General features: G+C 38.3%; 34 protein-coding genes, 1 long non-coding RNA gene, 1 other non-coding gene and 2 pseudogenes across 40 annotated transcripts; 16 read left to right on the forward strand and 22 right to left on the reverse strand.

The window, feature by feature from the left end:
• Window positions 1–514: 514 nt before the first annotated feature.
• On the reverse strand, window positions 515–11,491 carry LOC145463259 (amyloid protein-binding protein 2-like). The gene is made up of 17 exons (XM_081446994.1): window positions 11,237–11,491; window positions 11,010–11,098; window positions 9,667–9,830; window positions 9,203–9,323; window positions 8,293–8,464; window positions 7,991–8,047; window positions 7,190–7,222; window positions 6,914–6,981; window positions 6,658–6,763; window positions 5,890–6,014; window positions 4,927–5,012; window positions 4,211–4,316; window positions 3,781–3,865; window positions 3,377–3,436; window positions 3,170–3,275; window positions 2,649–2,726; window positions 515–2,379 (listed from the first exon to the last, which is right to left on the reverse strand). Exons 1-17 carry the CDS (start codon window positions 11,396–11,398, stop codon window positions 2,225–2,227), a joined length of 1,773 nt encoding a protein of 590 aa, XP_081303120.1. The 5' UTR covers window positions 11,399–11,491; the 3' UTR covers window positions 515–2,224.
• A 17-nt stretch (window positions 11,492–11,508) lies between these two features.
• On the forward strand, window positions 11,509–14,750 carry LOC145463269 (meiotic nuclear division protein 1 homolog). The gene is made up of 5 exons (XM_081447006.1): window positions 11,509–11,683; window positions 13,382–13,439; window positions 13,552–13,667; window positions 13,817–13,924; window positions 14,352–14,750. Exons 1-5 carry the CDS (start codon window positions 11,558–11,560, stop codon window positions 14,616–14,618), a joined length of 675 nt encoding a protein of 224 aa, XP_081303132.1. The 5' UTR covers window positions 11,509–11,557; the 3' UTR covers window positions 14,619–14,750.
• An 857-nt stretch (window positions 14,751–15,607) lies between these two features.
• Window positions 15,608–21,844, reverse strand: LOC145463265 (pseudouridylate synthase RPUSD4, mitochondrial-like). The gene is made up of 7 exons (XM_081447001.1): window positions 21,727–21,844; window positions 20,953–20,997; window positions 20,360–20,459; window positions 19,862–19,891; window positions 19,367–19,556; window positions 18,892–19,086; window positions 15,608–16,169 (listed from the first exon to the last, which is right to left on the reverse strand). Exons 1-7 carry the CDS (start codon window positions 21,815–21,817, stop codon window positions 15,849–15,851), a joined length of 972 nt encoding a protein of 323 aa, XP_081303127.1. The 5' UTR covers window positions 21,818–21,844; the 3' UTR covers window positions 15,608–15,848.
• Window positions 21,845–21,895: 51 nt separating this feature from the next.
• LOC145463272 (uncharacterized) lies at window positions 21,896–24,784 on the forward strand. The gene is made up of 2 exons (XM_081447010.1): window positions 21,896–22,172; window positions 23,877–24,784. The coding sequence occupies exons 1-2, from the start codon at window positions 21,896–21,898 to the stop codon at window positions 24,020–24,022; spliced, it is 423 nt and encodes a 140-aa protein (XP_081303136.1). The 3' UTR covers window positions 24,023–24,784.
• On the reverse strand, window positions 24,619–26,660 carry LOC145463267 (N-acetylglucosaminyl-phosphatidylinositol de-N-acetylase-like). The gene is made up of 6 exons (XM_081447003.1): window positions 26,420–26,660; window positions 26,088–26,187; window positions 25,773–25,863; window positions 25,268–25,449; window positions 24,811–24,853; window positions 24,619–24,720 (listed from the first exon to the last, which is right to left on the reverse strand). Exons 1-6 carry the CDS (start codon window positions 26,658–26,660, stop codon window positions 24,619–24,621), a joined length of 759 nt encoding a protein of 252 aa, XP_081303129.1.
• Window positions 26,661–26,780: 120 nt separating this feature from the next.
• Window positions 26,781–34,680, forward strand: LOC145463260 (uncharacterized). Its single transcript, XM_081446995.1, has 4 exons — window positions 26,781–27,129; window positions 27,904–29,213; window positions 30,248–30,304; window positions 31,598–34,680. Exons 1-4 carry the CDS (start codon window positions 26,799–26,801, stop codon window positions 31,769–31,771), a joined length of 1,872 nt encoding a protein of 623 aa, XP_081303121.1. The 5' UTR covers window positions 26,781–26,798; the 3' UTR covers window positions 31,772–34,680.
• Window positions 34,681–34,683: 3 nt separating this feature from the next.
• Window positions 34,684–39,390, reverse strand: LOC145463270 (EF-hand domain-containing protein D2 homolog). Its single transcript, XM_081447007.1, has 5 exons — window positions 39,289–39,390; window positions 38,747–38,872; window positions 38,378–38,510; window positions 37,072–37,186; window positions 34,684–35,175 (listed from the first exon to the last, which is right to left on the reverse strand). Exons 1-5 carry the CDS (start codon window positions 39,362–39,364, stop codon window positions 35,029–35,031), a joined length of 597 nt encoding a protein of 198 aa, XP_081303133.1. The 5' UTR covers window positions 39,365–39,390; the 3' UTR covers window positions 34,684–35,028.
• Window positions 39,391–41,808: 2,418 nt separating this feature from the next.
• On the reverse strand, window positions 41,809–46,557 carry LOC145463268 (iron-sulfur cluster co-chaperone protein HscB-like). Its single transcript, XM_081447005.1, has 6 exons — window positions 46,172–46,557; window positions 45,691–45,787; window positions 44,743–44,832; window positions 44,338–44,476; window positions 43,860–43,907; window positions 41,809–41,905 (listed from the first exon to the last, which is right to left on the reverse strand). The coding sequence occupies exons 1-6, from the start codon at window positions 46,438–46,440 to the stop codon at window positions 41,814–41,816; spliced, it is 735 nt and encodes a 244-aa protein (XP_081303131.1). The 5' UTR covers window positions 46,441–46,557; the 3' UTR covers window positions 41,809–41,813.
• On the forward strand, window positions 46,523–51,979 carry LOC145463261 (short-chain specific acyl-CoA dehydrogenase, mitochondrial-like). The gene is made up of 9 exons (XM_081446996.1): window positions 46,523–46,857; window positions 47,402–47,551; window positions 48,242–48,353; window positions 49,114–49,436; window positions 49,955–50,011; window positions 50,191–50,271; window positions 50,367–50,462; window positions 50,800–50,856; window positions 51,261–51,979. The coding sequence occupies exons 1-9, from the start codon at window positions 46,615–46,617 to the stop codon at window positions 51,411–51,413; spliced, it is 1,272 nt and encodes a 423-aa protein (XP_081303122.1). The 5' UTR covers window positions 46,523–46,614; the 3' UTR covers window positions 51,414–51,979.
• A 77-nt stretch (window positions 51,980–52,056) lies between these two features.
• Window positions 52,057–60,294, reverse strand: LOC145463256 (leucine-rich repeat-containing protein 43-like). Its single transcript, XM_081446993.1, has 13 exons — window positions 60,196–60,294; window positions 59,918–60,011; window positions 58,572–58,759; window positions 57,514–57,624; window positions 57,274–57,404; window positions 56,841–56,961; window positions 56,197–56,314; window positions 55,910–55,986; window positions 54,274–54,472; window positions 53,228–53,446; window positions 52,832–52,905; window positions 52,442–52,679; window positions 52,057–52,329 (listed from the first exon to the last, which is right to left on the reverse strand). Exons 1-13 carry the CDS (start codon window positions 60,292–60,294, stop codon window positions 52,064–52,066), a joined length of 1,935 nt encoding a protein of 644 aa, XP_081303119.1. The 3' UTR covers window positions 52,057–52,063.
• LOC145463266 (uncharacterized) lies at window positions 60,250–63,197 on the forward strand. The gene has a single exon (XM_081447002.1). It carries the CDS (start codon window positions 60,250–60,252, stop codon window positions 61,204–61,206), a length of 957 nt encoding a protein of 318 aa, XP_081303128.1. The 3' UTR covers window positions 61,207–63,197.
• A 102-nt stretch (window positions 63,198–63,299) lies between these two features.
• Window positions 63,300–81,291, reverse strand: LOC145463262 (SEC14-like protein 2). The gene is made up of 16 exons (XM_081446998.1): window positions 80,683–81,291; window positions 80,289–80,367; window positions 75,680–75,749; window positions 74,534–74,577; window positions 73,936–73,998; window positions 71,197–71,290; window positions 70,867–70,961; window positions 70,627–70,702; window positions 69,865–69,884; window positions 69,117–69,177; window positions 68,567–68,650; window positions 68,324–68,430; window positions 65,831–65,985; window positions 65,214–65,304; window positions 64,525–64,597; window positions 63,300–64,360 (listed from the first exon to the last, which is right to left on the reverse strand). The coding sequence occupies exons 2-16, from the start codon at window positions 80,334–80,336 to the stop codon at window positions 64,260–64,262; spliced, it is 1,182 nt and encodes a 393-aa protein (XP_081303124.1). The 5' UTR covers window positions 80,337–80,367; window positions 80,683–81,291; the 3' UTR covers window positions 63,300–64,259.
• A 912-nt stretch (window positions 81,292–82,203) lies between these two features.
• On the forward strand, window positions 82,204–85,165 carry LOC145463274 (uncharacterized). Its single transcript, XR_014041308.1, has 3 exons — window positions 82,204–82,296; window positions 83,105–83,283; window positions 83,972–85,165. It is a non-coding gene; the product is annotated as an uncharacterized LOC145463274 (long non-coding RNA).
• A 133-nt stretch (window positions 85,166–85,298) lies between these two features.
• LOC145463264 (glycosyltransferase 1 domain-containing protein 1-like) lies at window positions 85,299–94,561 on the reverse strand. Its single transcript, XM_081447000.1, has 14 exons — window positions 94,480–94,561; window positions 93,983–94,131; window positions 92,866–92,971; window positions 92,164–92,215; window positions 91,858–91,894; window positions 90,742–90,798; window positions 89,928–89,986; window positions 89,395–89,464; window positions 88,480–88,529; window positions 88,044–88,087; window positions 87,719–87,839; window positions 87,089–87,187; window positions 86,737–86,938; window positions 85,299–86,005 (listed from the first exon to the last, which is right to left on the reverse strand). Exons 1-13 carry the CDS (start codon window positions 94,545–94,547, stop codon window positions 86,786–86,788), a joined length of 1,065 nt encoding a protein of 354 aa, XP_081303126.1. The 5' UTR covers window positions 94,548–94,561; the 3' UTR covers window positions 85,299–86,005; window positions 86,737–86,785.
• A 203-nt stretch (window positions 94,562–94,764) lies between these two features.
• Window positions 94,765–96,381, forward strand: LOC145463273 (centromere protein V-like). Its single transcript, XM_081447011.1, has 3 exons — window positions 94,765–94,892; window positions 95,023–95,092; window positions 95,740–96,381. The coding sequence occupies exons 1-3, from the start codon at window positions 94,792–94,794 to the stop codon at window positions 95,977–95,979; spliced, it is 411 nt and encodes a 136-aa protein (XP_081303137.1). The 5' UTR covers window positions 94,765–94,791; the 3' UTR covers window positions 95,980–96,381.
• A 93-nt stretch (window positions 96,382–96,474) lies between these two features.
• Window positions 96,475–102,982, reverse strand: LOC145463271 (centromere protein V-like). Of its 2 annotated transcripts, none has more exons than XM_081447009.1 (3): window positions 99,108–102,982; window positions 98,737–98,806; window positions 96,475–98,268 (listed from the first exon to the last, which is right to left on the reverse strand). In XM_081447009.1, the coding sequence occupies exons 1-3, from the start codon at window positions 99,203–99,205 to the stop codon at window positions 98,014–98,016; spliced, it is 423 nt and encodes a 140-aa protein (XP_081303135.1). In that variant the 5' UTR covers window positions 99,206–102,982; the 3' UTR covers window positions 96,475–98,013. The 2 variants fall into 2 exon arrangements, with proteins under 2 accessions (XP_081303135.1, XP_081303134.1); XM_081447008.1 differs by having other exon boundaries at window positions 98,737–98,809.
• Window positions 102,983–102,984: 2 nt separating this feature from the next.
• LOC145463263 (uncharacterized) lies at window positions 102,985–106,363 on the reverse strand. The gene has a single exon (XM_081446999.1). The coding sequence runs from the start codon at window positions 105,834–105,836 to the stop codon at window positions 104,763–104,765; it is 1,074 nt and encodes a 357-aa protein (XP_081303125.1). The 5' UTR covers window positions 105,837–106,363; the 3' UTR covers window positions 102,985–104,762.
• Window positions 106,364–107,827: 1,464 nt separating this feature from the next.
• Window positions 107,828–109,029, reverse strand: LOC145464511 (uncharacterized). The gene has a single exon (XM_081448424.1). The coding sequence runs from the start codon at window positions 108,838–108,840 to the stop codon at window positions 107,860–107,862; it is 981 nt and encodes a 326-aa protein (XP_081304550.1). The 5' UTR covers window positions 108,841–109,029; the 3' UTR covers window positions 107,828–107,859.
• A 4,404-nt stretch (window positions 109,030–113,433) lies between these two features.
• LOC145462703 (uncharacterized) lies at window positions 113,434–128,105 on the reverse strand. The gene is made up of 20 exons (XM_081446281.1): window positions 127,218–128,105; window positions 125,692–125,801; window positions 124,868–124,950; window positions 124,344–124,430; window positions 123,136–123,183; window positions 122,735–122,796; window positions 122,506–122,618; window positions 122,062–122,178; window positions 121,790–121,876; window positions 119,324–121,455; window positions 118,755–118,845; window positions 118,323–118,396; window positions 117,876–117,929; window positions 117,277–117,333; window positions 116,943–117,030; window positions 116,227–116,326; window positions 115,564–115,612; window positions 114,974–115,048; window positions 114,488–114,617; window positions 113,434–113,999 (listed from the first exon to the last, which is right to left on the reverse strand). Exons 1-20 carry the CDS (start codon window positions 127,403–127,405, stop codon window positions 113,812–113,814), a joined length of 3,933 nt encoding a protein of 1,310 aa, XP_081302407.1. The 5' UTR covers window positions 127,406–128,105; the 3' UTR covers window positions 113,434–113,811.
• A 1,824-nt stretch (window positions 128,106–129,929) lies between these two features.
• On the reverse strand, window positions 129,930–138,010 carry LOC145463255 (uncharacterized). The gene is made up of 6 exons (XM_081446992.1): window positions 137,649–138,010; window positions 136,404–137,140; window positions 134,850–135,011; window positions 132,962–134,301; window positions 132,615–132,775; window positions 129,930–132,177 (listed from the first exon to the last, which is right to left on the reverse strand). Exons 1-6 carry the CDS (start codon window positions 137,744–137,746, stop codon window positions 131,766–131,768), a joined length of 2,910 nt encoding a protein of 969 aa, XP_081303118.1. The 5' UTR covers window positions 137,747–138,010; the 3' UTR covers window positions 129,930–131,765.
• Window positions 138,011–143,661: 5,651 nt separating this feature from the next.
• Window positions 143,662–145,098, forward strand: LOC145463747 (uncharacterized). The gene is made up of 2 exons (XM_081447534.1): window positions 143,662–143,827; window positions 144,103–145,098. The coding sequence occupies exons 1-2, from the start codon at window positions 143,662–143,664 to the stop codon at window positions 144,936–144,938; spliced, it is 1,002 nt and encodes a 333-aa protein (XP_081303660.1). The 3' UTR covers window positions 144,939–145,098.
• A 298-nt stretch (window positions 145,099–145,396) lies between these two features.
• LOC145463021 (NIF3-like protein 1) lies at window positions 145,397–147,972 on the reverse strand. The gene is made up of 3 exons (XM_081446718.1): window positions 147,351–147,972; window positions 146,786–146,915; window positions 145,397–146,219 (listed from the first exon to the last, which is right to left on the reverse strand). The coding sequence occupies exons 1-3, from the start codon at window positions 147,965–147,967 to the stop codon at window positions 145,794–145,796; spliced, it is 1,173 nt and encodes a 390-aa protein (XP_081302844.1). The 5' UTR covers window positions 147,968–147,972; the 3' UTR covers window positions 145,397–145,793.
• A 66-nt stretch (window positions 147,973–148,038) lies between these two features.
• On the forward strand, window positions 148,039–156,426 carry LOC145463019 (RUS family member 1-like). Its single transcript, XM_081446717.1, has 14 exons — window positions 148,039–148,306; window positions 149,262–149,339; window positions 150,216–150,330; window positions 151,099–151,144; window positions 151,260–151,292; window positions 151,570–151,675; window positions 151,799–151,900; window positions 152,482–152,552; window positions 153,369–153,553; window positions 154,017–154,080; window positions 154,188–154,273; window positions 154,605–154,717; window positions 154,862–154,925; window positions 155,466–156,426. Exons 1-14 carry the CDS (start codon window positions 148,163–148,165, stop codon window positions 155,654–155,656), a joined length of 1,398 nt encoding a protein of 465 aa, XP_081302843.1. The 5' UTR covers window positions 148,039–148,162; the 3' UTR covers window positions 155,657–156,426.
• A 4,868-nt stretch (window positions 156,427–161,294) lies between these two features.
• Window positions 161,295–168,367, reverse strand: LOC145462988 (uncharacterized). Of its 2 annotated transcripts, none has more exons than XM_081446678.1 (9): window positions 168,306–168,367; window positions 167,206–167,290; window positions 166,842–166,980; window positions 165,465–165,657; window positions 164,857–164,965; window positions 163,882–163,919; window positions 163,609–163,786; window positions 162,821–162,913; window positions 161,295–162,737 (listed from the first exon to the last, which is right to left on the reverse strand). In XM_081446678.1, exons 2-9 carry the CDS (start codon window positions 167,269–167,271, stop codon window positions 162,615–162,617), a joined length of 939 nt encoding a protein of 312 aa, XP_081302804.1. In that variant the 5' UTR covers window positions 167,272–167,290; window positions 168,306–168,367; the 3' UTR covers window positions 161,295–162,614. The 2 variants fall into 2 exon arrangements, with proteins under 2 accessions (XP_081302804.1, XP_081302803.1); XM_081446677.1 differs by lacking the exon at window positions 168,306–168,367 and adding an exon at window positions 167,420–168,256.
• Window positions 168,368–168,472: 105 nt separating this feature from the next.
• On the reverse strand, window positions 168,473–170,131 carry LOC145462989 (beta-4C adrenergic receptor-like). The gene has a single exon (XM_081446679.1). The coding sequence runs from the start codon at window positions 169,761–169,763 to the stop codon at window positions 169,302–169,304; it is 462 nt and encodes a 153-aa protein (XP_081302805.1). The 5' UTR covers window positions 169,764–170,131; the 3' UTR covers window positions 168,473–169,301.
• Window positions 170,132–173,854: 3,723 nt separating this feature from the next.
• On the reverse strand, window positions 173,855–177,747 carry LOC145463174 (melatonin receptor type 1A-like; annotated as a pseudogene). Its single transcript, XR_014041298.1, has 2 exons — window positions 177,431–177,747; window positions 173,855–175,598 (listed from the first exon to the last, which is right to left on the reverse strand). The product of XR_014041298.1 is annotated as a melatonin receptor type 1A-like (transcript).
• Window positions 177,748–178,161: 414 nt separating this feature from the next.
• Window positions 178,162–179,876, reverse strand: LOC145464101 (beta-2 adrenergic receptor-like; annotated as a pseudogene).
• A 4,899-nt stretch (window positions 179,877–184,775) lies between these two features.
• LOC145464529 (galanin receptor 2a-like) lies at window positions 184,776–187,001 on the forward strand. The gene is made up of 2 exons (XM_081448444.1): window positions 184,776–185,560; window positions 186,197–187,001. Exons 1-2 carry the CDS (start codon window positions 185,335–185,337, stop codon window positions 186,979–186,981), a joined length of 1,011 nt encoding a protein of 336 aa, XP_081304570.1. The 5' UTR covers window positions 184,776–185,334; the 3' UTR covers window positions 186,982–187,001.
• On the forward strand, window positions 186,042–186,114 carry Trnak-uuu (transfer RNA lysine (anticodon UUU)). The gene has a single exon. It is a non-coding gene; the product is annotated as a tRNA-Lys (tRNA).
• A 653-nt stretch (window positions 187,002–187,654) lies between the features above and the next one.
• LOC145464526 (microprocessor complex subunit DGCR8-like) lies at window positions 187,655–196,723 on the reverse strand. Its single transcript, XM_081448440.1, has 9 exons — window positions 196,414–196,723; window positions 195,077–195,219; window positions 191,172–192,239; window positions 190,726–190,826; window positions 190,244–190,343; window positions 189,887–189,943; window positions 188,625–188,702; window positions 188,056–188,169; window positions 187,655–187,955 (listed from the first exon to the last, which is right to left on the reverse strand). Exons 1-9 carry the CDS (start codon window positions 196,721–196,723, stop codon window positions 187,887–187,889), a joined length of 2,040 nt encoding a protein of 679 aa, XP_081304566.1. The 3' UTR covers window positions 187,655–187,886.
• A 526-nt stretch (window positions 196,724–197,249) lies between these two features.
• On the forward strand, window positions 197,250–201,192 carry LOC145464530 (guanine nucleotide-binding protein subunit beta-like protein 1). The gene is made up of 9 exons (XM_081448445.1): window positions 197,250–197,392; window positions 197,514–197,636; window positions 197,936–198,051; window positions 198,305–198,351; window positions 199,015–199,084; window positions 199,720–199,863; window positions 199,957–200,045; window positions 200,544–200,650; window positions 201,021–201,192. The coding sequence occupies exons 1-9, from the start codon at window positions 197,277–197,279 to the stop codon at window positions 201,190–201,192; spliced, it is 984 nt and encodes a 327-aa protein (XP_081304571.1). The 5' UTR covers window positions 197,250–197,276.
• Window positions 201,166–207,936, forward strand: LOC145464527 (carbohydrate sulfotransferase 4-like). The gene is made up of 2 exons (XM_081448442.1): window positions 201,166–201,227; window positions 205,195–207,936. The coding sequence occupies exon 2, from the start codon at window positions 205,255–205,257 to the stop codon at window positions 206,491–206,493; it is 1,239 nt and encodes a 412-aa protein (XP_081304568.1). The 5' UTR covers window positions 201,166–201,227; window positions 205,195–205,254; the 3' UTR covers window positions 206,494–207,936.
• On the forward strand, window positions 201,212–214,350 carry LOC145464528 (carbohydrate sulfotransferase 4-like). Its single transcript, XM_081448443.1, has 2 exons — window positions 201,212–202,866; window positions 212,806–214,350. The coding sequence occupies exon 2, from the start codon at window positions 212,856–212,858 to the stop codon at window positions 214,080–214,082; it is 1,227 nt and encodes a 408-aa protein (XP_081304569.1). The 5' UTR covers window positions 201,212–202,866; window positions 212,806–212,855; the 3' UTR covers window positions 214,083–214,350.
• Window positions 214,351–214,424: 74 nt separating this feature from the next.
• LOC145464531 (uncharacterized) lies at window positions 214,425–219,173 on the reverse strand. Its single transcript, XM_081448446.1, has 2 exons — window positions 218,480–219,173; window positions 214,425–216,488 (listed from the first exon to the last, which is right to left on the reverse strand). The coding sequence occupies exons 1-2, from the start codon at window positions 219,109–219,111 to the stop codon at window positions 216,386–216,388; spliced, it is 735 nt and encodes a 244-aa protein (XP_081304572.1). The 5' UTR covers window positions 219,112–219,173; the 3' UTR covers window positions 214,425–216,385.
• A 17,064-nt stretch (window positions 219,174–236,237) lies between these two features.
• LOC145462533 (small G protein signaling modulator 2-like) lies at window positions 236,238–255,694 on the forward strand. Of its 2 annotated transcripts, none has more exons than XM_081446067.1 (21): window positions 236,238–236,644; window positions 239,057–239,100; window positions 239,328–239,403; window positions 241,419–241,601; window positions 241,741–241,918; window positions 243,248–243,315; window positions 247,497–247,780; window positions 248,933–249,113; window positions 249,780–250,073; window positions 250,452–250,590; window positions 250,868–250,932; window positions 251,313–251,461; window positions 251,617–251,685; window positions 251,781–252,422; window positions 252,884–253,008; window positions 253,159–253,241; window positions 253,490–253,599; window positions 254,039–254,135; window positions 254,604–254,715; window positions 255,016–255,071; window positions 255,383–255,694. In XM_081446067.1, the coding sequence occupies exons 1-21, from the start codon at window positions 236,542–236,544 to the stop codon at window positions 255,469–255,471; spliced, it is 3,147 nt and encodes a 1,048-aa protein (XP_081302193.1). In that variant the 5' UTR covers window positions 236,238–236,541; the 3' UTR covers window positions 255,472–255,694. The 2 variants fall into 2 exon arrangements, with proteins under 2 accessions (XP_081302193.1, XP_081302194.1); XM_081446068.1 differs by lacking the exon at window positions 236,238–236,644 and adding an exon at window positions 238,560–238,957.
• Window positions 255,695–258,887: 3,193 nt separating this feature from the next.
• Window positions 258,888–260,186, reverse strand: LOC145462534 (neuropeptide Y receptor type 1-like). Its single transcript, XM_081446069.1, has one exon. The coding sequence runs from the start codon at window positions 259,792–259,794 to the stop codon at window positions 258,997–258,999; it is 798 nt and encodes a 265-aa protein (XP_081302195.1). The 5' UTR covers window positions 259,795–260,186; the 3' UTR covers window positions 258,888–258,996.
• A 1,216-nt stretch (window positions 260,187–261,402) lies between these two features.
• On the forward strand, window positions 261,403–266,634 carry LOC145463512 (uncharacterized). The gene is made up of 5 exons (XM_081447263.1): window positions 261,403–261,641; window positions 263,491–263,526; window positions 263,749–263,783; window positions 264,881–264,959; window positions 265,578–266,634. The coding sequence occupies exons 4-5, from the start codon at window positions 264,924–264,926 to the stop codon at window positions 265,821–265,823; spliced, it is 282 nt and encodes a 93-aa protein (XP_081303389.1). The 5' UTR covers window positions 261,403–261,641; window positions 263,491–263,526; window positions 263,749–263,783; window positions 264,881–264,923; the 3' UTR covers window positions 265,824–266,634.
• A 6,161-nt stretch (window positions 266,635–272,795) lies between these two features.
• Window positions 272,796–275,532, reverse strand: LOC145463434 (uncharacterized). The gene has a single exon (XM_081447188.1). The coding sequence runs from the start codon at window positions 275,152–275,154 to the stop codon at window positions 272,953–272,955; it is 2,202 nt and encodes a 733-aa protein (XP_081303314.1). The 5' UTR covers window positions 275,155–275,532; the 3' UTR covers window positions 272,796–272,952.
• Between the last annotated feature and the right edge of the window lie 2,348 nt (window positions 275,533–277,880).

Raw genomic sequence — 277,880 nt, forward strand, 5'->3', positions numbered from 1 at the left:
ACGTTCAGCTCTTGAAGTAAACTTTCGCGCCAAAAATATCGCATCGTCGCGGCTAGTAGCCCCTGGGTCTTCGAGGATGAGTCTCAATTACGTCATGGGTCAAAGTAAGAAAATATTCACAAAACACCCAGTTATTTCAAATCCCATCAGATAATTCATATTGATGTGCCAAAATGTAAAACATATTTTCTTTGCAGTTACCATGGTTAGTACACGTATCATCCACATGGACCGGGTTTTAACGCTGGATTAATCCAATTCAGGAGTGGTACGAATGTTTAATTACGTGTTTGAAAAATTGATATATTCAGTTTCCTGCTGTGTTTCTTCAGATATTTATCTGTGTTTTTGAATAAGTTGCATGCAGCTTTGTCCTGACAAGGGAACCTGCAGAAATCTCGCTTAAGATTAAATCTATAATACATTAATACAATACTATCGTTGGTCACACGAGACCAAATCGTGAGACAAACAATGGTACTTTATTAGCATTTAACGTCACCACCTTAATCTATTTTTGCGTGTTGTAGCCATCATTCATTACTTCTTTCTCTTTAAACAGGTGTGGATGGAGTGACATGGTTTAAACAGTCAGTGGTTTTTAGTAAAACTAGAATTCCTTTTTTTTCTTGGACAGTATTTCGATATCCTTACTTACTTATCTTTATTACGCTTATGTTACATTATACATTGAAATTTGGTTACTTTACAGATACCTACATTAATTTACATACATCTAATTTACACCCACCACTCTCTTAACGACGAGTAAAAAAAAAAAAAACATTTTCCCTTCCGATTAATATACATTACCAAATAACTATATACACAACATGATAACTGTGCTAAAAAGACTTGCGAATTACTTTACATGTCAAAGTTCAGTAAACCCCCATTTACTTGTACAATGTATCTTGTCTATCTCCGCCTAGCCTCAATAAAGATATGGTGTCATGGTGTCAGAGGTGTGAAAGGCGGACTGTCAAAGTGCATATTCATTGACAAGTAACGTGCTCAGACGTGCTGTAAAGGTAAGGTCCTTGATGACTGGCGGCAATTATTCCAACTACAGAGCTCCTCATATCTTCTGCCGCTGAAGGATTACCTCAACAGGTATGTAGCTAAATCAGTACGCGTCTCACAATCATAGGGCAGTGATGGTATGCGGGCTCACTAGGGCCACGAACTGTCAAATAGGAGTTCTCAGTACAGGTTCAACATTTACGAAGTTTAGTAAGCATTAGCTAGGGCCTGAGCGCTCAAAACCATAAATAACCTTTTAAAAAAGGGAAAAAGATGGGGAAAGCGTCCGTACAACTCGAGTACAGACACAGCCAAGTCACTCCACTGGAGAGTCTGTTTGTTAGAAAGGCAAGATCATCAATTTCGGACTTACGATCGCAGATTAATCGTAATTAAGCAAACATCGACGTTTAACAGAGACACAAACGCAAAAGGCTTGCACTGATTTTCATCACAGTCCGAGAAGTGACAACTGAGTCAGCGCCACAAAGGTCATGAGCAGTTGGTGCGCTAGCTGCCAGCAGCCTGGACTCTAACAAGGAAAGATCCGAGATGTTCAGGAGTAACTAAACCTTGCAAACACTTTTTCATGAACAGTAACCAATGTTATAAAATTAAACGAGCTGTCAAAAACATTTAAAAACATTTTTTCAGATGGACAGAATTTTTTCAAACTGAAGAAAACCTAAAAAACGCAAGGTTGAGAAAACCAAAGAAGTAAAAACAAACCGAAAATAAACAAAGCTGGTTACTACTGACGAAGATTAATGCATATTACCAATAAACACGGAAACATTGACCATTTTTTTCAGGATGCGCTGTTCGTAATGTAGCTCCTTCAAGATTTATGTTAATTATGTTTTCAAAGCCCTTATTTTTAGCTGGAGAGGGACCCTTAGAAACTCGTCAAAAGTAGTTATTGATACAATGTACTTTTTTGTATCTACATGTACATAAAATTTGTCATAAGCTGCAATAATTCTGCATGAGCAACAAATAATTTTTGTCTTGCCTCCAGGCCGGTTTTTTCACTGGGTGCAATAAGCACGGCATCCTGCACTGACGTATGTGCCACACAGCATCTTGTGACAAGCTTGTTTGTCAGTACATTGCTATGATAAATTCTCTTGTAATATCCTATTTAAGATTCTTTGTTGACATTCTCTTGGGTTGCCCAATGATATAATAAATCAGTTGATTGTTAATCTGGCTGACTGAGAAAGTGCTGTATAAACTGTCCTGTAGGCCATGGATCAGGCGTTTTATCATGCGCTGATTCTGTCTTGCTTGCATTCTCACGTAAATCTTTCCAGTCCATGAGCGTTTGATGGTATCTTTCCATACAGTCAAAATTACCTTTCATGAAAAAAAATAGCATTTGAATTGTGAGTAAAATGTCGAGCTGTCACTGACGACACAAGATATTGACTTGTGAAAAAGTTCCCGAGTTCCCCCAACAGGAGTCGAACCTCTGACCTTGCACACACTGGTCAGAAGGTCAGACGTTACCTCCCATTATTTCTTTCTACGAAATTAGAATTGTGTATCTAGTTTGTTGAGATTAGTTCTTAAAAAGATAAATTTTGTTTGTTTGCTTTTTTTTATAACCAGTAGTTACAATGCACCTTGAGAATCATACAGGTTGATAAGTCCTCTGTAGTCGTACTCAAGACCACTGTACCCATCACCAAACAGTTTGCGTCCTGTTAAGAAACATATTAATTACGCTTATTAACATTACGTTATTACTTATTCACCAGGTTAGCCTATCTCAAAAGAAACAATAAATAGAAACTTATCAGAAGCCCAATAAATCCATGGAAAGTCCATGATCAAAATTTTGTCACATAACAGAAGACTATTATGGCCTCTGCAAGGATAAAACACGTAAAATGTGTTGCGGAGCATCATGTTTCTAACTACTGTACGTATTCAAATCCAGATTTCAGAGTTCGTAAATTCCTCCTGGAATCCCTGTCTCGTCATTTTACAGTATGCACTGCTTAGTTTGACTGTATCGTCTTCTGTTACATGCAGGCTATAAATAAAAACCAAGAACCGTGACAAGTTGTATCAGAGATTCCTATAATAAACAGTCTGTGTCAGACTGATGAGGTATTCTATGGTCGGCTGCCAGGAAGCTCACCTATCGCAATAGACCTTAGGTAGAGCTGTTCAGCCTTTTCATATTCTTCCATGTCGTAGTTGTACAGTGATGCCAGATGACCTAGCGACAATGCCACTTCATAGTCCTAAAATTAGACAGGAAAATGTGTGTTTGCAAAAGGTTATCAACCCGTCAAGATGTACAACCAATACAGAACATGATCTATTCTGACGTAATTTATATTACCTCACTTCCAAGTATTCTTTCTTTGATTTCAATTGCTTTCTTGTGCATGGTCTCGGCTTCCTGAAGTAAGAAAATAATTACAAACAACATCTGTTACCTGTAGACTCTGCATGTCAAGTGTCAACCGCACGTGCCTTGTAACTGACTCCTTAGTAAACTCTTTCAACATTTGAACAATTCACAATTGTTGCCTGAACCTGTAAAATGTTAGCATGTATATACTGGTTATCAGCTCTGGTTATCCGCCATGGACTAACATCCCATCCAGGTAAAGAATGGAACAATATTCCTGGTCCCTTCAACCGCGGAATGTTGGTTTAACCACCAGCAGTGTGGCCACTTGTTCCAGAACATACAGTCTATACAGAGTCGACTCATTAAAATCTTTGGTTCTTTTCAGTTACCTCATATCTTCTCATGGATTGATAAAGCCGACCTAAATTTCCATAGTGTTTAGCTGTTTGGACATTATTTTCTCCAAATGACTTCCTGCGTAAAAACAACAACAACAAAAAAAACACAATTGGCATGATAGGGAGGCTGGCAAGAGGCACATTTGACGTATTCAATACACAGAATAATTAAATGCAAGAAGATGACAATGTTAAACTGTTGACACAAAAAAACATCTAAAAATATTGTAGAATAAACGACGGGATGGTTGCAAGGCCTATCGGTTAATTACACAAAACACAAGTCACACATAGTCACAAAATTGGAAATGAAAAATAGCCAGGAGTAATTAATAAGAACTGCACTACTTTTGCTTCGCACTTTACTATTAAAAGAATCTGGCTTAACAATTTCAAAGTTATGTTTAATAACTTTTATTACCTTGCCAAATCAAGTGAAGCCAAATGAAGCTCTTGTGCTTCTTTTAAAATTTCCTCTTCTTTTTGTCTGATTGGGGTGTCTATAGCTATTTCTTCTAGAATTAGTGCTGAAAGAAATGAACGAACAATATTTGTTTTAATTACTTCAACATCCTTTTCACTGTCGAAGTTTACTATAACATTTGTATGGTCTACACTCACCACCGAGCACTGCTCTCAACTAATGAGTGAGTGAGGTGAACATGTGTGGCTACAAATACTTTGTTTTACCTTATTATAGGAAATTAACACTCGTGTTAATTAACGTATTTGAAATTAACGCGACTTAAATTAACGCGAATTGAAGGTAAATTTGCTTCCCAATAAAGGAAATTAACGCGAGAGAGGGGGCAAAATTTCAAAATGAGGGAAATTAACGCGTCTGCTACACCAAAGAAAAAAAAACAGAATTTGTTGAGAACAGGAACCAATTTATTTTAACACTGTAAAGCTGACAGCAAATACGAACAAAATTCAGTTGAAGTACAGTAAACAATTTACTAATGTGAAAGATTGATGTGAAATGTAAAGTGTAATTTTTGAAATTCGCGTTAATTTCATGAAGCGTTAATTTCCTATGATAAGGTACAATTAAAAGGAGCATATTCAATTAAGAAGGCAACAATCCAAAGAAACCAAACATTTGACAGTTGACTTAGTGATGGCCAGTAAACTTACCTTTAACTCTTTTTGATGATGCAAGCAGAAGATGATCGTCTGGGAACAGTTTGGTTATGATACTGATGGCCCTCTCAGCATGGTATCTGCACAAATACATTAACTTATTATATGGCTAGCTCCGTGAGCGGGCAAGATGAATCAAATCCTGCGCTGTAATTGGCTACCTGAGTGGGCAAGATGGAGCTATCTTGCCCGCTCGGGACTACCCGCCGTGTCCCGCAAGAAAAATTTCCGCGAAAGCCATATAATAAATCCTTTATTGACCAAGCTTGTTCGGTCAAGATGGCTGGATACTGGCCTCGTTCTTTGTTTGCGAGTTTATGGACCTCGACTCCGTCTCGGTCCATAAACACGCAAAAAAAGAACTTGGACAATATCCAGCCATCTTGACCTCACACTTGGTCAATAACCCATACATACATCACAATTATATTGATTACTTGCTTGCAATAAAATGCTGTTAGTTTACTACTTTTAGTTCTCCTCCTTCTGTGGTCACCAATACATGATAATTACAGTTAATGTTGATTGTTGTGAGATTACTTCACCTGTGACATTCTGAGAATGCTGAGAATGAAACAACAGCTACATGTAGCTAATCTATGTGTTTACAGCATTTCAGTGTGATATGGTTGTATTTCAAAGTGTTACATAATGTCAAACAGACCAGGTTTCACTATTTTAGGGGATTCTTTCAAACAGAAGTTCATCTTAGAATCAAAATGAAACCTTCAGAAATTTTGGTTGTGAAAAAGAGAAATAGATTACATTCTAGAACCCACAGAGGTGTGCACATAGTCACAAGAGGGCAGGATACAAAAAAATGACATGAATAGGGTACAGTAATAATGTTGGAAGAAAATGGAGAAGCTATCTACATGTTTACGCTTACAACACAGTGTTTGGTTGGCATGAAATATGGAGGAAAACAAAGAAACAACCATGGTAAAAGTATGATACCTGGCTTCATCAAAGTTTCCTGTACTGTACTCATGCACATACAGAGCATAACCAAGATCTTCATGAGCTGTTGCCACATGTAAATTGTTGAATCCAAAGACATAAAACCTAGTACGAAAAGCTTCCTAAAACCAGAAATGATAAATTTGCCAGTGAAGAGGGTGGTAAAGACTTATTTTGTAATCTTTTCCATGAAATTATCAAAACTGTCAGTGGTATCTGTTCATACATGAACCATGTAACTACACAACAGCTCGATGATTAAGGCCTTGGGGGCACTCCCAAATAGAAAGGACAGGGGGTGCTTGTCGGAAATTTTGAAAAGAACCCCTACGAGGGACCAAGCTCCTGTTTTGTGGGCGTGGTTTGAAAAATTTTTCACCCCTAAGAGATACCAATTCTAAAACAACCCTTTATAGCCGTACACTAAAAAGGTACCAGAGAAGCTCCAGCTGCGGGGCTTTTGAGGCTGAATACCCTAAGAAATACCAAAACTGCCTTTTTAACCCCTGAAAGGTACAAGCACCCCTACCCTTTATATATGGGAGTCCCCCCTCCTGGGGATTAAGGATTGTCAAAAATGTTGGTTGTAAGAATTTAGTATTGCATCAGGATCGACATTCATTGATGAATTTTTTTATTCTTGTCAACTGCTTTCTAGACAATTTCAGTAGTGAATATCTTAAGGAAAGAATTGGATGTTGATGATCCCTTGGAATTATTGAGGAGGTAAGGGATTGTTTAGCAATTCTCAAGTTGGATACTTACTTTGTACACCTTTACAGATAGATTAATAGCATCAACATTGAGTAGATAATAACCATAATCAATTAAAGTGTCAGCATATTTTGGGTGATCACATCCAAAGTGCTGCCTGCAAAAGGAAGCAAGTTGTTCTTTGATCAGCAAATTATGTACCAATCCAGCAGAAAATAAAACTGCAACTATGCACAGTAAGCTTAATAATAAGTGAGAAGCAGAGCAACTTGTTTAAATCAATCATTTTCAGAAACATCTCTCTTACTTGGCTAAAAACATGGCCTGTTTTATTAAAAGTTCTGCTTTCTTGAATTTTCTTTTCACTACACAAGCCTGCGAAAAAAAAAAAAAAAGAAAAAAAACAGCTTGCAACTTGAACTGAATGCATCCACTACAAATGGAAGCCAATAAATAAACAAATGAAACTGTAAAAATATTCATAACTTAGATATATGTAACTTATACTCACTTACAAATACAAGGCCAACTTTCATGAAGCACAAAAAAGTGTTCACTAAAAAAACAATAATGGTGTTTTTACCTTGGATGCATTCCTTAGGATATCAACAACTGCCTGAAACAATGAAGTTCACATCAGTTATACCTTGCCAAATACAACACAGGCATTAATTTTGGGTTATTTCTTGATTACCTCTGACTTTCAAACGTACAACAGAACCTGGAAGAAGCCTTACATGGATCTTTGAAGATCTCCAATGACCTGTTGAAGATCCTTTATAGATCCTTGATACACATGATTGTAATGATGAAGATCTAACATAGACCGCATTTGAGGAATTGCAAATAAAATCTTTTGCAGAAATCTTGCAAGTTTCCTGAAGATCACTGTATGACTGTTGCAGCAACCAAACAAATTCTTCGCAAGAATTCATAAGATCTTTGAAAATCTTTTGGTTATAGAAAAAGATTCTAAAGGATGGTCAAGAATGCATGTAAAATTCTTATTAAATTGTGTCATATATTTCAAACCTCTCATCAGAGCAAACTTAAAAATTAGGTCTACTCAACGTAAACTTAGAGCTTGGTTGCATGATGACTCAATGGTTCCACAATTTAAGCTTGCATGTGTTTCACTTAGGTCACTATTGATAACAATTGGTGTGTAGCATGTTGGGCTACAGACATAGTAAATCCATGACACAGGCAGATTGACAGACAGACAGACAGACACCTTTATTTGAATACTTTCAGTATCACGTTTGCAAAATCTACCATGCATCATTTTAAGTTTTTCTGCTGGTTGTATAAAATTATGTGGTAGACATCACAAAATTAAAAGGTACATGTGGATCTGGAATTATGGATTACTTGAAGAACTTACTTTCATTGGTAACCCAGGCCCAATTTTCTGCAATGCCTTCATACTGCACTTGTAGCCCTGTAAATATATAAGGCCACAAAAATATAAAGACACAAAAATGATTGTATATGTTCAAAGACTAGTAAACAAAGGCTTATTTCATCCAAACAATGCCATTGCAACAATTTTTCTTGTGAGCCCAGGTTTTCTATCTCTAAAAGCAAATTATCACCTATCTGCAAGACATTACAAATCGTCTACTAATTCAGTATATTTTTTGAATGCCAAGAGAGTAATAAACTGCAAGGTATCTTTCTAATCACCTCTTCGTAATCACTGAGTGCAAACAGTAATCCACATTTCTCTCCATAGAGGACTGCCATACTGATGTCTAGCTCTGTTTTGCTGGTCATTTTACTAGCAATGTCCATCGTTTCTCTAAAAGTATCTTTAGCAGCATCAAATTTGCAATTTGCTGTTCTAAGATGAAGTAACCTACAGAGCAAAGAAAAAATCACAATTTAATAACATCACCAAGAATCTGTAACTGAACATTATGAATTTTCTAGAATTGCTGGTACCCAGTCACTGACTGTCATCATCAAATTGAGCTGCCTAACATATATGCATAAGACTGTTTGATCAATATTTTCCATGTTCTTGAAGTTACTTTTTAATAATAATAATAATAATAATAATAATAATAATAAAGTTTTTTAAGCGCATTTAAAAAACTCAATGCGCTTACATTACTATAAAAAATAAATTTGTTAAATCCTATAAAATATTTCTAATAACAGTAATAAACAAAATAAATGAAACTAGAAATGGTTTCCTTTGATCAGATTTTGTACAGTTTCTGAATATAAAATTATAAAACATCTTTTTCTTTCTTTTCCCAATAGATTCAGATTATATTTACATGTATAAATGGATGATTTTTTTTTTCTTCCTGGGTTTCAAATCACATCCTATTCAGTGATCACAAACTCTGCCGACTAATGCTAACAGTAATTGTCATAACTGCTGCTTGTAACACTGGAAAAAACTTCAAGACTGACAAAAAAAAAAAACCCGACAAAACTTCAGAGATCCAGACAAAAAAAAAAAAAAAAAATTTAAAGACTCCTTCCATACTGTCCAAACTTTGTTATTATCATCAAAAAAATTACAAGTCTTTGTTTAACTCGATAAAACAAATGTTCATAACTGAGAATTGGCAGTCTGTGGTACCTTGTAAGAAATTTGGTTGCTATTCTACAGCCATCTTGTTCTCTTGTGTTACAAAGTTTGTAACTGGTGGCCAGTATTTTTTCACCATTTTCATACCAACCAGCCTCTGACAAAAAGCCACCTGAAATATAAAAGATCAGGGTCACCACTATTCACTGTCACTGATCTATCCTAGAGAGACAATTGACTTGTTCATTCTTGTTCTGCAACAAAACAAGATTTTGCATGATTAGGAAGTCAAGGCCTCGTTGAGATGCTCAGTGACTTAATAGCATGGAATGTACTTCAAGTAGAAATTATGGCTTTTTTTATGGTAAACCAGCCATAAGATAAATAAGAGAATCAGGCACAAAGGGGAAATATATCCATGTTAAGCACAAAATCAGTTCTAAGCTGAAAACTGTATTTACTATAAACTTTTTTCTACATGTCACATACTACATGTCTTGACTGTATACTCATACCCAGTGACATCCCTGTTTTCAAGAGCTTCTGAATGGCTTGGCGATCTGGCTTTTCCTCTACATGTGATGCTTTTTCACATCTCTTGATAAATTCAGTAGTAAGGATCTCTGATAGATCAAATCCTTCTTCTCGAAGTCCTTGGAAGACTGCATAGAGTTTAACCCTACAAATGAGTAGTAAGGAAATCTCTAAATAAAGATCTTACACTATAATATAAATGAATAAAATGAGGTTAACACATTGTAAGATTTTTAATTTCTTTCTATCTTAATCTTGATCAGGAACAACTAATTTCAAGTCAAGCAAACAAGATTGATTTGGCTTTTACTGTAAAATATAGCATCAAAATGTGAACAACACTACAAAATTAATGTTATCTGAGAGAAGTAATAAGAAATTCTGATGATAAGATACTAAAAAATATCCTGTTCCCCTTCCTCTGGCCTATTCAATTCTGGACCCAAGAACAAAAGTGACAAAATTGTGCAGAGAATTAATGGTGTCCCAGAATCAATATAATTGATCAGAGCAACATTGTTAATGGAAATACAGAAGGGGAGGGGAGGGTAAAAATGAACAGTCCTGTGCTACTGTTGTTGTTCATGCTGTATTAGTAATACAAAAAAATCCCCAATAAGTAACAATTCTGAAGTGTAGTACTGTAAATGGAAGAGGGATGGGTGGATAAAAACTGACATAGGCATAACATATTTCCTCCAATTTTCAGGCATTATTTGCTATGTTCCTACAAAGAGAATAACTCTCAAAGATAATGACGACATGTTCTATTTCCTCCAGATACTCATCTAAGCATTTATTAAATTTTTGATATATGTGAAGTAGAATCAGTGAGAACATGTTGCTTGTAATTGCATGGAAGAATAAATACAGCCAACTGATTCTTTTTTTACAGAAAAAAATATCAAGAATTCATGATATCCATTTACAGGTATGCTCATTTTATAAAAGTCTAAAAACTGCGACCAAATTACAACATACGACGTCACTAGGAAACTGAAAGGCAAAACGGGAATGAAAGTTACACAATAACCGTTTTTTTTTCAGTTCCACTTTGGGTTTACTATATTGGGCTGTGAATGATAATTTTAGCTTCAGACACAACGCCTTGTACGTGTGACATTTTATGGAGTGTTTTGAACCGTTTCGGAAGTTTTATAAGTATACCACACTCTGGGAAGATGTCATCTAAGTCAATCATTTAGCAATGTTCTTTTCGTGATGAGGTTCCTTTAACAAACTGTTCGTTTATCTTACGTGACACAAATGGAATGAAATTTAAATGGAGAAATTACCGTACCAACACAGGAAATAATCTTTTTACCTCGTATCCCCTGCTTTTAAAGCTTTTGAAACCACATCCAGGTCACTCAGCTCTGCTACCAATACTTCTGTCTTACCAGTGTCGAAAAGCTACATAAAAGAAAGCCGCAAAATGCATAAACGCAAAACAAGTTTTGTAAACATCAACGGTGTCCAACGTACGTTTCCCCAAAACAACATGCTACTAAATCATGAACAGAGGCTAACAGAAAACAAAGATATACTTACAGTTCTATATATATCACACTGAACAGCATTTGGGAGAGAGCGGAACTCTGACTTAAACACATCACAATTCCTGACGGTGGTAAAAGCTGCCAAATCATACAGGCTTTCTACCCTACAATCCGCCGCCATGTTTACATCCGCCTCGTCCAGAGTGCTTCCCATGAGAACTTGCTGGTGTAGCGGAAATAAGAGCGTTACACGAGGAAACCAAAAAACTTCCGGCCTAGAGACTGGCGCCAAAATTAAATTTGTCCGCCATTGTTGAAAGAATTTTACTCCCACAAGCATGGTCTGTGAGAAAAAAAACATTGCTGAAGGCATATGCCTGCTTCTTTGATATTTAGTATCATTTTCTTACTAGCGTTATTTGATCTTTTTCAGTCAAAGAAGCGTGGGCTGAGTTTGGAAGAGAAGAGGACGCGCCTTTTGGAACTGTTCTTTGAGAAAGTAAGGACCAGAATAAGGCTCCCGTAGTGTATAAGCGTATGGTTAACAAAATTAAATTAAGTTTAAGTCTTCCAACTCAACATCGACAGAGAAATTCACCTCACTTTCCATGGGACATATTTCCTACAGTGACAAGAGTTCGGTAACATAAGTTTACTTCACGCTTTTAATATAAACTTTAACTAAGTTAACGCAAGCTTAATTAAATTGCCACTATAATGAAATTCGCATCTTTCCTATGTAAGCCATTTTTAAAAAATGAACACGTAGTCTGCACGAGAAGAAAAATGCTTTTTACTATTTCCAGATATCTCTTTTTGTTCCAGAGAGACAGTCTAGAGATATTCAACTTTTAAAATATGCAAATTAGCCCAGTGATGACGTCATAAACTCAAGCAAAGTTTGAACTATGATGAAAAAAGATATCTCAGCCAATTTGCATCAGGATTGTTTGATTTGTTGCAGTAAGATTCTACTAGATGTTCTCCAGAATATGTGTTACTGAGGTAACATACTGGGTTCCAGACCTCCTTGATGTTAAAGGCTTTTCTGTCCACCTTTTACATTCCATTTTGATATTTGCCAGTGTTGCCTCATCTGCATGATCCAGCAAGCATAAAAATATGTTCGGCCAAGTTCATAGCATTTTTTAATTTTTTCATGCTAAAAATCAGAGACTGGAAAAGTGTGAGTTGCCATGGGAACAAAATTTTATAGCAGAAGGTGTGTTGCCTGTAGAACTATTAGCCAACCACGTTTCAAAGGTCTCTGTTGGAAACTGACCGAGACAGCTCTATTTTTATGCTGGATGTAGTATTGGGTTGAGTGTGACATCATCAGTTCACTCATTTATATATGTTACACATTTTTTCTAGTGGAGATATTTGCAAACAGTAAACATTGGTCTTAATGTGTCATGAAATTCTATGTGATACATGTTAAAAGTTTCAGGGGTAAAAATTTGGCCAAAGTAGCACATTAAATTATAAAATTTTGTAACAGTCATTCCATACGTATGACTGTCATTAGTCTATGAAAGATTGTTGATATGAAAGAAATTATATGTTAAACAAGTATGGGGCTATATGGGTTACTTCTTTTCAGCTAATTAATTATTATTATGTTCTTTTCTTGTCACCCATCAACATGTAATACTCTCCTCATGGACATGACACCCACATGGTACTTTGCCTTACAAACATCCTCTCTGCCCCTGGTGTGTGTGCATATCATTTGTGCATAAATTATCTGCCATTCTACCAGGCGTCATCAATAATTAAGAAATAGAAAACATGTACCATGTTTCTATTGAGTTATAGAAACACGAGTGGAAGTTTGGGAGAATGAGAAATGCTGTGGGAACACGAGCCGCAGGCCAGTGTTTCCACAGCTTTTTCGAGTTCTCCCAAACTTTCACGAGTGTTTCTATAACTCGATAGAACCACAGAGAACATGTTTTCTAGTTCTTTTAGAAAACACCACGATGAAAAAAAGAAAAACAGCTTGTTTACTTTGATGATCAAAATGTAAATTCTCTTTGCTCGTGCCATCATTAAGTCAACAGCTTGTGCTAGTTGTATGTTTCCATTGAGTTATGGAAACATGATTTTTAACCGATCAGCGCACGAATTATCTTGGGGCTGTTTTCTAATGATTTCTAATGTTTGATGCTAATCTGGATACTTTGAATTTCAACAGAAAGAGTTCTTTCTACTCAAGGAGCTTGAAAAAATTGCTCCCAAGGAAAAAGGAATCAGTAAGACAAAGTGACGACTGTGTGCATTTTTTTGTGTTATCCCATTTTTCCATTTTTATGGCATTAGGGCTGCTGCTGCTGATGATGACTGATTTCTCTCCTATTTAAATAGCATCCATGTCTGTTAAAGAAGTCTTACAAAGCTTGGTTGATGACAATCTTGTGGATACTGATAAAATTGGTACTTCAATTTATTTCTGGGCTTACCCAAGCAAGGCATTCCATACAGTAAGTAAACTATGGAGCAAACTACCTTAGACTACCTTACAGTCTTATGCAAGGCAATCGAAAGTGAGAAATGCAAAATACATGTAGGAAAAGCCTCGTCTGTCTGGACTGTACTGAATTCAATGGCACTGTATTAATTTTCTTCTCAGAGACAACAGAAACTACAGCAACTCACTGAGCAAATACGTGAATGTGAAAAGAAAATCGCCTCCACCACAAAACTTCTGAAACAAGCCAATAGTGGCAGAGAGCAGTCTGTGAGTATTAGTATAGTTTATCGTGAATTTCTGAGGATAAATAAGAAAGAGTGAACAAACCTGTCTAGGGCTTAAACCAAGACTGCTTGATCTGGGTTCCTAAGCAATTTCTAGCCATTTGCTCTACCATGCCTCTACACTACTGCATTTCATTTTTTAAAAGGTTTAGATTTTGGAAAGCTTGGTTAAATTATGAACCTAACAGTTGTTACTTATGGCACATTGAATGACCTTTATACATTGATATTTAACAGGGGTGTTACTGCCCCAGTTAATATAAACTTTTTCTCTGTGGCAATAACCTTTACACATAGTTTCCATCAAATATCTTTCAAGACCTGCAAAATGAACTAAAATACAACTCTTCCCAAAAAAGGCCAGGGCTTTAGGTACCACAATTCAGTTAACAAATTTGATGGTAAAACAGGGTGACAGAGATGCCATTCTTCAAGAGCTATTGCAGAAGGAAAAGCTGTGTAAAGAACAGGAACAAGAGCTTGAGAGATATAGAGAATGTGACCCAGAAGTGCTGGAAAACATGCAAAAGGAAACAATGATGGCAAAAGAAGGTGCAAATCGCTGGACTGACAACGTTTTTACCATCAAGTCCTGGTGTGTCAGGAAGTTTGGATTGGAAGAGAAAATGATTGACAAGAATTTTGGAATTCCAGAAGACTTTGATTATGTGGAATAGATTGAGATACAGCTAGCTAACAATGTAAATAGAGTTGCTATAAAGATACATCTTTTTGTTTTTGGTGTTCTCTTCGAAGCCAATTTTACCTGTTTGGAAACACCCTGAAATAAAGCATGTGATGAAAGCTGTACTTGAGAATGATTTTATATCTTGATGGGAACATAGAGCTAGCAGGAACTGTTGACATAATGATAGCACGAGGAAAGAAACTTTACATTTTGATAATCAAAATTAATGAGATTTTCTTTCCTTTTTCTTGCAGTGTTTCTGAAAAGAGATAAAATCATTTTCTCCATCTTTCTATTTAAACAGAAACACTCATCAACTGAGTGCATCTGCAACAGCAACTGATCCTAATACTCTAGAAATCAAAACATTAAAGACACTTGTGCCAAATATTTGAATTGGATTCAGGAGTCAGTTCTTGATGTCATTTTATCTATACTGTAGGTTTCTCCAAATTACACACTGCAAGTGATATTATCAACCCAGGAGCCAGAATAATTAAGCCACTTGATGTTTGCACAATTTATAAAACACTGCACCTGAAAGGACCCCAGTCATTTTCGATGTCATCAAAATTATTGATATTACATGGTGAAGTGAATTTTATTGCTTTACTGTAAATTGTGTCCCTGAGAGTATGTTTAATTATCTTTTATACTAGTTTCACAGTGATTTCCTTTGTTTTGATGCTCTGAATAAAATATATAATAACCAAACTCTTGTATGTAAACAGTTTGCTCATCCTTGTTACTTTTTTTTTTTGCATCAGGCTTTTTGTCACTTCCATATTAAATAAAAATTTTTGGAAGAAAATAGTCAATATTTTTGTATTTTAGTTTGCAACTTTTTACCACAAAATGTAACTGGTCTAGATGGGAAAATCTAGACCATGTTCAATATTGATTCCAGCCAATCAGATTTGTGGATTCGGTAGTTCCCAGTCCCTGAGAGACACAGCCATATGATAATATACTCAATGAAGATTTCAAAAATCTGAGTGTTATTTAAGAATTGTGAACCCTAATCATACATTGCCAAAAAAATATAGGAAGAACTAAAATAAGAGTGACATAAGAAGTTCCTTGAAATATGCGTTTTTATCAGACAACCTGTTTGAAGATTTTGTCCAGAGTTATGATAAAAATTTTACCTTTTTACAAACTTGGTTACACGTACCCTCATTCTACCAAACACTTAACTATTAACATTACACTAGTTTATTTATGTTCTAACATTTTTTCCTGTTGATTTTTCCAACTGTTTCAGTCTGTAATACTGTATCAGATCCTTGGAATGTGTCATGTTCTTTCTCTTCGGATGAAGGTTTAACTTTTGAAGAGTCTCTTCAAAATATTCAGGCAGAGGTGCCTTAATTATAATATCTTTTCCACGATACAACTTTGGTAAAGTTAACTGCCGTGCATGTAGATGGAGAGGAATGAGCGCTCTTTGCCATGGTCTGATTTTTCCTTTTGCTTTGGGATCTGTTTTGTCCTTTACACCTTTAATCTGAAGAAGCTGAAGTAAACGTAGCGGTAACACCTTTGAAAAAAATACATGTATGTTAATATAAGACAGTTAAGTGATGGAACAAAGCAGCTTCCCTTTATATTTTAATTACAGTATTTACTCTGACTTTTTTCCATTACACATGAAGGCTCAAAAGCTTCTAATGTGGTGGATTGTATTGGAAACCTCTTATCACGTGGCCTGGGGCCAAGCATGGTTCATGTTTCACTTGCGTTTTATAATTTTTTAATAGACTATGTTCGTATTCCTGAGGCCAGTGTACACTGGCCTCAGGTTATTAGAAATGAAGATTTGTGGGAAAGAACTGAACAAGAGCAAATCAACATCCAGACTAGAAGGTGCAAGTGGGGTTGGATGGGGCACACCTTAAGAAAACCGATCAGCAATATTACCAGGCATGCACTGAGGTGGAACCCCCTGGGAGAGAGAAATCAAGGTTGTCCTAGAAACAGCTGGAGGAGAACTGTGGACAATGAGGCGTCACAGGCAGGCTACACTTGGCAAGAGATCACAAAGTTGGCCGAAAACCGAAGGAGATGGCAGGCAGTTTCCATGGACCTATGTTCCACAGGGAGTGAAGGGGAATAAGCTATATTTGTATGCTTGGTATTGGAGTAAAACTGGCTTGTAACTGAGGTTAATGTGGGGAGTCTTTTCATATGCAAATGACATTAATCTCTTTTTAATGATATTCCCCCGCATGAGCCTCTTTTGCAAGCTAGTTCCAGTCCAATACAGAGAATATGAATATGGGCCATTGTTTTTGGTTTTTGTCTCATCAGTATGCAGACCTGTGCTAAAAATTGAGCTAGCTCCAGGACTAGACTTTGAATCATGTAACTGTTAATGTTAACTTACCAATTAAAGTTATTAAATTTTTGACCTCTTAGAAATGGTGCACTCGTCTAGTGCTTTTGGACATTTCCGCCTCCGTACTGTCAACTGTTCTTTCAATAAGTGGTGCATAATATCATTATGTTTGGATTAAAGTTAAAAATAAATTTCAATCTTACCAATTTTCTGCTCTTCATGCAGTGTGAAATGTTATTCAAGAGTTTGCACTGGGTACTGGATATTCACTTTGCATAACAGAAACTTGTCTAGACTTGCAAAATCCTTACATCATTCATGGTCATGTGATGTGCTGACCTTGCAACACAATCATTGAAAGTGAAGAATGATCATCGCAGTTAATTTTCCAATTTAAGCAACTGGAAAGAAGAAGCCTCAAGAGTATTCAAGCCCTGATTTTTTTCAGGCTTCTTCTTTCCAGTTGCTTAAATTGGAAAATTAACTGCGATGATCATTCTTCACTTTCATCTATAACCGCAGTTCATATATGAAATATTTCATATAAACTTTACATCATTTCACTCCTCACGGGAAGACATGAACTCAATTAATTGACCTCGCTCCCAATGTGTGGCTTCATAGCTCAGTTGGTAGAGCATCACACCGGTATTGCGGAGGTCACGGGTTCGAATCCCGTTGAAGCCCTGATTTTTTTCAGGCTTCTTCTTTCCAGTTGCTTAAATTGGAAAATTAACTGCGATGATCATTCTTCACTTTCATCTATAACCGCAGTTCATATATGAAATATTTCGTATAAACTTTACATCATTTCACTCCTCACGGGAAGACATGAACTCAATTAATTGACGTCGCTCCCAATGTGTGGCTTCATAGCTCAGTTGGTAGAGCATCACACCGGTATCGCGGAGGTCACGGGTTCGAATCCTGTTGAAGCCCTGATTTTTTTCAGGCTTCTTCTTTCCAGTTGCTTAAATTGGAAAATTAACTGCGATGATCATTCTTCACTTTCATCTATAACCGCAGTTCATATATGAAATATTTCGTATAAACTTTACATCATTTCACTCCTCACGGGAAGACATGAACTCAATTAATTGACGTCGCTCCCAATGTGTGGCTTCATAGCTCAGTTGGTAGAGCATCACACCGGTATCGCGGAGGTCACGGGTTCGAATCCCGTTGAAGCCCTGATTTTTTTCAGGCTTCTTCTTTCCAGTTGCTTAAATTGGAAAATTAACTGCGATGATCATTCTTCACTTTCATCTATAACCGCAGTTCATATATGAAATATTTCATATAAACTTTACATCATTTCACTCCTCACGGGAAGACATGAACTCAATTAATTGACCTCACTCCCAATGTGTGGCTTCATAGCTCAGTTGGTAGAGCATCGCACCGGTATCACGGAGGTCACGGGTTCGAATCCCGTTGAAGCCCTGATTTTTTTCAGGCTTCTTCTTTCCAGTTGCTTAAATTGGAAAATTAACTGCGATGATCATTCTTCACTTTCATCTATAACCGCAGTTCATATATGAAATATTTCATATAAACTTTACATCATTTCACTCCTCACGGGAAGACATGAACTCAATTAATTGACCTCGCTCCCAATGTGTGGCTTCATAGCTCAGTTGGTAGAGCATCGCACCGGTATCGCGAAGGTCACGGGTTCGAATCCCGTTGAAGCCCTGATTTTTTTTTTTCAGGCTTCTTCTTTCCAGTTGCTTAAATTGGAAAATTAACTGCGATGATCATTCTTCACTTTCATCTATAACCGCAGTTCATATATGAAATATTTCATATAAACTTTACATCAACACAATCATTATTACAATGACCCATCCAGGAAATCCCCTTGCTGGCCATGCGCTAGATCAGATCATGCTTATTTTGAAATATCTGAAATGTGTAAACCCACCTGAGGCTGCCGCACATCAGAAGAGAACTTGTGATCACCCAGTATTGGGCATTTCAGTCCTTCTGCTGTATGTACTCTGATTTGTTGCTTTAATCCTGTGATTGGCTCTAGTTGTAAAAGAGCACATGTGCTCTGATTTATGTCCAAAATTTTAAATTTTGTTTTTGCAGTTTTGAAGCCAGCAGTACTTAACAACTAAATAAAAAAAGAAAATTTTAGGTCAGTTGAATGCTAAGAGATTTGAATTAAAATTGTGAAATTGACAACTTTAAGAGTCCTGTATAGTTAAATATTAAGTTATATCCTTGGTAGATGTTTTATTCAATTTAAGTTCTAGCTTTGGAACTTTTATAAATATGTGTCCTATAAACCTTTCTCCACTCTGGAAAAAATGATCATGGTCATTATCTCCATTAGTATTTTGGTACAAATAAATGTTGTGGTGGTCCATTTAAATTATCAATAATTCCCATACTTCTGAAGACTTTGAGCTCAGATCTGGTCTGGTAACAATGCGATATCCTCCAAGAAGTTTGGCCTCGCCAATGGGAATATTGATTTCTCCTTCTTCAAATGTTGGTATTCCAACAGTTATAGCCCAGTAATGTTTACTAATTGTTCTGTTGGAGAACATTTCGGCTACCTTGCTGGCTGCGCTTGCCGACCTAAAAATTTAAATATTGTCAAATATGAAAATTTGATTTGTTACCATTAATATCCATCAATAAAAGGGTTTATTAAGCAAAGCAGTAGCAAATATTCATCTGTATAAAGCTAAGTTGTGGTCAATGTTGTCATTGTCCTGTTTGTTGAGACAATATTTTTAAGTACATGTGATTAATATCATCTTTCTTTACAATAGCTTGACAAAACAGTGAGAAACTTGGAGCTATTGGGAAACCACTGAAAGTAGTAAAATAAAATTATGATGATTACTGAAATTAGTTTATTATTATTTGACTGTGAGTACCTTGTGAATAACAGAATTCCACTGCAGTCCCTGTAAGTAAATAATTTTCCAATTAGTTAATAGTATTACTACCAATATTTAATTTTTCTGTTACCCAAAAAAATTGTTAAACTGTTGAAAAGAAGCCTTGGAGAATGCCCAAATGTTATTTCATGGGCAAAGCTCAGAATGTTTTTCACCCATGAGAGATACCAGATATAAATGGAAGTAGTTCTTCTAAAGCAGTAGTTCTGAAAAGAACCAATGTTGGCATCCGATGTTTCTAGGCAAACTGAGCTGAAGCCATCTTGAAAGCAAAAAGAAGAGTATTTGTCAGATGACTGTGTTTTAAGTCTGGTCCATTGAAACTAAATTATTGGTCAGTTTAGCCATGATGGTACTGGTTTTAAGTGTGGTATCAAGAACTGTCCTTTTGCAAAGTAATTTAGCAAGTGCTCCTTAACAATAACTCAGAATTATCCAGAAGGGAATAGGCCAATGCATAACAAAAGCACATACTTATCAATTCGATGTGCAAGCTCTGGTCTTTGTTTCAATTTTTTGATTTCTGTAAACTCATCAAGCATGTCCATTATACAAATCTTTACACCAGGACCCGCTTCAAAATAACACATAAACAAAAAAAAGCTTTTTAATAAATGGTTGTTCAAAATATGTGTTTCTATATTAGGAATGTGCACACCGAGCACACTACTGGATGGAGTGAAGATCATTTATCACCTGACAAACAGTAATATTTATACATATTTATACTGTCTTGTAAGATTAAAATCCTCACTTTTTTTTTAACTCTTGATTTTTCAAACCTCATATTTATTCAAAACATTTTTTCAGGCACTTGGCAAACACATTAGGAGTGGTTTAATCTCAATTTTCGTCAAACCTTCCAATTTTCTGAACCAATTTCTGCTTCCTCTAAGTGGTTAGAAGATTTATTATTCTGCTGTATTTAGTTCTCCACCTTGGAATTAAAGCAATCAGTCCTCTCAGAAACCACAATCAGAGAACACTCTTTTGTAGAAATGTTCATAAATGACCACCATTTATATTTCATTTTAATAACCTTAAACTCTTCAGTGTCATCCACTTACAGTGAACTGGCACCCCATATGGTTTATTTACTGCAATAATGTCATCTGTAGAAAAAAAGAAAACTGTTAAACAAAGCTCAAAATAAAATCCTGGTGGTCTTAATTTTAAATGCTGGACAACCAGACCTGGAAATTTGGTTTCTCTGATGAATCATAGTTTATAGAGGGGAATGGTTATGAAGCCCAACAAACATCAAAGGAGCAAACAAAGATGCCAAGATTTATGTTGGAAGGTCCATGACCGTGCACAGTCTTTTGTTTTGCGCTCATACACTATGCATGAATTACGTAACCAACACGTTTTTATTGGTTAGTTCCTCAGTATGGAGTAAACAACTATTGTGTTTGCACATGGTCAAGGCCAAAAAAGAGAACAAAAACATACAATAAAGAACTTTGTCAGGTCCCGCAACCATTCCACTCTAACTATGGATGAATTATTAAACATTTACCCATTGTCTCCTAAGGGTTCTGGAATGGTTTATTCCAGACAATGTCTTCATCAAAGCTCCCCCCACCCCCCCACCCCACAGCTTTGGAAATTCTAAAGTACTCAACCCCCCAACCTCTTGCCTTCGAAATTCGAAATACAACGCTCATATACAGAATTTACAACCAAAAGAGATATCAGGAAGTATATAAAATCGAAGTAGTTATTACCTATGATTAATAATGTACTCAATTTTAATGTAAACACGTGCCTGTCAGTCTCTGAACGATCAGTCACCATTAAACGTGACCAATGCCTGACATACCTCTGCACGCCATACTTACTGTTCATAAAAATTACACTGTCGGCTAAGAATTGTGCATCTATGATAGTTCTTCCCAGAGCAAATCTCGCAGTTTTGGCAGCAAGCGCCATCTTGGATCGTCCCCTAACACACTACACTATGAGATACATGAAGTACGCAACAATTAGAGTATACATAGAATCGAATACATGACGCATGCGGTCTTAGGTACCAAGCTCCTTACCGCGCACACGTGTGTTAAAATGGCGAAGAGTATTCGGTCGAAAAGGAAGCGAAAACTTCGGGCTGAAAGGAGAGAAAAATTAAAGCCAAAGGTGAAGGCGAAATTGGAGGAGATACTTGGAATAAGCGACAAGGAAATGATTGTGGAGACAGAGGGTCTCGAGTTAGATAAAAACGAAGAAAAAGCACAAGAAGAAATACACAAAAACCAAGAAGACAAAACGGTCGACGCAGATGCTATGGGTAAGAGATTGTTTAATGTCGTGAAGGAGATAGTGACAGTAACTCCATGTGAAGTATGGGCTCAAGGGGAGTCCAGCAAACCCTCCCCTCCACATCACCCTCCCCTCTGACTATAGGCCGTCTTTCTGCCTTCTGCGGAAGACCTCTGTCTATAGGTGTCTGGTCTGTACTAGTTCATGGTGTGTTTGGGTCTCCAAGACTCAACTGAACCTCAGTTTTGTCTCATAATTGCTAAGCAACTTTTTTTTACGATAACTGCAGAAATTCTTGCGCACTCATTGGCTAATTTTTTTTGTCAATAAGCGGACAGACACATGAATTTATAATTTATGCGATGCATCAACGAGCAAGAGCGGACAATTTGACAATTTGTTATCGTAAAAAACAAATTGATGTCAGTTTTTAATGCGTCTGTCCTGTTATTGACAATGAATTTCATCATAACATTGTCAAAGTAGTCTACGGATCCACTTGGCTATCACCTTGTGGATCCACAGCTACTTTGACAATGTTTTGACGAAATTCATGATCAATAACAGGACAGATGCATGAAAAACTGACGTCAATTTGTCAAATTGCACCATAAGAGCAGTTGTTTTGGAGTCTTCTCAGGTGCATGCTCTATTTCTTAAGTATTGTAGAGTTCCGATAGAAGCGACCCTTGTTACTTTCAGAATTAGCAGCCTCTAGGGGTCGCTACTTTCGAGGGTCGTTACTTCCCGGGCTCGTTACTTTCGGGGAACAAAAATCATTTACAAATAGAGTAGTAGCAGGGACAGTGAAATAAATATCAATGGTTTACAGGACTACCGCATGGGTAAATCAGCGGATATAGAGGAGATTGAGTTCTTCACTGACACAGAGGGAGAAAGCTAAACTGCTTTGATTGTACTGCATGACGCACGGCTGTGTGTTAGTGTGTACCCCGTACCAGTATCTCAGTGTCATTTAATTGGAAGAAACATGTCCTTGTTAATCGACAAAAACTATATAGAGTTTTCAATTTCAAATTGAAGCAACACTCCTGTTGTTAATACGAAATAGACCATTTTACAGTTGTCTGCTGAGTGACCTGGCCTTTGGATGGCAGCGAGGCTGGAGTTGACCTTGTTTTGATACAGACCTCACTGCTTTTGTCATGTAAATGCACCTAGTTAGCATCAGAACAACTTGTTTTACACAACAAAAGCAGTGAGGTCTGTATCAAAACAAGGTCAACTCCAGCCTCGCTGCCATCCAAAGGTCAGGTCACTGAGTAGACAACTGTAAAATGGTCTATTATACTGGTTTAGTTCTTACATCGCTACATCAGTGAACAGATGTCAAGGATGAATGGTGGCATAAAGCTTCCCATTGTGGTAAATTAAAGTGCTTTTTTTATCGTGAACAATTTGTGACACTGCACGAACATATTATTGTACATTAAAATTTTGACTACTGATAGACAAATTAGGTATACGGTATACAATTTAAAAAACTTGGTCTTGCTACTTTCGGGATTTATTAGCGGCCACAAAAAATTGACGTTAATTTCGGGGGGTCGCTACTTTCGGGGGGGGGGGTAGTTACTATCAGAACTTTACGGTATTAGAAAGTCATTACAAGTGCTTCAAGGATGATTTTCCATGACACTTTTTCTTCAACTGTGCAAGGTTGTTGTAGACATTTCTAATTTTAACTTCCCTGGTGTTTCTACATCAACAGAAGGCACAGAGGATGTTGTAATGAAATCTGAAGATGGAACACAGAAGAAGCCTGGAAAAAAGGCTCTCAAGAGAATAAATAAGAAAAAGAATTTGAAGAGGCTCATGAAGAAGAAAAGAAAAAATCAAAAGATATTTAAGTGGTGATTTTAGTAGAACCTGTGCATGGCATACTATTTATTGCCAGGCATTGTTTGTGCTAACTGAATTTCCCATGGAAAATACTGGAATTCTGTTCCATTACTTTGTGGTAAATTTCCTTCCCAGAGATGCTATGTTAAGCTTTTGAGTGATCCTGTTATCCAGGGCAAAGATAAGTTTATAGATTATAACATTACTTTTAACTTCTTCATGGATCACTTGTATCATAGCAAAGTGACTGCTAAACACATTATAGTGGCATTTATTTAATCTACGCTCATAAAAGTTAAAACAGTATCTTTTGCTTAGAGTGACAGTTCAAACACAATGAAATGTTATGGGACATGGTAAGGAAGATGCTGTTGACACCATGTTGAATAATAAGGTCATTATCCTTTAGTGTACATTTTATTCTGATATGTAAAGGCAATAATGTTATATCCTGGTTGATTACATGTTGTTTAATGGTCATTGCCATATCAATGTTGAAAATAGACAAAAGTGAAGTTGTTGACTATTGGAAAACAGCTTTCAAACTATGAGCTGCAAGTGACCAAAGTATTAAATTAGTGCAGAATTTCTTCTGTTGATTATAGCCTTCTTCACTTTAGTTCTTGGAGTGTGTTGATCATCATAAACCTGGAAAATAGGATGTACAGCCTCCTAAACCACAGCAATTGACTTCTGTGAGCATACATGGCCTTCTGTTGACACAATGTCCAACATTCATAAGTCAGTATATACCGGTATATTAAACAAATTATTTGACATTTACTTTGGACAATTCAGTGTACCTGTGCTAAAATAATATCCTGTGGGCTTGAGAGAAACATCTGCCTAATTAGTGGGGAGAGAGAGGAATTGACCTCAAAATTAGTTTTCTACATAAACAATGATCACTTATTCTCTTGCTTGAGCAATTTTTATTGATTTTATAGCACTATAAAACAATAATGATGTCATAAAACTTTTGCCAGGGTTCTGATAAACAGGATCTCATTGATTGCGATTTGCTAGGTTGCTAAGATGTGCCTTCTTTTTGGTGTAAGACCTCCCAATTTACATTAATATCGGTCAGCATTTTGTTATTGACTACATGAAACTCACGGGAAAAGCTGTGAAAAAATGTAAGAACCACTCGCATCATCATCAGAATTTCATTTTCCTTCCTGCATGGGAAAGAGGGCTAGAAAAGGAGATGTCTGCACAGAAGCCAGGAATTACATACATTCCTTTCTGAGTAGTACTTACTGAGAGTAGACACTGAATGGGAGATCCAAAAGTGAAATGTATTTCCTCAATATGCTAATGCTGCTGAGAACATAAACTGTAACATCTTCAAGGAGTCCATTATCTTTCAATCTCTTCACTGCTTTGTAGATGGCAATATGGTTTGAATGACCTGACACCCCATAAGAGTCAAAAGTTATGACCTGTAGAATGAAAGTCAAAACCAGTCATAGGGTAAAGTTAAGAAAACAGTGAGAAACCGTACTACTTCTCATGGGCTTTGTTGGCAAGAACACTTTCAGAGTAAAGAATGGAAAGATTGGGAAGAGGAAATTGTTTCCCTTAGAACCCTCTGAAGAGAGATGACTTGTTTACTACACCAAAAAATGTATAATGTGATGTACTTTTTCAACAGAACAGTTTTTGAATCAAAATACTTTGACCAATTGCAGTGATTTCAGTGTAAGGCTGCGTCCCTTCCACCCACCCCCTCACCCACTTTCCTGTACATACCACTTCATCTTACCACTTGAAATTGATTGTGCTTGATGTGATCAGCAATTATCTGGCTGGCAATCTTGGTATCCCAGTCAACATTGGGGTCATCAGGAAGAGAACTGGAACCCAACATAGAATAACATTTCTTTTAGAAAATGGTGAAAGCAAAGCAAAATATTATTATTTACAGACAGATCAGCAAACTTTCACTGACAAAGAGTGCTTGTAAAACCACTTCCTGTATACACCTATAAGAATGCACAAATAGATATAACTCAACAGAAACATGGGAAATGTAACTCCTCAAACAACATACAAATCGAACTTCCATGCATTAACTCACTGATGATCTTTTACAGTCACATGACTGGATGGAATTCCCAGAATCCTGCAGCTTGAAAACAATTCCTGCTTTCGTATATTTCCTTGTTGGTAATAATTACCTACAAGTAAATAAAAATGACATAGATATGCACAATATACACAAAATCTGGCTCACTTGTTGAGCTTTGACCAAGGTCCCTGGGAGATAAATGGAATGGAAAAAAATCTAGATACCCTGGGTTGTGTGGTGGGGGAGAGATGTGTGGTGTTACACGTGAATGATATGGTCACACAAGAAAACCCAAGAAGATAAACCTCAGTTTTAACTCTAATAATTATATGCAGGCACACCTGTAGAGAGACACAGTACATGTGCTGTGCAGAACCGTGGCAAATTCAAAATGGAGGGCGAGAAAAACATGCACTCGTCATCTGGATGAGCAGTGATGACAAGGACTGTTTTGTTATTAAATTCATATTTCTTGACTTTTTGGAGTCTTAACTGTCTATAGTAAAAAAGTGTTAGAAGACTTGACAAAATGACAACAAATAAAGGGAAAAATAAAATCCAACACAAATCACGAGGAAACATCGGTGTGCGTGGTTACTAAGTAAAAATTGCGTGGATGCTAAGGGACAAGTTCTTCTTTTGATGTAGCCAAAGCAATTATGTGTTGTGTTTTCAGTTTTCTTTGCCTCTTCTGATGCTTATAAAGCCGATTTCTACACGATGGAGAATGTAGTTCCTTCTACCACAGAAGACAATTGCGTGGAGCATCGCGAAAGAACGAGCGGAGAAAACAATGAGGTGGTAAAGAGCGGGAGCCCTGCTAACGTCGTCATCGATCACAGTAATAACGTCATTGTAGAGCGCTTGAACTGCGACACAAATATCGAAATCAAGAAAGAGAACTGTCATGAATTTCCAGCGGATGAAGATGAATCGCTTGGAGATGGAGAGCCCCAGGGGGACGAGACTAATCACAGAGAATACCAGAGTCGGAAAAACATCTCCACACTCACATCAAAACACTATGCTGGTCACGTCAGGGTTTTCAAAGGTATCGTAATTAGCGTTTGTGGTTATTTCAAAACAAAAAAAAAAAAACAAAAAAACGGCGAAAGAAAAATCAAATCACTGATCGTCAATGAACTACAGTCTAAGATTTAAAGCTTATGTTTGATTAATGAAATACTTACAGTATGCACTTGGCGTACTAGAAATTAGAGTATCAAAAAGTGAATGTTGCACACAGCTTATTTTATTCACCATCATTTTTCATCAGAAGAAAAGTCAAATAATAATAAACCCAATGACCATCTTCTGGGCTAGATTGTAGAACACCGGGCCACTCATTTACATCTCACTGAATTTAAATGTTCCTTTTGTTTCTATATGCTTTGTTCTGAGACGCATTGAGGGATATGTTAATAGATGGCCTGGTTTTGTAAAATCACTCTGGCTTCTGTAAACTGTAAAAGACCTTGACTTGTACTGTGCTGTAGGAAAGTGTTTAGACAGAACTACTGGGCTGGGTTGTTCGGAAGTCGCTAAACGCTTACCCAGGATTGAAAGTTATCTAAAGTATAAAATTTTCTTGGATGACAATGTTTTTAATTGCTTATGTTTTGCAGTAGTTTGAGATTATTCAAACTCACAGCAAAAGACCAAACAATATAAATAGAAAACCTCATTACAAAGTCACAAAACTGAAAATTATCAAAATTCTCACTAATCCTGGGTTAGCTTAATCAGGTGTATAGCAAATGTGTTGGTAAAAAGCTTTTAACAGAAAAATCTATGGCTTATCCCTCTTTTTTTTCTTTCATCTTAGAGTGGTTAAAGTGCAAAAATATGGCAGAGGAATTTGAGCAGTGGGCGCCTAGGGAGATAAGCAATTGGTTGTCTGAGTTTTATAAGGAATCACACTTAAAACATGGTGGTACAAAGAGGGCCAGCTCCCTTAGAATCATACGCTCAGCTATTGATCATCACCTAAAGAGTGCACCTTACTGCAAGTGCTACAGCCTTACCCACTCTCCTGAATTCAGCAAGGCTAATGCTACATTGCATGACTTGGAGGCTGCACAGAAAGAATACTTGGATTCTTCAGATTTCAATACCAGTGCTTTGCCCTTAAATGTTGATGAAGTACGTAAACTGTGGGCCACTGGAGTGGTGGGAATCAAGACTCCAAAATCTTTGCAGAGATTGGTGTTTTTGAGTGTGGGAATCAATTTTGGCGTTACTTCTAGAGATGACTTGCGTGATTTAAAACCTGACATGTTTGAGTTTTGCATTGATGAGAAAACAGGCCTGGAGTATGCCTCATGTAAACTTGGCGAGTCAACACCAAGTCAGCTGAGGAATAAAAAGTATAAATGTACAGGGAAAAAGATGTTTAGTGTACCAGGAAGTCTGCAGTGCCCTGTTGCAGCATTGAAATTATTCCTTAAAAGAAGAAATCCTGCTTGTTCTGCATTTTTTCAGATACCAAATCGAGATTTTGCAACAAGTGGAGTGTGGTACAGGTCACAAGCTGCTGGGCTCAACTGTCTGTCTGGCATGTTGAAAGACATGTCACATGAGGCCCTTCTACCAATGGATTATTCCAATCACAATTTGCGAGCCACACCTCCTATTGTGTTATACAAGGCAATGGAGGATATACCACCTCTGCAACCTACAAGAATAACAAACAGTGCAATTCTTAATGACAAGATTGCATTGAACAGCCCAGCACCTCCACTATTGAACTCTGTGACAAATGTATCAAGTATTTCAGCTGTAAATATTGACACAAATCGTACAGTTGTTCCGGTGGTAGAATCAAACACTATTCAGGCACCCCTTAGAGATGTAAGCACCATTACCCATCTCATCAAACCTACTGAACACATTCCTCATTCAAGTTATGTTTCTCAGAACTTGCATCAGGTGTTCTGTATTCCTCAGCAGTGGAACATTCAAGATATTATCAGAGCTGTAAACTCAGGAGATGCACTTGTGATTACAAAACAGTCAAGAAACACAGAGACTAAGCCCCAAGAGAATGGTGATGTTGTACAATGCAGCGACTTTCAACAACAGCAGACCAGTGAAGTGCTCCATAATGCTGGACGTGACAGATCTGGTCGTAAGCAGGTATTTGCCTGTAATTTTTGATTTACAGTAAACTGAACCCAAAGTCATGAGATGACAACTTCAGGAAAGAAGTTGTGTGGTTTGATTAGTTTATAATCAGGGTTTTCAAATTGAAATAAAAGAGGAAATTGTGAAGTAGGCAGAGCACTACTTGCTTGTGATCAAGGTGGCCAGGTGTGGAAGAGTGCTAGAGTTGGTTACCTTCTCCTGCTTGGGGCTGAGGGTGGGTTGCTGATCCTGAAAAATTTTGAAAATCTATGTGCATTCAGGTGCATTTTGGTGTATTTCTAGCACACACAAGTGATTTTGTAGGTCCTGGAGGCAACTGTATAAAAGATGGCATAGTCTGATATTTTTAACCTGTTCATTTATTTCAACAGAATATCAAATCTTGATTACGATGGTGAAACAAACCTGCATATTGATAAAATTTGTGACAAAAAGTACCGGGCACAAATGCTTGAAGTAACTGGTGACTTGCGTTGGACATTGGCTTAATTTGAAAACCCTGTATAATACTTGTTATAAATGGATTCCCTTTCTGTACATTTATCTGTGTACAATGGTGGTATGTCTTAGCAATGAAAACACTGGATAATTGTCTTGCTAAAATGTCAAGGAAAAGTCCCAGTATACAAATTCTTCTTGCAGTACTCAAAAACAGCAGGCAGAATCTATTTTGCTATCTGATAGTTGTCCTTTTTCTGATCACTTCCATAGTTTTTGTAGACTGAGTCACTGATTGAATGTGCTATGCATTTGAATTATGATTTTTTTCTCTAACTGCTTCTCAGTCCATAGCCTGAAATGTCAGTCATCTTCCCCTCAGCACTACCCCTGGGTGAGAATGCTGTCTGCCTGAGGACAGGACTTGACTGACATTTCAGGTTACTCAGTCCATACTTGTCTAATGTAAAAATGTACAAACAATATAATGCATGATATTGTTTTATTTTTCATTTGCTATTTTGTGGCATTATTGTATGAGATTCCCGCTACATTATTTGATAGCAAACTTCATTTCATGTTTTAAGCCTGAGCCCAAACGATTTCGCAGAGATCCAGAGGTGATAAAAGACCAATCCTGTAAGGTAGGAAAATTAAAACTTATGATGTTGACCTATTTTTCTCCAATACATTTATAAAGTGACCCCCCTCCCCCCACCACATTTGCTGCAAGAGACAAGACAGTTGGGTTTTCTTCATCACAATCCTACAATTCAAACAAAGAGTTACTGACAACTTGTTTATTGTTTATTAATTAAGCTGTACATTTATGTTATTTTGAGAGTGGGCTTCCTGTAAAGTAGCTTTTTAGTTAAGCGGATTTGGCACTATAAATAAAGCATTACCATTACCAATTACCTGATCTAACAAATGCACCACTCCCTACATCCCTGAAAAGGTAATAAAAAGTTCAGCCAGTCAATCAAATGCAAATATGTCATGAATCTTTCAAGCACAGTACAAACCATTTGTTTACTGTTTCCTTTCCCAGGGTGAAATCTTGCTTCTGTCTATTTGATTGTGATTCTAACTTTTCAATTGAAACCCTATTGCTTGGCCATTTGAATTAAGGCTATCAATTTGTAATTGCTTGAGGCACTGTTTGTTGAATTTAAGGTAATTCCATCAAAATAGATCTCACAATAGATTTTCTGTCAAATTTTGCATGTTGGCTGCTTATATCAAGAGAACTTAAAATTTGAAACAAAAAAGGGAGGTCCCCATGTTTGTTTAGGAGCAAGAGGACCTTCAATAAACCCCATAATTTCTGAAATTATCTGCTTTCAGAAAACTTTATATTTGAACCATTTACCTTACGCATTAAGAGAGCAGAAAAATAGAGAGAAAGTTAAGCGAGAAATACAACAATGGATGTATTGCATAAATGTTAAGGAGCAATTTGATGTATGTTTCATGATAAGGGCACTCATTTAGTTGACAGGGATACAATATGTTCCAAGCACGCAGTGTTCTGGGGCCACATATTATCTTTTACCAGTGCTAGCTATGCTCTCATTTTCCGTGATAATTTTTTACTCTGCAATAGAAATTGGTCCATATTTACTGTATAGAAAGAAGGTGATCTCTGAATTCAAACTAAATAAAAAAATCGTCAGGTCCCAGTACTTGTTTCCGAGAGAGAAAAAACGATGATTTGTCTCTCGCAAGGCAAGAGCCACCATTAATTTTTGTATATTATGTTGTGTATGTGCATGCGCTCGTGAGCACGCGCTAATGACGCAAAAATTGTGCGCAGTAGGGATGCGCAATGCCATTCTGAGGAATCACCTTAAATGAAGTTATTTCAGTGGAAAATGAAAGGACATATAATCTGAGGGCATAAATGCAAACAGAAGCTAATAATTTGTATATTCCAGGTTGAAGACAACTACATGAGGGCAATAGATGGTATAAAGAGCAGTCTTCAATCCTTGGATAATCTTGTTTCTAAACAGAAACCTTCCAGCCAAGTTGTACAAGAGCTGTTACACATAGGTGACAATATTCAAGACCTTTTGCAAAGGATTAACTCAAATGAAGAAAAGCTATAAGTTAGTAATTATTGTAGTTTATTTTCAGACAATCAAAGAGAGTCAAATATGAAAGAAACTGACTGGTCAAAAGGTTTTAAAATCAATTTAAAATGTGCAGTTCAGAGTGGAGGAATGTCTTCTCTACTCCCCTCCCTTGCTCTTTTATCACGACTGCTGCAAATTTTTGTCATTTAAAACTTGGAAATAGTCTGGTAAGGGTCCTTTGGTGAGAAGTTTTGATAATGCAATTCATACGATAACAGCACTGACAGTGCTCAGTCTAACTCTCAAAGCTAGGGACTTTATCCTCCTCCCCAAAGGAATTTGACTTATCCCAGGTATATTTGCTTGCTGATGTACGAGCTGTAGATTACTTCTGAGCAGAGAGAACTAAAAGATGAAAATCCATGTAACAAAGTATTCAAGCAATATTTACAAGATATGAAAGAAAAAATTTGAAAACCATCTGAGTTTTAATGGCTATAAAAATGAAAGATATATTTTCCTCAAGTGTAAATAGCTTGATAGCAATCTGGCTAAAGTTCATTCTGGGAATGAAACTGAGATAACATTCTGTGTTGGTATTGTCAGTGTTTTCCTACAATTTTCAGCATTTTATCACATATGTAATTTTTCCAGTTTAAAGCAGCTATGGTTGAATTTCCAGTAACAGACATCTCATATGAAAGCTCCCCTTCCTAACCTGAAGTAGTACTTCTTCTGGTCCCATGGGTGTCTTTTTGGGTGAGGTTTGATTGTAGTAGGTTAAAGGTGACTTTTGGTAACTTTTTAAAGTGAACAATGAACATACTAACCAGCTGAGCAAGCAGACACATCTACATGTAATCTGCTGTTGAAGCTGATTATGCAGGGATTTCATTAAGGGCTGGGCAGCGGGCAAATTGACCGGCTGTGAGAACAATTTTAGGTGGCTGGTTTGACCCTCCGGCAGAAAGTTTTTCTTACAAAGAGGTCTCGTTCTAGTAGTTTTGCCCATCTGTGAAAACCAGTGGCCTTCCTGCTTAAAACGTTAATGAAACCCCTGTCATGGTAATGCATGGGTTTTTTTCCCCTGGTGTTGGTAACACAAAATTATGTTTTAACATTCTTGCCACTATTGATGATTTGGTTCAATTTTTAAATACAAAATTGTTCTGAACTATAGAGAGCCACCTTAATTAAAATGTGGGTTGAACAAATGTTTACAGTTGTTGAGTTTTGTCAAACCTATCAGGGCCGTAGCCAGAAAAAATGATGACTGAGGCAATGTCCATGGTTAAATTCCCTTCCTAGGTATTTAGGGTGTTTATGATTAAAAAAAAACCAAAAAAAAAAAATGACTGAGGCAAGTGCTAGCCATGGCCATGTGGCTAAAATGTAAAAGAGAACATAAGTTTGAGAGGATTCCTCAGTGCCTTACAAAAGCTACAAGCTTAAAGTTCATTATGATAAGATCTAAGTTATTATATATAAGTTATTTTTAACAATGCATTGTTTTTTGGGAGGGTAATATTGGATCATAGAAACAGAAGACTTTTTATACCCCAAAGGTTTGTTAAATTTATAGTTGTATATTTATTGAGTTGCACAACGGTGTAAAGTTGTCAGTTTCATTATTTATTGTTAAATTTCAGCAAGACTGGCAAAGTTTGTAGATATTTTCATTATTCTGTAAGGAGGATGTTTGTCATATAAAACGCCTTTGGGCAGCATTTTCATAATTTTCTTGTCTGTCACAATTTTATTCACATGTGGAAGTTTCTTGAGAATCCCTTGGCTTGAAATACTTTTTAATGACTTGGGAGAGTGGTTACCCTATCTCTCAAATCCTCTTTTACTAACTAAAGTGTTTATTACATGATAAATACTTGTTCCTTCTGGCCAAGATTGGCCCTCTTGGTATTGCGCATGCTCAATATGTTTTGACAGGACTAATGGTGGGTAAGTCAAACTTATCCAACATGTTTGCGTGGAAAATGTCACTGAAAAGTTGGCTTGTCCTGCTGGGTCATCCTACCTTCAAAACGACTGACCCTCCACCTAGGCTTCCTAAGCTGACTTAGTGAAGGTTACTTCAATGCATGGCACGTTTTGTGGTTGGAGGAGGTTGCTTGGAGGCAGCGTGGCCGAGTGGTTAGGGCGCTGGCGTGCGTTTCTCAAAAGACCCGAAAACTTCTCGGGTCCGAAAACGGACCTGTAAAGCCCCCAAAAAATCTTTCGGGTGGGATCAATTTTTGTTTCTGTGGAATCGAGCCTGGTTTATTCAAGTCGGGCTCGGATCAAAAACCGCACCCGAATCTGGTGTCCAACATCAAGTCGGGCACAATCCACCAGTGTGCTCGATTTATTACCGAGCTCGATCACTTTTACTAGGGCTCAGTCGAATTCAGACTCGGATAATACTCGGGCTCGAAACGTGGAATAATTCGGGCCCCGAAAAACGGTGTGACTTAAACTTCTTTCGGGCCCGATTATTTAGCAAGGTAGCGGAGTCGGGCTTAGTTTGGGCCCGATTAACATAAACACAAGCCGCAGAAAAATTCGAGCCCGAATAGTTAACGGGTCCGAATGTTTTAATTTTTATGATTTTTTTTTCGAGGGGAAGGGTGGCGGGGCATTGTAAACACAACACTTAACTTCATTATTACAGCACACCTTTGTTTGCCAACAAATTTCAATTATTATTCAGATTGTACGGCTAACAAAAGATTTATTAATTTACACACGCCATCTGGCCTATGCGGTCGCCAGCAAACACAGTCCGGCCAATGAATTCCAGAATGCATTGTAAAAAATTCAATTTCTTCCCAGCTAGGAAATTACATTTCAGAACTTTTACCCAGCAAGTTTCGTGTGAAGGAAAATTCCCAGCAAGGGTATGACTGTTTTAGTTAGGTTCCCAGCCAGCTGAATTAATTAAGACCGAGGAGCGGCTCCGCTGAGTACTCCTGTCTCAGCCGATCTATTTGTAGCTCTTTCCCAATACTTTAACAGCGAAGGTATCCAGTGTTATCAAATGAGTACTCTTAAAACGTCTCATAATACGAGAAAATTACTTTATTGAAATCACTGGGAGTCTTCACCAAACGGTTCCCGAAAAAAAAAAAACAATACAATTTGCAAATTGTAATTTAACGCGGTTGTAAGAAGCCCTGGTTCGAGTCATATTGAGGAATTGTACATAGTTCAAAAGAATTAGAATTTCAATGCCATCAATATTTTACAATTATCAAAGAAGTCTGTATCATACAGTCTACACTAGAAACAAAGTCGTGTTAAAACAATCCCGTTAGCATTTGCTTTGCGACACTCAGTTTTCTGACGCGCTGAATGTTATCTGTACCACGCTTGCACAAATTGCCTATCTGACCAAATTCACTTTGGTTAAATACATCTGTGGTCTTCCGGAGTTGATAGATGAGCTGCAAAATGAAAATACGACACATGAGCGACGATGTAGTAAAAAAATTATATTTTTGTTAAAACCTGTTAAAACATGTATGCCTACAGACTCTACACAAGTGAATATATGAAATATCGTACATTTGGACCGCGGAGAAAGCCTGAAAAAAATTCAAGCCTGAACAGGATTCGAACCCATGACCTCTGCGATAAGCCAACTGGGAGCTGGTAACATATTGTGACTTCGTAAAATACCCGCAGATGGTGAAGAATACAAGTGTATATATAAAATACTCATAAGAATACAAGTGAATATATGAAATATCATATCTCTGGACCTGAATTTTTTTCAGGCTTTAATTTTACAACTGCTAAAGTTGTGCCACGGTGTATAACTGCGATGGTCAATCATGTCTTCATATCTTTCTCCGCGGTCCAAATATATGATTTTTCATATATTCACTTGTAGTCTTCACCATCTACTGTTATATTACGAACTCACAAAGTGACCAGCTCTCAGTTGGCTTGATAGCTCAGTTGGCAGAGCACTGCACCGGTATCGCAGAGTTCATGTGTTCCAATCCTGTTCAGGCCTAATTTTTTTCAGGCTTTAATTTCACAACCGCTTAAGTTGTGTGTATAACTGCGATGATCAATCCGGCATGTCTTCGTGTATGGCTCCACTAACGACCACCTCTTAACAACGGCCACCGCCAGGTTTCTTCTGTCCCCAGGGTGCCGTTATGGAGAGGTTCCACTGTAGTTCCGAAGTAGTATAGAATTTCCGATTAATTAAAGCACTAAGCTATCAGTGAACAAGCCAGAACATTTTAAGATTTTAATTCAGGCACGTTTAGTTAAGCCCTTTTGGAGGAGAGGGTATATTTAACCTTGAAGGGGAGCTTCATATAGAGGGTGATGGAGTTAGTATACTGAAGTGGGGTTGTTTTGGATCATAAATCACCTATAGGGTATATATAAAATAAGATGGTGGACTTGGGTAAGCTTGCAGCCACAGAATACGCCGGCATTGCCTTCTTTGTGTTCTTTCTGTTACTGTATATTTTAGTAATCTAAGAGAGAATTAATTAACAGCTAGATTATGAGCTCGAGATTTCCATGAGGTGATAGTTGATGAGGCCGAAGGCCTCATCAACTATCACCTCATAGAAATCGAGACCGAATAATCTAATTGTTTTAGTAGAATTCTTACTAAAATTTACTTCAAATAACGGTTTCCAATTACTTGACATATAATTAAACTTTGCGCCTTAAAAAGATCGCTCGGATTGAATTGTCATTTAAAATTGAAGTTGTGTGCGCGCGTGCATCAGTTTTTCTCAATAATTTCAACTTTTTTAAAAGTCAAGAAACCGTAAATGTCCTTCGTTTAGACTTCTCAGGAATTGAATTATCCTTTTGCATCAAAATTTTCCTCCAAAACTTTGGAAAAACAACAACAACAAAAATAGTCGCCATTTCCTAGACGACCTCCAGCCACTGCACACTAACGGCTGATACTGTTCAATTGCTCAGCCAATCATATTTCAGCATTTGCATTAGTATACTAGTAGAATTCTACTAATTACGGATAGCATTGCTATTCTCCCATATTGACTTTCATACCCTTGATTCTTTACTATTTACACTTGGCACATAGATGGAAAAAAATTCTCTTTTCATAACACACACAAAGGGTGAACAGAGATCTCAATGCAGTGTTTTCGTGTTGATAAATTGCCAAGACTTGTCATCTAGGGAAAGCGGGGAAAGGACAGCTGAAAGGAGTTCTTAAAGTTAGGGGGAAAGCTCAGTTTAGCGTATAGATCTTTTACAGAAGTTGGTAAGAAAGTTTTCCGAACTTCTTTGCTATTATTTTTTGATGTGTTTCTATTATGCTAGAGTCCGAGTCTTACCGCTAAGAACTCTTCAAAATCGATAGCGCCAGATCCATCCTTGTCAATTTCATTGAAGTATTGTTCCCGTACCGCGGGCTCAGATCTGTCGCCAAGGTCATCGAGTACTTGCATTCTCATGAAAGAAATATCAATACGAAACGGCATTATGAACCGTGACTTGAGTCAAATGACAGGACATACAAGTACCATGTGCTGCCATGTTTGGAAGAGCTTTTTCAAGAAACTGAAATCTGGAGAGACCATCTCAGGTGTTGTGTAGTAAGAACGTTTACGCAAGATGAACCAAATCCTGCGCTGTGATTGGCTACCTGGCTCGAGACTACCCGCTGTGTCCCGCAAGAGAAAACTGCCCCGTAAGCCATATAATAAATCCTTTATCGACCAAGGTTGTTCGGTCAAGATGGCTGAACCGATATTGGCCTCGTTCTTTTTTCGCGAGTTTATGGACCTCAACTCCGTCTCGGTCCATAAACACGCAAAGCAAGTACTTGACCAATATCCAGCCATCTTGACCTTACGCTTGGTCAATAATTCATATTTAGTATCACCCAACTAGTGGACTAATGCAAATCCTGCATTTTGATTGGCTACGCTACTAGAGGACTATTAGCAATAGTCCTCGAGTAGCGAAATTGGCGCAATCGAGCGTGACGCTTTCTTTCGGTTTATTCCCAAATAAATATTTCTTCAACTTGCATTTGCTAACTTTATTATTGCCTTTTCTGTCCGACTAGTTGGGTGATACTAAGATAATTAGACCCTTCGCCCTTAAGGGCCACGGGTCTAATTGTTAAATATCATGGATGAATTTTGAGCATTATAGCTCGAGTTTAGCTGGGGTGATTGCTACCAAAATATTAGCAAAACTTAGAACGTGAGGCTAACTCGATTTCTGGGTCCTTAATTTTTTGTCTTTTGTTTCCTGTCTGTACCACTGACAGTAGTTGTCAGACAACCTTTCCCAATTACATTTAGTTTTGTAACTGTGTTTCATACGGAAACGGCTGTGTCTGCATAATTTCCCCTGGTAGCCGATTTCTTTCTCAAATGACTAATTTACTCATCGCTAGATTTCCACATCACAGAAGATGTTTTTTGATGCTTAGATCCGTTCTATGAGGTTTTTTTAGACTGTCATCTATACAAAATGCTAGTGTCCCGTAATTGTCACCTATAAAATGTGGCCAACAACAACGGCGAGCTGCGAAGCGCATGCCAGAAAAAAAGGCGGCGATGTCTAAAACACGTTCCCCCAACCTTTTCTATTGTTGTTGTTGTTTTGTTTAAGAATGAAGATACTTACAATTCTTTGAAATCGATTATTCCATCTTGATTCAAATCAAACGTTTGGAATTGTAACCTCAAATCCACTATGTCTCCTTCCTTAAATTCTGGAAATTCGTTTATTAATGATCGGAAATCTTTTTCACCCATTTCTGAAACGAAAAGTAGCGAAATGACATTTCATTTGTTATACCGCTTCCAGCTTGGATCATCGGCTTGAATTAATCGACAGAGCACGACAGAGAATCAGTCATGCTTGTATGGAGGGCTGCTTTCTTCAAACGCTTCAAGCTCGCTCATAGTTTTCATTTCTCTTCGCTTGCGCCTGGAATATATTGACTTCAGTCATAGACAAATCTTGATTAAGTAAAGCGCAAACTTTCCATACCTTGAAATTTTCTTCTGTTGAGCGCTGATCTCCTTCTCTCTTCAAGTAATCTTTCCCAATAACGCTCTTGGATTTTTTGAAATTCTGTATTTCTTAATTCATTTTCGCCGTGTGTTTTTCTTGTTCCTGTAACAATTAATAAAAGCCTTTAGTGAATTACTATCTGAATTTTTCGAACTTTTCGATTTTTTTTAATGAATGTCTGTTTCGAGTAATGCTTTGAAAAACCGAGTTTCCACGTTGATCGGTTTAGAATTTAAGGATTATCTGCAAGCCTAAAAAAGGGGAAAACTTTGCCACCGATTGTGAAGAAAAAAAAAATCAATTTTAGAAGCGAATGGAGTATACTCCAAAGACGATGCTTTTGTGTATGATTAGCTAAATTGGCAAATACAAAATAATTCAAAACAGCAAACGGAAAAAACGTTACCAAGAGGTGAATCATCATTTCGGGTAGTTGCTATTTTATGCCGTATCGCAGGAATTCATACTGCAAGAGTTTTTTGGTAGAATAAAGGTCACCATCGGTACATAGATCTTACCAGTTATATCAAAATAAGCATTTGGCTCGAAGATTATTGGACTTCTTGTGATGGGATAGCTCGGAGAACAACCCATGACGCATTTTAAGGCGTTAACCACAGCAAACTCACATAGTTATCGGTCAAATACATTGCGCCACGCCAGAAACTTCATACGAACAAATCAAACTTGTTAATTATACGTCATAATCACAATGAAAATTATGTCGACGGAAGTGACGTTCAGTTTTAAGTACCAATAAAAATACCAATTGATATCCAGTAAAGTTGTTTGCGTTTTGTTTATATCCAGGTTCTTTATCGCAAAAGTTTTAATTTACTTTAGGCAATGCCCCTGTGCTAATTAGTAGAAATTTTACAAACAACATCCACAGACAGTTAAAGCGCGCGCAGCCCAGTGTTAAAGAAAAGCTGTGGATAAAAAGGCTGCACGACTCAGCGGCTGCACCGCAACCTTTTTCTCTTGGCACACAAGAAAACAAATTATTTCTTTCACCAAATGAACGATCGAAATAATTTTCACTGTTTCGATGGAGTGATAGGCGCGGCATTCTCCTCCTCAGAGCCTTCGTTTCTTTTAGTCATGTGATCGACTTTTAAAACGACCAGCACTGGGGACAAGAATGGAGGCCGCGCCGCGCGCTGCTCGGTTGCTGCTCGGGCTATCATTGTGTCGTGTTCTCGAACAAGGTGTTACAAGCGACTTCTAACTGGTAATAAGACGCGTAATATATCTTTCTCATTTTAAACCGAATAAAAAGATTGATGCATTTGCCCATATTCACTCTCGTATTGTTATATAGCAATTTTGAAAGGTTGCTTGTAAACAGTACAAGAAATTGTTTTTTTGGACATAGGTGCATCCACATTAGTTTTTGGTGTCGTATGTACTTTCAGCACACGCGACTTTTTAATAAACCTTACAGCTAGAGATATTCACAATTTTTTTTACCAATTTAATGGACTGTGTGAGGGGAGAATTTGCCAATGTTCATAACCATAAAAAAGCCAACAGTTAGCAGTCAAGTGAAAGTCCAATAACCATAGTAACCACCTGTCTATCTGTATTATCGTGTAACACCTTGTACTGAGAACTACCTGAGTTGTAAGTAGTTAATATTTACGAGCAGAATAACTGACTACCTATGACGAAATAGCCTAGAACAACGATGAGCTCACTGGCAGCCAATAGCAGTTTAGGATTACTAAACGAAATATTAGATTACTTGTTTAGAGTCTAGCATAAATACAGGTGTTTTGTAAATTGTTCTTCGGTTACGCCCCCGGTGGTGCGACGCCGGATACCACCATCCCGTATTGGTTACATTCGGGTTACGTTCTGATATGAGTACGGCAGTGGATTAAACTCTACAGTTGGACCCAAGTAACTGCGTATTCTCTGTCTTCCCGTTGGATTGTTTTGCTGTAACAGATCCCGAGTCCTCTAGGAGTCTGACAAACTCCGTCGCTGCAAGCGTGTTTCCCTCTGGATTGTTGTAACAAGGATAACAACTTAAGCGGCCCAAAAACCTGTTATCACAACTGACTAGTAGCTAAAAGGGTCTAAATATCAACAAAACATAAAAATTGTTTTCTTTCAAAATGCATGCCCCCATTATGCACGATGCTCTACCCACACTATGCTCCAAAATATGCGGGCATAATGTGTTACGTCTTAGTCCCTAAAACTTTTATGTTGATTACTCGTCTTTCTCACCTCGAGAGAACTGCGGTCGTTTCGCCCGAAAGTCAGTTCGCCCGAATCCAGTTCGCTGGAACGGATGGTCGGTTGGCCTGTACTGTTAGCTCCGTGGTCAGTGGATTAAAAAACGAGAGCTGGCATATTTTTTGTATATTTGTTTCATTTTCCCCACAATGCTCCGAAATGTTGTCTTTTTTGCTCGTTTAGTTGAAAGAAAGAAAGCTTTTAAACATGTCGTTCTTGAAACTTTCAGTCCGAGTGAACAGACTTACAGTCCTTGTAGTCCGGGTGAACTGACATCGGGCGAAACGAGCGGTTACCCCTCGAGATATATATAACTAGTCTTCTCGCTATGCTTCACATTTCAAGTGTTTGCATTAAAACGTCGTTGTACACAGTTTGAATTAAGCATTCTCTTTGTACGCATTTTTTGTCCGAGATTCGATTGTGCATGAAGCTGCCGTATCTGTCCAACAGTTTTCATTTCACCGCTTTGCACTGAATTGATTTCCTTTTTCTGCACTCAGCTTCAATTTTCTGCACTGTTCTGACGTACCCTTAGCCAATATGAGAGCGCAGAAATCGTTGCTTGTAAATTATTAGGAGAAAAAAATCTAGTGTTTTAACTGCGAGATGGCGGCTCTCTCGACAACATAGGCTAAGGGGAACTGAAGATGGCTCGATTTATACTACAGAATGATTATCCGTCCGGACAGATCATCTGGTCCTTATCTGAGTAAAATCCACTTCAAGTTATATTTCATGTGTGGTATCGGTCCTCAAGTTTGGACACACTGTTTGCCTTGTTGTTGTGACTGATCGATTAGTCCCAGCTCTCTCGTTCCTTGATAAATTCATCTATTTTAGAGAAATAATTCAGCTTCACCATCTCCTGCCTAGCCGTCTCCATATCACCTGAAAAGAAAGAAAATGATTAAAGAGTGCATCTATTGATGGTACTTAATTCCTTGATTTGTTGTTTGAAACTTGCAGCTGTTCACATGCGCACATCACTTCATTGAAACATGTTGAGATTTTTATGTCGCATGGTGGACAAATCCCTTTATGTATGGGTTATTGACCAAGTGTGAGGTCAAGATGGCTAGATATTGGCCAAGTTCTTTTTTGCGTGTTTATGGACCGAGACGGAGTCGAGTCGCAAAAAAAGAACGAGGCCAATATCCAGCCATCTTGACCGAACAAGCTTGGTCAATAAAGGATTTATTATATGGCTTTCGGGAAATTTTTCTTGCGGGACACGGCGGGTAGTTCCGAGCGGGCAAGATAGCTCCATCCTGCCCGCTCGGGTAGCCAATCACAGCGCAGGATTTGATTCATCTTGCCCGCTCACGGAGCTAGCCATATAATAATGAGTGTTCTTGGGATTTGACTAATCCAGTAATATTTCTAAATCTTCGTCAGAACATCGAGGAAACAAGTAAGGACATGTTTACAGGCAGGGAGGGTACCCCTGCTAACTGGGCTACCACGGCTAGAAGGGTCGACACACAGCCCGCCTTTACATGCCACTCACCTAACTGGGGCAGTGAGTGGGCTGCGTGGGCTATCTTTTGAGCGGCCGCTAAGCACAACAAACAAAATGGCCGACCAAAGAAACTTTTTGGTGGCAAGTTTAATTTTTTATCGCTCATTTCGCTAGTGGCCTCTTTTCAGTGTATAGGACTGTTGTTAATGGTAACGATGAAAAAATTCACCTTGCGCCGCCACGTTTTTGCGGTTTATCTCACCTCGGCTAGCCCGGATAGCCTGGGACGAACCATTTACATGGTAAAAAGCTGTCCCGCCTAGCCGGGTGTCACGGGCAAGTAGACAGGGTGCCCCGGGTAGGTGGGCTACCCTGTCTAGCATGTAAACGCTACAATTCGTTTTCTAAAGAAACGTATGAGAAGTTAGCCCTAACAGGGTAGCTTGGTTAGCCGGGTAGCCTGGTTAGCCAGGACACCCTCCCCCCATGTAAACAGGCCCCAAATGTTCCCATTATGTAGACGACCAGCACTAGCCACTACATAATAAAAACTCGATGGGAACACAGAAAATGTTTCTGTTTCTTAAATAACGTATGTTTTATTTTGAAAGGTAGATGTTCTGCATGCACAAGGCTTTACAAACACACGGTTATCAAGTCACAATGCAAAAAAACAGCCGTTTATTCTTGCTCGGTTTCCCGCAGGAAGGAGTAAGTGATCAGAAGGGACTGATTCCATGTGACTGTTAAATCTTTTTAGGTTGAATTCATTGTAGTGGGAGGCAATTTTTGTGTCTGGATGAAAGCTACAGGATTTTTTCATCAGGAACCTTCATGATGCACTCTCAGGTCACACAAGTAACAATGTGACTGAAGCTGTCAATTAAGACATTAACTCACTCTCTGTCATGAGATTGTCAGGACAGAAAATGTGGAGAGGTGGAAAAAATAGAAGGTTTGAGCTCGCAGGACTATTAACAGTAGACAGTTCTAAAACAAAAACAAGGAAAAATAAATAATGCAACATCACTTTGCAGTGTTTCCTTCCTTCAAACTACGTCACACTTCTCTCCAATCACAAGCACACTTGTGTATGCTCACGCCATTTTTTTTTCGAGTGAAGATTTCCTATTGGAATCACTCTGGGTGCTTCTACAAAGTCTGATTGGCAATTCAAGTAAATTATCAAATTTCCCAATTAAAAGAGGGTCTGAGGGTCTACACTGACATGTTAATAAAAATCATTACTATTAGGTGGTTTGAGACCAAAGCAAAATAAAATGTTGTGGTTACCTGTAAGCATTAATCAAGACTCAATCAATACAAAACGTTAAATGGTATAATGCTAACACTTTTTCAAAGTTCTCAAATAGATTTATTCACCTTTCTCAAAAGCACTTGAAACATTTTTAAGGCACTCCTTCAGATCTCCTGAAAAGAAAATATAAAATTTATGGCTATATAGCAGCAGAACAAAGAGACAAAACAGGTGCAATGGACTGAATGAAGGGCAAACTAACAGACAACAGTTTTTCCTTCGGTGAACATAATGATCCATACGTTGGTTTATACAGGAAAGAAGGATGTTTACTCTGACTAATGAATCCCTCATTAATGGACAATAGACCACTGCTCTCTATCACTCAACTTATTTAACACTTGCAGCCTCTCTGTACTGTAAATAACTTGCCCATGTAAATAATGAACATCAAAACTAATTATTAAGTGGCTTAAGAATAATTTCCAACCATTTTTGGATTACCGGTAAAATTCAAAACATGAAGTTAGTGGCCTTTTACATCAAAAGGTACATGAGAACATTAAAAGGTATTTGCATTAAAAGGTACATGAGAACAGTTACCAGTATTTTCAATATAGACTTCCTTTGCTTTCTCCTCATCTGATGAAATTTGTTCATATTTTTCCATTATTGCATTCAAGAATTTTACATCTGTCGATGTTGCCTCATCTTCTGTAACAGGTACACCATTTAAATTTAACTACAAGAAAACAAATTCAAATTAAGAAATAGCATTTTAAGACAATACCACTCTTTCAAGGGGGGGGGGGGGTAGGGGAAGGCAGGGGGGCATTAGGTTAAACATTTTTTTTACTCAACTTCTAACAACTGTCCTACCTTTCCCACCTCTTCAAATAACATGTGAATGATTAGGAATAAACATTCTCATTACAAAGGTGTGTTTTCAAATGTATCCAAAATTCAGGATTAAGCATGTGCTATTAAAGTACTAATAAAGTTACTTACAAGATACAGGCCTCTCTTGAGTGGCTTTAGAAGAGTATGGTAAGCTTCATTTACCAGCGATGACTGCTCCTCAGATAAGCTTTTCTCATTCTGTTAAGGTTAAAACATTGTCAATATTGACAGTAATAAACTACATACTACCGTGTGGCAAGAAATCTTTGTATCCTGAGTTTAATTTTTATGGATCAATAATTTCTTTGTATTTTTGGGAATTAATTTTTGCAATTGTAAATAAATAAATAAAATAATATAAAATAAATCACAATATTTAGAGAGGAAGCCATATCAGCCTCAGCTGGTTTTCATGCAGGTCCTCTCTCCTGATCCAATTGGAAATTAGAGATGTTGGTTTTTGTGGAGGGAGGAAAACTGGAGAAACTGGAGAAAAACCCCCAGGGTAAGGCAAGCACCAACAACAAACTCAACCCACGTATAGCACCAATCTGCAGTCGAACCCGGACCACACTGGGGGGGAAGTGAGCACTCTCACTACTTTGCCATCCCTGCTCCCTGAAAAATCACAACATTGACATCCATCATTGGAGTTTTGAGAACAGAGAGGAATGTTCAAGAGCAGACTTCTTAAAGAAAAGCTAAGGAAGATGACCTGTAATTTTGTAAGGGATAGGGGATCCAAACTAAAAACCTTTCTGTGGAAGGGGTATAGAGATTTTCTGTGACAGAGTTTTTGCAGGATTAATCAGCATCCCCATCACTACACCATTCTTGTCCCAAGGACAAAACCTTATTATCTCAGGTAATTTTCAAAACTTTAAAATTGTAACTTAGCTTTGAAATTCAGGACAAAATGAAGAATCTTACACATTCTTCATTCTTAATGTGGTTTCTTTTGTTTTATTGCCCTGGGATCTGAGAAGGCACCAAGTTTGTAATTTCAACATTTTGAAAACAACCTTCATGTAAATTAATCTTCATAACATAGAATACCTTTGACAGGTCACTAAATTTATCAGGATGTAGTTTCCACTGTAGTCTTTTATACTCCTCTGCCAGCTGTGTTGTGTTGATGTCAAATGTTTTGGGGCTACATCAAGAGAATAACATTATTGTCAACATATCATTACCTAGTACAAGGAGCATCAATGGAAATTCCAAGGAAATGGGAGTTTAGAAAGTCAAAGTTTTCAAGGGCAAGTATGAAGTATCCAAAGTGGTTAGGGGTGTTCAGAGGTCTACAACCTCCCCCATCCTAACCCCTCCTCCCCGCCCCCCAAAAAGAAAAGTTTCTAGAGGAGTGGTATGAGTATTTTCTGGAAAACATTTTTTTGAGCGTTTCAACAGGATTGGTGCAGATTTGAACCACTAAATGACTTCCTTGATGCTTGCAGTGGTGGTGGTCCCCCCCCCCCCATCAGCAGCAGGGGGGTTGGCTGATGTGACACACAAGTCATCAAATAATCGCTTTCACCTGTTCAGCAGCTCAAAATACGTTGCTGTCTTTGATGGCCTTTGAATTATGTTACAAGAAGGACAGAAGAACTCCACTGCTGATTTGAGTATAGCGCTGCACTTCCAACATAGTCTGTCCTTCGACCGACGCTTGCTTTTCGCGCTGCTAGCATACTTGTTGTATTGTCCCGTAAGTAGCCATGCGTTTCTTGACCGAGAAATCGAATTATTCATGGTTCCCGTTGGAAAGAAAGCGGCGATCTTTGGAATAAATCTTCTGCCAAACATACTGTGTAGTGCTTATTATCACCTCGCACATATAAGCTCAAACTTCCAACAGTAAAACCGCAACTGCGCTGTGCTGAAGGCAAATTACATCACCCTTTGTTGGGGACATCATATGTATTGGTACACAACGCACCTAATGAATCCAGTCTGGCCTGGCTCCAAAGGTCAACAAAGATGGCGACAACGATGTCACGAAAAATAATATCTTCTTTTACTTCTCCAAAAAGTTACATTTTCTGTGTTTTTCCTCGGCTAACAAGTGAAAGGATCATAAGACCACGAAGGCATGTATCAAATCTCGCTAAACTTCCTGAAACGCACGAAATGCTTAGGAAAACATGTCGGGATTTCGCAGATAATGAACTCGTCCCTATTGCCGCGAGTCTGGATAAAGAGCACAAATACCCAGAGGAGCAGGTAAAGAACACGACATGCATGTTCTTGTCATTTATACGGCAATACTTGAGTAATCACGTCAACGTTGTGGTTAGTGATTTTTGATATGGGCCGAACCACAATAAATTACCCAGTCAGATAGGTAGTTAGGTAAAGTCTGTATACGAGCCGTGGCCCATCAGGCCGGAGCTTTAGTGACCTTGTCTCTGAAAAGGCAATAGTTTGGTACCACCCCCAACCCACCCCTTACAGCAACCTAACCCAACCTCTTCAGCCATCCACACTAGAGGCAAATGGGCAGGAAGTCTATAGGCAGCAGAAAATATGAATAGGAAACAGAACTCGCAAGGTGGCTAGGACAGGAGAAATAGGAAAGAGTTTCAAATTATTTATCACATGTGACATGTAAAGAGCTCAAAGAGTTGGTAGTCAGGGGGGTGTGGTAGGCAGGATGTCCAGACCCCTATCAGTCAGTTTTACCCCAAAGTAATCCCCAGTGGTGTTTCATTTAACTCTAAATCTACATGGAAATTGATGAGGCTCTGTCCAAAATTGCATTAAAAAGGTCAAACAAATTGGACAACTGGGCCTGTTGTCAATGGAAGTTCCAGAATCATTAGGAGGTTCAGGATTGGATTATCTGGCATATGCCATAGCAATGGAAGAAATCAGCCGGGGCTGTGCGTCAACAGGAGTCATAATGAGTGTAAATAATGTAAGTATGTAGCATTATATAAGAAACTCTTAATGGAAATGAAATTTTCTTTAGACGAAAGTTTAGAGACCCTTTACAGATGCGAACTGTGCAAATTAGGTTCTGTCTAGATCTCTAAGAGTATAGTATGAGGCATACTATGTGATGTCAATGAAAGGTAAAGTCTGCATACAAGCCAAGTGGCTTATTAGGCCGGAGCTTATCCCGGTTTCAGTAGCATGAAGTGACCAGGAGTATTTCTACTCCCCCCTGGATGGGATGCTAGTCCATCGCAGGGTCACCCCCAGCATTAAATTCGTCGGTACCCATTTATACACTTGGGTGGAGAGGCACTGTGAGAGTAAAGTGCCTTGCCCAAGAACACAACACAATGTCCCCAGTCAGGGCTCAAACTCGGACTGCTCGCTCCAGGGTTGAGCGCACTAACCATGAGGCCACTGCGCATCCCACAGATGTCAATGAAAGTGTACCAAAAAAGAGAGAAGAAAGAAAACAATATTCAGTCATTGTTCTTCGGTGAACTTATAACCTGTAACATATGTGATGGGTGTCACTGGTAAGGAAACATGCTCTAGGTTCTTTTAACCAGAGCCTGTTAATAATATGCTATCTTGTCATGCCTGTATACTTAAGTCCAACAGTTGACGAAATCACGAAGAACCTTGATTTATTATACTGATCTATTTTCAGTCTCTTTACCTTGGTCCTATACTAAAGTATGGAACAGATGAGCAGAAGAGAAAGTGGGTGACACCTTTTTGCTCTGGTGAAAGAATTGGCTGCTTTGCTCTCAGTGAACCAGGTACCTTGAGAAATAATTTATTTTGTTTACCATGCATTTAGTGCTTGATCGTCAAGAGAAAAGCTTTATTTGTCCTCAACTACAACTATCAACTTCTCAGGACAAAAGGTTTAATTAGCAGGAAAATTGGTCTGCACTTGTGTTGTTAACTTCTAAACATATCATAGCCATTCTCTGCAAACAAATGTATATTTTTCGTGTTTCTACCTTAGCATACATGTATTCAGTTGCGAGTAAATGTGACTCTAACACATATATTTGTTCATAATTCTGGGATCCTGATGTCTGTGTGCATTTAGAAGTGGATGCATATGGGTGTTTAGAGAGCAATATGAGAAGCGTAATCTTGAGTAGCTTGTGGCATAGCCAAGAGAATCACTAACTTCTCATTACTCAAGTGCTCTCCAAATTCCCACTTGCATCCATTAACTTCCCTAATGGGTGTTAAGAGAGCAATATGAGAAGCATAACCTTGAGTAGCTTGTGGCATAGCTAAGAGAATCACTAACTTCTCATTACTCAAGTGCTCTCCAAATTCCCACTTGCATCCATAACTTCCCTAATGCACAACTTAAAATACAAACCATTCTTCTATATCATAGCAGCAACAGGGACTGGGATTTTAACTGCTTAGGTTCTTTATCCTCAGGAGTTGAGTTATTTGCTGGCAACAACAAGTCATCAAGCTCATCTCATCTATCTTTAAAAGAGACTTATCTTTGATCCTAATGTAACTTAAATGTTTATGTTTACATTTAAGACAATGGTAGTGATGCTGGTGCCGCTAAGACCACTGCTAAGTTAGAAGGAGATCACTGGGTTTTAAATGGAACAAAATCTTGGATCACTAATGGCTATGAAGCTGATGCATCAGTAGTGTTTGCAACAACTGACAGGTCAAAGAAACACAAGGGAATTAGTGCATTTATTGTACCAAAACCCACTGAAGGGCTGACACTGGGAAAGAAAGAAGATAAGCTGGGAATAAGAGCTTCTTCTACATGCTCTCTTATTTTTGAAAACTGTTGCATTCCAAAAGAAAATCTTCTAGGAGAGCCAGGTTTTGGTTTCAAGATAGCAATGGTCAGTAAACTTTACACTTTTTATTTGTAACTTTTTTTTGTGTGGAACATTTCATGTGGATAATGCCAAACTGTCAGTCAAGAGAGTGTGCTATATATTGACAAATTGTTTGACCCTCAAACAGAAAGGAATGCCAGTAATGTATATTTCAGTAAAATAAGACTGGAGGTGTCATATTTAAACCATTCCTCCTTTTATAACTCTGCCAGTAATGATTATGTTACTTAGCCATAGATAGAAATGCATGTTCTATTGACAGTGTTTGTTACAATTGCTATGTGCCTTTACCATGAGAGTGCAATGGTTAAGATGTAGAGTTATGTGCTCAGCATGTTCTGACAGTTACTTTGTAATTTTGCACGAGTTTTAAACATAATTATAGCTAAACAAAATGTCCAAACCATTCTACCACATTCTCTGATTTTTATAATCAGGAACTTGACAGTCCCTTTCCAATGCCTTTATGTACATTAAGTATTCTCAGTACAGGATGGTGTTTGTTTTACTTCCTTTTTCAGGGCACACTTGATGGAGGTCGTATTGGTATAGCAGGTCAAGCATTAGGCATAGCTCAGGTATTTTGGTTTCTTTTTTTTTTCATTCATATCTTGCATCCAGCATTGAAAAAGCTATAAACATGATGGATGAATGTTTTAGCTGAATGTCACTTGTTCTCTCCAGATAAGTGGCATGCAATGTTGTTACAACTTACCTTGACAAATGCCAAACAATCATAGAGATGTCTTTATTTTAGGCTGCCTTGGATTGTGCCATTGACTATGCACAAAATAGATCTGCCTTTGGTCAGCCAATTGCTAGCCTTCAAACAATTCAGGTATTACCCCTTTTCCAACTTGTGCATCATTGGTTTATTTGGTATGTTTGTTTGTTTTTGCATTTTATTGACTGTCCTTACACCATACACTATAGACGAAGCTGGCAGATATGGAAGTTAAGTTACAAAGTGCAAGGCTACTGACTTGGAAAGCCGCAATGCTGAAAGATGCAGGGGAGAACTTCATTAAGGTACTATGCATGAGTAAAGTTGATTTGAGTCATCGCATGTGGATGTTTACAATCAGGACTGAACCATTCCTTAGGTGATCTTTGTTTTTCTTCATTGCATTACAAGGAGTGTTAGGCCTAGACTTGCCACAAGTCAACCTTGGGACCTTTTGACCTTTTCTTAATCCTTGACTCTTTGAGTGACAAAGTCGCGAGAGGTCATCCTTTCCAACGGCGAAACTGACAGGCCAGGAAAGAATTATTGGAAAGGACTTTTAGAAAGTCTATGTTAGACCATAAAATTAATGTTAATGAAAATTTCGTTTAGCTATGTTAATCACAACTTTTCTTTTGACAGGAGGCTGCAATGGCAAAACTTGCAGCATCTGAAGCTGCAACATATCTTTCACATCAGGTATTCCCAATTTTTCTATTACCTTTCAATGAAAGACTCATCTATAACCCAACCACCAAGCTGCCTGTCACCAAATAAGTTAAGCAACTCAGACTTTGAATTGGCCACAAAATTTCCATGGTCAGACCCATATAACCCTCTTTCATTTCAAGCTCTAACTTTGGATTCTCAGTATGGATTTGAATACAGTTCCTTTCAATGTAGTTCTGAGAATTTGGTTGTACATCTACCCCATCTCCCCAGATGATGGTTTTCTGTAAGACCTTAGATTAAACTTTTTCTCTATCTCATATTTTCTGGTTTGCAGAACTTTTTTTCTTATGTAAGCCTCAAATTGACGGTGACTGAAGCTTCAACAAGAATTAAAACTGCATCCATTTATTAAAAAGTGTTTTTTTCCCTAGTGCATCCAAATCCTTGGTGGTATGGGATACGTCACTGACATGCCAGCTGAGAGGTACTACAGGGATGCCAGAATCACCGAGATTTATGAAGGAACAAGTGAAATTCAAAGACTTGTAGTTGCTGGAAGACTTTTAAAAGAATATAGCCAGTGATAATTTTAATCTTGAAATCCTTGCTAGACTTGATGTCGCATTTTATTTATGCATGCCTCAAACCTAAATTGTACATGAAGTTTCTCAAACTTGACGACAGTGTTATTGACAAACCAGCTAAGTGGGATTTTCATTTTGAGGTGCCAAAATTTCACTCTCGACTTACAACTTTATAAATCAATGAAGATGTTTGACCACAACAGACATAGTTTTCAGAAACAGTTTTGGATATCTTCTTTTAAAGAATGCGGTATAATGTATTGTAGTTTACAAATTAATGATTGAGCAAAGAACTTCGAATGTATGGCAATTTAGTGGTCACTAATAGAACTGTCACTGACAGATCAGAGGATGGCAACTGTATTGCAGACAATTAGGATGGTGCCATAGTATAATATTTCGAAAGCAAACACCAGTTGAGATACATGTATTTTATGTAAAAAATATTTGGTTCAATGATGTACATATACAGTTCCATCCTAATGTAATTGTTTATGTACACTTCACAAATAAAACACATGTAAATAACTATGTTGTATTAACAAATCTTCTTTTTGATAGTCTTGCTTGTGAAACAAATAAAACAAAAACAAGAGAGAGTTAACATGTTTGTGTGGTTGAGGATATGAGCGACATCTAGCAGACAAAAACTAGTTGTGCTCACTATGTGAGCTGGGTACACCTTGTAGTAAGAACTCTTGTGCAGCCTCTCTGGCTGATTTCCAGTAATGCAGCTTAATGTGTACTTGTATTGTCAGTGGTGGCAGAGGTGTGGCATCTTCCTCATCTTCCAAACTTTCTTCATGTTTGTCTTTTTCTTTTCCTTTCTTGTCATCCTTGCTTGACTTCCCCCGGCTAGCTTTGCCCTTTCCTGGAGTAGCTGCTCGCAGGTTGCCTTTGGATGCTTTATCAGGATCTACGAAAAAACACAAAAGACTGTTTTTAAGAGATGGAGATTCTTGAAACTACTGTGCTAAAACTATTCACATTAACTAACGTACAGCCTCACAAGGATAACATATACTGACCTTTATTTGTCTTCTTTCTTTCACTGATATCTGACTTGGCACCGGACCCTCCATCTTTCTTGACACTATCCCCAGTCTCTTCTCCTCCTTCACAGACACACTCTGTTTCAACTTCAAGTTCTCCTTCTAATAATGAAGCCAAGGGAACTTGACAGGAACCAAGAATTGAATGTGTTCGTGGAAGCTCAAACAACTCTATGTCTTCCTGTTTATTTCTCTTGCCTTTTCCATCCTTGACCTAGAAAGAGTGAATAGTTTTGAAACATTTCAGAAGAGACTACCTGCATGTACATTTACGTTTAAACATGGAGAGGGATTTCATATTTTTAGTCTATTCTTAATAACAACATATTGTGGTCCATTTAAGTGAAATCACGTTGGTCCACAAACCTTGTCCTTTCCCTTTCCTGAATCTTTACGCTTGTCCTTGCTTGGAGCTTTTTGTATCTTGCTTCCTGGTCGGCCTTATGAGTGAAAACAATTGCAAGAAACTTTTACACAGTGATTACTACCATAAATTAAATAATATTCTTTACAACCACTTGCAAGCATTATCAAACTTGTCATATCAGCAAGAGCCATGGTTCTTTCATGTTCTATGGAGTTCAAAGCAGTTTTTTGAGCCTGCCACTTCATGCTGATGAGTCCTAACAATAGCTACCACACTGCTGTGTACAGTCATACTGCTTTGATCCAGTCATTGTATCTGCAAAGTACTCTCTGAAATAATTTTGTAGCTTACATAACAAACAGTTGGATTCTGCTCAAAATAGCAGCAGCTTTTACTTTTTGCTGAGGCTGGCGGCTTGGTTTCCATATTCTGTAGTGCATTAGGATCCTCCAAAACATACATATGTTTGGTTTTTATCACAGTAAAATGAATGCCATCTTGAATAAAGTCCCGCAGTGGGACCAGTAGACATGTGTGAAAGTTCTTGTTGTAGTCAAGTTCTATCCCGTCTTCATTCCACGGCATGCTTCCTGTTACAACTGCTTGAAACAGACCTATGCAGAGAAACATCTTTGTGATGACTAACTAGCCACTTGAAAATAGTATTCTGTGTATTGTAAGTTGTATTATTTTGTTATTAACGACAATACTTTATTATCTGCTATATGCTAATGCTGCTTACGGTCACATGACTGTGTCTGTGAAAATTTCCAAAAATTGGATGAAGGCCCACAATACACTGTAAGCTCGCTGTGCAAATCATTTTAGCCCATTCTAGCCCATTCTGCATGAATAATTCAACAGTTGCAGGCTGGCAATGTAAAATTTCAGATGCAAATCTGATGTGAAATTCTGGTAAGTGAACTTTTTTTTTTGGTGTTTACATGGAAAATAAAAATGTTCAAGCCATAAAAGTACTGTGAAAAAATGAGAGAGTACATGGAGATTTCATATAATCTGCAGAGGTGCACTTTTCGAGCATAAAACCCTCATACATGATTTTTGGCACTGCTTTGGTTAAAAGCTCTCAAAGTTATTAATGAATCAAATTATACACCCAACTTTGCTGTATACCAAGTATTGTTTAATTTGGGAGCAATAATTATCATTCCACTCCAAATGAGAAAGATCAGTTTATCGCTTTGGCAGCTATTTTGTTGACATTTTTTGTTTTGGCAAATGTTACCCCTCTTGTGAAAAACACTGGTCAGCAGAATTAGCACAAAAGAAAGTAACAACCCATTAACCAAGCTGGTGATTTTTTCTCCCCAATTAACTGCTGCAACTCCCCTAGCAATGCTATCACTAATTCTACCCATTTGATCTATTTGTGAAGCGAGAAAGGAGCCATCAACCCAGCTTGCCCAATTGACTGACTCACCAGTATCTTGATCATCACCATTGTCAACAGTTCCTTCCTCTTGGCCATCACTGTTACAGTCATCAGCTATGATAGAGATGGTGGGTATTGACAGTGTAGGAGACTCACACAGAATAACTGTGGCTGCACTTTTGAGGAATTTAAATTCCACATGATACTTGTGTTCGGTCTTTGGGTAATCAGTGTTAATTTCTGGATCCTGTGGAAAAGTTGTGTGAAATACGAAGTAACAATTACTTCATATGAGTGATAAAAAAGTGTAATGACACCACTTTGTGGACTGATTATCATTTTCATCTGGCCATTACATGTTATTAACCCCAGTGGCACTCTCACTTTAAACACCATGGGATGCTCATTACAAAGTTTTCAAAAAAAAAAAAAAAATAGACATTGTAACTGTCCAGTATTCAAGAACCAAGTGCCAGTTGCAAAAATTCCATTCCTGTTAGTATTTTCCTATTTACTTGCTGTATGCTTAGAGATGCCAACATTAAGCATCTGGTAGTACCCAATTTTTATCACATCTTCATTAGTACTATATAGAATTCCTCTCTTAGGTACATAGATTACCTTTATTAAATTTCATGCTTATATGTAGCAATCTAGGTAGTGACAATTTATCTAGAACATATAACTAAAATGGTGACTATTTAAAGTAGGCGACAGCTTGGGTTTGATAAGTTGTCAAATCTAAGATGTCACAAGGAGGCAGCGTGGCTGAGTGGTTAGGGCGCCAGCGGGTTGAAGTCCCGCTTTGACCACTAAGCTGGAGTTGTTTCTTGGTAGACCCTAGTTAAACTCCTCTGTTATGCTTGTAGATAGCCAACTGGTCTGCCTCCTGCCAGTTGGGATTTTTAATAAAGTATTAATGTGGTGCCCTCCAGAGTTTTGCTACTGCTGATTAATGTAGTGTACAGTGTTAAATCAAGACTTTATAATGTAATATAATGTACTTATCTATGTTATGTTGTATGTTCATTTGCATTATTTGTTTCATCACTTGGTTTCATTGAGCCTGAAGAGCCCCATTGGGGGAGTGGTCAATTGAGATTTAGCTCTTATTATGTTGACTGAGCAGGAGGTCTTTATGGGAGAATATTGACCAAGGTTGTGAGTACAGACTGAACGCAGTGAGGTCTGTGACTGAGGTCAGGAAGTTTGCTCATCCTCTTTACTTTTTGTTCTTGTCAGGCTTTTGGCACTTCCATAAATAAATATTGTTAGATGAAAATAGCCAATGATTTTGCATTTTTGTTTGCAACTTTCTCACTGCAAAACATTACCGGTCTAGACGCCGGTCTAGATGGGAAAATCTAGACCGCTTTCAATATCGATTTCAGCCAATCAAATTTGTGAATTTGGTAGTTCCCAGTCCTTGTGAGACAGAGCAAATAATAAATTTATTTATTTACTTATTTATCTCCAGTACTAACTTTCTTGCAACCATCAAGGCTGCTGATATGCATTTTGTATTAATGTGGCCCTCCAGGGTTTTGCTAGTGCTGATTAATGTAGTGTACAGTGTTAAATCAAGACCTTATAATGTAATATAATGTACTTGTAAAGGTCAAAATCTAGCAAGTTGACCATCTCTAAGTAGGAAGCATTATGCCAGAAATATGAGTGTATTCACCTCAATTTCCTCAGGCATTCTAACACCTTTAATTGTCTTGATGGATATCATCATTTGAGCTTCATCCACTGGAACATCTTAAACAAGATGATCATTTATTACAGCAAATTACCACAATGGCTGAAGAGACTTAACTATGTTTAATGAAATGTTTAGTGCATTAAAATGGCAGTGTCAACAAAAATCAAGTTTTACCACTACAACATGATAATATTTCAATATTATTTGTCAGGTCAGATACTAGGTCAGATACCCTGACCAGTCCTCCATTAATTTTAAATCATTACCTTTCAGTTTAGAAAGCCCTTTGAAGAAATGTTTCTCATCTGCAGAAATTCTGATATCATCAAGAATTGTTAGTTGACGAATTGAGTCAATTGTGTAACCACGGTAGCCTGGTACAAGCTAAAAAAAACGACAAAGTTAAACAGAAGTAACAAGCTATTTCAATTTTAATATTCATTTACAACAGCACTGGTAACTACACTATAATTTGCAAATTTAACACAGACTAAATAGGGGTAAAACATGACCCTTTGTGCACACAACTTGTACAAAACTGCCTCTAACTTATGAAGAAGTTTCAAAAGTTCACAAATAAAATAATCTTCTGAAAAATAGTTAAGTTCTGATAGTCATACATGTTTTCAAAATACCTTCTGAGGATTATGCAGCACTAAAGTGCTGAGCACTTTGATTATTGTCATCATCATTTATCTTTTTTGACTGTTGTTTCCCTGAAAATTAGATTTTAAAACTACACTTCTCTACTTACCAATTAGAGGGCAAATGATAAATGAATTCCCATGTGATCCAAATAAGGATTGGGAAACTTGAAGTGAGCAGATTTATAACTTTGAGAGAAATTTGCCTATTTCTGCCCTAAAAAATATATGAAAAGGTAAAAGGAAAAATGTCCTTGAGTACGTACCGCCAGTGGATTTCCCTGAAGGACAAGATTTTTCAGTTTAGGTAATGTCTTGAGCACATTGATGGTGTGGTATAGATCTGCAAGGTTGTTGAAGCTTAAATCCAGAGACAAAAGATGAGGCCTGAAACAAGCAAAGATGACGATTTATTTTATTAGTACATTTGAATGGGTCAAGTTATATGACACACAGATATAAGTAATAATGAACTAGCAAAGACAATTTTGCGCTCTAGGACTTGAGTGTAGCCTGCAACAGACAAGTGCCCCATTTGTATGAAGAACGTTTTTGGCCTGGCCTAGACTAACCTAGGAGAATATGGGTGTTAAATGTCTGTTTACTACATTTCAAAAGTGTTAACTTTTATTTGGAACTTAGGACATAGTGTCTGAACTCTCTGATGATATTACTGCTTGACTTAAGTGAGATTCGTACCATGAAGTTGACTTCATGTGTCCTGTGATAGAAGAAATCAGATTGTAGCTGAGGCCTAAGTGAATCAGAGGTGGAGGGCACACACACAGAGCACTTATATCTGAAATTTGATTGGCTGCAAGTTCCAGCTCCTAAAAAAAAATCACAATTACATTTAATTATTTGTAGAATCTCAGCTCATAATAGCCTATGTTATAATTTACACATTATAATAGTTGACTGCATGGATCTGTAACATACCTGTAACCCTTTGGGAAGTTTCTTGGAGTCTATGTTTTTGATTAGATTTGCACTCAAAGTCAGCTGCTTAAGATTTTTAAGTTGAAGAAGTCCATCATCGATTTCTGTTACCTGGAATAAAAACTTGTAACATGATCTTGGGAATCAATATAAGAGGATTCTTTGAATAATAATTATATATAAAAATAATATATAAATATTACAAGTAAAAGAAAAATTAAAATCTACAAGATGTTAATAAACAAAATGTCATTCAGGGCTCGAGACTAACTTTTCAGTTTGGTAGCCCAGTGGCTAGTGACAGGTTTGATTCACTAGCCAAAACAAATTTTTCACCAGCCAGATGCAGACATTTGCAAACATAGGTATCGATGTTATAATAATAGGTGCCGCTCAACAACGAAACCTGAAGTTTTCGCTTCCGTGAGAAATTTCCACAGAACTTTAACTTCGCAACTAGCCACTGATTCCTTTCTCTCAAAATGCCGATTCACGATTTCTCATGAACACAACAATTCGTTCCATTTTACAAGTTTCAAACATAGGCATTGATATTATATAGGCATCATTCAAATTTTCAAACAACTGCAAATTTTTTAATTGTTTGAAAGCATACGTAAACTCCAGATGTTGCGTGCATGAAACATGATCCCTAGAGTTCCACAGGATTTCACGCATGACTTATCATTAGCGGCAAGCAGTTTGTTTGTTGTTCGTCGCTTTTTCTAGGGAAAAAAACAAACAAAAAAGTTAATCATTCTTTCGTATTTTAGTAATTTAAAGTTCTTGTTTGGGCCAGTAAATTATATATGATACAGCCGATGTTTTAAATTCTGGACACTTTGACTCGATTTCGTTTTGTGAAAAATTTGAAATTAACTTTTTATTGGTTTCCTCTGGGCTTCCAGTGCTCACAAACTTTCATTTTCACTAGCCAAAATGGAATTTTTACCAGTCTGTGGCTAGTTGGCTACCGTTAGTCTCGAGCCCTGTCATTTATCCTAACCTTACTATTTTAATAAAGCAAGTAACCCATCTTGTCCTGCATATGATCTCACCTTTTTATCTACAATTCGAAGTGACTTGAAGAATTTTAGAATAAAGGCTTCTGTAAGTTTATCAGGTGTCTTGACAGCAATTTCACGCAAGCTCTCAGCTTCACTACTCCAGGTACAGTCCACATCATAAGGCAACTTCACAGCCAGCTCTTGGAGACTCTCAACTGTCTCTAGCTGGGCACTATGTTCTGTTCAGAACATTTAAAATCAAGATGAAGGGCACCTTTTACAGACTGAAGGTTTATAGGGTAGGGATTTTACTAGCTAAACTACAGAAAAGGGTTGGCAAATTAACTATTTTGCTATTTAAAAGACATGTTTAACATACCTATACATGTTTAACATATCTTAAACAAAGGCACCTTTAAGGTACAGCTGAAACATCTCAGTTTTAATGGGTTATGCAGTCCAGAGTTATAGTGAAAGGATGCAGCAGCCTACCCCAAGAAGGGTTTCCTTCGCTCCTGGGGCACTCCCATTGATGAGCTTTATAGATATGTGCTGCAGAATAGGGTATGGTTTATGAGGTTCTCTATCCTTAAATAGGGTTTCAATTTTGCCCCTGTTGGTATTGTGTTCTTGTTGTTATCCTTAGATAGGGTACTTAAATTGTATGAGCTAAAATTGCAGTGCATACATACCTGAAAAACAAATTCTATGCTTGATGCTTAACTTTCAAAATTATGATACAGAAATGAAATAAAGTTGACCCATTCACACCATTCTTAGTTTTGTTTTCCCCCTGAATAAGGTGCAATTTTTCGGGTTTGGGCCTTATATCAGGTATCAATTTTGATTTGCTTCATCCTCAAAAGGGTCATAGTTTAAACACCCTTTGCAGCACACCTTTTTTTGTTAAATATGATTATGTTGCAGTTCCTAGACAGTTATGTTCAAACGTTTGTAGTAGATGAACACAAAAACCACACAATAATAAATGGCGTAAAGGGGGCTTGCTGCTCTGCGATAGGTGTGACAGGCGAACTTCCATTGTGTGACCAACGCCTAAGTTATCCCCGCAGCAGTAAAACCCGCATTGGATCAGACAAGTCGGCTAAAGGGCAAAGCCTAGCTCTCAACGGCACTACGAGCTGAAACCTCCCGCCAGCATAGTGCTAGAGTGTAGACATTTGTGCTTTTCTCAAGCCTACTATCGGTTAGCCCAGTTTTGATTGTGGGGTGGATCGCTCTCAAAGAGAGAGAAGATCTGGAAACAAGTTTCATTCAAAAACAAATAAAAAATCTGAAGTTTGGTTATAAGAGTCGCTGTATTGTAGTAAAAAATGACCTATAGTTCAAAACTTAAGAAACCACTAGACCCATTAAATAAATCAATAGTTTCAAACCTGGAATTATTGCTGGTATAACTGCAGATGATGATCCAAGCTTCAAGGTACCTGTGCTCTTCAGGCTTACATTACTGCTCAAGTTTTGAGCTCGCTTAAGAAAAACAAAGGTCTTTTAGTATTTTACAATTAAAATGTTATATAGGCCTGATTCCACTAACAATCATCCGGGGAAAAAAATCATGAAACATGTCTTCAATGTTATTACATCCTAACATGTCTGCTATTTTCTCCATGCAGACGAAGTACCAAACAGCAAGTAAAATATTTAAGTTTACCCAACTACCATATCCACAAGGGAATTCTCGGATACATAAAGTATTAAGCTGCGAATGAAACGCGGCAGTAACATTAATAGAACGGACCGTTTCAGCCATGTTATTTTCTGTCTATATTTTGAGTTTGTCCGCCATTTTGGTTGCCAACTAGAACACACGAGAGTGAGGCTCCCGTGGTTTGTTTCCAAGCAGTGGAAAAACAGAGAGGAATCTGGAACCTATTGTTCGTTCCAATATGTCGGACGAGTTGTCTCGGACTCATGTTCATTGACCAAAATGACCGAGAAAAAAGACGGGTTTCTTCGAATTGGTGGCGATTCAGATTTCCAAGGTCGTAGTAATTCGATCTTTGGATGTCTAGACAAGCTTGAACCTGAGCAAAAGACTGAAAAGAGCGAAACAGAATCGAAACCACTTGGAGCTCGTGCACCAAAACGTGTTCCAGATCACGTTTTGCACCCTGAAAAATGGACAAAGTATAGTCTGGAAGAGGACGGAACTGAAAAGAACGTTGGTACGCTGACTGGTGATGCCTTAAACAGACATGCTGCTCTCTCCTTTATGGACGAAATTCGTAAAAGAAAGGAAAATTCCAACAGAAGTGTGGAATTAGAGTCCGACGTAGCGATGGCCGAGAAACACGTTTTTTCAAAATCGGCCATCAAACACAAAATGGAGGTGGATGAAATTCTCCCGAAGTCCCTGCTTGTTGATGGTGTCAATATCATGCCTGAGTATGTTATAGGACAATCTCCGGCTAAAACACCTAAAACACAGTTACAGGCTCATCCCGCGAAAAAGACATCTCACTCCCCAGGGGATGCAGTTTGCCTTGAACACTTAAAAGAACAAGACGCTTTAGAAAAGGGTATAGACATTGTATCTTCAGAGATCACAAAGCCGATCTCTGATTCTGCAGGAGAAGAGAAACAGAGAACAACGTTTACTAAAAGAAAGGTCAAGGCTCGTGGAGGACTGCGTGAGCACAAACCCTCAGAAGACGATGAATGATTCATGCAGCGTTACCCAATTACATCTGTATATTTCTTTCCCCGTGACAGAAATTTGTACGTGCTGGTCACTTAGAGAATGAAAGTTATATACACCTTGGAAGGCCTACATGTTAAGTAAATTATCTCACGTGTAGCTGTTGGTTTTCGTTTACATTAACAAGAAGCTTAAGAAAGGTTAAAACTGCAGTGTCTTTGCTCCTTAAAATAAATAGAAGCTTAAGAAGTTCACTGTATTGAGATGGAGTGTGCGAGTGTGCGGTTTTTGATGTTATGGTTGTTTTTTGATTTTTGAAATCTCCAGTTTCAAAATGAAAAGTGTAATTGAAGGTTTGTGTTTATGGTTTGTACAGAGAGTTGAATGATAATTGTTTGAGTGTTAAAAGTTGCAAAAATAGCTAACACCCACATACACATGCAGAAACTAGTCCACTTGACCACACATGCCAGAAAATGGCGGAATTTGTGGTGAAAATATAAAGAGGAAGGCAATTATTACTGTTGCAAATGCCAAGACTCAACAGGCCGTTCTTTGCAAACTTCACAAGTGTGGTTAAGATCACAAGGTTTGTTTTCTCTCTTGCTCTGACTGTGTACTTGAACTAAAATAACCCAACCCACAGCACTCCGTAAAATGGTACTATGACGAAAATTGCATCTTTCCTATCTAAGCCATTTTAAAACATAAACAGGTAGTCTGTAAGAGAAGAAAAATGGTGTTTATTATTTTCAAATATCTCTTTTCGTTCCAGAGATATTTAAGTTTTTAAAATATGCAAATTACACTCAACCAAATTTTGACGAAATATGAGATATCTCAGCCAATTTGAATCAGAAATGTTTGATCCTTTGCAGTAAGACTCTACTAAATGTGCTCCACAATACAAGCTTAACAGTTTTATTACCATGGCAACATACTGGGTTCAAGACCTCCCCAATATTGCAGGCTTTTCTGGCCATCTTTGGCATTCCATTTTGATATTAAATTTTGCTAATGGTGTCTCATAAAAATATGCATATAAATATGTTAGCTTGAGTTTGTGGCCTCATTTGATGTTTTTCAAGCTGAAAATCACTAACATATTGAAATCAGATGGATGGGGACTGGAAAAGAATGAGTTTCCATGGGAACATAATTTTTCATAGCAGTAGGTGTGGTGCCCATAGAACTATTAGCCTACCAAGTTTCAAGTTTTTCTGCTGCAAATTGACCGAGATAGCTCTATTTATATACTTAATATAATAATATGGGGGAGGCGCGGTGGCCTTGTGGTTAGTGCGCTCGTCTCCGGATTAAGTGGTCCAGGTTCGAGCGCTGGCCGGGGACATTGTGTTGTGTTCTTGGGCAAGACACTTTACTCTCGTAGTGCCTCTCTCCACCCAGGTGTATAAATGGGTACCGGCGAACTTAATGCTGGGGGTAACCCTGCGATGGACTAGCATCCCATCCAGGGGGGAGTAGAAATACTCCTAGTCGCTTCATGCTACAGAAACCGGGATAAGCTCCGGCCTGATGGGCCACTTGGCTTGTATTCAGACTTAACCTTATAATAATATGGGCCTCACCCCTGTAGGCAGGTGTGGAACTTTAATTCCAGGGTGGCTGTCCCCAGTACCACCTGATTTGTACTCCCCTCCAGGACGGCCCCCTTCCTGGGCCCCAACTCCCTAGTCTTGCTTCCCTGCCACCCAAATTTCACAGTACCTTTAATGGCAACTCAGACCAGGCCTTGAAAGAGGATCATTAATAGCCAAGTAATAATAAATTGTACACAGTGCCCACAAATTCTTTGTCATGAAATAAATAACATAAATAAAGACAAAATACTGTACATTAAAAATAATAAGTACTTTTAGTTCACTGATAGGTGAATAAGACCCCTCAGCTGATTTAGTAGGCTTGATTACCTGCAGCCGTTTTGTGAAAGGAACCCGCACTGCAACAGTGTAGACCAGACTAGAGAGAACAGAGGAAATCAAGCCTACTGATTTAGATGCAATCAAAATTTTGAAATTATCACATCATTTTCATTCTCCAGTTTTGAACAAACAAATAAATGTTTGAATGATGAATAAATAAAAGTACCTCCTGCATTTAATAAATTAATACAGACAACAACAACTTTATTTGACAAATTAAGATAATTGTCCTTGGTAGCACGCAATAAGCAAAGCTATTCTACATCAGCCACTTAACCTAAACTAGGAATCTATATTGTTTCACTCAAAGAAAAACAAAATAAATAATATTTACTGGGTATAAATTCCTGATTTAACACCTGTTTAAATTAAAACATAGGGCTTAGTGAGCTCTCATAGTCCATAAAAAAGGATTTTTTTCTGTTATTGTCTTTTAAAAACACATTCAGGTTAGTCAAGACACAGTATGGGATCTCACGAAAAGGTTCTGCTGTATAACAAAGCAATAAAAGATATCCCAAGGAAACAAATGCTTCTCTTTCATCACAGTCTCAACTGTTTTTCTGCCAAGAGACACCTGAGGTGTGACTCATAGCTCTACAGATCTGTACAGTGTCTGAATTGGTTTTCTCATCTACATAAGTTTGGTTTTCATGTGACATGAAAATGTCAGATGATCAGGGATTTCACTTTTCCTACGCTGTATCAAGAGGACACTACTTTGGCTGAAAAGCCCGTTCGTTCTCTCTTTACCTGATTTTACCTGATTATACCAGATGATCAGGGAAATTCTTCATGAAACAACAAAATCCCTGATCCTCCTAGATGAGCAAACCTTGTCTGTGTGGAATTTTTTTGGGCCAAGTCTGTTTGCAGACTTCTGTTTACGAAGGCTAAATAAAACAAGGAAGAAAACCCTTACTACAGAACGAAGAGCAATTGTAAAAAAATTACTATTCCATTAAAAATCTTTTGACTAACTTAAGTCACTCTCAAAATGTGGGGAAAGCAAGTGAACCTTCCCCTGCTTTCCTCTGTTTTGCGTGAGTGTTGTAATTCAAGTATTTACTGTACAATAATTATTTGACAGACTGTTACAACTTGACTCCATAGGAGACACTACTCCACATTGAGTCACCTCCCAGGAGAGTTATCTGTAGATGTAGAAATTTCCACATTGTACAAAATTTTTTTGTTTCTTGTCCAGCTGTAAGAGTTATCAAAACGAAGAATATCTGGAGAGACAAAAGGTCAACTTGGTTAGCTGATGGTTTTGTATGTGAAAACTCTAACTAAAGTAGAAAGAGGTATGAAATTCCTATGATATCTCCATCTTTAAACTTTAATCAAAGAGAAGGAAAATTGAAAATATAAAATTAAGACTTGTTACAGTACTTACAGATGCCTGGTTTCTCACAGAGAATGGATCCTTCCTCGGGAATCATGTGACAGTCCCGTCTCTCTGTTGGAATCTGAAGAACAAACATTCCAATTCTTGTTCGTCAAGTAATTATGTACAGTGCATGTACAGGTACATAGGTGACCAAGAGATAAACCAAGGTTGCAAGAGAAAAAAACCAGGAGCTGAATGTTGGGTATTGGAAATTCATCTAGATGTACACATGTTCCTTGGTAACACCCTTTACTAATAGGCATGTCAACAATTAAAATGGTGACTAAACCACTTCCTTTTGTCAATAACTCTCCATCTGCTTCATCTTTCCCTCATCTTTCACTTGACTTTCTGTCGTTTGTCCTCCTCTGTCCCATCCTCAACTGTCCCTCACCCCTCCATTGCTCCTCTCTTGCCCTTCCCGTGTCTATTCCTCACCCTTCCTCCTTCTCAGGGGGAGAAGGGAACAGTACACAAGGGAGAAGCAAATTCAAATCACCTTGTGATAAATTTGAGACAAAACTTCCACACACTTACTAGAGGTTTACAAGCTCTTGCTTTAAATTTTGTATGGCTTCAGTGTCATGCTAGAGTTATCTTTTGTTTATATTATAGTGACTGACAATGTGATTATTAGGAATTTAGTTTTGCAGCATTTACTAGAAAACTGAGATTAGGGAGATATCAATTCACACCATTTCCTCCACAGCTTTAGAGCCAGTCTTGTCCTTTTCAGTGAAGAAAACACCAAATCCAATGTCGTGGTCTAGAGATCTGTACTGCCAGCTATAAGGGGAGACAAGCATGCTCTAGTTGAGTATGTGACACACCAAAACTGATTTAAATACTCAAAAATGATTTCAATTTGGGCCACTGACTAAGCAGGTGACTACGTGAGCAATGCAATGACTGTTTTGGTTTCAACCTAAAGCATTCTTTTGAGGCAATCAACTTGCCCAAACTATTAGTCAGCTGTCTTCCCAAAGTTGTTTCTTTCAGAGACAGTGACTGTAACACAGGATACTGAGTTGTATGAACCTCCAACAATGATAGTTTGTAGGTGCCTCAAAAGCTCCAAGTAAACCAGTGCTCTTCCTGTGGGTTAGGTTGGAAGTGGACTGGAAAAGGCCCTCTTTTCCTCCCTTTCCTCTCATGCACAAGCCTGTTGAGAACATCTTTACCTGTTCATCCCAGATCATTTTCTGGAGCCATGACCTTGGGATAAAAGACGAACTTCGAAACTTGGACAAAAGGTATAATTGTTTCCAGTGTATGTTTCTCTTCATTAGAGTTAATATCATACAAGACCTACCTGAGCACACTCCCAGCTGATTCAACTTCAAAGCTGAGTTTCAGTGCAGTTCCTCGCTTGACACATCCCACTTGGTAACTTTCTTCTGTTAAACTGTCCACCTTGTAATTTTCCTTACAGTAATATGACACTGGTACATCACCACCATAACAAATCTTCAAAGAGATAAAATGGGCGTTGACCAAAAAATAAACATAGGCACGCAAGTTGTGCACGAGTTATTTTTATCTAAACTAAAAGTCTGTTTACAGTAATGATTTGTTTAATTTGACATGTGTTTTTGGTTGCGATGTAAAGCAAGAAAGAAACTGGGAATTTATAATGTACATACAATGTTACATCGGTAATGGTAAGATAACTAAATAGTACGCCATAAAATGTTTGACTGAACAAACTACAGTAATCTGACACGTCTCCAGATTAATGTAGATACCATCTTATTTTCAAAAAGGCAATTTGATTCGTTCTTTGATACAACCCACACTGTTATTGGTGTGACACGCACACATGCATAACTCCCTCACTCACCTATCACATAGCCCTTCCAACCCCCAAGAGGATTTTTTGCTCAAAAATACTCAAGTTAAGAGAACTTTTCACATTTTATACAAGTCGTAAGTTTACCTTTTTACACAACACAAAACAACAACACTACTTCACCGAAAATAGAAAGAAAGACAAAAAAAAGCTCTCTGACACGTTGAAAGGTTGATTTAATTAAATTGCATGTTAACTTGGTGCCATGCAGTCTTCAAAGAACATTTGAACAGTTTTCATACTTTTTACCTTTAAAAATATCGGACTGAAAAAAATGTCATAAAATGCCCATCAAATAAAAATATTAAACTGCTACTGCAGAGACGTAAAAACCATCCAGAAATGAAAGCTTCTTTTTTGTTTAATGTCCTGAGAACAATAGCCGATAACTTGTCAGCTCTAATTGAATTTACTCCCATATAAAAAACAAAAGTGTTAATTTACCATTTGTAACTAAAGATAGCAAACATCTCGTGGGAACAAGTGGTGACGATTCGTCAGCTCTAATTGAATTTACTCCCTTGTGAAAAACAAGAGTGTCAAATTACCCTTTGTAACAAAAAAATAAAAATATCTCGTTATATTTGCATCCAACAAGAACAAACCAATCGTTACCTGCACTTACTATGTAAACATTAGAACTGTTTCAAATCTAAATAGTCTCGTCTCCTCTAAAACATGTCCTAAAAACTAAAAAGAGTCGATTTGTGACCTCTAATTGAATTTACTCCTTGTGAAAGACAAAAGTATCAAGTTGCCTTTGTAACTAAAAATAAAAATATCTCATTCCAATTGCATACTACATGTATGTAACTGTCACACTCCGCTCCAAACTGGACTAAAAATCACAAACCGGCAACATACACGTTGGTCTTTATTTTTCAATTACCAAAGTCCTTAGGTTTAATACAATAAAACGCTCAAGACTTCATATATTCCTTTTCTTCAACTACAATTCGTGTTGGTTATTAATGTGAATAAGCGAAAACCCTGATAACATTAAAGAGAAAAGATTAAGTTTCATTAAAACGTATCTTCTCATTCCAGTAGTAAACAAGAACCATTACAATTGTAAATCGTCACAGAATAATATATTTTTGTTCTGTTGACGAAATTAATCGTAGTCTCTTCGCTTTCCACATTGAAACTTATCAATGGATGCTGAAATTAATGACACACCCGGAACACTTATTACGAACTCTGCAACAATATTTAGGTTTCAATACAACACGCAAACAATTTGAACTTGGTCACAACCCCTTCACATTCCCAGTAGTGCATTACGCCCCCCTAAAATACAATTGATCCTATCATAGAAACCACATCAACTTGTTTTTCATTCACATCTTAAACCTAGTAGTAGAGCGGCTAAGACTCAGTTCAAAAACTTATCTAATGGGAAAAGCTCACCTTTCATCGCATGCTCGTAGTTATATGCCAAACACTATGTTTCTTTGACTGATTATCCAGTTGCAAATAACTATCAAACCCGCCCAAAAAATCCTCAGCCTAACCCACAGAAAATGTCGAAGTAAGCCCGATATATGAATACTTCCTCCTCTTTTATAGAAGAATAAATACGGCCATTCTGAACTGTATTGGGATCAAATCTTCTCACATACCATTTACCTTTACAACAAGAAATTTGATTGGCTGTTTATAGTAGATCCAATCTGATCGGTGTGACATACATACATCTCTCACTCATTCACTCACTCATTCACTCACTCACTCACTCACTCACTCACTCATCCATTGACCCGTCCATAACATACCCCGACGCGCCTACTAAGAGGTATTTTTTTTTACAAAAAAATAACTAAAAAATGTGTACAAGATAATTTTTAACAATTTATATATATTTTTTAAGTATGGTACATGACTTTAAAAGTTCAAGAAAACAATAATATTTTTATTAATGTCTTTGAGAACAGAAGTAAAAATAAATATACGTACCCTTGATCTGCACAACGGGTCTCCATCAGGATCTCGACACTTGCCTCCGTAGTACTCTGGCAAATTGTCTTCATCAATATATTCCAGAATCTCTGTTTTCCAATCTCCTACCACAAATAAAATATATCAAAGGTGTGTGCATTTTTTCTGAATAAGGGCTCCATATGCCTCTTGTATCCCTTTTTACGTTTCAAACCAACAAATAGACAGACAGATAGACATACAAACAATCCAAAGTCATACCTCCCAGTATTTTCACTTTGTTTCTTGTGACTTCATTTAGAAAAGGTTTGACTAAAGCATATGCTATAGGAAATATCTTGGGAGCTGCAAAGTAACAAAGTAAGACAAACTTGATATGGTGGAACTATTACTTTAACCCTTGGGCACACAGTGCGGGTGGATGCCATCCCCCATGGTTTTGTTTGCATTATTTTGAAAAGGAGATTTGAACTTGCTACTTTCAGTAGCTGTTCTTTATCCCTGGCAGAAATTTTGTTGGGTCAACTGTTTCTTCTGTTGGGTCACCTGCCTATGTGTAGCTGTACCCATGCCCCAAGGAATAATGGGCCGGGAGGGAGGGAAAAACCATGAAAGTTATTTCTTAACATCACTGATTATAACTATTTTACTATAATTATTAGCATTACTACTACTACTACTACTTTCACTGATTAAAATTTTGCCTCCTTTCAGCCAATCAAAGAGAAAACATTTGCCCATTCCAGTAATTGATTGGAATGTGGATGAAAAATGGGAGAAAACAACACATTCAAGAAAACGAGAAACACACCTTTAATTACTAAAATATTCTTCATCACCTCAGGAAAATTATCTTCATAAAATGCAGTAATCTGTTGAATCAAAGTCATACATTTTAGAGCCCTCGTACTGCAATTCATTTCGGAATAACATCATTTCATAACAATGTTCGTTTTTTTCACCTTCTCAAGAAATACCCTAGAATTCTGAAAGTAATGGTCCCCCCTGAAAATAATGGCTTCCTGAAAGTAACGTTAACTTTTTACTTTCCTACTGAATCCTGAAAGTAACGGTCCCCCCGAAAGTAATGACCCACCCGAAAGTAGCGGCCTTGTGAAGATGACCACTCGACTGCAATAAAAACCAAATAAAAGTTGACGTCATATATTTGATATAACGTTTCAAGCAGTTTTAGTTACATTGCAATATAATGCGACCATACCTTTCTTCTGACAGAACCAATATTGGGGCCTTTATTTGTTTATACAGTCTGCTCTGTATATGTGGGTAGTTGATTAGTAATTAATATACATAATCAGGATTTTTCACTGTGTTACATTTCTGCTTTGTCTGAAACGACTGAATTACCATACAAACGTGTTTTAACCATCCAAAAGTACTGGCTGCCCGAAAGTAGTAGCCCCTTTCGCCCGCTATATCCTTTCGGAATTCTACGGCAAAAATCTTACAAAAAGTGCAATACAATATTTTAACAGACAGAGTAAATGCCCTAAGTTCAGATGTTGCACATGCTGTCCATAGGTAATGTTGTGACTTACAGTGTTAAAAAGCATCACACCTGAAATTAAAGGAAATACATTCATTATAAACAGCATGAGAAGACATAAGAATTTAGTTAGGGCACATGTCTATTTCTATCGCACGGTCAGATTTATTACCAATATTCCTTTTAGTTAATGTTATTGATTGACATCATCACAGTTTCCTCAATATTATCAGTCATTATTTGGAGTCATGCTCAAGTCCTCTATTAGTGATGAGAAGCATTTATACAGTCAAATGTTATTTCCCTGAAAAGAAAATTTCTGTAACTGATGTGTTCTTTGTTTTTCTGAATTTCCAATGGCTTCTATCCACCTTCAGCAGAGGAGCCATTATTATTGCTGGTCCAACAAACTTGTGTGTTGTTGAAAATCAATGACCCACAAGCATGAGGGAGTGGTTTTTGTTGTTAACAGTGTCCACAATGAAATGCCATGATTCCAAGAAAAGCCTTTTGCTGGAACTTGCTACCATTTGAGGATCTGAGCATCTCTTGGACTGATGTAATCAGTTGACTCAGGGAGTAGTTTGATTGCCGTTGTTGCTCATAAGGCCTGTGTCATGGCTGGTGCTGAGTTAGCTCCATCAACAGCTGGTCACTGTATTAGTCAGGTTACTTTTACTAGTCAGACAATCATTATCACAGCCTGGCAATGTGTCCCAAGAAGGTATCAACATCTCCCCATTACACCAGTTATCCAATTTAGAGAAACTCCACAGCTCAGTTAGCATATATTGGTAGCTTCTTGTATACAAACCTGGTTTCCAAAGATGCTTCAGTCCCAGACCCTCCATATCCATCACCATCACAACCTGGTCAACCCGTTTACCAAGCTGGGAAAAAGAGATTTTAATTATATTATTCGATTTTCCAGTGTCTGATAATCTTACAGATTTATTATTTAGCAGAAATTCTCGTCATAGTTAAACAGTGTCAGTATTAATATTTACTTCACTACAGCAGAATAAAATATTCTACAGATTACCAGTTATTATACCTTTGCTGACTGTTGTCTGCCTAGGGCCATTCCATATTCACCTAAGTAAGCCTTGAATCTAACAATTTCCTCTTTCTTTACAGATGACAGCAGTCCTTTCAAAAATATAAAAAAATATATTTATAAGGCAACATAAGATATCCTGGACTCCTGCCTATTAAACAAAACAACTGTAACGAAAACCTACCAATAATCCAACAACTAGAGTCATCTTATTCAGTAACAGAAATGTAGTGACCAGCATAATTTTAGAATGGATATCCTAGTTAATATTTATGCAGTGCTCTTGCACCTTTCAATATCTTCTCACTCAGAGTCTTGTCATCGTACCTCTAAAGTCGATTTGTCCGATGGGATCAATGAAGACTGGCGAGCCCTGTCTGTCAAAACCAAAGTAACTTCCAGGATAGTATTTTGATAACACCTGCAGAGATTCGAATAACAAGCAATTTTTCTAAACATTTAACTATAAAAAATTGCGATAAAATATTTCTGAGAATATTAAGAAAGTTAAAAATTTTTTGTTCAACGACGACGTTTCGACGTTGAGCTAACGTCATTATCAAGTCAAAATGATAGTTGATAAGAAGTGTATGAATAGTCAGTAAAACAATAGTTCAATGGATGTGCTAAAATGTTTAAAATTAAGCAAAGAGTTTCGCACAGATGGAGTCAGTTTGCGTGTTCAAGCTTGGATTCCGTTCCTTTATGCAAAGCATCTCATAGACAAGGCAATCAAATTTCCCTTGGCACTTTCGGAGAATTCGAAACTGGCTTTCGTTGAGGAGGCTTATGTCCCCGTGGGCTTCCAAAAAGTGTTTTCCAATCGCCAAGTTTTTATGTTCAGCAATGTGTTGGTGGAGGTGTCGTGCTGTGTAGCCGACATAATCTGCATCGCACAGATCACATGAAAATAAATAAACCACGCATTGTTGATTTACGATCGGAGGCTTGATTTCTTTGGGCTTGAGATCTTGTTCCAGTTTCTTGCTAATAAATACTGGTTGTAGGGTAGTGCCAATCTTGTGACTGAGATCGCACATTTGCCTTCTAACCGCGTTAGCTGATGTTTGGTCCTTGAAGGGGAGACTAACTCGCAAGACACGGCCGTCTTCCACTTGTCTTTCACGTACACTGGATGAAAGGTTCTGGATAAATTTGTTAATGGTAGAATTAATGGTCGTTATCGGATAATCAAGTCGAGTAAAGATAGAGCGAAGTCTAGTGCATTCTTGATTGAAAGCTTCAGTTGTAGAAGATAGGGCATATGCATGATGAATCATTGTTTTGAGCAAGCAATGTTTGTAGCGTTTATCCGTGTGGCTTTGGAAATGCAACAGCAAGCCATAAACGACAGGCTGGGGTGGAGGCCATTAAGGGTAGTCAGAAAATCAACTGCAGCATCAGTGTTAGGCATTTTGGCCAAGGTATCATCAACATATCTCTTGTATAGCGTAGGCATCAAACCATTAGGGTAAGTTTGTCTTCAAGGTGACACATGAAAACATTAGCCATTAGAGGGCCAAGGGGCGAACCCATTGCCACGCCGTCGACTTGCTCATACAGCTGGCCATTAAATTGGAAAAGCTGGTTAGTAGTGGTAATAACCACTCTCTATTAACGAGTACACCATTACCGATGCCATTCATTTCTCTGAAGAAATCTGCAACTCACCCATTGGAGATGATGACATTTTGGTTTCTTTCAATGTTGCATCCCTTTTCACAAATGTACCTTTAAATGAGACTATCAACATCTTAGTCGACAAAGCATTTGCCAGCGATTGGTTCAACCAAACCTATGACCTTAACCTACAAAAGGATCAACTTGCCAGACTCCTCGAAATCGCCACTACTAACCAGCCTAGCACTGATGCTGCAGTTGATTTTCTGACTACCCTTAATGGCCTCCACCCCAGCCTGTCGTTTACGATGGAGCTTCCGGTTGATAACAAGATTCCCTTTATTGGCATGGAAATAATCAAGAATGGAACAAAGATTGAAACACAACTGTACAGAAAACTGACTAACACTGGCTTGCTGTTGCATTTCCAAAGCGCCACATGGATAAACGCTACAAACATTGCTTGCTCAAAACAATGATTCATTGTGCATATGCCCTATCTTCTACAACTGAAGCTTTCAATCAAGAATGCACTAGACTTCGCTCCATCTTTACTCAACTTGATTATCCGATAACGACCATTAATTCCACTGTTAACAAATTTATCCAGAACCTTTCATCCGGTGTACGTGAAAGACAAGTGGAAGACGGCCGTGTCTTGCAAGTTGGTCTCCCCTTCAAGGACCAAACATCAGCTAACGCGGTTAGAAGGCAAATGCACGATCTCAGTCACAAGATTGGCACTGCGCTACAACCAGTATTTATTAGCAAGAAACTGGAACAAGATCTCAAGCCCAAAGAAATCAAGCCTCCGATCGTAAATCAACAATGTGTGGTTTATTTATTTTCATGTGATCTGTGCGACGCAGATTATGTCGGCTACACAGCCCGACACCTCCACCAACGCATTGCTGAACATAAAAACTTGGCGATTGGAAAACACTTTTTGGAAGCCCATGGGGACATAAGCCTCCTCAACGAAAGCCAGTTTCGAATTCTCCGAAAGTGCCAAGGGAAATTTGATTGCCTTGTCTATGAGATGCTTTGCATAAAGGAACGGAATCCAAGCTTGAACACGCAAACTGACTCCATCTGTGCGAAACTCTTTGTTTAATTTTAAACATTTTAGCACATCCATTGAACTATTGTTTTACTCACTATTTATACATTTCTTATCAACTATCATTTTGACTTGATAATGACGTTAGCTCAACGTCGAAACGTCGTCGTCTAACAAAAATTTTTAACTTTCTTAATATGCTTAGAAATATTTTATCGCAATTTTTTATAGTTAACCTGCAGAGATTGGCCATAGTATCAAATATTAATTATTGCTAATCAGTACCATTTTATTATTAAAATCACTAATTATTGACAGCAGTTAATTGCATGCTTTAATATTGCACACATTTTAATTAAATGATGGGCAAAGTAATATGAACTCACCTCAGGAACCTTGTATGTTTCAACCAAAGTGTCAAGTTTCAGGCGTCTACGTACGTCCATACTCTATAAATGAAAGAGGACATCAGAGAAAAGTAATTAATGGATTAACTGTATGTTTAACTTATTATTTTTTTTCTTTAAATTTATTTACTGATTAATTTGCTAAATTAAAATTTCTTTTATTATTAGCTGAGCTTTACAAATTATTCTGAGTGTATTTTAACAATCTTGACAAACTAACAGACACACTTACTGTACTGCTTGATTGATTAGTACAAATTGTGATGGAGGATTACAAGTCATAAACTTCTAGGTGGCAACTTAAAAGATGGTTTTGAAAGTAACATGGGAATCAACCTGGTTTCCATTGCAAGTTCTCAACTGTTGATTGATGAATGATTAATTGGCAACATTTTTTTTCTGAAGGTGCAGGAAAGACTCTATCATGATCCTTTGTGGGATCAACAGTCACCCACACAAGAATTTTTTTTCCTTTTTTTAAATCTAAATAACAATTATTGGTAAGTAACTTGCTATAATTATTATTCTGATCAGTAATCTGACCAACATGACAAAGGTGTTAGTCAGATATAAATACCTCTCTGAGCATGATCTCTGCTTTTTCTATGCTGAAATCTCTTGCTAAATGAAGAAAATATAAAAATAAAATAATAAAGACATTAAATTAAAATTAAATCAAAAATTTAATATGTCTAATCCACCTTTCTGTGGGTTCACAAACTATAAGTCAAACCAAGCAACCTGAAAAAAAAAATTGACCAATCCTAAATTTTTGGTCAACTTTCTTCCACATCACCTGGCTCAAGTAGTCATGCACATTATATTAGAACTAACAGATTGTTAGAGGGTTCCAAATGATTACTTCTTCCAGGATAGCTATAAAGATTAAGATCTCTGATTACAAAGATCAGTATAACTGAGTGAACTACCCAGAGATTGCCGTGGCTTTTTTAGTTGTTTTTTTCCCATCATAACATAGTAAATGATTTGAACCCAGGAGTATCAGTAGTTTGTATAGTGTGATCTAGGTGAGCGTAGTTCTAACAGACCGACTTAACTTGACAAATTTGATTGATAATAGACGGACCAAAACCTGACCAATTTGACTAACAATAGACGGATCAAAACCGACCAATGACTGATGACAAACTTTACACGAGTCTTTCAGCCAATACCATCATGGCTAAACTGACCAATCATGTTCAACGGACCAGACCTATAACATCATTGACTGACAAACACTATTCACTTGACTCTGAAGATGACTTCCGCTCAGGTAGTCGAAATGTTAGTCACCATCAACAGTTCTTTTCAGAACTACCCTCACCCGGACCATCACACTATACCAACTTTTTCCATCGTGTTTGCACTTGAAGAACAATGTTAGCACAATTATGAGACAGTGCCAACAAATGTATTCATCCCAGGAGTAATAGAATCCTGGAACTGGGATCATATGAGGGTCGAGTATGTCGAAGGCTCTCATTCTTGCTAAAGAGGTTTGTCTATGGGTCCTTGGTTTTCCTCTGCCGTAAACACCTTCACTATTAATACCAACTCAGTCTCAATTGGGATGTATAGTTGTACATGTACACAAAAGATTTAATAACGGGCTCTTGAGAGTTCCTTCATCCACCTGGCTAAATAAAATGATGTTTAGATTTTGTCATCAAGTCTGTGCTCCAATTTTTATTGGACTTCAATAATATTCTCTGTCAGTTACCTCGAAGCCATCTTAACAGGAAGTGATCATCGTGGTGTGGCTGTATAATATCACTGATGCAATCATGGAACTGAATAATTTAAAACACAACAACACTGTCATTAACTAACCAATACATAAACCCAGCAGCTCAAAAAAACAACTTAAAAAGTCTTTTTTTCTGTGCACCAGAAAAAAAGATGAGAATAATAAAAGAGAGAGGGAGTTCTGGTCAGTTTTTGCATCTGATCTTTCTATAACTAGAAGTTATAGAAAAATTAATCACCACAAAAAAAGTTCTTGATCACAAATTTCAAACACAAAAATGGCCTTCATATCTCATGCCACCTGAGTAACCCCTCCCTGATACTGCACATTGCTTTCATTATCATGTGTAGTAGAGGCATCTGCAGTCAGGTGTAGATTGATGCCCTTGAATGACCCTTGATCGACTCTCCATCAACATCTTGATTGACACTTGATCGACATTTGGATCGACATCCCGATACACAGCCCACACTAGCTTGACACTTGATTGACATCTCCATTGACATTTGATCAACATCTCCATTGACACTTGATTGATACTCAATCAATAGTTGGCAGAGTGTAGGCCGACTCATTTTTTTCAATCAACACTCCAGAGTGTGTCTGCGAAAATTAGTTGACTCTCAACGGACTGTCAACCAAGATGTTGATCAAGTGTTGACCAAGTATCATTGGAGATGTTGATCAAGTGTTGACTGAGATGTACGTGAAGTGTCAATCAAGGGTCGATTGAGTCTATTGATCAACACTCAACTGCAGATGCCTTTAGTACCCATGATCCATTTAGACTACCATAAAATCCTTTGGACTGTAACTGTCAAGATTCTTATGTTGTGTCTTAGTCAGAAACTTAACAATTACAGGGGTAGCAATGTGCGAGACGATAGACAATTCAAACTCCACTTGCAGAATGATTAAAACACATTTAATCACAGTTCAAGGTTCACGAGTTACACTAGTAGCGACAGTGATGACAGAAGGTAGATTACAGTAGCAAAACAGTTCCAAAAATAACTGATGAAAGTAGACTTGAAGGTAGCAAAGTTCGTAGCTGCGGTACAAATCAGTAGAACAAAGTAGAGTACAGTAGTATAGGTTCGAACTGAAAATGACAATTAAAATAATACAGTACAGCTAAGATAAAGCATTTAGTTACATGGGCATGTAACAGACATAATAATCGGTGCTTAATGACTAATAAGGCGGTTTCCAGAAAGACTTGATAGACATAACTAACAACTCGTAGCATAAAAAGAATGCTGAGAACATTACATCCAAAGTACTGGAATAGTAGAAAAACTGAACTGAAACTACTAGCACTGCACATATGTTGATCATGACAACAATAATTTCGTAAAGATTACACAATTGGTTTCGTAGCGTGATGACACTTTGAAAATTGAAAACTTAGTTACTTGGCAATAATAACAATGAAAGTAAAAGATAAGAAAATTACTTTGGTGACGACTCGCACAGACAATACCAGAAAGTATAGCTCAAAGGTAGTCAAATGGTAGCCTGTAACTGATTGATCCTCTGATCGTAGCAGTTGCAGGATAACTAACTATTACGGTTGTTACGAGTCCCTTTTTAAACGCACGCATACGTGATTATGCCTAGGGCATTGCTTGAAACATGTGTACTACATTTCGGAAGTGTTATTTCATTTTCTAAGCACGAATTTAGCTTTGAGCAAGCGTCAAACTGTAAATTCCTAAAAAATACATATTACATTTGAGCATGTTCTACTAAAACTAAAGCTATTGATTGTTATTAGAAAATGTCGTAAAAGCAGGGGGCATTTCAAAACTAACACGGACAAACATGAGTGTCAAACATTGGTTTGGCAAGATATGGGATAAGAGTACAACTGGAGATGGGAGGCGGGATGACAGAATTTTTTGATATCCATGTGTACCAGTAATCACAACTGTTTAAGAACTGTATTACTACAATTTGATCAAAGAAATTAACCACACAGCAGTCTTATTGGTGTCTTATTTGAAATTATTATATGGCTGTGTCTCCCAAGGACTGGGAACTACCGAATTCACGAATTTGATTGGCTGAAAACGATATTGACCGCGGTCTAGATTTCCATCTAGAACGGCATCCAGACCGGTTTCATTTTGCATTGAAAAAGTAGCAAACTAAAATACAAAAATATTCACTGTTTTCTTTTGTTTTTTTCTCAATCATTTATGGAAGTGCCAAAAAGCCTGACGACAAAAAAAAAGTAAAGAGGACGAGCAAATTTCGGCAGGTTTAAGTTAAGCCCATCTCCGTTTGCAAGCAAACCAGTTCTATTGAACAAATTAAAGTTTTCTTGATCTTTGCCATATAATAAACATCTTATTAACCGAGCTAAGTCAGTCTGTATGGGAGAATCTTGACCTCGGTTGTGTGTACAGACCTCACTGCATTCGGTCTGTACTCACCTCAGTCAAGATTCTCCTATACAGACCTCCTGCTCGGTTAACAGGAGCTAATTAACCGCGCGGCCATGGGCCGAGCGCGGTTCATGGTTTACCCGTGGTTTTTTTTTTTTCACAGTTTTGTCTGCGACCAGACCCAAGCTTCCACTCGGCCAAATTTTGAGTCACGCAACCTGTGATGTTTACTCGCCAAAAGCTGTTGAAACATTAATAAATCTCATCTCCGATACTGACTTTCGCGGGAAAAAAATTAAAAACCCAGCGTTCGTCAAAAATTATATTTTTTCAGCAGAAATTTAGCTCGGAACATATACATATTTATATTCCTTTGAATCGTCGATGAAATGACCTTTTCCGGATATTTTTTCCTTCAGGGTCAAAAAAAACCTCCGATTACAAAATCACGCCGAACCCACATGTTGCAAAAAAATCTCTTCAAAACCCTGACTTCGAAGCGATATAACACTTCAGCGTTAATAGCTACCACACATCGGCAGGCGGTAAATCTATTCGTTAACAATCCAGCCTTATCGTGTTAAAATTTCAGCGAAATCGAACAAAACCAGAATTATTTAGAATTTTTTTGTGACCTCACTCCCCAGACTTGACCTAACAAAGGAAGCAACGGTCGCCCATAGCAACCGAAAAACACCAACATAACAAAGCCAACGTTTCGGCCAAAAATCTCCAGAATTATCGCCTGAGAGCTTAAACTTGAATGGGAACATCTTTTTCGAACTTTTTTCAACTGATTTAGACGAAAGACTGGCCTCGGCGGGCTACAACAAAGACCAAGAGAAAAACAGAACAAGACAGCAGAACAAGCCGATAACATTTCATCGCACGGCTTTCGGCACGAAAACGAAAATACAGCTTACTTCTGGATAAATTCAGCCTTAGAAGCCAGCAACCGGCCCCAAATTACTTTCTGTATCCTTACAAATGTCCTGATTTCCATCTCCGAAAGATTTTGCCCCAATTTTGAGCAAATAAACATTTCGTCGACGGTGACCGCCATTACGGTGGCTTGCATACTAAATTAGCTAACTTGACAAAATTCTCCCGAGGGGGGATATGACAAATTTGGTGAGAATCAAAAGTAACGCCAGTTTTCTGTCACGTTTTCAATCTGTGGTCACTGAAGTGACCAAAATTGATACATCGGTCGGGATAGGGTTTTTTTTATATGACTTGTGTGACTACTTTGCTAGCCCTTTACTCGTGGAAAACACCAATCAAATTTAATCATGACTTTTAAGAAAGAAAGCTGTTGTTAACAGTGTTATTATTGTGTCGTTCATATCGTTAATGCCCATACATATCCCGAAGAAAGTTCTAGATTAAGACCATTACGTCATCGGAGATTTGTCAACGGCTATCACTGATGGTGCAATAATACAGTTTGTGTTGATCAAGTGATGTGATGTCTACAGTAAGAAAAGAATCATCAATGACTGCTTTGGAATGTGCACTGCGTTCCGACGGTAGTGCTAAGCGAACCGTTTCATTTTTAAAGCGCGGTTATAAGATCTAACAGATCTTCTTGTTATTATATGGCTCTGTCTCACAAGGACTGGGAACTACCAAATTAGCAAATTTGATTGGCTGAAGTTGATATTGAAAGGATCTAGATTTTCCCATCTAGACCAGCGTCTAGACTGCTAATGTTTTGCGGTGAAAAACTTGCAAACTAAAATGCAAAATCACTGAATATTTTCTTCTAAAAATATTTATTTATGGAAGGGCCAAAAAGCCTGATGAGAAAAAAAGTAAAAAGGAAGAGCAAACTTTGGCAGAATTAAATTCAGCTCATCATCGTTCGCAAGCAAAATGTCAGCTAGTACAAACCAGTTACCTTAAACGAATTAAACTGTTCTTGTTTGCCGTATAATTAACATCTTATTAACCGACCTTAGTCGGTCTGTATGGGAAAATCTTGACATCGGTCGTGTGCAAAGACCTCACTGCGTTCGGTCGGTACTCACGACCTCGGTCAAGATTCACCCATACAGACCTCCTGCTCGGTTGATGACAGCTAAATTCTACCTCTCATATCAGTCTTGCAGCTGGTCTTACTCTCAATACTTTTATACGTAGTGTGGTTAGCTGTGGTGTCAGTTGTTAATCTATACACTGTACAAACCAACCTGTGCTAATATCCGTTGCTTCTCTGGTGTGAGGTCAAGATCATCCATCTAAGAAATTGCTATCGCCTTGTTACAACAGCTTTAACGGTGAAAAATAAGTTAACAGCCAGATTTCTCAGTTTTATGAACAAGGAATCATTATCATAAAGCCATAATAATTTACCAAAACTAAACACTGTTGACTAATTTTCAACTTCCGCGCTTGCCAAACATTGAAAATGATAATCTGCACATTTCAGATACATTTTATAACGAACAAAGTGATGTACTAAATGACAAGCTAAACCGATAAGCTAAAATCTTTTGACTAACCTTCAAGACATGTTGGTTATATAAGCTTCTGTATTATGTAAGCAGGTGACTAGTAAAATCTGATTTCTCTTGTAAATCTTACCTTTTTCCGGGTAAAATTCGATCAATCTTGCAACAAGTGAGAACAACATCAGTCGAAACGATGCGGATGCAGAAATTGTTTTCTTCAGCAAGCACCCTCAGCAATCAAGCAATATGTTTATTTTGCTTCTCGATTGCAAATAATCAATATTAATAACGTTATGAATGATCTTCACCAGATGCTTCGTTACCACCTTTCGTGACTTCCGTACGGCGATCGAAATGATGACAACGAGCTATATCCTTTCCAAACGCAGCGGTTATAGACGTTCAACATGCTTTCATTACGTTCATTTGTGAAAAATATATTCCCTTGCGAACCTGTAGCAGAATAATTTGCTTTTTCGCTCACGTGGCCCGCTCATATGCAAGTTTATTGAAAAGAAGAAAAGCCGCAAAAGAGAGGTTACCTGGGTAAGAGTTCAACTCCCACAGGACGGCACAGGCACAGGACTGGTTTGAGACACCAACATGGTCGCCGTGACGTCATGTGAAAACGCTCTTGTTGCATAACAAGAGAGAGCCTGGGAACTAGAGAGAAAGTCACTTGAGAAGTCACATGTAACTTTTGGCGCGACATTTGACTGGCTTTTCCTTCAAGAATCGGTTCAAAATGGCGGCATGTACTAAAACCCGAAACAACGAAACGAAACCACCGAAACGAGTAAAATAATAAGTAAATAAATGAATAAGTTTAAAAAAACCAGCCTTGATCTCTGGCACGTTACTATGGCAGCCTGATCTCGTACCCAGATCCACATGTGTGCCATCGTTACATCTCAAACCTGAAAGATGGATGAGCGCAAGGGTGTCGACGACGACCACGAAGACATCGAGAAAAAGGTGAGTATTTTTCACATTTTGAATGGCATTCTAGCTAAAATGTAATTTCAAAGAAAGGTTTCCTGGTCGTATCGTGGACTCTTAGGCGGTGGCAAATCGACAACGCCGAGCCCAGAATGTACGGAAATACAGTCTCAAGAATATCCGTGAAAAGCTGAGCGCCTAATAAGGAATTACTTTGAGAACTGCGGGAGTCACGAAGGCCTGACGTCAATATGATTAACGCCTGTCAAGTCGCCCTCGTTTTTCTTTAGAGATATATATTAAAGAAAGTCCTGGTTCGCACGAAGAATGCTGCAGAGTCGTTCTCGAAAAGACCATTCGATTCGCCACCGTCTAAGAATCCACGTTACGACCAGAAAACTTTTCTTTGAAATTAGATTTCTTGTTTTAGCTAGAATACCATTCAGAATGTGAAAATACTCACCTTTTTCTCAATGTCTTCCTGCTCGACACGCTTGCGCTCATCCACCTTTCAGGTTTGTGATGTCACGATGTCACACATGTGGCTTAAGAGCAGGATCTGGGTAAGAGATCCGGCTGCCATAGTAACGTGCTAGAGATCAAGGCTTTTTTTAACTTTTTTATTTATATACGTACTATTTTACTCGTTTCGGTCATTTCGCTTGTTTCGGTGGTTTCGTTTCGGTGGTTTCGGGTTTTAGTACATGCCCAAAATGGCTGAGTACAACATTTTGGACCATTTTGCTAGACAGTACCAAAGAACTCTTAGAAGGTCTCACTATTGCTAAAGAGACAAGTCATTACTCAGGTCACTCAGTCTACACAAACCAATTAACAGCTTTCTTGCACTGAAAGCGCCCATCCAACCCGTGTACCGAACCCAAAATGTAAGCTTAAGTGTCCGGTAGTTTCGATACAAATCGAAGTCGATTCCATACAAATCTGAAGTCGATTCGATACAAACTGAAGTTGAATCAACACAACCGCCTTTTACCTCGTTTGAACTGAGGGAAGCAGTTTCGCTACACAATAAACTAGTTGTTCCAATTAGTGGTTCCATATATAATGGCAACCTCATACCCAGGGTCTCTCGTGTTCCCTCCCTTCCGGAGTGAGAGAGGGCTGAATATGAGAGAGCCTGAAAATCAGAATCACTGAACATATTAAGGAACGTGAATACACTTAATTGGAATATTTCCTCAAGTTTACTTTTGCAACAAAATGACTTCAGTTTGTAGCAAATCGACTCTAGGCGTAAACCTTTAAAAAATCCCTTTTGGATATTTTCTGGAACTGCACATTTTGAATGTTGGGAGAGAGATTCAAAAGCAAGAAAGATGATTGCAGTAAGAGGATCATGTAAAAAAAGTGCCTGCTCACAGGTTATTTTGTTCACTACTTACTGGTTGAAGAAAAAATACCTGGGAGGGGGGTGCTGACTGCCACATGAAAAGATTGGGGATACTTGTCATCTCAGTTAGGAGTGCAAATCATAGGTTTTGGTCTCTGTCGGGTGCTCAGGGTGAAACACCACTATTTTTAGCCATCCAGGTATCTTTTAGGGTAACATACTTGTAAAGTAACAACAACAAAATGCTGTCACGTCTGTTTTACAGTGACATCTTTAGCCAAGCCTGACAACCTTGATGAAGTAAAGGCCAAGCACAACTGTTTGATTAAAGAAGGCAAAAAATTAGGAAGAAGAGGATGTCTCGAACAAGCCCTGGACTTATTTCAGAGAGCCTATGAGATATTTGAGTCTGAGAAGTTGCTGAGAAAATTTGAAAAAGTCAAGGTAAAGATAACATTTGCCATTCAGCTGTCTGTGCTTTCTCATTGTGTGCACCTGGTACGTCCCATAAAGAGTGAAACTGTAGATAATAGTCCTAATAAATAAAATATGTAGATGTCACGAGAAGGTACTACCCTCATTTGCTAATTTATAACCAGAAGTCAAATCGTTAATTTTAACACTGTCAGGGAATTTCAAAAGCTGACATTTCAAGCATTAAGCTCTTTGTCAGAGCAAAGTGAGCCTTTGCAGGTTATTTTTAAATTTGACTTTGATCACAGTTCATACATAGTTTAAAACATCTAGGTAGGTTTTACACTGTACTTCCTTGAAGACCCTACAGAACAGGTTCTTTAAAAACTATCAATGAATGGTAACATTGCTCAGCTTCTCAATTTGCTGGTCTTGTTGTTTTCTGTGGGTCATAAACATGTTGCCTTTATGTGGACTGATAAATAAAAAGTTGCTTTGAAAGTAAAAACTCTATACAAACAACTTCTCTCTGAAAGCACAAGTGAATGATGAAAAAAACAAGACATTTGAAGATATATATCTGTCAATAACATGCTGCGTATGGGAGATATCATGCAGTAACTTCAATTCAATTGACGGACCTTATCACAAAATTTTTCTTATGGTTAATTATGCTTAAGGTGGTAAATTTTTCAAGTGCCTTCATAATTTTTGCCAGGAAGCTATAGAAACTTACCAGTTGGAAGAAGGACAGACAGAAGAAGGAAACAAGGATGAAGAAGAAGATGGTGATGATGATGGAATGTGTGATGTTGGTGATGGGTTTTCTCTAGCATCCGAGATTTATAAGTCATTGTATCAATACCAATTGGAGGGCATCCTTCGGTTCTGGAGGTTGTTTAAGAAAGGGATCGGAGGCATCCTTGCTGATGACATGGGGTGAGAACAATACTATAGTGTGTACAATGATGTGTTTATTAAGGTGGCCGAACACAGTTTTCAAGCACGCTTTTGCTGATGCAATTCAGCACGTGCACAAGGATTGCAAAAGACAAACATGCCGTCAATAGTGATCATTTTATTTACTCAACACCCACATTATCTGTGCTATTTTTCTCTATAATTGAACGCAGTGTATTGATTACTTTAGTCTTTTACCACAAAGATATGTTAGAAAAGGTAACGATGCAAAGAACCCAGCAATTCTAAGCTTTTTCTTTGTTACCGAAAGAACCCAGTTAAATGCAATGCATGCGTAGTAAGTCAAAAAATTGCAATTGAAAGAAAAATTGCACTCTCAGAAATATGCTTATTTCTCAAGAACCACTCATTAGAATTTCACAAAATTTGGCACGAAAATACTTTAGGAATTAAATAACTGGAGTATTGAAAATAATTGAACTTTAACAAAGGAAATTCTAGATATTCCAGTAAACCTTCAACAAGGGATAATTAAAGATCTCTCTGTTAAGTTATTAGCAAAATGGTGTTAACTTGTGAGAATCGTTACAAGTTTGTTGCATGCAAATTATAAAGAAAATCTAATGACTAGATTTTTGACAAATAAACAAAACCGATTTTAAAGGCCTTTTTATTTTTTATTCATGTTGCCATGGCAACGGGACTCGTGTCAGCTTAACCATCAAAAAACCAACGTTTGTGTTGTTAACTTGCTTGTTGCCATTTTTGGCGACCGAGAAATCAAGGGTTTTAGAGAAAAAGGTGAATGAAACACAGGTATCAAAAACTGTGTTCAGCCACCTTAAACATTGTATACGTGTACCAAATTAATGCTCTGCCATTAACCATCAGTGATACAAGCAATCATAAAAAAATTTGGGCGCTTTTAAAGAGGCCTGGTAACTAGTCGAAATGTAGGCTCTCTCTTTTACTAGTTTTTGACTATGTAGGGTTGCTGAGAAGAAAAAAATTCTGCGCTTTTGAACAGAGGGCTGATAGCAAGTCAATGCATAGTCTTTCTTTTGATGAGACAAATCCATATGCAAACTGTACAGATTTTTCCTGCCAAAAGACTTGGAATATTTTTTGACTTGAAATTAGACTCCATTCAAAAGTGCAGACCTTTTTTCCAAGGCAAACACTTTCCCGCCAAAAGACTTCTACAAGACAATTTTCTGCCAAAAGACCTTTTTTTCGAGCCAGAAATCATGCTACATTATCAAAGCAAGATTTTTCTAGCCAAAAGACACAAGACAGTGAGTTCCACTACAAAAAACTTGAATATTTTCTTTCTTCTATACTAAGCTAAATTAAGGCAAGTGATTTTTTCTCAACTAAAATCCACCCACCAAAAACTCAACTTTATTTCATATCTCTTAGTATCTTATAAAATAAACACTTTCCGACCTTGAGACTTCTTCAACTCTTGCTACGGTTTTTCTGATGGACAATGGATTGCAATTAGTGACATTAGTCTGAACATGTGCTCCTAGTGTTTTAAAATAGTTTGTTAATTCATTCATGTCTTCCTCTCATGGCTGGCTGTGCAGAATGTGGCCCACTTCTTATGGGCAGCAGATTGTAATTACATTAATGAAGTGGTCTCTTTCAATGGTTGGTGAGAGTATCCTTATCATAACAGATTGTATGTATCACCTCTGGTCCAATAAACCACGATCACAGTTTGTTAATGTCCATTTTCGAATGGGTTCTCATTTGTGTCCCTTGATCATAGCACGCTGTGTTGCATCAGAGCCCCATGTTTCAACTGTGTTGATTTTCACACCTTCAACTGGAAATCAATGTCAAAACTTTAGTTAATACATTACTTGCAAAAAAAAATCAGACGTTAAAATCTCGGACACTTTTTATCGCGTTTCGGACACTTTTCTGAAACATAACATATTAAGTAAATTTACGCCCTCAAAACGCGAATTATACTATTATTATACCTGTGCAAATGATAGTTTTACTGTACACTCAAGGTTTTACAGATACACCAACAAGAAAATGTAAGCAAAAATTCTTACGTATTTCAACAAGTGTCTCAATAAGAGTTCACTCCATAGAGGAAATGAAGAGCTTTGGAGCTACTTAAAAGTCTTAATCTGTACTGTACAGATTTGGGATGCTTAAAATTTCAGAAATTTAAAAATTTCGGACGGTTTTATTTCGGACACTTTCTCGTCCGAAATTAAAATTGTCAGAAATCTTTTGCAAGTAATGTACTTGTCTGTTTTCTTTTTTGTATGTAGTTACACTTTAAGGGTTGTTGAATTCTCCATTCACTCTTCTAAAACACACATTACGTCTGAAAATAAAAAAAAATCCCCACAATGTTTCTTTTTTTCATCACAGCTTTTGGAAACAAAAGGTCTATGTAATCAATGTGAAAAACTGAAATCTTGCAAATTGGTCAATTTTGCAGCCTACTGAGCGTGTTGGTTAAATTAAAGGTAAAAACTACCAGTAAAACTAGTTGTTTTTTGCATTACAGGAGCTTTGCTTTTGTATTTACAATACCTGTTCTTTCTGGTTCTCTTTGAAGTTGTCAGAGTCATTGGTCTAGCTGTTAGTGTGGAGCAAGCTTGTCCAGAAGCCTCTTGTATGTTTTCTTTTCGCCTTCAATAGAGTGATGTTCACAAACATACTTTTTTGCATTTGTTGTTATGTAATGGCACAGTGAGGGAGATTCCTTTAACTCTTTGGCAAGGGTGACAAATTCCTTCAAGAGGAGAAGTAAAATTTCATCAGATGAGTACTGCACATTGTCAAAAGCTTGCCATCTCATGCCTATCTGCAGTACAAATCCTTCTGACTTGTTATTGCATGACTTCTTTATACAATAACAATCAAACATTTCTAAAGTACATACTTCAGGTGTATTGAAGAGAAGTCCCGTCTCTCGTTGTTTTATCAGAGCAGAATTACCAGGGATATTCCGTGCCAGTACAGGTACACCCAATGCCATGGACTGTTATTTGAAGCAATTAAAAATTGTTAGTGTGATGCAAATTAAACCATCTCTGTGTTGAGTTGCTGTAAAAGTCAAAGACCAAATATATCTGAGTTTTAACAAGTAGCAACTCATAACCACTTTGTGAAAGGCAATTAAATGTTTGTTTATTGAGAAAACAATAAGATGTTAAAACAGCTCTCAAAAATAAAATATAATTGAAGGGTTTCGTGCAAAAAGGGCGTATATCACTTTTGGGATTGAGCTGACTTTTTTGGCATACATTATTTCTCCAAAACGAAGCCCAAATTACCAAAAACAATTACAGAACGATGCTTTTCATGTCAAAACAAGTCAGTCTGCCAAAAATTAGCTTGATCCTGAAAAAATGAAAATCGGCCCAAAAAGCGATATACCCCCTTTTTGCACAAAACCCTTCAATTATTATGTATGTACGTATGTCTACATGTATATGCCCAGAAATTAATGAATATTAAATAATAATGTATATTAACAAAACAGTGATGAGTGAACGTATCAGTTACATACCTCTAGAACTGCAGATGCCATTCCTTCACTGGTTGAACTGTTGACAACGGCAAAGCAAGTTTGCATTGCTGCATGAAGGTCACAAGCTTGTAATGATGGCAATACAATGACTCCAGGAAATCTGAAAGATATTCAAACACACCAAATAGGTTTTAGTTTCACCATTTTCACATTTCTTTCATAATACAGCATACATTAACAGTTGTTTCTCATACCACCAAATTGTGTCAATTCTAAAAATATTCTTGAGGAACCCTTTAACTAAAGTTAAAAAAAACACCCATGTACATGTAGCTGGTATTACAGTTACTATTAAAAATTGTACCTCTTGACTTTGCATTTGACCTCTCTCGCAAATTCAGTGTGAAGCTAAAAATTGAAAAATTATCAAAACAGTCAAACAATTCAAAGTTTTTTGTCAGGTTGCCTCAACAGGTCACTGGTACCCATGACCACTCCTGGGTGAGGAAAAGCACTCTGTGAAAAACAGTGTCTTGTCCAAAATCAAAACACAATGACTGAGGCTGTCACTTGATCCTAGTCCGCTCGATTTGGAGACTCTTAGGCCAGCTCATCTCTCATGTGGTACACTGTACAACAAGGAATATTTCTAGGCAAGATGATGATTTTATTTCAAATTATTCTCATCACCTCTCGAACAGCTTGGCTTAATTGTGCCGATATTTTCTTCTTACAATATCAACATATAATCATGTGCATCATTTTTGAATGGATCACAGAGTTAATGAGTACTGACTAACCTCTGGTCCAACTACAACCAAGTGGACAAGATGGTCCTCTTTATGCCACTCTAAACAATAGTAAGTAAAAGTAACAAATATTAGCCATTGTAATAAAAATGTAATGAAGAAACAATGATGAAACTAAAAAAGCTTCTACTGTCTTAAGGTTAAAAGAAAACAGACAGAACAGCCTTTAGTCGGAGTGCAAGAGCTGACTAAATTAAACACAGTGTCTTAATAGACATGTTGCCCAATACCAGACCACTGGCAATGAGGACAACTTCAGTCAATTCTCTGGATACTTGTTCTGGCTTCAGTTCTTTTGCAACAGTGTCCACAAATATGTCTAATCAATCAACTGATAATGTTCCATTAATCTTAACTAGACATATTCTGATAAGCTCAGTAAGTAAGTATCACCCAAGCTGAGACTCAAATTTTAATGTGTTCCTCTTGCAAGACAGGGAAGATTAAATTGTTCTCATAATGTTACACACCTAACAGAAGGACTCCCAGATAAAACGGACGGGGTGCTCATTGGAAATTTAAAAAAATACCCAGAAGACCAAGATCCTGTTTTGTGGGCATGGCTTGAGGTTTTTTTCACCCCTAAGAGGTACCCATTCTGAATCAACACATTACTTGACACTTTCTTAATTTTAAATACTGATAAAGATGAATGTTTTGAACCTTCTACTCATACAATACATACATACATATAAGTTATTTCCTCTCATAAATTGTCAAATATCTCCCCTCATATTTTTTTTCCGCTTAATACCCTGAAAGGTACCAAGAAAGCACCCGCTGAGAACCTTTTGAGCCTTAACAACATAACAGGTACCAAAACCAAGTTTTTAACCCCTAAAAGGTACAAAAAGCACCCCCATTCTTTTTATATGGGAGTTGCCCCCCTCCTGGCGTTACACAAACCTGCTATTGATGCTGCCAAGTAAAGTGGATCTTTAACTGGTCTTAAACCAGCAACCAACAGAAACACAACCTATGTAAAAGATATTTGATGCCTGTTTCAGTTCAAGACTTACTGTGATTGTGAACTGGTAAGACCCTCCTAACAAATCGTACACATGATTTAAGATTTGAATTTAGTACTTTTTGAGTAATAATAAGTAATTTTTAGGCCTTTGACCAATGGTGAATTAGTGCAAGAATTTGTTACAGAGTTACATGCATGCAACCTATCCATGTAGGATTTATAAATGTAACTGAAAATATTGAAGTCAAAACAACTGAGTGTGGATTCACTACCAGCCCTATTGGAAAGGAAATTCCAGGGGTTGGGAGGGTTCAAACTAAAGTACCATCCATGGTGGGGGTACATCATGGATATTTTTTGGAATCTCGCATTCTACTGGTTTATCTCAAAATTTTGTGAGGTCAGTATTCGAAAAAGTGATGAAAGAACATCTCATTGAATCTGATATTCTTTGGAATTATCAACCTACCATGCCAGGGCTCTCATGTTCAATGCAACCATTTGGCATCGGACACCGCTTCTGTGGATCTATGAAAAAAGAGAAACAACTAATCAAAATAATATAAAAATTAATTAACCCTTTGAATACCAACTACGCATACATGCGTAATTAATGGTCATGCTCTTTGTACCACTTGTGACGTCATCAATTTAAATGTCATCAGATATTCTTGATAAGCAGATAGTAGTGCTAGGCTAGCCCTTTCCGCGCAATGGTCAGGTTTAGATATCAACAACATTCCGACGTCGCAAATTGAAAAACAATGTTATTAGTTTTGGTGCAAAAACGGTGGTAGAATGGTCCACTATGCCTATGATTGATCAAGGTCCATTTCTAGGCTTCGCCCGTAATTAACATCCAACTTTTCACCGCAGCCAGAAAGAACATACAATGCAAAAGGTAGCCAGTGTAAAAGGGCTGAGAAAAACAGAAAGGAAAGGGCCAACAAACAAAATTGAGACCGGTTAATGGCAAAAAAAAGAAAAAAAAAAAAGAAGTCCAAATTTTGGCTTATGCGCATGCCCGGAATTGAAGTTTTGCTCCATTTTGCACCTAATCCTCAAAAAATCTCTCCTTTTAGTAAAAAAAAGCTTTTTTAGCAAAACTTAGGCTTATTTAGCGTTGTGGCAGCTAAGAAACCTGACTAAATGGTTAAAAACGGTATTTTTTGGCAAAAGTTTGGTATTCAAAGGGTTAACTAAATATGGACTAATGGATTATTGGAATGATAGCAATAGACAAAAAGTATAACATTACTGATGTCTAGTTTATAAATGCTTACTGGTGACTTGTCTCAAGTGCTTGTGAAACTGGAATCCTGAAGGCTTGACACAAACTGCTGCAATGACGTAAAAAAAAAATTTAATTACTTTAACATATTTCAAACTGGATTACAGTCTTTCCCGTAAACCGTGAACACCAATCAGATATGAGATGAAACCACAAAAGATAACCGCCAAACCGCAACGTGGATTAGTCATGACTTGACATGAAACAACGAGCTGGCTTGGATTAGACCTAAAGCAACCGTAAATTGTCAAAATTTACTATGGCACGAATTGCCTCATTTGTTGAGTGAAGGTTTGTCAGCTACAAAAAAATATGGATTGAAAACTACCAACCACAGCCCTAGCATGACTTTTTGAACTGCATGTGAAACGAACACCATCCAGAATCGCTTCCAATTGGCTCACTTTTTTGCTCTCAGACGTGCTGTCTAGCCATGTCTGATCCTTTCTACTCGATTCAACATCGCTTTTCCATAGTATATTGCTCATACCTATTCTTTGCTTATAAATAAGCTGAAATAGAAAAAGAACAATTTCGGTATTTGAAAACAGTAAAACTGAAGCTATGTCGTGGAAGAAGCCAGTTTGTTGTTTTGTGTCAAGTTGTGACTAATCCATGTTGTGGTTTGGTGGTTGCCTTTTGCAGTTTCATCTCCCATCTGATTGGTCGTGAAACAATAAAACATTCCATAAATTTTGTCTGGTGTTCACGGTTTTACAGAAAAGACTGTAATAATTTTAAAAAAATTTTTTTGTCTATTTAAACAAACTTAAGGGTCATTAATAAATTAATTAACAGTAAGAGTTTACTGGCCAATGCTACCACATATTAATTAAGATAAATCCTTGAATTTTTTAGGGATAAAAAAACAACTAGTGTCATTGCATTCTCCAAGGCCCTGAAGAAGAAAATCTGAGATTCCCAGGAGTTTTCCAGAAATTCTAGGAATAGCACAAACCCTGCCACCACTGACAGCAGTGACTGATAACAGTGACTGATAACAGTGACTGATAACAGTAACATGAGCTACCTTTGCAGTCATGGTTCAATGCAATGGCAGTGGGTATGCCAGACAGATAAACATATTGTAACATAATAATAATATTACCTTGTGGCTGTAAAATGATCTTTTCTTCACACTTTGGCTGTGAACAAAGCGAAAATTACTCAGTATGTGACCCTCCACATGAATATTGGGGGACTTGTTACAAAAGTGCTCTGAGGATATAGTTTGGTTTAAAAAAAAACTTACAACCTGTTGGAAAACTATTTGAAACACATTTAAAATGTGCTAAAAATCTAGGTCCTATTCTGTCTCAATTATTTTATGGGCAGCAAAGCAGCAAAATCCCATTTCCAGCTTCTATTAGATGGTGCTTGATATTCCCTGACAATCACTCTTCATATTACTCACCCATAGATCCCGGGCTTGCTTTTTCATTGAATTGCTAAATGCAACAAGATACCTACAAGAAAATTGATCTCATCAATAACAATGTTACCTGGATCTTGTAAAAGTAAAATATAATTATTAACTAGATGCCCTGACAAATCATTTTCTTGATCCATAGTAACGTTGTTTAGGAACCAGTTATCCGTTCTTGGTTTACAGTGAGATACATAATCATTTAAAGAGCAGAGAACTGGCCCGTGCTTTCACAAACAAAATTATTGCTCATCAGTTGTGCTTTTAAATATTACCAACCAAGCTTTTTAAGAGCAACACCACTGACTGTGCCATTTTAACCGCAATGTTTTCAAGGTGTATTTTTTAGTTAGTCTCCCCTACTTGTAAGAGGCGTGGTGGTCTCATGGTTAATGTGCTCGTCCCTGGAGCAAGCGGTCCGGGTTCAAACTCTGGCCCTGGCACTAGCATCCCGTCCAGGGGGAGTTGAAATACTCCTTGCTGCTTCACGCTAAAGCAACCGGGATAAGCTCTGGTATCTATGAGCCATCAGCTCTAAGGCTTCACTTTTTCCCCCCTACTTAAGAGTCACTCACAACACACTGTATTGGCATCTCTGGTATCAACTGGAAAACTACAAATGATCTATTTTGTGGTCAGGAATAAGTTCTAGGAGCAAAAATACAGACATGTAGAGTTATAATGTATTACCTTGCCTTTTCTACTGCTTTTCTCATAGTTTCCAACTTGTCCTTGTTCTTGTAGTGCTCATTAAGATCAGTTCCTCCAAATATGATGGAGAAAGGTACAGGGCAATCTGATATAATTAACATTTAAGTATATGAAATGTCAGTTCCTGTAATGGCTCATTTTACTTAACAGTTTCACCTCATCTCTGCTTGATGTATTTTATATTTTTATGGTGTAATTTGTATAATCCCCCAATCGTCAAAATTATTTTTATTTGATCAAACTAATATCCCTAGCAAGCTTATCCCTGCTGTCACTCGTCATATTTTCTAGTTTCACTGCATAATTTGCCCTACACTGTATTTCACCTCCACTGCTCTACAAACTTGTCAATTTTTGTAATCTACATGCTTTAATATAATTATTTTTGTGATATTAAAGATGATTTCCAGTCCTTATGTTTATAAACATTATAACTCTCACTCTATGAAATGCAAATTGATGTTATTCGTTACAAATCACATACCTTATCTTTGAGGCCTTTCAAATTCTTTTTTCCAACAGCTTCATTGATTTTTACAGCTGCTTTTTTTATCAAGTGATATGACAAAGAATGAAGCATTACGCTTTGACTGCTTTGCATCCATAATGGCAGTTTTTTGAAACTTTGAGTTTATTTCATGTAAGTAGCTGCAAACAGTAGATGAAACAAAACAAAAAACGCAAACAAACTTTCAAGAATGCCCAGCATGGACTGGAAATCATCTTTAATGCGAGAAAATTATATACCGGTAACACAGTATCAGAATAGTCTCTGTTAAGTTTAAACAATTCATTTCAAGGTTGCTTCTGTCCTAGACGTTGCCAGAAAATAATATCAAAAAAAAGTTTACAGCGACATGTCCTTGACGAAACGGCTGATTTGGAAAACTGTTTTTAGTAACTAGTCCAGTTTGCTTTTTGGGGTGTGTCTATCCCTATCCCAAATAACAACACATATTAAGATGCTAGAGATATGAGGGTAGCCATCTTCCCAAACCCATATTTTGTTCTCTCACTTGACTTTATAAATTAAAAAGAAAATTCATTGTTTGCCCAATGAATTTCAACAAAAGTATGAACATTATTTATGTTATACCTAACAAAAGTCTTCCAGTTCTCCACGCATGAATACCAAGAACACATGCCAGATTATGTTTGTAAACAAATTCCTTGACTGACAAACTATCCTTGAAACAGGTAACACAGCGAAGCCAGCAATCAACGTTACAATCACTTAAACATCTCCTGAAAATTCATGAACACGAAATACAGCATGATCATAAATCAATTAGATTTTCATGTATCATAAAGATGTATCTTGGAAAGTTTGCGATAATTAACTATTGGTTACTGTTACCATCAATTTGTACAAAACAGGTCAAGTAACACTTATTCAATTTGCAACCGAGCGAGTCCCTGGACGTGTGGTCATAACATATGCATTTCCGCACTATCTCACGGAGCAATCAATCAATCTTTACATCAATTCATCTTGGAGGAAAGAAAAGGCAGATCATCAGCTAATGATTCGATATTCAAAGATGTATCTCATTTTGCTTGAAGACTGGTCAATATTGATATCAGGTCACCTACTTTATTCGATCGGCTGTGGAAAAATTTCCAGTCTCCGACGTCAGCGAAGCAATAAGCAAGATCTTCATGAATTTAAGGCAGTTTCTTTACCAACTGTTTGGCAGAACATTGAAATTAACAAATTGTTGAAAACAATAACAACATTTGTGATGACCTAATTGCCACGGGGCATCGAACGCCACGTGAATGAATTTAGTAACCGCGCTTTCTACACCACTCCTCCGTCAACTCCCCCGAGCGTGACGACTCTAGTGTTTAGTCTTAACTCAGACCCTAACCCGAACACTGAAACGCCTGCCTAATTTAGTGAAAATGGCGGACGTAGAGCTAGTGAAACACAAAGGTGGTTGTCATTGTGGAAGGGTTCGATTTGAAGTTATGGCGCCAGCAGTAATTCATGTTTACGACTGCAAGTAAGTTGTGAACAAATACACTGGTGGACGAAACATTTATGAGGAAATCGTTGTTACAAAGTCTGTAAACCTCACACCTGCATCACTGGAGCATTCGAAGAAAAACTTTATTTTTTTTTCTCCCCAACAGCTGCAGCATTTGTACAAAGAAGCAAAACAGGCATTTTATTGTTCCACGGGATGATTTTACCTTGTTAGAGGTAGTGCACCTGGCAAAGTTATACTGGAAGGGGTGTGGTGGGGTGAGGGAGTTATGGAGCTAGGTATGGAGGAATTTGACAGCTATTTCCTGAAAAATCTCAGTGACCTTTTTAAGGTCGATAAAAGTGCACTGTAGGCATATGAAGGGCATAAAATTTTCGTGGAAGATGTCAAAAATGGTATATAAAATGATAATAAGGGTTTGGACCTCGGGTCAAAGCATCCATGTTTAAAACCTGTTGATTATCCCAACCCACTAACAAGCCATCGTTCGTGACTTACAATGTTTTGCAATAGTAAATTATTGATGAAATCAGTGACTGACAACATTATGGTCTACACATATTTTATAATTTCCTGTACTTTATTAAATAATGTGTTGTGTGAGGCAGAGAGAAAAATGACAAAAGTAAACAATATCATGGGCCACTCAAGATATGTTTTTGTTTTATGTTTATGTACTTGTGTATGTTATGTATATTGATCAAAGGCTTGTCCTCGCTATTTCTCCAATACCATCACCTCTATGTGGTCTGTATAATTTTTGTTGACTTATGTGGTTGATTTTCTCATATCTTAGTTTGTGTTACATTATTGTTAGATCCCCCCTTGTTATGTTTTAAGATGCAACTTTCTCTTCATTTAGGGTAAAGAAAATTTAACATGCTATACTTTCAATACCCATGCTGCGAAGCACCTTTTCTGCAAGACATGTGGTGTACAGAGCTTTTACATCCCTCGTTCTAATCCAGATGGTTATGGAGTCATGCCACATTGTTTGGATGAGGGTACAGTGGAGAACATAGAACTAGAGGCTTGTGATGGACAAAATTGGGAAAAGTTCATTGCAGGAAATCCTGAAATCAAAGAACGATCTAAGAAATAGGATCAAAGAAAAATCCCATAGTAATCTCTTGCTGGAAATAAAAGAACCTTGGGATCTAATGCATGAAATGTTTAATAACATTGAACTTTTAATTTTGTTTCGGTGTAACTGCTCTGAAACCTTCCCGGAATTGTTTGCCCTACTCAGAAATCATGAGCTCAATTCGTAGTAAAATGTAAAACAAACCCACAAATTTGTTAATAAGGCCTATTTTTATCAATTTGCATGATTTTTGTGCATTTTATTGAAAAAAAATTAGCTGTCTCTTAGTTATTGACTTTTGAATGTACCAGTAGCTAGCTCACCAGGCAGGAGGCCACAGGTGTAAAATTTTAAACCATACCAGGCATGTCTCAGTAGATGTCACATGAACTGTAAAGAATGTAATAAAACTGTTTATCATGACTCTTGATTTAAGAATACCTGGTAATTTCTAACACCAAAATAAATACTCAGCTACAATCACATATCCAACCTTCTGGTCTAAACACTCTGGTTATCTGAATAACAAAATGCTAATGGAGGCAACAAAAAACCTCATCTGCCCAGCCCTAAACAAAGCTAACAAAGCGGGACACTAAAAAAAGGAACTGCTGCCCAAGAAACAAAGCTTAAAATAATAATTATCAAGAATGCTGTCAACACTGGCCGCTAGAAAAGTTAAGTCTTTAGAACCCCCATCTCCTGTATCCAGATGTGATTGTGTTGGGCTTCACACTCAAAAGCTTACTTGACCATTTGAAAGTGAACTATTCCAGTTAGCCAGAAAAAAAAACTGTCTTTACCCTTGCCATTAGCCATAGCAACTGGGGTTGATCTTATTTCTTGTGGGATAAATGAGCAGGAAGAAAGGGTCTACTTCCTTGTTGCTCAAAGCAACTGAAAAAATCCTACTTCTGATTTATTTTATTTTATGAGAAACGGTATTTTAATTAATTATTTCATTTATTTTATTTATGTACTGTTATTAGAAATATTTTACAGGATTTAACTAATTTATTTTTTATAGTAATGTAAGCGCATTGAGTTTTTTTAAATGCACCCAAAAAACTTTATTATTATTATTATTATTATTATTATTATTATTATTATTATTATTGTTATTTCTCAGAAACATCTTTCAAACAACATACTAGACCATGTAACTTGCCCACTGAAGTTAATGCCTAGAAGTCACCTAAGGCAAGCTGCTGTTTAGATTGGGAGTTACAATAAATGTATGTATGATAAAATCATAAACAGAAGAGTCGGGACTTACACCTACCAGGAACGTTGCCTAAAATCAGTATGTACTGTAACAAATATATACCTAAAATACCATTCACCAGATGCAGTAAATTTTCAATAAGCACTATAAAAGTTACAATAATTTATTTTAAAAACACACTGGAGAATGCTGATTTCTACTGTTCCACTGTTTTTTGGAGGGAGAGTGTTCCATTGCTTCCCCGACATAACAATGGTGAGCAGACAAGCAAACAGTACTGCTGTCTTGTTTTACTCATTTTTTTCACGCAACCGTTAAGTCAATTTCTACTCTAGATTATACTGTTCTTGAGTTTTAAAATGACAAAATGTATCAAAAATTCTAGAAATGTGCAATATCTGGGATGGGGAAATCTAAGCTTCTTTGAAGTCCAGCTCACCTTACTATTTTACAAATTTTAGTTTGCAATCAGTACCATTTCTAAAACACTAATAAGTTACTCAGGCTTCATATACAATCAAGTTGTAACATGAAAACGGTCAATATTTTGACCAACTCCAGAGCTTTCAAGCTACTTGGACATTGAAAGTATCCTGAAACATGACAGCAACATGACTCAACTTTACAGTATAAAAGTTGATTAAAGTCTCTAACTCAGTTAAAATGTATACTGGTATCCACAGATTCAAATAATTTCCTTTGTCGTGAAACTGTTAAGAAGCATGAAAAGGGCTAGCTAAACAGTGTATAGATCTTAATAGATGAACACATAGCACCGTTCATAATTTACAAGACTACCATCAGAATACTAATGTGCTATGTATGTACTATTCCACATTCTCAGTAAGGTTTCTTGCCTTGGGATTCTCGTCAAGGTATTTCTGCCAGTTTTTCCAGTCTAAGGCATTACAAGGAACAATATTGACTTTCTTCACTGTTCCCTCATCCAAACAATGCAGTGAAATGCCACGCCCATTAGGATTAGTGCGAGGTTGGTAGAATGGGTGGATTCCACATGTTGTACAGAAGTAGTGCTTAGCTTGGTGAGTGTTGAAAGTGTAACATGAGATATGCTCCTCTCCCTGATAAACAGATGAAAAATAGCAGCCGTTCAAAGCCTTGGCTTTAAAATCCCATAAAGATGTCAGAAATATGCACGAAATAGCACCTCACTGAAAACTAGTTTTTTTTAATTATTTTATGTGTGGCATGTCCACACTCCCCCTAAGTTGTCATACCAACTGCTGCAGCCCCTGTATTTCAGCGTCCTGGATCTGCTGCTGACGAGTGCAATCTTTAATCGGGGGGTGGTAGGGGTGCATATTACCTGCCTGTCAATGATTTTTACCGCTTATCGAGTCCTTGTTACGTACAGCCATGTAGTTTAATAAGAGTTTTCTCACCCTTTGAGTGTTGAGTGTAATAGCAGGCCTGCAAACTTAGTTAAAGCTTACTTTATTTCGACCAAACCTGTTTACGGTTAATTGTTTATTTCTACAACCACGTCCCGCAAAATTTCCTAAGTAGCCCTTCTGCTAGTACTTGCTTACCTCTAATAATTTAAAATTCTCCTTTGGAACAAGAACAGGTAACATTCCTTTCTTTACACATATGCTACAGCTGCTGATAATATTTTCAAATTAGCAAAAGAAGTTCAACAATGAAGACCTATAAATGTTAATCTGAACTACATTGTCATGCAAAGCAGAATGTCACGCGAATCTCACGCGAATCACGCGGATTTCAGCAAACCTTGAGAGCCTGGGCTTCCTCTGAAAGAAGAAGCAACAATGAATAAATAAAGGAGTAATAACTCATAGTCGTTAAAGCCTTCACGATTTCGCGATTTTCTTGTTAAGTGGGCAAAGTGTAGGCCATGAAGTCTAGTGAAGTTTAGTGCAGAAATTGATTAGGCTATTACTTGCAATCGTAGGCTTTGAGCTCAGCCTTGGCTAACACCTCAAACCGAACTTTACCACAATGGCATCCTCCAGTGTGTTTGACGAGATCAACAGACATTGTCAAATGCAAAATAGAACGCGCCTCAACAAGGCAACCAAGGCCTGCAATAACCTGTAGGCTTTGCTGCCTGGCCACTCTTGTCACTCTTCTAGTAAGTCACACAATCATATCAAATGCACGACATAGGTTAATCCTTCTTTGTTTATGTCGATGTCTGAAAATAAAAGAAAAGCAAACTTTTGTCACAGGGGCGTAGCCAGGTTCTGGAACCCCCCTTTTGGGTTATGAAAATGGGTTTTATTTCAAGAGAAAAAAAGTATCGGAACCCCCCTTTCGAAATTCCGCGAGACGAGATTTTCGTTTTTAAAGAACAAAAGAAAATCAATTTAAAAAGGCATCACATGATATATCGCAGGTTATAATATTATAAGGGTACATAAATTGGACGGATCATACGAGCCTCCCGTGCCTACTTCCAGCCTTGCTAGTTTCTCGCTTGGGAAACCCTGTACAAGCCGCTTTGCAGTACTATGCAGATGTCCTACCATTACCCCGGGTTTTTCATGAGGAACTTTTCCGTTGGCGGGGCAACTGGCTAAACGTGGATCAAGACCTACCCAGCAGTGCAGCTCAGGCATCAGAAGAATGCAACCATGAATTCTTTCCAAACGTACATAAGTTGCTGCGTATCTTATGTACGTTGCCAATTACTCTGCAGAATGTGAGCGATTGTTCAGCACATTGCGGCGACTGAAAACTTATCTGAGGGCGACCATGAACAGTGAGCGAGAGTCTGGACTTGCGCTAATGAACATCCATTATGATGGCAAATTGACACTGGTGCAACAATGGACATTTTTGCACGGAAGCATCCACGGCGCCTCCTTCTTTCTGATATTCTAGCTGAGTGAACGGTAAATCACAAGTCTACAGCATTTGATGAAGTATGTAATATGTTAAACAACTATTATATTATCCATTTTCAATATTATTACGGTCCATCTCTTCAGGAAGTGAGATTTACAATCCCCTCTTAGAAATGCTAGCTACGTTTGGCGCTGAAATTATTTGAAATTTGTGCTCAGAATCGAGGAAACACCATTTCTGAAGACCCAAAATTCAAAAATTTTCCGGGGGAGCATGCCCCCGGACGCCCCTAGTAAAGAGCGCCTCCAGCGTTCGATTGTCAATCGGGCAAGCAATATACATTAGGAACCCCTCTATGCAAAAAGGCTGGCTACGCCCCTGAGTCAATCTCTCAACTTACAGAAATAGAGAGCATGATCTTACAGTGACAGCGGGTTTGTTTTTCTTGTTTCTTTTTTCATAACCAAGGAACCAAGGAGGTCACAGGCACCCCTAATTGGGCAAGCTCAGCCGCACCCTTCTTAAAAGTTTTAACAGTAAACCCCTTCATTAGAAAAACGATGATTAAGACACACAATGGAGGATTTTTTAAAACACGAAATGGCGCAATGGCATCACGGTTAGCCTAAATAGCGCTCCGGTTAGCTTAAATATCACTGACTCGTTTAAGGCTTAACCCTTACAGACACGTGTGTCCCACATTGACTCTTACCTTAAAGTAAAAGCTATTTCGCCGTTTCTCCATTACATGTTTTTAACACGCCCACAGTGGGTAGTGTTAACAAATTTTATTCCCCTTAGGGTTACAGCACAAGAAAAGAACTATCAGAAATGACAATTGACAATTTAAAAATGAGATGCTGTTAGCTTATTGTTAATTTAAAAATCAATAGCTGCAGATAGTTGCAATGCACTCAGATGTAAAATACTGCGTCACTTCACATCCAGACTGTGCTTCACATTTTTTTTATCTCCTCTGATCTTCGTAGATGCATTTCCTGGTCCAGGCTTGAGAGAAAAGCCCAAAGGCTGAATTCTTGATGATGCATTGGGTTGATCTAGTTGATAATTCCAGCAAGGGATGCTGGCTCTGTTTGTACAGGATTACATAATAATATTTGTTTTGGGAATTTTTTTTGTTGGGATGTAACAAACATGTTGTTACTAACTTGGTCACACTGCCTCTCGGGTATACCCCCGACGAAACCAACATGTTAGAAGGACAAAAAAACGTCAACATTAAAGTCAACTTTATTGCCAACTATTAGAACTAGAATTAGCAAAAACCAAAATTAGATTATTACACCACACAATGTAAAATTTATCAAAAAACTGAAACAAACAATAAAATGATAGAGTTACAACATACCATCAAACACCTTCATTTTTTTTTTTCGGTTTTCTCTCAAAACTACTTCTGGTACTAAACATTAAGTTCTTTTATCCACAAGTTTTGTGATATTGCCTTCCTGTTACGTTTTGCAATAACATAAACTTGTTCTATTTTAGCCTTCAAGTCGCACCTTGCAAAAAATAAGATAACCTTCAGAAGACTCTTCATGATCATCATTTTGCTTTGCAATAATTTTTTTTTCTAAAAAAATCTATAAATTGAATGTGACAACAAAGCATTTAAGATACAATGCAAGTAACAAGGCTTAACCTAATTTCTTATGTTTTGTCAACTCAGTCAACCACATTTTCTTGTGAGGTGAACGACTCACACAAGGTGGATGTACCTTGTTTCTATATATTAATATAACTAGGCAAGGATATTTAAGTTAAAATCTAGTGGTAATAACAATATACTATATCTACACAACAAACTGTACCATTTACTACATATTACTACCTACTTATTCACTGAGAGTGAGGTGTTTATGGGAAAATCTCAAACCAAGTTGGCAGGGCTGAGGTTTAAGATTTTCCCATAAAGACCGAATGTTCAAGGTTAATAAGTTGTTTATTATCTGGCTTTCTGCTTTAGTTTTGCGGGTCCGTAATCAGCCCGTGGGCATTACGGAAGAATGATGCCCTACAATTGGCCAATCAGAGCATGTGTTACATCACCTACAAACACAAGCCATATAATAATATATAATAATGACCTTGTATGCAATATTTTAAAACCTTGAAACCTAATGGTAAAGATTATTTTCACAGCAGCACTCTGCAATAATACTTCTTTTCTATTGTGTTATATTTACAGAATAGTGGACAGAAAAAAAATTCTATCACACCCTGCAATTACAACTAGTTCTATCACTAACTCATGCTTTTAAAAATGCACATTTTCCCTAAGAACACACAAGACAATGCTGAGAAACAAGATTATATCCGATTATACTCTGAGCATTTACAGGCTCACCACCTAGGAAAGTTTGCACTGTCAGGTTAATTATAGATTATTTACTGTCTACAGGAATGAATGCCACTAGTATTACTTCTATCCACACACCTGAGTACTGGTGTCTTAAAGACTACAAAGATATAAAACGAATTTACACCCTTGAAACGTTGTTCTAAAAAAGTTAAATTACAATATTTACTAAGGAGGCCACATCAGCTTGGCTGATTTTCATGCTAGTCCTCCATCTAGATCATTTGGAATTTGGAGATGTTGGTTTTCAGGAAGGAAAACTGGACTGCCTGGTGAAAAGGGACAAGAACCAATGACAAACTCAACCCCCACAAGGCACCAGGCCAGAATTGAACCTGAGCTACACTGGTGAGAGGCAAATGCTCTCTTCCTTAGGCCATCCTTTCTCCCCCATACACAAGCGAAGCATTCATAGCATTTCTTAAAAAGTTAAAGCTATAGGAGGTGGGGATGAATTAAGATGCTGGATTGCCCCTGCCTCATTTACGGAACCTTTTCCACATGTAAAGGTACCTATAACTATGGCTATGGAGTATTTTTATGCAAAGGGCATGCTTACCAGAAATTAAAGAAGACATCTCTTTGGGGGGGGGCATGCCTGAAGCAGATCTTTCCTCCTGGGACGTACTAATACAAACTCTTTTATTAATGGGTGATATGTGCCACTGGCAAGCCACACCCCAAACAAAAATCATTTCTAGTTCCTGTTTATAGCTGGTTTTCACATGACGTCACTAAAATTTAAACTACAAAACTATTGATCTTCGTGAGATTTACTTTACTGATGTATAAGAGCAGCTGAAAACTAATATTCATACAAATTTTCGCTCCGAATGGGTTCTTGGCTTTGTGATACACTACGCTTGAATTTTTAAGCTTTTGCGTGACTCAGCATTTACATGACGGCCTAGAGAGCTGTCATGATGGTAAAAAAGGGACTTATTTTGGGGAATTTGGCTATCTGAACAGTTTATGTCTTAGCAAAAAGTATTACTTTAATGTTTTAGAGTTCCTCGAGGGATAAATTCACGCTTTTGTAGCAAAACTCAATGACAGATGTTTCTGTTGGTTTCCGGCTGCCATGTTGGTGCCCATATGGATGGGCACCAGCATGGCGTCTCCATACAAATCTCTATAAATTTGGGTAAAAAATTTCTCCGCATATCTTGAGAAAGAAAAATTGCCTTGACCAGAATTTGCATATCTACCTTCTTTCATTTCCCAGATTCTGGACTTTATCTATTGAACGGTTTTGATTTTTATTTTGATCTATTTTGAATTGCGTGACACTGAAAACCAACAATATATTACCTTAGGTAAAGTCTGTGTTGAGCTGAGTGGTCTAGTTTCATTAGCATTAAGTGAACAAGAGTTTTTCTATTCTCGCCTGGATGGGACGCTAGTCCACTGCAAGGCTAGCTTTCAGCATTAAACACATTTTAGGTAGCTGAAGAGTGGCAGTGCTATTGAGATGTAAGCAAAAATTGGTGGGTCAAAACATTTCACATGGGTTCCCAAATATACTATAGGTACTATATCCAAAACATTATTAAGTAATTTAAACAAGGTAGGGTAGATAAAGTTTGCATACGAGCCAAGTGGCCCATCAGGCCGGAGCTTATCCCGGTTTCCGTAGCATGAATCGACTAGGAGTATTTCTACTTCTCCCCGGATGGGATGCTAGTCTATCACAGGGTTACCCCCCAGCATTAAGTTGGCCGGTACCCATTTGTACACCTGGGTAGAGAGAGGCACCATTAAAGTTAAGTGTCTTTCCCAAGAACACAACACAATGTCCCCGGCCACGGCTTGAACCCAGACCGCTCACTCCGGATTTGAGCACACTAACCATGAGACCACCGTGCCTCTCACTGGCTGATGTTAATTCCTTGTTGTCACGCTGATACAGTGGAATCCCTATTTTTTAAACCTCCAAAGGAAATGAAAATTGGTTTAAAAAATTGGGTAGTTTAAGAAATCGGGCATAAAATTACAGTGTTTGATAGAGGAGAGGGAAAAAAACTTAATTTGAGTTATCGGGAGGGTTGAGCAATTCCAGGGCGGAGGGACACCTTTATAAAAAGGACAGGGGTGCTCATCATACCTTTCAGGGGATAAAAAAAAAAATGGTTTTGGTACCTTTTAGGGTACGGAGCTGAAAAAAATATGACAGGAGATGCTGTGCTGTCTTAGAATTGGTACCTCTTAGAGCTGGTAAAAATTTCAAGCCATGCCCATAAAACAGGATTGTGGTGCCTCTTAGGGGTTCTTTTCAAAATTTCCGACAAACATCCCCTTCCCTTCTATATGGGAGCCCCTCCCCCCTTCCGTCTGGGAAGAAATCAGGATTCCACTACACCTACAGTTTTACTGCTGCTCTGCTGCATCTGTGTTATCTACAAAAGTCACATCCACATCCTCATCATCAACCTCTAGTCTAGGACTGGCTGCTGCCTCTTCTCTGACATACATAGCTCCCAGTGTTGATGTCTTGGGACAGAGACAGCTTCCCTGAATGGCAAGCACCAGTGACTTTCTGAACTTCCGTAGACGCCATGCAAACACGAACGGATCCATTGCAAACTTCCACAGCAAGAAAAGCTGCGTGACCACCACTGCAATATACGCTTCAATTGAGAAGCAGCAAATCGTTACGTACAGAGATATACAGAATGGCCACACAGTTATGATCAAAATAAGTGTCAAAATAAATGTTCCATAGACAAAATCCTTTTCGGCCTGACGGCGTTGCTGCTCAGACTCTGAAGGCTCCACGACAGACCCTTCCCCTTCCGTGTTTTGTCCTAAATCTGCATTTCGATGTCGTTGAGCTAACTTACGAAACTCAAAGTATATAGCTAAGTACAGAATCACGAGAACAATCGTCAGCATTGTTACATGAAGTATCATGTCGGCCAAGAAGTAGGACAACCCGTCGACATGAAACATCTCCGGCAACAAAGCAAAAAAGATAGCATAAATCCAGATTGCTATCACTCCACAAACTGCACTCGTGCGGCTGACAATTTTTTGGTAAACCCTGGGGTACTTAATCAGCAAATACTGAATTATTGCCAGAGCTAACATCAGAAGGAATGAGGTGTTCATTGTTACGAAAGAAAAGGCTTGGGCGAAGCGAAAAAAGACTCCCCATTCCTCCTCATCGGCGGTGTACTGCCACAAATAGAACGCCACAAACACAGGCTCGACGATCAGGCCAGTCAGAAAATTAGCGCTTGTTAAACCAGCGATCACAATAGCAGAAGGTGTTCGCAGACACTTCAGAGGGTCTTTGTAGAAAGTCCACAGAAATACGCCGTTACTGACAACTGTTACCACAGCAAGGACAGATAAGGCAACAATAATAAACGCTTCTACTCGGTTGAATACTTCCCACTCACCGTCATAAATAGTTGTGTTCGTCGCATTCGTAGAATTCATGGCTTGCCGTTCGACTACTCAGTGCCCAGCATACGTTGGAACCATTAACAGCAACTGAAGGGTCTAATTAACCACGTGTAGCTTCCAGATGAAGATTTTCCTTTGCTAGTTGCTTTCAAGGAAACCCTGGGAGGCAAGGAAAATACTTGCAATGAAGACGCTTGCAAAGAAGTCCAGAAGATCATCGCCCACCCACGCAAAACCGCGGACGTGGAGACATGGGAAGAGCTCGGTCGTCATGGTAATGGTCGTCACGGCTGGGTACCGAAAATTTTGGACCCCTCCCTTTTCCTATTGGGGTAAAGGGGGCCACCTTCACTCCACTCTTCACCCCCATTTTCACTTGGGTTCCGTCCTTTCTAGCGAAGAAAAGAATACCACGGGCCGGATCCGTCCCTGCACAGAACATAAACATTGTTCCTGTATTTCGTAGAGTGATCAACGTGTTCTTGGTGGTTGAAAAAATTAAAGGTTGTCCAGAGGTCAGTAATAAACAACGGTTCTCTTCTCAGGACCTGGACGAACACATTCGATGAACCACTAATACATTTAGAATAGACTTAATGCCTCATCAGCCAAATTCGCGGTGAAATAAAGGAGATATCAGCGATGATATGATACATTAAACAAAAATTGCGTCGCTTGTCAATCGATTTGTCGTCATTGCAGCAGCTGTTATTGTTTTGGGGCTAGGGGGCATTGTTTCTGTTGTTTGTTCTATTGTCCTCACAAAGCGTTTCAAGCCATTCATGTGAGACTTTACGAGAGCTGAAACATGACTCATTCCAATGTGTCATAAGTAAGAAGGAAGTCGAAATCGTTGGATAAATCAACAAATCAATCAATCATGATAAATCAATTTAAAAGCAGTCAATCAATCTATTAATCCGTAAATTAATCATTGAATCGATCAATCAATCAGTCTTCAGTCCGATTGCTCAGCAATCCAGAGCGCATTTTTACATCAATAATTAACGATTTCTGCTATTAGTCCATAATATTCGGCTTGATATCAAAAGAGATCCTAGTAACTTACTTTGATATCAATTTATGGTCTACACTCTACTTTGCATACAAACCAAATTATGCAAGGTTCTTCATTATGTTTTTGGATGAATAAGATAAATATTACTCAGCAAACAATTGACGATAATCAAACAACATTGAAATGCGGAATGAAGGACGACTGAAACGATCTGAAGGAAAGCCACGGAAAACTATGTAGACTGAAAGATTTTTCAGTTTTGAAACGTTCACCACCAGGAAGTTCAAAGCAAATTACCACTTGTAGTAAGGAAATAAAATATTTGTCCGGACTTAAATGTGCCAATAAAGCAATTAAACTAGACTCAATATTTAAAATACTGTGAGCGTTTTTCTCGCTTTTGAGCAAACTGTTCAAATCGCTCGATCATTCCACAGGAATTGTTTGCAGAGAAGGGTAAGGCGGGAACTGGGAAGAGGAGTAGACGAAAAAACGTGTTTCTTGGTGTCTTGCACAAACATGTCTTCTCAATGCCAGTTTTCCAGGTCGATCAGTTTTTTCATTACTTCAAATTACTGGAACTAATTATCTTTATTACTTCAGTGCTCCACGAAGCTTGGGCCATCCCGTGTGCTGCTTACAATACTTTCTAATTTCTTTAAAAAAAATGAGTTTTGTTTGTTTTTTCTTTCTGGTAGTATGGATTGTTTAATCGATTTTCTTGGGATTTTGATTTCAAAGAAAAGGTGTTATGCCGGCTGCAAAATAGTAATATTAATACATTCTTTAAGTGTACGTGTCAAACTGTCCAAACAACAAAAGACAAGCATTGATTACACGGGTCTAACAGCCTTTGGAAATTAAAAAATCTGAACTTCAGAAAGAATACATGAACTCAGAATGTAGACAAGAACGCTAACTACGCCATGAAAATATCTTCGCCCACTCTTGGTTGGAAACTTGTTTTGAATTCAAAGTGTTTCTAAGTTCATTTATTTGGGTTAATTGTTCTAGTTATTTTATAATTAAAGAAAACAGTCATGACTGTGGAGAAAGTGAAATATCTATAGAGATATTAGCATTTCTATTATTTACGAACCTATTTCTATCCGTTTCTCGACGAAAAAAGAGCATCTTTATTGTTCGGCGATAAGTTGGTAGGCGCCAGGCATAAACAAAAGTATCGAGACAAACTTTGAGAAATAACAGCAGATCAGAGATTTCTAAAGCTATCTGAAAATTTTTAATAACTTGTGGAGATAACTGGTTGGACGAATAAAGAAATATCTGAGCTGTTATCACATGTGGTAAGGCAGACAAGAGGAGGATAGCTGCCAGGTACATTGCTACAGCCGTAAACTGTTGCTGCAGGTTTTCACGGCGAGTTTTCCGATTGCGTCTTGGAGAAGATTGTTGTGCCGGCATTTGAAAAGCGCGCCCTCGGTTAACATGGCGTCTAAAAGCTGCATTCAATAAAAACAAGATTACCATCAAATTCACTGACAGGAACGAAGAATTTACAGCCAGATTAATTTTAAGAAAGGTGTATTGATCCATTCCCATGAACTGCAGAGATGTGAAGCAGATTAAATAAAACAAGCTCAGTAAACTGAAAATAATCGCGTTTCTCTTGGTGACTATTCTTTTGAAACTGTGCGGGCATTTGATTGCGATGTACTGAGACCAAGATAAGGCCAAAACAATCAGGAATGAATAGCAGATAGCCACGGTGGAGATGTTGCTTCCTGCTATAAAAAGCGTTTTTAAAGCGCTATTAACCTCGTCTATTCCTTCGGAGTACCAAACGTAGTAGTACGCTGCGAAAAATGGCTCCGTCGTTAGAGCAGTTATCAGATCTGCCAGGCTTATTCCCACAATAAAACTTGTTGTCGGGGCACTAAAACAATTCAGTGGATCTTTCCAAATAGCAATAAGGAAAAGAACATTGCTTGTAACTGTGGTAACAGATAAAATGGATAGGCATACAGCACTTGCCAAGTGAATCACCTCTCCAGCCATCTTGAAAAATGTCGCGTTCTACTGTCGATCGCGTCCAGCGCAAGTTTTGTTCGGTCTGTTCGCTGATATGTTAGCCGTGGCTGGCATTGACCTGAATTTATATATACGGAGTGCTTTTGACCAAAACGTCGTCAACTTGGCACCAAAAAGTGATCGTTTTGACAAAAAAGGCACTTGATATAACTTAATTAAACGCCTGCGCTGTTTTCTTCACACGATTTTGTGCGGAAATTACCTCATCAATGAATGGAGGTCAACTAGGCACAATTAGATTTCCTATCCTCACAACACAGCAGGTGATAACAACAGAGGAGAAACAATCTTTCTTTGTTGTGGATATTCAAAACAAAGCATCGACGTTCGCTCGTTATTTTATACATTTTGTTTGTGATTCATATCATTGCTAGCGAGGTTTAGTGGTTCTCCAATGTTTCCTCGGCGTTACTTTGTACAAATGTAAAAGAAAACCAAGATCTTAAAAGATATTTTTAAATTGACCCGAGTAGCCCGCTCGTCGCAGCTGATTTATTGCTGCCACTTTGTTGACTTACTTTTCTGTCACTGTGGTGACAGAATACCGAGACAAAGTAAATTCATTTAAAAAACGATAAAGCAGGTTGTTCCCTTTCTGCATTTGAATTGGTCTCAGAAAAGCTAAAACAGAGCTTTTCGTCCAGTTAGAAGTACCATTGATCAGTTTAATTTGAATTTTCTAGGGCCTTAGAAAACCTACACAATTCCATGTACGCATGGTGCAATGGATCATTTGCGCTCTATATGGAGTATTTGGTAAAAATGAGCTAAGCACTTCAATATACAAACGGTTCCGCCGAAACTTGCCGATGGTCGGTAATTATCTAAACCGCTGAAGGAACCGATTTCCAAGAACCTTTCACATCTTTTTTTCTTTCCTTAACAAATAGGCGTTACATTTTAAAAATATTTTCAATAAAGGCATCATTATTGTCAGGAGTAATTCATTTTCCAGTAGAAACTGAAAAAGTCAAATAGCGGTTCGGTTGATGCGGATTACAATATAGCAGATCCTTTTCCCAACTCTTATTTGTATACAGTACTAATTGGCAATGAACTTCTACAGTTTCCACCACAAGAATAACATAAACATCGTGAGATATGTTAAAATTCTGACTGATTAATGGAAACGATTCAAGGTATTTAGTTGTGGGAGTTAAATAAAAAATGTCACATGAGTTTGAATCTCAACTGACCAGACGATATGCATGAAGGCCGCCTTGATCTCAAATGAAACCATTGCTAAAAAGCGATGAAAACTCCTGCGAAAAAATAGGAAACAACACCTGATGGTAATCGATATTGTGCAGAAATTGAATTTCAAACAAAATGATCTTTCTATGCTTCTAGTTTTCTCATTCACATAAATGGGGAACATCTTATGATAAGTAAATGGTCTTACTCGCCACCAATCTTAATACCGGACGGCTGATTGAGTAATTAAAAATACTTCATGTTAGATGAACGAATGCTTCAATTTGAAAATTGTCTAAATTAGGAAGGTGGTTGACGACTTCAACTCCTAGCGAATTTTTAATCGATTTTTCAGACGGTCGGTACCTTTGCAAATAATTTATGATATCAATCCAGTTAAAGTGTTAATTGTGGCAAAGAAATCGATGAAACCATTACCACTAAATTAAGAACGATTGTTTCAGAGCCGACAAACATGCATGCAATCGTTTAATGTTGATCCGTTTCTTTGGTCCTCTTTATAAATTGAATGGGAAAATAAAACAAAGAGCAGTTCAAAATGTGAACATCACAGAAACAGAACTTTCCTCTTGAATGTTGCGCTTCCCCTTGGTTCATTTATTTTCACGTCAATCGAATGTTAATTTAACAAAGGATAATTTACGAGAGGTTTTCAGGTCATGGAAGCAAACGATTAAGGCAAAATTAAAACCTCCAGATGAAACAGCACAGAAACCAAAATACCTTTTGATAGTTAGACCTAGTTAACTGAATTTACGATTTTTACGAAAAAATGATAGTTTTTGCATAAAAAGGAACTCTTGACCACTCTTGTCACTGGAGATGTGTATGCTCGCAAACGCCCGCGATCCTCTCCAGCGCGACTAGTCACACAGTCGCACACGGAATCTCTGTGGAATACCGTAAACTTCCGAAAGTAACGACTCCTCGAAAGTAACGTCAAAAAATTGTAGCCGCTAATAAAGCCCCAAAGTAGAGACCCCCCCGAAAGTAGCGAGCCCACCCTATCTCCCGAAAAAAGTAAGACCCAGGTTTAATACTGTATTTTTCCAATTTATAGTCAGGTGAAAGTTACGTACGGTAAAACTTGATTTAAGGCACACTACAACAAGGGAATGAATCGGTTATGCGTAAAATGCCAATTCGTGCTTTGTCAGTAAATGTTGCGCCGTGTTACAACAAAACCCGTAGAATTTTAATCCAGTAACTTTGATTCAAATTAATATCATTTACAAAACATAAGGGTATTATAAGGAACGTGTCTTCAAATTTCAATTGATATCGATACAGCAGACTAACATAGCAGTGCGCCATCAAGTACAGTTTACCGTAAGATAAGCTTTCCTACTAACCACTGAAAAGACGGTATAGACATCTGAAGAGCCCACCCATGTGGCAGCAATCGTATCTCATGTTTTAAGAACTGTTTTTACGAATTTCCGTCTGAGTTATTTCGTAAAAAGAGCTCAGTCGTACCAACTTTATATACGTTTTTTTGCATCCCGAAAGTAACAAGCCCCAAAGGCTGCTAAGAAAGTCACGAGGGTCGTTACTTTAGGAAGTTTACGGTAGCATGTCAGCTATTGAATAATAATGATGGCTCTTGACTTACTCAGCTCGAATTCAACAAACAAAGCACTTCCGCTCTCTCCCACACAAAAAAAATTCAACAAGCAGGATGTTGTACAAAAGTGGTTTTATTTTTGTAAAATGTCCTTTTCTCGCGTTAGAGTTCACTGCAAATTAAATCTGCACTTAACTTAAGCATAACACTACTATTTAGGCAAAAACTAGTTGCGTACCCTTCAAACGAAAAAACAGCAAAATAAAAGAAAAGAAAAGAAACAGGATTAAATAACTGTCTCCTCCACAGGCTCATCATGAAACGCCTGACGCGAAGGTGAGAAGTGAGAAGCTTCTTCCCATCATTCCCTCTGCTTCGTCAGTAGTTTGCTTCTTCCAACCGAGAAAAAGACTGGAGAGGAGGCAGTTTAAATAACTTGAGTATTGGACAGAAAAAGCATTGGAAAAGCCTGCCATTGTGCCTTAATATCGATACCCAGTAAACTTGTTGGCAAACCTGTCTGACAGGACGTACCGCAAAGGAAAACCCTCGTTTTATATCGAGCATAGCGACTGAACGACATGCTTAAAATGAAACCGGCCCTCTGGATGAACCGGCATTGTACTGGACAGATCTGGTGAACGAGATGGAACAGAAGTACAACTATGCAAAGCATAAATAGACTAGAAAAAAAGCAATGTACAAGTTTAGTCCCCTCTAATTAAGCTACTTAACCCACTTCCTACATTGCGCAGTGAAAAGTGTAAAAGGTACATACGAAAATCATCTAAATTTGACCCTAAGGACTTCGCCTCAATTTCACACCAAGGAAGACTCGGCTGGGATTGAGACTGGGTTAAACCATCCTCATAAAGAATAGCTTTGAAAGGAAAACAAATTTCCTTTCAGGAACAGATAAGTCATCTTGAGACCACAACAGCAAAAATATACCAATATCATACGGATATAGTGTAATCTTGTTTGTCTTGAATAATATATGCGAATTATGACACCTAATCTGCAATTCTAAACTCCAAGAGAACCCGATCTTTTATGAAAGACAACAGAGATGATTTTTTTCTCTCCTCTCGGATATTCCTCGTAACTAATGACTGTGAGAGCCAATTATGCCCTTCTTTAATCAAAAAAATTATCTTTTTATTGTATTTAAATTTTGCCTTTAGATTAAAAATCATGTTAAACGCGGGCCTAGTCCTGTTACAGTCGGCTCCAATGTTACAAAATTCACAACACTACATATAAAGCAAGCACCAATCTGCTTACACTTAACCAGGTATATATCAATAATTCCTAACACATATGGTGCTTGCTTATTTGATGCAATGTTCGTATAACTTATATTTGTTTGTTTGTTCGTTTGTGTTTCAGAAGAAAGTGATGCAAGTTCTCGTTTCAGCACACGAGTATAACACACTGAGTTCCAGCATCATGTTAACTATCGTCATTTTAAAGACATTCCCGTGAACTGTTTCTGCGCATCCTTACTGCGTACGGAGCTCATATCTCAATGTCACATCACGTCCTACATTGAGCATGCGCTAAGGTAGGAATATAAATAAGGGATTCAGGGTTCGTACACATTTTTTATGCCCAACTGAAAGCTATTCTTATAATTTTTCCAAACCAACATTTTCTTTTTTTCCAGATTCAAAAACAAGCACATTTCCCAACAAGTAACCATGATAAACTGTAACCGCACAGTAACTGCGCTGCAATGGAGAGAATTCTGAAGATTCTGTTATTGAACATTTTGGCTAAGGCTATTCTATTTCAAGAATTCCAGACTCTGTACGAACCCTGAAGGATGGTACCGTTAACTTCTGGTAGATGGGTCCTTTTTACGGATAAGCCAATTTGAGCCAGTTAACAGTTTACAATTTCTCATCGCAAAGAATAGCAACTGACCCATTCCTCAGTGATGCTGTACAATGCGTTGACTCGCTGCTAACTTAGAACAGATTATCAGTAGGCTCCCTCTTGAATACCACGCTATAACAGAAGGATCGTCCAAACTGTCGCCTCGATAAGTTAAAGGAAGAACAGGACGCGACAGTTTCCTCTGCTCAGCTTTACATTTCCATTCCCATTTACTGATTACAAGGGAATATCCTTGCCAAGCACTCGTTGCGTACACCTCTTTAACTGAAGCCACCACCCTGAGCCCCTGTATTTCCGGGCCCACCATTGGCACCTGCAGGAGCCATCATGGCGGCGAGGTCTGTTGGGTCTCTAGAGGCAGCAGCTCTAAGAGCTTGCTCAGGAACTTTAGATGGGTCGGACAAGATTGATGTGGCTTTACTTAGGTCACGTAACGATGATAAAGCCGCTGAAGAGAAAAACATTACGGCTCAGTGGCGTTTTTGCCTATTTCTCAATAAGTCTTTGAACGGAAAAATTCACGTAATATCTATTTTGATAAAGTTGATTTAACTTGTGAAACTAGCTCTCAGCCGGACAAAAATTACACGTCATTTTTAATTTCGCACGTGAGATGACTCGTCCCCAGTCGTCTTCATACAGCGCGAGGCACGGCAAGGGGTGAGAAGGGCGACGTTGCGGAGGAAGGGCTGATGGGAAACTCTCTCGCCTTCTCCCTACCCATCTCACTGTGCACTCCCACCTCGCGCCGTGCCGCGCGCTGTATGAAGATGTATAAAGACGACTGGGGACGAGTCAGATTGAAATGGTCTGCCAGACTTTTTCAAACTCGAGAAAGAAAGTTCACATGCATAACTCATGATAGACTTAAGCAAGTCTTTAAGTTACACAACGTTGTTGTGTATTCATGCAACAAGCAAGAGGATTGGTACTTACCAGGTCTGAGTGCCGGTAATGAACAGTGCTGCTCAAGCCAGGCTAGTACCGTTCTACAGAAGTCCTCTACACTGGCTGTCGATACCATGTTATTGTACTCCTCAAACAACTGACGCATCAACACGCTGAACTGAACAACAAGTCAAGCACAACAGCATTCAAAATCATCAGCTAAAATTAGCATATTCCCCTAAATACTGCGTCATCAGTTATATATAAAACAAATAACATTTCAAAATGTAATTTTGTTATCTTTGGAAGCCCACAGAAACTGAATCGTATACATGGCATTTCTGTTCAAGCAAAGGGCAGAAGAACTGAGAGAAGACAACCATTCAAATACCTTAGGCATAACACTTAACCAATCTAAATCAATGTCCTGGCCCGATCACGTGATTGCTAACAGCATGAAGGTTGACCAGAGGATAAGTTTGTGTCAAAAGGAACGAAGACGAAAATCACTGCACGAACACAACAAAAGGATACGATCCAGAACTTGAAGTTGTCTTGTGTCCGAGTCTTGACGTACTGATTAAACATGGTCCACATCTGGTCAACACGCTGTCACACAACAACATTAATACTTCATGTTAATGCTACTTACACTATGCTTGAAGGATCAAACAAAATTACCGAGAAATGAGCATGGATCAGTCATCAAATGATCATGAGTGCGCGGTCAAACGAGTTGATAGTAGTCAACAGATGACACAGATATAGCTTCATATTTAACAAGAGCCGGCAGACACAACACAGGAATAAAACCAGAGTTTGTGTTCACACAAGAGAAAACGTTCAAACTCTTGGTTCAGAAACCTTGACTCTCGTTCTCAATTTACCCAACTTAGATGTCCGTACTTTCAAGATGGCGGAGTTCAACATCTCTCAGCACTCATAATTCAGATTTTCTGGCACATCTTGTCGATACGTTGGGGTAGTACGGATCACCAAAACAGAACTTACACAAGGAAGTTCAAACTCTCGCCTTCCCTCTTTTCAAACCCTCCCATCTTCTATGAATATACAATTTCTACTGCGCCTTTGATTCGCCATTTTCTGTACAGCAGTAAAATTACCTGTCTAGCAACTGGTACACCTGTGGCTGGAAGCTGCTGTTGACACATACTGAAAAGGAAAACGTACAGACATAACTCACTTATTGTTGATGATCTAGTACTAAGCGTAAGACCCCTGTTTACTTTACATACGGTGAACTTAAACTTTTACAAAAGCACAGTTTCGTGTTATCCTGCAACAATGCAAATCAGCCGATAAGCAAGTAGTTCGTCTGTCAAAAGACCCTCTATTTTGTTTTGAGTTTGACGGAATCGCAAGCATAAGTACTAACCGCAGGGGATTTCGCGTTCTGCGCTCGCTCTCGCGCGCTAGCATCGCTCGCGCGCTTGAAGAAAAAAGTAACTCGAAGCAAAAAAAAAAAAGAAAGAAAAAGAAACCGTCTCTGGGCAGACTATCAAAGAGTGTACGCTGGTCAACTCAGACACATCCCGCCAAAAAGACTGTCAAAGAAATTAGTGTATAAGTTCTTAGAAGATACAGTAAGATACTGACACTTCACAAAATAATGATCAGAGGTAGTTTCACATGTAAAACTGTGCGTTTGTCATTTTACGCCACAAAAAGTTAAGCCTTTATTACTCAATATCAAGCAAATTCCACAAGGTTTGTTTCTAAAAAGACTTAACGAAATCGAACTTGTTCAAAAGCATACAGTGACATACCTGATGGAAGCATTGAGCTCTTGAATCTGTTTTCTAAGCATTTCAGCTTCCTCCTGCATGGTATGTCTCTCCCGCTGTAGCTTAGTGGTATATTCAACGGCTGAAATAAACATATAATGAGTAACTCGGGACCTATATACACGGACAAGTGAAACAAAAAAACCCCAGAACCAAGTTACTACAGAACACGACAAAATATTCCTTTTGTCGCACAGGAAATTATCAAACAGTAAAAGAAAAGAATAAGGTTAGTGAAAAAGATGAGGAAGTTCTCATATTAAATAAATTACGTAACTGAAAGTGTGCGCTGGTAACTAGTGAATGAGAGGCAAATTACCCTGTTGTTTGCTAATTGAGCAAAATATTTCTCTGTCCAAGAGTAACTAAGCAAGTTCAACTGACAGACGTTGTGAAATTTTGCCCGAGCAAAATTTTCCTAACTTAAAGTATAAAATATATCGTCTTCATCGTTTTGCGCTTGCACTGTGAGAATGAAAGGAAAGCTGATTAAGGAATAACGGGAATTAAACTGCTTCATAATTTTGAAGTCAGTTATGACTTAAAGGCGTCAAGTGTGTGTGATGTCATACATTCTTTTCATATAAAACAGTTCCAAGAGTCTGGTTCAGTTTGTAACTTTCGTGATAATATTATTTACATTATAAAGAAAAATTATGGGAATTGATCGGTCTTGGGAATCAACATGTCCAACTTACTTTTCTGCAGGACTGTGGCTTTGCTGACTTTGGAGTTTCTTTGATTAGCAAGTGACGGAACAAGTGACATTAACTGATCAAAGCCCATCTAAAGAGGAGTGAACAAGTAACTAACATTACAAACTGCCTGCATAACACAATCAAGGGCTAAGTACCTTTCTTTGAAGAATATTTTTCTTATGGTAAGGTGAACTAACAATTTAGTTTTGAACATAAGACTTGACAATATGAAGGTGAAGGCACTGCTGAAGCCAACAGACTGCTGCATAGCTCAATGAAGGTTAAATGAATGGATTATTCAGGGGCTTCCTAACTGCATGTATGGTATACTCACTTTGATGTTCCCACGTCTCTTTTGCTCTGCTGTGATGTGCGAGATTCTTCTGTGCTCCTAAAAATATAGTAAAGAAATCACTGAGTGACAAGAGCGAAAACGTTTGACTTTGAAAGGTACATTACTTGCAAAAACATTCGGACACTTTTATTTTTGGACAAAAAAAAGTGTCCGACAATAAAACCGTCCGAAACTTTTAAGCGTACGAAATATTAACAGCACAGCATAAAACTTAATGGTATCTCCAAAGCTCTTTACATACCTAACGGCTTGATAGCATTTGTGTTATTTTCTCGTCGGTGTATTCTTAAAACCTTGAGGTTGCGGTAAGACCATCGTTTTCATAGATGTTGTTTCGGTCTAATTTGCATTTTACAGGCGTAAATTTATTTCAGCTATGTTTCAGCAAGATGTCCAAAATGAGATAAAAAGTGTCTGAAAATTAAACGTCCGGAGTTTTTTTGCAAGTAATGTACACGCAAAACTAACACAGACCCACAAATACTAACTTCAAGTAAATTTATAAAACCCATCATGTGTTCAATGAGCCCTAAGAACTATCTTACAAACTGCATAAGCAGTAAACTGACACGACAAACCTTGTACTGTTCTCGCTGCTCTGCGGTTACTGGTCTGGTCTGTTTAGCTGGAGTCTAAAACATACAATTTATACTGTAGTAGCAGCCATATAATGTATGCCATGATCACTTGACAAAATTATAACATCAACATCATCTAGCATAACACTTTTTCACCGTCATCTTAATTTCACAAAGCAAAGCAAACTTGAGTAAACCTTAGGCTGCAATTCAGGTGGGGTTCACAAACTTTCAACTTCTTTCAAATTTCGTGCATTTGGATTATTTAGTTTTAAATATTTTTCTTTTCCTTCGTTACAAAACAAATAGAACTTTTGGTTTGAATGTCAGACATATCTCAGGAGTAGAGGAAGCAAGACAGTAGCCCAAAGGGAGACAAATGCTTTCTGAGCTTAAATAATAGGATGACAATGATTCCGTGTTTAAAAGCACATTTTTCATACTTACAGGTAGTGTTTGTGCTGGTCGCATTCCTCCGGTATCCTGCGATTCAGTAACCAAACCAGTAGTTGATGTTACAGCTGAATGAAAAATAACACCAGCTCACTTCCTGAGTCAAATCTAACATCAATTATGGCGGTTCAAACTTTGACTTTTGCGGATAAAACCCTAGCCTGCGAACACAGACGCATTTCTGGCTATCGCTTATTTCCGCCAAAAAACGGCAGGCAAAAGTGACAGCCGGAAATACGTCTACATCTCCAGGCTAATGAAACCCTGCTGTGTGACCATTCAAATGAAAGCTATTGGGAATTTCATTTCACATGGTGTACAGCGTGGTTCTAACTTTTTGCATCAGTGGATGAAACCCTGGTATGTGACCATTTAACTGAAAGCTATCGAGTAGCACTTGCATTAATTTTTTTTTCCTGTACTCACCAACTGAACTTTTGGTGCCTACACTCATTGTGGCTACTGTTGACAAAGACGAGGAACTGTTTGCTACACTTGATGGCATGCTAACAGTAACCTGAAGACATAAATTGACAACAAAACAGAGCAGTCTATATATTTGTTACATCATTTACTAACTTGCTATAGGATTATGCTTAATTTATTGAATTGTTTTGCACAAAAAAGCACTAATTTTGACCTTTCTGTTATGAACAAAGTGATCACGTTTCTTCATAAAATCGAGAATTAGAATTGTTTGCGTTTTCAACAATTGTAGATTGTTCTTATCAGTAATTGACTCAAGACAATTTCTGCAAATCTCTGACAACACATATGTGATATTATTCCTTAATATCACCCTGACCCATGTGATTACAGGCAAAAATCAGTCTCAGATTATCTTCTGTGCTTTCTTTGGAAATGCTTACCTTACTGCAAAACTGTTACATTTAGTGTTCAGAATGTATGAAGGAAAAAGACAGTCACCCACAACAAACTAAACCCACTTGATTTGATTTCAACCCACTGATTACTTAATAATACCTTATACTTACCGACTGAAGTGCCACTGGTGAAAAACCAAGTTGAGCCAGTGACAATGTGCTAAGGTTTACATTTGCAGGCAAAATAATACGACCTTGGACGGGCGAAGGTCCAATATTCACCACCGGCTGCATGGGAGTGCTCCCCACTTCAGGCACATTATTCATTTGGTCTGTGTGTGTGTTCTGGACAGACATTCCAGTACTCTGGATACCACTCTGAGATGTAAGTATTACAGGTGCTGACGGCATAACATTTTGACTGACAGTTGGACCAGAAGGCTTGCTTTGGGGTTGGTGCTTAATGGTGACTGTGGGGGCTGGTATGTTGTGAGATGTGACAATTGGTGCTTGAAGTGATGACTGCAATGAGAAACTACTCGCTTGGGTAGTCTGTTTATTTGATGTTGATGGCTGAGTAGCAATGTTAGGTGGTGCACGTAACAAGGACTGAAGAGCCTGAGTGATAGCATTTTGATTTTGGGGCTTCATTTGAAGTGATGGCCGAGCAGATGCAGATTTCTGTTGGATGGCCTGTACCTGGTCTTGTTTGTGTTGCGTTGCTTGGGTCGCTCCAGTGTTAGTCAAGGAATTCAATGCATTGACAAGCTCTGTTGGAACAGGTTGTTTCTGTAACACTTGTTTCAACTGGTAAAGTTGATTGAGCAAAGCAGGGTCTTGTGTACCACCTAAACTGCTTGAATCTCTTGCAGGCATTTGCACTGTAGCAGTAGATGGTGTGGACTGCTGAGTGAGAAGCTGGCCTATGACGGAGCTGTTTGCAGACTGGAAGGATTCAGCAGCTTGAGATGTAGTGGATACCCCACCTGAAGAGGACACAGGCACTGATAGCAACTGCTCCAAGAACTGTGTGTTTGATAAAGATGACAAACTGCTATTGGTGTTGTACAACTGTGTTTCTGTGGTGCTGGTGAAGGTTGCTGTGTGAGATGGCATGGCAGCCACCGCAGCACTAACAAGGTGTTGTGGATCAGACATTTTCCGTCTACGCTGAGCGGTCAGTGTACTGGTAACTGCTGGTGGTGAGGCCACCTGTTGCCGTTGTTGTCCCATACTAATAAGAGATGTGTCAGACATGACCCGTGGAAATCTCCCTGGTTTTCGCCTTCCAGGTTGTTGAGTTGAACTTAATGTTGGCTGGTTACTGACATCTGCAGACTGCACAGTTGGCAAAGACGGGGGTGATGTGGGGCTTCTTGACATGCTAGCTAAACTGCTCAGTTTAGAGTCAGACATGTTTCTGGGCAGCCGTGCCCGTTTTGCTTGGGTAGCTGCTGATGGTGTTGATGTTACCCTTGTGCGGGGCTGTATGGACTGCAAATGTGCCACCAGATTCGGGGCTTCCAATTGTGGAGGCAGATTACTTTCCATTGAAGGAAAGAGGTTTGTCTGAAATGATGTTCCAAGTTGTGACAAGTCCATTGTGTACAGCATAGAGTCTGACACATTTCTTGGGAGTCTTCCTTTTCTTGGCTGATTTGAAGTGTCAATCTGCCTTGATGAGTTAAAGGGATCAACATTACCCACAAACTGGTTGGAAGGACTTAAAACATCAACATTACTAACACCAGATGACGCAAGTTGCTGAGCCTGAATTTCCTCAAGTGGACTCTGCAAGTATTGTTGTGGTGGTGGTGAATATGGTGGCAACTGAGGCTGTTCAACAGGGGATGACAGGACAGCGCCTTGTACTGGAGATGTTGCATGGTGCTGCTTGTTTGTTGGATTTAAACCTGGTGACTGCGCAGGGACAGTTTGTTCTAGTTGTGCAGTGAAGCTTTCTCCCTGTAAGACGTTACCATAATCAAAGGAATAACCAACAGCTGGATTTGCACTGGAGATTTCCATAAGAACTTGTCCTGTAGGCTGCATACCCTGCTGAGTTATCTGAGCATTGTTGTTTGTGCCTGCTGAAAACATTTGCTGGGCAACACAGTCATAGGCTCCTGAATGGTCCATGACTTCATCATGTCCTGAAACATTTGTTTCATATGGGACCCCTTGGTTCACAAACATAGTGGAACTGTTTGGTGCTGTGCCAACAGCTTGGCATTGGTAGTCACCTTGTTGGACAAAATGTCGCTGGTTCTCTGCATTTTGTGCTTCCTTTGCAACAAGCATGCCTAGAAGCCAACAGGATAACAAATTAAAATTGCATCACTTAAATGTTCCATGCAATCTGCAAAATACTTGAGGTCATGCAAGTGCTAGTCAGGCAAACATTTTGGTTTATTTGTACTATCTTTTTCTTTCCCTTGAATTCCTTAATTGTCGAGGATAATAAAATTTAAGTAAATTTTAATATTGCTCAACATGGATGGGACTGAAGAACCCACAGAAAAAACAAAGGCAGTATGCACGACTCTTAGTTGATAAAGAACCAAAGCAAGCTGGTGAGTAAGTTCCCTACTCTGAAACTTGCAGTCAAATGATATCAAATGCTGTTTCAAACCTTACCAGTAAGTGATTCAAAATGCTCCATAAATTCATCTAAATTGGGCTGTAAACTATCAAGTGTGGGTACTTGAAATACATCTGGTGCATCTGAGTAATCAAAATGAATTTAAGAGGTCAATAACGCATCATATAAAAGGCAAAGGTTTAGACCTAAGGGCAGACCTTCCCCATATGAAACTTTGATAAGTACTCGATTAGCTGTTTCATGATGTCTACAGCAAACAATTCCATCAGACATACATCATCTAACATGACAATCCATTTTTACTTACCTGTAGGTCGTTTTGATAAAGCCTGTTGTTCCAGGACTTCTCGTGGGATGTAAGCCCCTCCAAACATTGTCGATCGAGAGGTAAACAATGTGTCGGGCAAAGAAGACAATGCCACGTCTGAAGAAAACAAAAATAGGAAATACTTCCTTAAAACATATGATGTATTCTGTGGTTTACTTCTGCTGATCTGCTTAACGGTGACATTGAGCACCCAATAAGTAGTGTAACAAATAGTATGACTACTTCAGGATTTCTTTTGAACTATGAGACACTGAAACTTCCTGTAAATAACCATGTTTAGGACCAGAAAAATTGTCTATTTAGGAGCAGCATTCGTTTGTATTCAGCTGAGACCACGGCTAAAAATTGCTATAGGTGGTTTCCCCTGATAGGAGTGGTTTGTGTATGAGGTTTAACTCTACAGCAATAAATGACATAAACTACCATGATTGAAAGCTGTGTCCATAACATTAAACATCTGGTCAACTTGTGGATCACCACAAGAAGTAGGAGGGCTAATGGGTAGAACATCTTCACCACTCCCTGAGCTTATAGTTCTGGTGAATAAAAGACAGACAACAGGTGAATTGAGGCATACATTTGAAATGCTACAAGAGAAAGTAAATAGTTGCCATGGAGGTATTAAAAGAAATCAGACAATAGCCACACTGACCTTTTTCTCCTTCTTTCTTTTTCTTCCAGCTGAAAAGCAATCTCTTGATCAATCTGCTGAGCCTGCAACAAATACAGAGCAAGGAATACTACTTTGATCAACACTCTCAACTGAAAATGTTTTCAAACTTATCCCACAGACTTATTAAGTAAGTCCTAATATGTTGATTGTGTGTATCTGGATTTATGTAGTTGCAGTGAACAGACAACTTTCTTTACCATGGTTGCTTAATAGAGGTGGCCACTGGATAGAGGTTTTTATTACAGTGTATAGCTGACAATTTTTCAGGGACTTTGGCCTCTGGCCGCCAAATAAAGGTTTGCCGCTTAATAGATGTTCAACTGTACCTCAAATGTAACACAATTTAACACAGGCAAAAAGGAAAAAAGGGTTTAGCGTACCCTGAGGCTCAAATGCTGAAGTGGGCTGGCATTAGGAGTTTTTGACCACTGGCAAAAAGAAAAAAAAGTATGTATTAATAATAATATGTGACAATTGGATCAAAGTTCAAATATAAACAAAACAGCTAGAAAAAACTCAGGTACTCAGTAACAATAAAATAAACTGACTTTCTCTCATTCTTGATAGAAGTAAGTTATAAATTCTCTGACAATAACATTTTAATGATGCAAGATAGCACAAAATTTTGTACAACATTATATTCTCCTGAGACAATTTCTATAAATTGTATGGTAGCAGTAATGAGAAGTTAAATGCAGATGTTGGGAAAAAAATGGTTACACAGTCATCCTATATTTTGTCTAGTCCCAAAGGATCACTTATTTAGACCTGGCAGTTGTTTGATTCCAGCATTTATTCAAGGCCCAGTGTTTCAAGAGTATTGCAGCACCATTTTGAAAACCCTTTTTCTTGTTGTTGAAACCTTACATTTCGTGAATTAACAGCAACATTTAACTAATGAAAACAACACAAAAGGAGAATATGATGGCACCAACTTTGCCGACAATGCTAACAAAAATTTATTCGAGGTTAAATAAAGAATATGTATGTAGTGGAGGGTTCATTGTCAGGGCTGTGCTCTAGAGGTATCCCTGTACCACAAGCAACTAACTTTTACATTTGGATGACTAGAAAAACTTACTTTTTTCATATTCGCTTAAGTGCTGGGCACCCAGAATTTAATGGTTAGGAACCTTTAGACCCCTTGTAACTTTTCTTAGACCACAGCCTTGCATTATGGTACTTCATTTAGGTGCCGTACAAATGGAGGTTCAAATGTTCACTGGACCTCTAATAAATGCTGGCTTGTTTGTTATTATATAAACTAGACTTTGTGAATCCAACATTATTTTATTTGAACCTAGCATTTAATCAGATTGAGAAAATAACAATACAGTTGAATCCAACCACTTCGAACTCTCGGAGGAACCAAAAAACAGTCCAAAATAGCAGGAGTTCAAAATGGCCAGTAGTAAATGACTACAGGGCAAATCCAAGGGAAATTAGTGGGGTCCTGCTGTATATGTGAATTTAAGAATTTGATATTTAAACAAACTTCTGGCAGCTTGCAATATAAAATGCAAGAGTGCTCATGCAGTTAACGCAGAAAATTTGTTTACTGATCCTAGGGCTTATTTACAACACCAACCTTTTTGTAGTAAATTCTTAGCTTCTTGTACTCTCTTGCAACAGCTTCCAACTTTCTTCGCCAGTAACGTCCTTCAAGTATGACAGTCTTTGTGACAAACAAAACACATAAGTGTTACCACGATAACAGGCAAAACAAATATGCGAGGCTATGACTTATAGTGTTACAAGTACGTGCATATTACAAACAAAGAAAAATGTTAAATTAGGAAACATATTGTGTCACAGTAACATTGAACCCAGGAGCTGAGGTCACAGATAGAGATAAGAGATAACCTCTATTTAACATGGTCAAATCCGCTTAGCTAAATAGCTACTTTACAGACATGCCATGAAACCTCCACATAACCTCTTCAGGCATGCAGCAATATGAAACATGAAGCTAGCAGGAGTAGTAATGCAAGTTACATTTGGAATATCACCATTTTGTTCAGAAGCGTGTAAGTTCTTGGTGATATATCCTGACTGAATCAAAACCTATCTTTCCTAATAATTTCCTCCAAATTATAAAAAAACCCAACTTACCAATGGTTTCTTCTTAAAAGGTTCCTTTTCCTCAGAAAGGGGAGGTACAAACTGACAAAACAACGGGCGTTTCCCTTTGGAATCTGTGTATGAGAAGAAAATATGTCCAGTCAGAATTGTGAAGCATTTACATACCTCCTTTATTTGCAGTAATTAAATGTACAGGATGTCTTTGATTTCACACGTATTGCTTAGAATCAATATCTTTTATTTTAAATAAGGTATGTACAGTACATGTGTAGGAAAATCATTAAAAACTGTTAGTGAAGGTAATCATACAAATGTGAGCACATTTAAGGATATTTTAAAATACTCTCAGATTAAACCAACCTATACACAAGTGCCACTGGAAAACAAAATTTCAAATATCATGAGTATTGCAAATTCTCAATATTGCTTGAGCTTTCATATGATCACTCATTGTTATATGATTAAAGAAATTACGAACATGCCTGTGACTGACTGTAAAAAATTACACTACAAATTTAACTTCATAGACCATATTTGTATTCTTGGTATTGAACTGGAAGTAGCTTGCAACTGAGGCTAATGCGAGGAGTCTTCACAGATACAAATGGAGTTAATCTCTTTTTAGTGATATTCCCCCACATAAGCCTCCATTGTAAGCAAGTTACAGTCCGATCCCAAGAATATGATTATGGCCCATTGACAACAGGTTTGCCTCCTCTCAACCAATTACAATGAAGAAATTTTCTCAGTCATATATATCAATGAAAAAACAAAGGCTGAAATAACTGCACATGGTATAGTTGTTTCAACCAAAAAGAAACATGTGATGTAACACAGTGTTGAAAGAAACTCACATTGGATATGCCAGCACCTCCAAATTGCATTGTTCAACCGTGTCTTTTCAGCAAACTGTAACTTCTGACTTCGGAAATTCTTCCACTTTGGAGAAATCAGAAAACCTCCACTACATTAAATAAAAAAAAAGACTCTGTTAATGGAAATGGAACTGGAAGGTATTTATTTCCTGGAGTGACAAGAGGTTTTTACTGCCTTGTACCGCTTTAATCACTTGAGGCTCTGACTTCCAAAACTTATTTCCTAGGTGGTGGTTAGGAAGGATCGGGGATAATCTCCCAAATGTCTGGTAGTATGTGGACAACTTGATAAACTCTTTGTTTAATAGGTCATTTCAAGCAATTTCAACCATATGCATATGAGGATCAGTGTGCACAATTTAAAAGAGCATAAATACGTGATCATGGCTCTAGATGTAGATTCCACCATTATGACTCTGTGTATGGTTTGTTATGATTTTCGTACTGACTTCTTTTGGTACTACCCAAAAAGGTAGACTACTTTTACAGAGGCATATACAACAACAATTCTTAGCAGCAAGTGACTTTGAATTAAGCTTACGTGGTTTAAGCCACAAAATAAGAACAAGCTATTCTTTAAAACAGTTGTCATAATAGGCTACAAGTAGTCCCTCTTTCGCTTAGTCCACACAAAAAAACTGCTACAAAGAAAAGGGCACGCAAAATCCTGGTGGCGAGAATTTCGTCCGAGGGCGACGGAGGACAGACTAAGCAAAGGAGCGACTACTCATAGTCTATTGTCATAAAAACATAAAAAGGGAAGAATAAATTTTTTAACAAAAAAAATTAAAAAGATATAGAAAATGTTACAAAAACTTTCAACTGAATTATGATTCTCTGAGAATATAGCAAGGACAAAAAGAATAGCAAAAAAGCAAACTCAGTGAAGGAATGTTAACATGCTTTAGCCTTTTCATTTGACACGTCCAAGCCATGTGACACAAAACACTTCCTTTTCTTTCCAATGGCAGCTGTTCCACAAAGTCTACCTACTACAGTAGTAAGATTTATAAGCAAAAAACTTTACTACCATTATTTCACTTGGGTGGTGAAAGTGTCCTCAAACCATTTTTAACACTTCAAAATATGAAAGTATTTCTAAATAATGTCCACAACGAGCTGACGAGTTCAAGTGACAAAAAATTCGAGGTAATCGTAATTTATTAGAACAGAGCCTCCTCAATCAATGTTTCCTGTAACAATGAATTGTATATTAACAGTCTTACATAAGAGTTCAAGAGATCAGGTGGTAGAAAGTATTCAATGCGATAAACACAAACTAATTAACAAGGAATTTAACAACATTTATCTCTTTGTTGAATTGATTCACCATAGAAAATTATGAATTGATTCACCATAGAAAACACACTATTTGAAACCTTCTCGGCCATGCAAGTCTTCATAGAAGACCTATGAAGTAGTGCTTGCCCTGAAATCTGCAATTTCTGCCAAAACAAATACTGCTATACTTCAGAAGGAGCGAGAAGATTGTCGGTCCAACTTACGTGCCATATTCCAGTCTCATACACTCGAATAACCTAGACAAGTTCTCATCCAGAGTGATCGAGGCCGATGAAGAAGCCTGCCTCTCATGTGCATTTTCACGACTTGAGTTACGATAACTGTCAGCTGTATATGGCAAATTTCTTTGTCCAAGCTGACTAGCAGAAGCAAATCTAGAATTCAAACTCATACTGCAGCTATATTTCGTCGCATTTCGGAGATTTTCGTCGCTAAATCTTGGTAACAAGACAGTCTAACTTAATCAAATCTTCACCGTCCACCATTGTGCCACCAAATCCATACATGGATATTCTCAATCCCAACCTCCGGCGCGGTTGAGCACGTTCAGCACGTAACAACTGGGATAACGGGGAGGTTACCAATTACAGGGTCACAAGATAACAGGATGACAGTGCTAATTTGTGCAAATTCTGTGAGAGTTAGCTTCACTTCGTCAGCTCGCTCGTCGATTGCTGTTTAAGTATACCCAGTCCGTAATTGGTGTTAACGCCCTGTAAAACGTTTGACCATTAAATGGAAAACATTGTTTGACGTTGTGGAGTGGTCTGAGGAGTGGTTCGAGGGTTTCAATAGAATGTGTAGTAGTGCTGTCAATCAGCAGAAGTTAGAAATCGCGCCAGGTTAGGTTTCATTTCGTGACTCATAATTGTCGCGTGGCATTTTCGTGACTAAGCCCCGTATATCAATTAACAAGTACAAAGGGTTTGACCGTGCTCTGTTCTGTTAGAGAACACTCAAGAAAGTGACGAAAACGCTCCTGACACTCTTGAATCAGAAGTAGGGGGAGAAAGACTCGCCCGGAGCTCGGGTTACATCCTACACTTCTCGTCACTTCCTTTTGTGCTTTATAACAGTACAAAAAGAAGAAGTATTACTCTCAGGCTGCATTCGCTGAATGCCAAGATTAATACATCTGGTTTTTTAACATAATTAAACACACACCATTTGAAGCATTTATTGATGTAGCCTGAGCTGTTTTGGTGTAATCCAAGAGAAAATGGTTAAGAGTATAATTTTCTTCCAGTTTGGAAGAGAAGCGAGTTCTGTAACAGTCTCAAAGCTGAACGCGAGAAAAAAAAAAAAAAAACAGCAAATGATGGCGTGAGCATTTGTGGTAATTCGGTAAGCTCCGTGTTTTTGTACAGATGACCCGCCACAAAACCTGCTTAACGGGTTGTTTACAATACTTAACTCATTTAGATGTCAGAATCTATTGTTGCGTGGTATCGCTGCCCATTTTTCATTCTTCATTTGTATTTTGCCTCTTCCTACAGGTTCGCCAAAATATACAGTGATACTATACACTGAAGTACCTACTTTAAACAATTACACTGACTACGAGTCCGAGTTTGCCGTGAGCGAATAGTCAACAAGGCGTGGCCGCTCATAGACAACGAGGGCGAGCATAGTAGACACTCTGAAAGATTACAATTTTGCAGGGATTTAGATAAGGTTTTGAACGACTAGTAGATTTATACTAAGTCTATTAGATAATTCGCTTTCGATTTCTATGCGTAATGCTGAGTTAACTCGGGTGCGCCCTCGTCAACTATCGCGCGTTATAGTTCACCACTAAATATTCTCCGATTCTTATTGGTTTAACTTGGTCACGTGACGCGATAGTGTTCATTCGCGGAGAGACACTATTAGCCCATAGTGCCCGTCCGAGGAAAATACCCGGACGGATAGTACTCGTCCATGAAAATGTTTCCGTAAACAAGCGGGCTTAAAGAAAATAAGCAACTGATGATTTTTGAACTGGCGAGCGGAATAAAAATTAGTTGTGAACAATGAACAATAGAGTGTTTATGTCTCGGAACTATCGGTCTGATACTAGCAGTTGCCCTTGGAAATTTGATGTTCTTAAAACTAACACATCAGCTTGACAAGCCCAAAATTTTCAGTTCGTGAAGTTCTAGCTAGTTCTCCTCACTCCCGCTATGCGGGATTCGTCTTCCAATGCGACTTATGTTTCTTCACTGTTATTTGCGTAACATGGAGAGTTTGTCCTCAAGATCAGGGTTTTCTCGCGGTGGATTCCACGCCCGCGTTTGAAACTTATAATCTGGCGTAATCATGAGATTTTTAGAGGCTCCCAAGACGGCAGTTTTCTTTATTAGAGACTTTTTTGACAAATGCTACGGTGGCCTCAACTAAAGTGTTCGCTTTGATTTCTGAAATTTAATTTCAGCAGCTCAACACTCCAGTAGTAGTACCATGGATATGTAGAGCGGATTGCCTCTTGTCAACCTTTACTAAACTTCGGAGCGGAAATTTACAGTAACAGCTTTCAGCAACTTCACCTCTATCGTCAAAAACGTGCCCAATACGTATTACAAAAACAAACATTTGGTCTTATTTACAGTGGCAGAAGTTCTCCTTCGTTTACCTGAAAAAGCACATGGCATGGACGATCGTGGTTGTCACTTTCTCACATTCGATTGGCTCCGAATTGGCATCCTCCATTTTTTTGCGTTTGATGAATTCTTTGATGCTCTCCACTGAAAGACGTTTCGCCTCAAGACCATTTGTTCGTTCAGTCCAAAAGTTCATTATAGGACAGTTCATCCAGATAAGTTGATTTCTTGACGGTGTTTGTTGGCTTCTGATAAAGTTCTGAACTTCTGCATTCAATTCTTTCTGTGCTTTCGGGGGTAAGTTGGCGACTGAAGCAGTTCTGCATGGACATTTCGCCAGGATATTAAAATTCGCTGTTAGAATGTTCACTTTCATCACTCTTAGGAAAACAAAATTTTGCATTCACGTCATTGACTACCGATTTTGCCGAACGCGTAGGGCCATAGGGCCGTACGAGTTTTTCCAGCCCTATCACTTCGACGCGTACGGCCCTCATACGGAACCTTTATTCTTAGGTTTTCCAAGGAAATGGCGCGCGGGGCCGTACGGGTCATATGACAAATCCGGCACATATTTTGAGAAAAAGAAAATCGCCAAGGGAAAAATACGGCACCGAAACTGTGGGATGCTTTAGACGAGAGAAAAATATCCATTAAAAGCATTCTTTTTTTTAAGAAAAATCTTTTAATTTGTTTACTGCCACTGAGGTAACAGCTACATTGAATTAGTACATTCTATACACGTTAACTCTTACATTACACACTAAGGCTGCGGGATAAAATATAAAATAAATTACTTGGGATGAGCCACGTTTGACAAAAATAAAAACAACTCATTAGGTTTTCTTGGTTATAAAACCTTATATAAGCTTTTCCTTCGCCGTGTAGTTACCTTAGTTTTCTAAAAAATATATATATTTAAATACATTATCAATATTTATCAAAATTCCGTTATCAATAAATTAGTCGTCTAATTTCGTCGTATGTATAAAAGTCTCGTCAAAAATGTTAATGAATGTAAAAATATACTATGCTTCCAACGCTAAAGTGACCTCGTGAGCAAAATCGAAATGACACCACAGTGCAACCGAAATAGAACGAAGAAACCTCGCGTCCAAAAAGTTATACTGAGTATGCTTAAAGGAGTCACGGCACTTTGAGCTATTTTGACCACGTACAAAATTGCCTTTAAATTGAAGGAAACGTGAAAATAGTAGCTTACTAAGGGTGCGTTTCTTTACGAAAATCCAAGATTGGATTCTTAAATCCGAAAACGAATTTTGCGTTTCTTTACTAAACAGATCAATCCAAGATCACTGAAGAATCCACTCTGGGAGTGGATTCTTCGGTTCCTTTGACGCACCACGATCCAAGAGATCTTGGATTAATCTGTTTAGAAATGAAACGCACAATCTGTTTTCGGATTTAAGAATCCAATCTTCGGTTTTCTTAAAGAAACGCACCCTAAGATAGAGAAACACTGAAAAGACAAAAATAAACCATAGAGGAACAAGGATGGTTTAGGATGGAGAAGATGAACACTGATTACAATCAACGAACTTGAAAAATCTAGGCTAACTTTTCGAGATCCGCTAACCGCGACGTAGCTCCTTTAAATCCAAGTCACTATATGTGAAAGTCTGACCGAAGGAGAGTTTCCACCCCTATTTGAGCTTTCTACTAAATTTATCCTCTTGAAACAAGTGGTAACTGGTCGTAACTTGACCTAAAGTGCACAACAAAGACGTCGCCTTTCACTTCTGGAGTAAGAGGGGCAGTATGTATTCCTAAAGTAGATTCTAATGACTAGCGTCATCACAGCAACATCTCTGACGTCTTGCTTGTAGCCTACGTAGCTGGTGGGATTTCGCGCTCGAGTGCTTTGTTTCAGCGGCGGAGCCTCTTACGAAATTGGCGAAGCCGCGGGGAAACTGGTGAATGGTCAAGTAATTAGAGGTAACTCCTTCACGGTCTCGTCGCTGACGCTGAAACAAAGCTCTTGCACGCGAGATTCTACCAGCTCCGTAGGCTATTTTGGTTGCTTACTTTTCCGTCCAAAATGGAAATTAATTAGTAACAAGTATTAACTTGAAATGACAACTAGCTATAAGTTACTTGAATGTTGGTTTTAAGTTAGAGCTGCGCATTTGTTTGTCTCTATACTGAGGATTATTAAGAGCGATCCTGATCTTCTTTATGTTGTCTGCTACTCGAAACTCGCGAGACCAGCACTCGAACACTTGGCAACTCATTTGACTCGCCTTTAGTGTCATCACCCAGCGGCAATCCCTGGTAAGTCCCGTGATCGACTTCGTCGTCGCTTGGGTGGCTGACTTGCCGCCGATGCTTTTTACGGCGTGACCGACTGCTTGCCGATCGTTTTGTAGGCATTCGCGCCTCGTTCGTGTTCAGATGTTCCGGAGAGTGATGCTGATCTTGAAGTGAGCGCATAGAAGGCAGCGATGGGACGGAGTTCTGCTGCAAAACTCGAATCAACAGAGCTTTCATTTCCGCCACTTCATTTCTCATGTCTTTAACAGTCTCCTCATGTCGGTTGGATACTTCTGCGAGGTCAGAACGTAATCTGGAAGAAAGCAAGAATAGGATTGAACTGTCCATCAAATGAAGAATAAGATGATAGTCTAAACAAATCTATACCTATAGAGCTAACTAGAAAATGTCTTGAAAGGATGAAAAAACAGGTAACCAGAAGGGTTAGCTACTCAGGCTCCACTTTGCAAGGAGCTAATCCTTAGAGGTTTCAAAGGCACAGTACAAAAGTGTGCTCTTCGCCAGCTACTGGATACAGCATTACTAATGGGCCAACTCGAAGGCGATTTTCAAGCGGAAAGAGTAAAGCAATTTCATTTTTTTATTGGCATCGCATATTTTACTTCAGTTATACCAAACTTTTTCACTATTTGATTTCGAATAACATACGTTAACCCATAAGGAGAAAAACTAGGCTGCCAACAAGTGTAATTTATAACTTGGATTTGCTGATGCGCTTTTTAAATTTACCTTTCAATTTCTCGCCCCAGGTTCCTGTCCGCCTTGCTCGTTCCATTACTCTTTGCTTGCAGCATTTCATAAACCTCATCAACAACGTCTTTGATCTGATGTGTCATGCGCTCTAGAGTACCTGAGCCTGGCTGCGTGGAGTCATCATCGTAGTACATTTCCTGTTAAATTAAAAATCCAAGACTAAGATTATTGTTATACTTCCTAAGGAATTTCTGGTTCCGGACTTTAATACCGGTTACCGAAAACGCGCGGGCTCTGGGGATGACTTTAAACTGATAAGGAATAAAGTGTAATGAGTGAAGGATGTCACGATTGCGTGAGACAAAGATTTTGTGATAATTTACCTCTGGGGCCAGTCTTTGATGAATAAATCTTCTGTGCATCTCACGACTCTTATCCCCCATGTTTTCTTCCATGTTGAGAATGGTGCTTGCACGCTGCATAGCCGCGTTGGCTTTGGCGTTATCATAGACACGCTGAAACGTGTCAGACATGAGAGCAATGAACAGATTTAACATCACAATAGCAGACACTGCTAGATAAGTTCCGCACAGGATTTGTGCCATCAGTCGATCCACTACGAGCAGGGAATCCCAGGGGTAGTTCCCCACGACTGTCAACTGCCACACGGAGTACATGAGGTCGTTAAAGTCCGCCCATCCTTTGCTGTCTTGCCCTGCTTTTTCCATGATCTCGGCGTTCTTTTTACCTCCGAATATGATCCAGAAAGCACACACGTATGGAACGTAAATTTCAAAATAAAGGAATCCAAACTTGAGGGTATCATCTATGATATGTCCGATCATGACAATGAATGGTCCTAAAGTCACAAAACCGCGGAAAACTTTCATCAGTCGAAGCCAGATGAAGATCAAGGCGATCGCGAACACTTTGGGGTGAAGTGAACGCGCCGAGTCATTTTTGAGAACAACTGCAAAAATCCTGGTCACAATGATACCCAGAATCCAGGCATACGTCACCCAGTCAAAATAATTCCATGAATCGTTAAAGTAAGAGATTCCGGAATCAATGATTTCGTTTCGTTCCATTTCGAGGTATTTTCTCTCCTCTGGCCAGCGCGGGTGGCAGTAATGGAGATCTCTGTCAAGCTGGCTGATCCTCCATTTCTTCCATTTTTGATGGAACTTTTTCGACGCTCCGATCTCCAGAAATTCCAGGCAAATAAAATACAAAGTCATCGTACACGCCAGAGTTTCTAAAACAATGCGCCACCAATAGACATCAGGTGGATTGTAATAATCAGAGTCTTCTCCAAGATGGAGCGTCACGCCCAGTGCAGTCCACAGCAGGACAAACAATGCGTGTATGAAGATCATCTTAACTGTTCCACGCCAGCCAAACTGATCCCACTTTACTTCAAGCAGTCGTTTAAACACTGGATGCATAATAAGCTCCATTTGTTTATAATGCACCACGCAGTGCAGCGGAGATCTGGCGCACGACACATACGCGCCTTCCTCGTTGGGTAGGACTGGCTCTAAATGATTCAAGTAGAAATACTGTCGGCGGTTTCCACGGTCTGTACTGTGGAACTGATCTAAAGCTTCTTTGGCCACAGGAGGCATCTTGGATATCATAAAGGACATCACTGAGCTGCCAGTATTGTCCTGTACACCTGCAGGGGCGCCTTGATCTATTAAATATTTAGCTGTCTCGGACCGATCTGTAAACGAACGTAAAATAAAACATGCATGAGGACTGTATGAGCTAAGTATTTCAAAGCTTACTTCTCTGTATTTATTATTCCACGTTAGGAACTCTATGATTTTAATTTATCTTTGTTCTAAAGCGAAGAAGATGAAAACTGGTTTAAATGAACTTTGCAGAGAGTGACAATGTACAACGGGCAACGCTCCTCAATTTGGTGGATAAGTTTTTTGTCCCCTCCTCCTCTGGGACAGAAATAAAACATGGAGCTACAATCAAGACCTCAATTAAACACTGACATACTCGTGAGCAGCAGACTTCAAGTTAGAATAATTGTCTGCTTTTACAGTAGCTCAGCATGTTAAAAATGCAGTGTTTGGAGATGTCTGTTAATTGAGTTTGAATTGTATTTATACCCTGGTTTTGCCTTAAGTAACAATTTAGGACTACTGATGAAACAGTCAAATACTGACATATAGTTGTAAGTACTATGACAATAACAGCTGAGAAGTATCACAGACATGTTAAGAAATTTTCCAGTCTTAATCCAAGAAATGACCATACCTAGCTCAGCTGCAACTTGCAGAGGAGTACGCTTTTTGTAATCTCTATCCTCCATCCTGCCACCAAGCTTCAGTAGAACTTTGAGGGCTCTAGCTGCATCATTCTTCGCTGCATAGTGTGTGGGTGTCTGATTCTCGCCTGCTGTGCATGCATGAAGATCAGCTGTAAGAAAAAATAAAACACATAAATTAGTAAGTGACTTGCAAGGGAATTAAGGTGGGCAGGGAGGCTGTTCTCAAATACTTGCCATGAGGGAACTGACTAATGCAAGTAACTTTAATTCTTTATCTGTTTTTTGTAATAATTGTAACTACAATAAGCATTATAACGACTGGATTGTAGTCCAGATTCTCATAGGAGACCACCACATGATGGGCCATTACTGGAGGTTACAAAAACCAGGGGGCCACTATGCCTATTCACTCCAGTAGCCTGATGGTTGCTGAGGCCCCATTTACATGGTCTCCAGTACCATTGAGCATTCACATGTGAAAACGTAGTCCCTGTAGGCGGAGTCAAAGTTGACCCTGCATGATTATTCATAACTCTTATTGAATAATTAAATGTACAAATATCCCTCTCCCTCGGTCATTTGACCACAGTGGGTTTTGCTGAGTTAATTTTCACTTCTTTGATATGAATTTCTGCTTTTTAAAACCCTAAATCTAGGCATTACATGACACTCGCCACATCGAGAATTGTCCTGGTTAGGCGAGCCAAAGCATTTATACAAAGAAAAGTTGTCCCGCTTCCCAGGGTTACCCTACCTGCTGAGGTGAGACAACTTGTGGTTCATGATCCTCATGTAAACGGTTGGTTGAATTTTGCAAAGAAATAAGCTAAAAGTTACTTTGGCCGGGGTAACTCAGGGGGAGGGTTGTCTCAAGTACCTGAGACCATATAAATGCGGCCTGACTGGGACTCGGGATTGAATGGTCCAGATTATTGCACTGACCTGGCTATTTTTTATTCTTACCCTCATGGGTTCCAATATGCAATATCTCATGTGTGAATCTAGTAAAAGGGGAGGGGAGACATTTTTTTCCTGGATTTCCAACAAATAGAAACCAACTGTATTAGGAGTGTCGTTGTAGGTAATTCAAGTTTTGTGTGTATAGGGCTGAGATTGTGCTATCGCCAAAATGTTTTTTGGATCTGTCTACCGTGAGAACTGTTCTGGAAATCTGACAAACGAATAGCATCCAATCAGGGGAGGGGGGAGGGTAGTTATAATATTTCTCTCTTCCTCAAACTGGGGTAAACTCTAGCACTGTTTCTGTAGGACTCTTTCCTCTGAGTACAGAGGTCACAGCAGTCGCCGTATTGGAGACAACAGACATAGCCAAACTGACAAGTGTTGTGTTTGTGTGTGCTGGGACAATGACTTAGTATCCCATGACGTAAGGTGTTCCATGGTAGAGGTCCACCTCTACAATGTACATGATCTGAATCATTGGGGTAATTTCCTTGATAAAATGCTATCGATTCAGACAATAAGTGTGCTCCAGTGATTAGCCGATAAACAGACAAGACGATCACAAGACTTATACTAACCTTTACTGCTGACAAGAAATTCCACCATCTCAGGATAATCAACTGCTGCAGCAACATGTAAAGGTGTCCGTCCGTATTCATCCCTTTTATTCACGTCCCCGCCGTTTTCCAAAATAAACCTGGCGACATCCACATGCCATATGCGAGCGACTTCATGCAGTACAGTCTGCCCATACCGATCAGTGAAGTTCACATCAGCGCCTTCCCCAAAAAGACCTTCTATAAAATCGAAATCAAGCTCCTGCTCGCGTTCCAGACTTGCTTTTGCCAGCTGGGCGAAGTAAATAATCAAAGTTCTACTGGCTGCGATCGCAGGATGGATTTGCTCTCCTTGTTTCACGGCTGGCATTGGTTTCATGTACGCATTAGTATCGTACATTGCCAGTCGTTCATTTCCTAAGTCCTCGACATCACTATCAAGTACACAAGTCATTTCTGTTTCCACGTGCGAGTTTACTCTCGAGTACATCCCCGATCTGTTCAGCCCGGAAGAGGTTTCCTTCTGCGATCCCCTCATGGAACGCATGTAATCTCTCCATCTTGAAACAACCACCACTTCTTTAGAGACCTTTTGCCAGTTTTCCACTGATTCCGCTCTCTTCCTTGACTTCGTCACATGATTCATTCTGTTCATCTCCATAAAATCACGTCGATGTTCATAATCGCTACTACCGACCGACGTCGCGGGATGAACTCTCCCGTTTCTTGACATCACGAGCTCCTCGGTGCGATCAATCCTGTTAATACGATTTAAAATTCATACAAATTCAGCTATGACTGAAGTGTCATCTTTAGAACATTGATGCTATGAGAAAATTTTAAACTCTTCTTTGCTTGGTTTTAACTTGTAGTTTACTCAAGGCTAATCTTCCTCTTAGTAACACAACATTCGCGAGTGACGTTCTTTTCTGGTCGCCATTTCGTTGTTATGGCAGACCAAACAGTTTGTTGTTGAGCACGTGACTTTGCAATTTTAATGCAAATTAATTAGATTAAAATTGCAAATTTCTCTCGATTTTCCGCGTGCTTTCCTTCTGCCCAACATAACCATTTGCTGATCAATAATTTTCTTAAAGAACCAAAAAGAAATCAAAAGGAATATCGAATATTAAAAGAGATACTGTTTCTTGTAATGCCAGCCATGTCAAGTTGATTTTCGTTGTAGTACGAGTACAAAACTGGTGTACTTTTTACTCGCGGAAAAGTTTACACATGACAAACTGATCGCATAGAAATTACACATACCTCGCAAAATACCTTCCTCCTGTCTGAAATTCTACTTCAGGGAAAACCATTTTACTAGGAACTATAAAATTTCCCGAATGTAACGTCCAAAAGGTCATCTGTGGCCAGCCAAGCTCCGAGTGAAATGAAGTGTTTGTCGGGGAACACAGATTTAAATTCCGTCAGTGTAATTAATCAACTGACGACAAACACTTAATAAGGAAACAGAACAAAGGAAAAACAATAGACTTTGTGTGTTCCTCGCAGGTTCAAGCGTGCCATTTTCAGCCCAACTTCGTCACGTGCTCAGCAACCATAACAGCTCTTTATTCTCTCCTTTGCAAGCTTGTAATCGCAGGTAAAACATCCAATTACGCCACGTGGATAGCATGTTATTAAGGTAAAGGTAAGGTAAAGTCTGCATACGAGCCAAGTGGCCCATCAGGCCGGAGCTTATCCCGGTTTCTGTAGCATGAAGCGACTAGGAGTATTTCTACTCCCCCCTGGATGGGATGCTAGTCCATCGCAGGGTTACCCCCAGCATTAAGTTCGCCGGTACCCATTTATACACCTGGGTGGAGAGAGGCACTGTGAGAGTAAAGTGTCTTGCCCAAGAACACAGCACAATGTCCCCGGCCAGGGCTCGAACCCGGACCGGAGACGAGCGCACTAACCATGAGGCCACCGCGCCTTATTAAGACTGCTCAGTAATTCTCAGTCTCTGGGGCGGTTTCTTTTCTAGCCCGTCTTGGCCGTTTCTGTAAATACGCAAAACTGTGATCTTATATTCCGTGTACCTCTGAATATTAAGGAGCGCAGTGTTACTGAAAACCAGTTTAATTCGCCGTTACTTTGAACAAACACATTTGAGAAGCTCTCGTGATGTATGTTAAAATTGAATTAATTCTGTTTCTTTTTCGAATATTCTCCAACCAGAATGATTAAGCGTCAGAGTTTAATTGTCTTCTAGATGATTTGTACTCAAAAAATATATATATATATTTGTCGGCTTAGGACAGAAGCATATCTCCTAGTAGGTGATATGCTTCTGCTTAGGATTATAGAGCGTGCCTGTTGAGTAGTTTGGTTTTGAAAATGGTACACAAAAGATAGCATAAAAACAGTGAAAGTTTTGACTACAAATATTCTGGTCAGGCAAGAGTTCCAAATTAGATCGCATCTGTATAAAATTCTCTTGGCTTTAGTAATTACTCAGCTACGTTGTAACCCGGACTGAACTAGCTACTGATCATGACGACACCAGAATTTTCCACAATCGATTAGTCTTTTATTTCGGTCTAACCTACAGAACAGGTAATTTTTTTGCGTATTTTTTCGCCTAAAATACGCAAAAAAATTACGCCTGTTCTGTAGGCTAATTTCAGTCAGGAGAATTTTAGTCTGTACTTAGCTGCCTACATCGTTAAAAAGTTTGCTTCGTAAAACAGGGTGAAACATCACTGGACAGCTCACATGATTTGGCATGGGTTCTAAAATGTCATGGATTACTGAAATTTGCATTATTACAGGTAATTTGCCTTCCGAGGCTTGATCAGTTTGACTGGCATGCAAAAAAAAGCGAAAAAGGGAAAAAAAAATTAAGACCTGAGGATTCGACAGCAAATCTTCAATCCGTTTATGCAGTCCGCCAGCCTTTTATCTCTAAATTTGGAGGACTGAATTTTTTCGCCAATCTAAAAGTACACTTTGAAGGACTTCTGGAAAATCCAGATCACGACGGTAAATGATCCAAGAATGAGCTGAACGGGTGACACACTGCACATGTAACAGGTTCTTTACCTGTTGCCACGTGTAAAGGATGATAAGTTAATAATACGCATGTGTGCTGTCTGTACACATAAAAGAAAACTGACACTAAATATAGCGAAAACTGAACAGGTACTTGGGCTGAGTTTTCATCCTCTCATCTCACATAGCTGAAGGAGCTAAAGGAAAATGCTTTTCCCTTTCCTCCTCTTGGGCCTTATTATTAGTTTTCACAAAACGAGGGAACATTGACGCGGAAACATTTTTGTCAGCTAGCCTCCAAATGTTCTTGAGTGAGTACAAAGAGGACGGGGGGGGAGGGGGGGGAGTGAAATGTTCCTGCAAACATTCAGGAGCATTTTTCTTTCCTGTTCAGAAACGAAATTTGCCTGCGGAAAAAATGTCCCGTTTGCGCCCAAAAGTGGATGCAATTTTGGGAAATGAAGTTTCATCGTTTGCTTCGGGACTACCTCTATAAAGCTCCAAAAAGGCATGACTAAACGTCAGCTTTGACGACGGAATTCTTACAGCATGTTTTCATCTGTCAGGACACAGCTAATTAGTACACTGAAGAAAAAAGCTTTTGGGGGAAAGAACTACAGGTATGTAATGAAGACATAATATTGAAGGTTAATGTTAATATAAAGGGAATCAGTAACATAACTGACCATAAAAGCCAAAGAAATTGGCCATGAATACACACGTGTTGACAAAACAGTGGAACAGGTTGGAAGACAACCTGTTTTAACCCATTAGAAGCCACGTGTTGTCCAGCGTGATGGTTTAAATCGCCAGTACATCAGCAACAGACAGTCTGTTTAGTGTTATGTGACATTAATTGTTTTTCTTTTCCATTAGACCAATCGACTGTTGGTTTCCTTATTGAGTGCTCAACTGTCCTAATTAATTTTATTATTTTGCGAATGAAAAAACAAGGTAAAGATTCTCGTTTTAATTACAAACACGCTTTGAGAGACTTTAGGAGAGCTGCAAAGAGTTTGTGTGCAATCGAAACGTGGGTGGTTGTCAGTTGGAAAGTGATTTCAGCGCTTCTAAAATGAATATCTTCTATAGATAAGTGACCTGATGTCGCCTATTCTGACAGAGCACAAAATGCTCTCGCTATAATGCATATATAGCGACAGGGAGGCGATATTCTTCAGTAATGTTGTAGGAATGTTAATGGTGGGTGGCGACATGATAGCGCGGGGGAATTTGCAGTGATCAGTATCCCCTCGGCAGATAAGATTCAGGGACGCGACGCGAGTGAGACTAAACCATTAATACGGTGAGACCGTCTGACTCCGTTCAAAATAAACCATTAGTATGCTTTTTTTTTTTTTTTTATTATTATTATTATTATTATTATTAATTACCTATTTTTTACAGCACGCATACTTACATTATTAATTACAAAAAAATACGTATAAAACTACAACAATACAGCTACTTACGCTAATTACAACTTGCTATAATTACAATGCTTGACGAAAACAACAGTATTATTTAAACCGCTTACGTTACACTACTTTTTAATCGCGGACAATTACTATAAACTTTTACTACGGTTACTAGAACTAGTGAAAACTGCAAAAAAAAAAAAAAAAAAAAAAAAAAATGACAAAAAAGCGACAATTTACAGTATATTTAGCTATATTTACAGTTTAACTTGCGACGCGAGTGAGACTAAACCATTAATACGGTGAGACCGTCTGACTCCGTTCAAAATAAACCATTAGTATGCTTACATAGCAGCAGATGATTGGCTTTTTTTACCCGAGAGTTAGTACTGGAAATACTTCCCTTAAGGAAATAAAGCTCGGGATAAATAATGCATTTGAACAAAAATCGAATGTACTAGCGGATCTCCAACCTGACAAAATAATGCTTTTTCCTTTACCTGCTCCGAGCCATTCGTACACAACTTAGCTTCAGTGAAATAAGTGAATAATGGATGTTTTAAATTGATTTCCGCGCGGCCGGAAAGATCTTCACTGGTACAAGGAGGCCTTGAAATATCAATGCTTGTCCAGTGCGGCGATTTAAGGCGGGGTCTGCATTTTTGAGCGAAGGAGGTTTCATGACTCGAAATCTATCGTGGCCGAAATCTAAGAAGCAGATTACTTCTCTTTTTAAGAGCGACCGTAAAGCAGAAATATGTTTAACTTTGTGAGAGATTAAAGCATAATGCGCGGAAAAAAAAAGCTATTCTTTCCTGGTGAAAGTGTTATGAAGTTCAATAATTTTTTATGGAATTTAGTATTTTTGGTTCGTGATCACCAATCGTTGATCATTTTGTAGCCACTACGTTAGTTTATCAAGAGTACTTAAGCTCCAAATAATACCCCATCGATGGTCATGTTTGGGTTCGTCTACTGTCCTTGGTCTGAATCTCCCGCAAGGATCCTGTTTACGTTTCTTGTTCTCTAAATTTTAGTTTGTCTAGTTTCTATTGGTTGTTTAAATAACTTTGTAGTTCGCTTCTGAAAGTCGTGAGAAAATGTTTGGGTTAGTGTCCTGTAAAGATGTTTTATCTGCAAGATCTGTCGTCTCGAGTGGCCCACACATGGCTACCGATATCGTTTTTAAGTGCGTGTGCATTTGTTAGTAGTAGAAGAAGAAGTAGAAGAAGAAGTTGTAGAAGTTAGAAGGAGAACGTGCAAGATAGACTTCCAAGAAATAAAAGCCTCAGAAACACTCTCTCGCTTGGGCGATAGAGGGATTTCTAATACAAGGAATGTCGGCTGGAATGAAACAAGGATTTCGTGTTGTGGTTAAAATAAAAAAAAAAAAAGGTTAAGGTCGCAGAAATTAAGATTGCAATAAATTGATATCACAGAGATTAATGACACTCAATAAAATTAATGCGACTAAAAAGAGCACGAGTTTTGTATAATTCGAGTTAATTTCATATTGCGTTAATTTCAAACCTATAAAGAAAGGTAAGCCTGACAAAGGCGCGATTTGATTGACGTTTCTCCCTAGAATGACACTTCTGACCCACGCCAAAATTGACAATTTGTCTGCAATTTAGCTTATCAGAATTCAACTGCCGTTCTTTTCTCTCTCTCTTTTGCATCGTAGACGAAATGAACAGTTACCAGTCGCCTTCTCGGGCCAGGCATTTTCCAGGCTTAAGTTTTTCTCTTTCTTTCCCATAAATCCTTTGTAATACTGAGCTTTCTTCGTTTGCACCCACAGCTCTATTTCAGTCCCTTCTTAACAAGTTAAAGTTATCTTGTAGTCGCATTTTTCCTCAATGTCTATGAAGTCTCCCATCTTTTCGCTTTTCAACAGTTTTTGAAGCGTTTAAAGGCTAGACTCATCAACTGTGTGACTCCTTGGTACGTCCAGGGGCGTAGCTCCCTTTAAGTTAGTAAGCCCGGGCTTACAAACTTTTCTCGGTATATATTTATTTTTTCTTGGAATGTTCTTTTTTTTTGTTTCATAGAACTAGTTTTCTGGGTGACTTTGTTAAGAAAACGTAGAAGGAAAGAAAATTGCGAAAAAATAAAAACCCACTCAAGGAAACCATCTAAGTGCTCGTGTCCTCAACCTTCTTTTCGGGTTTCTTTCCCACGTCAAGTTCTGTGTTTAGATTAAATGTAATGCGTGCACAAGTGGTTGCGGGTTTTGTTAAAAGTTTTCACTGTTTTATCTAATATGAGAAGCAATGCTTTCGCAGTATTTGTATCGGGTTGAACGTTTTTAGGTATTTGTACAATGTTCGACAAGGCCTGCCCGCTAGACGTATCAATTTTACTTTGCAGAAAGAGGGGAAAAAAAACCGAAAGTAATCATGATAGCGAAAAATTGATTGGTTTCTGATTGGCCACTTTAAAATGATAAAAACATATAAGACACCTTGAGTTGTAATAAAGCATGAATTGAACAAATCATAGGCCTACTTGACTTCCCCCATCCCCACCATCCCCGGCCGCACCACACTTACGAGGTATGGAACGGGCTTGCAAGCCAAAAATGGCTAGCTACGCTCCCTAAATTTAGACAGTCTCGACGATTTGGTCGATAACCCGGCCGTGAGACGTTTGATTCAGACGTCTTTCGCACATTTAAATCAGTTTTACATGAAAAATGTTGCGTTTATAAGCCAGTTTGTATACTAGGCGTCTTAGCGTCGCGACGAGAATATCTGACGTCTACGTCCAAAATGTATAAAAGGAGAACTCTCCCTTTCTCTACATCCAGTTTTCCTCACTTGAGATTGTTCGTGCCATCACAACAGTTAACGATGAATTTTTCTGCAATGGCAATGTTGGCCTTCACTTTTCTTGTAGTATGCGCTGTTTTGAGTTCCGCAAATTTGGCTGATAGTGGGAATGACACAACCCTGTTAAACTATGTCAAAGAACTTACAGAGGATCTAGGTATTTTACCAGCACACCAAAATGTTCGGTTTACGTTTGACAAAGGTGAGATCAATTTCCACACATTCATTATTTTATAAGGGACTGCTCATCACAGAAGGAAATTACTCTTGTGGATTTCAAAACTAAGAATTAAGCTCAAAAGGTGCATGTTAATAGCAAAGTTGATTTCAGAACTATAAAAGAAGTCGGAATTCACCTTGTTAAAAATGATCTCAGCCCTGTTTTAATAGGGCTTTGTAGGTTTTTCGTGTTTTGTTCAACTGTCTTCCATAAGTAAAAAGAAAAAAATTGTTTCTTCGTTGTCATTTATATTTCAGATTTTTTTCGTCGAAACACTAACGCTAGCGACAAGACAAAGCTCACAGCAGTCTTTGATCCCTTTGCGATCGACATGGCCAGCACTTTCAAAGTCCAGTTGGCGTTCGTGAAATTTCACAATCATAAGGTCATTTACGATCTTAACATGGAAGAGGAAAGCGGGCTTAGCCAGGCGTGGAACACACGGGGCGTCCCTGAAAACACTACACGTACCACGGACTTGTACGATATTACTTGGATTTTGGAGCAGTGGAAAGAACCAGAAGATCATGCAAAGTTGAAAGTTGACTTTAACATCACACAGTCTGCGTGGAAACAACCTAGAGAACTGGTTCTAAAAACTTGGAGCAAAGCTATCAAAGGTCAAGCGTGGAAACAATACGGACCTGTTTTCCTTCTTGCGTACTTCAAGGGCGTTTCCACGAAGATAACGAGCCCACTTCACAGTGCTGTGAACGCGCACCATTACAAACTTCGCAGTGGCGGTAGAAAACCAACTTGTAAACTTTACAGTTTCAGAGCGACCTTTGCTGAGTTAGGACTGTCCAATGTATTTGTGATGCCAACAAAAACCATTGACTTCTTTTCATGCTATGGTCAGTGTGACGTAACCGGCAGCGTGAACTCGCACCCAAGTTTTGTGTCAACACATGCTTGGATATTGGAAATTGCGAGAAGCAGGCTCTCTAATCCATCAATTCAGAAAATGTACTTAAAATCAAAGTGCGTGCCAACTGCATTACAAGGAATGGACGTCTGGAGAAAGGAAGACGATGGAAGTTTTACACTCCAACATATTCCAGACTTAACAGCAGCAGCCTGTGGCTGCCGCTAATATTACAGCAGAACTTTTTACAAAGGTTTTGTTGTATTTCAATGACATTTCCAAATGAACTATGACTAGGAAACAGTCTAGAGTTTGCCTGGTTTGCAAACCGCATATATTTTAAGCTAATTAGTTACATCATTATTACATAAATAATTTCTCTACCTTTTTTTTCCTCGCTCAATTAAACAAAGAAATTAAATTTGTTAGGCACATTTAGGAAATTTAAGCAGTCAACAGTTTGCCTGGTTTGCAGACCACACACGTTTAATCTACAGTTAGAGTTTTTTGCCTGGAAAAAGTTTTCGAAGCTGTATGTAATTAGTTTTTATCCAACGAAAAGTTTACAGCCAAAATAAAAAACAAACAATGCTAAACAAGTTTGTTTCAAGTGGCAATGTTTGAGACAAACTGAACTTGAACACGACACAATCACTGTACAAATGGAGTTCTATAAAGTTTAGAAATTTGTTGGGGGAGTTTTAATACTTCAATAAAGTTGTGTTAAATTGCATCTTCTTGTCAAATAATCATTTGGCAAATTTCCTTGTTTATATTGATAATAATAATTATTGTAGTAATGGCCCAACAATAAATAAATTATAAGTAAATGGCCCAACAAGCACAGACCCACGTCCTGAAAAGATAGTCTCTTTTCCTACCATATTATTTTGTCCTTTCCAACTAAATATTCCAATACAGTAAAATGAAAGAGTTGATGATCATTTTGTGTCAGACAAATAAACAATAAAACTATTTTTCCTATGTGCATCCACCATCTGAAAATGAAAGGTTGAAGCAGTAGTTTGATGAAGAGATAGCTTACTTCAACATTTTTTTCCAATCTGTGTTACAAACAGTTCACTACAATATTTGAAGAGGGTCCATATCAAAAGAAGAAACAAAGATATTAATCTTTTCATCTAACAAGACATTCAACTTGCTTTTAAATTCTGTCAGGAATCCACGTTCTGTGTTGCTGTGTTCACATAAGATCACATGCACTCCCTGTGACACTCCATCAAGTACCTCATGATGGGACATCTCCCCTGTCAGATACACATCTGCTTTAATCCCATGTAGCACACTAGCTCCGGACCCAGCACACAATGCAACAGTTTGAATGTGACTTTGAAGAGGACTTCCTTGTTGAGGCATGTCAGTATGTGCCAAAGCAAGACGAACATGTTTGAGGTTAAGATGGTTTTTAATGCGGTTTATCAACTCAGACAAAGTAACTGGTGAGTGTAAAGTACAAAGCCGTCCTTGACCAGTACCCAAGATTGGAATCTGAAAATGTGTTAAAGTTTTTAATGGAAGATGTATAACTAAAAAGCTTTTGTTTAACAAGTGTAAAATGGAACAAATTCTGCTAGGTTTTGCTTCATAGCAACAAACTAGCAAAGATCTGGGGGGGGGGGACTCCCCCCTAAAAAATGACAGAACATCTCATGGGAAACTATAAAAAGAAACTCCACAGGATACCAGAATCTTGTTGTGGCAGTTTAATATTTAAGATTTAGTACCCAAGTAATACCAAATCTAACCCCCTAAAAGTTATGACTAGTTGTACCTATCGATAAGTGTCAAGAGTGAATTGAGTTAGTAAACAAGAGTCGATTGGATTTTGTAATATCTATTTGGGATACTTCTAGTATAACAGGTGTTAAAATCAATTTTTTTTAGTTTATGTTTAAATACCATATCTAACCCCCTAAAAGTTATGATGAGTTACAATTATATTGGGGAGTCCCTCCCCAAAGAATAGGAATTTGTAGTGGAGTCCCCCAAGAAGACATATGAGATAATACCCAGAAAAATGAAAAAAGGCAACATGTAATAGATGAATAGGTTACCTGTCCAAGAGGAAACATTTCTGTGTTGCTAGCAGCTTCAGGAAACTGAGATGTCAGCATCTGAAGGGTGTTGACAAGTCCATTCTCAGAGCAAAGTATTGATATCTTTTCTTCAGCTAAGTCAGGTGGTCTGCAAAATAATCACAATTAAGCCTTGAGTGTAAAAATAACATAAGGTACTATAGTGATATTCACTCCATGCAACATCCCTACAGGGTATTATGAGAATTACATTTACCATGATGGCAAGTCCAAGATGAAACTATGAGTGAAACCATCTGCTAAAAATAGTTTGATTTTTTACGACCATCATCAATGTGGGGAGTGTTTTTGTTAAATTCCCCATGTTGTTGGCATTTTACATCGTCAAATACCTCACAAATCAGGACTTCATAGCCTGAGGGTGTCTAACTCCCTAGTCTCTACACTTTTAATAAGGATAATAATCTTCAACATTTTTCACTTTGGCACAGTGTAAGTGTCTTACTGAGTATTTCAAGCATTTTGCCCTCACAAATTTGAATCCAATTCTCACCACAATCTCTTGCAGGGGATTCCTTCTAACCTTGTTATAGTTTCCCACTCAATTCTCTCAACTCCTCCAAGTCCCCTGAGGCTGTCTTGAAGCCTTATTGCTCTATCTGGCTCTTGATTGGTCAACACTCTTGTTACTAGTTTATATTGGCTGGCCCCAGGACTCGACGCTTTTGAGTATTGAAGTGGCTCCACCCTCGCATTTCCCAAACCTGAAGCAAGCCAGTCGTTAACACCGTTTTTCACGGCATCAAAAGCCGTATGTGGAGAGTACACAGCAATTCTGTTTTCGATCATTTTAACAATAATTCTCTCCTTGAACTTGCTAGAAGTGAGGCGCTTTAACGGAGCAAAGATGGGTGGATGATAAGAGATAACCATGTTCACTTCTTTGTCGACTGCTTCTTGCGCCACTTTCTCGGTTAAATCATTCGTGAGAAGAATTGATGTTACAGAATGAGGCTGCGAAGGCTCCACGAGTAATCCCACGTTGTCCCAGTTTTCTGCCAGATGTAAAGGCGCGAACCTGTTTAGCCTCGTGACAACCTCTTTGAGATCCATCGTACTATGATAACAAGCTGCTGACGAGTAAATATTCTTAAACAATCTTTTTAGGGTCGCGGACGACCTATAGACGTAAAAATACATGTGTCTGATCGCACAAATCTTTCCAACAAAGAGTCATCTATAGACGATCTCTCGTGGACGGCTCTCTGGACTGAAATCCGCCATATCGAATAATGAAGAGAACTGGGTAGAGCTCATTTTAAAACTGTCAGCGGCAGATACCCATTGAAGAACATATCAGTCATCATATATGGAGTACCTTTTCAACGTGGCAAAATGGTGGATGAGTTTGTAGTTGCTTCGGAGAAATACGGATCGGGAACTTTAGAGAGAAAATATAGGTTCTCCGCAGAAAATGGAAATTTAGAAAGAATTGGACGGAGAAGAGAAATCACTTCATCCTTTAAACAGTTTTTCAAGGTAACTATGTGATCTTACTGACATTTTTTACTAAGCTGGAGAGGAAAGCCGGAAAGGGTATTAACCCGGGGGAGGGGAGACGGGGGGGAGGGGGTGGGGGAGTCAGGTGTTCCCATATAAAAAGAATGGGGGTGCTCGTCGTACCATTTAGAGGTCAAAAAGTGATTTTGGTACCTCTTACCTTTAAAAGTTCTACAGCAGGAGTTTTTGCAGTACCTACCGTACCTTTCAGGGTATTGAGCCCAAAAAACATATGACAGGAGATAATGTGTTATTTTAGAATATTTGGTACCTCTTAGGGGTGAAAAGGATTTCCATTCATGTTCGCAAAACTGGATCTTGGTATCTGTTCCACCTCCAAAGGGGTTCTTTTCCTAATTTCCGACGTGCATCCCTGTTCTTTCTATATGGGAGTCCCTCCTGGGTAGGGGGCATAAATTGATTTAAGTCCAAGTCCCTGTTCTGCTGTGGAAGAGGGTTAAATTGTTGTAAGAAAAAATAGCTTGTTAAGTCAGTCTGTTATAATTTATTTATACCCAGTCATCTTGTCCATTAATTATCAAAGAAGGGTATTCTTAACCAAATCAATTAGGTAGAAAAATAAATCTAAAGGTAAAGTCTGTATATGAGTCAAGTAGCTTATCAGACTGGTGCTTATTTTAGTTTCAGTAAGTATAAAGTGACTAGGAGTATAGTATTTCTACTCCTCCCTGGATGGGATGCTAGTCTATCGCAGGCTAGGGTTACCTCCCAGCATTAACTTCCACAGTACCCATTTATACACCTGGGTAGAGAGAGGCACTGTGAGAGTTAAGTATCTTGTCCAAGAACACAACACAATGTCCTGGGCTTGAACCTGGACTGCTCGGTCTGTTGGCAAGAGCAGTAACCATGAGGCCACCCTGAGGGTCACCGCACCTTCACTTTATTTAGCTTAAGCATGTATCTTTTGCAGTCTGCCTTCCTTCCACAAGGCTACCCAGAAAGTGTCAGCAAAGACTACTTGCAATACCAAGTATGGGATACCATGCAGGTATGTAATGATTTACTCACCCCACCATCCAACTCTTCTGTGGATTTATGTTTAAATGACAATAAATGGACATTGACTTGAACCTTTTCTCAATATAAAAAAGGCTATGTAAAATAATAGTCAGAGATATTTCTTAGCTAGATTTCTATAAAATAGAGTGGATGAGCCCCTTTGTTATTTCTGACTTTTTTATAACTTTTATTGAAGCAAAAATGGTCTCTTTAAACTTTCCTTGTATTTGTCTTTTTTAAAGTTTTAGTTGTACACAACCCCACAAGCTGCCTTAGGCTTAAAATGTTACTGTGTATAAATTAAGTTGATTGATTGATTGTTTGATTTATTATAAGATAGACAGAGTAGGCTTTGAGAATCTGCCAGCAGTAGGTTAGAGCTCCTCACTCAAAATGTCTGTCTGTTAATGTTATTATTTTAATAATGCAATGGCCATGGGTCATTTGATAAACATCATTTATTTACAATAGGTATATGGTGTAGTAAAATGTCAAAATAGGACTTAGCATTAAAAACTACTTGGAAGTTCTCATGATCTTTTTCTGGCGCAGTTTAACAATCACCCCACCCCATGTCATTTCAGACATTATTACACTACAATTGGAGTCTTTTGATAATTGTACATTTTTTTACAACTTATTATTATTTTGTGGTACTCTTGTTATTTGAGCTTTGATGAGCATTAATGATGATTGGTTATTGAAGATTTATTGTTATCTTACTTGGGTTACTTTAGAGGACTTCATAATTTAAGTCTTCTTTCTTCAGGTTAGTTAATCTTTGATAATAAAATGTACCGGTAACTTGTTTTATTGATGATAATGTCATATTTATTGTTGTTGAGTTGTTGGGCTTTTCTTTTAGGCATTCTGTTCCTCTATTACTGGTACTCTTGCAACCCAAGCCATGCTAAAAGGTTATGGAGTTGGAGATGAAAAGGCTACAGCTCTTGCAGCAACTATGACATGGATTTTAAGAAGTAAGCTGATCAGTATTATTTTACTTATTACACAGGCTGGAAATTATGCCACAAAATAACACAGGAATTTTCTTCTGATTGAGCAGTAGCCCTAAAAGGGAAACAGAGGAATACATGTACTTGAGGCATTGAGAAACTCTTTAATTTGAATTTGGGTATTCTTGTCACCTGAGGATTAGAGTGCTGTTGCTCTACCAACTGAGCTAGAGCCCAGACAGAAGTATGTCATGAGTTATGTACTATGGTGATAATTTGTGTTAAATAGCCAGTGAGCGGAGGGTCTCCATCAGGATTCACAGGCTAGTGGCAACTGAATTTAGATATCAAGGCTGAGTTATTACAATCACAATCCAATCTTAAGCCATACAGCAGTAGTAAATTACAGAAGCTGGAAATTATAGAATTAACTGTACAAACAGAAATTTGAAGAGCTCCAAAATAGCCCACTTTAGAAATTGCCTAAATATAAAGGCTACAGTACCAGTAATCACAATCCAATCTTAAGCCATGCAGCAGTATTAAATTACACAAGCTGGAAATTATAGAATTAACTGTACAAACAGAAATTTGAAGAGCTCCAAAATAACCCACTTCAGAAATTGCTTGGTTACTGACTGTTTAATATTTATTCACGATTCGTGGGAGTTGCAGTGGGCCAAGGATCAATTGGTCCAGGTTTTTAGGTGCTGGCCAGGGTCATAATTTGTGCTTTGTTTTAGAGCCAGACAAGTTATGTGCTTTTACTCAACTGGCTTCTTTGGTGTTTAGGTGGCACTGGTATGGTTGGAAGTATTCTTTTTGCCTGGATACAAGGGTATGATAACTTTTGCTTACACTTGACCATTAACCTGAATGTTTTGTGTATAGTAATGTATTGTGATAATTGATTTATAAGTTTGCAAAGACATGACAATCTTTTGTCTTTCTAGGAGTAATTTGGATTGTGATGCAAAGAAATGGAGGTGAATTGTCTTTAGTTAGAGTAAGGTCAAGACCAACCCATTCTGTAGACCATATAATATTTATATTAATATAATTATTACTTACTATCTGCAATCTTGAACTGCTGCCAAATCAAAATAAATTATTTGCTCTTGAGAGTTCAGGATAATGATGTTCAATCGCAAGATTTATTTTGATGCAAGTACAACACAAATCACAAGCATGATTTCTGGAACGTTTTTAAAATTTACAGTTACCACAATATCATAACTAATAATACATTTTTCCTGTTCTCAGGTTGTTTGCTGATATTCTGAATGATGCATCAATATTGGTTGACATGTTGGCTCCATTGTTCAAAACATACTTTACTATTCTGGCTTGTGTGTCCAGTATAACAAAGGTAGAGAATGGATGAGTTTTGAAAAGTTTGCAATGACTTACAATAATTATTTGTCAGTCATGTTGAAAATTCTTCTCTTGGTTTCTTGTTGTTTTGTTGATTGTTATTTTTTGCCGGATGTAGTCCATAGTGGGTGTGGCAGGAGGTGCTACTAGAGCTGCCATGACTCAGCACCAGGCCAGAAGGGACAATATGGCTGATGTAGCAGCTAAAGATGGAAGCCAGGTGAGATGTAGAATTGTCAGGTGGTTATATTACGACAAAGGCAATTAACAACCAATTTGCAAGTGTTGCAGTCATACCCATGTTGTGTCAGAGTTGATTGTCAGTACTCTTTGTTTTCACACTGACTATTGTATTAGCATAATAGGGAGGCACAGTGGTTTAATGGGTAGTGTATTGGACTGTTGATTGGCAAATTTAATGCTGGTTGGGGTAGGGGAGGGAGTACACAGCACTGGATTAGCATCCCATCTGGTCACTGCAAGCTTTATGGAATCAGAGATGAGCAAGAGACTGAATTGGATTGCTGGGCTCAAATGTTATGTATATAAATTGTATTGTAAAGTTAAAGTGTAATGATAATGAACCCTAACTGATGTTAAAATTTGCCTTGTCTTTGGTGTTGCTATCTACTGGATTGTTATGACTCAGCCTTTGATATCAAACAGCTCCACAGTCCACAGTTACTTGACGTGAAAATATCTGTGGTTTTGTTCTAATGTGGAAAATTTTCAGCTATTTCCAAACTCTTTTTATCCCTGTAATACCTACCAATGATTACTTAATAAAATTTACCCACTTAGGAAACTCTAGTAAACTTGATGGCACTCATAACTGGTCTGATAATTACACCTCTGGTCTCTGGAAATGCATTGTAAGTACAAGACATCATAACATTTTTTTTATGGCCACCGTGGCAACACCATAGGTGAGGATATTGTTAACTCAATCCCTCTGCCCTCTTTGAAATCTATTAAAGCTTACATTTCTTATCCTAAAATTTTTTTACACCAGCACAATGTCCACCTTATGTCAGTCTAACTTGTCGTGTCTTAATATGTATTGTATTGTTATAAGCTTCATGATTTTTTGTTAGGCCTCCTCCCCATTTCCTGTTTCTCCTCTTATCCACGAAGTGATCTGTACTGGAACTTTACACAGCCTAACTTGTGTCAGCCTAACTTGTCGTGTCTTAATAAGTATTGTATTGTTATAGGCTTCATGATTTTTTGTTAGGCCTTCTCGCCATTTCCTGTTTCTCTTCTTATCCACGAAGTGATCCGTACTGGAACTTTACACAGTACATACTTTCTTCAAAAGAAAATGCAACTTTGTTTACACTATTAACTATTAGAAGATAAATTTATGATTGAAGATATAATTCTCCCTCAAAGAAAAATGAAAAAAGGTTGCCAACATCATTATTGCATTTTGAAGTATGTATTTCAGCTTTTGTCAGTATTAGTTTTCCACAGCTCTTCATGTTGTTAAAAGTCCTTTTCCAGGAACACCATTTTTGCATTTTTATATGGTCTAAATGATCCAGAGCTTATCAAAATCATGTACATCTTGAACCAAGAGGAATTTTTGCTGAAGTGAGGCAATCAAAATTCAAAATGTAAGACAATACTCTTGTTTCCATCCAAGTCTTTGAGATGACTCATGTTGTGTCATGTTTTTTCCTTCCCAGTCTAACATGGACTTTGTTTTTCGTCTTCACATTCCTTCATCTATATGCGAATTTTCGAGCTGTGTCATCTGTTGTCATGGAAACAGTCAACGTACCTCGCCTCCATGTCCTTGTCGATGAGTTTCTGCGTGAAGGTCGTATCATGACGCCAGAGGAAGTGGGCAGTAGAGAGCCTGTTGTATTTGGTAAAGTTTCACTCAACATCCAATAAAATGTTATTGTCTTGTCCTTGATATCACTTGAAGTGCATAAGAAAATGATACAAATGAAGGTACTGCAGCAGAAGACAGAGAACTGATTTTAAGGCCAATGTTATGACCAAAACAAATGAGGTTTTAAGACCCTGTCTAAAAAATAAGTGCATGAACTAGTTGACACTCTAGTAGCCTATGTTCAGCCAGTTTTTGTGATTAGTTTGCTAAGCAAAAGGACAGAAAAAGGTGAGAGGAAAAGGCTGCGAACACTAAGTGTGGCACATACAGAATAAGAGGGACTGTGGACCAAGCCAGAGGGAATAAATTGTACATTGTTCCCACGATGCAAAAAGTAATATAATTAGCTGTCAGTTACAAAGTTCTTGTCAAGGCTTTAGTTGTAGCCATAGTGTTAGCGTAGTTTAAGGTGATTTGCATTTCCTTATATTTTCAGGCTTTAATACAGGAGAGTGTCTCAGAATCCATTTAGGAGCAGAGTTTACTTCTGTAGTAAAAAGGTAAAACAATATGATCTGTCAAACATGCGGAGAACAACTGGCTGACCAGACAACTGTGTACAGTTCTTGACTTATCTGCTCATATGTGCAATATTCCTGTATTTCAGTGTGAGTGACCTTGACGCTGCCTTACCAAGCTCAAAGGAGAGCCGATATATTATGAAACTAAACTTTCTCCGAGGGAGAAGCTCAGGTGAACTTTATTTCAAATTTCTTATTGCTAGTTTGTCCTTTTGATTTCATTGATGCTGGGGCTGATCTAGGGGTTGGGGAGATTCGGTCAAACCCCTTAAATTAAAAAAAAAATGTATCATGCTGACTTGGCCTCAGAATGCTGGAAATCCCATTTCCGAGGACCTCAATTTCAAAACTTTTACAGGGGAGATGCCCCCAGACCCCTCGACAGGGAAGGCAATTGGTGGTGTGTATCTTGAACCCCCTTCTGTAAAATCCTGTATCCGCCCTAGGGGTGGTTAGTTTTTCTAGCCCTGCCAGTATTTTGATGAAATTCTTCCTCAACACAGGTTCCATTCATATAGTGTTACATGAAGATTCCACTGCTGAAGATCATCTTCAGAGCTGTTTCCAGGCTTGTACTTTAGATTATGTGATACGCACCAGACCGAATTCAACAAAGGTAATTACCGGCAACTGTTTAATCCATATTATACAGACAACTCTCTGAAAAGACAAGTAAGAACTTTAGTCTATTTTATTTTCTTGAATGGCCCATGCTCAATTAACGTAAACTCGAGTTAATCTTTTCTTTCCATTTTTAAAGGGTTTGAGTGACTTAGATGGCGGTCAAAGAGCGCTGGAGGCTTTGCATAATTTTTGGTGGCAAGGTAGGTCAAGAAAAAAAATAAAAACCAAAATTTGCAGTCCGGTTACGTTGAGTTCCATTATGCTCGAGTACTTCGTTTCAAGTAATCTCAGCAGTATTTTAGGGAACCTAAAAAGTGGAAACAGTTCATTTTTTTTTTATTCCGCGTTTGAGGAGCTCTGATTGGTTTGCGACTGTTTGTGTTATTTTTACTGACCAATCAGGTGGAAATGCTGCTGACGCGACTTTTCCCGCGCTTGCCGTCGTTTGCGTATTCTTAAGTCGACTTCTGATTGGTTAAGGATATTGTTCAGTTGCGCGACTGGCTCACAGCTGATAGGCCTAAACCGCAGAAAAGACTGCCGTTCAGGTTTAAGAAGCCGTTAGCGGGAAGAAGTGTTGAATAAAGACCCAAAAAACGGCCGCAAAGGAAGTTATAAGGGCAGAAAATTCAAGCTCTTTACCGTTAAAATCCAACTGCATTCACTGATCTCCTAACCCTCAAAATAGTTTTAGAACCTCACATCCCCAATTTATGATTCTCTTCATTTTTGTTTTGCAGAGAGGAACCAGCCCAGTGACTGTTCGTGGGATCTAGTAGCACTAGCCCATAATTTCACCCTCCAGGCTTTCCCAGCATTCATCAAGGGCCTTGAAGAGGCTGGGTGGGTCACCTCGCGCACACATTTGGGCCCAGATGAATGGCGAACTGTTTGGAATGTGAAGGGACTTGAGATCAAGAAAAGTATTTAAAACGTTAAGCAGGATGTGAAGGGAAATGTGTAAAATTGTATCTGTAAATACTGAAAAGGATGAAAATAAAGTATCGTTATAGTTAGTGGAATTTTGACTTAAGTTTGCTTCTTTTTTGACACAATACTGCGCGACCCAACGCCAGCGCCTAGTTGCACTCGAGGAGACTGGCGCTACTACCGACTGAGATTCTCAGTACCACAACCACGGAAACTTTACGGACTAACGAAATTGCACAAACCAGGTATATCCATGCGACCAATATGGTCTGATTCTGTGGGTCCCTTACCTATCAACTATCTAAATACTTGACGATCATACTAAAACCCCTTACTGACAAATCAAGACGCGAGCTACAGTCTGCTGAGGACCGTCTTGACGCTATCAAGAGCGTTCTACAAACTTGAAATCACTGATCACCAGTGGTCCACTTCAACTGGCTTCACAGCGTACCGAGAGTGCCATCTAACAGTCTTTTCTCAAACTATCGTTACCGATAGAAGAGATCGTCGACGTACTTCTAGTACAACGGCAAACGCTACACGAAGCCCGACACAACAGAAACCTGACATGAATTGGGGAACCACTGCAATCACTTTAGAACTGCTGTACACGCCGGTCAAAGATTTCCTGACATTTACTTCTCAAACGGTTTCTTTAGAGTACAGGTTAGTAGTAAAATCAGATCCAAAAGGCCCGGCCCGTTTGACATGAATGAGATTGCTTCTGAGAAGTGTTAGATCCAATCGTTAGATTTACCCTCTCCTCCAACCCCCCCCCCTCCTCAACCGGGGGAGAAGGGGACTCCCATATAACAAGGCCGGTGCTGTTCGTCGTACCTTTTACGGGTTAGAAAAGCGGTTTTGGTACCTCTCAAGGTGTTCAGCCTCAAAAAGTCTCCAGTAGGAGCTTTTGCGGTACCTTTTAGGTTAGCCACGCCCTCAAAAGGGGATCTTGGTACCCCTGTCACAGTGATATGTGTATGCCCGTGATATGTGTATCCCCGCACACATATCACTAGTGATATGTGTATCCCCTCCAAAATGGCGACCAGTGATATGTGTATCCCCCACCCCCCTCCCCTCTACTTTAAAAAGCTCTCGTCGTCCGGTCGCTTACTGGACGAACGACTAACCCAAACAGGCTCAAAACACAAATCTCAATTTTTGTAGTTGAAAAAGTTTACGTATCTGCTGCTGGAATTGTGTTCTTGATCCTAACTGGTTTTCTGCGAGCAGGATATAATGAATTTAAAGTTGAACACCAAATGGATCTAGATATATTTCAATTTGAGTTTCACGGCACGGGATTTCTAGGACGATATTAATTGCGCGGTTCGACGCGGTGCATTCTCACCCCTCGAGTAACGCATATTCTCCACTGTTCATCGCCTTGTTTGCATCTGAATTATTCGTGGAGTGAAACACATATCACGGCTTCGACCCGATCGCCATAAAATGATTAGTGGCACTCGTGTATCCCCTGCACCCGCTTTTCAGTTCGACTTTTTGTAAGATATGTTAAGTCTCAAGCCGTATTAACATTGCTATACTGCGAATATTGCTAGCACGTTTCATAATATTCGACGTTTATTCTTCGGCAGTTAGCCTAGATTACGGCTGTCTTCAGGGGATACACATATCACTGTGCCATGTAATAATTAGTGATATGTGTATCCCCTGCATGCGGTCGGCGACGGTGTACAACCGAGGTCAGTGAAACTCCAGAAATCCCAAGCTATGAATAAATGCCGGGTGTGAATATTTCTAGCAAGCCAGTTTTGACAATGCAAATGTTATGGGCATTTTTCTTCTTGGGTAGAAAGCCAATATAACAGCTGTGTCCATGGGGATACACATATCACTAGTTCATGAGATAATCAGTGATATGTGTATCCCTTATTATCCCGTGCACGCGTGCACACGTTTTTAGTGGAATTATCGAGTTTCAAACTTCAGTGAACCCAAGCAGTGTAAAAACGTCGGGTGCTAATATTGCCTGCAGTTTTGACAAGGTTGATGCGCTATATTATAACAGTTGTGTTTCTGGGGATACACATATCACTGCGCCATGAAATAATTAGTGATATGTGTATCCCCTGCACGCGATTTCAGTTTAGATATTTAGACATTCGAGTTGCAAACTCCGCAAACCTCAACCTGGGTATAAACGTCGTAGCGAGTAAGCAGCCAGCACGTTTCGGTAATAATTGGCCATTTTCTTCGATCAGGTAGATAGCCAATCTAACGGCTGTGTTTAGGGGATACACACTGAGATCACTGCGCCATGAAATAATCAGTGATATACGTATCCGCTGTTCGAAGTTTTAGTCAGATATACAATCGAGTCGGTTGGTACTCAACCAAACTCAAGAAATCCTAATCTGCTCCGTTGGGCGCGAATTCATTTCTGGTTTCTTCTACTCTTTACAGCGCTCGTCGGAACCTCGCAATCGAGTCGCCATTTTGTTCGTTGAATGCCCAGGCGCGTATCAGTGTTTTGTGTATCCCCACAGGGGATACACATATCACTAGTGATATGTGTGCGGGGATACACATATCACGGGGATACACATATCACGGGGATACACATATCACTGTGACACCTGTCCCCTTAGGAATTCTTTGAAAATTACTGGGGAGCACTTTTTTGGGAGTGAGCCTGGGGCAGAGATTTGAGTATCCTTGCCAGACCCTCTCGGCATTTACAACAATTTGTTTGGAAAACAAAATGGCGGTTATCCCAAACTTCATGTATTGTCTCTGATACATAATGACTGACTCATCTGATGACTGAGTTATGTTCCTAACGTACGAGGGGTGTATAATAGAAAGTATGTGATCTTTCCAAGTGCGGCAGAGATCGAGTGCAAAATGAGTGAATCATCGCGAAAAGCAACGATTTCTAGAGGTGTCATGAAACGGAAAGGAATCCATAGCCGAATATGTACAAGAAGCAGATCAAAGGTGGAGAAAATAAGAGAGTCTTTAAAGAATCTGAAAATAGAGGAAAAACAGATCAAACCAATCAGGAACAAGGTGTCTACAGATGATCCAAGCTCGCGGAGTTGGTTTCACGATTTCGACTTGGACATTCGAATTGGTGATAAAGAACTAACAGTTCAGTTGCATGGTCTTCAATTTCCTTTAGAAGGTTCGTTAAAAAGGCGCAGTTGTCTAAAACGTAAAGGAGAAAAATCACCGGTGAATTCCGAAAGTTTGAGCCGCAGTCGATCTGAAAGATGTAAAGCCAAATTTGACAGCGGCCCGGGCATGTCAGGGAGAAACAAAGGTAATTCAAGGGATGAATTAGAAAAATGTTACTCAGATTGGAATCATGGTGATTTCCAAACTTCCAAGAGCTATTTGTCGATGTCAGAAACTGTAGACATTGTTCAAGACACTTGTAAAAGAAAATGTGACAGCGACTTACAGACAAACATTGCTATAAACAAAGATCACAGCCCACCCTCCCCTCCCAACAGTCCTCTGTATGACATGCCTCCCCCCTCTACCCCTGCCCAGAAGCAAGAAAGAAGGGCAAAGCGGCTTCTCCAGTTGGAAAGGTGGAAAAAATGTGAAACATCCAGGTCACGCCAAGAGCGATACAATAGAAGAGCTCAAGGGGCAGCGGAAACAATGCAAAAACCTATATCAATGGACTCTAGATGTGTACAATGGAGTAAGGATTTAGTGCAGACTGTTTACATTGATGATTCAGATGATGAACCAAATTGGATGGATTCCTCAATGGTGTAGCATTTATTCCTCTTTGTTTTACCTCTTAAGCCTAGCAGTTAACACACCCAGGACTGTCTCATCTTCTTTTTTTTTCAGTATACAGGCTTAATTAAAAAGTTGGCACATGGCCAACCAGCCCTCTCTACTTTGCAAGATAATACTTGAATTACAGAAGCTGTAACACGCATGACACTTCTGACATATGTCGCAGGTGTGATGGGCTCTACAGAATTTCTTGATTAGAAGATAAGATGTCCTGTTGAGCCTTGTAGGTTACCATGCTACTTTAAAATATTGAGCCATCATGTTAGTTTTTAGTATAAATCTACTAGCATTCTATCAAGAATACCATTCTCTGATTGGCTATGCTACTCACTATCTATTCTGCGAGAGATAGTGAGTAGTGTATCAGTGTGCCCTTGTTAACAAAATGATGGCCACTTGGCATTTTCAAAGTGTCTGTGAAGAGGATTCAGATAAAGTTTCGAACGACTTGTAGATTTATGCTAAAACAATTAGAATATTTGCTCTTGATTTCTATCATGTGCCTCGCTACGATAGAGGCAAGATAGCTCTATTTAAACACTTGATATAATATTGGGTTGAGTGTATGATGTCATCCGTCATCTCATTTGCATATTTAACACAATTTTCAAACTTAAATATCTCTGGAACTAATGCAGATATTTGCAAACAGTAAACAACAGTTTCATTCTTTCATGGAATTCTATGTGATACACCTAAAAAATCAAGGGGTAAAAAGTTGATCATAGTACCACTTTAAAATTATGAGACGAGCAGTCTAACAGTTTTAGAAGACACTTTAAGTGATTCCAGTCCTAACATACACTTCATGGAATTTTAATTCAAAGTCAAGAGCAACATGTAGAGGATTGTGTTCTATCAGCAAGAGAACCAGCCAGAATAGCTGTTATTGCAGTTGAGTCTGTGGTCAAAAGTTCCTTTGTTGTAAAAGGCAAGCAAACAAGGTAAAAGGGTCAATACAAATTATGCACAATTGACCCCTTCGCCTCACTTGTGTCAAGCTGCTGATAACTGTAGTAACAGCTATTAAGGATCTCTAGTTGAACACACTGCGTGTCTGCTAATACCTGCCACAGTTTAAACTTCTGTCCTTTTTTTAGCTACAAACAAAGTCTTGATGGATTCTGTTGTTGTTATACAGTTCGTTGTTTGCATCCAAAATTTAAAATTGACTAATACATCATGCTACACAGTCAGAGCTTGAAAATATCCTTGCAAAGGAACTTACTGACTGAAACCCCGAGCCAAATGCCTTTTTGTGTAAAGTAAGTGTGGGATGATGTAGAGGATTGTGTTCTATCAGCAAGAGAACCAGCCAGAATAGCTGTTATTGCAGTTGAGTCTGTGGTCAAAAGTTCCTTTGTTGTAAAAGGCAAGCAAACAAGGTAAAAGGGTCAATACAAATTATGCACAATTGACCCCTTCGCCTCACTTGTGTCAAGCTGCTGATAACTGTAGTAACAGCTATTAAGGATCTCTAGTTGAACACACTGCGTGTCTGCTAATACCTGCCACAGTTTAAACTTCTGTCCTTTTTTTAGCTACAAACAAAGTCTTGATGGATTCTGTTGTTGTTATACAGTTCGTTGTTTGCATCCAAAACTTAAAATTGACTAATACATCATGCTACACAGTCAGAGCTTGAAAATATCCTTGCAAAGGAACTTACTGACTGAAACCCCGAGCCAAATGCCTTTTTGTGTGAAGTAAGTGTGAGATGAAGAAATACTTCACCTACTGTACATGACGTTTAGGTATGCAGCACAAAATGTATACTGATAATGATAGTTAATGTTTACTTAAAAAGCTACTGGTTGAAATTTCTATGTTTAAAATTAAATCTCACGAAAGACTAAAAATAATTTAATCACTTTATTTTTTTTTCTCAAATGTTCTTACTAGTAGTTACATAACATTTAAATATCATAAAACATGATAGATCTTGACTTGAGTTCTTGTATATATTATTTGCATTGAATTGTATGAAGAATAAAAGCAACTCTAAATTTACAGAACTTTACTTAACTGATTACAATGTTTGATTTTCAGAACTCCTTTTTTTTGCTGAACCATTGTTTTTATGATTATGTGATCCACACAATACTTAGATTAACAGGAGCAAAATATCAATTTTTAGTTTGAGCAGATATTGAAGTAAGACAAAGAGAGTTTCTATGAATAAGACTTCAATCGTCAATGACAAGAGCATCATGTCAAATTTACAATATACACAGGTCCATGTTTCAATCAAATAAACATCTAAATGATATTTCAATGACCGCTGAGTGTGCCAATATATGCAGATATTGTCAATTAAAAAGATAATCTCTCATAAATAATAACAGCAGTCCAGTGGATTCCTGAAGAGAGGAGAATTTGTTGATGGCCAAAGACAACTTGGAGGAGAATGGTCAAAGCTGAGCTAAACATCCTAAATGATGCTTGGGGAATCACCGACGGAAACAAGCACATAACAGACAAGAGTGGAGAAACTTTGTCACTGCGCTTAGTGCTGACAGGCACATAGGAGAGTAACCTAAACTAACTTCTTAAATAACAAAAATTTCCCTGATCAACAAGAAATTATCTGACAATTAAAATCCAACTCCTTCATATTAAATTTTTTTAAAAAATTTTAAAACATTGTTCAGGTAGAAGAGGCAGTTGTATACATTCACTGATACTATTAAATGGTACTGTGAGCAAGTGGATTAAACTTGTTGGAATTCTCCTTAAACTATATTCTTCCAAAAATATTTGAAGTTAATACTTTGGGAGGTTGGTCACTGCTTATCGGATTCGCTTCACAACTGAAAAGTTTATGACTACATATACTTTTGGGGAAAGGTTTCTTTATCTCCTCTATGAGTCCATTGGCTTTTATTAAGTAACAATGATCAAATTGGTGACAGCTTTTACCTAGTCTAAGGATTCGAACGTCGGAGTCTGCCATGTTAAAATGCACAGTGAAGACTTAATAATTGTGTTACTGTGGCCTTTTAAATAGAATTTCTATACGCCCTCAGTTTTAAAAATAAAGTTAATATACCTATTCTAGACTCAAGGTTTTGACATTGAATTTTAAGGTCAATTTGTAGATAAGAATGCCTACAATATCATGACATAACATGTATAAGAGTCAAAAATGAATAGATGTGTAACCACCAGAGAACTCATGTCCTCTTTACAAGATAAATAAAGTTAGAAGTTCCTGCAGCAATGATTGGATGATGGCTATGTCTCTCATAATCAACAGTATAGACAGCACGTGGAAGATCTACAAGCCGTCCAGTGGTCTGCACAAGAACAAATTATAATTAGTTTCTTTTGAATAACTTAAGACTTGCAAGTCATGGTCAACACTGAGAAAAAGTCTTACATGAAAAGTTCCTTGATCCACACATCTCATCATATTGTTGTCACTTCCTCCTGCTAGGATGCTATCAGGACCTTGCCATTGAACACAGTACAGCTAGAAATAAGCACAGACACAGACACTTGTCACCTACTCATAAATAAGGTTACAAAAATGCCTGCTGGGTGTAAATTTACAACTGGAATAGGACAGTTTAGTAAGCATTCAGCTTGGGTCTTGGTTCAATTGTTCCCTGGAATTCATGAACTTTGGATAATTATTAAGTTGTTCACTGGTTCTCTTGCCTTGTCGAAAAAAACCTCCAATACCCCCCTCCCTTTCCCACCTTCTGGTTAGAAGCTACAAGTTAGTGTCTGCATATGAGCCAAGTGGCTCATCTGGCCAGAGCTTATCCTGGTTTCTACAGCATGAAGCATCTAGGAGTATTTCTACTCCCCCCTGGATGGGATGCTAGTCCATCGCAGGGTTACCCCCAGTATTAAGTATTCCAGTACCCATTTATACACCTGGGTAAAGAGAGGCACTGTGAGAGTTGAGTGTTTTGCCAAAGAACACAACACAATGTCCCAGGCCAGGGCTCGAACCCGGACTGTTTGATCTGGAGACAAGCCCATTAACCATGAGGCCACTGCGCCTTCCACAGAAGAGCTGCAAGGGCACTCCTAAAATCCCTAAAAGTTCTGGGATTATAACGTTTGCATCATGCATTGAATAAAATTATTTTTTTATCTCAATTCGAAAAGTACCAGACAAGCTTGGTATATTTTAAACAGCTAAAGCACATCACATACCATACTTCCATTATAATCAGAGGGCACATCTTTTAAGAGCTTTCCTGAGCCATAGTCCCAGATCTGAAGAGTTTTGTCTTTCCTCCATGATCCTGTGAGGATTTGCCGACTGGAACCTGACATACTTAGTGCCTGGATGTCTAGTGCATCCCCACAGATATGGGGTCCAAAGATTTTTCTGATAAATAAGTAATGCCAGTTGAAGCAAAATGAGCCGATTTACAGACTGATTGTATTCATGAGTTCATGTTAGAGCATCACACTGTACCTTACCTCACTGAATGTTTGGTGTCAACTCTTGTGTCCCAAAACTGCACAACAAAACATACACAATAATGCTGTCATTTCAGCAAATGAAATTAATGCTCTGTGCATCAGATGATACATTTAATTGTAGAGAAATAATTGTCTAACAATGTAGTAATGTAGATCAGGGCTGACACTCAAGGCCGAACCCCATAACATAATTGTTATGGCTGAGTAAGCTTGATTTTATCTTCATGCTACAGATGAAATTGCCTGTTGTTGATAGAATTCACCCACAAAGTTACAAGTTTTGCTACAGGTGTAGTGACTCAAAACTTAATGACAGCCCTGTAGACAACAATGCTTGGTCTCCTCATTCATCACCAGACAAAACATTTGAAGTGGAAACATTACTACCAACAATGCAAGTGACTAAATTGTCAGACATGATTCAGAATCATTCATAATTACTTATTACTATCATTGATTTGTTTTTATTATAAATTATTACAATTTTGCATATAGCCTTTTTCATGAATTGACAGTGTTAACAGATTTAACAGAGCTTAACCAGGAGTAGTAAAAGTGTTAATCATCACCAGGGGTATTTTATAATGAATATTATTAGTCATTGTATACAGTTATATTACCATAAATGTGATCAAGTAGTGTATACTTTTATTTTATGTGTTGATTACTTGTACATGTACAAATCAAAATCTTTTGTATGGTCATTTCTTTTCACTAAAAGCAAAGGAAAAGACCAGTTCGACCAAATGGTGGTCACAGTCAACTATGGAAGAGGCCACTTGCAAGAGCTTTTCAAACAGGATTTCACAATCGATGTTGGTTGCGCCAATTGAAAGGATGGTAATGATGGGAGTTTTGACTGTACCAGGGAGATCCAGCTTTCCATTATGGGGACAGGAGTTGCTGAAAATGCAGAGAAAACACTCTTAGATTCTCAGATCTGTAGAGTCAGTCAGTGAACATTTTTATTACCTGTACTGTGTCATCCCAACCTCCAGACAGGAATTCATCGTCCTGACCAGGAGTGTACTGCACACTGAATACACGACTCATATGACCATCCATTACCAGGTGTGAGGAACTGTCAATAACACATTCAACAAGCCAAATAAAATGAATACTGACAAACAGACATACACATACAGTAAGACTGAGTGTATAATACATTAAACACACTGGGGTTTTGTATACACTGTTCATCAGTCGCGGATAAACTGGCTGTTGTCAAGAGGTTACTTTGGCAGTTGGTCAGGAGCACTCCTAAGTGCTGTGCTCTAGAGCCACCCGGGTGCCATAGGCAACTAACTTTTCCCTTTGGGTGACTGGAAAAACGTACTTTTTTCATATAAGCTCTAGTGCTGGGTACCCAGAATTTCATGGTTACGAGCCTTTGGGCTCCTCTTAGTTTTTCTTAGACCACAGCCTTGGTGGGCATTACCATTGTGGAGAGGTGGCCATATAACAGAGGGTAAAATAAGACTGAATGTATGGATCACCTGCTGGGACAACAAAAAAGTGGCTGCTGCAGAGAGCTGGCCGTCACTAGACGTTCCACTCTGTTACATTAAACATTCACATACCTTGGTTGCAATGTACAGATAACTTGTTTGGTTCTCTCATCATACACATTCAGTTTGGTGTCTGATCCAGCAGTGACAAATCTATCTCCCGAAGAATTGTACGCACATGCTAAGATCTGTTTGGAAGCTTCTGTTAATGTTCCTATACATGAACTGGTTGATATGTGCCATATCTTTATTTTACCATCAGCATCTGTAGTGAGTACATAATATTCAGAGACACACACACACCAAACACAAAAAATAATGTATATTTTTCAGACTTGCCTGCAGTCTGCTTGACATGTAGATGAATATATTGAAAGTTAGACACTTTTACTTAAGAAATCAGACATCATGGTTTTGCTTTTCTTAGCCCTGTGATTGATTTTATGTCCCTAACTCAGCTAGTCAGGTCCAAGTCACTAACACCAAGTGCTTTCCTGCACCAAATGATGATGCCATTGGCTCTTTGCGTTGTTAAATTATTTAAGTTTGATGATATTGTGATTCCTTTAGTTTGTGACAGCTGACTGAAAACTGCTTTAGTTTTAAAAGAAACTGTGCAGTGCTGAAACTTACTTCCATTGAGATTTCCCACTTTTTAGGTGTTTATTGGTCCTTTTAATTTATGCTAACTCTAAGCTAAAAACTTAAACCACAACCTTGATTCTTGGGTCTCAAATGACTCTCAGTTTTGCACACTCATTGGCTAATTTTCATTGACATTACTCAGACATACACATAAATTTTTAATTTTTGCCATAGCTTGTTGTGAAAGAACATATTGACCTCAGTTTTTCATGCATCTGTCCTGTTTTGACAATGATCTCTCCATTACATTGTCAAAGTAGTATGTGGATCCACTCGTTTATTGCCAGATCCTCAGCTACTTTGAAAATGTTATGATGAAATTCACGATCAATAAAAGGACTGCATGAAAAACTGACGCCAATTTGTAAAATTTAACATTTTTGAAGAAGAACAACACAGTTAAGGGTGACTCCGAATTGACACTCTGTAACTTAATAATATGCATGTTCAGTAATTTCTAAGCTTTTCCTTAAAGTTATATCATGATGATGTTCTTATGTTTTATATACTTTTTTGTTAACTTGTATTCAATGTTAGAAGGGCCACTGGTTTATCAGCTATCATTATTACGATTACATATTATGAAGTAACAGTTGCCCGACTATTATATTGATGATTATCCCTATCTTAATTGAACTAAAAATTAATTATTTTTTACATTTGATAAATTTCGGTAATTTTGTATGGCGAAGGTAAAAACAGGTGACAATAATCACTGAATTTCCCAAGGGTTAATGAACTAAAAAACCTTCATGGAAACTAAAAGATTGGCTAAATTGGTCAGTTTGTGTGAAATCAACTTACAAGTTGCTAGCAACATATTTCCGTAACTGTCTCCTTCTTTTGTCGGCTTCCACCGAAGGCAAGTCACCGGCAAATGGCTATTAAAAGTGTCTTGGTCCGAAAGGCTGTAAACACAATGGCCTGTATCGGTCGCATAGACCTAAATTCATAAAATCAAAAGAGTAATCACAAGCTTCGGGTTTGTTTTTTCGCGCCGCCAAAGGCGCAAGTCATATTAGCACCATGAAAATTTAGCTTACACTTGAACTTAAATAGGCAGAAATAATATTCACAGAAGGGAAAATTATTGAAACGTTTACTAATACAAACAAGTATTTGAATGAAACTGAACCATGTAACTGCGGAAAAGGCCAAGCTCTTTTACCTTAGTAACGCCGTTGGCCAAACCAACCGCTAACAGGCCTCCCTCAGGATTGAATCGACAACACATCACTTCCGAATTTGTCTCCCTGTTTTAAATATAATTATTGCAGTTTTTAGAATACAAAACAATACGGCAATACCAATTAATAGGCGTACTTTGATCGTTATCACCAACTTCAAAATGCAAGCAAAAAATTATCAAGAACATTGCTCACAGTGTGTTCATTATCTTGAGGTTTCCCTCGGCCGTTGGTGCCATGACGGGAACAGAGTTGGTGACCGTTTCGCGAGGCGCTGTAGCCGTAGACAGAGGCGCTTGAACCAAATGCATGGTGTTTAAATGGTCTATTATGATATGTTAGCCCAGCTGTCTTAGTTGCCTATAATCCCATTGGAACAGGAAGAGAAATAATTTGCACGAACGTTTGCATGCAAGCCGAAATCCAAAAACAAATAGTTTACCCCCTGTGCGCATGCGTTACTGGTTGGCTGGCGAGTTTACCATAGCAACGAACGAGACGGTACCTTGAACCTGAATATTACCTCTAGAAGCCAAAATATTCGAGCTCACTGACCCCCATCTATGGCCAAATTTTCTTCCAGCATGTCAGATATGTTTAAGACAAGATTTAGCAAATTTGAAAGGAAAAAAAATTAACGGGGCTCAGAGCCACCTGATCCTAAATCAGGAAATGTTTTAAAAAAGATTTGACGAGATCAGATTTAGCTTCCCGGGAGATTTTTTAGGGCGAAGAGGGGTGCGGCAAAACCTTCATGATCGGGCCATGAGATAAGTTTAGTCTGAACGTCGCGTGTGCTATAAGGAAGGAGGTGTGGAGAAAACACTTGCAGAGATTCTTTCAAGAATCTCTGTTTTGTATTCTTCAAAATGCGTGTATTCGATGAAGGCGAAAGAGTAGCTCGAGAAAAGTTTTGGCACGATCGAAAGTGCCACAGAGTTTTTAAGAAGGATGAAAAGAGGGCAAAAGCTTTCGTTCATTTTGAGGTGTGTTCGAAGCGTGTTGCCCAAAACATTTTGAGGTTTAGTAGTCTCTCCTGATGAAAATAATACATACTGAAGGATATATGTCATTAACTTACCTCAGGACCGCCTCCCTTCCCAGTTTACGTAGAGTATGATGGTCAGAAGTTGCTTCTTCCTCAGCTTAATGTATGACCGGTATTTACCACGCTGAAAGAAATTAAAATACATGAATGTTTAATACTTGTATTGCGCTTTTTCTATAAAAAAAATCAAAGGGCAGTTAAGATAATAAATTCTTACCATTGCAAGTTGAATATCTTGAATTATTTTATTTGAAACTTAGGCTTACTGTAATAAAGCACACGAAGAGAGCCAAGCATTGTTACGTAAATACTACAATGTATACAACGTTTAGATTGTCCAAAACCTTAGCACTAGTATGTATGAAGCAGATAAACTGGTTAATAAATTACAGCAATGATGCTTTCCGATAGGCCCAAGACCAACAGCGATTTAATTATAATCTTTCTTTCAAAATTGAAATTTTACCTTCCATCAAATAATTATTTCATTAACTTTTATGCTTAAGTTGTCATACATCCAAGGTGTTTGTATTTGCCACTTCACATTTAGAATTGTTGTCTTGGTCTAACAACTTCTTGAAGCGCAAAACCTTCTTGTATTCTCAACGAAATGTCTGATTAAGTGCTCCATATATAATGGGGTTCAGAGAGGAGCTTGTAGTCCTAAAAAATGTGTACATGACATAGACCCCGCGCGAAAGGGAAAAATGGCCAACACCCTTTTCAACAAAGTCGACAACAAGAACAGGCGTCCAACAAATCAGATATGCAAGTACAGTGACAAATAAAGTTCGTGTCAGTCTTATCTCCTCTAATGATATGTGACGTGTATTGTCATCTGTAGTGGCAAATGCCACCGGCATATTTTTAACACGTCTTGCGTTCAATTTCAGATGTCTGAAAACATTAAAATAACAAAATGAGAGAATGACAAGAGAAATACAGATGCAGATGTAAATAACATCGGTTGTAAAGGATGATTAAGCTGCGTAAAAGCAAAAGAACTTTCCCGGATGGAAGATGTATTTTCTACCACTGGCAAGATAAGGGACTGCGGCCATTAACCGTGCGCGTGGCATGGTGAATAAACTTCGATGTTTCATTGGACGCGGAAATAACGCGGAAATATCGATCTATAGACATAAGGGCCATGGTCTGCAGCGAGGCAGCCACTGATGCTAAGACAACAAAGCCTTGAAGCTGACATGCAATGAAGCCACAAGTCCAGCGACCTGCTATTAGGGTTATCAAAGATGGCGGAACAACAATAGGACACATGGCAATATCTGACAGGGCGAGTGAAGCAACAAAGAGCCCTGATACATTACGTAGTCTCGGAGTTTTGTAAACGATGTAAAGAGCGAGAAGATTTCCTTTAAATCCAGCAGCAGCGATGAAACCGTATATCAGGGATTCCAGAACAACTTGAAGAGTTGTTCGAGAATGTAACGATTCCCCCAGAAGAAGGGCGTCTTTTTCCGAGGTAGTCATATTGACTTGATCTAAAAATGACAACAAAAATAAAGCATTTTTAGTTCTCCCGTTTCTTCTCCTGTCGTACTTTTTTAAATAAGGCTACCTCAATAACGCCAACATATTTTTCATTACCTTTCGTGAAAAGCTGTAAGGCGGCGGTGGGAACCTCTTTGGAGAGGCAAGCTCTTTATAGGATATTGCCTTTTTTGTTGTTGTTATTATTGTTTTTTAATTAATCTAGTTATATGCATAAGCAATTAATGGCCCGCCTAGATTAGCACTTGCCATCCGAGGGCCAAGTAACATGTAATTTTAAAATGAAGGCAAATAAAGATTTTTATTGTCGTTGTTGATTTCTAATATCGACACATTTATTCGAAACTGGGCACGCGTGACAACCACGACAAGTATAAGCACAATATAATTAATTATCGCGCGTGTAAATGAAAATGACAGGACAGCTCAGCACCAGCTATTACGTTCATGCAAAATAAATGGCAGTCTTGTAAATGATAATTTGTCATTGTTGACTCGTTGGAGGGCAACTCACAGGAAAAATGAAAACCAGTAAAGATGGAAACATTATGACTCAGCTGTCACACCTTCTTGTTTTGTTTGCAAGTCATAAATTACATATTGGCATTATTTACGCACGTTCATGGTCTAATCCAAGCAAATCCCCCCAAAACCCAACTGAAATTAGTGCTTGATACCGCTACGACGTTTTCCTTGACAAAAACATCGAGAGAATTTGCAGCAAGTAGTTGTTCAAGTTGTGCATCTCAACTTGCGAATGATTCAAGTTATCATTCAAAGAACAGCTGAAAAATTGTATTTATCAATGTTTTATTATTGAGGCTGCCATGTAGCTTGAAAACACTGCATATCTGAAAATCCTTTCGGTGACACATCGTGTTAATGTTCTCCATGTTCGCTGCATTATAAAATTTATTTACATCATTTTGATCAGGAAAACCCTCCGCATTTAGTAATACTTTCTTTCTTGGCAACGACAGCAAAATTTGTAAAAAAAACTTGTCCCTACTTACAGCCGACCAAAGACCTGATAAAATCAAACAGGTCTGGATGTGTTATATTTTCTGCTGATGGACTGTCATGCCGAAACTGAACTACTAAAGAAGTCTAACTTTAAAAATACAATTTGCATAAAGGCATACATCTCGTGACGAAAAATAGAGGATACATGAGACAAAAACTATAATCATACTCAGAATTCACTCCTGTGTTCAGTAGTGCGGGCCAGTCGGCACCTGCTATACTGATGAATTTCTTTGGATCCTCCTTTCTCATTTAAACATGAGTAGCTTATCACAATCACATCCTTCCATTTGGAAAACAAACTGATTGCTTTATACTTACAATATGACATAGTCAAAAATAATGGCTTGGATATCAACTCAGATCAGTCGAATCACAGAAGGTTTGCGGGATAAAACGGTTTATAACTCAGGACGACGAAATAATGTTATAAACGATAGCTCTAAAATCCCACTACAGGCGTAATGAGTAGAATCCCACCCACTGATCCAGTGTCTGATATAACAACCAAATTGATTGGTCACTGAGTTGGGCGATTACGCAACAAATATAAACGAGGAAACCAGGTGGATGATCATATATGGACATGTTAACCGGGTCGAATGATTTTTTGAATCCAGGGGATGAATGAAGTAGAGCAAAAATGGCGTATATAGTTAGCACCACATCACTGCTCCTTCGGTAAAATGCATCTGTATCTTGAATAACACAGCAAATTGTACGCAAAACTCCATTGAGTTTTGCTTACTACTGATGCAGCTTATAATTAACCAAATTTTAAAAAGGGGAGAAAGCTTTCCATTACAACTTCAACGTGAGAATAAGCTGGAGCAATCCACGCACAAGTCAAAGAAAATCAGAAAAAGAGCAGCTACTGTATAGGGTTATTTAGGGTTAGGGTTATCCAGGTCAGTAGAAAAAGCTGACTTCTTCCGTTATACCTACAACAACAACAACATTAACAACAATGGCTCTTTATTCATATGGTATACAATACTGATCCATGAAGAGAAGTTCCGACGAATTTGGTTGCACAGGCTAAATTGAACTTCTCGAATTGCTAGGTTTTCGAGTTTTACATCTAGCTCACTTGCCCATACAAGAGCAACTGACACGTATTGTCGGTTCAACTGATTTGAAGATCTAAGGCCCAGCAGTTCAGACGCCGAACTTTTCATGAGCCGAACTTAACTCGAATTTGGACCGACCGAAATTATCAAAAGTACGCCTGTTGATTCAGACGTCGAGCTTAAGGTGCTATTCACATGATTCTAGAATGACTTCCATTCCAGAATGAGTTTCGTTCCAGAATGAAGTTCTTTTCGTATTGCATTCACATGACACAATCGATGAGCCCCAGGTTTTCGGGCCAGATCAGAAAACAAAGATGGCGCAAGTTCTTGAAAACGATACGCATGCGCCATCCGCTCTAGACTACACGGTTTGCGATTTCATATCAGAACGAAGTTTGTTTTCACTTTACATGATACCAGAATGAAAATTCATACCAGAACGGGAATTTCATTCGGATTGAAAACCGGAATGAACTCATTTCAGAATGACTTGTAAGGAAATGGAATTTCGATTCTGTATCATGTAAACACATACAGAGAAATATATGGAGATGGAATGAAATCGTTCCAGAATGAAAGTCACTCCGGTATAACGTAAACAGCTCCTAAGTCGCCGAACTTAAATTTAGTTTGAACCAAAACAAGTCGAAATGTCAGCGGTTTTTAGGCAAAGTGTGCTTAATTCAACGTATTAGGTTCGGCACATGAAAAGTTCGACGTCTGAATCAAAGTAGTTTCAAAGCCGAAATTGCCGGGTGAGCTATACGGAAAGAATGGTTGAACAGTTCCAAATATTAAACCATTTTCGTATTCTCGTTATTGGACTGGAACTAGCTTGCAAGTGAGGCTAATGCGGGGAGTCTTTTCAAATGCAAATGACTTTGATCTCTTTTTAATGACATTCCCCTGCATGAGCCTCCATTGCAAGCTAGTTCTAGTCCAATACCGAGAATACGAAAATGGCCCAATAAATAGCCATATTCAGACGCTAACCTCTCATGTACTTAAATCAACGTATTAAGTTCGGCGTCTGAACTGGGCTTAAGGCCGAGTACATGATACATAAGAAAAAGTGAAATTAAGCTCTTGTGGTGTTGTAGACATCATTATTACTGTAAAATGCTAAACTTTAAAAATGTAAATGTGCAATTACGTTAGAGAGGTAGTTCACACGCATGATAAAGTAAACCAACTTGCTGGAAGCTCGCCAGCCGGCTATCCAACTTGCTAAATCATAAAAGTACGAAGTTTTGGAATTAAAACTAGAATAATAAATTATAATTATCAGTTGCAGGTTTATTTTACTGTCAAGGTATTACATGCAATTGCGGGTATCTTCAAACGCAATTGGGTGTTGAATAATTGTTTCACTTACTAAAGGAATAATTATCATGGATTACTGATTACTGAAGATAACTTGCTCTTATAGGCTGGATTAAACTTAAAATTACACTTTACTACCAACTAGACCTGAATATTTCGTGGTATGGCTTCAATCAAAGCTATTAGAAGTTGCTATTTCCCTGTAGTTACTTATCTTTCTGTCTTTTTCTATCTTGAATTATTTCTAGTTATTTTTATTTGGCGATCGGTATTGAAACCATACCAGCTGATATCGCTTACACCGTTAAGAAAGTGTTGCACATTACCACTTGTGTAAATTATTCTTTTACTGCGGCATATCTCAAACGCCAGTCTTTTAACTGAACACGTTTCCGAGCAAATGTCTGATCTGAAACTTGTGGAATAACTTAGTATTCATTTCGGCCGGAAAAAAGGCATAACTAGGAAGTCTTCCTTTATTCTTCGATGTTACCTTATTCAGTCACTGTGTTGTAGTTGTTGCTTTAAGACACTACATAAGAATCTTAAGTTTAAATGTTCTGTACAATGCTGTTACCTACATTTAATTTAATTCTACAAAAATGATCTTTGTAATTTTTATATTGCACTCAAACTTTAAGATGAAAAAAGATTTCGGCTTACACCCGCACTCCTACTTCTACTAATGGCCAACTACGCAAGCCCTTATGTAAGTCGTAATCATTAGAATCGTGTAAGTTAGCACGGCAGGTAATTGACAATTGTTGTAAGTCCAACACTAGATCATTAAATCGTTGGAGTAGCGAGCTAATTCCCCACAAGAGCTGCTTCAACAAGCTGGCTGTTAACTGTTAGGGTAACCAAGTAATTCTGCATCTGCTTGTCTCATCCAATGTTGAGGAGTACAAGGAGTGTGGGAGCATGCGCAAGGGTGATGATGGCGCCAGGTTAGAGGTCCGGGATAGAGATGTGGAGTGTGGTACCTTTCGAAGCTGGTTAAGCTGGTTATGTTGCACACGAGTGAGATAGGCTTTTGGTGCTGACAGAGGTACAGAAAACTAGGTTGATTCACAGTGAAACAAGAGAGATGCTGGATGAAAGTAGACCACGGCTTTTGAGAGCCTCGTGAGAATATCATTCAGTCACGCCAAACCATTATCTCAGATATAGTTTTGTTTTCCAACAATGCGTTTTATTGCCATGTTTATCCCCGCACTTTGCGTGTTATTTCTTGTTAATCTACGATGGCCAAAGAAAAAGAGTATTTACGATTCAGTTACACTAAGGTTAATGTGTCGAAAACATAATGAAGAGGGGTGCTCAGCTGATGATAGACGCCCTGGGGGTGCGCTTCTTCCGTACGTTCTTTTTGCTTCTCTGTTAATTTACGTCCCCAATCAGTTTTCATCCTGGTTTGATAACTTAGTCTTGAAGCAGAATATCCTCTTGTATTCTCGACGAAATGTCCTATTGAGGACTCCATATATAATGGGGTTCAGAGACGAGCTTGTTAGACCAATGTTAGTGTAGAAGAAATAGACTCCACGAGAAAGGGACCAATCACCAACACCCATTTCTACAAAATCAATCATGACAACAGGCGCCCAACAAATCAGATATCCAAGCACAGTGACAAATAAAGTTCGTGTCAGTCTTATCTCTTCTGGTGATATGTGACGTGCATTGTTATCTGTAGTGGCATGTGCCCCGCGCATATTTTTTACACGTTTTGCGTTCAATCTCAGATGTCTGAAGACGTTAAGATAACAAAATGAAAGAACGGCAAGGGAAATACAAAGGCAAATGTAAATGACATCAGCTTCAAAAGTCGATTCTGCTTCGTGAAAACAGAAAAACTTTCCCGGATGGAAGATGTATTTTCTACCACTGGCAACATACGGGACCGCATACATCAGAGATAAGATCCAGACCGACGCGGCCATGACTCGGGCGCGGGGCATAGTAAAGAAACTTCGATGCTTCATTGGACGAACAACACGAAAATATCGATCGATAGACATGAGGGACATGGTCTGCAGTGAGGCGGCTACCGTTGTTATGACAACAAAGCCTTGAAGCTGACATGCAATGAAGCCAGAAGTCCAGCGACCTGCAGTGAGTGCTGCAAAAGATTGCGGAGTCACGAGGGTTGCCATGGCGATATCTGACATTGCGAGTGAAACAACAAAGAGTCCTGTTACGTTTCGAAGTCTTGATGATTTGTAAACAACATAAAGAACAAAGATATTTCCGAGTAATGCAGTGGAAGAAATGGAACCATGGATCAAGCATTCCAGAACAACTTGAACTGTACTTCGAGAACATAAGGATTCCGCCAAACGGAGGGCATGTGTTTCCACAGGGGATTTGTCAGAGGCGTTCATGTTGGATTTCTCTGAAAATAAAAAGAATAACGAATAACGAAACTTATTAATAAAAAGTGTAATATAAAGCTTTTCCTAAACCTTATTTATTCAGCTGAACTATTACCATCTTGTCATTAATTCATTATTCGGCTCACTCTTAACTCCTTAGATTTTAAAAGCGTATTATTACTATTATTATTATTATTATTATTATTATTATTATTATTATTATCATTCTAGTATTGTTAATATTATTATATTGTCAAGCACTTTTAACCTTAGCCTCTGGCTCGAGAGATTGGGCAATTCTAAGCACCCCCGTGTTACTGACATGAAATAAATTATTTTGTTATATCTCAACTCAAATACGTTTTCCGATTGGAGCGTGTCGCGTGTCGTGGGTCAAAACTCACTAACTCCCTAGGGAAACGAGAACTTGAACTTTCGACTCGCACGTGATCAGGTCATGCTCCTTGAAACCGCCGCAAATTTGTGAGCCAGCTTGCGTCAAGCAAGCGACTACTTTGCAGTTTTTTTTTTTTTCTGTTTTGGAGTTGGGAGTTACAACAAACCACATGACTGGTCCCGCGGGAAACAGTGAGTTTCGTTTTTACCCTCGCCCTCAATGTTCCCCTCGGATTGGCCTCGGGAACATTGAGGGTATCGGGGAAACAAAGCTCACTGTTTCCCTTGGGGTCACTCAGTAAGTGCTTATACTTCCTAGGCTCATGATAAGGTTGTTCTAAATTGTCTATTAGTAAGTAAGAAATGTTTCCCTCTCATTACTTTAAAAACGTAAGAAAACGTTTTCTTTGTCCAAGGGACACTCGTGAAAGTTTGGAGATTCGAAAAATGGCAAGAAAAATACAATCGTAGGACTCGTGTCTTGAAAGCGTTTCAGGTGGATTTCTAGTGCTTCCATTAAAATAAAGTACCATCTTCTTGAAATAAGCATATCAGATTAAAAACATAGAAAAAAATAGACTTGCATGAGTCAAATTTCGGTTCAAAACGTATCAGTACTGGCAAAGAAGTGCATATGTCAACACTACACTGAAGTGCCCGAAGAAAAAATAGCTTTTTATATCACGTAGAGAAAAGTAAAATTCGACTATCTATAGAGAGTAATCAAATTAAAGGCTTATCAGCGAATCTCACGGAAATTCTAGCGCAAGGTGAAAACTTTTGGCCTCGTGTTTTGTAATACGTGATAAAAGAAAATTACAGTGAGTCAATATTGATCGTCATCTGTGTAAATTTAAAAGTGAACAAGATTATTCCTTCATGCAAAACAGTGTTGTTGCTCAAATGGGTGTTCGATTGCTCAAACAACAGCTGAGGCAAAGCAAAATGGAATACAAAGTTCTTAAATTTCCAGAAGATGATTTGACAAAATCACCCACTGAAAGGATCATTTCAGTGAGTCAGCTGTTCTGAAGGCTTTTAATCCTTTCCGATTTTCTTCTGAGAATTGGCGGTCACCTGACTGCCGTTAAACGAGAAATTAATGCCTGTTGTTTTTGGCTTAACAAAAAAGTCGTTCTGGGTACTGAAAAAAGGTCAGATATGATTTTTGTAAAAAGCCGAGCCTAAATTTAGCGTACAGAGCTTTTAAAGCACTCCAGACAGCCCAAAACAGCGTTTAAAAGCATTTGAGAGAGAACCGTTTACGTTTTAGGTTATCATCGTTCTCATGTTCTTCAGACTTCTCGTGTTGTGGTAAAAAAAAATATATGTAATTCAACAGTCGATTGAATCGTTGGTAGTCTAACGAAATAGTGAGAATCATGTTGTCTTCACATCTTTTTCTGTCATTCTTGGTATCCCCCTTTAAATCAAGAAGCTAATTTTTTATACTTACGGTTTGGAGTTATCAGTGATGAAAACAAGCAAGCCGTGTGAATATCTGCTGAGATTTGGCAGAATGGCAGGGAATCACCAGATTAATTGAGTTGAAAACTTTCCGCGTGATCATACAATTGATTGAAGACGCGCTACGCACGTACACCCTGAACGACTGATGTGTGTGCGAAGGGTGACTTTTTATCGTAAAAAACTTGGCCGCATATATGAATATGCACCAAATTAATGAATTGACTGGTTATACATTCATTTTGTATATGACGTGTTTAGTCTATTTGCTGAATTTGTTTTACAGAGGGGAAACATTTTGTGTGAAAAAAAATTCGAAATATTTATTTATTTTGTAATCCCTTGCACGCGATTAGGGTTCACCTACAAATCATTTGGCTCGGAATTGTCCAAAAACAGAGTAAAGAGTTGTGTTAAAGACTGGTGATAAACAACTCATATATAAATAAATATGTATACACTCATTTTTCATGCGTTGAAGTAATTTTGTTGCCATAAGGCCTGACATCTGACACACATAACGTCTTAATTGCAGAAATGTTATGATCATCGAACATACGGCTGGTGCGGTGCTGTTATTGTTGTTTTTCACCTGTTTTTCCGTTTAGAGAAAGGAATAATTTCATACGGTTTGATAAAAAAAACAACATAATAACTGTATTGTATTTACAAATTTTAAACACATAAAGTTTATTATGTTCAAAATCTCAGCCTCAGGGTTTATACTTAAAATTTCGCAAATTTCATATACCTAGCATAGCATGTAAAATACTGGCCAGAAACTTTACTTTTGCGAGAACTGTATAAGTTTTATTTGTATATTAAATCATTGGCTTCCCTAGTACTGCCCAGGGACCCGTTTCTCGAAGGTCCCGAAAAGTTTTCGCACCCGGAAAACCATGGCAAAATCTCAAACCTTATGGTTACAGAGCTGTTTTATTCACATATTCTTAATATAAACAGAGGTTCCATTCCGTACCAGAAGTTTCAGACGTACATAACTCTCTGTCTTTAAATACCGATTAACTGAAAATGGCTTTTCGAGCCCGAAAAGTTTCCGGGGCTTTCGAGAAACAGGCCCCAGGTGACAAATTGGATCAATCTGGTCCGTTAAAAACCAGGTACAGAGGGGTGTTTGCAAGGGCAATAATTTGAGAGGCTGGTTAGTTGGAAATTTATAAAGCACGGCTAAGAACTTGAACTTAAGATAACGGAGAGTTAATTAGGTCAGTAGAAAGACGGAATCTAGTACTGGCCTAATTAATCACTCGGCCACACTGTCCACACAGCATATGAACACTGTATTACTGTCTGTCCGCAGTAATAATATCACTTGAACCTCCCCCCTGTCTCCGAAGTGCCGCTTCATGATATTTGTTTTTTTTTTGTTCGCATTACATATCAGTTAATCAGTGCTTGAAGCAAAAAATCCTCCTGTATTCTCGACGAAATGTTTGATTAAGGACTCCATAATGGGGTTCAGAGAGGAGCTTGTGGTTCCAATAGTGGTGTGCATGACATAGACCCCATGGGAAAGGGACTAATCACCAACACCCGTTTCTACAAAGTCGACAATAAGAACAGGAGTCCAACAAATCATATATGCAAGCACAGTGACAAATAAAGTTCGCGTCAGTCTTATCTCTTCTGGTGATATATGACGTGTGTTGTCATCTGTAGCGACAGATGCTCCTCCTAGGTTTTTAACGCGTCTTGTGTTCAGCCTCAGATGTCTGAAAACTTTAAAATAACAAAACGACAGAACAGCAAGGGAAATAAAAATGCAGATGTAAATAACGTCGGCTGTAAAGGATGAGTCCGCTTCGTGGAAACAGAAAAACTTTCCGGGGTGGAAGATGTATTTTCTATCACTGGCAAGATAAAGGACTGGGTATATTAGAGATAAGATCCAGACCGACGCGGTCATCAACCATGCGCGTGGCATGGTGAAGAAAATTCGATGCTTCATCGGTTGAACAACGCGGAAATATCGATCGATAGACATAAGGGCCATGATCTGCAGCGAGGCAGCTACTGATGCTATGACAACAAAGCCTTGAAACTGACATGCAATGAAGCCACAAGTCCAGCGACCTGCGATTAGTGATGCAAAAGATGGCGGAGTAGCGAGGGCGATTGTTGCGGTATCTGAAAGAGCGAGCGAAGCCATAAACAACCCTGGTACGTTTCGAAGTCTCGGCGACTTGTAAATAATGTAGAGAATAAGGAGGTTCCCGAAAAATGCAGACGTGCAAATGGAACCGTAGAACATGGATTCCAGAACAACTTGAACTGTACTTCGAGAACGCAAGGATTCCGCCAAGCGGAGGGCATGTGTCTCCACAGGGGATTTCTCGGAGACGTCCATGTTGGATTTCTCTTAAAGCAAAAATAACAAAACGTACGGAGACGTTAAAAATCTGATTAAAAATATATTGCCCTCGCTAATGGTACCTTCATATAGCAGTACTATCGGTAAATGAACTATCAGACAATAAAAAAATCAATGAATAATAAAGAACAATAAAGTGAGATTTTAACTGAAATAGGAGGAAAAGTCAGTGTATGTCCAATTTCAGGTAAAAACTTCTATTCATGGAAAGGTAACGCCGGGATGATATCTTAGAAATCAAACAGGTATTTCGTACTAATGAACAGACGGGAAAAACTCGACCATTGATGAAAGCATTGCTTTATGGCCGATCAACCATATAAAATGCTTTTATATCAAGTCTCTTAGCCAATCAAATTCAAAGTCGTATGGATTTCGTGCCTTTTTTGCATGCCTGTCATAAAAACTGATAAACTGTTGATCATCACAGATTGCAAAATTTAAAACATTGAATCAGTCATGCTGAAATAAATATTCGTTTGAAGTATAGTGTTACTAAGCTAAGCCACGTTTGCTATCTAGGCAAGTAAACATGGCGGACAGTTGAAAGTTGATGCATGGGGAATTAAAGCAATGACTCCCATCTCCATTGGACCAAAACATTTTAAGAGCTAGTATGAATTGTAAACGCAGTGGTTTCGATGCGTAAATCGTCAACCATCAAAAAACTTGTTAAGTTACCGAAATTTAGGTTTTTTTCAGACTGGAGCTACTCAATTTTAGATGTCGATTATTCGTAGTTGTTTCTATTGTTTACTTGTACCTTTTGTAATTTTGTTGTACAGTTAATTATCATTACTATCTTTTCTTTTTTTCTTTTTTATTATAAACTTTTGCCTCCGCCTCGATTAGTTCTGGAACTAGTTGCAGTGGCAAGCAAGTCTTGTAACTATGTAAGAAAATAAAATGAAATAAAATAAAATAAAATAAAATAAAATAAAATAACATTGAATTGAATTGAATTGAAGTCAACAGGCCTAAACCGATGAGTAAATTGATGTACAATCGATGTATTATTAAAACTACGGCTGCCTGAGCTATTGCGACTGTGTTTCCATGTTTTCGTCCGCCTTGATCTTGACGATTGTTTGCCTCAAGCTCAGCGAACATTTACACGTAAAAAGTTAATGATGTTGAGCACTCTTCCTTCATTTCACTGTTACTCTGCAGCTTGTGAATCTACCAAAATTTCTTTGGCACAGTCATCAAATTTTCCATTCGCAGACTCCTTGTAGTAAAACGGGGCCCTGGGATTTTGATTTGGGGGATTAAAGCAATGGCAAAATTAAATCTACTTCCGACAGTTTTTTTGGCTGAATTGCAAAAATTGATTCACGCGAAATGCAGCTCCCGAGTTTTCGCTAAATATAGTACGCGCGTAAATTAGTAAGCATCTTTCTAAAATAGAAAAGGGTTAAAATTGTATACTCTCGGTTTGCGAAGTCATGCGTTAAAAAGAGCAAGAGAGAAAATCCGGTAGAGTTTTTATCACGACTAGCTAGTTATCGTGGTCTATCTAACATGAACAGGACACCCCGTTTGCCTAAAAGCAAGTAGTTCGAAGTGTTTTATTAAACGTAGTCTTTTTATCAATAAAACTGTTGCAATGCTAACAAGTTGAAGATGAGTCTATAAGATGATCATGTACTGTGAGTCAAGATAATTTCGGGATAAATGACATTTACTGACAACCACTCGATCGACACCCAGCATTGCTGGTGGATTCTGCCGTGTGCAGAGTCACGTTTCAAACTGGAAATCTTTTCATTCAAGTTTCAAGGCGGTTGACAATACTCTATAGTTTTTAAACCTTTGGAGAAGAACTCTTAATGATGAAAAAGGCTGTAAAGCATTTGTCAAATGCCCAATTAGTTTAGCTCTATATAGTCACTGTTTAGGTGACCAGCTTCTGTGTGTATTTTTAATTTAGATATTATATTAATTTTGTAAATTCTCCAGTACAAATAAACGTTGTATTGTGTTAACATTATTAGGACACTCGGTAAAAGTTTTCGTTTTAGATAATTTTTGCTTTTTGCAAAAAAAATCCAAAATTTTCAAAAATCCTGTGCCTACCGAAAGGGTTTCAAGAAGTCTTCTTCATAAATTTGAAGTGGCTTAAAACCCTTGCAACATAATTTTGAAAAGAAAGTGAAAACGTCTCTGTCAAGAAGATTGGCCATTGAAGGCTTGTTGCTGCATGGAACTAACATCACACGTGCTTCCCAGCGCTTATCTTTGAGTTTTACGTCAGCGATTCGTCGCGTGCGCAGTTACAGATAATTTATCGTAACCTCACCATGATAAGTCTATTTATTATACGGCTACCTCCGTGAGCGGGCAAGATGAACCAAATCCTGCGCTGCCCGAGCGGGCAAGATGGAGCTATCTTACCCGCTCGGGACTACCCGCCGTGTCTCGGAAGGAAGATTTCCCGGAAAGCCATATAATAAATCCTTTATTGACCCGAGCTTGTTCGGTCAAGATGGCTGAACTGATATTGGCCTCAAGCTCTCTTTTGGGTTCAAAACGTGCAGACGTTCGTAGGGTCAGGGAGTGGACCACACGCGTCTTGGTAATATAATGGCAAATTATAAGCTTCAGTCTGTGTTCAGTTGTCGAGAGCGAGCATGGGACAAAAAAAAAATAGTTGTGGAGTATTCTTAACTTTCACCTGCGGAGTTATGGTTTGTAGAATTACTGCAGATTTTGTTCACCGCTAATGAACCACTTGAAAATTAAAGCTTATATAAACAAAAAGTAGCCGCAAGATTGGCAGCAATACAGAGTGCTGCTTGACATAATAAAGATATGTTATTTGCGGGTTGGGAGGTCAATACAGGGAAAAACTGTGACCCGAGGTCGCAGGCCGAGGGTAGCATTTTAAAGACCTCAGTCACAGGTTTTAAACTCGTGAATACGAGTTTATAGTGGTTAGTAGAGATCATTCGCAATTTCAGGGTTTGATAGTGTTTGGGGGGACGGGGGTGGGAACAGTGGTAAGGAAAGCGAAGGGGACTTCTTATTTGACACTCGGCACCGACCACAAGGAACAATTACAGCGCAATTGTAGCGCGAATCGTCCGTACGTGATCAAACTGTGTAAATGCGGTCGTGTTACGTGCTTGCAATTGTTGAAACAGTTTGATCACGTTCAGTGATTCGAATCAACTACAGAACGATTTGTGCTACAATTGCACGGTGAATTTAACTGGAAATACGATCAAATAGGACTCCTCTGCATGAATAGCTGGAGAATTTTTTCTCTCCTTCGATGGCGCCAAAGACACGACGATCACTGCACTTTCAGCTGTGCTTTGAATACAGATCGCCGAATAAATGCAGCTCTTAGGACTTAAGAAAACAAAATGGTAATGTACAGCATTGCTCCGAAGTTGGATTCGAATTTTAAAATGACTGGTACAGCTCCAGCCGATTAAACGACTACAAAGCCATTGTCAGAAATAATATTCAAATACGCTTAGCGGTAATAATTGTGTTTATAGAGATTTCCTCGTTTTGTTTGTTCAATTCATTCGGTATAAATTGCTGAAATGCTTATTGGTGAATTTCTTAAATAAAAAATGACTGCAAAGCCGTCGGCATAAAACATATCCAAATCAACTGAATCACTTTTCTAATTGTTGTCCTTTTCCACGCACACATCGCGCGCGCGTTAATCTGACTTGTCCCCAGTAGTCCCTTGTTAAAAAATATTAAGACGCGAGGGATGATGGGAAGGATGCAGAATAGCCTTCGCACCTTCCCATCATGCATCAAATCCTAGAAGTTTTTTTATGAGACAAGTACAACCTCAAATCGAGGCTCCCAGATTCAGGTGTGGAAATCATAACCAATTAACAAACGTTTGTTTATTTTTATTTACATCCACAGTACATTGTCGTCATAAGCTAAAGTATAAGACAAACTTAACGAAAGAAAAGCCTGAAAACGTTTTGTTGTAGAAGACGTAAAAACAACATTTAACGGCTGTTTCAAGGCTTTGATCAAACAGCTTCTTTTTACCGGCGGAAATGTAAAATTCATGAATATCGTATGCCAGCAGTAATTAAATTTTTAACTTCCGTCAAATGTTGACACCGGGACAAACACCTCTTTTATTCTTGTAGGTTTTTTGCGTATTTCTTCTAAAGTGGATTCAATTACCAGCAAAAGATAAAAAAAATTGAGTTTTGTATTTTCTAGATAATTGCTGTAAATAGGTTGGTTTCAGTTTCAATTGTTATTTCCTAAATTTTAATTGAATCAACGTCAAACGTATCACGATGTCCGATGACCAAACATCGACGTACGTGTCGCAATTACAACCTGTTAGCCAATCACATTGCAGGAAATTCAAGAACCGACTAACTCCCAAATAATTTCGTATTTGCTCAAAGTTTGTCGCGTTAAACCTTAGCAATTACCATTAGTGACGGGAACCTCTGTGAGCCAACTGACTCACGAAAGACTAAAGCAAAGTTCTTGTCGAAAAATTGGAAGCAAGTGAGCCAGATCCATTTCTACTGTCGATCTGATGAAGGTGAGCAATTAAATTTACCATCACAAATGTGCTTTACAGCGCTTAAATGACCTTTCGCGTTTTACTGGGTAAAAGCGTATTCGAGGATTTTAAAACTAAACATTTGGTCGATCTGTAAGGAACCAAAAATTTCCATTTCTAGTGTTATTCAATACCTCTCGAAGTTAATGGAGATTTTGCAGCTTACTCTTTAGAACTGAAGTCACACGGTTTTTTTTTCGTTGTCTGTCATCGGCTGTTTTAATTACCTCGTTTTTAGCGATGTCACTCCATGTACAATCTTTTGGTAATTTCGTTTGGTTTTTGGTTTCGCTAAGACAAGTAAATGGGCCTTGCTTTATTTCATTCAATGGGGTTCTAAGTCAAAACAGAAACAATATTATATACAGGCTTTCTTACATTTTATCCGGGAAGTTTTGTTTACTTCAGGGTATTTGCAGTGCTGCAGGTATCCTCAGCTTAGCTCCTGTGTAAACATCAGAGTTGATTGCACCTTTTTTATTTTGTGGCTTAGTCGGCTTAATTCCAAAAATAAAATTAATGCTTTCAGATGTGCAGTACAGTTCCTTAGTCAGGAGGGTTATAGTGGTGGTTCAAATGTAATAAACATATGTGAACTGAGAAAAGTAGTTTAACTCGAAATGTTACTTTCTGCTGCATGTTGCAGCTGATCTTGTATTTTAAAACCGTGACGATGGTTTCAGTTTGAGCAGGGCTTCTCAAAACCCCAGGTTCCGAAAAAGAAAAAGAATGTAACAAGAACATCTCAAATGTCTGTTCCTCACGGTGTGCTGCAGGGATTGAAATCACAATGAAGGCGATTAGGCGAGGTCTTTAAATATATACCCGTTATCGTAAACTAAACAAGATCTTGCCGCAAAAGTACCCTACCCTTTACTTCCACTAAGTAAGAACCCGATAATGCCACATTTAAAATGTTTAATTTGTGGTCTGTAGAATGGGTTCAGTTTCCATCGCCGACATCCTGCTGTCCGTGCTGTTTTCATTCCTGATTGTGATTGACATCATTGGCAATGTATTGGTTTGCCTGGTTGTTTATCGCAGTAAGCAGATGAGGAGACCCATGAACTATCTTCTGGTGAACCTTGCTGCAGCGGACATTGTGATTGGTCTATTTATGTTGCCTAGACACGTGTTTAACCACGCCTTTGATCACCCGACAGGTTAGTGCATGATGCTTGTTTAGTTCCTAGGCCTCTATTCCGTCACGGCTGATTCTCACCGAAATTGATTCACAGTCAAGACCTGGGCAAACGCCGGACAGAAAAAAGCCAAAGCAGTTGTCTATTTTGTAGTACAGCAGATAAGTTAGGAGTGACAACATTGTCTGAACGGGAAAGATTTCAAGTAAGGAAAATCATATCCACAAGCCTATAAATTTCTTCTGTCGTCTTGTACATCCGAGAAATTCGCGTGGAATTTTGTCAGGGAAAGATGTTATACGTAACAACACGAGTTAGATTAGCGAGGATAAATACCATTCTGATGACGTATAGAAATAACTGCAGCATGGCAGTGTCTCAAATTTACTGTGCCAAGAGAGAACCTTGTCCCTTTACTCAAGCTACAGTGTATGTACTTGGTAGTCAGTGGATTGAAAACAAAACCATATAATGAAAAATTATCCATGGCAGCCCCATCTGAGCCCGGTTAGCTCAGTCGGTAGAGCATCAGACTTTTAATCTGATGGTCATGGGTTCAAGTCCCATACCGGGCGCATAAACTTTTTGACACAAATTTTACTCTTTTTTAAAACTAAAGCCCAGTCGCGTAACTGAGGTATCTATTTGTCACCATAGGTACATCCGGGAACTTTCTTTGCAAGTTCATCACCGGTGGCGTCTTCATCTGGTTGAGTGCGGCTTCATCCGGGATCTTACTGATCGCCATTGCTACTGCACGTTATTTTGCTATCGTGCATCCTTTCAGAACTAACTTCCGGTTAAATACCAAACGCGTTCTTTGTATAATGGCGTTATCTTGGGGTTTCGCATGTCTGTTGTCAGGGCCAAGTATGTCTGCCATGGTTTACGTCCCAGGAAAAGACTTCTGTGTGGAAGACTGGGCCAAATGGTATCCTGAACAAACCCATGTTGCGTTTGTTTTCGCGGTAAATTGCTTGGTTCCTATAATCACGATGTCACTGTTGTATTTAAAAATCATTTATAAACTGTGGCGCAGTGAAGATGCCATGACAAGTTCAGTTCAGCTTGCTCGACTCAAATCACGCAAACGTGTTACCGTCATGCTGATTATTGTAACATTAGTACATACTTTGTGTTGGTCTCCTAACTATGTGCTGTATTTACTGATATTTTTCTCTCCTGGATTTCATTACGGCTCAACAACTTATATCATCACTGTTTTGTTAATACTTCTTAACGCAACCGCTGACCCACTTTTGTACACTTGGTACATGGATGGGTTCAGGAGGGGTATACGGAACATGCTCTGTTGCTATAGAAACAGGGTGCGCGCTGTAGACAACTCTGGCAAGAAAGTCAACGAGACACCTTACAGAATAGGATTCTCAGGCACAACTGAAGCGAACAACGATCAGGGGAATGATGCAACTACCTTTTGAATGTACAATATATGTAAAATGGTGTCTGATTTGAATCGACAGTTCTATGGACACAGTTGGTGATTGTGGATTATTGCCAGAAAAACGTCAACTGCATGCGAGCCTCCTACGCCACTGCATTGTCGCCCCGTGAGATGCCATATTCTTGGGTTTAAGGGACGTTTGACTGAGCAGTGGTAAAAGGTCCTGGGTCAAGCGTCAAATCAGAAATGGCGCTAACACTCCGGCTGAAGATTGTGACGTCAGCTCTCCCTAGTGAGCAAGGAAACCTCCTTCCCAGGGTGCTTTCTTCTCCTCGTTGTGTTTTTTACGAGGGGAGCGACAAACAGAGAGTAATCTAGTAGTGACGCCAGTCTCAGATGGGGTTTCTGCTTGACCTACGAGAAGAACTGTTTATTTTCGGACGCCAACGCAAATGTAAACTCCGGATTCTCGTTATAGCTATATGCATATCATATTGTTTCATTCATAGGCGTGTCCTCACGACTCGTCTGTTTCTTGGAACAGATTTCCATTGGGATTTTTCTGAGTATTTTTTTGTTTGAAATGTAAGGCTATTATGTTACCACACAAACCTACTGGCAACTGGGAAACGTACCGAATAAATCAAGACGAACATTACATCTGAACTCTCATGAAACGGGTGAAAAGGGTGCAAACAACACTATGAACGCCCAGAGCTTACTGGTCTTGCATTTGTTTATTATTATAAAATTATATTTAAAAATTTTACTGATAGTATTCCGTACAAGTAGCTTTGCTATTATAAATGTTATGGTACGACAATTGCGTTTTTGAGAAAACTAATTTTATATTTATGACGGCAGCTATTTCATAGCTTTGTCACAAACTTTGTTTGTGATCACAATAATCGTTGACAATGGCTATGTGACATTCAATTAAGTTTACATGTCCACAGTAAAGACTGGCTCTGCCGAGTGGTTTCTGGTTTTCATGGTTTTGGTATTCTTAACCTGCAAATGAAAACAAACCAATAAACATAAACGAGAACTAAAACCGAAAACCTGATTTTGAGTATGCGGTTAAAGTTAACAAACATTTTACAGTACAAACCTCAGAATGAAGCTTTCTCATTTCGATTTTGAGACGCTCCAACAAGTCGATATCCTGGTTCATATCAGACCCATCTTCTCGCTCGCTGTGAGATGTACTGTCAACTTGCTTGTACTACCACAAAACAAAACGAAACAGACAAAATAGATTAGAAATCAAATGAGCGCGAGGGACAGAGGAGAATGGTGACAAGATTTTGGTGAACCTATTGCAAATACGCGCGTTAATTACTGACTGGGAGGTAATTCGCTTCCAGGGTCTCTTCGTTTCGCCCCCCATTGACTAAAACGCAGGTGTTTTTACGGAGCGGTTCAGTCTAACTTTTCTGGTGCAACACACTTCAGATCACAGCATTATTTCCTAGGGGAATAGTATAATGAGGTCCTGCGGAGGTGTTAAAATTGAACATGGTAGTCTATACGAAAGTAAATTCTGACAGAAATTTAGGCAGCGCATTAGAAAAAAAAAAATAATAATTACGGACTGAGTCGTGACCAACTTTCCCTCTGTGTTGAGCTACAACCGAGCTGCACGTGAACGAAATACAGTGACCTTACAAGAGTAATTACCTTTTTAATAGAGCCTGAAGGTCTGTCACAATAGATTCGCATCAGTGCTCCCCACTTTTCAAGATGAGGATGGAGTTTCTACAAAAGACATAACAGTATTAAAAGGACGGCTAGGGCAGCAAGAGTGCACGTGGTACAAAGTTCAACAAAGAAGTTGACGATGCGTGTATTGTATTAGCCCCTGCGTGTTGTTGCAAGTTGTCCAAAGTTGAACTCTTCGCACATGATGATGCGTTTCCTTGCAACACGAGTGTGGTGAGAATCACCATAACGCTTTTCAACTTGCAATGCCGACAACATGCGGAAGGGCATTTTTTCAGTTGTGAAGCTCTCAATTCGACATTCACATGATCACGACAAATTGAGCAATGTGATATAAAATCGAGGTCCAACAAACAGTAAAGATCCAAACGCGAATGAACTTGTGTTTACTCAGACTCACGACCACCCCAGCATAAAGATAGATAGCCGGAGAGAGAATCTTTAACCACGGTTAAAAATTCGTCAGCTTTAGGACCTAGACATTCAGAAAAGTTTAGCTATTCTACCCTGAAACTCATGAGGTCGACTAGTGGCAACTCTAGCTTATACTCAATAACTAATGTAATGAAAAATATTTTAATAAAAAACTGCTTTCCACAAATACCTTGTCTTACTGTTCTCCTTTGAGTAGGCGTTTGAATAGGTCATATTCGTATTCTCGGTATTGGACTGGAACTAGCTTGCAAAAGAGGCTCTTGCAGTGGAATATCATTAAAAAGAGATTAATGTCATTTGCATTTGAAAAGACTCTCCGCATTAGCCTCACTTGCAAGCTAGTTCCAGTCCAATAACGAGAATACGAATATGGTTTATTGTCCAAGAAACTCTGCTTCCGGCTTAAGTCACAAGGAAGTCCGTTCCAGAGAATGGCGCCACTGCAGCTGAAGCTATTTTTGAAATAGTTTGTGGACGGCAATGGAACATTGAGTTTATTCCCAGAGTCCCTTAGGTTATATGCAGTTTCTCGCCTTTCAAATTTCAGTCATATCTGAGTACTGAGGCACTGCATGAACCAAGTTTTGGGCATTTTGCTAACGGTTAATTTTTGATTCTCAGCGAATGATAAGCTTCTCAGTGATAAACTAATAACACTAACTCAGCTTCGACTTCACCCACAAGTTGGTGTTTTCGAGACAAAAAAGCTGGAAGTTTAACTATTTTCCCTCTGCTCGTGCAACACTATACATCTTAGTTTGTTAAGTATTTACACAATAAATCACCTTTAAGATCTGTTGTGAAGCCAGCTGCTTGCCAAGTCGCTTGTTTTTACAAGGACCCTGTAAAATTAAAATACAAAACTGAGGTTACAAATCGCATATTCTAACTATAGAATATACCGTAAACTGCCGCTTATAAGCCCTGGGCTTTTGTAACTTCGTAAAATCCCAGGAGGATTATAACCGGAATAAAAAAAACCGTTTCGAAACGAGCTATAGTTGCACATGTTGATCGAACTAGGTTTTTCCTTTAGTGGTAATTGAGCTAAAAAAAAATCATAAAACAAAGTCAAAACAAGGAAAGCTAGAGGAACCGTTCACTGCCTGTGTTTTTACAAACCAACAAGACCTTCTTCTAACCGTAGCGGAGTGTTTGCCGCATGTGATTTGAAATGACAGACTTCTGTCCTGTCCGCATACGGTCTTGAACTGGATCGGAGACGAACAGATGCCTTGATTTCTGCAGCACAACGAAGACACAAATCAGGACTAAAAAAATATTAACTTCAGACAAGAGAAATGGTTGTGCTCCGTCAGGAGGTAAGTAAAACGGTCAGACAACTAAATGGTAAAGATCGAGTCGACTCTACAAATACGCTACGGCGGGTTACCAAGCTTCAACTTGTATCGCGACAATTTACTTATTCTGCCAATATTTTCCACATATACTTTGTAAAACACAGCACTCCGGTGCTTTTCCAGGTAAGTAGAAACAAAATCGATGCAGCTTTCTTTTATGCCATTCTGTCACTGTTTGGAAGGAGTAACAGAATGAAAAACAAATAAAAAATCCAGCACTCATTTCAGTTCCTCCACTCTGGAATGTATCAAGAAAATCTAACCTCTTTAGACACTCCTCAAGGATCTGCGAGGGATTTGGCAGGGTTGTCTTTGAACAAAAATCAGGAAGCCTATGGTCCAAGATGTCTACTTTGTCAAAAAACTGAAAACACGAATAAGGAAATTAATAAATAAACAATAGGAAACAAGTGAAAAAACAGAGGATTACCAAGACACGTTTAAGACAGGGTCGAGAAGTGGAGATGCATTTGCAGGGAACATTAATTATTCAGTTCTTTCGTTTAGAAGAACTTCTGTCCTCTAAACATTTTTCCCGATCTTGCAATGTTATCAAGAAAATGCTTGGAATTACTCTATCATTTCCGATGAAATCAACGGTTTTCAGTGGTATCTCAACCCAGTCAACAAGTGTGTAAAGCCCACACGTGAAAAGGGCGAACAACAAAAACAAATTTAACAGAGGAATCACATGCTCATTAAACTCTACCTCTAGCTCGGCTTCTGAAATCTGATAATCCCGTATTTTGGTGTAAACCCCAGGTAACAACACTTCCAGCGCGGATTCAGCAGCAATTTGTCGAGCGAGTTTCTTACTGGAGCCGATTCCTGATCCATATTTGATTTCACCTATCTGGACCTCTGCCATAAATGGTGTGTCCGCATTCTCACATTCGCTGGACAGGTAAGCTGGTTTTGTCTTCAACACACGCTGACAGTACTCATGTAAAATTGCTACCGGGGTTTTTCCGCCAGCATTCAGCAGACAATCTTTGCCTGTCTGCCTCTTGTCTTCTGAACATTTTACGGGGTGTGGCTGGCATTCTAATGATGGTGGCAGCTCAAGATCATCAACAACTTGTGGCTGGGCAATCACAGCATATCGTTCTTGGTCTGAGGTAAGAGATTGAAATTCCCAAATACTTGACAAGTACATGCCTAGATCTCCAGCATCTACTAACTCTAATGTAGTACTGCTACTGCCGTTAACACCAGACTTTTGTTTTGAAGCAGCCCTTTCATCAGAACTTTCGCTACTTTCAGAAAAGTTATAATTCTCTACAACTTGTGGGTGTTGTGTTACGCTACTTTGGTCAGTCACATCACATCTGTCGGTAATATCACCACTTGCTGTCACGAGATCCATCAGACCATTTTGCACTATTTCCTCATCCCTAGCTGTCATATCATTCTTCTCTGTCATATCAGTCTTCTCTGTCACGCCATTCCTCTCTGTCACGCCATTCCTCTCTGTCACGCCATTCCTCTCTGTCACGTTGTCTGTATCAGTTACGCTCATGATTACATCCAGTCCACTTCTCTTATGTCCCTCTCCAACAGAGACGTTTTCTGTAATGGAACTCTCATTTGGAATTGCTTTTGCAGTATTTTCCTCACTCATAGTATTCAGTGTATTCAAAATTGAACCTCCCTGGTTTACAAGATTGGAACGCAAGTTGGTATCCTCTAAAATTGTACTGCTAGTTTTCTCTTTTTCCATGGATAATGCTCTCTTCTGGTGAAGACAAGGAATGGCAGCCAGTGGTACATCATGTTTCTGAAAGTTAACAGCATGGAATAGCCACCTTAGATTGGACTTAGTGTATGGGACTGAAACCTTGTATTAATGGTTTTGATTACCACATTTTACATCAATCTTGGGCAGATATTCTCCTAATTCACCTGATCAGTGACAGCAACGGCTACGGCTTGTAGAAAGGTAACTGGACTAAAATTTTAGTCCCACTTTTAGTTGATCTACTGCTATCTCAAGGTCCCTAACAACTGACAATACATTGTAATGCACCCGTAGAGAAAGGGAAACTCCCCTACCTCCTGATTAGCTTTTTCCTCAATGTATATTGTAGAGGAAAAATAAAATGTAGAGGAAACTTACTCCTAAAGTCTCCATTAAAACTTACCATCTATCCACATTCCCTACACTTGTGTTGTGTGGGAGTTATGTGAACATTTACTTGAATTAAATTTCAGTGTATGTTTGAATGAACCAAAAACAACCATCTAACTATTACAAAGGTAGAATAAACAAGGTCTGCTTACGTGGAAAAGTGAAAAAGCAGCTATGATTTTCAACTTTGCTTATTTATCCTTGCAACACATTGCCACTTTCAGTCAATGGTTTTATATGTACATGTATATTCAGCTTAAAGGGGCTCAGTCACACTATTTTGAGTTATTTTGGCCACGTACAAAATTACCTCTAAATGGTAGGAAACCTGAAAATAACAGTTTAATAAGATAGAAAAACACTTTAGAGATAATGATAAACCATAAAGAAACAAGTATGGCTAAGGACGCAGAAGATTAACACGGATTACAAACGACAAATTTAAAAAATTGAGGCTAAACTTTTCAATATGCGCAAACCGTGACTGAGCTCCTTTAAGGGCTGCAATTTCTACCGAATGCCTGCACACAAAAACTCTTCCAACTTCCTGCCATTAATCTTTGTTTTTCCTAGCACCTTACATTAACCAAATGTAACAATCTCCTGAAAACCCAAATTAATCTCATCTGCATGTGCATCCAAATATTTGTACAATGGATTGATAAACTACCAACCAGATAAATCAATATTCATAGGACAAATGAACCAAATACACTGTTCACTCAATAATGATTTACCTAGTTGATAACTTTAGCCATTTTTTGTACAACTGAGGCCAGAAATGTGACTTCTTTGTGTAGGTCCAGTTATCTTTTCTAACCTGCCTTGTAACTGGTTACAAGTCCTATGCATACCCATCTCACTCCATATTTGCTCCTTGCATGTGACCAAAAATGCTACCCGTAGGCAGTAAAGGCCTACCAGTGGCAATTTTAAGGCAAGCGCAAGATGCAGAAAAGTGAAAGGTGGGTATAAACTTAATTAATAATAACAAATCTTGTCACATTCAGCATACATTTCTTCCACTCCTGTACATATGCTGTCTGCATTAGATCTATTGCCCCTTTTTCCAGCCTAGAAAATTCCTAATATATTTTTCCTGGAAATACTTTAAGTGGCTCATATAGCTACAAGTATATATTTCTGGGAGTCCCAGCTAAGGTTGAGGACTTGAAATGAGGTGGAGTCCAGAACAACACCAAGTAATTGCCAAGGATAAGAAAGAGGGGTGCCAAGCAGAATTGACCTTTTTACCAGTATGGCTGCCATTTTGAATTCCATTGTTTCAAATAGCTATTATGGGATGCTAAGGGTAAATTACATGTAGTACGTATTTGTCTCCTGAGCATCCTCCCCCCCAGTGGGGGGGGGGGGGGAGAGGAACTCCCAGAAATATTGGGTGGGGGTGTGCAGGCTGTTTCCCAAAACCCTAACCCTATATAAGACCAAAATCTGTGATTTTCCCTACCCTATTTAAAACCTGACCCTTAAAACAATGCCCTGTTTCAGACTTCCTTATAATTAGTTTCCTAGTTCAGACCAATATTTAAGGCTTAAAGGCAATGTTTACATGCTTTTATAAGGTAGGATAACTTCTTCTATAAAACATATCCAATTCAAGACTAGAGTGCAAAACCATACCCTATTTGAGACCAAAATGGCTAAAATCAATACCCTATCTCTGACTAAAACGGCAAAAAAACATACCCTTTGGGGCTGCACATACCTTGGGAGTAACCCCCCTGGTTCCAAATGCACTGCAATGATCAAGTGACTGAAGTATACCACAGTTTTTGTTATATTCAATCCATTTCTTCATGAGTGGAATGCTATGTCTAGACATCCATGTGCAGATCAAATTTTCATCATCTTTCATAGCTTAGTCCACATAGGGTGTGACATATTAGGGTGTCAAGAGGATCAAATTTATAAGTGAACTATTTATCCATTTGTCAATCCCAACTGCAATTTTGTGCCACCTGCCAGTTATATGTTTATTCATGTGTTTTGAACTTCACTGGCATTAAATTACGCACAAAAATTCTCAGCTGAAGAAAAAGCTGAATTGAAAACAGGGATGAACCTCAATACAGTTAATTGTTGGGACCCACTAAATAGTTCAGCTACTAACTTCAAAGTTGCATTACAGGAACATAGAATATCAGTGATCTGTGGATTACAGATGTGTTAAAGATAAATTTGAGTTTTTAATATTCATGCAAATGTTGGGGATGGAGAAAAAAAGCTGCATAATAATTATGCAGTAATAATTATTGAGAAGTACTGATGATTGATGCAGTGGAATATGTGACTGACTCCACTTCCTCCCCCCCTCAAGGATGTTGAAGGAAACTGACTACATCCCTTTACAATTTGTTAAATTCTTTGGCTTAAACAGGGCTTCTGAAAGAGTGGAGAAACAAAAGGGACATGTGATAAGAACTTTGACTTCAAACTAAACCATTTAAAAGAAAGAATAAAGTTACCCTAACACTTCCACCTCCAATGTGATAGGGACGGGACCAAGTACAGACCCTTGTTGGTTTATGGAGGTAGATGATTCCACCACTCCGGTGATTTAGCGCTATCCAGCCATCTGGTAAAGCCAGCTTTGGCAGATTACCCTTCACTAAAAGGATGAAAACCAAGAACAAAAATAACATTCAAATAATGCTGGATAATACTGTACTTCACAACACCCAGTCAGGGTGTTAAAATTAAGCTGGCTAATGTTTTTGCACAAGACATGTTAATGATAATTGGTGGCTGTTTTCTGCACAGAATAATACTTAACACATAATATAATAATATGACTGTTTTCATTTTGTCATTTTATGGACCACTGCAAGTCAAAACACTTAACAACAGTAGTTTGACATATATCTTGCATGGCTATAAAATGTTTTTAATATATCCTCCTTTTATTTGTACAAATCAAGCTTGGGCCAATTACCAATTTAGCCTTCTCAGAAAATGTAGATAATATCCAGCAGCTTGCTCCATACAAACTCAGCTAAACTTTAAACTCGGGTAAAAAATCTTATAATCCTAAATCGTGAGATTTTTCTAGCAAAAGACTAATTTTCACTTCTCTTATGCATGTTAAAAAAACAATTTTTTTCCTTTTTCCTTACATGAAACCATTATTATGCTGACACCTGTGGTCTTGACTGACACGGTCACATCATTGCCATCTCTTTGATGCAAATTTTAGTGTAGTTTCTAAAAAATTTAAATGGTCTTCTTTTAAAAATTATACATTTTTGAACATCTCTGTAACTGACCTACCTAATTTAACTCAGTAATTTTAAAAGTGGGAGCCATATACCACTAGGCTTGCTGAAACCTATGTAGGCAAAAGACTTAGCTAAGCTGTCACAGACCACAGGTCAATTTTGACAGTATAGCTCTCCTGCATGCAAAAAGGTCATCGCAAATCAACAGATGATCCCCACAACAATTGTTTGCTGTATTCATCTAAACCTACTACATGTATTTGCTACACATTTAAATAGCATAACAAGACTAAGATTATTTCAGGGTTTTAACCTAACATAATCTTATAATTTCTTGCTGTGCGGTACACAATTTTTACACAATACATTTAGCCTGAGCTACAAAGTCCCATTTGATAAAGTTGTCTACAATGGCTCTAAGATGTCCTCCCAGTCACTTATTAACACCTTGTCCAACAAGTGGATACCTTTCCTACAGGTACGTCTTTGTTCTGCGTCCACGCACGGATTCTCTCAATTTTATATTTAAAAACAATAAATATCAACGGGTTTAAATTATGATGAGAGGGAATAAAGAAACAACGTACTTATAATAACTCGACGCTCTGGTTCCGAAGGCTCGCCAAGTTCGTTTCCTTCACTGCCGTTTTCTCCATGCGACTCTGTGTTTTGCATCTCATCATTCTGCGTCCAAATAGCTTTGTCACTGCTTTCAGTTTCCTCTGTTACTAGCCGACGTTTTTGGTCGCTCCCTAGGTCTTCATCGGACTTCCTTTTCAAAGGCGCTCTTTCATCTTGAAGCGTCGTTGTTTCGAGTGATTCTTCAGTTGTTGAAGCTGACGAAGGACGCAAACCACCCAAACCAGAAGCGCATAGCCCTTCCCCATCATCTTGCATTTTCGCCGTACTAAGCTTTTGTAAGCTTATATTTAATTTTGGCTTGTACCTTGAGCTTTAGGAAAACTTTTGTTTCGGTCGATAGCTTTCAAATTATACTAGATGTGTCACAATTTATATGAAAAAAGTTGACGGTATTGACTAACTAACTGTTACTGATGACGCCAAAACAAAACAAAACCAATTTCGTTTGCATGTAAAACGCACATGGCGTCACACCTGCGACCGTTTTTTCTACACTTGACCAAAAATTAAATCGAATTCAAGGCTTAGAGAAAACGAGAATTAAATATCACTGCTTAAAATACAAAATAAATAAGAAATAAAGAAAAATTCTAGTGAAGAAAAGTTCAGAAATCCCACCTGGACAAAGTCAGTATACTACCCGACCCCCTACCCACCATTTTGTTTGCGCCAACAGTAAAAACACTTTGGCCAGCGGTGTAGCTAAAAACTATTTCCAATCTTCCTGAGCAGGAGTTAGTAACGCCTGGGAGAGAACAACCTTACCGCACACTGTGATAAGAACAGCTGTGGAAAACATGCAAAAAACATGGCAAGCAGAAGTCCCCCGGACCCAATATATGTGTTACGTGGAACAGAAGCAGCTATAAATGTCCTCAAGTTTGCACCAAGGTCTGTAAGAGAAGACGGGCTTTTACTTTCTGGGTATGTAACGTGAACATCTCATTTGGCTTGATAAAGCCTGCTTCCTATAAAAAGTGAAAAGAGAAAAATAGAAGAGAGAATCTATATTGACATTATTTACAACAACGCTTGAATTTACCAGGTCTGTAAAGGGAACTGTGAACCTGTGGAATCTTAAGACTAAAAGAACAGAGATGACTTTGGATGGTCATGATGGACAAGGGATCCTTGCTGCAGACTTTCATCCTTGTGGAAGAGTTATCAGGTACACTGCATAATAAAGCGTTTTGTAAAAGTCAGTTTAATTCCATTCCCTCCTCGACCTATCTCACAACTAGGTGGGGGTCTGATAACATGATAACAACCTCAGTTAGAGTGGCTTTCAACCGAGTGTCAAAAAACAAAAAAAACAAAAACAAAAACAAACAGACGCACACACATGCACACACAACCAAAGTAATCACTGTGTATAATTATTTTTATGGAGGGATCCACACCCATCAATTTTGATTTTTAGGAGGGCCCTGTTTCTTTCTTAATTGGCATGATATATTATTGTTATAGCCATGGCCGTGATGGGTATGTAAGAACATGGCAGTGTTCTGAAGGAAGAGCTGAAGTGGTGAACAGTATAACGGCACCTTTCCTTGGATTTTGTCAGTTTTGTATTTTGCCAAGAGGTATCTGAAATTAATTCAATGATGACTTCAACTTTAATTTTAGAACTTTCTTCTTGACTTAACAACAGATGATGTCTTATAAATTACGTATTTCATTGTACCTAAAAAAAATAATATGAACAGTATATTAATTGGTTAAATACCATATAATATATCTGGAAGAAAGAAGTTTGACAGTGACTGAGTTTTGTTTTCCAGATTTATTTCTAGGCCAGGTGATATGTCAACATTAAAAGTATTTTATTTTCAATAGGATATGAGTCACACTGGATTGCTCTACTTGCTTCTAATCAATCCCAGGTGATGAATCAATACCTGATTCCACAATAGTAATCCTTGTAACAGTTGTTCTGATGACTCCTTTACCTTCTTCAATGTTGATATGGATGCCTCTGGACAAAGAAAGTCTTACCCCCATAAATATTGGGCTGGAAAGAACAATCATGGACTTGGTTACAGGCATAATATAACTCAAGTAATAAGGGAAATACAATAACATGCATCCAAAACAATAATCAACAAAGAAATTATTTTAAAAGACTCGGTAACTTAGTCAGTGATACATAGATACATAGATACATACTTAATTCATCCATTTACATTTATGAAATAGATCAGTGTGTTTAAAACTCTAGATAGAAATTTGGAGATTAATGTTTTCTTAGAATGTTTGAACTCCTTTAGTGAAGGACTGTCAACTTAAGCGGCGATTCTAATGATTTCCAGAGTTTAACAGTTCATAGAAGAATGCGCTTTGTCTGGTTGTGGAATCTGTGAACTCTGGGAGTTTCTTGTTGTGCATTTGTGATGCTAGCTCTTTGGGAATATCTAGAAAATAAGGCATTAGTTTCATTTAGAGGAACAGATATAAGATTTCTGCTGGATGTTGTGACTTATGACTCTCTTAATTTTTACAATACCTTTTAATTGCTGCCATTAAAGACCTTGGATCTTAATTTTCAGGTTAATATTCTTGATTTAGACTCTAAAGAAATTCTGTTTTCTCTGAAACCTGAAAATGAAAAGTCACTGGGTAAGTACAGATACCTACGTCATAAACAAAATTGACAGTTTATGATTTAATGATCACTTGTAGCAAATTTGCACTGTTAAGTAATTGGTCAGACTAACAGTCCATATGTATAACTAAACTCCATGTCCTGCAATGTTTTTTCGTGAATAGATTTTGCTTTATAGCTCTTGATATACCCTTTGTTATTTTTATTTTACAACTAATTTTATGGTAGTGACTTCTATGTTATTCACTGCTTGTCATTTCGAAGTAAAACCAGAGATACCTACCTAGAAATTTTAAATTCAGGAGAAAGTCAATTTTACCTTCTAGACCCTGAAAATGTTCTTAAAAGTAGAGCTTAATTCATTAAACTACAAAAATGTATCAAATGTTCCTAATTTCTTTCCAAGAAATGCCAAAAATTATAGGCTAAAAGAAGTGTGAAAAATGTAGTTTGAGCACTTTCTTTCATACTTGGGAAATTTGGTGACCCATACGGGAGACTGGGAGATTCTTTTCTGTATCAGGGAGACTCCCAGACAATCTTGGAGATTTGGTATTGAACTGATGTAAAACACAAAACAGAGCCTTTTCTACACTTTTCAATGTTTCCTGTATCATTATTATTATAACATTTTTTTCTCTTTTGTCAGGAATGTGCATGTGTTTATCCATGATCACCAGTCCAACAACAGACAAGCCTCTGTTGATCGCAGGCTATGAAAATGGCCAGCTTGTGCTGTGGGATATTATGGCGGCAAAAGTCTTGACTAGAAGTCCTGCTCACTCTGAATCAGGTTTTTCCTGTTGATTCGTAACTAATAATCTAACCCTGCACTCAATGTTGTTCCACCTTTATCTTATTTTTGTTTTGCTTCTGGTCATTTCAGTTCTCTGTATGGATGTAGACAAAGAGAAACTACAAATAGTCTCAGGCTCGGCAGACAACAAATTATGTGTGTCATCAATAACTCCTGAAGTATGTTTATACCAAGAACCTTACTTAGTCATGTAAAACAATGTATTACTTAGAAAACACTCTGTAAGAAAACACCCTCAAACTCTGTAAGAAAACACCTGTTCCTCTGTGACTTGATAAAAACATAGAACGAGCATAAGCTTTTGATATATCATGATAGCTAAGCCAGTCAAAACTCTTGAATTCCAGTATCCAATGATCCAGTTTTTTAAAACAGGAAAAACTGTTACAAAGCATGTGTAAACAAGTTTGAAGTCAAGGATGAGTCAGCTGAAATACATGCAATCAACCTACAATTTTTCCTCTCAAAAAAACAAAGGAAACATTGTCCCTCCCTACTGCTAATAGATGCTTTGAGTTAAAAATTGCAACTTTCCCTAATGTAGTGAAAATGTAAATGAAAAGGAAAAAAAAAAAAACGAAAAGAAACATATGATAATTAGGCAGAAAAGTTTGTATACTTATCTTGGGACTGTTTGCCTTCATTCTCCATTATAGTACACCTTGTCAGTGGACAGGCAGATTGAGCTTAAGAACCCTGGCGTTGCCTCAGTCAAGATTCGAAAAGATTGTAGAATATTAGCTACTGGTGGATGGGATGGCAGGTAAGGTGTAGGTTTCAATGACTTTTCAACTAGTTCAGGGGACTCCTCAAGCATATGGGGCGGGGTGGGGGATGGGAGTAATGGGGTGATGGAGGTAGGATAACCTGTAGGATTACATTTGCCACCCCTGTCGCAATTGTTACAAGGGTGACAAAAATTCGAATGCCCTGCTCCTGCCTTACTGCCCCGATCATTAAAATTCTTTGCTTTGTTGTTAAGAGGTTTCCATCTTTGGGGGCCTGCTGTCCAGTTTTGTCAGCGGTAGATAGCATTTGATTCGGAATTAAGCCAACTTCGTGGTCGCATTAAAGAAGAGCCTCAAAGACGTACTATAAACTTATAAAGCGTTTTTGATGTTTGCTATTTTCAGGTTGAGAATATACAACTGGAGAAAACTCACACCCCTGGTGTACCTCAATTATCATGCAGATACTGTCAACGCGGTGGATTTTTCAGAAAACTTGTCAAGCCATGGACAGCTGTTAGCTGCTGGTGGAAAAGATGCGAGGATTACTTTGTGGTCTTTGTACAATAACAAATAGACCGCAGTGAGCACTCACGCAAGGCCTTGAACAAGGTTAGTTGACAGGCCCTGTTCAGTAACAGTTGTGTTGATGCTGAAAGATTACTGGTCTCGGAGAATTTTGTGAGAAGCGAAAATCCCCCAAACGCGCGAAAGAAAATGATGGAGCGATCTAACGGACCAAAGAGAAAGAATTCAAGATAGTGTCTCATGACAAATCATGATTAAAAGGAAATTGTTTGTTGGTTCCCTGAACAGTCTAAAGCGTTTAATGCGAAGCGGGAAAGTTCTAAAGCCGTGCCTCGTGACTCCTAATTATTGAATTACTCGTTCAAAATGCGGTTGACCCCGAAGATGAAAGTTCCGACTCGATTAATGTCTTTATATTTCCAATCTGTTAAGATAAACGTTTAAAAGCTTAGTTGCCACCATACGGTAGTGTGCCATCTTCTCTGTTGACTGTGCTCAGCGGGTTCTTTTATGCTATTGGTCCATTATTCCGTTATATTTTACTGATATCTTGACCACTATTGGATATTTTTAATGTAAATCTAATCGTCTCCCCAAACAGTCACGGTAAAAGTTGTAAGTTTTATGTTCGGTAGACGTACATGCAGTAGTTGCAAAGCGATAGATCTCTGACCAAGGCTCTTTGAGAACTCGAGGAGTAACACCAGGAACAATACTGGAAGTTTTATGGGCTGCAGTAGTTATTGTTTAGGCCAATATTTATCAGCACATTATTCGTTTCATGTAGGTGTTTTGATAGAAGTGATTCCTGAGTTCAGTATATTCTCTCTATTTAGGACAATTTCTTTGCTTTGGGCGATCATTTTGATTCAATTTTAATTTTAATTTTAAAATGCTAAGTTCTGCCATTACAATGAGAGAGTGGCTTATCATTCGGTCACGTCATGGCAGTGCTACTTACGTCATTCGCCCATTAACACAGATATAGACTGGGACACAGAAAGGTTTCAGTTACAATGTCAGATGTGCCAGCCGTGATAGTTTTGCCCATTGTATTTCCTTCTCATGATCAGTCATTCATTACCCAGCACTCAGGAGTTCTATCGCGTGTCATTTTGCCGAATACATCAGCTTGCCTTTCCTATTCGAGTAGATGATGTACCGAAGAAATTTATTTTGTATTACTGCCGTGGGCCACGTATACTTATAAGCCGATAAATATACCGTAATCTATTTAGGGACTTCACTTCGATATTGCATCCCGCATGACTTCCGACAAATGGTTTTATTGCTATTTATTGTTTATTCATCTCAGTTCATACTGGCCGGCGTGCGACGGATAATTGCCCTTTGAGATATTGTTTATGTGACGTTTTAGGCGATAGTTACAATGGTGACAACCAGATCACACTTCACACGACTAGTCAGTGAACCAAGTGCTGTTCTGCGGGAAGCCTTACATACATACATTGACTGAAAAAAGCTTGACTGAGATCAACAGACGTACGATACTGAATCTCTTCTCCCATCGAGTTCACAAGAGTTCAACCCATTCATGTAAGTAGATGACATTCAAAATAAATCGAGGTAGAAGTAATCGGTAGATGCGCTTTTTCCAGTATTGACAATTCACGACAACGCATAACTAGGTCAGCTCTTCACTTCAACTGAGCAGTGAGGCCATTGGACAGAGATTACATCACAGGAGCAAGATCAGTACAAGGTAAATAACAAGATATCTCACAGCGCAGCCTTTGTTTAAATCAGTTGCCGAGTTTCTTCCTCTCTGTCGGTCGATTTATTAAAATCAATGGTGAAACTATCCCTACATTTTGTGTTCGGTGACTGTTATGAGAATCAGCCTTGTCTACAACCCTCTTCAGGCCGAATGTCGGGACCATCAGCACTAAAGGCGGTACCGCTTGGTAAGAAACTCGGTAATGAGTTTTACACTTAAAGGTTGTTCACATACAAACGTTGACTGTTGTAAGGTAAATCGTGGCCTCAAGGCGAAACCATGACTCATATCAGCATGGCAATCTGATCGCTCACAACGATGAAAACCTTCGAAAGCAGTTGAGAGGGAGAAACTATTTGTTGAAAATAATAAATTGCAACTTAAAGTATACCAAATGGTTACTATAAGAGAGCAGAATCCCCCCCAAGAAGCAGATATTGAAATGAAGTGAAAGACTTTATTTAATGAGGGTGACCCGTGACAGTAACTCAATCACTTACATATTAGCTATTATCGGACCCCCATCAATATTGCTTCAATTAAATTTGAAAATAGCACGCATGCAAATCTAGTTCTTCTTTTGTGCACAAAAATTGCGATGTTTTGAGATTATTCACACAACGAAAATTCTTGCTTTTTTTTCAAAACCATCAACGGGAATCAGATTCTTCACGTTATTTTTATTTTACTAAAATAGCGTGAAAAATGTGGAGCAAGTGAAATCCAATTTCTTTTTGCTGTTGATAAAATTTATTGTTTGACGTGGAAGTGGCGAGCTCTATATAATTGTTTTCGGCTGAAATATTGCTAGTTGATGAATTATCTTGAATTTCATGGTAACATTTGTTTACACACAAGAAAATAATTAGTTAATCCGTCTGTGCTTTAAAAGCAATTCTATCCATGTCATGTGCTAAATATATCGATTTTTCACATAGTCCGGGCAATAAAAATACGATTTTAACGAACAATGCCTTTGTTGAGAGTAGTAAATAAATCCGCTAATTCGAGTTGGAAGATGCAAATGAAGATGAAATAGCATCCCTTGCCAATAGCTAAATTAGCTTAGTAGAATTCTACTACGGCTGTGGTACACCAGTGCAAATGCTACAATCTAATTGGCTGAGCTATCGTACACTATCAGCCATTAGTGTGGAGCTGCTGAAGGTTGTCTACATAATGGCGACCTTTTCTCGTTTCTCCGATGTTTCAGAGCAAGATTTAGAAACGTTACTGGATAATTAATTTTCAAGGAGATATTTGATGGCCAAGTATTACCCCAAGCTGGGGAACTGAACAGCGTTTTTGGCCCGGGGATGGAAAACTGAATATCAGTTTAAAGTATTAAATGCCTTGGGGCTGCCTGGGGGATGTCGAAGTTTGGAATTGACTAATAGGTTAAGACCACCTGGTACTAATTATCATCGTTTGCAATTTAAATACTATAATCCATTTGACAGAACATTCAAAGCGCATTTAAATAAAAAAGTTATTACCACCATTACTTCGAGTGAGTCGTCTCTCTACTTTGAACGCAAATGTCACAGCTGTAGCGACGGCAAACATTGCTCCGATGTCACTAAATAACGTGATGTAGGAGTAAGGATAAACGTCTCCTGGTTTAAACCATTATTCTTCTCTTATTTTCAAATTTCGCTCGGCCTTCCGCTGTGGGTAACAGTGTCCGAAAGTTTGACAATAATGGATATTTAAGGAACTCGTCAGTCGACTGGTTAAAAACGGAATTAAACGCGTCCGGTCATGAAAATTAATAACATATACATGAGTACAGGTTTTGCCAATTGAAAAGCGGAATTTATTACATATTTTACCCTCATTACTTCAATATTTTCTCTTCTCACACTTAACATCTGCAGTTGTCAGGCAACAATTATCTTCCACAAGTGCATGTATTCCAAATTGAATGAAATAGAGCGCGATTTTATTCCTGAGACATTTAATATTCCGCATTCTACTTACAAAGTGGAATCCACAACACTGCGTGCCATGAAAGCTCTGATAATTAAGTTTCAGGTACGGTAGTATTTTAGTTTCCCATTAAGACCTGTTAATTTCTCTGGTAAAATATAAATTAAATGGGTTTAAATGGGTTTTGCATTTCATGGGTTCAAACCCATAAATGCAAATTTAGCGCGTTTCGTGCTTGGATGTGGACATATCTACCTAGTGAGTACAGTTTTAATCAGGCCTTTACACGCATATAAACATGACTGACTTTTCAATTTAAATATATGTATCCATATAGTTATATACAATCATTTTGATGACGCTAATCTAGCTTTTTTATGTCAGTTTGTAGGCTAAATATACTCAATATTCCCAGCAAGGGTGCACTAAAACGTGAAAACGACAATGGTTCGACGTCAAAATCTTAAGTGTGGTCTGCTGTTATCCTTCTTTCTTGTTTCTGTTGGTTTGTTTTTTGCATTTCGCGAAAAATCGTCTCTAGACATTACCGATAGTCGCGACTTACACCGCGTAACTCAGAAATTGCTTTCAGTCGCAGATCCAACTGGGCCACATCTACAGGGGGATAACATTTACTACGATGATTCAACAACGACGTTGATGCCGCCTCAGTCAAGAAAGCGACATGTTTTGTTAATTGTTGCTCATGGCAGATCTGGTTCAACATTTCTTGCAGACATTTTCAATAAACATCCACGAGTGTTTTATGTCTTTGAACCACTCCACGATTTTCAAAAACACAATAGGGATAGATCGGATTATGACGAGTTTGCGAGGAATTTTCTCGTTCATATTTTCCAGTGTGACTTTAGTGTGGGAAATTCAACGCGGGATATCGGTCGTTTTTATCGTTTTAAAAGCCGAGTGTTGAGCTCGCCACCATTTTGCAAATACAAACAAGACGACCCTAGCTGGAATTGGTATTATTGCCTCCCTGTGAAGCAAAAAGACCTCGAACAGTCATGCAGAGGACATGATACAACTGTTTATAAGCTGCTCTTGGAAAGAATTCCCGGTCAATCGATTGAAAAGCTTTTTGAAGTGTGTGAAGTAGCGGGAATTGAATGCAAAGTTATTCATTTGATACGTGATATTAGACCACTTGTAATGTCTTCTCAGAAAGTGGCCTTTTTCAAGGAAATTGACTCGCGAGAGAAGCCATCGATGAAGCGGTTTGTTTATTCTCGTTGTGAAATGACTGAGAGGAATCTTAACCTGATGAAGGAGTTTCGTTCATTTCTTCGTAGTCGTGTAACACTGGTGCGGTTTGAAGACTTAGCCGTTGAACCACTGAGGGTTTTAGACTATTTGTACGAATTTGCTGGACTCGAGGTACTGGAGAACATCACAAATTGGGTGGTAAAGATAACTCAGCCTAGCTCGAAAGATTTAAAGGCGGAAGGACGAAGAGCAGTGTCTGTGATCAGGAACTCTTTAGAAGTTCTGAATAAGTGGCGTCTTGTAGCGGATCCCTGTTATGTTCACGTGATTGAGCGATATTGTCGTGACGTCATGAAATTAATGGGTTACATATCAACAGAAGGATCAGTGGAAATGCTTCGAAATCTTGAAATTCCACTATTTACTGAAATATACCAAGCTCAAGAGTTGGTGAACAAATAAATGATAGACAAACCTTGCGTGCGGTTGGTTACCCGCTTTGTATTTTACGACCCAGATTTTTGCAAATTAACGAGGGTAGCTGAAATGATCACCTTTTAGTTAAAAAGAAACGAACACAAAGTCACCCTCAGTAGTTTCCTCAGTACTCCACAAAGTTGTCAAGAAAAGTTTGATAGAATTAATTACCACAAAAAAGAAGTAAATGGCTAATGGCGAGAAAGATTCAAAACCCAATAAAAAACTAAAAAGAAAAAATTAAATTTAGCTGTCTATTTTTTCCCCACACGTTTGGTTTTTGTTAGACACTAAGTTACTCATTGTTTTTACGCCTGACGGGTTCTCTGTTTGGTAAATTAACACTAGAAATTAAAATCATCATGAGTAAGATTTTACTGCACGCTGACGCTCCGTTAAGTACAGCGGATAAGATCAAGTAGTGTACACATTGACTTCAAATCATCCCAGGAATCAAACAGGTGAACATAACAACACTTGTACACAGAACAAAGTTATCTTTGAAAAAGCGAAATTAATTAAGTCGCCGATGATCAACAAATCGCTAAGTTCGTGTTTGATCGCCATGATTGAGGTACAATTATAGATTTTCCTCACGGGTTGCAAGTTGCTTCTACATATCTCATTAGATAGTTTTGTCATAAATACTTAAAATCTGTGATGTTTTGCTCGTTTTTACTGATTACTGACCACGATTCATGTAGACACAGGTGTTTCACTGGACTTGCTAATATTTTTGCTGTTCTTTTAGCTTCGTGATGTTTTATGCTAATTGCTCCTCTGTTACTGACCGTGCTTATTTAACTATGTTTCGGTTCATAGCCCGGGTGCCCAAACGTTAAAGTAGATGGATTGCGCTCAGTGACACAGGGATTTCCTTTAAAACAAGACACATGTATCATATTCGTCATAATAGAAAAAGCCGAACAAAACAGCAAACAAGTGAAATTACAAAGGCAGTATGGAATTAAAGCGAGCTATTAAAATATTACCGTGTTCGGTCGGTCAGTAGTCTGAAGCGACGGCAAAGAAGTTTATGGTCGCCAGCTTTATTGCAATAGCAGAGGAAATAACAAATGTTTTACACTTGATACAACAACAGCTTGAATGCAAATATACAGTATTTCTTGCAAGACAGGTAATTCAACTAAGCCGACTTCGCGAATTCTCGTTTAGAGGGTATTATAATTTGGGTTATTTCTCAGTTATCAGATGAAATTTTAGCCATTTCTTAGCAGTTAGTGTAAAGCTGATTCATGCTTCAGTGTGCATCATCTAGCTATCACGCACACGGCAAGTTTGGAGAGTACAAATAAAGTGTAAGGGATTTGCCGGCTTGACGCGCTTGTCTTGAGTTCTCTCCAAACTTACCCGCAATCAAAACTCGATGATGCTCAGCTAAAAGCACGAGTCAATCATTTTATGACATTACCATTTGGAGAATGTCCCCTCTACCTTAGTGCTCTCCAAAAGTCACAAGATGTCTTAGAAGTATTTTAATCACACAGTCACCATTTAATCACATCAAGTACAATTCTCGAACTGTCCGTAATTCTACTCGATCCTATTCTTGTATTAGCTATCTTAGTTTGGTCACACAGGAATTTCCGGTAATTGTTAATTCTTATCTACTAGCTCAATTTACATCAATGTGAAATCGCCATGCCCTATTTGTCACGCAACATGCTAACAAGACGTTTCCGACTACCAGTGGAATGGCGAAGCGAAGTTAACCTTGCCCACCCAATAAGCGTGCATCAAGTGAGTTTGTTTGCTACTGGTATGTTGTCATTAATTTTTACAAATCTTGATCAAAAACCACTCAGTTTAGTGTCGTGATTCTTCGGTTGACCTCGTGAAGTCCTCGTAAATATTTAAGCGATTTCCTCAAATCCGGACAATTTTTACTAGCATCTTTTCAAGACCGAAGGCTCGGTCGGTATGAATGTGGATCCGATAATATTGCTTTGGCGAGAGTCGGACGGCTGCAAAAAAACAATGAAATATCGACTAACCCGGCAGTTCATTCTGTGATAGATCAAGGCGCTTGGCATCGTTCACGAGCTTCGCAGTCAACTCCAGATGAAAATTGATAGGAATTCTCGATGTGTTGGCCGTTATATTAATTCTTTGTCATTATAAACAAGAAATTAACTAGGTGCGCTGCGCCAAGCACGAATAACCCATTCGTAAAAAGTATTCTGTGCTATTCTAGACTCGAATATGTAACCGGAAGTCATAGAATCCTAGGCCGGGTTATTCGAAACCCGGTTAACACTGACTCAGGATTAAAAGTTAACCAAAGTATTATTATTTTTTATATAAAATGGTTTTCACTGCTTATGTTTAGTGTAGTTTGAGATTATCCAAATTTAAAGCTGAAGGTCAAACAATATAAACAGAAAACCTCACCGAAAAGTTACAAAACTAAAATCAATTATCTTGCTAATCTTGGGTTAGCTTAATCGGGCTTTGAACAACCTGGCCTAGGAGTATTCAAGGCGCACTCAAAACGTGTTATATCAGCCTGGAATATTTAAGACGAATTCGGAAAACAAGCCGCAGTTTCAGGTGCATTTTGGGTCAGGGGTTAATGAATTCCTCGGTGTGCGCCGATCTTTATTCGGGCAAAACTCGCCATGAGTATTTGCGCGGTAATGAAAGCAGAAAAATCTGTAGAATTAAGCTGTAGATGAAGTTTTATTAGGAAAGAAGTTTGAAAGTCAAACGTGTCACATTTAAGTTAGACTGGCGTAAATCATGCTCCATACATTTAACGTTCAGGGTCTGTAAAACTTTTAAAATTAAAAATTTATTCCATGTTGATGATCTAAAGATTCAATTCTTTGTTCAGCCAGTTCAGCCAATTATTTCTTCAACTATGTATTCTTGACTTTCAGAGATCTTTTTCGCCGCCGGAAGAAGCCTTTGTGCCCGATATGTGCATTGACTTGATTGGTGAAATGACATGCATGCATAAGCGATTCACTGCACGACGGTTACATTGAACCAGCCAATGAAAACAAACTGAGATGCTGTCAGGCTTATATTTCTGGATAAACAAACAGATACCCAGCAATGTTTCGGCCACGATAGACGCAAGAAATATTTCACGCCGCCTTACTGTAGTAAACCTTTTATTTACAAACTTAGCGATCGTGGATTCATTTCTACGAAATATGTGAGTAAGAATTGACTTTTCTTGTTCCTTGCATACAAAGCTAATTCAGTTGTCATGCCTTCTCAACCATCTGTACTGTCTCAAACACTGTCCTAGTTGAGCCGAACAAAAAACTTATCCAACAGAAATTGAAACGTCTTTTGAAAATTGGTCAATGTTTCAGCAAGCTTTAAAATTCCTGATCACGTCATTTCAATGTGATTCACTGTTTTAATGGGTAAAATCGGTAAATTCATGCTATTGAAACTTCAAGGAAAACACTGTCATGAAAACAAGCAAATAGCAGATCCATTTACAATCAAAAGCCTTGTGACATCAATTTAGAGTTTGAAGATCATCGACAAATGATACTTTTTATTTTAAAATATCGATGAACATTTGGTTTGCTATGTTTAAAGAAGGTTCGGGGATTTTTAACTTTAACACTTGATGGTTAGAGCGTCCAACCGGTATTGTGGAAGTTCATGGGTTCGACTCCCTTTGGGAATATTAGAAAATTTATTTTCTGAGTAATTCGACTTGAGAAGGCTTCTTCATTTATTAATACTTTATGTCGATAGAAGGATTTCAGCAAGTTGTAGCTGGAGGCCAAAAAAAAAAAAAAAAATTAAGTACGCCAACATGTAAATTAAAATCGTCTGTCCGCTGCTTGAGTAGAAATTGATTGCTTTTGTGAAAGTCAATCTTTGTTATACATCACCTTGGTGATATATAAAGGATAAATTTCTTCCTCAAAAGTTCAGGGCTGGATTAAAAGTGAACCGAAGTATTCATTTTTCTTTATAGCAATGGTTCTTACTGCTAATGTTTCGTGTAGTTAGAGATTGCTCAAGCTCAAAACTGAAGGACAAACAATATAAACAGAAAACCTCACCGAAACGTCACAAAACTGAAATTAAAATTCTCGCTAATCCTAGGTTAGCTTAATCGAGCTTTGAACATTAGATTTACTTGTCAGCGCGATCTATTTTTGAACGGTACGACAAAGACGGATGGTACCTGGTGAAAGTGTGGTCACGTGGCCATAGCACTCATTTAACTGAGAAGCATAGAAGTCGACACGGACTCCTGATATCACTGCTTATCAATCGCAATTCTCATCTGCCCTTTTAGTTCAGAATACTTCTACTTGGCTACATATTCCGTCAATTTGAAAGGGCTAACAATGTGGCGATTCTTCGGCCGCGTTTCTTCATGACCAATTCTTTGCAGTCGTGCTTTAGAGACTTGATAGTTGACTATTTTCAGAGCTGCTGGAAAATCAGACCAAAATATGGCTCGTGAACACAAAAGTGTGAGGGTTTTTCATTTCCGTGCACGGTTTATAATTATAATCTGTCCTCCAGCGGGCTTCTTTAAGTCCTTAATGATTACCTCAGAAAAAATAATACAGGTTTCGATGAAAAACAAAGAATCAGTGTTCTCACTCAGCTTTCAGTTTTGTAGCAGGTGGATTTGAATTTCGTACGTTATCATGAGTAGATGCACAGTTTTGAATGGATCATGTTCTTCAGTCGAAAGCGGCAAAGAATTAGTCTTTGACAAAGAATTTCTGGAATATTGATACTCCACAGGATGGTAAAATTAAAGCAGCGTGATTTTGTGTCATGACAGAATTTCAACTGAAGCAGCCTTTAAAAAATTCAAGGACGTTTCAAAGCCTGATTTTCACAAGTCGACTCTCTTAGAAGCCAACAACTGTATAGGATTCTTGAAATTCTGTTATGACTCTGACAAACGGTTATGATTTACTACTAGGTAGTATAATTTTTTTTGTCTCGTTCGCTTCTTGACGTAAAATGTCCGTCAAAAATTGGATTTTCCGCAGTTTTTGCTTTCATAAAGCAAAGGATCTGTCCTTAAAACAGATGTTATATAGTTCCATCATTGCCCAGTGGATCCGTTAAGTTTCTACAGCGGTATTGATGTTGAAAATTTGGAGTTTTAATTCTCTAGAAGATATCAGTTGTCCCTGAAACAAGTTGGGTAATGAATGTATTCATGACGAGGCTCTAAGCTGAAATTAAGCAGCTGCTGTGCGGTATTTCAAAATACCGGATTCTATAAATGGCTTTTTCTTTTCAGCTGCGATGAGAAGAGATTGTTTGTTTTTTTTCGGCTTTTGACCCTAACGAAAGTCAACTTCAGTTAGTACAGAATATCGTGCGATGGTGTGTTATCACACGTTTTGCTGAGAAATGATTTAAGAAACAGATAGTGCGGCATTCGTTACGGTGGGAGCCTTCTTATCCATAAACTAAGGTGAGATGTTTTCTACGGCGAGATGTTTTGCCTTTTCAAGTTGTATGATTTTCACAAGATCAGGGAAATTAAATTTAGCTCCGCTCGCTGGTTTCTTGGCAAAGAAGGGTAATCACAACTGGCATGGCCGGTCAATGCAAATTTAACGTGAATAGCTAGCGAGATAAGGTTGGTGTTCGCTTGCGCATAAGGTCCGTCTTCACTACGCCGGAGAAATTTGAAAACGCAGCTTTATTTCTACCGTTAGGTCTACCGTCCACACGAATCCGCCACCAAAACGGGGCCTTTCGAAAGCGCTCATCAATTTGAAAACCCCGGCTTTTCGTTTTCGCGTGGACGGAAGACATTTTGAAAACGGAACTTTTCGAAAACGGAGCTTTTCGAAAACGATGGCGTCACGTTAATCACGTGACTTCCCAGACCGAGTTTTCCGCAAACACAAATCCAAAATGACCGGTGAATGTTGCTTTTTTAAATTCCTCCGGTGTAATACTAGTGTGGACGGATAACATCTGATGCGTTTACCGAGTGAAATCTCCGTTTTCAAATTCCTCCGGCGTAGTGTGGACTGGGCCACAGTGTAAGCTTAAGCAACGATCAGTAATATACGCAGGCGCAGTAAGAGAGGCGCTACTTACTGACATCTCACTGCTTTTGAGTATGTCGCTGCGATGGCTAGGATCGTTAGACAGCGGTTTCGATATTATCGTAATGTAACGAGCACTGAACTTTTTTTACAGCCATCTTAGCGATCATAATGATGTAGAAACCAACCTTCATGATTTCGTGCGCTGGCGAAAATAGCGTATACATATTTTGAGAATATTATATCTCTTTTACATACTTTTTTGTAGGAATGGCTGTGGAAATGAATTTGAGAGAGGTGCATAAGTAGTGAGCAAGAATGGCTGGTTGGGAAAATCTTAAGCGTAGCTTCAACCTACTGTTAATCTTCTCTCTTGCTTCAGTTGGTTTGCTATTTGCCCTTCTCGAAATATCGCCGCGCCGAGATATCGTCAAAAACCGTCACCTATTCAGTCATCTGACAACAACTCAGGCTCTTGTAGCGAGGGACAGAGATTCCTACAATGCTTCAACGAAGACGTCGATGCCGCCTCAGTCAAGAAAGCGACATGTTTTGTTAATTGTTGCTCATGGCAGATCCGGTTCAACTTTTCTTGCAGACATTTTCAATAAACATCCACGAGTGTTTTATGTCTTTGAACCACTCCACGATTTTCAAAAACGCAATAGGGATAGACCGGATTATGACGAGTTTGCGATGAAATTTCTGTATCATGTTGTCCAGTGTGACTTTAGTGTGGGAAATTCAACGCGGGATATCGGTCGTTTTTATCGTTTTAAAAGCCGAGTGTTGAGCTCGCCACCATTTTGCAAATATAAACAAGAAGACCCTAGATGGAAACAGGAACATTGTGGGACTGTTCAACGACAAGACCTCGAACGTGCATGCAGAGAACATGATACAACTGTTTATAAGCTTCTTATGGAAAGAATTCCCGGTCAATCGATTGGGAAACTTTTTGAAGTGTGTGAGATAGCAGGAGTTGAATGCAAAGTTATTCATTTGGTACGTGATATTAGACCACTTGTAATGTCTTCTCAGAAAGTGCGCTTTTTCAAGGAAGTGGACAGCAACATAAGGTCATCGATGAGACAGTTTGTTTATTCTCGTTGTGAAATGACTGAGAGGAATCTTAACCTGATGAAAGAGTTTCGTTCATCTCTTCGTAGTCGTGTAACACTGGTGCGGTTTGAAGACTTAGCCGTTGAACCACTGAGGGTTTTAGACTATTTGTACGAATTTGCTGGACTCGAGGTACTGGAGAACATCACAAACTGGGTGGTAAAGATAACTCAGCCTAGCTTGAAAGATTTAAAGGCGGAAGGACGAAGAGCAGTGTCTGTGATCAGAAACTCTTTAGAAGTTCTGAATAAGTGGCGACTCGCAGGTGATTTCTGTTATGTTCACGTGGTTGAGCGATATTGCCGTGACGTCATGAAATTAATGGGTTACATAGCAACAGAGGGATCAGTGGAAATGCTTCGAAATCTTGAAATTCCACTCATTAACGAAACTTACCAAGCTCAATACCGGGACAGGAGCTGACAGTTCTTACGATGTCTGCTCGTCAACCCACATGTTGGTTACAGTTATTGTTCGCTATTTTTTTAATTAATAATACACATGAAAAAATTACTCGATTCTGATTGGCTAAGAGCAGTGCAGTTCAAGTGTAACACCAGTGCAAAAAGTGTAACACCAGTGCAAATTACACATCGAAATTCTGGATTATGATTGACTGAAAGACAATAGGTACTTTTCTAAGAAAATGATATCACGTAAAATGATGACGAAGATTTTGTGCTGAAACTTCCCGACTTTGAAAAAAAGTTTTCTCAGATGAGAAAAAAGGGCTTCAAGAAAGATCTTCCGGCACTTCCTCCGCGCGAATTTTTTCACGTTTATATTATTTATAAGTAATCATACGTTTTTTCTCGTTCAATTTGGCGTTAATTTGCACTTGTGAGTTTTTCAAAAAGCTCACTCGTGCAAATTAATTCCAAATTGAACTCGAAACCGTATGATTGCCTATACTAATTGGATGAAAAATGCTTGATGTTTAACGATTAGATTATGAACTGGATAGTTTACGATTGCTCAGCAGATCAGTTTGCAGCATTTACATTAGGGTGCAAGTAGAATTCTATCAATAAAAGTCAGTTTAAATTCAGTGATAGAGAAAAAAGAAGTATCATTTAACGTAAATATGGAGTACATGTATATCGTTTTCTTCCTTTTCGGGTCGTCTTATCTGAAATGTAGCCATTCTACAACACCGATTTCTGCTCCGTCAGAGAGAGAGCAATCACGTTAGTGCTCGGTTGGTTCTGGAAGTCAAACAGTGATTCGTTTTGGTTGAAGGTCGTACAACAATTTGTCGTCTGCAACCAATCAACAGAACATTGATTCTATCTTGCTTAGTAATCATAATAAAGCCAGAGTCATTCGTAAGTCACTCTTGGATTATTTTCAGTGCTTGATATTGATGACGTGGTTTTGCGTTCTTACTCAAGCATCCGTGAACATGTAATCTGTTTGGTCAGGACTACGCAAATTTTACTCCTCTAAGTGGGAGAAAAAATTTTTATTCTTGTAATAAAAATTCTTTAAGAGCGGTTTTCAACAGGCCAATTCCGATTTATTAAAATTCTAACTTGGCTCCGAGGTTTAGGGGAATAAAACAAAAGAAATCGCATCGAGGATGAGGGATGAATAATTAATTCCTTTTGTTTTATTCCCCTAAGCCTCGGAGCCAAGTTAGAATTTTAATATATCGGAATTGGCCTATTTAGTTTCCAGCCATGGATGTTTCGGTGGATCACGGGCGCACCGAAACGCCCACGGCTGGAAACGGAGCCTATTTCAAACTGAGTGTCGTAAAACCCAAGTAATCACTCTGGCCAATCACAAAGGACACAGACAATCCACTGAACCAATCAAAACTCGTAGTCAATACATGTAGCTGACGCGAAGCGCGGGAAAACGTGCGAGATAGTTGCGATTGGTTTTGATTTTACTTCTGATTGGATGAAAATGTAGCGCGAATTTTCTCAGCCAATCGTGTAGCGTTGTAATGCAAAACCAATTACTTTTCGACACCGTGAGTACCGCTATTGCTTTATTAATTTCTGAAGAAAAGCCTTGGTTAACTCTGTACTGGCGTCCAAGGAAAACGTTATGTGGGTAAACTTCTAACAGAAATATGTTGTATACTAAAGATAAAATTTTACGTAGCATTTATCATCTCCAGAAACGTCCACTTCTAATACTATAATTTAGAAATGAATTAACGTGACAATAATTTTATTCTTTGACGTTACGGTACACATTGACTATTGCCTCAAACAACTATGCAGCAGTTGATATAAGCACTATGTGTAAAGGGTCATACCTCTTATCTTTTTGTTATCAAAACAACAAATGTTGTACCGTAAAATCCCACTTTAAAGACCCTCCCCGGTTATAAGCCCCCCGGATATAAGCCCTTCTATTTGCTAACAAAGTTATAATTCCGGATATAAGCCCCCGCCCCCAATATAAGCCCATCTAATGTACAAACTGATATCATTAAGTGTTGTAGTTTTTGTGGCTTTCCTCCTGTTCCGTTCCGTTCCAGTTGTTCCAGTCGCATTAGTGTTTTATAGATGTTTTTGAAATACATTCTCCTTTTATTGTGACGCACAATAAATGTAGTTTATTATATAAACACCGGTGAAATACCAGGATTTTCCCTTTTACTGAAAAATCATATCTTCATAGCGCGCAGTGAAGATACTATTTTTATCTTACACACTGTGAAGATATCATTCCTTTTTGATAACATTTTTCTTTTCTCCCTTTAACTGCACTTAAATTTGTTGATGTATGATCGAAACATCTTCAGATCTTCTTCGGTCGTCTTCGGTAATCTTCGGAAAATGTTCGGAAAACGTTCGGAAGCGTTCGTCTGGCCTTCGGAACAATTTTGGAAAAACGTCGTCATTAGTTTGTTTATATAATAAACAGAATATTACATGCCCGCTTGTGGATACGAATTTTATCTTCTCGTGTTCAACTCAATATCTGACTTGTTCGCTGCGCTCACTCGTGAGATATCGAGTTGAGCACTCGAAGATAAAATTCGTATCCACGCGCGGGCATGTAATATCCTCTATATAAATGTAATAGCTCTATAGATAATGGTATGTCAGCTTTAATTCGTTTCTCGGATACGTTTTATCTCGTCGTTCCGAAACATTGTTTTATTCAGCTCATATGCCCCCCCCGGATATAAGCCCCCCCGATGTAAGCCCCCCCGGATGTAAGCCCTCCGGATATAAGCCCCCCCCCCTATTATAAGCCCCTTATGAAGTTATATAAGCCCCGGACTTTAACGTGGGATTTTACGGTATTCTCCCTTCACCATGATAAAAATAATTCTCCATATTCTTCTTAAAGAAGCTTCCTCTCCCGCTTCATTAAAAACCCACATTCCCTGGTACAAGTAATGAAGAAGCCCACTAGTGAATGAGAGATTTACAGCAAGTTATCCGTGGTTGAAAAATCAGGGCTGTCATTAAGGGCCGTAACCCGTAACACCTGTTACGGCTGAGTTGACTCGATGTTACGGGTGAAGATGTCGATTGATGGTACGAACATGCTACACTTACCTAATTTATTTTTAAACATCTACCTGTTAAAATAAACATAACTGTTTCTTGGTGTCTTGCCTCCTTGGTTCTACTATTTATATTTTACTCTGGAGATGAACTTTCAGTTTGCTTAATCGCCGTGAATTACATTTAGACGCCATTTTAAGCAGCGAAACTTATTACGCAATGCGCTGCTCCTACCTTTTGAGAAATTCCGCCGACCGATGTAGAATGTTGTCCAGGCCGATCGATCGTGTTTGGTCCCGCGCGTGTGTAGAGAAAGTTATGTTTTAATATGAATAAGAGTAAAGAGCCCACGTCAAAACAGCCTGGGATCGACAGATTTTTTTTCTAAATCCCAACGGACCGATGGAAATGAGGAAGCTCACGAAACAGCTGGTCGAGGCAGTCGACAAATACCAGCGATCACAGCTTCAAGTACTGCAAGTACTTCAGCTGCACGTGGGCAACCTGTAGAACCGATTATTATGCTAAAAAGAGTGGAAGAAAAATTTCCCGAGTATAGAAATGGTAAAGCATTTCATTCTTATTACCACTGTAACGGAAAGAGATGTTCAATGTCTGATCCAGCTTATTTGAGCTCCTCTAACGGTAAGATAGCTCGGTAATGTAGAAATGTTATTATAATTTTTATTTCCGGTTTCACTCCCGTTTTTTGCATTTGACCATAATAACGAATTATTATAACTGTTAGCAAACATCAAACCATATTGCTGATTATGGACTGTCATTTACCCTTTTTTAAACAAGGAACACTCAAGTCTGTTGGAGATATTTTATAACTTTATTCATTTGATCACTGTAAATTAAGGTGCATGAATTTGAAATTATGCACTGTGAAAAACAAACTACTAAAATAAGGACCACTTGCATAGGTTGGTGCAGCAAAGATGTTATTTCACTATTTGCTGATGATGTACTATAACATATTATCACTGTTTTATCAGCATTTTTGATTAGGAAAGTTGCCATTTTCATGCCCTAGAAAGCAGGAAAATGCATTTCCAGGGGTTTCATGTTCAAAAAAATTTCTTGGGGGGGGGGGGGAGCATGCCCCCAGACCCCCCTAGATGCTCAGGCCCTGTCGCGCCTTCGGAACGCGGCCGTCAGCCACGTATTTTACTGCTACGGGTGATAACTTACATGCAACGGCTGCTTCAAAACTTATTGACAGCCCTGAAAATGAACTAGGTGTTCATAATGACATACTTAATTCATTAATCCGGTGCAATAGGTATCTTCATTTATGACAAGGTTAGCAATGGCTTGACATCTGTCAAGTTATTTTACCCGCTAGACGTTTCACAAAAACGACGACGCAACTTATAAATTCCCAACAAAGCAAGTTGACTTATTAGCTGAGTGCAAGCGAAAAGAAACACACCAAGAACAACATAACCGGCCGGAGTGATGCCATACGTTATTCCTTCGTAGATTTGTTTCTTTCCTTTGTCATTTACTCCTTCAGCGAGCCAGAATATAACTGTGAATAACATGTAGCTTCCTGTGAAGATCAGCGAGAAGATAACCTGGGTAAAGAACACTGGTATTCCACTTGTCAAGGTCTCCAAAAGAAGGAACATTGTAGCAAACGCGTGCTTAGTGAGATCGTTTACGAGGCCAGCACCAGTTTTGTCTGGATTTTCCCTGAAGTAGAAATACCCGTAATAGAAGACAGCGATGGCCAGTGTCACGTTCGCTGTGATGCTGTACATTATCCAGAATGCCTTGTGGTACCAAGCTAACTTGTTCCCATACTGCACGTCTTTGGTATCTTCACCTCGTTCTTCGTCGGTTTCTGTGGTTTCAGGTCGCTCATACACAGCAGAATGCGGCGCCTCGGTGCGCTCTTCAGATACTCGGTTCTTGTATTGCTGCCGGTTAAGGAAGCATAAGCACAAATTAGAACTGCAGAACTGCATGAGTAGAAAATGAGAACCAGCAGCTATCAAATAATTTAATAAGTACTGATTTGGAGAAATTTAGGCGGATTTTTTACTGTATCTTACTACCTTACCTGCACGGATGCTGTGATTGAAAGAACAGCTCCAAACGGGAAGTAGACTGTGGATACTGTGAAGGCCCAGTGGGTGAGAAAGATAAAAAATGTCGCAGCCGGGTACCAGATAACGTTATAAATCCACCAACCAAGGAGGTAAACTCCAACAATCAACCGCCACGCTGCTAGAACAGGAACTGGAACAACCTAACCACACAACATTGTACTGAGTTAGGAGATGATCAAAATAGAAACGGAAAAATAAGCACTGGAACAACCTAACCACACAACATTGGTACTGAGATAGGAGATGATCAAAATACAAACGGAAATATAGGCACTGGAACAACCTAAACACACAACATTGGTACTGAGTTAGGAGATGATCAAAATACAAACGGAAAAATAAGAACTGGAACAACCTAAACACGCAACATTGGTACTGAGATAGGAGATGATCAAAATACAAACGGAAATATAGGCACTGGAACAACCTAAACACACAACATTGGTACTGAGTTAGGAGATGATCAAAATACAAACGGAAAAATAAGCAGTGGAACAACCTAACCACGCAACATTGGTACTGAGATAGGAGATGATCAAAATACAAACGGAAAAATAAGCAGTGGAACAACCTAACCACGCAACATTGGTACTGAGATAGGAGATGATCAAAATACAAACGGAAAAATAAGCACTGGAACAACCTAACCACGCAACATTGGTACTGAGATAGGAGATGATCAAAATACAAACGGAAAAATAAGCACTGGAACAACCTAAACACACAACATTGGTACTGAGTTAGGAGATGATCAAAATACAAACGGAAAAATAAGCAGTGGAACAACCTAACCACGCAACATTGGTACTGAGTTAGAAGATGATCAAAATACAAACGGAAAAATAAGCAGTGGAACAACCTAACCACACAACATTGGTACTGAGATAGGAGATGATCAAAATACAAACGGAAAAATAAGCAGTGGAACAACCTAAACACACAACATTGGTACTGAGATAGGAGATGATCAAAATACAAACGGAAAAATAAGCACTGGAACAACCTAAACACACAACATTGGTACTGAGATAGGAGATGATCAAAATACAAACGGAAAAATAAGCAGTGGAACAACCTAACCACACAACATTGGTACTGAGTTAGGAGATGATCAAAATACAAACGGAAAAATAAGCACTGGAACAACCTAAACACACAACATTGGTACTGAGTTAGGAGATGATCAAAATACAAACGGAAAAATAAGCACTGGAACAACCTAACCACGCAACATTGGTACTGAGTTAGGAGACGATCAAAATACAAACGGAAAAATAAGCAGTCGAACAACCTAACCACACAACATTGGTACTGAGTTAGAAGATGATCAAAATACAAACGGAAAAATAAGCACTGGAACAACCTAAACACACAACATTGGTACTGAGATAGGAGATGATCAAAATACAAACGGAAAAATAAGCAGTGGAACAACCTAACCACACAACATTGGTACTGAGATAGGAGATGATCAAAATACAAACGGAAAAATAAGCAGTGGAACAACCTAACCACACAACATTGGTACTGAGATAGGAGATGATCAAAATACAAACGGAAAAATAAGCACTGGAACAACCTAACCACACAACATTGGTACTGAGTTAGAAGATGATCAAAATACAAACGGTAAAATAAGCAGTGGAACAACCTAACCACCCAACATTGGTACTGAGTTAGAAGATGATCAAAATACAAACGGAAAAATAAGCAGTGGAACAACCTAACCACACAACATTGGTACTGAGATAGGAGATGATCAAAATACAAACGGAAAAATAAGCAGTGGAACAACCTAACCACACAACATTGGTACTGAGATAGGAGATGATCAAAATACAAACGGAAAAATAAGCAGTGGAACAACCTAACCACACAACATTGGTACTGAGATAGGAGATGATCAAAATACAAACGGAAAAATAAGCACTGGAACAACCTAACCACACAACATTGGTACTGAGTTAGAAGATGATCAAAATACAAACGGTAAAATAAGCACTGGAACAACCTAACCACACAACATTGGTACTGAGATAGGAGATGATCAAAATACAAACGGAAAAATAAGCACTGGAACAACCTAACCACGCAACATTGGTACTGAGTTAGGAGATGATCAAAATACAAACGGAAAAATAAGCACTGGAACAACCTAAACACACAACATTGGTACTGAGTTAGGAGATGATCAAAATACAAACGGAAAAATAAGCAGTGGAACAACCTAACCACACAACATTGGTACTGAGTTAGGAGATGATCAAAATACAAACGGAAAAATAAGCACTGGAACAACCTCAACACACAACATTGGTACTGAGATAGGAGATGATCAAAATACAAACGGAAAAATAAGCAGTGGAACAACCTAACCACGCAACATTGGTACTGAGATAGGAGATGATCAAAATACAAACGGAAAAATAAGCACTGGAACAACCTAACCACGCAACATTGGTACTGAGTTAGGAGATGATCAAAATACAAACGGAAAAATAAGCACTGGAACAACCTAACCACACAACATTGGTACTGAGTTAGAAGATGATCAAAATACAAACGGAAAAATAAGCAGTGGAACAACCTAACCACACAACATTGGTACTGAGATAGGAGATGATCAAAATACAAACGGAAAAATAAGCACTGGAACAACCTAACCACACAACATTGGTACTGAGTTAGAAGATGATCAAAATACAAACGGTAAAATAAGCACTGGAACAACCTAACCACCCAACGTTGGTACTGAGTTAGAAGATGATCAAAATACAAACGGAAAAATAAGCAGTGGAACAACCTAACCAGACAACATTGGTACTGAGATAGGAGATGATCAAAATACAAACGGAAAAATAAGCAGTGGAACAACCTAACCACACAACATTGGTACTGAGATAGGAGATGATCAAAATACAAACGGAAAAATAAGCAGTGGAACAACCTAACCACACAACATTGGTACTGAGATAGGAGATGATCAAAATACAAACGGAAAAATAAGCACTGGAACAACCTAACCACACAACATTGGTACTGAGTTAGAAGATGATCAAAATACAAACGGTAAAATAAGCAGTGGAACAACCTAACCACACAACATTGGTACTGAGATAGGAGATGATCAAAATACAAACGGAAAAATAAGCACTGGAACAACCTAAACACACAACATTGGTACTGAGTTAGGAGATGATCAAAATACAAACGGAGAAATAAGCAGTGGAACAACCTAACCACACAACATTGGTACTGAGTTAGAAGATGATCAAAATACAAACGGTAAAATAAGCAGTGGAACAACCTAACCACACAACGTTGGTACTGAGATAGGAGATGATCAAAAGACAAACGGAAAAATAAGCACTGGAACAACCTAAACACACAACATTGGTACTGAGATAGGAGATGATCAAAATACAAACGGAAAAATAAGCAGTGGAACAACCTAACCACACAACATTGGTACTGAGATAGGAGATGATCAAAATACAAACGGAAAAATAAGCACTGGAACAACTTAACCACACAACATTGGTACTGAGATAGGAGATGATCAAAATACAAACGGAAAAATAAGCACTGGAACAACCTAACCACACAACATTGGTACTGAGATAGGAGATGATCAAAATACAAACGGAAAAATAAGCACTGGAACAACCTAACCACACAACATTGGTACTGAGATAGGAGATGATCAAAATACAAACGGAAAAATAAGCACTGGAACAACCTAAACACACAACATTGGTACTGAGTTAGGAGATGATCAAAATACAGACGGAAAAATAAGCACTGGAACAACCTAAACACACAACATTGGTACTGAGTTAAGAGATGATCAAAATACAAACGGAAAAATAAGCACTGGAACAACCTAAACACACAACATTGGTACTGAGTTAGAAGATGATCAAAATACAAACGGTAAAATAAGCAGTGGAAAAACCTAACCACCCAACATTGGTACTGAGTTAAGAGATGATCAAAATACAAACGGAAAAATAAGCACTGGAACAACCTAAACACACAACATTGGTACTGAGTTAGAAGATGATCAAAATACAAACGGAAAAATAAGCACTGGAACAACCTAACCACACAACATTGGTACTGAGATAGGAGATGATCAAAATACAAACGGAAAAATAAGCACTGGAACAACCTAACCACACAACATTGGTACTGAGATAGGAGATGATCAAAATACAAACGGAAAAATAAGCAGTGGAACAACCTAAACACACAACATTGGTACTGAGTTAGGAGATGATCAAAATAGAGACGGAAAAATAAGCAGTGGAACAACCTAAACACACAACATTGGTACTGAGTTAAGAGATGATCAAAATACAAACGGAAAAATAAGCACTGGAACAACCTAAACACACAACATTGGTACTGAGTTAGAAGATGATCAAAATACAAACGGTAAAATAAGCAGTGGAACAACCTAACCACCCAACATTGGTACTGAGTTAAGAGATGATCAAAATACAAACGGAAAAATAAGCACTGGAACAACCTAAACACACAACATTGGTACTGAGTTAGAAGATGATCAAAATACAAACGGAAAAATAAGCAGTGGAACAACCTAACCAGACAACATTGGTACTGAGATAGGAGATGATCAAAATACAAACGGAAAAATAAGCAGTGGAACAACCTAACCACACAACATTGGTACTGAGATAGGAGATGATCAAAATACAAACGGAAAAATAAGCAGTGGAACAACCTAACCAGACAACATTGGTACTGAGATAGGAGATGATCAAAATACAAACGGAAAAATAAGCAGTGGAACAACCTAACCACACAACATTGGTACTGAGATAGGAGATGATCAAAATACAAACGGAAAAATAAGCACTGGAACAACCTAACCACACAACATTGGTACTGAGTTAGAAGATGATCAAAATACAAACGGTAAAATAAGCAGTGGAACAACCTAACCACACAACATCGGTACTGAGTTAGAAGATGATCAAAATACAAACGGTAAAATAAGCAGTGGAACAGCCTAACCACACAACATTGGTACTGAGATAGGAGATGATCAAAATACAAACGGAAAAATAAGCACTGGAACAACCTAAACACACAACATTGGTACTGAGTTAGGAGATGATCAAAATACAAACGGAGAAATAAGCAGTGGAACAACCTAACCACACAACATTGGTACTGAGATAGGAGATGATCAAAATACAAACGGAAAAATAAGCAGTGGAACAACCTAACCACGCAACATTGGTACTGAGTTAGGAGATGATCAAAATACAAACGGTAAAATAAGCAGTGGAACAACCTAACCACACAACGTTGGTACTGAGTTAGAAGATGATCAAAATACAAACGGTAAAATAAGCAGTGGAACAACCTAACCACACAACGTTGGTACTGAGATAGGAGATGATCAAAAGACAAACGGAAAAATAAGCACTGGAACAACCTAAACACACAACATTGGTACTGAGATAGGAGATGATCAAAATACAAACGGAAAAATAAGCACTGGAACAACCTAACCACACAACATTGGTACTGAGATAGGAGATGATCAAAATACAAACGGAAAAATAAGCACTGGAACAACCTAAACACACAACATTGGTACTGAGTTAGGAGATGATCAAAATACAGACGGAAAAATAAGCACTGGAACAACCTAAACACACAACATTGGTACTGAGTTAAGAGATGATCAAAATACAAACGGAAAAATAAGCACTGGAACAACCTAAACACACAACATTGGTACTGAGTTAGAAGATGATCAAAATACAAACGGAAAAATAAGCACTGGAACAACCTAACCACACAACATTGGTACTGAGATAGGAGATGATCAAAATACAAACGGAAAAATAAGCACTGGAACAACCTAACCACACAACATTGGTACTGAGATAGGAGATGATCAAAATACAAACGGAAAAATAAGCAGTGGAACAACCTAAACACACAACATTGGTACTGAGTTAGGAGATGATCAAAATAGAGACGGAAAAATAAGCACTGGAACAACCTAAACACACAACATTGGTACTGAGTTAAGAGATGATCAAAATACAAACGGAAAAATAAGCACTGGAACAACCTAAACACACAACATTGGTACTGAGTTAGAAGATGATCAAAATACAAACGGTAAAATAAGCAGTGGAACAACCTAACCACCCAACATTGGTACTGAGTTAAGAGATGATCAAAATACAAACGGAAAAATAAGCACTGGAACAACCTAAACACACAACATTGGTACTGAGTTAGAAGATGATCAAAATACAAACGGAAAAATAAGCAGTGGAACAACCTAACCAGACAACATTGGTACTGAGATAGGAGATGATCAAAATACAAACGGAAAAATAAGCAGTGGAACAACCTAACCACACAACATTGGTACTGAGATAGGAGATGATCAAAATACAAACGGAAAAATAAGCAGTGGAACAACCTAACCAGACAACATTGGTACTGAGATAGGAGATGATCAAAATACAAACGGAAAAATAAGCAGTGGAACAACCTAACCACACAACATTGGTACTGAGATAGGAGATGATCAAAATACAAACGGAAAAATAAGCACTGGAACAACCTAACCACACAACATTGGTACTGAGTTAGAAGATGATCAAAATACAAACGGTAAAATAAGCAGTGGAACAACCTAACCACACAACATCGGTACTGAGTTAGAAGATGATCAAAATACAAACGGTAAAATAAGCAGTGGAACAGCCTAACCACACAACATTGGTACTGAGATAGGAGATGATCAAAATACAAACGGAAAAATAAGCACTGGAACAACCTAAACACACAACATTGGTACTGAGTTAGGAGATGATCAAAATACAAACGGAGAAATAAGCAGTGGAACAACCTAACCACACAACATTGGTACTGAGTTAGAAGATGATCAAAATACAAACGGTAAAATAAGCACTGGAACAACCTAACCACACAACATTGGTACTGAGTTAGAAGATGATCAAAATACAAACGGTAAAATAAGCACTGGAACAACCTAACCACACAACATTGGTACTGAGATAGGAGATGATCAAAATACAAACGGAAAAATAAGCACTGGAACAACCTAAACACACAACATTGGTACTGAGTTAGGAGATGATCAAAATACAAACGGAGAAATAAGCAGTGGAACAACCTAACCACACAACATTGGTACTGAGATAGGAGATGATCAAAATACAAACGGAAAAATAAGCAGTGGAACAACCTAACCACGCAACATTGGTACTGAGTTAGGAGATGATCAAAATACAAACGGTAAAATAAGCAGTGGAACAACCTAACCACACAACGTTGGTACTGAGTTAGAAGATGATCAAAATACAAACGGTAAAATAAGCAGTGGAACAACCTAACCACACAACGTTGGTACTGAGATAGGAGATGATCAAAAGACAAACGGAAAAATAAGCACTGGAACAACCTAAACACACAACATTGGTACTGAGATAGGAGATGATCAAAATACAAACGGAAAAATAAGCACTGGAACAACCTAACCACACAACATTGGTACTGAGATAGGAGATGATCAAAATACAAACGGAAAAATAAGCACTGGAACAACCTAAACACACAACATTGGTACTGAGTTAGGAGATGATCAAAATACAGACGGAAAAATAAGCACTGGAACAACCTAAACACACAACATTGGTACTGAGTTAAGAGATGATCAAAATACAAACGGAAAAATAAGCACTGGAACAACCTAAACACACAACATTGGTACTGAGTTAGAAGATGATCAAAATACAAACGGTAAAATAAGCAGTGGAACAACCTAACCACCCAACATTCGTACTGAGTTAAGAGATGATCAAAATACAAACGGAAAAATAAGCACTGGAACAACCTAAACACACAACATTGGTACTGAGTTAGAAGATGATCAAAATAGAAACGGAAAAATAAGCACTGGAACAACCTAACCACACAACATTGGTACTGAGATAGCAGATGATCAAAATACAAACGGAAAAATAAGCAGTGGAACAACCTAACCACACAACATTGGTACTGAGATAGGAGATGATCAAAATACAAACGGAAAAATAAGCAGTGGAACAACCTAACCAGACAACGTTGGTACTGAGATAGGAGATGATCAAAATACAAACGGAAAAATAAGCAGTGGAACAACCTAACCACACAACATTGGTACTGAGATAGGAGATGATCAAAATACAAACGGAAAAATAAGCACTGGAACAACCTAACCACACAACATTGGTACTGAGTTAGAAGATGATCAAAATACAAACGGTAAAATAAGCACTGGAACAACCTAACCACACAACATCGGTACTGAGTTAGAAGATGATCAAAATACAAACGGTAAAATAAGCAGTGGAACAACCTAACCACACAACATTGGTACTGAGATAGGAGATGATCAAAATACAAACGGAAAAATAAGCACTGGAACAACCTAAACACACAACATTGGTACTGAGTTAGGAGATGATCAAAATACAAACGGAGAAATAAGCAGTGGAACAACCTAACCACACAACATTGGTACTGAGTTAGAAGATGATCAAAATACAAACGGTAAAATAAGCACTGGAACAACCTAACCACACAACATTGGTACTGAGTTAGAAGATGATCAAAATACAAACGGTAAAATAAGCACTGGAACAACCTAACCACACAACATTGGTACTGAGATAGGAGATGATCAAAATACAAACGGAAAAATAAGCACTGGAACAACCTAAACACACAACATTGGTACTGAGTTAGGAGATGATCAAAATACAAACGGAGAAATAAGCAGTGGAACAACCTAACCACACAACATTGGTACTGAGATAGGAGATGATCAAAATACAAACGGAAAAATAAGCAGTGGAACAACCTAACCACGCAACATTGGTACTGAGTTAGGAGATGATCAAAATACAAACGGTAAAATAAGCAGTGGAACAACCTAACCACACAACGTTGGTACTGAGTTAGAAGATGATCAAAATACAAACGGTAAAATAAGCAGTGGAACAACCTAACCACACAACGTTGGTACTGAGATAGGAGATGATCAAAAGACAAACGGAAAAATAAGCACTGGAACAACCTAAACACACAACATTGGTACTGAGATAGGAGATGATCATAATACAAACGGAAAAATAAGCACTGGAACAACCTAACCACACAACATTGGTACTGAGATAGGAGATGATCAAAATACAAACGGAAAAATAAGCACTGGAACAACCTAAACACACAACATTGGTACTGAGTTAGGAGATGATCAAAATACAGACGGAAAAATAAGCACTGGAACAACCTAAACACACAACATTGGTACTGAGTTAAGAGATGATCAAAATACAAACGGAAAAATAAGCACTGGAACAACCTAAACACACAACATTGGTACTGAGTTAGAAGATGATCAAAATACAAACGGTAAAATAAGCAGTGGAACAACCTAACCACCCAACATTGGTACTGAGTTAAGAGATGATCAAAATACAAACGGAAAAATAAGCACTGGAACAACCTAAACACACAACATTGGTACTGAGTTAGAAGATGATCAAAATACAAACGGAAAAATAAGCAGTGGAACAACCTAACCACACAACATTGGTACTGAGATAGGAGATGATCAAAATACAAACGGAAAAATAAGCAGTGGAACAACCTAACCACACAACATTGGTACTGAGATAGGAGATGATCAAAATACAAACGGAAAAATAAGCAGTGGAACAACCTAACCAGACAACATTGGTACTGAGATAGGAGATGATCAAAATACAAACGGAAAAATAAGCAGTGGAACAACCTAACCACACAACATTGGTACTGAGATAGGAGATGATCAAAATACAAACGGAAAAATAAGCACTGGAACAACCTAACCACACAACATTGGTACTGAGTTAGAAGATGATCAAAATACAAACGGTAAAATAAGCACTGGAACAACCTAACCACACAACATCGGTACTGAGTTAGAAGATGATCAAAATACAAACGGTAAAATAAGCAGTGGAACAACCTAACCACACAACATTGGTACTGAGATAGGAGATGATCAAAATACAAACGGAAAAATAAGCACTGGAACAACCTAAACACACAACATTGGTACTGAGTTAGGAGATGATCAAAATACAAACGGAGAAATAAGCAGTGGAACAACCTAACCACACAACATTGGTACTGAGTTAGAAGATGATCAAAATACAAACGGTAAAATAAGCACTGGAACAACCTAACCACACAACATTGGTACTGAGTTAGAAGATGATCAAAATACAAACGGTAAAATAAGCACTGGAACAACCTAACCACACAACATTGGTACTGAGATAGGAGATGATCAAAATACAAACGGAAAAATAAGCACTGGAACAACCTAAACACACAACATTGGTACTGAGTTAGGAGATGATCAAAATACAAACGGAGAAATAAGCAGTGGAACAACCTAACCACACAACATTGGTACTGAGATAGGAGATGATCAAAATACAAACGGAAAAATAAGCAGTGGAACAACCTAACCACGCAACATTGGTACTGAGTTAGGAGATGATCAAAATACAAACGGTAAAATAAGCAGTGGAACAACCTAACCACACAACGTTGGTACTGAGTTAGAAGATGATCAAAATACAAACGGTAAAATAAGCAGTGGAACAACCTAACCACACAACGTTGGTACTGAGATAGGAGATGATCAAAAGACAAACGGAAAAATAAGCACTGGAACAACCTAAACACACAACATTGGTACTGAGATAGGAGATGATCAAAATACAAACGGAAAAATAAGCAGTGGAACAACCTAACCACACAACATTGGTACTGAGATAGGAGATGATCAAAATACAAACGGAAAAATAAGCACTGGAACAACTTAACCACACAACATTGGTACTGAGATAGGAGATGATCAAAATACAAACGGAAAAATAAGCACTGGAACAACCTAACCACACAACATTGGTACTGAGATAGGAGATGATCAAAATACAAACGGAAAAATAAGCAGTGGAACAACCTAACCACACAACATTGGTACTGAGATAGGAGATGATCAAAATACAAACGCAAAAATAAGCAGTGGAACAACCTAAACACACAACATTGGTACTGAGTTAGGAGATGATCAAAATACAGACGGAAAAATAAGCACTGGAACAACCTAAACACACAACATTGGTACTGAGTTAAGAGATGATCAAAATACAAACGGAAAAATAAGCACTGGAACAACCTAAACACACAACATTGGTACTGAGTTAGGAGATGATCAAAATACAAACGGAAAAATAAGCACTGGAACAACCTAAACACACAACATTGGTACTGAGTTAAGAGATGATCAAAATACAAACGGAAAAATAAGCACTGGAACAACTTAAACACAGAACATTGGTACTGAGTTAGGAGATGATCAAAATACAAACGGAAAAATAAGCAGTGGAACAACCTCACCACACAACATTGGTACTGAGTTAAGAGATGATCAAAATACAAACGGAAAAATAAGCAGTGGAACAACCTAAACACACAACATTGGTACTGAGTTAGGAGATGATCAAAATACAAACGGAAAAATAAGCAGTGGAACAACCTAACCACACAACATTGGTACTGAGATAGGAGATGATCAAAATACAAACGGAAAAATAAGCACTGGAACAACCTAACCACACAACATTTGTACTGAGTTAGGAGATGATCAAAATACAAACGGAAAAATAAGCACTGGAACAACCTAAACACACAACATTGGTACTGAGTTAGGAGATGATCAAAATACAAACGGAAAAATAAGCAGTGGAACAACCTAACCACACAACATTGGTACTGAGATAGGAGATGATCAAAATACAAACGGAAAAATAAGCACTGGAACAACCTAAACACACAACATTGGTACTGAGTTAGGAGATGATCAAAATACAAACGGAAAAATAAGCACTGGAACAACCTAACCAACATAACATTGGTACTGAGATAGGAGATGATCAAAATACAAACAGAAAAATAAGCACTGGAACAACCCAAAGACACAACATTGGTATTGAGATAGGAGATGATCAAAATACAAACGGAAAAATAAGCACTGGAACAACCCAAAGACACAACATTGGTACTGAGTTAGGAGATGATCAAAATACAAACGGAAAAATAATTACTGGAACAACCTAAACACACAACATTGGTACTGAGTTAGGAGATGATCAAAATACAAACGGAAAAATAAGCACTGGAACAACCTAAACACACAACATTGGTACTGAGTTAGGAGATGATCAAAATACGGAAGAGTGGAGTATGAATTGTTCTGCTACGACAAACGTTGCTACTGATTCATACTAAGTGTCAAAGCAGGAGCAACTGACTGCATAATTATGATAATTTATTTCATTGAGAAAATAAGGGTTTTAAAATTGGCTCATCGACAAGAGCTGGTTTTCGATAGCAACGACTTCTTTCAACTCGGTATGAACTTAGTCATACCTGCCGTGTGGTTTTGTCTATAAACAGTTCCAGATAGCGGTTCCAGTTAGTAAAGAGGTCTTTTTATCTCTTAAGTGTTTTCGACACCAATAAGCAAGGTCATTTAACTGAGTTCATATATGACAGGTGTCCTGCATACTGCTAAGATCAAAATACAAACTGGAACAACCTAACCACACAACATTCGGTACTGAGATAGGAGATGATCAAAATACAAACGGAAAAATAAGCAATGGAACTCAGTTAAATGACCTCGCTCTCCATGAGTTCTCGTGGCTCAGTGGATAGAGCGCCCGCCCGGTGTTCGGGAGGTCATGGGTTCGATTCCTGTCGGGGACTCAGAATTTTTCTTTGTCCCACGCTCGTGTCATGTTGATTAATTCACCTTCACACTTGCAGGGTTCCTTACAAAAAGTTACGACCCTATATAAACCGATCTGTGTTACTGCAATTATGTCACTGATGCACATAACCGGCTGTTATTTTCCTCTTGTGCATGGAAGTCATTTCTGAAGCTCGCTGCTTTCGGGTTTGATAACAACTGTTTGGTGATTGTAGCGCTATTGTTTCAATCGGTATTTCCAAATTTAGCGGAAAATGATACAAAAATCTTTGTCGGTGTTGCGAGCTTCTCCAAAAAGTAAACCTGGCACTATGTTCTGATAACTTTTTTCACGATTGTCATTTTAATACAATTCCGGCCCGGTCAAAAGTTCGCAATGTTTCAACGTAACATACTGCGTTGTAATTTCTTAAAAGATTTTGGATGTTATAACAGGGTGACCAAACTTGTGCGACATGATGTGTGCAACAGTGCTATGATATACTGCGTCTTGAGATGTTTTGTTCGTTTGACCCGAGCTTAACGGTTTGGTTGAAAGCCTACCTTTGAATTTGAGAAGTCTTTGACTGTTGAGTTGTTCCATACTGTACAAGTTGGATAACAGACAGTTTTGTTACAAGGCATTTTTCCACTTCAGTCAGTGTAGGCAGTTCACAAGTTGGAACTTTCAATCCGAATGCTGAGGATTCAATGTCTTTCACATCTTTCATTTGCACATTTTTGCTCATACCATGGCAACTGCCAAACCTCAAGAAATATGTTTGAATAAAGCATAACCCTTGCTTTGCTATCACTATTTTTGTGGTTGTTTCTCTTTATCGTAGTTTATAGCAAGCTCACAGAAATACTTATTAGAACACGATGTATCGACTGGAACATGAATTATTCTGTGCGTGAGAAGAAAGTGGGAGCGTTTAACAGAACTGTGCATCAAATTTCGCTTCCTTGGTGACGGTACTGGTTTATTTGAAACATCCTGTGTCATGATGCGTGCTCACTGTTCTAGAAATACCATAAATAAATCTGTAGGGTCGTTATAAAAAGTCCTTTTTAGAACGAACTCTTGATCACAGAGAAAATGTTTCACAACTGAAAAAACAAACCGTAAAAAGTGTTAGCCTACCAAGCTAGTCCTGAATCGTTAGGTGAAATACGCCATTTTGCTAATGCTAGCTCCAGTCCCTTGTGGGGCAAAATTTGATCTATTTAATGAATTAATGAGGCCATTTTTGGCCGAGTGATCACTTTTTGCCCTCATAAGGGAATGGAAGAAGGAAATATTTGCATTAGCAAAATGGCCCATTGCCGCGGGGTTTTCGCGTTAAGTTGATTCCTCAGTATTGCATCGCGCATTCCTACTGCGCACGATTTTCGCGTCATTAGCGCGCGCACATGAGCGCGTGCACACACACAACGTAAGAGATTTCCATCAAGCTCGACAGCGAAATAAATGCTTGTTTTCTCTGCATTAAATTAGTCTATAATTCATTGCCTTTCCACTGAATGAGTAAAAAAAAAATGTTAACGTCAGGTAAAAAAATTATTGCCAAAAATGTTTACTTACCCTTTCACTCGTGACCTGAACCTTACCACCTCTTAGAAGACGCACGCTAGAAACACCTTTTGTCAACTCTGATCCAAGATGTACATTTTTGCCAAGAAACACACATCAAATTGTTTCTTTAAGACGATGCAATGTATCTATTGAGACTTTTTAATATTAACTCCATGTGTTTGGCCACTGATACCCCGAAACGTAGCGGCATTCAGAAAAAGAAAAACGCACTTAATGGGTACCATTGCGCGGATTTTTGAGCACCGTACCAAATGTTTTTTATCGCACATTTCGAATCCCTGCATTATTAGGAACAACCACAAAAATTTAAAAAACTCTAACGTCAAGTGCTATTTTTAGGGAATCGCCTTAAGAGACGGACCATTGGAAAAATGATGGGGGTGGGGTGGGACTTTTTCAGCTCGCAGGAATATTTTTTTACATCCACTGCCTTTGCAAGTCCGCTGCACAATTTTTTTTTTTCAAATTATTTATTTTTTTGGGGAGGGGGGGGGGGTAGGGGATATTCTATTGTCCCAATCTTAATCTTGACACTCGCCACAATCTGATAACAGGCTTCAAACAAATATTTTTTGACCTTTCACAGAGTCGTTTGAATTATTGTCAAAATTATACTGCAGAGGAAACGTAACCAAGTATCAGATGTACTTGCCTAACTGATGGGGTTGCGTTGCATTTTTTGTTCGATGTTTAGGGAAATATCAATTTTATTTATTCATTCCCCTCGTAATAAAATTCATTCCTGGCATTCAGTGAATCAAGGTGTTAGCTAGGATTCTGTGAGTGGCCATCCAGTAACAAATATGGGACAAAAGGGCCTATTCCTCCAGGGAGTATGACCCCCCATGCACAGTTGAAGCGTTTTTGGTGCGTTTTCCACGATTTGCAGCCGATAAATTTAATCTATCGATTGGACTTGAAAACTAGATTGAAACTGCCATACTAAACGTATCAGTTGTGTTATTCGACAACTCTATGATTGTCTTTGATTGCGACGTTTGTCCAACGTTGATCTTAGGGGCCATCTTAGGGAAAGTATTACGGTTTGCCATGGGTGTGCACATCTGTGTCCACAATCGTCATTTATACATATCAGTTGTGAAGTCACCCCTATATGTCGTGGCTTTCAAAACACGCATGTGCTTACTTAATTGCAAACGAATCAAGCAGGATGGCTGTTTATAGCACATGGTTTTTTTTTATCACTTTTGAGTCATGGTTATCCATAAGGGTTTTTCTGTCAGGGTGTTTGGTTACCAGTGTCCACGATGACGTTGCTGCGCATAAAATGTATCAGCCTTGAAAGGGAAAAATGTCCGTTTTCCTAATTGTAGAGAAAACCACGTGAATGGGGATTCCATCAGGGGCAAAGAAATTAAAACTGCAGTATAAAGTGGCTGCCAAGTTGCCCTTCAGGCGAATACAGTTGAAGTCCGACAGTGCAATTCACTCTGCAAGAATTTTTTTCTTCACTTCTTCTTTGCACGATTTTTTTTTCAGTCATGATCATCCTACCTTGCATCCATTTTTTTGTTTTTCCCCACTCCCCCTTCACTTTTCTAATGGTCCGTCCCTTGTTAATTTAGCACTATCACACAAATAGTTAATGAGATCTTTTTGCGTCTCGGCTGTTTCGACAGCATCATACAGCTACTGTTTTCGTTCTCCACCATTAAGTTCCAAAATTAAAAACCCTCGTTACTTTAAAACCGCTTCATTCGGAGCGAGAAGCACTGTTTTTGGGTGGAATTGTGACGGAGACGGAGACTTGGTCGTTACTTACAGGCAGCGAAAACTACAGGCCACATATAAACTACCTTACTGTAATCGTGTCACTGATACACAGGACCAGCCGTAATTGGAATAGGGGCGCTTATTAATATCATCACGTTCAAGGGGTTGTAGGAGGTGGGGGGGGGGGGGGATTATTGGGAGGAGGGCACTGTGTGGCAATCCATAAGCGAGCCCGGCAACGGCTGACGGCGGCGCAGTTTGTATTTACTGACGGACAAACTCATCCAATTACTCGATTTCTTTACGGCATGCTCCTCTTTGCGGGTTTTTTTGCAACATGCGGTTTCTCTCAAAAAAAAAAATAAACGTTTTTTATGCGCAAGTCATTGTGAACAGTATTTATGCACACTGAACAAAAAGCAGAATATCCCATAAACCAGCCTAAATGTACATGCTTGTTAATTCTTAGCAAAACATATTATGCACCCTTGTTGAAAGTGAAAGCTTCTCAAGGGAACATAAAAGTACAAAATGTTGTTTAAATCCCTTAAAAGGTTTCATTACCCTTAATAACTTCATTCAAATTGAAAAAACAATAACTTGCTGGTACCAGAAGCCTTGCTGATTTCTTGGATTGTTGTTCACCGTAAACTGAATAAATTATTCAAGGTCGGAACGGGAAAACAAAATAACTCCAACGGACGCTTTAACCGACCTTTTTCAGCGAGTATACTTGCGTACAAAGCCTTCCAGAAAAAAACTTGAAGGATGAACAAGTGGAAATAAGATAAATATGGAAAGTGAAAGCTATCGTTCCGTCACAAGCGGTCTTGACAAGCTCGAATTTTTTACATGTCGCGTCAAATACATGGCATTAGCGAGTATATAGCAATGGCCGTACAAGAACGAGTTAAGTCATTTCAAGCAAACAGCTTAGAGATCCCGTTGTATTGGACTTTGCGGTGTTTTCAAAAAGCACTGGCAAATAATTGTTTGCTCGGTGATCATCGCAGGAGGTGTAAAATCGCTATTACTGAAAAGTGCGCAAGAATTGAGCAGACTCCGGACGCCGCGGAACACAATGAACTCTATGCTATTCCAGTTTATAAAGTCAAAGAATTTAGCGAGGAATGTCGGGAAAAAAGATAACACACAACTGGAAAAGATGACAGAGGAAGATCCAGGTATACTACCCCTTAGAAAACTGATTATTGGCAAACAATTGCCTGAACCCCATACTCTCTTCTCCCCCGAGTGGACTACCTCAACCGGAACCCGTCAGGGGTGGAGAGGAATGGTCGAGTGACCATCTTAGGTCATCATAACTAAACAACATTATGACTCTCTGTTCCATTACCATTTTCTTTGAGAATAACAAATTAGCCTTTTAGATTTAAAGCACGCGTTTCACTGAGTTAATCGCAGTTTCTACTCCCCGTGATCAGTTATCTTTCTAAGTTGCAAAAATCCGGGTTATTTGGGGTTGACCATTACTGGTTTTCGCTGTAATAAACGGCAGAGTGTGGAAATTTTGTTCACTCGCGGCGCTGATTGCTTACAAAAAAGCCACGAGTATGTTCCTTTACCTATATATGGGGTGGTATCGCATACAACTCAGTGTCTCTTGTTATTCTGCGCGCGCAGGTCAGTCGAGAAACGCGAGAAATGAAACAAACTCAACTCGATCTCATAGCAACCAGATGATTTCTGTGAGAAACGATTGTTCTCTAAGATAAGAAACGTTTGGAGCAGCCAATCAGAAGCCTTTTAAAGGCCTGCGGGTGGTCCGACCATCCTTCTTTGTTGCCAAGGAAGAAAAACCGCTTAGTTAATTGTTACTGACAAAAGGCTACAGGGCACAATTATTCAATGTTGATGATAGCTGTTTTCAACGTCTTGTATGGTGATTCACAGGCAGCCCAAAGGTAAGCCATGAGCGTAAATAATAATAATTATAGGATTTATAGAAGGACTTTGGTTGACCTAGTGATTTTAAGGGTTTGTTGGAGAATTCTAACGTACACTAAACAAAATATTAATATTGCCACAATCCAGTCTACAGTTGAGTAGATCAATTTACTGTTTCCTTCGTAAGACACCTTAACATTTAACATAATCATTAACTTAAAGTGTCTGCCAAGCGTTTGGGCTGCCTGTGGTCTATAAGGCACGATAAGCACAGAGTGGCGCCACCCTAGGACCGATTAAGAACTGTGCGGACTGAAAGAGAATGAGTCAAAGGACAAGGCGACATACAATAGCAGAATTTCCTGCAAACTTGATGCCATTCAATATTCTGCCTTGTTCTCAGTTGTATTCAAGCTTGCGTGTATGATACCACATCAGTCAGTTCATAGTTAGTCCCCTCAACTAAGTATGGTCAGTTGAAGGTTTTATCCAGTCACATAATCCGTCATGACATTTGCTGACGCCCCCGTATACTGATATCTAGTTACAAAACTGGACGTCATCTTTTTACAAATAAATAAGCAATCAGAAATGCAGTCTAGAATCAGGTCAACATGATATAATCTTCAGTCAGTCCTTCCTCGTCAATCGAGGTTGTCAGATGCATATACAAAAGTTAAACGCTTCATTAACAGTCAGTTAAAATTATAATTTTGTTTTTCGCAAGATATCACTGAAAATGACCCAAAGTTTTGAAACAGCACTGTGTCGTGTCAACAGAATGCTGAGCCGGTGTTCGCTGCAAAATGTTGTTTCAGTCACTAACACCAAGCGTGTCTGAGTTTCGTGTGAATAACCAGCGAAGCGGGAAGTTTTTAAAGTCGCATTGAAATTACATTTGAGTACAAAGGAAAACAGTTTGATCTTTGCCGACCACATTATACATGTTTATTATATCCTTGGAGTATATCATTCTTATTCATTTAAATTTTCTCTTGAAAATAGTTCGATTCGTGATCAGCTCTGAGCGGAGAAATTTCTCGGCTTTGTCCGTTGTATCCGTATATACGCGGAGAAAAAAATTATTTCATTTTTGTCGCTGAGCCGCAGACCAATTTACGGATTTGGAGGATTTCGCCAGAGTTCGCAATGTCATTATTTGATCCAAAGGCGCTGATTTATTCAAAACAACGATAATTTGCCAGTTACTGAGTCTCCGTATTACAGTAATTGCCAGTCTCTTCTTTATAATGATTTCGAGGATTCTACTTTTTATGTCCGTGAAAGTTGTTGAATGAAGGGAATCTTGTTATCGGCGACGAAGAAGTTGTCGGCCTCCGACAGATGTTCACGGAGAAAACTGTAGGCAGAAGAAAAACAAACACAAAAACCAAATAAATGTAATGAGAACACGGGAAAAATTGCTCACGTTCTGACCAATAGGAATTTCACAAAAATCAAAAAATTTACGGACCTGCTGCACGAGACAATGTATTCTGCTAAGCCTCGCTCTGTGATTGGTCGACCGTTATTGAATATTCATGTTCAACTGAGTTTCGTCCGGAAGGCCAACATGGCTCCCTCGAAAGGTAAAAATCCGTAAAGAACTGCTGTATTTTGGCGGGTTCGAGGATTTTTCTGTGGAAGAATAGGCAGACTAACATTTGCATTGGTTTTTTGCTTTTCAGATGCGGAGGTGCGAAAAAAATTGCTGGAAAACCTCAAGAAAGAGGTAAAGTGAATATTTCTCTTCGCTCGAAAGATTAAAATGTCGAACGATCATGAGTTGATTTTTTTTAATCCCCTTGATTTTTTGCCCATGTACATTTTGATTTGTAGGGTTGCTTTAGTCTTTCAGGAGTTTATTTCATCGAGAAACTGTGTTTTTATGTTTCCTAGACGATAGTAGGCTGAGTTGAAAGTAGTGCAATGCTATAAAATGTTCGTGTCGTTTCCCAGGTCAAACAGCTAATGGAAGAAGCTGTCACTCGCAAGTTTATCCATGCAGACAGCTCAAGTATAACCTCCCTTTGCGGTAAGAATTATTTCCCTTGTTTCTGATACTATTTTGCGCTTAGATTATAATTTTCCGATGATAAGTTAGGTTGCTTTGGAAGTCCTTTTCTGAATGTTATTTTGATTGGGTATATATTGTCAAACATTTCCATCGCTCGCGGTCTAGCTGCGAATGTTCGTGAAAAAACGGGCTTTGATAGCGGAAGCAAATTTTCCCTCCAAGAAAACGAATCGTTCTTCAATCGGAGGCTGTGGTAACGACTCGTATTTGCTGTGTTGGAATCTTGCTCGTTCATATTCAGAATTCAAGCGTGGTGTCTGAAGAATTTCCACGGAGGTGGGAATAGTACATTTAAAGCGCTGCCTAAACCCTGTGCAGTTTATTTTGTACACAAAAAGATCAAAACAAATAAACGAGCCTGGTGTTTTTAAAGGGCTTCCTTGCGGATTAATAGTAAAATACATACTTTAGTGGAAAAACAGTGTTGAAGTTGCATTCCTATGACTAATCCCTTTTTAAGCCAAAATCCCGGATTTTCATCTGAACTATAAGCTGACTGGAGATTCAATATTTTGTCAACCTGTATCGATCGTGAGGAGATTCACGCATCGATTCAACTTTTTCAAGTTAATTTTACTTTATGTCTTCAGTTTGAAATGGAAAAGGAATTCTTTGTTTCCAGATAAAAATACAATTTCCTAATAAAATTATTAGTATCGTGCGATTAATCATGCAGGGTCGATAATTATGCACAATCTTGTCGTTTCTCAATTTGGAAAAATACTTCGCGAATACTGAATGCATTTTTTTTCGAACAGTTTATTGAGGCAGCAGAGATAAGTGACTTGGAAAGAATCAATGACAATTTTTTGCAAGATTTGAGTAGGAAATATAAATGTCTAATAATTTGTATTTTTAGACTACAGTATTTTAAATTATTATAACTTTGTAATTTAAGAAACTTATATTTAGATATTTTGCCATCTTTTGTTGCCCTTTTTGGCATGCACACAAATATTAATTTTATTGCAACCATCATATATTATGTTTATAATGATTCTGAAAAAGTAGAAGTAATATAACTGGCCAGCTATTTAATAGCTGACAAATTATATTACTTCTACTTTTGCTATGATCACGTAACTGCCTTTCCCCTTAAAGTTTTGCTTTTGTTTCTCAGTTGTTTGTTTTTTATTGTGTCCCAATAAACAGTATTTGTACAAGTCTTTTGCATGTCAGACATAGTATAATAATTTTAAAATTAGTTTTATCCAATTTAATTTTGAGTTCTGCAATAATATTATAGTACATTGTTTCCCGGAAAAGAGGAAACTAATACACTCTCTTTGGCTGTGATTTTGAAATCATTATCGTGGCTGAGATGGACGAAGCAGTAGCTCCAAAAAAATTTAAGCAAATGCCATCTACAAAAACACAGAATGGGAACACTGCTAACAACCAAAATAACAATTACTTTCTTTCCTAAATAAATCCACGTAAAATATCTTAATCTCGATCTTGAAGCTTAATTGTTATTTTTTGACAAAAAAGGCTTAAAGCAACCTGAAAATAATTTTTCGACAAATCCAAATAAAAAAACACACCCAACAAGTAACCATAATCAAGATTTTTTAATCATCCTTGCTGTCATCATTGTTTTACAGTATTTCCGTAAACATACAACTTTGTGCAGAGATGTCATCATTGTTGAATACAAATTGTCTTCAAAAATGTTACAAACTTTTGAAACTTAGTAATTGGTGAAATATTTAGCTCTTTAGGTGTATATGTATATAGGCTCTCAAAAATTGAAAAGGGTTAAATGTGAGCCCAAGGCATGGGATTTATTCTTTGTAAAATTTTGAGTAAACCCGTGTAGCACAAAGTCCTAAAAAGACTAGTCTACAGGCAATGCTGTAATGTCCAGAATGTGCACATGTACTAAGCCTGCCATCCTTCTCTTCCCATTCTGTCAAACGGACCAGCTATATTATTTTGCGTGCTAGTATTTATCATGCTTTGCCTTTTTTCAGGGGCGGTAGAGGCTGGAATTGCACATGGCTTGAAGAAAAGAGCTGCTGGTCTTCTTCCTCCTCAGGACACACAGTCTCTTCTGCTGAAACTCGCACGACTATCAGAGCCTGCTGCTGAACTGGTTAAGAAACTCTCAGGAGAAGATGAAAGAAGCAAAGATAGAAGCAGAAACTTGTCACCAGGTAATTATATCTGGGATGGATTTGGGGCGGGGGGGGGGGGGGGTGGGGATTAGGTGGCTAGCCATCCCCCAAAAGGAAACGTCCTTTGGGAGAACAGTTTTTAAGGTGTTAACTATTTTTGTTATTTTTATTTTTTCAGGACCTGTTGAAAGCCCAATACTGAAGATGAAATTTAACTTCTCAGCTTTGAACAGCAGTAATAAAAAGCTTAATGGTTATAACATTACTGGACACTGTGGCAAGTTTCTATGGATCAGAATAGCTCTGTTAGAAAAGCTGCTTAGAAAGATTGTTGAGGATCTTCAAACTAATGCAAGGTTAGTAGAGTTCAACAGTTTAAGTAATGGTATTTCTCTTAAATTCCAGGGACCATACATAATATTTAGCTTTTTGTCAAACTTTCTGCTTGACAAACTGTATATCAGGAAACAAACTTGGCTAGATTTTACTTGCGCTTTCAACAGTGACAATGTCCTGTTCGTGAACATATTTACAACATTGTTTGGAAGCTAATAGCTTATCGTTTTGTTTTTCAATAGTTTTAAAATGTTATCAAAAACCACCAGATCTCATCACAAGAGAGTGCAGCAAGATTAAATCATGCTTACACGTAAAACAAAAGTCACTATCATGTTACCCACATGTTTACAACTGAAGTAAACATGTTCAAGCTTTTGCAAAAATATTAAGCAGCTGGATTATGTTATGGTTGCAAGCGACGAAAAACATGAGTATATTGCATTTGATTTTTCATCATCCTCCTAGATATAAAATGAAACAAATAAACATAAAAAGAAGACTTCAATCTGACAATTATTTTGATTTCAACTCTGCAGACAAGTGAATCATCATTGTACTATCTATTGATTGCCAGCATAACATTCTGTCCTATCTGTACAGTCTCTTGAGTTACAGGCCTAATAAATACTATGGAGACAAATATCTGAAGCTGAATTTATCCATCTGAGATGATCCATTAATCATATGAAAAGGATAGTAATGTAGGCCATAACTCATTGTGGCACCAAAGTTATACGTTAAGGTGAATTATCTGTGTCAGGCTGCAGACATGTTATCGATCTGAGCAGCAGGCTAAAAAAGTGTCTCAGTTGGATAATTTGTCCCTGATATAAATTCAGCCACTGTTTTAGCATACGTGTTCTTTCACATTAGAAATATGTTTGTTGATTTATGGTAATTCATATCTTGAACATGATCTACATGTTGATCAGAGAATGACTGACAAGTAGCCAAAATGTCATTCCCTGTTATTGTTTCCATCATCTGTGCAATGACAGATACAAAGTTGAAAACCATGGCAATGACAAAGTGGTAGGATTACTAAGGTGGGAAAAAAACATGAAATGTACCACCAGGAACTAGAAACACTTATCACAGTGTTTGTTTCATCAGACATGTGTAGTTTTAAAAAACACAAAACCACTGACAGGATACGTGTATACCTGTAGCACACATACTTTGCTACCTCATTGCACTCCTGCACAACCACAGTATGGAACTATAACACATCATATCAGCAAATGTAATTAAGGTATACTGGGCCAATTTATAATGTTGCACAACAGTTTTTGGAACACAATATTATAAAAGAAACTTTACTATGTGATTATTTAATTTTGTCACAGCCAATTTTATGAACCTGAAGCACTCTTAAGTGATCCAGCAGATGGCCGAATATTTATTGAACTTTTAGGTAAGTAGATCTACATCCTTTAGGCTTGGCTCATGTGTTGTAAACCTGCAGATAAATAACATTTTATGACAGTGCTGTATACACCTGTAGTTGTGTGGTTGTTTTGATACACTGACAATATTAGGTACATGTGAGTACAGATACAAGTACCTCGGCTAAAACCATTTGAAACAAAGAAAATCTTCACATTTATTATTAGCCTAAGAAATATGCAAAACTGCATAATTTGCAATTTGCCACGGTCTGTCAAACCAGAACAATGTAAGGCAAATACTAAACAGCCTGTTGTAAAATAAATGCACTGGTGATGAAAACTGAAGGTGTTAGTTAATGCTATCTTTTGACGAATTTACAAGTAGAATCTCAACACACTTTGCCCATGTTAATTCCTGCGTGCGTGCTTTATATTGTTGATAATCCCAACTTGTGCTCTCCAAGAATAGTGGCCCCAAATACAGCTTGACATTTTTATGAAAAAGAGTAGAAATAACACATTCGTGATCAATAATGATTTCTTAAAACATAAGTAAGCGAATATTGAAGTTAATAGCCAACGTTTCGGCGTCATTGTGACACCATTCTCAAGGAAAAGTGAATAAATTAATGCAAAGATTTCATTTCTATACTTTACAGTCTCTACAAATTAGCATAATAACAAAGGGTCACAAGTTCTTCAAGTGAATACTTTTGAGTGAATCGAGTCCGTTTGCACATCGAGAGATGGTTTAAGTTTTCTTTTAAAAAGCATCTCCTTAATTAGGCAATCAAATTTGTTTGAGCATTTTGTACATTTTACACATGAGTGAACATAATTCGAAAGTACCGTTAGTACCTACTTGTCTTTCAGAACAATTTCACATGCTTAATAAATGCTCGAACATATGATTGCCTGATAATTAAGGAGATGCTCTAAACGTGCAAACGGGCTTGATTCACTCAAAAGTATTCACTTGAAGAACTTGTGATCCTTTGTTATTATGCTAATTTGTAGAGACTGTAAAGTATATAGAAATCTAATCTTTGCATTAATTTATTCACTTTGCCTTGAGAATGGTGTCACAATGACGCCGAAACGTAGGCTATTAACTTTAATAACAGATTCATTGGGAAAATACAGAACATTAGCTGTACCAAAATTATCACTATATGCTTGCCACCTTACATATGATTCTTTGTAAACATTGGCAAGTAATTGGGGTTCCATATTTTCACGAGTTTGCAATAGATTTTTACAAAACTTTGCATTATTTACTACATTTGGCATGATGAAGTGATTTGTGGAGTTGTTGTGTTGTTTATATGAAAGATACAAAAAAATTGTCACAAATGTTGTGTGATACCGGTCCATTGAAAGGTAACATTCAAACTTCACTGGGGTGCTATTAACTGCTTATTTTTATGCTGAAAATCTGTTTTCAGTAACTGAACTGGAGTGATGATGTGTGATTGCTATTTTTCTTCTTTATTCCTTTGCTTTTGTTGTACAAGTCCTTTCAATTAAATGTTTTTAATCAAACTCTAGGTAGTTGAGATAATTGCTTTTGAGTTGCATAAGGCCTATTATTTCTGATATTTTGCTGATAGAAAGATTACCAAATGTGGTACTTTCAGTAATTTTTTATCCAACAGAACCTTCCTAAACTGGCAAAAAAAATTGGAGTTTTCCATGTGTGGTTAGACACAGGTATAAATTGGCTGGTAACTGAGATTCAGTGAACCAATCAGAATTTAAGCTAGAAATGTATTATTGAGGTCTAGAACATCAGTAATAAATTGTATTATTTAAAACATTTTTCATTTTTTTATTAGGATGGATGAACCAAAATATGGTATAATGTTTTGTTGTGACCGTCTGAAAGGCATATGAAATAAAGGAATTGATATTTGGAATGAGTTAGTAACAAATTCAATTATTGCAGAGACAGATAACAACATGTATAAAACATGTTTTTGTACCAGTCCTTTGAAACTATTCATGCATTGTTTTGTGCGATAAAAGCATTTGGGGATTGAAGCCTTTAAAATGAATTGTGATAAATAGAACTTTTAATTTGGAGATCAATTTTATAAATTGGAATGAAGATTCTGCAGTAGTTTTATCTTGTATTGTAAGTTGTAATATTTGTATAGTATTAAAGAAAAGTCTTGTTAAAGGTGGAACAAGTGATTTTTACTTTACGAAATACATGGTTTATGCCGTTATGTATAAATTATGCACAGTATGTTATTTAGTAACTCCACCTGTACTACAATTAACATATTGATCAATTTAAAATTCTTTTTAAGGTTACAGTATACCTTCAGATCGGCAATTTTCTTCAAATTTGGATTTTTGGTTCAAACTAATGGTCGAAGAGTAATCTCTAATTTCTGAAAACAAAATTGAAAAACACCTAATATTGGCAGAGAAATGGATGTTTTACGTTATGGCCGGAAGTAAAAGTTCCCTCTTGATTGACAGCCCTATAACGTGTCTGCAATCAACTGAGACTACTTTCGCGGGAATATTACCGATATTGATACCACGAATTGGCTGGCTACTCAGTTAATCAGCATTGTTAATCCAAGCATTTTTCGTGTTAGATGTAATTCTATTAAGTTATAAGTAAACATGGACCACGGAAAAGTCCGTTTACCAGTTCGAAAGAGCGAAGAATGAATAAAAATACATCAATGAGTGAAGAAGCGAAAGTTGGCCTCGCGGATGAAGCTATGGACGTATCAAGCGGGCAAAAAGATCGAGTCAAGAGAAGAGAAAGGTTGTGTAAAATTTGGGAACTCGACAGCGATAACAGCGATGTTTACAGTGACTCTTTTGTTGAGTTCGATACCGATGAATCGTCCAACTCATTGAGATCCATTGTAATATTATCCATGCACATTTGCTCAGCCGCGCTTTCTCTTGTTTGTTCTCGTCGCCCAGCTACTCTAACGTTCGTATCCTTTTTCGTCTTCCCCATTTTGCCAAACCAGCTTCAAGAAAAACCCAGCTGCAGAAAAATTATCTCGCTGCCTTGAGCGCATTGCGAAACGCAAGGTTTTTTTTGCAGATTCACGCGTAAATTTCACCGCGAGTTAATGGTAGTAAATTTTCCAAGCGCTGATTGGCTCAGTGATCTGAGAACCCAGTTGAAGGCATTTGTGGGCGGAGTTTGTTTGCGAAGTAAGATATTTTTCTTAGCACTGTTTTCTCGGATAAATTTTTTCACTTGAAGCAGACACTTTAAAGAGTTACAACTCAAACGGAATTTGTTTGTTTGCCCTCAAATTTGGACAGTAGCTAGATTAACATATAAAAAAGAAAAACGTGTCTGCGAATTGTTTATTTCGAAATATTTTTTCTCCGAGAGCGATTTTTGTACGATCACTTCACATTTTTTTAATCCTATTTCGAAAATGTTCTGTAACTTTTTACTACAATTGAATATGGAAAAACGCAGACACGCTTTTTTAGTGCTTTTTGTCCTGAAACCGAGGGAAAAAATAAATTGGCGAAAAACAAAATTCGCTTTGACTTGTAGCTTCCAAAAGGTGATTAGGACGCTTGCATTTGGTGACCGTGAAAAAATTGGCAATTCATTTTATTTCAAAATTTTTGGTATGGTTTGATAGCCAGCTCTATAAGCTTTAATTTGATATAGGGGCTAAGGTATCTACAGCTTAAACCGGACGCGCTACATCGCTTGGACACGAGACACCCCTGAAGGTATACGGTAACCTTAAGTGCTTCTTTTGAGTTGTGCATAATTTATTTAAACTGTGAATTTCAAACAATGTTTTTGATAAATGTAGACTAAACAAAAGTGGTAACCTGATAAGCTGCTCTCTGACAGATTAATTCACTTGCCTATATGTACATATATTAAAAAATGCTTGGTGATTTATCTCAGGTAATTTTACTAGAAACTGTGTATAATATATTGTTTTTAATTTTGCTCGAGTACTACTTGTATTTTTTGAAATGTTAATTTTCAAGGAGTTTTGCATGCCTTTTATGCATGGTGTATTATGCTAATAAAAGTAAGTTGTGCTTTGTGTACATTAATTTAATTTTAGTCTCTGAGTATCGATGAGTATGTAGGCCAAGTTCAATGGCTTGCTCTACTTATTGTTTGGTTAACCAAATAGCATCTGTCTTATTTATATTTTTCAAATAATTTTTACATTTCTGTTTTATCTAGATGGTCCATGTGCATTGGATTTCTCAAAGATGAAAACTCCTGATAGTTACTGGTCTGATCCAACGGCAGATGAACTTGTTCAAAGACATAGAATACACAGTGGATTGTTTCAGCAGACCCCTGCGACAACAACATCTCAACGGCCACAGCTTGGAGCCACAAAATCTTCTCATGATGAAAACTTAGCTGTGGCACCATTGTTGGCCAGAGAACACATAGAGTCACTGCATCAGAACTCACATGCAGCTCTTCTGTATGGAAAGAACAATGTGTATCTTGAACCAGTAAGTAAATTTATATGCACTTTATATGTAATATTTTTGTCTGCTTTTGACAGTCAATGTGTAACAACGGGTCAACATAGTTTACTGAGCTGCAATATAGCTAATCTGACTGTGTCACAGTGAGGAAAATCAACTTATTGTAAAATGGCTTTTATTTAAAAATAAGACTAAATTCCATCCTTTGCTTAATCCATAACCAAAAATTAAAACAAACCAAATGGAAAAAAAGAATTGAGATGATAGTAAAGTTGTTTACTATTGCTAAAGAAGCCTTCTCTTTTGTGTCCACTCCATGGTGGAAATGGTAGCCTTTGTCTGAAAATGTAGGGTTATATAATGTGTGAATAATTTCACTGAAAAGCTTGCTGTGTACTTGTGTATGTTGGTGTTTGGTGTTTAAAATTAAGAAACAGTGCTGAAGAAAGGAGGAATAAACTGCCTTGTTACTATAAACTGGCCTCTTTCTTGTGGCTGGAACAAAGTTCTGCCAGTCATTTGAGTATCCATGACCAGCCTGATAGAATCATCGGACTCTGATGGCGTTTAAAATTTATTTAGAAAACAGCCCAGAGAAAATACACGCGTTGATTGGTTAAGAATTATGTTTCTATTAAACAATTAGATTATGAGCTCAAGATTTCTATTGCGTGATAGTTATGTGAGGGCACAGCCCAAGTCATCTACCACTCATACATGTAAAAATCAAGAGCAAATAATCTAATTGTTTTAGTATAATTCTACTTGTTGACACTCTGAAAACACAAAGAAGCGGTCCCTAGCACACGCTGCTTCACTAGAGTTCACTATCTATCACAGAATAGATAGGATAGTGAGTAGCATAGCCAATCAGAGAATGGCATTCGTGATAGAATGCATAGATTTATACTACAACTTGATAGAAACACAGAACAAGCACAAGTTGTTGACGTAATGATGGCACGTGCAAAGGCAATATACATTTTGATGATCAAAGTAAACAGTGAAAGTTTGGGAGAACTTGAAAAAGCTGTGGAAACACTCGCCTGTGGCTTGTGTTCCCACAGCATTTCTCATTCTCCCAAACTTCCACTCGTGTTTCTATTACTTGATAGTGGTCAATTTTTTGTATCCATGGGAAGTTTTTTAAGTGTACATTGAAATTCCTTTCCACAGCATGATGAGGACCCTATTGCAGGATACCTATCACTGCATAAGAGCAATGAAAGTATGCTCCTCAAGTGGACACCCAACAAGTTGATGAGTGGCTCATGTGAACAAGAAAAAAGCCAATTTTGGGATTATGCTCTCACAGTCAACTTACATGACGTTGTCTATATTCACTGTCATCAGCATGGTAAACTCTTAAAATTGATAACATTATATTTATAATTTTATCAGACACAAGCTACTGCTAGTGCTTGAATTGCATGTCTCAATTTCAACTGATGATGCAATATTACTATGATTATTGGTTGAGTAAGTTGCGACGAAGGTTTGGTCACCAGGTTTTAACATGAAAATCATGTTGTCATCACAAGCAACTGGCTTCATTACCAGTGGCAACTTGTCAGCCTTTGATGTCATTGGCAGCAAAGTGTGCAAAAATGTAGGTGACGTGATAGGCGAGGCACAGCTGTTGATATTGTTACCAATGGAAATGAGGTAAGTTGCGCGTGATAACACGGTAATTTTAAGGCTAAAACTTTGTGGCCAAACTTCCGTCATGCCATTCTCAACTGATAATCGTAGTATAATTATAACCTCAGGTAATCAGAAAATGGTTGACTAGTATTGCTAAATATGCATAGAATGAACACTGTATTTAAAGAAATTTTGTGCTTGACTGTTGGCAGTATAACAAGCATGATATCCATGTATAGTGTATAATTTAAGGGGGGATGGTGAAAGGTTGTAGGAAGGGAAGCAGGACAAGAGTGGGAGTAGTGGTACATGTTACTATTCACAAGTTTGAGTGGCTTTGGTGTGTTATTTGTTCACTAAATTTTGTTGTGACTTTCAGGTTTATATGGAGTGGTTATTCTGATTGGACAAGATGGAGTTCAGCGTCCACCAATCCGCTTCCCAACAACAGGGTCTTTATTGTCATTCTTAAACTGCCTTGAGAATGGTCTCCACCCTCATGGTGAATTGGACCCTCCTTTGTTTAACCCGCGTTCTAAAGGGCTTGCCCTGCCACGCCTCAAGAGACCAGCTTCCGGTGATAACTTACCCCTGATGCCATTTTCAAAAGGGGATAATGCAAATCAAGACTATGTGTTTAGATTGGTTTCTGGAACAAAGCCAGAGGATGTGGGTATGTGTGTTTGGACGTTTAGTAAAATTGTTTTGTTTCAATAGCTCTGACTGTCATTAACAAAAGACATTCTATGCTGCTTGTATAGTAAATCTGTTTTAAGTGTCTAGTACAGGTACATTTCTTGGAATAAATTTGCAATAACCATTTGCTACAACAGGTCATGAGGGTACTGTGATTAGAATTTATTACATGTATATGGCTAGCTCTTGCACTGTGATAGGCTACCCGAGCAAGCAAGAGGGCACTATCTTGCGCGCTGGGAATTACTCGCTGTGTCCCACACTTTTGCTGGTCTTCTGACCAGTCTCTGACATGGTTTTTTTTATCTGTTTTGTTCTATTGATGTAACATTGTTCTTTTGTTTTGTATTCCAAGTATCCAAGGAAATGGATCGGTGGTCTTCTCAAAAGTCTTTCAAGAGGCAGGGTGGGTTGCCATGGAGACGACAGGACTTAAGTTCACGTCTACAATCCAGCTTCAAACGAAATCAGAAACAATCTTCACCTCACACAATGTGAGTTCTGTAACAGTTCTGTTGACAGATGAATCCTCTTCAAGTTGATCCGGCAAACCTCTTTATATCCATCATCATAGGTTGTCACGTTTTCTTCACAGTTCTTCTGTTTGTCACACCATATCCTTTGTTACCCTGTAATGTACATGTACGGTAATGAAGTTGTTCACGAGAAGTGTTTGTTTCCACGGGAGTGAAATACTAGAATGAAGTCTGCACATTGACATAATTCATTTAATATCGTTCTCTAAGTTACTGTTGTTGTTGGATTTTTCAGGGAGTGCCTGAGTAGTGCATGTGAAACCATGAGAAGACAAATTACTCTACGAGCCTTTAATGGATGTATGTAAACAATGAGATTTATTCTTTACGAGAATCGTTAATTGCTGAGCTAACTTTTTTGGTCACACAATGATTAAACCCTTTGTTAGGATTAATGAGTTCATTTGTTTATTGGGCAGCTAATTTATCTGCTGTTAATGATTCGAAGTAGTACCCCCTTCCAGTAAGCACCCTCTTTCTTCACTCAGTTAGAGCTACGTGGCAGTCACCCTTCTTGTAGGCTTTTTGCATTGGGCGGGGGAAGAATAAATTTACGGAGGGTCTTTTGCCCCTCGTTTACCCTACTCTAAGCAGATTGCGACAATTTGATCTAAAATGATGATTCCATGATCAGAATTTGAAGTATTTGTGTGTTTACAGAGAGTACACTTTGTTACTAGGGCTGTCATACGTGCGTCACCTTAAGACAGTGAGAACACACTTGTTATGGCTAGTTCATCACAGCAAAATCAGTTCAGAAGAGAACGGACTCGATTATACACAGGGCCTCACAGAGGAAGTGTGGAGAAACATGTACAACAAAGGACAGGTAGGTTAGAAAACAGCAATCAAGCTTTTTGTTAGCTAACCCTCGTGACTACTTGGGAAGTTGTCGTTGTTTTTTTTAGCTCTATACACTGTATAAATGTATCTGTAATTATCTCGTACCATAATTCAACTCTTAACTAACTGATTGGTTTCCAGATTAAAGATGAAGATACTGTGAAGAAGTATGTTTACTTTGGAGGAATAGAACACTCCATAAGAAGAGAGGTACGGTCTACCAGACTTCTGCCTGTAACGGATTATTGTTCATTGGTTAATAATGTGCGTAAGAAATGTTGATTGAATTTCTACCTTGTGTTTAGGTGTGGCCATATTTACTTGGACACTACAAGTTTGGAAGTACACCGCGAGATCGACAAGCTACCGACAAAGCTGCCAATGAGGAGTTTCACTCTATCATGGAAGAGTGGAAAGACGTGGAGAGCGTCATCCGACAACAGGAGAAGGACCGTGAAATGGACGGTATTTCAATGGACAGCACTGGAAGTAGGGATGAGGTTTATGAACAGTTAGAAATGATCAGTAACGGGCTGGAAAAATCCGAAAATTTACACCATCAGAGAGTCAGTATTGAGGAACCTGAGATTGAAGGACTCGATGACGATGGAAAGGCTAGACTCATGAATGGACAGCTTATTATTCCCAACAAAAATGGCGACGAGGCCGAGAGTGGGTGTTGTAGTGATTGCGGGGAGGAAAACGGCAAGTGGATTACAATGGCAAGAACTTGCCAGCGGTGTAGTAAGAGATTTAATTCTTCTGTGGAACTGAATGGAAATGGGACAGGTGACTTGCCAAACGGGCACGATTCCACACACACCGAGGAGAGTAGTGAACAGGAATCACAACGGACAGGTCACGAGAGAGACGACACTGAGGTACCAGTCCTTTGTAAACAGTGCAGCCAGGGAAGCACTGGGTCTAGAGCCTCGTGCCAGTACTCGGTGAGTTCCACGGTAGAGTCTGAGTGTTATGTCAATGAAGTAGGCTCGGTTACTACTTCATATTTTCCAGAAACATCTCCATCGCCTTAGTCGAATTTGAATGAGCAACGTAAAATTTCTGGCTTGGTTTATCAAGTAAAATATAGCATTAAGTTGATCAAAGTAATCATGGCGGGGGTCACTGACTTAACTGTTCAAGTGCTTTCAGCTCTACAGCCTTCAGTGCATGGTGGAAGGTCTAATGGTTAACTTTACTATTCATTTTATTTTAGGAATTTACAGGTCTAAAACTATAACTATGAGTATAGTCCTCGGATTTTTTTTTCATCTGATTATTTCCAAATTGAACAACATGTATTTCTTTTAAACATACAATCGCTTGTGTCATAAAAAAAAAAATGATTATCAATTTATGCTCGTCCAATTAATCGTTGAATAAGTGTATATGTTTTTTTTTGTAGACTGAACTCCTTGACGACTTCGATTTAAATCTTCATCGAATCGAGAAAGACGTGCTAAGATGTGATCGTAACTATCCATACTTCACACACGAGAACCTCAATAAACTACGAAACGTCATTAGCAGGTAATGAGGAGGTCAGCTTCACAATGAAAGTGCTCTCATATTATCGTGTTGCTTCGTGCTTTATCTCGCGATTAGGCGTTCTTTCGCGAAAAAAAGAACGTCTGATCGTTGATTAAATATAGTTTGATTATGCTGTTTTTGTTCTGACAGTTACGTGTGGAAGACGCTGGATGTGGGTTATGTTCAGGGCATGTGTGACCTTGTGGCTCCTCTGCTTGTTATCTTTGATAGTGGTAAGTTATTTAACAGTGGAATATGCTGAGATGAAGTAACGACAAATAATGCGGATATGTATAACTTAAGTGTGACGTGTAATTGAGGTAAACAAGTTCCCCTTTTATTTCCGCAAACCTTCGTGAAAACATGTTGAAATTTCAAGATGTGTTAACATGTGGAAATTTGTAGCTAATTCTCGCAGACAAGGTTCCACCCACAAAGACGCCTGTTCGAGTTTATGAGCGTTTTTCCATTTTCTTTGCAGAGGCGGTAACCTACAGCTGTTTCGTGGATCTCATGCAAAGAATGAACAACAACTTCCCGCATGGCGGAGCAATGGACACGCACTTTGCAAACATGCGATCATTAATTCAAGTACGTTTAATTGTGGTTACAGTATAACGAAGGGCTAAAAGACCGGCAGAATGTGTTCACCGGTGATAACGGGGGTTCGTTACGTGTTACAGTTAATTACTTTAGCGGGGATGAAGAATATCGTTCGGTATACCCCCCGGGGGACTTCCACTCCCAGATTAGGTTCCTTAAGGAGTTTAATTGAAATTTTCCGACGAGTATCCCCGACCTTTTCATATGGGAGTCCCCTCTTACCCCGCCGGGGGTATGCCGTGGACAACGATATAAAGGATTTCGTTATCTCAGGTTCCACTATATTTCAACTCTTGACTTCTGTTCAATGAGGCAGAATGGAGTACAGTTTAGGGTTTATGCTTTGAAGTACCTGGCGGGGGTGACATCGGTTAGTCAAAGTTTGGTCTACGTGTATTTAAACATTGTTCTGTTTGATCCCTCACAGATTCTTGACCCAGAAATGTTTGAGCATCTTCAGCAGAATGGTGACCTGACGCATTTTTACTTCTGCTACAGATGGTTTCTGCTTGACTTCAAGAGAGGTACGTGTTGATTGATTCACCGCACCTAACTCTAAAGCCGACTGTATTGTGTAAAAAAAGAAATACTGAAAGCTTACTGGGTCAGAATGACTGGAGTTGCCATTCATTTTGTATGATTTCATGATTGGCAGCAAGCAGTAATTCGGTTTATTTCTCAGGATTAATAGATGAATCGAACTAGTGGACACGTCATGTTAATTTTGCCATATCGCCTGCGTTTTTGAGCATTTAGAAGGTGACGTGCCTATAGGTATTTTCTTGATAAATGAAAAAAAGGTAAACCAGTTTAACGAGCATTATTTGAGGACACTGAGCAAACAAGCAAAGAAACTAACAAAACAAACAGGCAAGCAAATTCACAAACAAATGTTCACTCACAAATGTCATGACAAGAGCAGCTTTGTTAGCGTTTGTTACCGATATCGTAATTGTTCATACGTTGTTTCTGTTGAATGCTTGTCTTTGCAGAGCTTCTCTATGACGACGTGTTTGTGGTATGGGAGTCTATCTGGGCAGCGAGGCACTGTACTTCGGAACACTTCGTACTGTTTATCGCTCTCGCACTGCTTCAGTTTTACAGGTAAAACATATGTTGTTTTGACGTTCATTAATTCTTGGTTTTCAGGTGACGCTATTGCCGCCATCAGTATTGGATGACATCCAATAAAATCGCTAACTGGCTTCCAGTGTTTGTGCCATCCAACGTGGCCACCTGGACTTTGTCATTTGAATCTCTCGGGATTGGTTGCAATTCACCTATTGATTGAATTAGGAAGAAAGTGTTTTTCTGGTGCCTGTAGTCTCCGCGAACTCCACGTGATGGTTTTCCCTTTGCCTCTTTATCTATATACTTTGATAGCATATTCCTCTTGTCTTTCAGAGATATCATTTTGGATAACAAGATGGATTTCACCGACATCATCAAGTTTTTCAATGGTAAGATCAGAGATATAAACATCTGTGTTACTTCTTTTACCATAACACTGATCAGGCTGATTGGAATCTAATGTCTCCTTGATGGAGAAGTGTAAAGATGATAATGAATGTTATGAGAAGAAAGACGCTGATCAGAGAGATTTAAGGAAATTGTTTTGAAATATCAAATTGACTGGACAGAATGAGAAGAATTTTCATGGTGGGTTCATACATGATCAGATTCTCTAGACTAGCACTATAAGAAATGTATAGAGCTCAATAGGGAGACTTCTTACCTTGATTATACTTTATAACTTTGTTTTGAATTTCAGAAATGGCGGAGCGTCATAATGCGAAGGCGGCGCTAAAGGTGGCGCGAGGCCTGGTGGCGAAAGTCCAAGAACTTATCAAGAACCAGTAAAATACTGCATAAATTAACCGCCAGTAAATTAATTATCAGGGCCTCAGCTATAATATGTCGCCTTGATTACTCCAAGTAATTATTTAACAAGCTTAGAGCTCTAAGTTATTGAGAATTTCCCTAGAGGAAGGACGACTTCTAACTAGGACAAAACTATGGCAGAAAATATACAAGATAACTATTCATCCCTGTACATAGAAACAAACAAAAAAAGGAAAAAGCATAAAGTATTGAGTTATGTGAATATATTATTTGTGAGTTAAGGGCTAACCTGTGGATAGCTCACTTCATACTGTATTGGTTGAAGTATTTGAAACGTTTAAGTGTGAAGTGGGAGCTGCTGTTATCATGTCAGTGTAACGAGGAAAACAATTCTTTAAACTGCTCTAAAGTTTTATCCTATAGCACCATGGAGAAACCCGTGTCAAGTTTAATATTTAAGCCACAAAAGGGTAAATATTTCTCATATTTTTTTGTGGGTGTGGCTTTCGGTGACCAGCTCTAAAAGAAATTTGTAGTATACTTTACTTAGCACTAATAGGCTTCATGCATCGAAAGCCCAAGTATCTGACTCTTATTTAAGCTGAGGCTTTTTACTTGATTCCTTTCACATTTGTCATTCACTCCTGGAGAACCAGGTCAATAACTTGGCTAAAATAGCATTTTCTAACTGGTTTGAACCTACCTCACGACAATATAGCCTGCGCGCCAATTATTTTGCGCGGAAAGGTGACGAACGTCTCCGCGTTTGCGCGTGAAGTAGTTAAAATACTGGTACCGGAAGCCACAACACTTTAAATGCAAACAGATTATTTGTTGTGAACTAAATCACACTTGATAAATTAATCCTTCAATGCTTGTTCCTTGCTAGATGGGGACGAGCTGGTACTCGTGAATGAGGAACTCTAGTTAGATTGGAGAGAAGAGAGACGAGAGAAGAGAGAAGAGAGAACAGTACTTGTTAAACTGAATTATATTAATGAAACTTAATGACTTAGGTTTTGCGCGGATGCGAACGTGTGACTGAGGTGAAAAAATAGGTGCCACTAATTTGAACAATTATTAACAATTATCAATTATAACCCTTTGATTTTGTTTATGATTAGAAATTTCTTAACTGACTCGATCTGATTGCGTTTATATGATTAAAACGTTCGTAGCTGAATGGAGCTGAATGGACCTTTGTTTAACGAGCTAAAACTAGCTAGACTAGTTAATTTTTACGACGGTGAGCGACGATATGTGCTTACTACCAAATCAATAGATTTCTTTATTTATTAAGAGATACTTATAGATACTTAGATACTACTGAACTGTTCAGATTGTTTTTGTAATGGTAAACGTCCTGTATTCCCAAAAACGACAAACCAAAACTGTTGGCAGTCTGGCTTTTTTCTGTACAGCAGCGCAGTTATGACCTCCACGCTGACAGTCCAAGTTTTTTTCTTAAATTCATGTACACTTTTATAGCACGTTCTTCATGTTTAGTTTTTCTTATCTCTGAGTTAAATTTGTTTGTTTTTCTTTTAAAAACCAAATAGGGAGCGATTTACACGCGTGTCATTTAGGTATTGGTCAGTTATTGGTCACATGACTGCGTTCTGTTCATGGTTGAGTAGAGCTGAACGTGCAAACGAGAATGATGTAAATTAAATATCAATAAAAACAGTCAAACGTTGCTAACGGGTGGGTAATGAAGACTTACATACAATCCGTTTACACCAGTTGTACTTAATATATACAGACTTGTGTTTCGTGATACGAGATTAAAAGGAGAAGAGCAAACTCACCCTACGGTCACCATTCCTTTCAACTCTTCCTCGTTCCTATTATCATACATTAGCTGCGCATGACCTTTTTGTTTTTAAAAACGCAGGAAGAATTTGCACTCGTCCTTTATTGGAAGGATCCTCTGTGACCGGAACAACAACGAAGCCTCATTAGTGCTGGGCGAGGTGTAAGATTCATTCAAGAGAGGAAAAATATTTAAAGCACGACAGCCGCGCATTCCGGGCGCTTTGAAGAAGCGCGAAGCAAGAGCGACTGGTAACGAGGGTCGTGCGAAGTTCAAGGGAACATTTTCGCCTTCCCGATCTCCTTTGCGCGGCACTAATCTATATTGATTTACAGAAGCAACGAACGGAAACACGGTTTTAAGCTAATCCTTTTTTTCTCGTGTTTGACAATCAACGGGATCTTGGACCCTGCATGATCTAGGATTATCAAATAATTGGCTTTGAAGTTTTTTATTTGTTGTGTCTGTGGTTCCCCGTGTTCTCCTCATGAAGTACATCGCCTGGGCACTGTATGGGATGATTACCACCTTCAAATGATTGAAAGGCGCCTCCCTAGCCTGAAATGTCAGTCATCTCCCACCCCAAGCTGACTGACATTTCAGGCTGAGACTTTCCCCCTCAGTCAACAAACAAAACAGACCCACTGACATCAATGTTCCCACAACCTCTCTTCAGCTTCAGTAATTCAGAAGGGGTTCCTGGTGTTATATAATATTAAGTGTGACAATGAACTGTTCAGAGAAAAAAAACAACCAACCAAACCCACATATTTGCAACCCACAAAACTAGACAGAGTGATTCTGGACAAAAAAAAGAAAAATGACTGGTAATTTGTTTTATCCTCGGAAACAGTGACCAGCTCATAAGTACTTAGTAACCAAATGTTAATGAGTTCCCTGTCAGAATCAAAGACGTGCAGTTTTCAAGTCAGTTTTCCTAGAAAAAGACTCCTTGCATCCTGATAAACCAAATCCGTGAACGATCCGTGAATTCTCAGGCAACCTGTCTTGCGAAAAACTTGCAGACGAGGGTTGATAAGAGCCGATAAGCGTGGCGGTTTGTGTAGTACAGGAGGGAAAGGGTGAGGGGGTTGGCTTGTTTTGAGACTGATATGTCTAAAGATAAATATTTCATTTGGGAAGTTTGAAATAAAGAAGCTGGCTATGGAAAGCAAGTGAATTTACTATACTGCTTTTTAGCTCATGTTGTTACTGTACAATTTTAATAAAATAACACATAAGTTCACAGAATAATAACAAAGTTATTGTAAATCGATCCAGTGTCCAAATAAATAGTCAGCAACCGTTCTTTACTGGGGAGCATGTTCATGTGTAGAGTCAGTAAATCCAAATTAGCTTTGAAATAAAGTATTATTTCGTACCAGTTTCAGCTCGACTAAAATTTCCTGTTATTTTCAAGAACTCATGCATACCAATTATAGAGTTTACAAAGTAGCTACAAAATGATTGTCCAAAGAACGTTAATAAGCGTTTTACAAAGTTCCTTTCAGTGTACATTAAGTCAACTGAATGCAAAGCAGTTTTTAACTGCTACTACCCACTAAACATTATCCTTTGTTAGCTAATATTAACTTATGTGTCAACGCTCTTTTGACTTAGGGAATTCTTCAAGCAAAAATATATGCTGTTCACCGACTAAGATCATGGTTGACTGAGTCGTTTTCACGGCTCATTCCTCAAATTTTATACAACGATATGACTTGCTTATATTACGACTGCCTTATTTTAGTACCGGCACACATACGGCTGTACAAGTGCTGAAGTCCTTGACGATAATTTGCACTGAAAATAAAGCAGATGCGAGGATTTATGGGAGAATTTGCGAAAGCCATTAGTGAAGCACTAAATCTGAAGGCAGTGAATCCACAAGACGATGTGGTGATATGCGATGCAAAGACGAACAGAGTCCCACTGATAGTGATCGATAACCAGCAAATTGCAAATCCGATTACTATAGCAATGGCCATCCTTAACACATTTCTTTCTCTTCGCTCGCGTTGTTGTCCAACTTTGACCTGTGACTTTTCACCTGGAATCTTCTGTGACTTGAGCTTAAGATAGATGATAATGTAGAGAATGGTTATCAACACCAATGGGATAAAAACGAATACAAGCGAAAATGCCACAAAGTACTGGTTCTTGAAAGACGCTCCAAAGACTTCACTCCACAGTGGTCTGTTCACCCTCCTGTCTGGGTATTTAACCAGCTTGAAGGCCAGGGTGTAGAACAACTGGATAGCTATAGCAACGATCCAAGAGGCGATGATTAGGGAGAGGCACACCTTTGAACTGTTTACTCGATAACTAAGGGGAAATACCACTGCTACGAATCGGTCCACTGCTATCGGAACTAGGCTCTGTATAGAAACAGTAGGGGAGATACCTTGTAGGAATGAAAGCAGTTTGCATGTGGCTTGGCCAAGTGAGCCACTGATCAGCCAGGAGTCCACGAACAATCCTGTTAGAATCCATGGAAAGCCGAACATTGGAAACAACATGTCAGACATGGCCAGGTTTACGATTAGAAAGTCGGTGCCATTTATTTCTAACCGCAAAAGCGGCCGAAAACGGCAAAAGCGGCCGTTTTTCTAAAGTCGCGCAGATTAAATTAAGACAGCTGCTCAAATGTTATTGCAAAACTGATCTAGATATTGATTTAGTTTTTTTCTACATTTAAGGTTAGAAACATGTTCAGCGTGAAAAATTCCGTGCCGCAGTCTCAGTTCGCGTGTCGTTTATAAATTCACATGTGCTGGCTGTAATGCCTGCTACATTGGTGAGACCACTCGCTACATTTCTAAACGTACCCGCGAACACCTTCTGTCGGACAAGGCTTCGCGTGTTTACAAGCACTTGCAGGCATGAGGACCTGTTGTGACGCATGTTCTGAAGTATTGCTTTTCTCAAAAGATAAATTCTATTCTCATGCAAAACTATGTGTTTCCAGCTGCCCACAGGTTGGAAAACTAAACAATATAAGATTAAACGGAGTATGTTTCTTTGTTCGCGCAAAACTTTGCAAATTCGGAAGTCAGTCAAGTGTTGTTTTCTGATACAAGAATACAATAAGGTAGATTAAAGCTCAGTTTGACAAAACTCAGGTGTCTGTCAAAAAGCTCTCGTTTAGATTGAATTGAACAAATGAGAGAATTCTGATTAGAAAGAATGGATACAAATTAGAAATTTTTGAAGGATTTAGGACTAGCCTTGCAGAGAGGAAAGATTGTAAGTAATGAGGTTCTTGAAGCTGATTCTAATTCAGGTTTGGTTGAATTCAAGTGTCAGCGTACGCCAGTCCTTAATTGACTAGTTCGTAAATAACTGAAGGAATTATTAATTTCTGGTCCCACAGCTGAGAAATAATTAGTTTCCTAACAAATGAGTGCAGTGATGAGAATAGCCGGCACATCTACCTTACAATCATAATTAATTTTGCCTGCAGATACCCATTTCTTCTTGTGTCTCGTTATAATTTTTAAGTTCAACCGCTCCTTTCCTTTCTGCATTCGATTGCTTTTTGGGATATATTTCCTTTTTCTTTGGCTACCTCGATCAATAACCAAAAAATTACATCATATAGTAAAATTTCTAAACAACTGAAATTCGGAAATTCCCAAATGTATCCCAAGCTATTTCAAAATGCTTCTACAAAATCGAACAAATCGGTACGTAATCTCACATAGAAGTGAGGAGAGCGTTGATTGAAAAACAATGGCATTTATTATTCTCTTGTTGTCCTTGTTTTCGCAAACCACGGTAATCGTTACAGAGCTCTTGACGTCGCAGGGAACATCGCTGTACTCCGAGCTAAAGCTTTCAGTCTGGCTCAAATAAAACACTTAAAAACCACACAGAAAAATAAATCTCAAACCTAACTTTCCATAACGGCTAATTTTGTTATTCTACTATATATTTTACCGCCTCCTTACGACCAGTTCGACTCAAGAAAGCCATAAGTTTTCTTTCCAGTTCGGCTGGATATAGACGATAAAAAAACCCCGTGCTTGCCCTAGTTAGGCAGCGCAGTTAATAAGATTGGGAGGATCGATCGAACTGGTGGAACCTTTCTACTCGCGAGAACTCGTGAAACAGTCGGTATGAGTCGGGAAAGCTCGGAATTGTTTTCACACCGCTGGTCAAGGAGGTGTTGAACTACCTAAGGCTTGGAGGGCTTACATTTGGGGCCATTTGGGACAATTTGGGACACGTTGTTTCGCATTGCTCGAGGAAAGGGAGAAATATGTGGGGGCTTCTGCCGCTAACCACATTACTTCTCTTTACTATTTTCACGGCTGTAAACTCTGAAGAGAAACAGGACGTGGGAAAAGGAGCTATCGTGAGAGCTCGCTTAGAGGTTTGTTTAGGTCCGCATTTGTAAGCCTATCTTGTTAACTTTTAGCGACACCATTCTCGATCGTATGAAAGCTTATTGTGTCCCTGTAAATGTTACACTCATCAAATTGGTATTAGGACGAGATTCTTCTAGTTCTAACCTGTAGAATGGGTAACATCTATTGAACATCACTTGCAAGTCTCAATCGTTGGATGCCTGGTAGGCAGGAAACAGCTTGAATCTGTATTTAACAACACATGATCAGAGCGATTGAAATGAGGAAATTTTGTGCCTCAAGTGTAGTTCCATTCTTCTGCTTATGATTTTTTTTCTCTTATTTTAAACCGTTTTTGGAATGAGGACACTCAAACGATAAACGATATTTGGCATTATTTTCACTTTGTTCAAATCTGTCTTCAGAACTAGCTAATCATGAACATGATTTGTAGCAACATGACTTATTCCTCTTTGGACCGTTTTACACCATTTTTGCAACCACGAACATAATACCAGTGAAAATGTAGTGTTATTTTTTGGTGGAATTATCGCCTCTTTTGTCATCCTAAGACAACAAAGAAATGAATGGAAAGCACATGCTTGCCCTCAGCAGCAAACATTTTTGTGACTCTGTTCAGTTTCTGTGTTTCTGAATAATTAATTAGAAAGTTTTGATCATTTTAAACATGTCACACTAAGCACACTCTGATTGGTTGTGAAGTTGTTTTTTTTAACAAGGTCATTTTAACTGGGTGATGACATATTATTAGCATTTTGAAGGCCCTGTTTAGTAAAAGAAATACAGGTAAGAAATGGCCACCTTGTATAGCATGGTACAAACACTTGAGAAAGTTGAGACTTTCTATGGTGCCAGAAGATTTCCATTTCATCATCCATTTTTTGCAAATTATTTTTAAAATAATTTTATTGTTGACCCACCCAGAGAAGGTCTCCAAGCTGCTCAATACTGGCTTGAAAATCCCTAAGAGTCTTCTAGACATTGATTGATGTGAGTAATTCACAGTCTGTTGTAAACTGGCCGCTTTGGCTGTAATGATTTGACTTGGCTGTCTTGGGGGTGATTAAAATGAATCGTCATTGCAGTTAAAAAATATTGAAAATATAGGTAAAATGAAGTCAAGATATCAACTTCTCTGATTAATATAAATAATAAATAAAGAAAATGGCAAGAGTGACCTTTCATTTGCAAAAAAATTTTAACAAGATAGAAAATTTGCATACTGGCAAAACAAAATGCAATGTGAAATTTGAAACCTTTAACCAATGTCAGTGATGATTTTATTGCTTGATTCTCACCCCTTTAAGGTGAAAATCCTAAGCTGGTAATTTCTCATGGCATTTCTTAGCTTCTACATGTACATTGTAGATTTCAAAATTTTCTGGGGGAGAGGGGTACTACCCCAGACCCCTTAAGGTGAGCAGCCATCTACTCTTCCAGCTGCAGACACCTAGTTCAAAACATTTTGAATCCCTGACTACTACTATGTAATCATCCAGTAGTTAGCCTAATGCATATGGTTAGAGTACTCTGGGCTGCTGTGTTCTGTTCTGACACAGGCCCTCTTCTCTACCCACAGTATAAATCAAATGCCTCTTAACAACTTCCTTAGGAAACCTGGTACAATTCTGGTAGAAAGTAGCAATACTAAATGCAGTTACTTAGTTCCAGGACCAAAAACCCTGGGCAGGCTTTGAGCTGCTGCTGCATACCGTCCTGACATGTAGCCTGCATATGACAGACGTCTGTTATTGCATTCCCAAGACAGAGGTGTATGTCCAAAACTAAGTTCAATAAAGTGTTTAGCACCTAAGATCCATGCTAGTTAATTGATTTTTGATTGTTTTTCTTCAGACTTGTGGTGGATGACGTTTAAATTCTCTACCAGAGGTAAATGTTGTACCATGTTGTGGTTTATCTTAATTTTGTATATTGCAATGAAGCATTATATAAAATATTGTTTCTTTGCAATCATGATGCAATGGATTCATCAAGAGATTTTTTTTCTTGTGTCACGTCTAACTTGCATGATTCAAATGAAGAGTTCATTCTTGAAACAGACCAACCTTAAAGTTACCTTCTAATTATATGCATTATACATTATTTCAACAGGTGAAGGCTTTCATTAGAGAGCTATTGCCTCACTAGTATCCTTGCATTCATGTCCAATTATTATTGTTATCAATTATCAATACATGGAGGTTTACTTTCCTAGTGTAACCTTAAACTATGTTTTACAAGCGTTATTGTTTATTGGCAACACTATGTGATACAGCGCACCTCCAGTGGCGACCACCTCTCGTAAGCAACCACCTTTCCTCAGCAACCAGTTTTCCAAAAAGCCAAAAGTTTCCAAGTCAAATCACTATATTTTTGACTTGACAGATAATAGAGAGTAAATTGGATAATTAAGTGTTGACCTTGTATTATCGCATTCCTGGGTAGTACAAGAGATGGAAATTTCTCAATGGGAAGTACTGGATTTTCTCTCAAAATTGACTTTTCATGTGAATAAAACATTAAAACATGGGGTAAGTCTCTGCTGTTACCATATGCTAATGAGGCAAAATTTTGAACCAATATGGTCTAAGCTCTCGTAAGCCACCACCTCCGGTAGGTGACCACCTCCCGTAGGCGACCACCTAGGCTGACATTTTGGGTGGTTGCTCATGGGAGGTTCGACTGTAGTTACCTTTTTTCAGTCTGATAATTTTCCATTTTTCCATATAACACATTATTAAAAACTGGATCATTGGACAATCAAATTCAAGAGTTTTCATTGGCTTAACCATCATGGGTTATGGGCCATTACACTATGCTCTACAAATACAGTAAGCATACGCGTGAATTTTCGGGGCATTTTTTTTTTTAGTAGTTAAGTATTTTATTGGTTTCCTGCACTACTAGTAATTACAACAACAATTTTTGGGGCATTTTTATTTTTACTTCAGTCTAGTTTTCTGTAATCATTGGCTATCTACCATCTTGTATCCAACACGCACTTGTGGAATAGTTGTTAAATATGCATCCAAACATAGATGTGAGACAATTTTAGACATGCATTACAAGACTTGATGTTTGCTTGCTTCCAGGGAGAAACACTGGACACCCTCAGACTTATGGTGTTACTACAAGTTTTTTTCTGGTCAATTTTACTAGATTTATTTTTGACTGTTTAAAAATGTAACATTGTTATCTTAGTCCAGAACATCAATTCAATATGATTCTTAACCATTCTTACTAGCCATGATGTAAAAATCAGGTACATTCCAGGAAAAGACCCAACCATGGTGTTCTTAAATGCTGACAACAAAGTGGTGCTGGTGAGTAATCACAAAAGTATTTATCATGACTTTACGTTGTGCCTCATCTTCATCTCATTTTGTACTCCGATTCTGTCATCAACATTGTTAAACTCGGGTACAGGACCAGGTCAGTTTTCTACAGCAGTTGGTGAGAAATATATTTCTAGGGGGGAGGGCAAGCTGCCAAGATTGTATCTAGATGTTACAATAGTAATGAAGTCAAGGTAAATAAAGCATGTTATGCTTTTTAATAAGTCAGATAAAATCACGTCTACAGTGCATTTAAAGCCAGTGTCTTTAAAGCAAGCTTTACAGACACATATACTTTGTGTGTGAGTAGTATGTCACTTGGGTTACAGAAAAGTGTCTGTTGTCCGCATTAACCTATTACAAGCTTTTTTGTCAGGACAAACAAAACTGACCATAATGAGAAGGTTTCTGTGTTAATTGGGTATCTGCAGAGCAGACTTCCACTGTACAATATTGGAAAAGTTTCATTCTGTACATGCAACTTTTAATGGGCTCCAAACAGGAGGAATGTTCTGTGACTCATATTATGCATTTCCTCAGAAGTCTTTGTAACCTGTTCTTGGTTCAATGATCTTCATCTTTTGTCTTGTTTTTCTCCTCACACAGGAAGAGGATGTCGCAGAGAAGAAAAGAGAGGAAATATCCCAGCTTCTGGAAACACATGGCTTGTTGAAATCAACAGAAGCCAGGAGTGAAGTTCCAGAGGATCCATTTGAGGAAGAACCAGAGGAGCCTGATGAACCATGGGATGAGGAGGAGGACAGGGGGGATGATGGGTTTGAAGATGGGCCTGAAGGGCCAGAAACAGAGGAAGAAGATGACGATGATGCTACTGAGCATACAGAACTTTAGAATATCAAAACAAATTTAAAAAAGATTAGCATCAAAGGGGATTAATATCTTACTGTAATGTGCAGTTGCAGAGAATATCCATATCCACCCCAAGGAAGGTTAACAGAAATTACATGGGGAAGGGGGATTCAAAAGCCAAACTTTTTAAAGGAAACTATGAAGCTAAACTGAAATTTTCCAGTGGCGGGGATTCAAACTAAAAAACCTTCCTTGGGAAGGGGATGGTTATTTTCTGGAACTACACAATTCTACAGTAGTTATATTTAGAGCAGTTTTCAAATGAGTGTTGTTAAGCCAACATCAAAGCCATCATTCTAGACAAGAGATAGTCAGACAATCCAATGAACCAATCAAAACACCAAGCAAATTTACTTAGCTGATGGGAAGTGCTGCAAAATGTGTGCAAATGAGTCATGATTGGTTTTGATTTTACTTTTGATTGGATGACACATTGTCAATTGCTTACAGTACAAAACCCAAACCAACGTGAATCATTTTCAACACTCCATTGAAAACCGCTCTTTTGTTTATGAATTAATATATATTATTGGTAGGTGGTAGATAGCTTTAACTTTACAGACGGTCACAGTAACAACACTTTTTAAATAGCTGTCGCACGCATTTGTATCGAGCTTTCAAATGAACCCTGATCTTAGAGATGTTCAAGAGACAATGATGCAGCTGTGGATAAATTTTACATTTCACTCCTGTTGAGAAACCCTCTTGCTACTTTATGAGGATGAGTTCTGTCATGGAAGTTAGATCAAGTGCATTGTAACTGGGATATTAAAGTGTTCACAAATTTGGAAAACTTGAATGTAGTGTTGTTTTATTATAAAAGGTTTCTTTCCAGTGGCTACTCAGTAGAGGGAGAAGGCATAATAAATCCCTAACCTGTGGCGGATACAGGATTTGAGATAGGGGCTTGAGATATGACCCTCCAAAGGGTGTGTGTGTGTGTGTGTGTGTGTGTGGGGGGGGGGGGGGGGGGTGTCCAAAGGCAAAAAATTGAGGTCCTCAGAAATGGGATTCCCGCCATTCAGAAGCCAAGTCAGCGTATCAGAAAACATTTTAGTTTCATTTTAGTTTATCAATAGTTTTACTAATTTTAATTTAGGGGGTTCGACCAAACCTCGCAAACCTCTGCTAGATCCCCCCCGCCAACCTTGCACTTGTTCAAAATGCTTTTTTTGCTTGATTTATTGAGGGAGTGGATGAATATCACAAGTCTGTCATTGTGCTAGAATGGCAAACTCATGAACAGGAGGCTTATAACAGGAGAAGGGAAATCTTTCTTTGCGATGTCATTCTAAAAATAATTTGTGCGCCTTTAAGTTAGCAGGGTGGAGGGGTGGGGGGTGGTGGTGGTTTCTCAGAATTTCCTTAGATATGGGTGGAAATTGCAGCCATGCTTATTAGTTTTATTTCTAACTGTCCGATCTCCGGCCCATTTTGACGTTCTTCATGTTTTTTTCAGAGGACTTTTTTTTCTCATTTCTGCAAGAGGTTTATTAACGGGGTAGTTAGTACTAATTAATAATCCGAAGGAATTTTTGCGTTTCCAAAATGTTGTAGATGTATAACAGAATACCGAAAAAGATAGCGATATGAAACGCAAAACGAGTTCTTCAGCGGGTGGCGTCTTTATAAAAGACCTTACAACTTGAGAAACATTGCATGGTCAAGACAGAGTTTTGCTCGAAATCTCTGTCTTGCGGGGAAGGCGGCTCAAACAGAACCCGGGAATAGAATTGAGGGGAATTCTTTCAAAGCTTCCAACATGCGAATCAGAAAAGGCCGCTGCATTTCTATTGGTCATCAGCTGAACTTCTCGCAGCTTTGACAGGTCGTGATTTGTCGTGACCACTCCCTGGTCGTGAACCAAGGCCAAGCCAAACTAGTCAACACGTTTGCGCTACACGGTGGTCTTGCCGGCGTTTGTAAAGATGAGTTGCTACAATTGTCATCAGAATGGAGCGAAACGATGCAAAGGATGTTTGCGCGTAACCTATTGCTCTAGACAATGCCAGACTCAGCACTGGAGCAAACACAGGCCGAACTGTATTTCCACACAGTCCTCACTGAACGCTTTGTTCGACGTCTGCCGTATGGACGTGTTTCCAGTTTCTTCCGTAAGATGCGACTATGGGTTTGACAATATGCAGTTATTCCGTGGAGATGTGATGACCCCTGAAGGTTTATCGGCGGAAACCATGTTGATGGGCCTTTATATCGAGTCATTTGGAAGGACATTGAAATGATGAATACGATGGCGGCGCCCACTACCCAGTGTTGAATTCAATTGGAGCATCAAAGGAGATGGAGGCACACGAAAAGAATGCGTTGGATGAGTTCCTTCACAAATACATCAACAGCGTTTTGGCTCGGGTTGGAGACCGCGTTACTCCCCGTTACTGCATTGTTTGGCTGCAGAACAAACTGGTCATTGCCGGAATTGGTCTCACGCGACTGTTACTGAGTGAAGAAGTTAGCCTTACGGGCGCGCAAATAAAAAGAATGGTAAATGAAATTCATCAGAGGTTCTACGGCTTCGTCAATATTGAGTCTCCAAACATTGTTTTACAGTCTGTAAATAACATTGAACTGTTCCTGTTTTGTTTTTCAGGCAAGGTTATACTTGCAGACTGCATTTTGCACACCGCGGCATCTGTCCCTAGGGATGCACCCGCCGCGCCGACTAAACGCATGACGACTTTCCCACAGTACCGCTGGAAGTTATCTTTAGGTTTATATTAATTCCTGCACAGAATCTTCCCTTAAGGTCATTCCTCACATTTGCATTGCGCATCCTTACTGCGCATAATTTATGACGTCATTAGCGCGCGCTTGTGCACGCGCATATTGAAAACATGACGAATTTGCCTTGATATTGAGCTCTGTCAGTTGAAAAATGGCTCTAGCTCACCAACGAGCATGGGCACCCCAATTTTTTTTCCAGTCGTTGTAATCAACTAATCATAAGCTTTGCGTGAGAAAAGACTGATCTAATTTCTATTGCTGAAAATTGAATAAATAAGAAAAATAGTAGATACACTGTGGGCTTTTCTATTTTGCAGTCGGTAACCACGTCAAGAAATTTGGTTCAAATTTTTAATCAACGATTTAGCTTTCTGTCTGAATCAAACTTAAACGTTTATTTGTGTCCGACACGACGTATTGACTGTAATTTAATGCGTGTTCTTATGAGTCCGGGCTTACAAAGATGTTACAATTACTGGGAATGCGTCCTTATAATAAGCATTAAATAATGCCAAAATGGGGCATTTTCAATGCCTCACTGCTCCTTAATGAGCATGGGCACCCCCCGTTTTTATTTCAAAATTGAAGTTATCATATGACAAATATTCAGTGGACAAAGTTTGAGCAAAAATCTATTGTCACTTTTATTTCAGAGGAATTACCTTAAATTCATGTTTGAATGTTCCCCTTTCTCTCCTGTTTCTCAAAGTTCAAACGATCTCTAAAACCTTTACACCGGGGATGACAGAACTACATGCAGTAGTATTCTCTCAGTGCTACAAACAGAAGTGACAAGGATGCATATCAAGCTTAGATGTGATAGGTTTTTGATGAGAAACTGTTGGGTAGGCTGCAGTTACTTGTTGTTTTTTAGGTGGTACTTTATAGTATAAAATCATGTCGAGATTTTTATGATTTGGATTTGAATGAGGTCTTTGGGGAGGGGAGAAGGGTATTTACCCCTTCAGGCCATCTCTCTTTCCAGGGTTCCCCCACCATGTTTTACCTCCAGGATCTATCCAAAGAAAACATGCTATTGCATGACTGGTTTCAACCTTTTGATCCACTCATTGCTTAAACAACAGATGCTATACTTGTATATGGTACTTCAATTTGCAGTGGAGGTCATATAAATTATTTAGAATATTTCCACATTCAATCGCACTTTTTTGACTTGCTACGCATGCACTGCATTTAACTGGGTTCTTTTGGCAACAAAGAAAAAGCTGAGAATTGCTGGGTTCTTTGCATTGTTACCTTTTCTAACATACCTTTGTAATGAAAGACTAAAACCATCAATACACTGTGTTCAATTATGAAGAAAAATAGTAGATAGCGGGGGCATTAAGCAATGAAAACGATCCCTGTTATGACGCCATGTTTCTGTTTTGCAAACCTTGTGCATGCGGTGAATTGCGTCAGGAAGAGCATGCATGAAAACTGTGTTCGGCCACCTCAAGGTGCCTCCCTAGAGTATTTATGAACACCCACCCTATAAAGTGCAAGTTAGAAAAGGAAACTTAATTAATTTCTCTTAGAGTTTTCCCTGTAGAGATTTACCAGTATGGGTACTGTTAAAATAAGGCTTATTTTTTGGTTGTCAATTTTTGGATTAAGGCCAGTACCATCGCAACATCTCATCTAATGACAGGCAGATATATTCCTCATTTCGGCCTAAACTCCTTAATATTTATACTTTCCTTCGGTGGAATTTTCTCATACTTTGCCACATCATGGAAATGATATTGCCTGACAATTTGAATTGGTAAAAAGTCAAGGCTGTTCAGAAGGTTTTTCCAATATTCTGTAATTTGTTATTCTTCTAAATATATGATTAGCTCTGACAGATTTTAACAAAAATAGGGTATTTTATAGGAATTGTATGTGGTTCAAACTGAGCCAAATGTGAAAAAAAAATCACCAAACGAGAGAAAATTTACTGTCAGTTTTGCTTTCTGTGCTCATGTTGATGTCATAAAAATCGAAAAACACTGGTGTTTTCCTTTGAGTGCGCGCAGATCACTTGAGCCAGGGCGCTTTCTGCCCTGCCTGAGCTTTCGACTTGCGTGCGCGTACAATCGTAAAACTATAGGGAGCCACCTTGAGGTGATTGCTCAGAATTGCATTGCGCATCCCTACTGTGCACAATTTTTGCGTCATTAAAGTGCACACATGAGCGCGTGCATATACACAACATACAAAATGGTGGCTTTTGCTAAACGGCTTGCCTTGTGAGTGACAAATCATCATTTTTCCTTGGAAACGAGTACTGGGACAAAACAACTTTTTTTAGTTCGAATGCAGCAATCACCTTTCTATACAGTGACTATAGACCAATTTCTATTGCACAGTTACAAAATATCACTGAAAATGAGAGCATAGCTAGTGTGCAGATAAGATAATATGCTCTCAAGAACACTGCATACCTGGACCATATTGAATCCCTGTTGGCTAAATATGGGTGCCTTTATCATGAAACGTGGGAGGTGCGGTGGCCTCATGGTTAGTGCGCTCGTCTCCGGATCGAGCGGTCCGGGTTCAAGCCCTGGCTGGGGACATTGTGTTGTGTTCTTGGGCAAGACACTTTACTCTCTCAGTGCCTCTCTCCACCCAGGTGTATAAATGGGTACCGGCGAACTTAATGCTGGGGGTAACCCTGCGATGGACTAGCATCCCATCCAGGGGGGAGTAGAAATACTCCTAGTCGCTTCACACTACAGAAACCAGGATAAGCTCCGGCCTGATGGGCCACTTGGCTCGCATGCAGACTTTACCTTTTATCATGAAACGCACATCAAATTGCTCCTAAACATTGATGCAGTACATCCATTTTTTTTTCTCCCTTAATTTACTCCTCTTTTTTCTGCTCTCACAAAGTGTAAAGTGAATGGTTCGAATATAAACGTCTCTGAAAGCAGATAATTTAAGGAATCATGGGGTTTACTGAAGGTCCTCCCACTCCTAAATGAATACCGGAGCCCCCCTTTTTTATTTCAAGATTTAAGTTCTCTTGAAATAAGCAGCCAACCGGTAAAGTTTGAAAGAAAATCTATTGTCTGTTCTATTTTGATGGAATTACCATAAGTTATGAGGGGAAATTGTACGCGGCCATTTAAGGCAGTTGATAAGCTTTACAACGACGACAGTCACTTGTTAGTTAACTATTACAGATACCCTTCCGATTCCACTTGATCTTCAATTAGTCCACATTTTTATTTTTATGATCAACATTCACTCATGCATACCATTGCAACATGCATTGCTTTCATGGTGGCTAAACTGGAAAACATGTCGAAGCCAAATTTGTGTCGGAGAAGTACAAATGTTTTTGACCTGAAGCAAAAACATTTTCTTGTTTCTGAGTAGCAAAACTTGTCTCCACAACATGTTTCCCATGTGGCTAAACTGGATCATTGGCCTCTGCAATGATATTTCCTAGTTCAGCCAGGCCCTTAGAAAAAAATAACCAGATGGATGGAATTTTTAAAATAAACAACCAAAATGAATTACAGCAAAATAAACAAAAAATAAACAGACATGAGCCAAAAAAAAAATCTATTTTTCTTCATCAAAAGAACACTTTGTCAATTGTTCACCAGCACAAGCTCCCAGGGTAGTCTATCAAAAATCAGTGCCCTTTTGTGGCCAATCAGCTTAAAGGTGGCCAAATGGGCACGGAATCTCATTTTATTGTTAAGAACATAAAACATTATATTTTATGGCCAGGTGGAGATAGCAACAAACCATTTTGGCCTACGAGTATTTTTGAGGTCATAAACTATGGCTTCATTCACTGCTCATCACTTTTAATTTGCAGTACTCCCTGGGATGGGATTGATGTTGACATGAACTTAAAAAGGAATGTGAACTCGAACAGATCAATTAAGTTAAATAATGAACACCATGTGACATCTGCAGAGAGATACAAGAACATTCTACTAGCAGTATTGTTACAGTGTAAGTTCTAAATTATACTCTTCCATGGTGCAATCTAATTTCACTAACAAGATTCAGGTGTTCCTCTGCTAAAACTTAAGTCTTATTCACTGTAACTCAAAGGTGGCATGTTTTATGTCAATTTTACATGCCATTTTGACTACAGTAAATTCTTGGGACATTGCAAACTTGGTATTAACACTAAAGGGAGTGTTTGTTGAAGGACGTTGTATGAGTATTACTGACATAAGAAACAACACAAGAAAGATGACAAACTCTGAAACCTGAGCATTGTATGAGTTGTAGCAGCAGTAGCAACAGCTGGTATGATACAGGGTGACCTGGGAAAGAGTTAAATGTGTCACAATTTACATTTGATTATTTCATATTTTCAAACACCCTGCTCTAATTTGGTGAGGTTTACTATTTCTTTTTAGGTTTCCTGCTTTAATATGTCTCTAAGTAATTCACATGATTCTCTTGCTACTTTGTCAATTTTTACTGGAGCTTGAAGATGCAAAAAGTGTTGGCAGAAATTTTCCAACCTTCTCATGAGTGATTCCTGCCATTTTCCTTGTTCCCTTTTCTGTGTTACTTTGATACTCATGTAGTGACCAAAAGCCATTGAATTAATGAATCTTGAATCTCCAGACTTCAAGGAACTGAAATATTTGTGCAGACTAGGGTCTGTGCTCATCAATAGAGGCAAATGGACAGGATTGCATATTTCAGTCAAAACAGCATATCTACAGATATCCTTGACTTCCTCAAAGGAGACAAAGTTTAAAACTTCTTGAATGGAATTTATTTGTTGAAAACAAGCATCAAAGTTTCCATTCAGGTAATAAAACTGCATCAAGTGAACTGTACCAGAGAAGCCCCTATCATCAAATCCATCATCGTACACAACATATCTCCCTCTCTGGTAGTAACATTCAGCCTTGTCCTGCCACATTTGTTTTTCTTTGTCAAGTTGTACCACCTGTGATGCTTGGTGGCAAACATTTCCACATGCTCTATACAAAATCTGCACAAAACAGTTTGCAGTTGGAGCTGGAAACATTGTAGGTGCATGGTCAATACAGAGCAATAATCCCTGTTCCAGCTTCCCCAAGGAAAATTGTGCTGGTAAACTTGCATAAAAAACAGGGTCAAGGAAGTTTTGTAAGTCATTCCTAATTTGCATCCGGTGCCAGTCACGTGATAACATGCTTCCTTCACAAAATGTAGATTCAACTGTTGTTAAAAAATGTTCTTCTTTAGCAGGGGACAGATTTCTTAATGCTTCAATCATTGTGTGAGAGATTGATTCTGATCTTCCAGCATCACTGTAATCTGTCATTTCTGGTAGTGACGACAATTTAGCCAGACAATTATGTTCTTCTAAAGCCACCTTACCAAGCTCTACCAGATGGATGAGCACTATATCCAGTTTTGACAGGATTCTGGTATGAATGAGTTCTGCCACTTTGCTGCATGACTGAAATGGAAGATGCTGAATCATGTTATTCTCCAGAACAAAAAAGTTTGGCAGCAAATGGTTTCTCAAACAATTACATAACCGAGATATCACCAAATGAATACAATCCAGCAAAGTACTTTCCTGCCAAAGGTACTCGGGCTCTTCTTCAATGGCAAAGAAAAAAACAGTTTTGATATAGTATGTACACAGTACCTCATCAACAACCTTGGATTCTTTCATGAGATGGGACAGGAGGAGCTTCAACATGTTGTAAGTATACAACTGCGTGGAGTTGATTAGCGAATGCATGATCATTTTTTCTGCTGAGGAAAATGAAAGCCTCCATTCCAGAGATTTGGTTAAACTGTTATGTTTACCAATGGGGACAACATGGCAACCAGCTCTGGCTAACTGTTGTAGGGCCTTTCCACGTGGCCATTTGGAATTTTTAAAGCGCACCTGTCTGACAAAATCTGGCCATTCTTGAGAGTAAAGAGCAAACACATCGTCTGTTTTCATGTGAATTTGTGACAAGGCAGGCCGTTGAATTGCTGGGCCTTTGTGACTTTCGGCATCGAGTGCTGCCGTCAACTGATCAAACATTCTTCCCATGAACATTTCGCTGGAAATGTAGGCAGGCCCCTCAGAAATTTGAACTTTACAATGCTCATAGACTTCGTGTAACTCACCAGACTCACTGAAGAGGCGGTAAAATCCAGGATGGTCGAATGACTTGGCAGTAAGGAGGTGCACGTCACGCCCTTTCCTTTCCGCAACAGTCTGATTTTCAAACACCACTTGAAGACTTGGATCAACCCACATATTATCCATGTCACCAACTTTTTCAAAGTGACCCTCCGACACACTTCCTGTAGCGACGTACTTCCAACCAAGCTGACCCAGACTTAAAGTATTGAACAATTCTTCCAACAATTGAAGAGAAGATAATCTGTGACCTCTGAAGACGTATCGGTATCTAAGAATAGAGCTTAAGAAAGAACTTACACTTGAAGAATAGGAACTATGTGTAATCCCAGTTTCAACTTCTGTCATCGGGCATTCCGTGGAAGAAATGTTCGTCATCATTAAAGACGTTACTAGTAACGTGTATGAAAACTTCGAAAGAGCGACCACCGAAAGACGTTTATGTACTTCATGTATCGATATCGACATGTGCTCCAGCCCAGTTTCCCTCGTCCCGCAGTGTAACAGCAATAAAACAGGCGCGTGACCTTTGTGGTGGTCGGGGCTTTAGCAACTGGGAGCTAGTCATATCAATCCGTGAAGGAAAATATGCGATAAATCATATATTGAATTACCACTGCGCGTGCCTGATTCCCTGTCTAGCGCCTGTCACTCAGGCTTACAATTCCTGTCCTAGAGGATTGATAGTTCTCTTCATTATCTGGCAACAGATTGCTAAAATGGAAATATAGATTGTAACTTGCAAACCTTGGCCAATTTTCTGAAGTTTATATTTCCATTTATAACCTGATGGTCTGTTGTTACTTCGACCAACCACTCGATACGGCTTTCTTCCTGGTACTCCAGGCACAGTTTCCCGAGCAACGACGGTGCTGTGTCAATCATTCCGTGCAGATTTGAGGGAAACAACATTTTCACAATAATCCTCTTTAATAATCACAATAATCTTTAATAATTTCACAATAATCCTCTATATATGTGATCTGTGTGATGCAGAATACGTCGGTTACACTAGCCGTCATCTTTACAAGCGCATTGAGGAACACCGATTTACCGCCATCGGAAAACACCTTCAAAATGAACACCGAGTTGATACAGTTGGTGACCTGACTAACAACTTTAAGATCCTAAAGAAATGTCAGGGAAAGTTCGATTGCTTGATCCACGAAATGTTGTGGATTCGCAAGAAGAAACCGAGCCTTAACACACAGTCAGACTCCATTCGCGCAAAAGTATTTGTTTAGGCTTTGAACAGACACTGAACTTATTACCAGTGTTTGACACCTCATTGGAATGAACATGAACATTGAACAGCTATCTTAATCTTAATTTATTCAATTTCGCACCTCTACCATTGGTATAAATTAGTTTACTTTTCGCACAAATATTTTTTAACTTGAAAATGGTGCCAGGATGACACCGAAACGTCGTTGCTCAGTTTTTTCGCTAATCTTTATTGTTAACTGTATTTCCAAATTTAATCTTATAAGAATCCTCTTTAAGACATCGATTTTACTGGCCAGAACAGGCCATTAGAAAAATTTCTTCTTCACACAAGGAAAAAAAGGCTAGAAAAAAAATTCGAGCAAAGAAGGCAAAGAAAAAAAATACAAGCAGAAGAAAAGTCGTATGGAAGTCGTTAAAAAATAAACAAATAAGTAAATTTGTTGAAGAGGGTCTCACTTGCAAAAACCATTCGGCACAACAAATGGGTGAAAAAAAATCGCTTAAGCTGAATTTTTAATCTCCTATCATTTTCTAATGGTCCGTCCCTCAGGGAAAGCCATCAGAAAAAGCATTCCTGTGCTCATCAAGTTTCGCAGTAAGATACGAAGCGTCAGCAGCCAGTTAGACTATGTTATAGGAGCCTTCCTTCTAGGGGATGCTTAGATGTTCTGAGGCACGACTGCTGACACCAGACTAGATTGCGAACACCGTTGCAGTTCGCAGTTATGGAGTGACTAGCTGGGATGTCTGGAATGACATTTGAATGAACGTGCACTCCCACTGTCAGGTCACTAATAATCACAAGGTAATATAATCAAGTAAACTGATTAAGTTGCCTGCCCTTAATCTTAACTGTGTGGCAAGCCATGTCCTAAAACAAACCCGTGTTTGGCTTCCTGGTATAACTTTTGTGCCCTTGGCTTCAAAATTTCTCATTTCCTCTCGAAGATTCGCTTCTCGGTCAGCTGTTTTCTGTTCGCAAAATTTTTGATTAACGCTATTAACTTCCCACTTACTAGCCGACTAATTTGCTAAAAAAAAACCCAGTAAAACACAAAGTTCTATTTCTGCCAAAGGAAGAGGCTGTTCCAAAGGTCTGTCATAAAATAATTAGAAAGGATTACCAAGGGGGGATAGGGTCAGATAAATTATGCTGCATAATTTTGAGTATTATAATGCTGTAGTCAGAGCATCGAGCATAATGACTAAAATCTTAAAGCATAAACGTCTTAAACTCAATTTCTGGTACTTTTAGGATGAAGTTCTCAGCATACGGGTCTCTAACCCTAAGTGTCTGTGTTATCAGCATGACTGTAACAGTAATTAAGAGTCACTTGTTTTATCGATTCAAAGACTAAAGCAAAGAACAGAACGATGTTTAATGTCTTCACTGTAATTTAGATTCAATTAACTGAATGAAACATACGCCTATTCAAATAGTCAACTGTCTCACACCAGGGTCTACAAAGTCAAACCAGACTGAAAGATGCAGTCATCAAACATATGACTCTGTTTTTCTCCTCTGTAAGCTTGTGTTAGTAACAACATGCATTAACCAGTAGAAAGCTTTTATTCAAGAGTGCAATAAGAGGATTATATTCGGGGTACAGATAATCATTTCCGTTAAGCAAAGTTAACTTTGTGCGAAAGTGTCTCTTGGGTCACAAAAAAGTATCTGTTGTCTGTGTGCGATGAATATGGAGTTCGTATATATATTGAGCAGGCTATTATGTAATAGGAAATGAATGAGCTTTCCACTGGAACAAACAAAGCTGTCTGTAATAAGAGGGTGTCTGTATTTTAAGTGTGTGTTATCAGTAGAGTAGGATTCTATTGTATTTATAAATTTCAATCATAAGTTAACAATGGTATATATTATTAATATATATATATATATATATATATATATATATATATATATATATATATATAGATATATATACCTTGTTACAATTTTTAGGTACAAT

Source organism: Orbicella franksi, chromosome 12, assembly GCF_964199315.1.
Source record: "Orbicella franksi chromosome 12, jaOrbFran1.1, whole genome shotgun sequence".
Lineage (NCBI taxonomy): Eukaryota > Metazoa > Cnidaria > Anthozoa > Scleractinia > Merulinidae > Orbicella > Orbicella franksi.

What these genes read in the sequence shown, in the direction of transcription:
- LOC145463019 (XM_081446717.1), top strand. Translation starts at nt 148,163, where the DNA reads ATGGTGGATGAGTTTGTAGTTGCTTCGGAGAAATACGGATCGGGAACT. An exon ending in CAGCTAAAGATGGAAGCCAG is followed by an intron (nt 151,901 to 152,481) that starts GTGAGATGTAGA and finishes TTACCCACTTAG; the next exon opens with GAAACTCTAGTAAACTTGAT. An exon ending in TCTCCGAGGGAGAAGCTCAG is followed by an intron (nt 154,274 to 154,604) that starts GTGAACTTTATT and finishes TCCTCAACACAG; the next exon opens with GTTCCATTCATATAGTGTTA.
- LOC145464528 (XM_081448443.1), top strand. Translation starts at nt 212,856, where the DNA reads ATGGCTGGTTGGGAAAATCTTAAGCGTAGCTTCAACCTACTGTTAATC.
- LOC145462534 (XM_081446069.1), bottom strand. Translation starts at nt 259,794, where the DNA reads ATGTCTGACATGTTGTTTCCAATGTTCGGCTTTCCATGGATTCTAACA.
- LOC145463263 (XM_081446999.1), bottom strand. Translation starts at nt 105,836, where the DNA reads ATGAATTCTACGAATGCGACGAACACAACTATTTATGACGGTGAGTGG.
- LOC145463268 (XM_081447005.1), bottom strand. Translation starts at nt 46,440, where the DNA reads ATGTTTGGCAGAAGATTTATTCCAAAGATCGCCGCTTTCTTTCCAACG. An exon ending in TCAAGAGAGGCCTGTATCTT is followed by an intron (nt 44,477 to 44,742) that starts GTAAGTAACTTT and finishes GTTTTCTTGTAG; the next exon opens with TTAAATTTAAATGGTGTACC. An exon ending in TTCAAGTGCTTTTGAGAAAG is followed by an intron (nt 41,906 to 43,859) that starts GTGAATAAATCT and finishes CTTTCTTTTCAG; the next exon opens with GTGATATGGAGACGGCTAGG.
- LOC145463262 (XM_081446998.1), bottom strand. Translation starts at nt 80,336, where the DNA reads ATGGATGATCTTGACCTCACACCAGAGAAGCAACGGATATTAGCACAG. An exon ending in GCAGACAACAGTCAGCAAAG is followed by an intron (nt 70,703 to 70,866) that starts GTATAATAACTG and finishes TCTTTTTCCCAG; the next exon opens with CTTGGTAAACGGGTTGACCA. An exon ending in GTGTGATGCTTTTTAACACT is followed by an intron (nt 69,178 to 69,864) that starts GTAAGTCACAAC and finishes TTGATTCAACAG; the next exon opens with ATTACTGCATTTTATGAAGA.
- LOC145463267 (XM_081447003.1), bottom strand. Translation starts at nt 26,660, where the DNA reads ATGTTTCCTCGTGATTTGTGTTGGATTTTATTTTTCCCTTTATTTGTT. An exon ending in GTGACTGTAAAAGATCATCA is followed by an intron (nt 25,864 to 26,087) that starts GTGAGTTAATGC and finishes GTTGGGTTCCAG; the next exon opens with TTCTCTTCCTGATGACCCCA. An exon ending in CCATTCAGTGTCTACTCTCA is followed by an intron (nt 24,854 to 25,267) that starts GTAAGTACTACT and finishes CCCACTAATTAG; the next exon opens with GCAGATGTTTCTCTCAAGCC.
- LOC145464511 (XM_081448424.1), bottom strand. Translation starts at nt 108,840, where the DNA reads ATGGCTGGAGAGGTGATTCACTTGGCAAGTGCTGTATGCCTATCCATT.
- LOC145463270 (XM_081447007.1), bottom strand. Translation starts at nt 39,364, where the DNA reads ATGGGTTGTTCTCCGAGCTATCCCATCACAAGAAGTCCAATAATCTTC. An exon ending in CAACAGAAGAAAATTTCAAG is followed by an intron (nt 38,511 to 38,746) that starts GTATGGAAAGTT and finishes TTTTCGTTTCAG; the next exon opens with AAATGGGTGAAAAAGATTTC. An exon ending in ATAATCGATTTCAAAGAATT is followed by an intron (nt 37,187 to 38,377) that starts GTAAGTATCTTC and finishes TTCTTTCATGAG; the next exon opens with AATGCAAGTACTCGATGACC.
- LOC145463266 (XM_081447002.1), top strand. Translation starts at nt 60,250, where the DNA reads ATGAAACGCGGCAGTAACATTAATAGAACGGACCGTTTCAGCCATGTT.
- LOC145463434 (XM_081447188.1), bottom strand. Translation starts at nt 275,154, where the DNA reads ATGTCGATATCGATACATGAAGTACATAAACGTCTTTCGGTGGTCGCT.
- LOC145463271 (XM_081447008.1), bottom strand. Translation starts at nt 99,205, where the DNA reads ATGTCTGTTGATCTCGTCAAACACACTGGAGGATGCCATTGTGGTAAA. An exon ending in CTCAAAGCCTACGATTGCAA is followed by an intron (nt 98,810 to 99,107) that starts GTAATAGCCTAA and finishes AAATATTATCAG; the next exon opens with CAGCTGTAGCATATGTGTAA. An exon ending in AGAATTTTAAATTATTAGAG is followed by an intron (nt 98,269 to 98,736) that starts GTAAGCAAGTAC and finishes TCTGTTTATCAG; the next exon opens with GGAGAGGAGCATATCTCATG.
- LOC145463747 (XM_081447534.1), top strand. Translation starts at nt 143,662, where the DNA reads ATGGCAATGTTGGCCTTCACTTTTCTTGTAGTATGCGCTGTTTTGAGT. An exon ending in TCGGTTTACGTTTGACAAAG is followed by an intron (nt 143,828 to 144,102) that starts GTGAGATCAATT and finishes TTTATATTTCAG; the next exon opens with ATTTTTTTCGTCGAAACACT.
- LOC145463512 (XM_081447263.1), top strand. Translation starts at nt 264,924, where the DNA reads ATGGTGTTCTTAAATGCTGACAACAAAGTGGTGCTG. An exon ending in CTGACAACAAAGTGGTGCTG is followed by an intron (nt 264,960 to 265,577) that starts GTGAGTAATCAC and finishes CTCCTCACACAG; the next exon opens with GAAGAGGATGTCGCAGAGAA.
- LOC145463260 (XM_081446995.1), top strand. Translation starts at nt 26,799, where the DNA reads ATGGAGAATGTAGTTCCTTCTACCACAGAAGACAATTGCGTGGAGCAT. An exon ending in ACAGATCTGGTCGTAAGCAG is followed by an intron (nt 29,214 to 30,247) that starts GTATTTGCCTGT and finishes TCATGTTTTAAG; the next exon opens with CCTGAGCCCAAACGATTTCG. An exon ending in TAAAAGACCAATCCTGTAAG is followed by an intron (nt 30,305 to 31,597) that starts GTAGGAAAATTA and finishes TGTATATTCCAG; the next exon opens with GTTGAAGACAACTACATGAG.
- LOC145464531 (XM_081448446.1), bottom strand. Translation starts at nt 219,111, where the DNA reads ATGCAGTTCTGCAGTTCTAATTTGTGCTTATGCTTCCTTAACCGGCAG. An exon ending in TTTTGTGAAACGTCTAGCGG is followed by an intron (nt 216,489 to 218,479) that starts GTAAAATAACTT and finishes ATTGTTCCGAAG; the next exon opens with GCCAGACGAACGCTTCCGAA.
- LOC145464527 (XM_081448442.1), top strand. Translation starts at nt 205,255, where the DNA reads ATGGTTCGACGTCAAAATCTTAAGTGTGGTCTGCTGTTATCCTTCTTT.
- LOC145462703 (XM_081446281.1), bottom strand. Translation starts at nt 127,405, where the DNA reads ATGAGTTTGAATTCTAGATTTGCTTCTGCTAGTCAGCTTGGACAAAGA. An exon ending in GCATTTTGAATCACTTACTG is followed by an intron (nt 121,456 to 121,789) that starts GTAAGGTTTGAA and finishes GTTGGCTTCTAG; the next exon opens with GCATGCTTGTTGCAAAGGAA. An exon ending in CACCAGTGGCACTTCAGTCG is followed by an intron (nt 118,846 to 119,323) that starts GTAAGTATAAGG and finishes TTATGTCTTCAG; the next exon opens with GTTACTGTTAGCATGCCATC.
- LOC145464530 (XM_081448445.1), top strand. Translation starts at nt 197,277, where the DNA reads ATGGCAAGCAGAAGTCCCCCGGACCCAATATATGTGTTACGTGGAACA. An exon ending in TTGCTTCTAATCAATCCCAG is followed by an intron (nt 198,352 to 199,014) that starts GTGATGAATCAA and finishes CTTAATTTTCAG; the next exon opens with GTTAATATTCTTGATTTAGA. An exon ending in TCCTGCTCACTCTGAATCAG is followed by an intron (nt 199,864 to 199,956) that starts GTTTTTCCTGTT and finishes TGGTCATTTCAG; the next exon opens with TTCTCTGTATGGATGTAGAC.
- LOC145463021 (XM_081446718.1), bottom strand. Translation starts at nt 147,967, where the DNA reads ATGTATTTTTACGTCTATAGGTCGTCCGCGACCCTAAAAAGATTGTTT. An exon ending in GAGTGGGAAACTATAACAAG is followed by an intron (nt 146,916 to 147,350) that starts GTTAGAAGGAAT and finishes ATTATTTTGCAG; the next exon opens with ACCACCTGACTTAGCTGAAG. An exon ending in AAATGTTTCCTCTTGGACAG is followed by an intron (nt 146,220 to 146,785) that starts GTAACCTATTCA and finishes ACACATTTTCAG; the next exon opens with ATTCCAATCTTGGGTACTGG.
- LOC145463259 (XM_081446994.1), bottom strand. Translation starts at nt 11,398, where the DNA reads ATGGGAAGCACTCTGGACGAGGCGGATGTAAACATGGCGGCGGATTGT. An exon ending in AAAGAATACTTGGAAGTGAG is followed by an intron (nt 3,276 to 3,376) that starts GTAATATAAATT and finishes GTCTAATTTTAG; the next exon opens with GACTATGAAGTGGCATTGTC. An exon ending in CCTAAGGTCTATTGCGATAG is followed by an intron (nt 2,727 to 3,169) that starts GTGAGCTTCCTG and finishes GTTTCTTAACAG; the next exon opens with GACGCAAACTGTTTGGTGAT.
- LOC145463264 (XM_081447000.1), bottom strand. Translation starts at nt 94,547, where the DNA reads ATGAAGATCTTGCTTATTGCTTCGCTGACGTCGGAGACTGGAAATTTT. An exon ending in GCACTTGAGACAAGTCACCA is followed by an intron (nt 89,987 to 90,741) that starts GTAAGCATTTAT and finishes CTTTTTTCATAG; the next exon opens with ATCCACAGAAGCGGTGTCCG. An exon ending in TTCTCTTCAATACACCTGAA is followed by an intron (nt 86,939 to 87,088) that starts GTATGTACTTTA and finishes CTCCTCTTGAAG; the next exon opens with GAATTTGTCACCCTTGCCAA.
- LOC145463265 (XM_081447001.1), bottom strand. Translation starts at nt 21,817, where the DNA reads ATGGCGCTTGCTGCCAAAACTGCGAGATTTGCTCTGGGAAGAACTATC. An exon ending in CAGTGTAATTTTTATGAACA is followed by an intron (nt 20,998 to 21,726) that starts GTAAGTATGGCG and finishes TTTTTTCTACAG; the next exon opens with ATGACATTATTGCAGTAAAT. An exon ending in ATATGGGGTGCCAGTTCACT is followed by an intron (nt 20,460 to 20,952) that starts GTAAGTGGATGA and finishes GTTATTTTGAAG; the next exon opens with CGGGTCCTGGTGTAAAGATT.
- LOC145463256 (XM_081446993.1), bottom strand. Translation starts at nt 60,294, where the DNA reads ATGGCTGAAACGGTCCGTTCTATTAATGTTACTGCCGCGTTTCATTCG. An exon ending in AGGGCTTTCTAAACTGAAAG is followed by an intron (nt 55,987 to 56,196) that starts GTAATGATTTAA and finishes ATCTTGTTTAAG; the next exon opens with ATGTTCCAGTGGATGAAGCT. An exon ending in GAATGCCTGAGGAAATTGAG is followed by an intron (nt 54,473 to 55,909) that starts GTGAATACACTC and finishes ACTTTTCCACAG; the next exon opens with GATCCAGAAATTAACACTGA.
- LOC145462989 (XM_081446679.1), bottom strand. Translation starts at nt 169,763, where the DNA reads ATGACTACCTCGGAAAAAGACGCCCTTCTTCTGGGGGAATCGTTACAT.
- LOC145463255 (XM_081446992.1), bottom strand. Translation starts at nt 137,746, where the DNA reads ATGACCTTTTGGACGTTACATTCGGGAAATTTTATAGTTCCTAGTAAA. An exon ending in GCAAGTTGCAGCTGAGCTAG is followed by an intron (nt 134,302 to 134,849) that starts GTATGGTCATTT and finishes GTTCGTTTACAG; the next exon opens with ATCGGTCCGAGACAGCTAAA. An exon ending in ATCAAAGACTGGCCCCAGAG is followed by an intron (nt 132,776 to 132,961) that starts GTAAATTATCAC and finishes TTAATTTAACAG; the next exon opens with GAAATGTACTACGATGATGA.
- LOC145462988 (XM_081446677.1), bottom strand. Translation starts at nt 167,535, where the DNA reads ATGCATTTGGTTCAAGCGCCTCTGTCTACGGCTACAGCGCCTCGCGAA. An exon ending in CTCAAGATAATGAACACACT is followed by an intron (nt 167,291 to 167,419) that starts GTGAGCAATGTT and finishes TATTTAAAACAG; the next exon opens with GGAGACAAATTCGGAAGTGA. An exon ending in AAATATGTTGCTAGCAACTT is followed by an intron (nt 165,658 to 166,841) that starts GTAAGTTGATTT and finishes TACTCACTACAG; the next exon opens with ATGCTGATGGTAAAATAAAG.
- LOC145463269 (XM_081447006.1), top strand. Translation starts at nt 11,558, where the DNA reads ATGCCTGCTTCTTTGATATTTAGTATCATTTTCTTACTAGCGTTATTT. An exon ending in CAAGCAAGGCATTCCATACA is followed by an intron (nt 13,668 to 13,816) that starts GTAAGTAAACTA and finishes TTTTCTTCTCAG; the next exon opens with AGACAACAGAAACTACAGCA. An exon ending in ATAGTGGCAGAGAGCAGTCT is followed by an intron (nt 13,925 to 14,351) that starts GTGAGTATTAGT and finishes ATGGTAAAACAG; the next exon opens with GGTGACAGAGATGCCATTCT.
- LOC145463272 (XM_081447010.1), top strand. Translation starts at nt 21,896, where the DNA reads ATGACGCATGCGGTCTTAGGTACCAAGCTCCTTACCGCGCACACGTGT. An exon ending in GGTCGACGCAGATGCTATGG is followed by an intron (nt 22,173 to 23,876) that starts GTAAGAGATTGT and finishes CTACATCAACAG; the next exon opens with AAGGCACAGAGGATGTTGTA.
- LOC145463273 (XM_081447011.1), top strand. Translation starts at nt 94,792, where the DNA reads ATGGCGGACGTAGAGCTAGTGAAACACAAAGGTGGTTGTCATTGTGGA. An exon ending in ATTCATGTTTACGACTGCAA is followed by an intron (nt 94,893 to 95,022) that starts GTAAGTTGTGAA and finishes TCTCCCCAACAG; the next exon opens with CTGCAGCATTTGTACAAAGA. An exon ending in ATGATTTTACCTTGTTAGAG is followed by an intron (nt 95,093 to 95,739) that starts GTAGTGCACCTG and finishes CTCTTCATTTAG; the next exon opens with GGTAAAGAAAATTTAACATG.
- LOC145464526 (XM_081448440.1), bottom strand. Translation starts at nt 196,723, where the DNA reads ATGCAAGATGATGGGGAAGGGCTATGCGCTTCTGGTTTGGGTGGTTTG. An exon ending in AGAGCGTCGAGTTATTATAA is followed by an intron (nt 195,220 to 196,413) that starts GTACGTTGTTTC and finishes TCATCCTTTTAG; the next exon opens with TGAAGGGTAATCTGCCAAAG. An exon ending in GCGGCAAACACTCCGCTACG is followed by an intron (nt 189,944 to 190,243) that starts GTTAGAAGAAGG and finishes TTAATTTTACAG; the next exon opens with GGTCCTTGTAAAAACAAGCG.
- LOC145464529 (XM_081448444.1), top strand. Translation starts at nt 185,335, where the DNA reads ATGGGTTCAGTTTCCATCGCCGACATCCTGCTGTCCGTGCTGTTTTCA. An exon ending in CGCCTTTGATCACCCGACAG is followed by an intron (nt 185,561 to 186,196) that starts GTTAGTGCATGA and finishes TTGTCACCATAG; the next exon opens with GTACATCCGGGAACTTTCTT.
- LOC145462533 (XM_081446067.1), top strand. Translation starts at nt 236,542, where the DNA reads ATGAACTCTATGCTATTCCAGTTTATAAAGTCAAAGAATTTAGCGAGG. An exon ending in AATATTTATTGAACTTTTAG is followed by an intron (nt 243,316 to 247,496) that starts GTAAGTAGATCT and finishes TGTTTTATCTAG; the next exon opens with ATGGTCCATGTGCATTGGAT. An exon ending in TATTCACTGTCATCAGCATG is followed by an intron (nt 249,114 to 249,779) that starts GTAAACTCTTAA and finishes TGTGACTTTCAG; the next exon opens with GTTTATATGGAGTGGTTATT.
- LOC145463261 (XM_081446996.1), top strand. Translation starts at nt 46,615, where the DNA reads ATGGCGACAACGATGTCACGAAAAATAATATCTTCTTTTACTTCTCCA. An exon ending in ACAAATACCCAGAGGAGCAG is followed by an intron (nt 46,858 to 47,401) that starts GTAAAGAACACG and finishes TGCATTAAAAAG; the next exon opens with GTCAAACAAATTGGACAACT. An exon ending in CTTTGCTCTCAGTGAACCAG is followed by an intron (nt 48,354 to 49,113) that starts GTACCTTGAGAA and finishes TTTACATTTAAG; the next exon opens with ACAATGGTAGTGATGCTGGT.